The sequence below is a fragment of the Melospiza georgiana genome, chromosome 4 (genome assembly GCF_028018845.1).
Source record: "Melospiza georgiana isolate bMelGeo1 chromosome 4, bMelGeo1.pri, whole genome shotgun sequence".
In the NCBI taxonomy this organism is placed as follows: domain Eukaryota; kingdom Metazoa; phylum Chordata; class Aves; order Passeriformes; family Passerellidae; genus Melospiza; species Melospiza georgiana.
In genome coordinates, this window is record NC_080433.1 from 2,216,676 (window position 1) to 2,497,408 (window position 280,733).

Genomic DNA, 280,733 nt, shown 5'->3' on the forward strand with positions numbered 1-280,733 from the left:
TCTGTGACCTGCACACAGATCGTAGGAGAATTCTGCAAACTGGCCCAGAGCACAGGCTAGGAAAGTCGGTAGCTTTAATCCAACCAAATTGAATTTCACAATTCTGGATTTGCCACAGAATCCATCTGCAGTGCCAGCAGTTGGTTACAGAAGCTGAAGATCTCTCTCCAGAGCTAAGACTACATTGATGGCAGAGGATGCCACGAGGATTCCACTGCTCCAGCAAATTCCCATCCAACCCAGGCTTGCTAACAAATCCCAGCCCTATTTTTAAAGCAGATTTATATTGTGTTGTCCACTCTTTTTGTCCTTGCATTTGAATTTAGCTTGTCCTGTCTTGTTGAAAGCGAAGGGAGCCAACCCACCTTGTCGTTGATCAGCATTGACTTCAATTTATTGATCAATCAGCCACTTTATATAACAGTGTTAATTAACTTCATGCATATTGCAAAATCCGAGCTCACGATAGGTTACAGAGAAAACTCTAACCCCTCCTTTTGTTTTACAATACCTATGGTTTGTTTATTGAAAACAGGACAGTGTTCTCACTGTGATATGAAAAGTTCTCAAAATGTTCATATCTGTTCCCAGAGCAGCTATCTGTTCCCAGAGAGCCCAAGGACAGAATGTTTTGCCTGTTATGGGAAGACTGACTGAGAATCTTATTGTTTATAAAGCGGTGTTTGAGAGAGCCTAATTATTTATAGAATCAAGCCTGGGAAATGCTTTACAACTACCTTTTACTTTTCCCTCAACTGTCTACCTTCATGGCCTCTTTCTTTAAGCCATGCTAGAACCAGACTCTCCACACTGTCTACAGGAAAAATTAATTTTGCTAAAAACATCTGGCCAGCAAAGCAGAGCTGCTTGTGAAGCCTGAGAGGTCCCAGCAGTTCCTATCTCAGAAACCCCAAAAGTGGCAGAAGGACAAAGCCAGGAGAGCTGGAAAGCAGAAAAACCTTGGAGATGCCACCAGATGATTCCTACTGAGATCATAAATGAGCAAGCACAGTTCTGGTCTCCTCTCACCCTTGAAAGGACAACTCAAAACCAAGATGAACCAAAGTTTCAGGCTCAGGCAATTGCCACATTCCAGGATTTCCAGCTGCCTCTGGTGGCTGCAGAATAAACACCTGTATTGGGAACATCCTGCTTTGCTTTTAATTCTGATTAGTTACTTTAATTCTTTCTTTTAGTCATTATTAATATTAATTCTTAATAGCTACTTTAATTCTTTCTTTTAGTTACCTTTAGTTTCTTTTATACTCTTTTAAAATTTTTAACCTGCTTTACCTTTCTCCTAATCCTATCTCACAACAGAAAATAAGTACATTAGTAATTAAGCAACACCAAACTCAACACACTAATTAGTACAATAACTAAGAAATCTAAAAAGTAATGAAATCTCAAATTAACAAACCAAAACCACAACACTTAATTACCTGGGTTGGGAATATACAGTGGCAACAACCACTAATAAAAATACCACACTCATATTCTGACCAAAAATCTTGTATTTATTTACAGTCCTTTATTCTGTTCTGGCTCAAAACATCACAGAATTATTAAGGTTGGAAAAGACCTCTAAGATCATGGAGTCCAACCATTAACCCAACAATGCCACTTAATAATGGTCCCAGGTACCACATCTTACACCAAAAATGATAAAAATTCCACACAACAACAAATTTCCCCAACAGGTTTTTCTTAGTTCTCCACTCACTTGAATTTGCCTTAAACACCTGGAAATTATTTCCTTACAGACAAGGTAAGAGTTTAAACCAAAACCCAAATGGAAAAAGGCAACAGAGATTTCTTTTTTTCCCCCCCTCTTCATTTTACTGAAAAACAAAGTTTTAGAAATGTAAGGTTTTGACTTTAAGATTTGGTTATTTCCACTGGTAATGAGTCTGGATTAATCACTTGGAATTTGAAACTTTGTACACCTGAATTTCCCATCTCAGTCTCATGGTACAGGAGCCATTTCTTTTTCTTGCTCTGTACCAAAAACGAGGAGAAAATCAAGGAATACTTAATATTCTTGAGCTTATCCATGCTCCTGCTAACACTGCAGAAAAGTAAGCCAAGGGCATCTCTGCTTATTTTAGTCCTATTAAAATGTGTTGCAAGGAAGAAGAAAAGTCAACACAGTGTTTGTCAAACAGAAAGGATTCAAATAGTTTGGGAAAGGAACTTTGCAGGGAGAACTTGGAAGGGGGAATCACAAAACAGGACAGGACAGGATTATGAAACAATGATAAATATACATCAGCAGTTCAGAACTGCCTGAAAAATATTCCAAGCAGAGGACAAACAGAAGGAAAATCAGTTTAGATCCTGAGTAGCAGATGATGAACTCAGTGGGGGTTTCCAGGAGGGATTCCTGAGCACTTCACTTGTTTTTTGTTGGTTTTTTTATTTTGATTTTTTCCAAATGAGAATCCTCCTCTGTAAGATACCTGGAATTTGTACTTGGCAGCTGGATGGCTGCAGATTCCTGCTCATTAGCAAGAGCTCACCAGGATTACAATAATTCCTCTCTGAGTCTGCTGAGAGACATTTTTATGGTATGGTGAAAGAGAAATTCATTGAGCCAAATCTCACAGACTTCTGATTTTACATAGTTAAAAATACAGATTACACAAAAGCAAAATGCTTCATTCACTGGAGTCACTCCCACAGATGGAAGACAGGATGAGGAGAAGATGATCAGACACAATCCTGAAATGTTTTTATCATGGGATGTACAGCACTTTCCTCAGGAGAAAAGAAATGAACCTTGTTATTTCCCTGAGGTCACTGAATTTACACTGGAATTAGATTAATAAAAAAAAGTCCTTTGGGACTATTCATTTTAGTAGAAGTTGATCTGTAGGTCACAAGCATTTTTCATCTCCCATTTCCAGCATCCAACCCCATGAGCAGAGGGAAGAGATGGAAGGATTTTCTCAGGAGTCCTGAAGCCTGGTCATTGTGCAAACACCCAAAGCCTTCAACTGCTTCCTCCAACAGCTCCCATGAAAGCCAGGAATAGCTCATTTCCAAAGGTAAAAAGTACTCACATTTATATATATTTAAATAAATATATCTGCCAGCCATACCACTTCTGCAAAAGGCTGCACCTCTCTAAAAAACTGAATGAACTCCAAGAATCTTCCTGCCTCAGCACCTCAGGGGAAGGGACAAAGTGCCACAACCCAGAAAAAGTTTGAATTTACTCTCACCTGTCCCCTTAAAGCAGCTGCACAGACTGTAGCCAGCAAAAGCTAAAGGGTAAGTCACTTTTTAGTGAAGAGAAAGGCAAGATTTTTTATTTATGTACTTATTACAAATGCTCAACTAAGTACTCGGAAGCAGTTGAAAAACCCACTTGTGGTATAAAAGGGTTTTTCCCCCACCACAGACCTCAGAGTCTCAGAATTGTCCTCTGAGGAGCAAAATGAAATGGTTTTGAGAAGAGAGGCTGGGAGAGCTCCCAGCACATTGCAGGGCCTGCAGAGGGACTGGGGACAAGGCCTGCAGGGACAGCACCCAGGGAATGGCTCCCACTGCCAGAGGGCAGCCATGGGTGGCATCTTGGCAATGAGGAATTCCTGCCTGGGCTGGCATTGCCAGAGCAGCTGGGGCTGCCCCTGATCCCTGCAGTGCCCAAGGCCAGGCTGGAGCAGCCTGGGATGGTGGCATTGGAATGGGATGGGCTTGAAGGGCCCTTCCCACCCAAACCATTCTGGGATTTGGGACACTCAGAATCCATCCCCAGGGATTTTTATGGAAGCTGGGGATGGAAAAGGGAAGGGAGACCCTTCCTGGAGTGCTGAGATTGCCAGTGAAGCCCCCAGATCCCAAAATCCCTTCCTAGAGAGGAGTCGGGGTGGGGATGGATCCAATGGCAGGCTGGGAGAGCTGGGAATGGAGGGAATTCCCTGGAGAGGGAACCTGGGGTGGGATGAGCAGGGAATGAGCAGGGAGGTCATTCTTCCCCTGTACTCGGCACTGGTGAGGCCTCACTTGGAGTATTGCATCCAGTTCTGGGCCCCTCACTTTAGGAGGGACGTCGAGTTACTTGAGCGTGTCCAGAGGAGAGCAACGAGGCTGGTGAGGGAGCCAAGCCATATGAAGAGCGACTGAGGGAGCTGGGGTTGTTCAGCCTGGAGAAAAGGAGACTCAGGGGTGACCTCATCACTCTCTACAACTTCCTGAAGGGTGGCTGTGATGAGCTGGGGGTCGGTCTCTTTCTCCGGGCAACAACGGATAGAACAAGAGGACACAGTCTCAAGTTGCGTCAAGGTAGATGTAAGTTAGAAGTAAGAAGGAAATACTTCACAGAAAGAGTGGTCAGAAACTGGAATCATTTACCCAGTGAGGTGGTGGAGGCATCATCCCTTGAAGAATTTAAAAAAAGACTGGATGTGGCACTTGCTGCCATGATCTAGTTGAACAGTTAGAACATCGGCTGGACTAGATGATCTTATAGGTCTCTTCCAGTCTTGAAAATTCTGTGATTCTGTGATTTTGGGAAGGGATTCCCAGAGCAGCTGGGGCTGCCCCTGATCCCTGCAATGCCCAAGGCCAGGCTGGACACTGGGGCTGGAAGCTCCTGGAAGGTGTCCCTGCCCACTGAACTGGATGGGCTCTGAGGTCCCTTTCAATCCCAGCTGTTCTGTGTCTCTTGAAGGAAGTCACACCGTGTCTCATTTTTATAAAGTATAAAACCGTGGTGTGTATTTACCACAGAAATGCAGACAGAGCTTCAAAAATGCCCTGCATTCCGCAGGGATAAAAGGAATTTTTCCCTCCAAACCAATGTAATTTATCTGGTCCCAGCAACATCTAACACCAGCACACTCCATCCACTCTGCAGGAAATTATTTCACACTGCAGGCAGTTTTGGATCGCTCTTTGTGCTTTTCCAAATCAATGCTTTCCATAGATCTGGCCCAGATGTGCATGTGCCCAATGAACAACTACCACCCAGTCTCATCTTCTGTCCAAAATTACTCCCACACTGTGATGCATTAATCTGGGGAGGAAAGGAAGAAAAAGGAACCTCTCCAGCATTCAAAGAACACAAGACAACAACAGGCAGATGCTGTAAAAGGATAGAAAATAAGTTATCATTTCTCCACAAGCTAATACACTTGTGTTATTGTTGGGAGCTGAGAGAACATGATGTTTACTGAGCAGCAAAAGAAAACAAACACCATTGTACCACTCATCATGTGGCACAACAGAGAAATCCAGGAGCACAGCAATGCCACAGGCACGATCAGCTGCACAACCATGAAACCATTCACCTCCCTCTGTAAAAACGCTATTTGCCAGCCTCCAACCAGGATTGAACATTGTCAACCCCACCACAGAACACACACCACACACAGGTTCATCTTGATTCTGTGTAGCACTCCTGTTCCCACAAACGTGGGCAGCTTATCTGCACCAAACTCCTACAAAAAGAGCTTTGATGTGGGTGAACTGCACACCAGGTTTGTCTGCTCAGTGCCCAGATCAAGAAGCTCAGCACAAACTGGGAACAACCACAGGAAACTGAAGTTTAATCAATCCAAGTGCCCAGTGCTGCACCTTGGCCACAACAACCCCTGCAGTGCCACGGGCTGGGGATGGTGAGGCTGGGCAGTGCCAGGCACAGAGGGACCTGGTGGGCAGCAGGGCAGGAACCCTGGTGTGCCCTGGCCAAGGAGCCAGTGCCACCTGGCTGTGCCACACTGGAGGGCACAGCAGCAGGGAGGTCACTGTGCCCTGGCCAAGGGCCCAGCGCCACCTGGCTGTGTCACAATGGAGGGCACAGCAGCAGGGAGGTCACTGCCCTGCCCTGGTGCCCAAGGGCCCAGTGCCACCTGGCTGTGTCACAATGGAGGGCACAGCAGCAGGGAGGTCACTGCCCTGCCCTGGTGCCCAAGGGCCCAGTGCCACCTGGCTGTGTCAGGAATGGAGGGCACAGCAGCAGGGAGGTCACTGTGCCCTGGTGGCCAAGGGCCCAGTGCCACCTGGCTGCGCCACACTGGAGGGCACAGCAGCAGGGAGGTCACTGTGCTCTGGTGGCCAAAGGCCCAGTGCCACCTGGCTGTGTCAGGAATGGAGGGCACAGCAGCAGGGAGGTCACTGTGCCCTGGTGACCAAGGGCCCAGCGCCACCTGGCTGTGCCACACTGGAGGGCACAGCAGCAGGGAGGTCACTGTGCCCTGGCACGGGCAGGGCTCAGCTCCAGGGCTGTGCCAGCTGTGCCCCCTCAGCCTGGGCAGGACCTTGGGACACTGGGCAGGGCCAGAGGGGCAGCGGGGCTGGAGAGGGGCTGGGACACAACCCCTGAGGGAGCCCTGAGGGAGCTGGGGGTGCTCAGCCTGCAGGGAAGGAGACTCAGGGTGCCCCCAGCACTGTCACAGCTCCTGAAAGGTGCCTGTGCCCAGCTGCCCCTGGGCTCTGTCCCCAGCAGCACTGGCACACCCAGAGCACACAGCCTGAGCTGGGCCAAGGGAAATCCAGCTTGGAGAGCAGCAAAAAGCTTTTCCAGCAAGGGGGAGAAAGTTCTGCAATGGCTGCCCGGGGAGGGGGTGCAGTCACCATGCCTGGGGGTGTTTAACCAGCCTGGAGGTGGCACTGGGTGCCAGGGGCTGGGCTGAGCTCCGGGGCCTTGGAGGGCTCTCCCATCCTGGTCATTCTGTGAATTCTGTGATTCTGTAACTGACTCTGGCTGTTGGTCATGTCAAACTCTTTTAATCCTTCGAAGTTATTCCCTCTTTCCTGGGAAATCCTCTCCTCAGGGATGGATAATACTGGCAGAGTCCTTAGGAAGCAGCACCTTTAGCCCAAGGTTTATGTGGCTGGACTCCGTGGTCCTGAAGGTCTCTCCCAAGCCAGGGATTCTGTAAATTCTGTGCAATGCTTTTCCTGGCACCATGGCAGGTCCCACAGGCCCAGAGAGCTCAGCTGGAGCTGCCAAACCACAAAGATCCCACAGGATGGAGTGTTTTTATCACAAAGATGTCCACAGCAAAAGTGGAAAAACCAGGTTTCTAAACAGATCTGGAGTCTCCTCCACCTCTATTTCAAGTCTGTTTCCTGTTTGATGGGGAAGATGCAGATTTAGTTTACACCCCGTGGATGCAGCTCAGACTGGAGCACTGGAGAGGCAGCTCTATTTCCATGCAATGGTTTGGGTTGGAAGTGACCTTAAAGCCCCTCCAGTGCCACCCCTGCCATGGCAGGGCCACCTCCCCCTGTCCCAGGCTGCTCCAGCCCCAGTGTCCAGCCTGGCCTTGGGCATTGCAGGGATCAGGGGCAGCCCCAGCTGCTCTGGCAATGCCAGCCCATCCCCTCCCCACCCTCCCAGCCAAGAATTTCTGCTTTAAACCTCATCTAAATCCAACCTCCTTCACCTTAAAGCCATTCTCCTCTGTCCCATTTTCCCCTCTCTTTTATTCTGCAAGGGTCAACAACGAAAATAGCCCAGGTAGAGACAAATCCATGAATTTTCAAGCTCCAAATGCCCACAATCCACCTCCATTTAGGTTTGGAAGGTGCTGAATACCTTTGGAGCACTCACAAACTCGGTGTTGTGAACCTGAATTTGCAGTGCCATCCACACCCCCCTACTTCAGCTCATCCCCTGTCACTTCATTCCCTTCACAGGAGTATTTTTGCCACCAAACCCTGCATTTTGCTGCCCCCCACCCCCTTATATTTTGCACTGTGGCAAAAAATTCAGCTACAACCTTTAAGATGATCCATTTACAGGCATCAACTTCACAATTACACTTGGAACAGCAATCAGATTTGAGATTCAGCAAGAATCTCTCTTTACACTGAGGACTCATTTTCCCCCACACTGTCTGTATTATATTTTTTCTCTGTTTTTTTAGTGCAGATGAGCAATTCCTTTTGCCAGCCCGCCGTCAGCTTCCTACCTGCCCAATAAAACAGCGAGAAAATTAGATTATGTCAATTTTTAAGAGAAAACTGTTAACATTAATGAATAATAAATGTTTCATTTCTGTAAATTTGCTTTTCCTGATGCCTCCAGCCAGGCTGGGTGGATAACTGCCTGCCTATTTTACCTGCCCCAGGGCCAGCCCTGTTAAGTGTGATTACTGCTAAGCTATGGATGGCAAACTGAGGCTTAATTATCCATTTCCTGACTCGAAAATTTGTTTCACAGGAAGAACATTGCAGTAACAGTATGTGGGCATTATGCTGCTGCAGATTCTTTTTTATGAAGCAAAACTCAAGGAACAGATAATGCAAATACAAGTTTTAGGAAATTAATGCTCAGTTAGGACCAGATAATTCTTACAGGAAAGGAGGGTTGAAGACTCTGCTGGTTTTGACCACAACTGTGGGTGTTCAGCATCTTTGTGTCTCTATAAAAGCCTTTTTTCTTTTTTCTTCTGCTCCCCAACATCAGAGCAGACTTATGTAAATATTTGTGCTTAAAGGCAGAAAAGAGTATTACAGGATGCACAGGTGCAGCTTGGAAATCCAGGAATAATCCTCTTTTCCTTCTGGATCAGCTTTCTTTGAGCATGCAATTCACTTTTCTTCACTCAGACTCGTGCATTCAAATGAAAATACTCATTAAAGACAGTGGGAAACATCACCAAAAATAAAAAAAAAAAAAAGGCAAGTTGATAAAATATAAATAGTTCTCATCTGATCAGGAAAAAGAACATTTTAGTGAAGTGCAATTGAAGTGAGTGCTGAATCGCTGGGGGGGAATCAAACAAAGCTCCAGTTTTCACAGGAATCCACAGTAAACTTCCCACCACCTGTTCCAAGGGCTCTGTGCTCTATCACACACCTTGTTGAGGCTCCCAGTTCCTCACTTTAAAACACCTTTGAAGCTCCAAACACACAGTTTGTGGTACCAACTGCTCAAAGCTTGTCCTGCTCAAAGCTCCAGCTGCATTTCATGTGTGGCCAAGGCAGGATTCACTGATGTACTGACCTGTTCCTCCAGCAAAAACACCAAAAATCTGTTTAACAGCAGCAGCCCTGGGCAAAACCCAGAATTTCTGGGATACACAAGATCTGTTCCTCCCAAACAAACTGGGTGAGGTTTTCACTGTTTTATGGTTTGGGTGAGAGTTAAAGGATAATTCTTTTACTGCTCACTCAGAAATCTGCAGGTACAAATAACACAAAAGTATTGTAAAACTCTGCTGAATATGTTTCACAATTTATCACATTAAGGTTGGAAAAGACTCAAATTCATCAAGTCAAACTGTTCCTCCAGCACTGCCAAGGCCACCACTGACCCACATCCCCAAGTGCCACATCCACAGGATGTGGAGGGAATGTGGAGGGATTTAATGTCCTCCAGTTCAGCCCTTCACAGGAGGAATTTTTCCTGTTATCAAAATCTAAACATCCCCTGCCTCAGCCTGAGGCCGTTCTTCTCCTCCTGTCCCTGTTCCCTGGCTGTGCCCTCCTGGCAGGGACTTGTGCAGAGCCACAAGGGCCCCTGAGCCTCCTTTGCTCCAGGCTCAGCCCCTGCCCAGCTCCCTCAGCCCCTCCTGGTTCTCCAGACCCTTCCCAGCTCCCTCAGCCCCTCCTGGTTCTCCAGACCCTTCCCAGCTCCCTCAGCCCCTCCTGGTTCTCCAGACCCTTCCCAGCTCCATTCTAGATGTGCTCCAGCCCCTCAATGTCCCTCTCATCACACAGGGCTCAAATCTGCCCTCAGGATTTGAGATGGGACCTCAGCAGTGCCCAGCACAGGGGGATTCATGTTATATGTATAACATAATTATCATATAAACATCCAGATAATAAAATACACAGTACAGCATTAAAACTATCAAAATCACCCCTCAGGAAACAAAATTAAAGGGATTATTTTGTCTTGTTATTCTCCATGTTATACCACACCAAAGGATCTGAAATACAAACCAGAGTACAACAAGGTACAGAAAAGTACAGCGTTAGCCAAAAGACAATTGTGAACAACAAAGGATTTGTAGAGTTAAACAAAGGAAGCAGTTGCTAGAAGCAACAAATAATAATTTCAGCAGAGCATTGTGGATGTCTAGAAAGCTCAGTCTCCTCTCTGCGGGAAACAGCTGCAATGTGCCAAGGAAACTTCAGTATTAAAAAGCAGGAGGAAAAAAAAAAGCAGAGTAAAAAGAAACCTTATAGAACGCAGTTACTCCCATTGCTGATGGCCATGGCCACACAGCAATTCCAGCATTTGCTTTCTCATTTGGGTTCGACCCCTTGTGATCGCTGTGGCATTTGTGGTGCTCCGAGAGCCGAGCAGAGCCACAGGGGAGAGCGGCACCGAGCCCGAGGGTTCCGCCGGGCGGGATCGCCGAGAGCCGGGCAACAGCGCCGGGAAGGGAGGAGAGGGCAGCGTGTGAGGGAGGAAACAAAATACCTGAGAATGGAGGAGAGGTGTGAGTGGGGGGAACAAAATAACCGAGAAGGGAGGAGAGGGCAGCGTGTGAGGGGGGGACAAAACTCTGAGAAGGAAGGAGAAGGTCAGTGTGTGAAGGGGAAACGAGGTACCTGAGATGAGAAGAGAGATCAGCATGTGAGGGGGGAAAACAAAATAACTGAGAAGGGAAGAGAGTCCAGCGTGTGAGGAACAAAACACCCGAGAAGAGAGGTCAGTGTGGGAGGGGGGAACAAAATACCCGAGAAGGTGTGAGGGGAGGAACAAGGTACCCGAGAAGGGAGGAGAAGGTCAGTGTGTGAGGGGGAGAACAAGGTACTCGAGAAGGGAGGAGAAGGTCAGTGTGTGAGGGGGGAAACAAGGTACCCGAGAAGGGAGGAGAAGGTCAGTGTGTGAGGGGGGAAGCAAGGTACCCGAGAAGGGAGGAGAGGGGAACAAGGTACCCGAGAAGGGAGGAGAGGTCAGCATGTCAGGGAGAGGACTAAAACACCTGAGAAGGAAGGAGAGGTCAGTGTGTGAGGAACAAAATACCCGAGAAGGAAGGAGAGGTCAGTGTGTGAGGAATAAAATACCTGAGAAGGGAGGTCAGCATGTGAGGGGGGAACAAGCTACCCGAGAAAGGAGGAGAAGTCCGTGTGTGAGGGGTGAACAAAACCGGGGAAGGCAGGAGAGGTCAGCGTGTGAGAGGGGGGAACAAAAAAACTGAGAAGGCAGAAGAAGGTCAGTGTGTGAGGAACAAAACACATCAGAAGGGAGGTCAATGTGTGACGGGGGAACAAGGTACCCGAGATGAGAGGCATCATCTCCCACATTCACTGCCCAGCACACAGCACCGTGAGCCAGAGCTCCTCAGGCACTGTCAAGCTGAAAATGTTCCCAGGAATTGCTACAGTGAGGGAGTTTGAACTGCAAGTTGTTGGGAGGATCAAGTGTTGACTTCCCAGAGGTGTGGAAGATGTGTTTAAGTGCTCTGCAAGCAATAACCCGTGACAAATGCACTCATTTGTTACTGCCTTCCCCCTCAAAGCTGCAAACACAACATCACACAGTGGCTTTGACACTGAGCATTTCAAGGACTGGGCCTTGCCGTGAAAATGTCAAGCAACACCTGAAATCAAAGAAACATTTTGAACACGTTTGCTTTATCAGTATTTAAGTCCCTGTGTTAATCAGAATAAAATCCACTTCTTTCTGAAATTCAGGGGTTTATTTATATTTCCCCCCCTGCTTCCAACCTTATTTTTAGGGGTATAAAAAAAGAGCCTGTCCAGAGCAGTTCAGCACAAATTCTTCCTCCTGACTGCCCTTACACCCCTCAAGACATCACAAGCAGCTCCATTTCAAGAGATCCCATTGAAAATGTTTTATAAAGCTCCCTGGGACAAGAACAACTCTACTTCAACCCACTGTGTCTCCACTGAGCTACAAATTTCCACAGGTTCATTAAACTAAATGGACTTATTTCAATTTTATAATTGAAAACTGTTGTCTTAAAGACAAGTCCCAAATGGGGTGATCTACAGCTTCCAGCACTATTTAACCTCAAAGTGTATAATCTGATAATTCATGTTTTGAAAACCTCTCCAGAGGCTCATGGAAACCACTGTAAAAGTTGGGTGCTTATAAAACAAAGCCAGACAGAAGGAAAAAAAAATAAGACTCCAAAAGGTATTTAACAATTTAACTTGGCAGCAACATATTGAATGTTTTCTCATTATTTTCATAGGTTAATGGATTGTTCCTGTGAAATTCTGGATTTGTGGAAATGAATTAAAGCATTCAGGGAAGATATTTCTTCACAGAGACCATGAGGTGCTGGTAAAGCAGGTAATCAAAAATTGTAGTGTCCAAGTCAATGGGCATGGGAAATGTATTCTCAAAACTGATTGAACAATTATAAATAATAAATTGAAAAAGAGCTGAAATCCTGAGGGCAGCACCTTCCACCCTCACCAAGGGGAACAAAGGTACAGCCTGCAGGGAACTCCCTCTGCCTTGAGCAAAGAAATAACACTGCAAGAACAGCAGCACCAAGTCTGTTCACAATCCTGTTAAGCACCCAGAGCAAACAAAGCATTTTAAAACATTTTCCTCCTCTACTTACATTCCATTAATCTTTCATGCTGTTTACACAGTTGGTTAGAGCATTTTCAACAGAAGCTGGGGATCTTTTTATCATTGAGGACTTGCAGATGGCTACAGGAGAGATGCAGCAAAAAGGCTGAGCAGCCTCCAGCCATCTAAATAAACACCAGCAGGGAATTCTTTATTTTGCTAAATTAACCAACCTTTAATCAAATTTCCTCACCCCAATACAAACGATGCCAGGGGAGGGAATGATCAGCTGGTTTCTGAAACAAAGAGGGGACTGCAGTGGCTCCAACAGAATTCCCCTCTGTCAGATGGCAGCAGCAGAGGAGGAATTTCAGTCCCACACACAGGAAACCCCAGGGACACCAAGCAGCTGCACATTCCCCAGGTAGGAACAGGGATGGAGGCAGCAAACAGCCCAGGAGATGCCACTTACACCTCCAGGTACAGAGGGACTTCTCTGCCACCCCACTGTGTGAGACCCTGTCCAGGACAGGAAACCACAGGGACCAACTCTTCTTTTGGCAATTAATTTTAGATCCAAAAATTAAATCAAGCATTCCATGTATTACCACATTCCCAGGAGAAAGTCAAAGCCCTGAGGATCAGCATTTCCAGATGTGCAAGAGCAGAGCCTGGACAGTGCTGCTCACACCTGGATCATTAAAACATAAAGAATATTTTTGGAGCCACACCCCACATTGCACCATGAACCCATCCTTGGTTCCACACCTGCAGCAGGAGCCTTGGGGAATTTCATCACTCACCTCAAGATGTTAAACCTGCACAACAACCAAGAGCTGTTGAAGACAACACCTATGAAAAATTTGAAAGCACAATCACTTCCTAACCAAACCCAGTATTTGCACTCCTAGTTTTGCCAGGTTGGGTTCAACTCCAGCTCTGCACTGGCTAAAGCTAAAGTAAGAGCTGAAAAATAAAGCACTTGGAGCTTTTAACTTGGCATAGTCACACCTCTTATCCTTTTCTATGTGGTTGTGTATTCACATTTACTCATTTTTAAATGCAACCAAGGGTTTGCATCAATCCACAGCTCAAAATACCTAAACATTTTATACAAGTGCCTGGAGATCATTTCAAGGAAATTTATAGTTTACAACCACACTCTGCCATATACAATTTATTTTCAGGGAATTTCTGAAGTACTTTTCTCATAGAAGAACTGCTACCTTTATAACACTGGGAAACACCATTTGCAATAAAAGTGGTTTTAAGAGACCATTACAGATCAGAATAACTCGAGTTTATTCCTTGTAGCAGCAATTTCTCAAATGCAACAGCTCCACGTTGCTGTTCCTCACTCTCCATCACAAACTGCCATCTCAGCTCTGCTGGTTTAGACACAGAAAAGACCAAATGCCAGGTCATTAGCAAAAATCCATTCAGCAAGTTCACTTATAATAACAATAATGGCCACAAGCACTAAAGAAAAAGAATCCCACTTGTGAAAAATAAAGTATGGTCAAGGTTTTTTGCCTGCACTCTCAGCTTCTGCAGAGATCTGTTGGGTGCTTCTGCTTCTGTGAAAGCTCAGCACAAAAATTTCACTGAGGTCTTATGGAGTCACTGCTCAAGTTTGTTTTCCCCCAATTAAAGAAGCTATTAAAGGCCAGCTTTAAAAAATAGCAGCCTTTAATTGGGAAGAAAAACACCCAACAAGAAATAAGAAGCAGACACATGCACCAATTAAAAATCTGACAAGATCTTTCTGTCTTAAAAAAACAAAAAAGCCTTTGCTAAATGCCAGGTTGCTTGTTTCAGAATACAAAAGCTGCTTCAATCAGCTACCAACAAAACAAAAGGTTAAGAGAAATCAATATCCAAACACGTGTTTGTCTTCTGAGTGATAAAAGAAAATATTGCCTGAGCTGTCCTCCAGCAGGTGAGCCAAATTTGCTCTGTTATCTGCATGGTTTCTAAAAAGCCATTCCCAAAGCCCCTGGGATCAGCAGGAATCTCTGTGACAGCATCTTGACCTTACAAAGTATCTTTTATTTAAGGAAATTGAGGATTTTTCTCATCCAGGAAGCAATGAGCAGGTTTGGGTGTGCTGAGGAATGAGCACAAGTGCAGCAGCACAGGGACAGAAGCTCAAAGCCCTGATATCCAACACCCACTCTGGAAGTCACAACCCCTGATATCCAACACCCACTCTGGAAGTCACAACCCCTGATATCCAACACCCACTCTGGAAGTCACAACCCCTGATATCCAACACCCACTCTGGAATCACAACCCCTGATATCCAACACCCACTCTGGAATCACAAACCCTGATATCCAACACCCACTCTGGAAGTCACAATCCCTGATATCCAATATCAACTCTGGAATCACAATCCCTGATATCCAACACCCACTCTGGAATCACAATTCCTGATATCCAATATCAACTCTGGAATCACAATCCCTGATAACCAACACCCACTCTGGAAGTCACAATCCCTGATATCCAACACCCACTCTGGAATCACAATCGCTGATATCCAACACCCACTCTGGAATCACAATGCCTGATAACCAACACCCACTGTGGAATCACAATCCCTGATATCCAACACCCACTCTGGAATCACAATCCCTGATAACCAACACCCACTCTGGAATCACAATCCCTGATATCCAACACCCACTGTGGAATCACGATCCCTGATATCCAACAACCACTCTGGAATCACAATGCCTGATATCCAACACCCACTCTGGAATCACAATGCCTGATATCCAACACCCACTCTGGAATCACAATGCCTGATATCCAACACCCACTCTGGAATCACAATGCCTGATATCCAACACCCACTCTGGAAGTCACAATCCCAGGAATTGTTTACTTGTAGCAAATAATGCTCATTTCTTCTCAGCACTCTGAGGCCAAGAACAAATTGAAGATACTTCCAATAGCTGTAAAGACACAGGAAAAGAAGGAAAGCTCCCTGGAGCTGCAGCAAAACTGGGAATTCAAGGACAGACTTTGCAAACCCTCATCAGCTTCCCAGACACTGAAGATTTATTGTTGGGGACAATCGTTTTATTTCTCCTTTGGGAGAAACAAGAGGGGAACTGACCAAGAACTCAGCGTGACCCCAGCACTGCTGGGGGTGGAACTACACCTTCCTAAATCTGGGAATTCCTGGGAGCTCCTGGCTCTTTTGGGATGATCAGTCCTGTCCTGGCTCTTTTAGGATGATCAGTCGTGTCCTGGGACAGCTGCACACCCTGACAGTTCCAAATTAATCCATCCTTGAGGCTGTCTCTGTTCTTGGCTGTAAAACCAAGGTGAATTCCATGAGTGCAGGGATCCTCCTACAGGAAACAACTCACAAAGTTCAAATGTGTTCCCTGACACAACAGGAAAAAGTGACACTTCAGAGGGACAGAAGGGCACCACAAGTGGGACTCTCTCTTTCCTGTTGGGTTTCCCTTCATCTCAGAGCTTTCTGCACCACAGAGAGCAGGGAGAACTTAAAAGTCCCAAACCAGAGCCCAGAAAAATCAATTTCTGACTGGATTTTAGTGCTATGCAAGTTAAACTTGGTCATGATCTCACCCCAAACACTCCCCCTGGAATTGAGACACTTTCTCCTGGGATATCACAGAACTACAGGAATCCTAAATCTGGGATCACAGAAAAGGGAATTATTCAGTCTCTTGTGAGTGAGAGCTGCTGAGCTTGAGTAAATATCAGAAATTATCCTTCATTAATAAAATAATTTCTATTTACAGAAAGCCTTTCAGCTTCACCCTTCAAAGCATTTCATAGACAACACAAAGAGATTTTGCAGACCTAAACAATGTTTGCTTTTTGGAAATCATCCCTGTCTTTGCTATAACCAAGTAAAACATCAATACTTAAAGAAGCTCCTCTGGTTTTGTTTGTTTACAGCAGAAAAACGCAGTCAAAGTTTTGTTGTTTTTCATCCTCTGTTCCCTTTATGGACCTTTCCCACAGCAACACGGGAGAAATAAACAGCCTAAATAAACAGGGACATGCAAGTGTAAAACCACAAGGATTGGCAGAAGCCTCTATTATGCATAAATGTTTTGGAAATAAAGCCATCAACAAAAGGAAACTCAGCCACATTTCAAACCAACAGCTCGCTGGTAAGATCTGTAATATTTTTCTGAAGCTGAGTAAAATTACATTGAAGCCACACAGGTTTAGATTTGTCTGCAGTGCTGTTTTATGACCATAGAAACCACTAAAAAATTCACCTGTTGCTTGGCAAGTGCATCCTCACCTGAGCTCCTACACAAAAACAACGTCTGGAGCAAAGTGATTTAAATTCCTTTTCACACCATTTGCTTTGTGCACTTGGCTAAGCCTAAGAAACATCAATATTATCACCACAACACTTTTTCCTTCCTCTGCAATCAGTTCTACCCTCAGGTTTTCATGGTCTGGCTCAGCTCTGCAGAGAATCTCTACATCCAAACCAAGTTCTAATTAAATTCTGCAAGTTTAGTTATCAGGCTGTTCTGTTGAATAACTTTAATTTCATAAAGTCAATAACTCAGTGTTGTGTCTAAAAACCAGGCCTAAACTAGCCAAGGTATCAGTGCCTGGAAACCAAAGATTCTGAGACAAACATTTCTTTTTATCTGGAGAACAGAGCACTGTGAGCTCACTCTTCTGCTTTTAAATAAATTTAATAAGCCTGGATTTATTAAAATACAGGTACAAAAGGAAGACCTTAAAATACTCTTGGAAATTACAGGAATCATGGAAAAAGATGATTACAACGGGAAATGCTGCACAGCCAGTGCATGTTTATTATTCTTCCACAGACACTGGCACCAGCTGCTTTGTTTTACAGAATCAACATCTCCCTCAAGTTCTGCAAGATTTCAAAGGCCAGAGCGATAAAAAATAATTTAATTTTGTCCTAAACATGATAATTTACAGAAGATATTTAAATCAGAACTCTTCCTAGCTGCAGAACTAGTGCCACAATAACTTCTCCAAAGTAACAAAATGAACACAGTTTCTCTCCAAGACATTGGAGTAGCAGCCAAAGTTGGGAGCTCATTACAACTGCCAGCATCCTGCTGGTGTGACTGCAGCTGCCACAGCCACTGTGGGAGAACATCCAAAACACGTGAGAACATCCAAACATGTGAGAACATCCTAAACACGAGAGAACACCCAAAACATGTGAGAATATCCAAAACACAAGAGAACATTCAAAACATGTGAGAACATCCAAAACACGAGAGAACATCCAAAACACGAGAGAACGCCCAAAACACGAGAGAACGCCCAAAACACGAGAGAACGCCCAAAACACGAGAGAACACCCAAAACACGAGAGAACACCCAAAACACGAGAGAACACCCAAAACACGAGAGAACGCCCAAAACACGAGAGAACGCCCAAAACACGAGAGAACGCCCAAGACACGAGAGAACGCCCAAGACACGAGAGAACATCCAGAACACGTGAGAACATCCAGAACACGTGAGAACATCCAGAACACGAGAGAACGCCCAAGACACGAGAGAACGCCCAAGACACGAGAGAACGCCCAAGACACGAGAGAACGCCCAAGACACGAGAGAACGCCCAAGACACGAGAGAACGCCCAAGACACGAGAGAACGCCCAAGACACGAGAGAACGCCCAAGACACGAGAGAACGCCCAAGACACGAGAGAACGCCCAAGACACGAGAGAACGCCCAAGACACGAGAGAACATTCAAAACATATGAGAACATCCAAAACACGAGAGAACATCCAGAACATGTGAGAACACCCAAAACACGAGAGAACATTCAAACATATGAGAACGCCCAAAACACGAGAGAACATCCAGAACATGTGAGAACACCCAAAACACGAGAGAACATCCAGAACATGTGAGAACGCCCAAAACACGAGAGAACACCCAAGACACGAGAGAACACCCAAGACACGAGAGAACACCCAAGACACGAGAGAACACCCAAGACACGAGAGAACACCCAAGACACGAGAGAACACCCAAAACCTTCAGCATGGGCAATCTGCTGCCAATGCTCTGGTTTAAGCAGCACAGAAAAGATTTACAAGCAGTTACCAAAGTACTGAGGGGAACAGTGAATTCACTTCCAGGTCTATGACAGAACCATCCTCAGGAATGTGGGCAGACAAAAATCAGTGGTTAAACAGGACTGGACACAACTTTCTTTTCAATGCCCACAAGACAGACATGGAGGCAGCAGCACTTTGCCCACTCTGGCAGTCCCAAAGAGGAGTTCCCTCACTGGACTTGCTGCTCCTCCAGATTTCCAGCCAGATGAATTTTACTCAGTTTGAAGGTGGCGGTCACTTATGGACCCCACAGCAATAACATGACAGTGCTTTGGTCTTCATGAATGGCACTGAGCTGGTACCACCTGCAGGGTTTACTCACAGCATCAGTGAATTTCGAAAAGATCTCCAAGACAATTGAGTCCAACCTGTGACAGAACCTCACCAGAGCACTGAGTGTCATGTCCAGTATTTCTGCAAGACCTCCAGGGAAGGGAGTCCACCACTGCTCCTGGAGTGAGAGAGTCCCTACAGTGTTTGAAGGCCCTTCTTGTGTAGAAATCCCTCCTAAAATCCACCCTGAGCCTCCCCTGGCCCAGCCTGAGGCCGCTCCCTCTGCTCCTGTCCCTGTTCCCTGGCTGTGCCCTCCTGGCAGGGACTTGTGCAGAGCCACAAGGGCCCCTGAGCCTCCTTTGCTCCAGGCTCAGCCCCTGCCCAGCTCCCTCAGCCCCTCCTGGTTCTCCAGACCCTTCCCAGCTCCCTCAGCCCCTCCTGGTTCTCCAGACCTTCCCAGCTCCCTCAGCCCCTCCTGGTTCTCCAGACCCTTCCCAGCTCCCTCAGCCCCTCCTGGTTCTCCAGACCCTTCCCAGCTCCCTCAGCCCCTCCTGGTTCTCCAGACCCTTCCCAGCTCCCTCAGCCCCTCCTGGTTCTCCACACCCTTCCCAGCTCCCTCAGCCCCTCCTGGTTCTCCAGACCCTTCCCAGCTCCCTCAGCCCCTCCTGGTTCTCCAGACCCTTCCCAGCTCCCTCAGCCTCTCCAGACCCTTCCCAGCTCCATCTCCTGGACACTCTCCAACCCCTCAATGTCCTCTAAGTTGATGAGCCCAGAATGGGACACAACATCCAAAGTGCGACCTCATCAATGCCCAGAGCAGGTGAAAATAACTTCCCCGGTCCTGTGCCCACACAAATCTGACACAGACCAGGTTCCATGGTCCTTCTTGCCCACCTGGGCTCGCGTTCAGCCGCTGTCAGGCAGCACCCCCAGATCCTACACAAACTCCCAGCCCCAAAACACAGCCCCGGGCACTTGGCCTGGCTGAACCTCACCCCGCTGCTCTCAGCCCCTCCATCAGCCTGTCCAGGCCCCTCTGACCCCAGGATGAAGCAAAGCAGGAGGAAGAGCGCCGGGCAGAGGGACAGCCCTCAGGACAAGGCTCTCTCCAGCACTGCAGCCTCCCCAGCGCTCCAGGTCCAGCAGGGATCCAGGCCTGGGCTCACCCGGGACCCAAGCCTGGGCTCACCCCATACCCAAGACACCCCACATCCCGGAAGCCCGAGCCGGGCAGGCCTCCCCAGCACAGCAGAGCCCGCACCCGGCTCTGAGGCACCCTCAGAGGCCCGGAGGATGCGGAGCGGGGCCGCCCCTACCTGATAACCGAGATGAGCAGCCCCGAGGGGTCCTTGCTCCTGCCCACAGTGCTGCGGTACCTCCCAACAGCGTCGCCCGCCGCCATCTTGCGCCCCCCCAAACGCGGCGCAGACACACGCGCTAGCACGCCGCAGCCAATCATAGGCGAGGAGGGTGGGCTGCCACCCAATAGAGAGCGAGGAGGGCGGCGCACGCGGCACCAAGGCGGGGTGCTCCGCCGCGGAGCCTTCTGGGAGTTGTAGTTCTCGTGGCGGCGGCGATACAGATTCCCACGCAAACCTTCGGCAGGTGGTCAAAAATGAGTAAAGGGTTAAAAAATTATCGACCTGACTAGATACACCTCTACTCAAAAGCCGTCATTCACTCTGAGAGCGATAGGAAATGGGATGGGGGTTTATGGCACCAAAGCATCCTCTCAGAGCACTCACGGAGCAGGGTTGATTGAACAGTGAGGGGTTTAAATGTTTATAGAGTTAAAAGTGGATAAAGTGCGTTAAGTATTTAAATTAACGTGTTCTATGAATTAGAAATGCTGAATACTTATAGTGTGTCACAGCCTGAATGAGTCTGATCACAAATACACCAACAAGAATTGCTGCCACTTCCCTTAATTTAATGACCTTAAGCTATATTAAGAATAATTTCCCCCAGTTTTCCATGGGAAGGCAGTGAGGTGACCAAAGATAAGCCAGCCCAGGTGGTCCCTTAAGTGAGCTCTGGAAGCAAACTGGAGCATTTGGCACAGGAATTGTGGGGTTTGGAGCAGATGGAGGTGACGGATTGGAATCTGTTCACAACCTCAAAAATGCTGCGACGCGCAACCCTCGCTGTGTGGGTCTCTTCCAATGCTGGTTATTCCATGATCCTACAATGCTGGCGTTTCACAACACTGAACAGCAACCTCCTTGCCCTCAGTCCTTGCTTCACCATCCCTCCATCCCTTGCCACAGGATCACCTTTGGAAAAAGGAAAGGTGGATGTCACCCTGTCCAGGGCTGGAAATCCAAAGCTTGTTTTTCACCAAACATCAAGCTAACCTCTCCCCAGAGCTGCCCCACTTTCCCCCTTTCTAGGACACTTTTCAGTCACATCCTTTGAGAGCTTGTGTTAAAAAGCACCATGCAGATCCCAGGATTGTTGTTGTAGAGGCAGAATTCCTTAGGAAAGGCAGGAACAAGCATCACTTGGAGCTGCTGGGTGTTTTCTAACCCAGGTTCACTCCATCATGTCAAACACGCTGCTCTTCCAGAAGTGGTTTTACTGCCCAAAGCTGCACCTTAACGATTTAATTGCATGGAAATTGCTGAAATCTGTAGGTGAGTCAAGAGTACTCATTTATACGAGCTCTGTTTGAAACACGAGGTAATTAGAAGCATGATAATTCCTTACTTACAAGGGGAGGAATTCCACAGTAGCTGTTGAGGAAGAGCCTCCATTTATTACAATCAACAGCTGGATCTGTGATCATTAGCAGAAGGGCAGAGTAAGAGCACAGACACTTTAATTCTGAGATAAAAGATACTTTATTCCTGATGAAGCAATGTGTTTCCAGAACAGAATTACTCCAAAGTAAAGTGATTTTATCTCCAGGTAGGGTGTGCATTTCAGTGTGTTCCTGTGTAGCTGTTCTGCCACATTTCCCCTGTGCAGACAAGCTCTCAGCTCCACAATCCCCTGTGCAGCTATGCCAAAATAAAAATCTCATTTTCCTTGTTTTTCTGAGCAGCTTTGCCAATGCCTTTGCCCAAGGACGGTGATTTGAATCTCTTGAATGGTAAGAGATTTGTGCACTGGCTGGAGGGAGTTTTTCCTCAAACTGCCGACTTGCCAATATTGTTTTTGTTAATTGGCAATTCCCATCGACTGCTGCGGAGCAGCAGGGCCCGGAGCCTGCAGAGGGGGTGAAATCGATGGGTCCCACCTTTTCATTCCTGACAGCTGCAATAATCACCTCATTTAGGAGGAACTTCATCAGGACAAACAGCAGCAAATCTGCCCCAGAACTGTGACCTGGCCGCCTTTCAACCCTGGGCTCTAATTGCAGAACCACTGCCTGGTTTCACTGAGCAGCCCTTTCCCCAGCAAAGCCACAGGTAGGAATTTATGTTTTCTTTAAATGAAAGGGGAGAAATCGACAGAGGCCTGCCTGGTGCAGCGTGTGAAGGCTGAGATCTCTCTTGATTAATAATATATGATAAAATGAGGCTGAAGAGTCTTGAGAACATCATTTTTCCTTACACAATTTACACAGAAGGGTCTCAATCTGAAACCTGAGGGAAGGAAAAACAGGGGAAAGAGTTTTCTTTCTTTTTCATGTTGTATTTTAGTGCTCTGAGGTATAGCTGGTAAAATGGGTGGTTCCTGGATTACTCAAACCAAAGAAAGTCCAAACTGACAAACAAAATGTTCATGATGATGAATGAATCCTTGTCACTACTTGTCAATAGAGATCAGGTTGGTTTAGCAGAGGGTCTCCCATTCAGAAGGGTCTGGGAATCACAGATGGTTTCATTCATCCTTTCCATCCATCCTCCCTTCAATGATAAAAAAGGAAAGGAGGGGGGAGCTTGTACTGAGCTATTCCTCATCAACTGGGCCACTTCCCCCATAGTGCAGAGTTCTGCCAAAGAGAATTCTGAAGAGGCACAGGCAGAGCAGTTCTTTGGGAATATGGTTTATTCCTTTAGGTGATGCCTTGAGAAGGCTGAGCTAGAGCAGAGGCTGGGCAGAGTTCCAGAATAAAGCAGGGATTCATTCACAGGGTCTCCTCCATGGCTGCACCTTGGGCAGCAGCAGAGCCCAGCCAGGGCTGCACCCAAGATGAACCAAAACGGCCCCAAAATGCACGAGCGCTGCCGGGGTCTCTCCCTGGGATCAGCTCTGCTCCATTTGCACCTTGCAGTTCATTGTCCCATTGCAGCTTTAGCCCAGGCAGTCCCACCCTGCTTGTTTTTCTCTCTCCAGCCCACGGGGTTTGTGCTCCTGGGCTGAGATTTGGGGCATTTGTCCTTGGTGCCCAGCTGGAGCAGGAATTGTTTTGTCTCCCTGCTCTCACCATCCCACAATGTGAAGCTCAGACCCACACACTAAAGCAGCACAGAATGGGAAAAATATAAAAGCTGAAACCTGAGGCATTGTGGGAAGTGTTTTACAAAGTCCACTGGCCAGAGTTCTGTTCCCCATGTGACTGTGTGACACTAAGGGTTTCTTCCCTCTTTTCCTGAGGTAATTTTACCTGAAATCCCTTTCCACAGTTTATCCCCTGATATTTTCTAAGTGTTTCCTGGGAATTCTTGGGAATTCCTAAACCTAAGAGATTTAGGGCTCTCAACCACAGCTTTAACATTTGAGAAAAATACCACAAATGCTTTATTATTTCATTTCAAACATTAGTGAAAATGTCAGCCCAAAGGGTTCAGCCCACACCACCTTCTTACAGGTGCAATTGCCTCGTGTGTAATGCCTTAATATTGGTTATAAAGAAATCCCCTTTGACTTCCAGCAGCGTAGATGGGAGCAGAGTGAAAGCCAGAATTTCCATCTAAGCTGCAGGAGCAGTTCTGCCTGTAGAGTGAGCCTAATCCTGCTGGCATCTCTCAGTCAGTTTAACAAAATCGATTTTACCCTTCTTACAGAGCTGGTCACTCCCACATCAGCTGCATTAAGCTGAAATTGGTGCACGGGTAAAGAATCAGGTTCCAGCCACTCTCTTCTTCCAAATAATTCTGGTTTTCTTATCAAGCTTTACCAAACTCTGCCAAACTGCCTGAGTAAAGAATTGAGTACAAGTGTGCTGAAACATCAGGATTTGGTTCTAGGATTATTCACACATCTGGATGACCTTGTTATTCCTATTTATCATTAAATAAGTGTGAACTAAAGCTGGTTTATGTTGTTTTTTGGAATTTCTGCACAGTTTCTCTTTCCAGCACATAGCTGCCATCAATTCTTTTTGTCTCTGTGAATAAGGAGAAACTCCCGGGGCAGGAGAAGAAGTTGCCTGGCTCAATGCTGGGAATCAAGGCAGAGATATAATTCAAATGTCTCCTTATTGTTTTTTGCCTCCTGACATTTCCCACCTTGCGCTGTTTTCTGCTGCTGTAGAAAAATAATAGCTAAGATTAAGTTAAGTGGAAAAATACTGCTGCTTTTCCAATGTCAGATCCACAAAACCTCTGGTAATGCAGTCCCTGAAGGAAAGCAGAGCAGGTGGGAGGCGTTGCTTTTCACAGGCAGGTAAAATGCTGTAAGAGAGAATGTTCTCCTTTTCTGAACCATAAAGAAAAACAAATCCAGTTATTTGGTTTATTTTTCTCCCTTTATTTTACTTACCCTCACTAAGGGAATGCTGTTTTTACAATTGTCCAGAGGCATTTTCCAAGTCCTCAGGTGAACGGGTGCAGGCTGTTTGTTGGCTTCTTGAAATTAAAATCCTTGAGTCTTAATCTTCCTTTGGAACCATGAAAAACCTTGGGTATAAAGAAACATAGAAAACAACACTCCCATTCCAACTCTCCCACGTTAATTATGGTTTTTTTCCCTGCTTCTGTAAAGTTTTTAGATCCTACCCAAAAACTTATTTTAACCCAGCTCCATTAAGTTCCTCATGACTTGAAGACTTGTTGGGCATCAGCTCTTGCCTCGGGTGATATCCAAGCCTCAATTCCTACAGTCTGGGGGGAAAACAGGTGGCTGGATAGAAGAGAAAGTCCCAGAAGTCCTGCTGGCACTGAGTTGGAACCACTCGGATCATCTGTCCCAGCAAATCAATTAGGGAGGAAGAGTTAATGGATGCCCCAACCCCAGGAAAAACCCTCAGATCAGAGCTCCACCTTATGAAACCACAGCCAGCTGAGCCCCACAAATGCTGGAGATAAGGCTTCAGAAATTCCAGTGCTCACAGAAATATTTCATGCAACTTTGGATATTTTCTGCTTTGTGTAAGTAGAAGCTCCAGGCAAGAGAAGCAACAAGAACTTGAAGTGAAGTGAGTGAAACGCTGTTGTATTTCCAAGGGAAGCAGCGCTGGTATCAATCCTCCTGAAATGAGACATCAGCCAGCCAATTTCAAGGCTTGTCTTGCAGAAAATGGGGCACAAGATGCAGCAGCTGAACAGTCCTGCTGGCCTCAAATTTAATTTGCTCCGAGGTGATATCAGAGCAGGGTAATACGATGGTTGTTGTACTTCTAGAGAGATTTTGACAAAGTAAATCCATCACTGGCAGGCACCACAACCCCCGTTTCACAGGAGGAGCTGTGGCCCAGGGATGCTAAAATCAAGCACACAACAGTCCCCACTTACCTGACAATCTCAAGGATTTGCTGCCAAGAGGGGGAGAAACTGGAGTGATCTGTGCTCAATCTGCAGCTCAGCAGAGGAATTTCGATGGATATTCAAAACACCAAATGCCTGGTCAGGTTCTGCTCCCAGGGAACAAGTGATGGGATGAGAGGAAACAGCCTCAAGTTGCACCATGGAACATTCAGTTCGGACATCAGGAGGAATTTTTTCATGGAAAGGGTTGCCAAGCATTGGAGAATGAGTGCTCAGGGAGGTTTTGGAGTGCCCATCCCTGGAGGTGGCACTCAGTGCTCTGAGTGGGGATCAGTCACAGGTTGGACTCCACGGTTTTAGAGGTCTTTCCCAACCCAAATGATTCTGTGATTTTACAGAGAATGAGAGGTGCCTTTGAAAGGGCTTCCCACACTGCTGTTAGAAATCTGAGCCACTGTTTGACCAGCACCTTCTTCACTTCCATTTTCACTAAAAAATAAAACTTAGGCAGAAAAAAGGGTTTATTTTTGCTAGTTTCTTGAAGAAAAAGTCCTTTAGACCTTCTGTGCTGTAATATCCCACCCTGAGCTTCAATGACCCTGTGTCTGTCACATGTGGCTGATGGTTTTTGGCTTTGCTTTTGATGGTGCCAGTTAAATTCACCCTGACCATTGTTGTGATCCCTCTCCTTGCCATGCCTGAGCCAGTGTGAGGTCAGGATGAGAGGAAACAGCCTCAAGTTGTGCCAGGGGATGTTTATATTGGATATTAGGATTTTTTTTTTCTTGGGAAAGGTTGTAAAGAATTAAAGCAGGCTGCCCAGGGCAGTGGTGGAGTGAACATCCTTGGAAAGGTTCAAAAAATGTGAGGATAGGGGCACTTGAGGGCATGGTTTAATGGGGAAATGGTGGTGCTGGATTGACAGTTGGACTTGATGCTCTCAAAGATCTTTTCCAACCTTAACAATTCCATGATTTTATGTGCCCAGACTCAGCTCTGCAGCTTAGGTGATGGAGAAGGGTTTGAGTTTCCCCTTGCCCAAAAACTTTACAATGCATCACGTTGGAATTATTCCAGTTTGGTGGGGAAGATGAACCCTGAACTGCCCTGACCCTCAGGCTGGGCAAATCTAAAATTTCTGGACAAACCCATCAGGCATCCTCAACCTGGAACCTGTTGAGCAGCAACCAATCTACAAGAGGTCAGTGATGGCAATTCCCAAATATTTGGTGGTGTGAAGGGTTTGTGGGCAGGGTGAGGATGCTCAGAGAGCTGCAGGCTCTGAAAGCCTTGTGATAAAGGGCCAAGTGAAGCACCAAATCTACAGGAACAGACTTAAATCAACTTTATTGCACAGCAGCGTTCTGTGGGCACCGAATAAGGCTGAAGACTGATGTCTTCAATTTTTTCTGTCAGCAAGAAGGACAAAATCAGCAAGACAGATCCTTGCAGATGAACCCCACGACTCCTTCACCACTGCAGGGCTGGAGACATTTCAGAGTGGGAGAATTTGGGTTGTTTTACCCATAATCTTTCAATCACCAAAATATCTAACGGTGCTTTAAAGATGTCAGTGGAGCAGAGGTGACCTTTGAGGTCCACATGACCTTTGGAACACAAGAAAGATGAGTCTCTTGTGAGATTCACTTGGAACTGCAGGAATTTAAGCTGTCAGCACACCTGAAAAGTTCCTAGAGGTGGTGGTGTATCCAAATGATTCAGCAGAGGTTTTGTGATTCCCATTGAAAATCTGCTCAGGCAGTAGTAAATGCTCAGCAAGAAAATGAAGCGTTAGCTGCTGTACATCTATAAAATGAAATGTAATGTGATAAAATGAACTAAAAGGTCTCCTCATCTCTGCATTAAAAACGGCATTGCCGTGGCTGCTGGTGCTGTGCAACAATTTCCCTTCAGGAAAGGCAACTCCTACTATGTAATATCATTTTTTTTTCTCGTGATCTTTATGGGTTTGGGGAAGAAAAACATTTCAAGGAGTACCCAGCTGCAGGGGTCTGGTGGAAAATTAGATCAGCACAAGTAACAGGTATTTCCCACAAACTGAGAGGTGTCTGTCAGAGCAGGTGCTGGAGGTGACCGGGCACTGAAGGACATTCAGCTGCTCCTTTTGCTGCCTTCATCACCCCTTCACTGCCACCCTCCACTCCCCACCCTTCCCCAAATCACCTCCTGCTTCCCACTGTGTCCCCTCTTCCTTCACCTTCACATTTTCCTGATGTCTTCCACTAAACAGCACTCATGTTTTTAAAATTGTAGTGGCACAACCTAAATTTGCAAATCACCGTGCTGCTGGTTCCTGTGTTAGATCTTTCTCCTCAACTCATGTACCTCATCTATTTGAATTATAAACTCATCAGGGCAGAGGCCACATTTTAACTGTAGCATAGTGGAGATTTATGTAGCATAATTAAGCAGCATAATAAAATACACCTCAGTGAAGGCTGAAATGGAAATTGTGGAACCCACGTTGGTTTCATTGCTCTTAAAGTGAACATGTGATGACTTTTTCTTACTTCTTTCATCATTTAGGTGAAGGGACTTGATGCAGTGAAATTGTCACTGAGAAAGATCTGCTGATGGGCTGCTCACACAACCATACCCTGTCCCAACAGAAATTGTTCTTCTGACTGGAATTGTGTCCCATGTGTCCTGTTTTACCTTCCTCAGCCCTTCAACCATCTCCTGGGCCTGCAAGAAAACTGGAGAGGGACTTTGGGTAGGGGTATGGAGTGTTAGAACAAGGGGGGATGGATTTACTCTGCCAGAGGGCAGGGATGGAGGGGATATTGGGAATTGGGAATTCCTGGTTGGGCTGGAATTGCCAGAGAAGCTGGATCCCTGGAGGTGTCCAAAGCCAGGTTGGATGGGGCTTGGAGCAGCTTGGGATGGTGGAAGATGACTCTGCCTATGGCAGGGGTGGATGAGACATTGGGAGGAAATTCCTGGCTGAGCTGGGATTCCCAGAGAACTGTGGCTGCCCCAATGTCCAAGGCCAGGCTGGACAGGTCTTGGAGCGCCCTGGGATGGTGGAAGGTGTCTCTGCCCATGGCAGGGGTGGCACTGGATGGACTTTGAGGTCCCTTCCAAACCATTCCATGATTCTGTGATTTGGTGCCACTGTGGCAGAAGATCTCCAAACCTCTCCACCTTCTTCTTCTGTCCCTGTGCTTGTGACACCCTCATGAAAATGAGGTCAACATCTTTCTTCTGTTGGGGGCTACAGAACCTGGAACGTGGCAACAACAAATACCCCTGCTGGATTTGTGCTCTCCTGAAATTCTCTGTATTGGCAGCAAGACCTGGAACATGGCAACAACAAATATGTGCTTCTCACACCGAGGTAGAAAGGAACCAGAGGACACAAACACAGCCTCAGTTTCATTTTTCCAAGGGAAGAAGCAATAAGTTTGTAGCCTGGGGTTATGAACATCTCGGTCTCTCAATCACAGTCTCGGCAAGCAGCTGTGGTCATTATGAGTTCAGTAAATTTTGGGGGCTTTGCAAAATGCTGCAGCCTCTTCAGCAAGAAGCTGTTTGCCTGAAGTGGGTTTAGTTCAGTGAGTACAGAAGTTGCAGGAAAAGCTATGAGGGTAGAGATACTCCTCAGTGTAATTTTTCAAAGTTAATGCTCCCCTGCTTCCATGGAATAAGAAAGGGCTGGAATATCTATGAGAACTTTATTCCCACCACAGCTGGAAATATAAATCAACGTGCTGCAGAAGGGAAACAAAATCCTGAGATAATTTTCCCTTGTTTGGGTTCCTGCTTTCCACAGTTTCTCCACGTGCTCAGCTCTCCCTGAGCTGGGGGAGAGCAGGGAATACAGAGAGGAGCCTGGAGCCACCAAGGATCACAGGAATGTCTGTCTGACCTGAGAGAGCCTTTCTTACCACTGCTGTTATCAAGGAACACAAATATTTTAAAATTATGATCTCTTCTTAGCCGAATTCCTCATTTTTTTGTTTTTACACACTGTGATAGAACAACGTTCAAGGCAACAGCCAACAGGTGATTTACTAAACTGTCATCAGATTTACTAAAGTGTCCCCAGCAAAGGGAGCAGCTGGGCTGGCACACACCTGGAAATCTGGGTCCAGCTCTCTCCTCTGGAAGGTGTCCATGATAATGGATCTTGGGAATGCAGCAAAATTCTTTTTTTTTTTTTTTTTTTTTTAATCCCTGCATGTGGTGGTGTTCACAGGGGTCCCAGGATTTCATGTTTCAGAAGGCTGATTTATTATTTTATGATATATATTATAAGAAAATTATATATTAAAACTACACGAAAAGAATAGAAGAAAGGATTTTATCAGAAGGCTGGCAAGGAATAGAAAGGAATGGAATGATAATAAAATCTTGTGACTGACCAAATAGTCTGAGACAGCTGACTGTGTTTGGCCATTAATTAAAAGCAACCAACATGGACCAATCAAAGATGCACCTGTTGCATTCCACAGAGCAGATAATTATTGTTTTTCTTTTCCTCTGAGGCCTCTCAGCTTCTCAAGAGAAAAATCCTGGCAAAGGGATTTTTCAGAAAATATCATGGCTACACCTGCAGGCTCTCTAAATGCCAACATTTTCACCAATAACCATACATTGAGGTAGAAAATTTTCATTCTGCAACTCAGAAGCCTCTTTACCCCAGCAGAGCTGCTCACCACCCCTGTTCTCAGCCAGAATGAGGCAAGCCCTGTCTCCCATTTCAAAAAATCTGATTTTGTCACCCTTTTTTCTATCCAGTACACACAGAGATAACACAGCTCACTGTCTGAACCCCTGTCACTGAAGGAGTGGCCTCCTGTGGTGGTAGCACAGGGATCAGAGCACTCATCCAACCCTGAGCTGTTCTTCTCACCCCTCCCCTCCTGAGGACCACACAACCCCTCGCTGAAATCAGGGAGGCTCCTGCAGTCCCAGGCTGAAGCTTTTCAACTTGCAAAACCCACCCAAAAGGTGAAAATGGGCAAAATGAACTAAAAAAAAAAAAAAAATAAAAATTGAGATCTGGCATTAAACCAGGTAACATGGAAGTGTTCCAAACTCATGCAGGTGTCAAAGGAAAAGGGAGACAATCCAGGCTGAGAATGAGGGGTGCAGAAAGCCCTGATTAGGAGATTGGCACTGTGAGCCTGATGAAGGAATGAGAAAGGACAGCTTAGAGTTAAACATCAAAGTACAGCCAGGTGAGACTATAACAGAATGTAAGCCAAGCATGGACTAATGTTCTGCTGGGAATTGTTCTGCTGTGCTGCAAGGAGCAAATTTCCCATTGTCTCTGCTTGAAAATCCTCTGTGCAAAGAAGACCTTTGGCAACTTGGACCTGGATTTGGCGTTGCAAAACAACATTAATCCTCAGCAATTACAAAGGGTTTTCAGGCTGACCTTCTCCTGCCACATGGAAGCTGGGCAGGAGGAAGAGCCAGAGGTTTGGGATGTGTCTCTGAGGCTTGGATCATAATGAAAACATTCATGCTGCAATCAGAGAGTGGCTGCAGACCATGTGGATGTGCCTGGGAGAGCTTTAAAAGCTCTTTGGGGAGGCAGAGAGAGGGGCAGCATCCACAATGTGATGCTCGGAGCCAGCTGCAAGCCCTGCCTGAGACACAGCAGAAATGAGTGTTTAGCTCAGCATCCCTCTAATTAGTGCTGCTGGTAATTGGCTCTATGGGTTAAAACTGGAGCCTGGCAGCTGGGGCTCTTTGAAGGTCATCACCCAGGAGAACCCAAAAATCAGCTGGCAGCAAAAAGTGGGGTCCTTAGCTGGAGGTACCCACGTGTGGTTGCACTTCCCAGGACACACTGGCCCATGTGGGGACTTGGAGCTGCCTCAAGGTGCCCTTGGAGAAGAGATGAATCCACAAAAACACCGGGATCAGGGAGTTAGGACAAGTGCTTGGCTGATTTAGTGAGGAAGAAGGGAGATTGTGATGTGAGGGAAAGACTCAGCCGGGATTCTGGAATGCTCCATGATCATTCCCTGTGATTCTGGAATGCTCCATGGATCATTCCCTGTGCTCCATGATCATTCCCTGTGATTCTGGAATGCTCCATGGATCATTCCCTGTGATTCTGGAATGCTCCATGGGTCTATGCCTGTGCTCCATGATCATTCCCTGTGATTCTGGAATGCTCCATGGATCAATCCCTGTGCTCCATGGATCGTTCCCTGTGATTCTGGAATGCTCCAGGATCATTCCCTGTGATTCTGGAATGCTCCATGGATCATTCCCTGTGATTCTGGAATGCTCCATGGATCGTTCCCTGTGCTCCACAGATCATTCCCTGTGATTCTGGAATGCTCCATGGATTGTTCCCTGTGATTCTGGAATGCTCCACAGATCATTCCCTGTGATTCTGGAATGCTCCATGGATTGTTCCCTGTGCTCCATGATAATTCCCTGTGATTCTGGAATGCTCCATGCGTCTATGCCTGTGCTCCATGATCATTCCCTGTGATTCTGGAATGCTCCATGATAATTCCCTGTGATTCTGGAATGCTCCAGGATCATTCCCAGTGATTCTGGAATGCTCCATAGATTGTTCCCTGTGTTCCATGGATCGTTCCCTGTGATTCTGGAGTTCTCCATGGGTCATTCCCTGTGATTCTGGAGTTCTCCATGGATCATTCCCTGTGATTCTGGAATGCTCCATAGATCGTTCCCTGTGCTCCATGGATTGTTCCCTGTGATTCTGGAATGCTCCATGGATCGTTCCCTGTGCTCCATAGATCGTTCCCTGTGCTCCATGCATCGTTCCCTGTGATTCTGGAATGCTCCATGGGTCGTTCCCTGCAGTGTTGAGGGAAAGAGCCAACAGCCATTCCAGGAGACCCAACTCTTCTCTTTTAGGACTTGGCTTAGCCTTCCTCCCAGTGACTGGCCAAAAACCAATGGGAATGGGAATGGGAATGGGAATGGGAATGGGAATGGGAATGGGAATGGGGCCCTGTGGGGCAGGAGGCCACGTAGCAGAGTGAGATTTCTTAGGGCAGTTTGAGTTATTAAGGAGTACCTCCAACAGGTGGCTGTGTTCCTCTCCCACCTTCCTTCTACCACTTCCAGATCATTCCTTGGCAGTTCAAGAAATTCCTGTGTTTTCCTCATTGTCAGCACTGGGTGCTGAATCAGGAGAAAGTTTTCTGGAGCATCTGCCCAGCTACTCACAGCACTCGGGTCCCAAAATGACTTGGGCCAACAGAGGGAATTCAGGATTTCAATGAGCTATCAGATCCTGAGGTTGTAGTAGCACGACACCAGCAGCAAATCCCATTTGCTGTCCCATTCCATGCTCGAGGGTGCTGACACACTGCTCACTTCTGCTGCTGGAGAAAAGTCTTTTTGTGCTGAGAATAATGAATGGCCTGAGCCAGAGGGTGGCCAGATGGTCCCAATCAGCAGTTGTTTATGGCCAGACCTGGGAGAACAGGTCGGGCAAACCCCCTGACCCTAATGCTGTCTGTAGAAAAATAATCAATTTACAAGGGCAGGCAGAGCGACCTGTGAGCCCTGTTTGTTGATCCAAGACATAACGGCTCAATAGCTTTAATTATTAAAGCCAGAACAGACAACCATTGATCCTCCCACTTAGTGCCATCCCTGCAGCCTCAGGGCCAGGGATTTAGAGCAGGGGAATTTGCAAGGAAAGAGAGAGAACCAGCTTTGAAAGGCTGATCCACTGGATCACCAAAATTTTGGACCCTGATTTTGAAATCTGGCTCCCACCTGTCCATCCATTCCAGCACCTCAGAGCAGCCAAGTGCTGACCCTTCCCTGAGAACACGAGTTCCTACTTTTCAGCTTAACAAGGCAGTGAAAAAGTCATTTATGGAGTTGACCCAGATCATCTTTTCTCTCCAACAGTTCACAAAGCAATCGGTGTAAAGGACATTAATCAAGTTGGCGCCAAGAGGTAATTGAAGACAGTAATTACTCAGTTTTTATAGAGCTGGAAATGTAATAAGGATTTTAAGAAAGTAATAAGTGAAGCTTTCTGCTGAGAGATCCCCTGGTGCACACAGTTTAGCCAAGGGCCCATCTTTTTGAAAATACATTTTCGTGTAGTTATTACATCACTGTCTTGCTGGGACATCTCTCCTGAGCTTTTGTAAATGTAATGGGCTTTGCTGAATCTGAATCCATCATCTCTGCATCCCGAATTTCCGTGGCAGATTGACACCTCTAATGCAGGGAGCAGCAAACACACATTTTTGTGCTTTACCTTCTCCCAGCTCCTGCCTTCCCTGCTCCAACCTGGTGGATTTCTGTCAGGCGCCCAATTTTTCGTTCTGCTTTGGAAGCCATGACAAAAAGGATCTGATTCGATTTCCCAAGGGCACATTCGGCTCATGCAGCAGCTCTGAGGTTTTTTTGTGGTCAGAAGTGGAGGTAAATTTTCCTGGCTGGCTCAAAGGCCATTTCACCTGCTTCAATCACAAGATTCCTCAACAGAAAGAAAAACTTGGATGAAATGGGAAATTTACCTTCACTTACACCTGATGAAAACTGACAAAAGCTCCCTGTTTATGCAGAATACCGTGGGTTCAGTGAGATGCTGGTCCAGTCATTCCCTGATTCCTTGGTCAATTTTGGGATCCATCCCATTCCTGGGTATTGGTTCCTTATAGGCTCTGAAGCACAAACCTAAATTGCTCCATGCCTTTGTTTCTCCACCTTTGCTTACTTTGCTCTGAATTCCATCCTTAATTCTTTGGAAATGGAATTCCTGCTTGCTGGGCACCTCTTCTGTCCAGACTTGTCCCTTGAGTCACTGATGGGGACTGTAAACTCTTCAAGGCAAGCAGCAAATATAATTTAATTTGCATATTTGCAAATTGGTTTGCACAGCGTGGTGGCACAAGCAGGTGCTGCTGGAATAAGAAGCCTCAGTCTTGGCTGAATGGGTTAATTAGGGGGAGGTGACAAAAAGCTGGGCTGAAATCCCAGCCCCACACACTCAACCTCAGAATTTCTACCACATTTGGTACCAAGGCTTGACACGACCCTGGTTCTTTTTAAATTATTTTAACGTAAGTTCCAGCCACATCTGCATTCAAACACTCTGGGCTGGGAGCACACAATCCATCACTCCAGCAGGTAGCTGCAAGAGGAAGCTCAAGTTGGAGAATTATTTGGGATATGTCTGGTTCTGGCTCTCCTCCAAGGGCAGACAGCTCATTACTAGCAAAGCACTCCTGTCCTACAGGGTTTTGTGGCTTTCTGGCTCTGCTCTTGGATGAAATTTCATTTCATGACAGGTCTATTCACAATATCTCCTCCCTAACAAGGACCACTCCCTCTGGAGGGAGAAATCTTCCGTGATGTTGCTGGGATGGGATCCACCTGGCCCTGCTTCAACCCCTTCCCTGCCTTGCAGCCAGCAAAGTCCTCTGAAGCTCCAGGAGGAGAAAACTGGCCTTGAATTAATCACCTGTGGTTCTAGATGCATTTGCTGCATCGCACAACTCATCTCTGCATTCACTTGTTGGTCTCGTTAGGATTGATTAAAATTTGGTAGGGGATTCTAGGACCTTGCAGTGACCCATTGTGGTGTCTGCTGGAAATTTATTCAGGTCCATTAGACATCTGCCACGCTCAGCCTCAAAGGCCATGACATATGTTTGCTCAACAGGGTATGGCAACAAGGAGAAATTGAATTTGCACGCCGAGCAAGGTGCCGCGACGGTGTATCAATATCGGTTTTTAATGAGATCTGCTGGCTTTCACAGGCAGCAAAAAAGTGTAAATTTATGCTAAAGTGTCAACAAATGCCAGTCAAAGGAATCTCTGTGTGGTGCCTGAATGCAAAAAGACACAGAGGGATAGGAGGAGTCATTTGGATCAGCTTGTGGACTCCAAGAGTTGAATAAACTTGCATTTATTTGGCTGCACTTGCAGGAGGTAAAATCCCCTCAAAAACTGGGGGCTGTTTTGAGCCCCTCATGACAAGAATGACCTGGAGGGGCTGGAGCATGTCCAGGGAAAGGTTTGGAGAACCAGGAGGGGCTGAGGGAGCTGGGAAGGGTCTGCAGAACCAGGAGAGGCTGAGGGAGCTGGGAAGGGTCTGGAGAACCAGGAGAGGCTGAGGGAGCTGGGAAGGGTCTGGAGAACCAGGAGAGGCTGAAGGAGCTGGGAAGGGTCTGGAGAACCAGGAGGGGCTGAGGGAGCTGGGCAGGGGCTGAGCCTGGAGCAAAGGAGGCTCAGGGGCCCTTGTGGCTCTGCCAGGGGGCTCGGGCTGTGCTCCAGGGAACAGGGACAGGAGCAGAGGGAACGGCCTCAGGCTGGGACAGGGCAGGTTTAGGTTGGATATTAGGAAAGATTTCATCCCTAAAAGGGTTGTCCAGCCCTGGCACAGCTCCCCAGGGCAGTGGTGGAGTCCCCATCCCTGGAAGTGTTTAAAAAAAGCCGTAGAAGTGTCGCTTTGTGATATGGTTTAGTGGGCATTCAAGTGAAGGTTGGACCTCATCTTTTGAAGAAGGTGATGATCTTTTGAAGACCTCTTGAAGGTCTTTCCCAGCCTTACTAATTTTATGATTCTGACTTTCCCAAGCCAAGGGTGGTTGCAGAGCCAGGGAGAGAATCCAGAATTCCTGAGTGTCCGATGACACTCTCATTTACTGCCATGTGTAAAGTGAGTGCAAACACAGACACAGCCTGTAGTCAGTTAAAATGTAAAAACATATCATGTATTAATGCAGCTCAAAAACACATGGCTGGTTCACTCAAAGAATCCCAGAATATTTTGGCATGGAAGAGACCTTAAAGACCATCCCATTCCAACCCCCTGCCATGGGGAGGGACACCTTCCACCAGACCAGGCTGCTCAAATGCTGAATTCTGGGCACTCAGGGTACTGACCAGAGGCCACTGATTGATTTGAATGTTTCCTTTATTTCTAATTTCTTTGGTCTAAAAAGTAACTTCTTCACCAGTTTAGCTGAGTAGCTGCTCCCTGCCAGTTGTCCCAAATGGAGAGTATTGTACACATTTTCCATAATTAGCTAATTTAACCAGCTAATTTAACATCAGTGGCAAATCTGTGAGTTGAACACCAGCAAATGAACTCATTAAAGAGAAAAGGACTAGAGCTTTCTCCTTTCTTGATCTTTTTTATCTTGTTCCCTCTAGTTTTGCACTTTTAGCAAGATGCTCTGGGGAAATCAGGATTTCAGGGAAATTTGGATAATCAAATAAAGAGGGATTTATTGATGAATTAAAAAGGATGCACTGGAATGTCAAAAAGCTTTCTCAGGAAGATGCCAGCACTGTCTGTCCTGTTTAGGAGGGACCCAGGGCTAGAGGACCCCACATGGGCTTTTTTTAATTTGTTCTTCTCAGCCTCCTCAAGTGCTGCACCCTCAGAGTATCCTCTGCAGCCCTGGGGCTTGCTGTGAACACTGATTATTTCAGAGATAAATCTGAGGACTTTGGAACACATTATTGTGACTTTCACATTAGTGTGGCCCAGGACACAGGGATTTAATTGTCTACTCACCCAAGGGCTTCTACTAATCCTTCACCACTTCAGATACTGCAGTTGGACCAGGTGACATCCAGAGGTCTCTTTCCACCTCATTTATTCTGTTTCCTTCTTTTTTGCTGGTGTCAGTTTGTAAAATTTTGGTGCTAATACAGGGCATGAGTGTACACAGGTAAAATATTACAATACTCGGGTAGCCCAGTTATAGAGTGTGAGAATTCTGTTATCTCCAGACTCCGTGGATAGAGATAACCTCTGTGTTATCTCCAGGGACCGGCTCTGCTCCTGATCTGTGCCTGATCTGCAGCTTTGCTCAGGTGCAGGTGTGTTTCTTCTGAGGGTCTGAGGCACACCAGAAAGTGCCTTGGGTGAGAAAATGTGTGGGAGGTTCAGGGATCAGAGGAAGCTTGGGATGGATATTGGAAAACTTCTTCACCAGAGGGTGATCAAGCATGGAACTGGCCGTGGTGGAGTCACCAGAGAATCAGAACCATGGAATGGTTTGGGTTGGAAGGTACCTTAAAGCTCATCTCATTCCAACCCCTGCCATGGGCAGGGACACCTCCCACCATCCCAGGGTGCTCCAAGCCCCATCCAGCCTGGCCTTGGACACTGCCAGGGATCCAGGAACAGCCACAGCTGCTCTGAGTGCTCTCTGCCAGGCCTCACCATCTTCATAGACAGGATTTTTTCCCTAATACCCAATCTAAACCTACTTTCTTCTATTTGAAGCCATTCCCCCTTGTCCTGTCTCTCCGTCCCTTGTAAACACTCCTTCTCCATCTTGTAGCCTCCTTCAGCTCCTGGAAGGCCACAGAGAGGTCATCCCAAAGCTTCTCAGCTTTGTCTCCAGGCTGAACAATGGCAGCTGTGCCAGCCTTTCCTCCCAGCAGAGCTGCTCCATCCCTCTGCTCATCCTGGTGCCTCCTCTGGACTCTCTCCACCATCCCAAGGTCCTTCCAGGAAGCAGAGCTGGGGGCAGCTGGGATCCCACTGGAAGGGTTTAAAAGCCTTGTGGCCCTTGGGCACATGGATTAGGGGTGGGCATGGTTGGATTCTATGATCTTAGAGGGTTTTTCCAACCTCAGTGATTCCATAATTCCATGATGGCAGGAGGTTTGGCAGGAGAGGGCAGCTCCTCACCTCACCACAAGGTGAACAAAGCACGGTCACACCCACAACTTCCAGAAAAACAGCTCAGGGAATTGTTCCAGGAACAACTGGATGTGATCTGGTGTGTCTGACAAGGTGAGGATTAAAGGTTGGACTCAATCTTGGAGGTCTTTTCCAATCTCAGTGATTCCATGATTCCATGATGAGATGTTGGGCAGGAGAGGGCAGCTCCTTCTCACCTCACCACAAGGTGAACAAAGCACGGTCACACCCACAACTTCCAGAAAAACAGCTCAGGGAATTGTTCCAGGAACAACTGGATGTGATCTGGTGTGTCTGACAAGGTGAGGATTAAAGGTTGGACTCAATCTTGTGTGGAGAGCCTGGTTCAGTTCCCAGGCTTGATTTTGTAAATAACTAGGTTCTCAGATACCTTTTCTATAAACAATAAGATTCTCAGACAGTCTTCCCATAACAGGGAAAACATTCTGTCCTTGGGCTCTCTGGGAACAGATATGAAGGTTTTGAGAACTTTTCATATCACAGTGAGAACGCTGGTCCTGTTTTCAATAAACAAACCACAGGTATTGTAAAACAAAAGGAGGGGTTAGAGTTTTCTCTGCAACCTATCATGAGCTCGAATTTTGTAATATGCATGAAGTTAATTAACACTGTTATATAAAGTGGCTAATTGATCAATAAATCAGAGTCGATGCTGATCAACAAAGATGGGTTGGCTCCCTTCGCTTTCAACAATCTTGGAGGTCTTTTCCAACCTCAGTGATTCCATGATTCCATGATGAGACGTTGGGCAGGAGAGGGCAGCTCCTTCTCACCTCACCACAAGGTGAACAAAGCACAGTCACACCCACAACTTCCAGAAAAACAGCTCAGGGAATTGTTCCAGGAACAACTGGACGTGCTCTGGTGTGACTGACAAGGTGAGGATCAAAGACTCAATCTTGGAGATCTTTTCCACCCTCAGTGATCCTGTGATTCGTCCAGCGGGATGCAGCACCTGGAAGGGATCTCAGCCCTGCTCCTCTCCAAAGCTGACCCAACTCCCACCCCGTTCCTTCAGCTGGAGATTCCACTCTTGGCTTGGACAGATTGGAACATCCTTGCACAACTTCGGAGCCCCATCAATCCTCCCCCCAGAGTGTGTGTGTATGAATAATGGATTTTCCGTGCTAAAACTATCAAAGCTCCTGCAGCAGCTGCTCGCCTCCCTTGGGCAAATATCCTGGAAAGGAGCTGCAGCAGCAGAGCAGATTTGCATGTTTGATGCATTGCTGTGTCTCAGTTTCAAAGCACACAATCTGTTGGCTCTCAGCTCCTTGCACACTTGTTGAAGCCAAGGTGCTGGGCTGCAGCACAGTAGAAAATGTGGATTTTTAATTTTTTTTTTTTTTGAGAAGTTTCTCCCTCCCAGGAGTGCAATTTATATCTTGATTTATCTAAAAGTTTGAGGCTTTTATGCTGAGGGGTACAAGGGGGTTTTTTTAAGGAGTGTGGGTAAGAATAAAGAGGAAAGGAAGGCGTGTGTGGAGTCGCTTTCATGCTGGAAAATCAGCTATGCTGGAGGCAAATGCTGTGCCTCAGTGGAGCAGAGACAATTTCAGGTAATTAATGTTCTTCCTTTACCAGCACTGGGAAAATCAGGGATTTTAGTGGGAGATTTGTACAACTTTATGTCAAAGCTTCGAGCAGCTGTGGAGAGGGGCTGATTCATAGGGGAAGGTTCAGAATCTGCACACAGGAGCTCAGCCCTGATGCTGGGTTGGAGCTGAGGAGGTTTAAGCCACTTTCTTCCATAGCTAGCGAGTTTTTCCAGCCATTTTTCTTATCCTGATTCAGGCATTCCCCTAAAAACCCACATTTGGCAAACAGAGGCAGTAAATCCCTCACACCCCCAAATAGTAAGGAAAGAAACTCCCACAAACACAAGCTGGCAGCAGTGTAAAAAGAGATTTTTAGTAGCTCTGTGGACAGCTTGACCAGCCAAGAAAGTTTCATTGTGGAGTTTAGAAAGCAAGAACTGCCAAAAATTGAGCTGACATAAAACCACTCATGCACACAAACCCTAATATCCAAAAGTCCCTGTGAAGAGGCCTTGCTGTGGCATGAGGATGAGGATTTAGATTGAAGATTAGCAAGATTTTGATCACAAAATCCTCTTTCAACCAGCCTGGCCCACCACAGCTCCCTGTGGGGGTTTGCATCTGATTTAATTTCAGCTCTGAAATTAAATGGTGAGCATCTGGCTCTGCTCAAGGATGGGATGGAGTCATCCTTGAACTCTTCTCCCATGTGCAAAGTCCTTGGCCTTACAAAGTCCTTGCACCTACAAAGTCCTTGCACCTACAAAGAATCCTCCAGACATGTCCTGCTAGAAGTGCAGAAAAAGACAGAGAAAAATTAACATTGTGGTTCCTACACCTTCCCCCGTTCTAATACAAACAATTTAATTCCCAGACTCTAATATAAAGAATTTAATTCCTGTCTTCCACCTTCTAATGTGCTATCTGTCCTACATTTGATTATGTGGGATTAGAGTGAGAAGATATTATCTTTATCCTTAACAAGAAGAGAAAAGGAAAATATTTACTTTTGTGGCTCGTGTATCATTAGCTGGAAGACCTGTGAAGGTGCTATTGATATTCAGAGGTGACTCCTCTAGTCTTAAAGCAGCCCTGAAAGTGAGAAACCTCTTCCTCCAGGTTGTAGCTCCACTCCCAAGCTGCCTGACCTTTGGATTTGCGTTTCTGTGAGCTCAATCAGTGCCACAGCCCAGGAGTTGTGAGGGTGCCCTGAGAGGAGCACAGAGACCTTTCACTCCTGGTTTTCATGCCTGAAGATGATGCCACAGGTTTAGCTTTCATATGTTTCACATTCTGTGCTGCTTTAGTGTGTGGGTCTGAGCTTCACATTATGGGATGGTGAGCTCTGTGCACAGAGCAGGGAGACAAAATAATTCCTGCTCCAGCTGGGCACCAAGGACAAATTGTCACTGTCCTGTTTTCTGAAAAATCCCCTCGCCAGGATTTCTTCTCCTGGGAAGATGAGAAGCCTCAGAGAAAAAGGAAAACAATATTCTCTCATTTTCTTCTCCTGTGTTTTGCTGCTTTGGAATGTGGTTGGAGATTGTGTACCCAACAGGTGATTGTTTCATTGGTTTCATGTCAATTGTTTTGACTTAATGAACAATCAGGGTCAGGCTGTGTCAGGGCTCTGGAAGGAGTCAGGAGTTTTCATTATTATCTTTTAGCCTTCTGTCTGTAACCTTTCTGTATTCTTTAGTATAGATTTTTATAGCATAATATACTATAATATACTACACTATAATATAATATAATATAATATAATATAATATAATATAATATAATATAATATAATATAATATAATATAATATAATATAATATAATATAATATAATATAATATCCTTCTAAGAATAAGAAGTCAGATTCATCATTTCCTCCTTCATCCTGGGCACCCAGCAAATACCACAACAAATGCCCCAAATCTCAGCCCAGGAGCACAAACCCCATGGGCTGGAGAGAGAAAAACAAGCAGGGTGGGACTGCCTGGGCTAAAGCTGCAATGGGACAATGAACTGCAAGGTGCAAATGGAGCAGAGCTGATCCCAGGGACAGACCCCGGCAGCGCTCGTGCATTTTGGGGCCGTTTTGGTTCATCTTGGGTGCAGCCCTGGCTGGGCTCTGCTGCTGCCCAAGGTGGATCCATTGAGTGTCACTGTGACATTTTCTGAAAAATCCCTTTGCCAGGATTTCTTCTCCTGGGAAGGTGAGAAGCCTCAGCTCTAGCTCAGCCTTCTGAAGGCACCAAAGATCTCACTGCTCCCTAAAAAGCAATTTGCACTCCTTTCCCCTTGGAGCAGCAGGGAGGATTTGTCTCTCCAGGGGCTCAGGAGATGGTTTTGTGCAGGGTGAGATCCTACAGGCAGCAGAAGGATGAAACCAAAACACGAGGCAGAGACTTCTTCTTCCTTTTACCACCTGCAATTTGCAAAGCCATTGCTGGGGGCAGCCAACAAAGCCCAAACAAATCCCAAGTGCCTCCCAAACAAAAGGCTAATTTAATTTCAAATTGATTTGCGCTCTCGGTACAAGACACTTGATTTTGTACCTCTCAGCAGTAGCACAAAAACAAAAAGAGCATCTAACACTGATTAACATCTGAGTCATGGCTTGCTGGGTATGTCACACCAGCTGACTTCGAGTGTTCCACTGGCACAGGAACTTGCAGACAACATTAAACTTTCCTGGCGGAATCGAGCAGCCCTCCTCCATTTGTGCATCTGCTCAGCACATGGTCCCCGGGCTCTCTGGCTGCCTTTGCCATCTATAAAAGGCTGCTGACTTTCCATCAATAAGATGCACATTGCTGTTTGACAAGAACAATGTGCTCAAAGAACGGGCTCACAATAGCTCCTATCAATCAAGCGCCCTGTGGAAAATCAAAGATGACAATGAAACCCACAGCATTAAATAAGCCACGGTGCTGGAAATTAATCAGGAATCCTGGGTGCTTGAAAAACAAATGTGTTTTTAATAAATTGGATTTGAGCATCACTTAGAAGCCCTGGATTACCAGCTGAGTGGAGACTGGTTTGATTTGCACTGATAAACTCCAGGGGAGATGGTGCCTCTCTATATCCAAGCCATTGATGTCACCCTGAGCCTGCTGGGCTTGGTGACATTTAAGCAATGTGGACACAATTCTTTTTAATACATACAGAATGGATTTTATAAAAAAAACCCCAACCCAGGGCTCTGATCCTGCTCTCAGCAATCCCCAAACAACACAGGGGTTAATAAAAAGCTCTGAGCAGAATTTCAGTAACAGTTCACTCCTTGATGAGAGAGAATGAAGAGTGTGTGACATAAATTGGAGAGGGACTGGGGACAAGGCCTGGACACAGGAAATGGCTCCCACTGCCAGAGGGCAGCCATGGGTGGCATCTTGGCAATGAGGAATTCCTGCCTGGGCTGGCATTGCCAGAGCAGCTGGGGCTGCCCCTGATCCCTGCAGTGCCCAAGGCCAGGTTGGACACTGGGGCTGGAGCAGCCTGGGACAGTGGGAGGTGTCCCTGCCCATGGATGGGGTGGCACTGGGTGATCTTGATGATCCCTTCCCACCCAAACCATTCCATGATTCCATAATTCAGTGGCGTTGCTGTCTGAATGACTTACCTCTGTTTCCATTGCTTTTCCTTCCTGCCTCAAAATTTCCAAAGTCCAAAAAGCAGAAAAGGTCTTTCCATTGTTTTCCCACAGACTCTTTCACTCCTTTCCTCCTCTCTTCATTCCAAGAAAACCAGATTTTTTCAGAGAGTCTCTTGCTTACCAGACTATGGAACTGATTCCTCTCTCCCATATCCTTGGTCAAACAAAACACTCCCCAGTGTCAGGGAAACACTGAATACAATTCCTGCATTTGGTTTTTGAAATTAACACCTGAAAGAAGATTTTCATCTACCAAGGACATTAATAGCACAAAACATAGGAATTTAACCTGGAATTTGGGGAAGACTTGAGTTCCTTATCTGTTTCACAAAGTGATGTCTCCTCTTGGGTGACTGAAAATTCAAAAGACAACTGTACCTCAGAATTTTAAATACTTAATTGACAGAAATATGTAGGAAAACAAGAAATTTATGAAGAGCAGAATGAGACTTCCAGTTCTGTTTTATCCTGGGAATGGTGAAACAAAACTGAGAGGTGACAAATTCAAAGTTAATGTAAAAAGGAATTTTATCAAAGATTGCTTAATTAATCTGCAAATCTCACTGTCCCGAAATAGCACTGAGGCTTGGAGACTTGAAGGACTGAAAGCAAAGGTGTGGATGCTATTTTGTCAAATTCAAACAGGCAGCTGCAACAAATTCACTTTTTCAAAAGAGCTCAGGGCAGACAAAATTCTGCCAAGCTTCAAGGTATAAACCACACCTGGACTCTCAGAGGCTGGGGACAAATTCCTCCCAAGACACACAGCAGGGAAGAGCTGAGCCAGCTGGGGGTCAAATGGCACTGGCTGATCTCAAAAACAGCACCAGGAATCGCACAGCCCCTGCTTGGTCATCCATGGACACCCCCACGTGCCCATCAAAGCCTTCTGGTCTGAACAGGAAACTCCTTCTTTGCCAGGACCAGCATCTCCAGCATCATTAGATGCAAAAAATGGGAACATTATCAGAGTGGGTCTCATCTGTAACCAAATTCCCGTTGATTTCAGTGGGAACTATCACTCTAATCCACACAGGATTAGCAGACTTCAAAAAAGATTTGAAGGCACAAAGCTTGAGTGCTTAAATCCCACTGATCTCGGCTGGAGCTGGGAGCAGATCCAAGGAGAAAGTGCTGAACCCCTCACTTGTGTGGCTTCTTGTCCAGCCCAGCCAATCTCATCCATCTTGGGCTCTTCCCTGCAATTAAGCTGATAATTAAGAAATAACAGCATAATAGAAATGGAGAGTTGCTGGCTAGCACTGGCATCAGGGACAAATTGAGCAGTAATCTGCAAAGGATGTTATTGCCATTATAAAAATAAAGATCTGTCTCCCCAGCCAATCAATTCAGCAGATATATACCAACAATCAAATTGTTAAAAATGACTTCTATAAATTACCCAGTGCTGCATCTAATGGAGGGAGAAACATCTGTGAGACAATTTAGAGCTGACACAACCATACGTCGAGAGCGCTTTTTCATCCTGCTGCCTTTCTGTTCCATTCAGAGCTGCTGTGCTGCCACTTTGTTTAATGCCCCCGTGTGAAAACAGCCTGGATTTCCACACCACAGTCAGTCTGGCTTGGAGAAACCTCCAGAATATATGCATTTAATATGGGTGGAATAATTCAATCTCCTCAGTATTATTTCAGCTATGCGGTTACAATCTCCTTAATTCTTCATTAAACCCTCTGGCCTCGGGGGATGTTGCTGGGTTTTTATGATCTGCCATAGTTCTTTTGAATGAGTGTGGAAGGACACACAGAGGAGCAGTTCTGGTCATGTATTTTTTAGTCAGATATAGTGGTGATTTCAGATAAATCTGAGCGATTTAGGACCTTGCTTTGGCCAGGGGAGCCCTGGTTGGGGCTCAGGTAGGGGCTCTGAGAACCTGGTCTGGTGGAAGGTGTCCCTGCCCATGGATGGGTCATGGAATGAGGTGATTTTTAAGGTCCCATCCAACCCAAACCATCCTCTGATTCTATGTTTCTATGGCTGCTTAATCCCAGAAAGGCTAAAGGGATTTAAAGGTGGAATGTTCTTCCTTTTGCAGCTTCGTCCTGGCCATGCCCCAGCCCAGCCCTCTGCAGCTGGAAGCCACCAAGTGACACACTGGAAGCCACCAAGTGACACCACTGGAAGCCACCAAGTGGCACCATTGAAAAGCACAAAGTGGCACCACTGAAAGCCACCACATGGCACCATTGGAAGCCACCAAGTGGCACCACTGAAAGCCACCACATGGCACCATTGGAAGCCACCAAGTGGCATGTCTGTGCCTGCAGGCTCCTACCAGGGTGTGAGTTTTGGGAAGGGACAGGGTGAAATGAGTGATGTCCGTGCTGGCTCCTGGGCTGAGCTGTTACAGAAAGAAATCAGGAAAATCCTGGCTGGGAAGGCTGTCATAGTTGAGACAGAGACAATACAAACAACTCAATTTCCAGAAGGTTTCCAACTGTTTTTATTCCAGCATTGATGCTTTTTATACATTCTCACACAACTCATCAGTTTGCACTTCACTCATTGGTCACAGGAGACAAACAAGGTGCTCATTGAACAGGCAGTTGCAGTTTCTCTGATTTATCCTTCTGTCTGTCTTGGGTTCTGTGCCAATGACCTGGGCAGGAAATTCTTTCAGGGGTAAACATGGATCCTCCTATCAAACATGGATCCTCTTCTTATCAAACATGGATCCTGTTATCAAGCATGGATCCTCCTATCAAACACAGATCCTCCTATTAAACACGGATCCTCTTATCAAACATGGATCCTCTTATCAAACATGGATCCTCTTACCAAACGTGGATCCTTTTATCAAACGTGGATCCTCTTCTTACCAAACATGGATCCTCCTATCAAACACGGATCTTCTTATCAAGCATGGATCCTCCTATCAAACATCGATCCTGTTATCAAGCATGGATCCTCCTATCAAACACAGATCCTCCTATCAAACATGGATCCTGTTATCAAACGTGGATCCTCCTACCAAACATGGATCCTCTTCTTATCAAACATGGATCCTCTTATCAAACATGGATCCTCTTCTCAAACATGGATCTTCTTATCAAACATGGATTCTCTTATCAAACCTGGTTCCTCCGCTCAAACATGGATTCTCATATCAAACATGGATCCTCTTCTTCCCAAACATGGATTCTCTTCTTCTCAAACACAGATCCTCTTCTCAAATATGGATCCTCCTGTCAAACATGGATCCTCTATCAAACACGGATCCTTTTGTTATCAAACACGGATCCTCTTCTCAAACACGGATCCTCTTCTCAAACACAGATCCTCTTCTCAAATATGGATCCTCCTGTCAAACATGGATCCTCTATCAAACACGGATCCTCTTGTTCTCAAACACGGATCCTCTTCTCAGACTCCTCTCTGGCTCACAGAAATGGCTGTAAAACCTCTTCCACAGAAGGGTGGAGATGTGGTGATGTTGTTTTCCGTGTGTGGTGATTTCAGGGTCAGTCTCACACCTCAGGCAATCCTGTGAGCTGCAGGAGAGGAGCTGTTTTTCCCCAGTCCATGGAAAGTTTGGACCCTGTTGTCCGAGAATCCCTCATAACCTTTGCTCTGCATCAGGAATGAAATCCCAGCCTGGCTTCCCAAGGCCCTGCTTCTCCACAGCTGTCAAACCAGCGCCGGTTTTTAATGCAGACAGCAGAGGAGAGCTCATTTCTCTGTCTGGGCACTATGTGTGATAATCCAGGCTCTGTAAATTAAATTTGGGCTGCAATTTAAGCACGCAGGGATTTGGCAGGGCCCAGAGCTGCCAGCCAGCAGACGTTGCCATGATCAGCTCAGTGCAGGGCGGACATGGAATGGGAATAAAGCTGGGAACAGTTGGGTCTAAAATCTCATCTGTGTGCAAATGTGGCTGCTCCTAATTTTTCAAATAGGACGTGCACAAGTGGGACCTGCTCCTTCTGAAGCTTTGCAGCTCTCGTGTTGGTTTAAATTAATTTTGCATGAAACTCACTTTCAAATCTTAAAATTAGCTCCAACTTCCCTGGCTCCCTCTTGTCTGCTCTATGGGCATTTTCTTCTTCTTTTCATACTTTAATTCCCCTTTCAAAAACACTCTGCCCTGCACAAAACACAGATCCTTCTGTGATTCCAGTTATTGTCCCATCTCTTTTCACTTCTTTTATCCGTGTATCTCTCTTACATTCATTTTCTTCCCCTCTCCATTCACCTGCTTCCACCCAGCATCATCTGTCTCCATGGAAACCAGTTTGTAATGACTCCTACCTGAACAAGTGGCCAAACCTTGCTTTATTTTTATCCCCCATTGTGATCTTTCCCTTTGAGTTCTTGCTTTGTCTTCCCTCTCATGGCTTAGTGGTGCTGTCATCTCTGTGGATATTCCCTGAGTATTTCTCTCTCTGCACCATCCCCTCCTTCCTCCCATTTCCCCCTATATTTTAGAATCCTCTGGGGTTTTGTACCCCAGTGAGTGGTAGTTTAATTCCAAGGCAGGTTTGAAACTCTCCTGTTCGTCAGTGGCTTGCAGGGATCTGCCTTCTGTTCTCCAGTCCATCTCTTCTGATTTGCATCTTCCCCCACCTTCCAGAGGTCTCAATTTGCATTTTCTTTCATCTGGGGAGCACAAATTAGGTGACATTAATCTGCTTTGCCTGACCTCACTTGATATTCAGGATCTTGTTTATCCCATCATTCATTCTCACCTTCCACTCATCTGCACTTGTTTACAGCTTTATCTGAATTTCCACTGGGGCATTCCAGGAGCTGCAGAATTCAGCTCCAGCTTCCCAAAGGAGTCACTTCCCTCTAAACTCCCTCTATTACCTCTGTTAACTAAACACACTTAATAACACCATTCTTCTTCTTGCCTTCTGGCTGATGAAACCCAAGATCATGTTTGACTTCTCTTTTCTCCCCTTTCCTACCGAATAGTGCGAAAATCCACCCCTCCCTTATTTGTCCTGACAGCTAAATTACCTCCCCACCTTTCCTAAATCAATGTGCCACTGTCTATCTCTGCTTCATCAATCCCTAAAATGTTGCTCCTGTGGCACTGATGACAAGGCACTGCTTCTCCTGGAGCCAAGTACCTCGAGATGCACAAGTGATGCTCGGTGACTCCTGAGGACCTGGCACAGGTTTTCCAGGGAAATTGTGGCTCTTTTGGATCCTTGGAAGTGTCCAAGGTTGGGTTGGATGTGGCTTGGAGCACCCTGGGATGGTGGGAGGTGTCCCTGTGAATGACAGGGGGTGGAATTGGATGATCTTTAAGGTCCCTTCCAAACCAGTGTGATTAATAATTGATAAACATCCCAGCCTGTGTCCCATTTTTCCCAGACGCTGGACATGCTGAGATGCCTCACTTGCTTTTTGTGCCTCCTGAGAAGGGTGAAGTTCACAGAACAGATTAATAAATGCTTAATTTTCTTCTTAACTGCTTGATATCCTCAGCCAGGTGTTGCAGCGTTGAGGTTCCTCAGGACGAGGTGAGAGATGGGAATTGACTCCAAGTACTCAGAAGGCTGATTTATTATTTTATGATATTATATTAAAAGAAATGCTATACTAAAACTATTCTAAACTATAGAGAAAGGAGACATCAGAAGGCTGGACAAGAATGAATAATAAAAACCTGTGACTGACCAGAGAGTCTGACACAGCTGGCTGGGATTGGTCATTAACTAAAAACAATTCACATGCTGGGTAAACAATTCTCCAAATCACATTCCAGAGGAGCAAAACATGGAGAAGCTGAGGCTTCTCATCTTGCCAGGAGAAGAAATCCTGGCAAAGGGAATCTTCCTAAAATATCACAGTGACAGGCAGGGAGAACCCATCCTGTAGTGGACTGTTTTCATGGCAAGGTGCATCCATTTTGGGCAATGTCCATCTCTTTTGTGCCAAACTCTGTACCTCGTTTTCTGACTGGGAGAGTGACAAATAGCAGCAATAATCATTCCAAATTTCAACAGGCAGAGTGCCCTTCTTGCTCCTCCACACCCTTAGTCCCCACACAGTTGCTTACCCCAAGCACAGGAGGTGTTCCCATCCTTCTCTGTGCTGTTCCCAGCATGGAATTTGCTGCTTCCACCAGCAGGCAGTGGGAGCAATGATGGTGTAACCACAGCAGTCTGCCTTGGACCATCTGTGTGGAAGGGCTCACAGCTGGTCTGTGAGTCAGAGTTAGCTGGAGAAGAGAAGCTGGTAAGTCACCTTTTCCTCTGAAAGGAGTTCTATCAAGGCCATCGGTGTGGAAATGGAGGAGAAGAAGAGATAAACGAAGGGTCTGCAGTTGGATTTTGGTGGAAAACAGTGGTGAAGACCACCCTGCACCAATGAACATTGTGTTGGTTTATTGTGGACAGGGAATAGGTATAAACTTTGTGGGGGGGTATTAAAAGACAGCATGCTGCTAAAATGAAAAAAGGAGAGAAATTCTGACGTACATGTGTCTTGGTTTGGAAAGACAGGAGCCTGCTAAGGAAGGCAGGAGCTTCTCTTAAAATGGAGAATGTAAACCCTCCCCACCCCTCTGAATTGCTATAAATTTTAAATTAAGAAGCTCTTAGGCAAAAATATGGGAGCAGGAAATAACAGGTCTTAAATAGGGAAGGAAAAAATAAAAGGATAAAATAAACAATGCAGTGCACTAGAACAACACTGCCAGAGTCAGAACCCAACCTGACACCCTGTGGGTCAGGGTGTTGGTGTCAGTCCCATTGGAATTGTGGCTCAGCCCTCCTGCAGTGTCAGGGGTGGTTCTGTTGGAGCAGGGATCCTGTAGGGAAGGATTTATTCTTCCTCTGAAGATCCAGGGGAAGAGGAGGCAGCTGCTGTTCCTCTGGGGAATCCAGTGGAGAAGCTGTGCTGGTGTTCCAGAATCTCCAGATTAGATCCGGGTAGGAATGTTTGAAATCTCAGATTATATCCAGGTAGGAATGTTTGAAATCTCCAGATTATATCTGGGTAGGAATGCCTGGCTCCTCCCTCTGGGCTCACATCTCCCCATGGGATGCTGTAGTTCTTATCAGCCCTGCAGTGACATTCAATAGCTGTTATCAGCAATGTCCCTTCCCGAGGGAGGTGTGAATGTGATCACTCAGAGAGAGAGATAAGGCAAACTGCCCACCTGACAAAAGACAACTGCCATACAGATGGTAATAGAAAACATCTTGCCTTGCCATCTGGAAGAACATGGTGTTGTTGTTCCTGTTTGTTACAACTGTCTCAAGGACATATTTGAACCAGAAATTCCAACTTTTCCCACATGTCTGCCCATCTGAGCACCTGGAGAGGATCCAGGGGGTCAGAGGGATCCTGCACAGCACCTCAGGGCTGTCCTGCATGGACATGCTTGAGATACCCAGAGCAGCAGCAGGGGCACCGTGCTTGAACTTTGCATTTCTGCAGCTGCACAGCAGTTCAGACACACAAAATAATGCCAGTGGGATAATGAACTGGATGGGGTGAGGTGAGGGAGGAGGAAGACCCACAGCATTGCTGCTTCTTGCATTGGTACTGAGCCATGGGATTGCTGCTTTAGTATCATATTTGGCAATTCTGCATGTCCAAATGCTGCAAAGCCCATTGATGTGGGTGTTTATACACAATTCCATAAGGGACACAGCCTGGGAGAGCTGGGGGTGTTCACCTGGAGAAGGGAAGGGTCTGGGGAGACCTTACAGCCCCTTCCAGTGCCTAAAGGGGCTTCCAAAGAGGAGGCAGAGGGACATTTTATGCAGGCAGAGAGTGCCAGGACAAAGGGAGTGGCTTTAAAACTGACAGAGGACAGGGCTAGATTAGATATTAGGAATAAATTCTTTATTCAGAGTGTGGTCAAGCACTAGAACAGGGTGCCCAGGGAAGCTGTGGCTGCCCCTGGAAGTGCCCAAGGCCAGGCTGGACAGGGCTTGGAGCAACCTGGGACACTGGAAGCTGTCCCTGCCCATGGCAGGGGCTTGGAATGGGATGAGCTTTAAGGTCCCTTCCCATTGGATTTTTTTGGTGGTTCTCTGGTTTACATTGGCTGATTTGTCTCTGCAGACAATGGAGAGAGACTGGAGCTGCTCCAAGGGCGTTGCTGAGCACAAGGTTAAGGACAGGTGAAACAGGGAACATCTCCTGCCCAGGAGAAACCAAAGATGAACTCCTCATCTAGTCTGGCTCAATGTGGAGATGCAGATCCCTCACAAGGAATCTCTGTTGATCCCACCACCATCCTGAGCCTGGTCTGACTGGAGATGTGTCTGAGTGCAAGGCTGAGCACTCCAGGGTGGGATAAAACACTTTCTGCCATAAGCTGTCCTGTTAAACACCTGTGGGAGCCAGGCTGGTGTGATCCAGCCCAGCAGAGTGTGTTACCCTCGTGTTACGTGCTGGGAACACGTGCAGTGTGTCAGAGCACTTAGGCAAGGCAGTGATATCAATAAAATAAAACTCAGCTGTTCTCTTAGCATCTATTTCATTTTTTCCATCTGCAGTCACAACTGGGGAATAACTAATTCAAATCAGAACATCCCCAGCATGGATTTAGCACTGCTGCCAAATTCCATGTCGTGCTACCACCCCTTTCAAACCCCAGACTGAAAACACCAAGTGAAATCACCTTTGGGAGGAAAAGACAAATGGAGCATTTCCTAGACAGAGGAACACATCACATCAAGAACCAGAGGTCTGCGTCAGATGCTCCACAACAATTCCCCTTCAGGAAACATCCCAGTGGTTCTGTTACCCCAACTTATGCTGTGAATTGTGCATTTGATTCCACATGAAATGGAGTTGCCAGGTCTCTATTTAAAGTAGCCACAGGAAATATTGGAAAAAGAAGAAAAAAAAGGAAAATTTTGCACCCAAAGAAAAATTGGGTCATTCCACTAAAAAAAAAATGCAGGCAGGCCTGACCTCTTCTTTAGTTTAAGGACCTGAATTTTACAAATTCATAGACAGGAGCATAAGAAAAAAATATCATTTTAGCACCCACCTCTTGCAGTAGGGAGGCCTTTCCCTCTGTGCTCTGAACCAATCACCTCCTCATTTCACTGATGTTCCCTTAATTCTTGGCTTCAAAAATCAGTGAGCAACTGTTTCAAATTCACTTTCTCCAAGACCTTCATCTTTTTATAGATTTCTAACATAATCCTCCCTTTCCTCTTATTTTTTCCCCATTTTCCCTGTGGTACCTCTACGACCATTCCTGCTGTGGGAGCCACTCCACTGATCCCTGACCTTCCCATCTATAATTTTCCTTCCCAGATAACATTTTCCTTCCCATACAACCTTTTCCTTCCCATATAACCTTTTCCTTCCCATAGAAACTTTTCCTTCCCATATAAACTTTTCCTTTCCCATGTATCCTTTTTCCTTCCCATATAACTTTTTGTTCCCATATAAACTTTTCCTTCCTATATATCCTTTTCCTTCCCATATAAATTTTCCTTCCCATATAACCTCTTCCTTCTCATGTATACATTTTCCTTCCCATACAACCTTTTCCTTCCAATACAACCTTTTCCTTCCCATATAACTTTTTCCTTCCCATATAAACTTTTCCTTCCCATGTATCCTTTTCCTTCCCATATAACTTTTTCCTTCCCATGTATCCTTTTCCTTCCCATATAACTTTTTCCTTCCCATGCAACCTTTTCCAGCTCCACTTTATCCTTCCCAAGACCAGGAATCCTGTGTTACACACAGTGCTCGTGGCACGCACAAAACCCAAGGAAATATTGGCAAAATCAGAGCTGTCTTGACCTTCTGTGGCTGCCAAAAGAAATGAAGGAGAGGGAATGGTGATAAATTGATCAAGGAAAAAAAAAATTGGAAAACGCAGACAAGGGCTCCCAGCTTCTCATGAAAAATCATAAAGAAGCAGCAAAGCACCCCAAAATTTGTCTCCTAGGGAGGAACCAGTTGTCCTGATTAAGGATATTGCCTTGCCAGGCCCCATACAGACATTTGGTGTAAATTAGGATGTCTCTGGTGTTATTGCAGAAGGCAGGAAAACCTTCAGCACCTGGTCATTCCTTTGCCAAATGTTCAGGGATTTGCAGAGGTTAAACAGACTCCATAAATGTCAGATGTCGACAGCACCACTTCCAGCAATAATAAACTTGAAGCAGAAGAAAGTTCCCTTAAAATATCAACCTTTCACCCAGCAGGGCTCCTTCCAGGCTTTAAAAGATGCTGCACATTACTGGCCCATAAATAATGGTAATGAAAAGGTCAAGCAACCTGTTAGGAAAACCTCACTGCTCGGTGAATGAGCTTGGGAAATCACAGCTAAAATTGTGAAAATCCAGTGCTACAGCCCTGGTTCTTTTGTGTTCAGCCTGTCCTAATTCACGGAGCTAAACCCTGTCCTTGCTCTGAAATGATCGTGAAGTTGCAGTGGCTGCACCATGTGCCAGAGTTGGCTCAGTGAACTTTTAATCCATTTTTCCTGATGAGTTTAGCAATGTCTTTCAGAAGAAAGTTTTGTAATTTAAAATACCTTTTTCTTTCATGGGAAATTAAAAACAAAATATAAGCAAATATTTTATCTGGAGGCAAAAGAAAACAACCAAAAAAACCAAAAACCAGCCAAGAAAGGGTAAAAGAAAAGAAATGTAGTAAGGAGGAGGCGGCACATGCAAGGTCAGGCTCTGCTCTCAGGGAACAGGGACAGGAGGAGAGGGAATGGCCTCAGGGGGAGCTCAGGGTGGATTTTGGGAAAATTCCATCCCAAAGGGGTTGTCCAGCCCTGGCACAGCTGTCCAGAGCAGTGCTGGAATCCCCTCCCTGAAAATGTTCAAAAAAATGTGTGGATGTGGCACCTGGGGACATGATTTAATGGTGACCACAGTGTTGGGTTGACAGTTGGACTCAATGGTTTTTTCCAACCTTAAGAATTCTATGATTCTATAAATAAAACCATATTACTCAATACAGACCGCCCAATATATTTTTCCCAACGCTGCCAGAAAGCAGCATCTCTATTTTTTTCCCCTGTTTCCAAACACTGAACATCCCTGGGAAAACAAGAATGGAATTTACAGCAGGTTTTTTATTTTCCCCATGCTAGATTGCAATAAAGATTAGGTAGGTCAGCTCTGCGCCGCTCAAAACTTTATTTACTTCCCACTGTGATTTCTCCTTGAAAGAGTAAGGGCAGGGTAACCTTTGGATCTTCAAAAGCTCTGTCACAAAAGCTGTGATTACTCCAAGAGAAATTTGTGCATTGTTGGGCTGGCAGCGAGCGTTCGATGCCGCCGGAGATTCCCGTTAACAGCTCAGGTGAGCCCAGAGGAGCCACAGCTCCTTTGGATGTTTCTATCCTGCATCTCATTAATTAATCTGCTCCAGCCAGCTCTTCCTGATCCATTGTACATCCCCTGCTTATGCAGCCTTATCGACCCGGCCCTGGGGAAAATCAATTCTTGTAATCTACCTTATTACATTTAAATATATGTACAGAGCTTGATACGCTACAGCAGCGGCGGGGCTTGGGAGAGGCGGGGGAACGAAAGGCTGGGAAGGAGGAGGGAAAGCCCTGCAGAGCTGCCCCAGTTTGGGGTTTTTCCAAGTTCAGGGCAATGCAAACTAAGAAAAAGGATTTAGGGGAACGGGTTGCTTTTATCTCAGGCACAAGCTGGGATATAAATTCCCAGAAATCCAAGGTGGTGTTCCCAAGGGTGCCAGAGCCCAGGAGCATTGGACAATGCTCAGGGACAGGGGGGGATTGTTGGGGTGTCTGTGTCTCGGGATCTTTTGGTCGCTGTGACCCCAAGAGATGTTAAAAAGTCTCTTTTCCCAGCCCCAGTGCTTGAAGAAGGAGTCAGAGTTCTTTAGTTCTTGGTCTCAAGGTTGTTTATTGTTTCTTATCCATAAAAAATTTTCTCTTGCCCAGCTGAGGTCCATCCAGCAGGACAGTTCCAGGCACTCTGCCTGCCCCCAGGGCAGTGTTATAACTTTATACTAAAAACTATGTACACAATGTTTACAATTACTTCCCAATCCCTATCACCCATGTCAGACAGTGAGCTTCTACTCTAAACCAATCCAAAAGTGCCACCATCACAGCAGAAGATGGAGGCCAAGAAGAAGAAGGAGAAAGGCTGGACACGCCCAGTTCCCTCCATCTTGCCTCTTGAACCCCCATACCAAAAACCCCAAAATTGATTTTTTCACCCCATGATAAATTCACTATTATTCTACCTAAACTGTTGTGGTTTGCTGATCTTCATACAAGGTTGGTAATTTGGCTCCATGGGTCACAATCAAACCCACAGGGGCATCGTGGGCTCTGTGCCAGGGTCTCTGAGCCCCTGGCAGGGTCTTGGCCATTCTGGACGGCCAGAGGGATGTGCTGGGTTCCCACACCTGTGCAGGGCCAGGAGATGGATCCTTGTTGGTCCCTTCCACCTCAGTGTATTCCATGATTCCATAAAAAGCCCTCAGAGATCATGCTTTTAACTCTGGATTTCTCTGCTGTTTTAATCAAAATACAAAACCATAAAAAGCAAATCCTTTTTTATTCATCAGTCCAACAAAAACTGCATAATTATCCTCCTTTTGTTGTTATTAAAACTGTTTTCATATTTAAGTAGAATTTGACAGATAAGGTGACATGAGTTTCCTCAGAGGTTGTTGTCCACAGAAGCTGGGGCTGCCCCTGATCCCTGGAAGTGTCCAAGGGCTGGTTGAACACTGGGGCTTGGAGAAACCTTGGTGTCCCTGTCCATGGCAGAGGTTGGCACTGGATGATCTTTCAGGTCCCCTCCCACCCAAACCATTTCATGATTCTGTGATTAGGCTGACAAAAAAAATATAAAAGGCCAACGAAAAGTGATCTGGGGATGAAAAGGATTCACTTTGATCCCTGGGAAAACCATGGTGGGATTCTTGTAACGTATCCTTGGGGACAAGAAGGAGAATAAATAAGTAGGAAGGGCTGGCATGGATTTGCCAAGCATAAATCATTCCTGACCAGCTTAACCAGGCTCTTCGTGGTGATGTTTGGTGGGAGTGATGCCTCAGGTGTAGCTTTTGCATCTTTCCCATTCTGAGCTGCTTTAGTGTCTGGGCTTCACGTTATGGGCTGGTGAGCTGTGTGCACAGAGCAGGGAGACAAAACAATTCCTGCTCCAGCTGGGCACCAAGGACAAATGCCCCAAATCTCAGCCCAGGAGCACAAACCCCGTGGGCTGGAGAGAGAAAAACAAGCAGGGTGGGACTGCCTGGGCTAAAGCTGCAATGGGACAATGAACTGCAAGGTGCAAATGGAGCAGAGCTGATCCCAGGGACAGACCCCGGCAGCGCTCGTGCATTTTGGGGCCGTTTTGGTTCATCTTGGGTGCAGCCCTGGCTGGGCTCTGCTGCTGCCCAAGGTGCAGCAATGGAGGAGATCCTGTGAATAAATCCCTGCTTTATTCTGGAACTCTGCCCAGCCTCTGCTCTAGCTCAGCCTTCTCAAGGTATCAGGAGGACTTGAAGAGAGTGGACACTAAACAGGAGAGGTTCAGATTGGAAATAAGAACAAATTTTTATATGAGACTTGTCAGGCATTGGCAGAAGTTTCCCAGCAAGGCTTTGGTCACTGCTGTCCAGAACAAAATAATGATGTGTGGATAACTGAAAGTAGGAATTACATCCAGAAGGGAAATGATTGATTCTGTTTTCTTTATTTTGACTTCCAGTAAGTGAGAAGCAGAACAGACCCATCAAGGAATCAGAATTCGATGTGCAGACAGCACAAAACCCCTCCTAAGAAAGAGGGTGGGTACATTGAGGCTGATTTGTAGAACAGATGGAGCTGTTGTTGTGAGCTGATTTTTTGTGAAAAAGAAGTGAATGCCTTTAGAAGTGGCCAATAAAAGCCTTGGGGATTATCCACCTAAGGAAAGGCAGCACAGAATGCTGTGCCTGGTGTGTTCCATTTTTCCTATGTGCTCATTTGAGACTGAAAATGGGTGAGTTTGCTGAATGCAGAAAAGCCTTCCTGTGACCCAGAACTGTTGAGTTTTGTTTTCTTTTTATTCTAGGGTTGGGATTCAATGTGTGAGATGGTATTTCTTGTTTGGATTCAGATTTTATTAGTTCTTATTTATATTGCAGTTTTACAAACTGTGAGTTTTACAGCACTTCACTCTAATAAGTTAAAAATGGAGACATATATCTCTCTCTACAAGGTCTTTTAAGGGTAAACTGTCTAATTAAGAAATGATACTTAATTTTACTTTTAACTTAATAACTAAGTACTCGTGGTTTGTAATGTGGACTTTTTTATTTAATTATACAATGCTATTTAAACTTATGAAGAAGAAGGTGAAGAAGCAGAATTAGTTACTGCTCTAACACTTTTATTTTGTTATATATATATGAATATATTTTAAAACCTTAAACTTGAAGTTTTGTATTATGTGATATTACACACTTCCATTCAAACTACGCACTCATAATCTTAGTTCTATTATTTAATTTTGGGAGCCCTCTCTACAGCCTCAGGTCAGTGCAGAGTTCTCTTGGGGGTCAGTGTTAGCACAGAAAGTCTAAAATTCTCAGTAACCCAGGTTCTAACACAGAACCATCCAGGCATGGACAGAAATGGGTGCAAGAGCACCAAAAATAATGTAAAAATGCCATTTTCTAATGGAAATCTGCAGGGCCTTCTCCTTTTTTTGCCCCTCTCCTTTGTTTTTTCTAAGCTGACTCGAGAGAGAAGGGACAGGAGGATGCAAAGCCTTGCTCTGGCCGCCTTCCCTCCGACAACAGAGGCAACGACAACCCCGAGATGCTGCCAGCCCTCCTTCAAGGGCTGGATTGATGTCCCTGCCTCGTGCTCAGACCCAGCTGGGAGAAGGGGAATTAGGCCTTGTCTTTCAATTACTGCTGTTTTGCTCAGGGCCGCGCATTGAAGCCTCCCAGCGGAGAAGTCCCTCTCACCGCTTATCATCTCCGCATTGTATTTGAAAATAAAGCTTTTAATTAAAACTGGCATTTCTCAGCTTCCCACTGGCAGCCAGCATCTGCCTGAGAAGGGATATCTTTTGTGACACTGGCTGTACAGAAGCCCAGTGTTAAAGAGAGTAAATAATTCGCCCCTCTCCTGCCAGCAGAGGATTCGAGCTCCTCCGCACTTCGGGCCATGAAAGACCCCTCAGCACTTCCCAGCAGCCAGGGGGTTAATCCAGTGACCTGGCTGTGTTCCAGCTCGAGTGATCTCTGTCTCAAATCCCCCACCCTGCAGTTCCTCAGTGAAATAATCCCCTGCCCCTGTTCTGTCATTACAGAATCAGAGGATCATGGAATATCCAGAGTTGGAAGGGACTACGAGGTTCATCCAGCCCAGCTCCTGCACAAACACAATCCCAACAACCCCACCCTGTGCATCCCTGGGAGTGCTGTGGGAATGGGAATTCCTTGGGAATGTGCCCATTCCTTGGCAGTGCCCAGCATCCTTTGGGGAAGAACTTTTCCCTAAAATCCAGCTTGACCCAGCTGCACAGGAGCTGTCTCACATCCCCCACCCTGCAGTTCCATAGTGAAATAATCCCCTGCCCCTTTTCTGTCATTACAGAATCAGAGGATCATGGAATATCCAGCGTTGGATGAACCACGAGGTTCCTGCACAGCTCCTGCACAGACACTCCAACGATCCCACCCTGTGCATCCCTGGGAGTGCTGTGGGAATGGGAATTCTTGGGAATGTGCCCATTCCCCGGCAGTGGCCAGCACCCTCTAAGGGAAGAACCTTTCCCTAAAATCCAACCTGACCCAGCTCCACAGGAACTGTCTCAAATCCCCCACCCTGCAGTTCCATAGTGAAATAATCCCCTGCCCCTCTGTTCTGTCATTAGAGAATGAGAGGATCATGGAATATCCAGCGTTGGATGAACCACGAGGTTCCTGCACAGCTCCTGCACAGACACTCCAACAATCCCACCCTGTGCATCCCTGGGAGTGCTGTGGGAATGGGAATTCTTGGGAATGTGCCCATTCCCTGGGAGTACTCACCACCCTTTGGGGGAAGAACCTTTCCCTAAAATCCAGCCTGACCCAGCCCCACAGGATCTGCTGATGCTCAGAGTTAAACAGACCCTGGCTGGCCCAGCCTTTCCTGGGTGGGCTCTTCCCCAAAATCATGCCAAGGCATCTTTTCCCAACTCCAAGATGCTGCCCCTGCTCTGCAGGCAAACCTTGTGAAGAATGTCACCCCCAGAGCAATATTTTGGCAGAGTTTTCAGCAGCTGACAGGGACCATCTCAAACGCTGCAACCTCAGTAATGCCACAACACTGCCTGCATTATCTCACCTAATTAACACCCAAGGATGAAGAGACTCTTAGCAATTTTGGCAAAGCTCTTTAAGGACTTGAACTGCACAATGACACAATTGAATCCCATTCTGACAGCTTTTAAATGTGATGTGGATCTTTTTGTGTTCAAAGTGAGGATCCTGACATGTAAGTTAATTTTATTATGCCTCTCCTGAGGGCAAGGGTTTTTCCTCTGCTCACAGTTGCATATTCTGATGTAGGGCAATCATCTCTCATCCTCCTCCCTGCACTTCAGGCACTTTCTGTACCAAATCTGTCATGTTCAGAGTAATCCTGGTGAAAGAGAATGGGGAGAGGGCAGATGGGAATGACTTCTGGACAACATCTCTGATAGTCATGTTAGAGGTCTGTGCTCTGACTTTTAGAAGTTTCACAATATTCTAGAATTCCACAACCAAAAAGAATTGAAAGAAAAAAACCCCAAACCCAGGTGGGAAATGGTGATGACAAAACACCAGACAATAAAAATCAACATCAATTATCCTCCAGCACTGGCAACCCTGGAGTCGTGAAAGTCAGGGAAAAACAATAAATAGAAAATAGTGGCCTCAGCAGCTTGTTCATAAATTTCCATGGCAATAGCTCTGCATGTTCCCAAACCTGGAACAGTCTCAGCTCAGATATTAAAGCTCAGAATCACCTCAGCTAATGCACCATTTCTGTCTGACACAACTGGAAATGCTTTATGGTTTTAGCAGCTTTTCCCCTCCCATCATTAAATATTTAACAGTTCTAATTTAACATTGGGTTGTTTTGGCTGAGTTGTTCATGGGCTGAACTGTACAGATGAGAGGAAATTATCAGTCACACATTGAGTAAGGACATTTTGTGTTTCCATCTCCAATCTCTGCTATCCCACTACCTCTTTTATCAAGGTTGTGGCTGCCCCTGCATCCCTGGAATATCCAAGGCCAGTTGGACGGGACTTGGAGCAGCCTGGGATGGTGGAAGGTGTCCCTGCCATGGCAGGGGTGGCACTGGATGGGATTTAAGGTCCCTTCAACCCAAACCTTTCCATGAATCTGTGATTTAGCTTTTCCATCTATTCTGCTGACTGGATACATTTGCAAAAGAGAAAATTTCCCTTCAAATCCAACCACAGCAGAACGTCGCCTGTGGTATTTTCAGGATTCCCTGGACAGAGGAGGAATTGAGAATGTGACTCCATGTTTTTAGAAGGTTAATTTATTATTTTATGATATTATATTATATTAAAGAATACTATACTAAAACTAAACTAAAGAATAGAGAAAGGATATTTACAGAAGGTTCAACAAGATATTAATGAAAAACATGTGACTCTTTTCAGAGTCCTACCACAGATTGGCCGTGATTGGTCATTAAGTCAAAACAATTCACATGAAACCAGTGAAACAGTCACCTGTTGGATAAACAATCTCCAACCACATTGCAAAGCAGCAAAACACAGGAGAAGCAAATGGGATAATTTTTGTTTTCATTTTTCTTTGAGGCTTCTCATCTTCTCAGGAGAAGAAATACTGGCAAAGGGAATTTTCAGAAAATGTGACAGTGACAGTGGCCTGTGGCCTATTTTGGGACAATCCTGACAAAAAAAAATATAAATGTCTGCTTTGGGCACTTCCCAAGAGGAGTTGAAATAAAAAGAATTACATTCTCCATAGGGTCTCTTGAAAAAATGTCACCCTGAAAGCATTTTAGGCCCTGGAAGAACAAATGTGACAGAAGTGGACATTTCCCTGTGGATGTGAGGCCCCAGCCCTTGGCTGCCTTTCAGAGAGGGTCATTTAATTAATCCAGCCCCGTTCTGCTGCCTCCAGAGCAGGGCCCTGCCACGGCCGCTCTGGGCTGGACAGCCATTAAAAGATAAGAACTGCAATCCAAATTTGTATAAAGATCTGAATAGACAGGGTCCAAGTTGCATGAAAGAAAGAAAAGCACAATCAGCATTTGTGCTGCTGAAAAAAAAAAAAAAGAAAAAGCAGGCACGGGGTCTGAGTCTTTGCACAGGCTCGCTCATCTGTGGATGTGGCACTTCTGCAAGTTCCCTGATTGACTGGCAGTGAAAATCAGAGCTGAGGAATGGCCTGAACCTGCTTTGTGAGGTGGAAAATGGATGTTGGAGTAAAACTTGTCAAATACTTTCGTTACAAGGGAGTAGGAACAAATCACTCTTGTATTCCTTCCTATTTACAAGCAGAAAATCTCTGCAAAACTCCCTGCAGGAAAGATGTGCTTACGAGACTAGACTGGAAATTGAGCAGAGACCTGAAACAGATCTTGGATCTTCATCAAAATTTACATTTGATATTTGAAAATTGAACCTCCAGATCCAAACCTGCCAGTGGTTCAGAGGCTGGGCTGAAACTGCAGCCTGGTAAAGGGGATTTTGGCCACCACTTGCAGAAGTCTGTTACTCCAGATTGCAAGGCAAGATGTTTTCTATTACCATCTGTATGGCAGTTGTCTTTTGTCAAGTGGGCAGTTTGCTTTATCTCTCTCTCTTTGAGTGACCACAATCACTCCTCCCTTGGGAGGGGACACCTGCTGATAACAGCTATTGAATGTCACTGCATGGCTGAAAAAAGCTATAACATCCCATTGGGAGATGCTCCGCCCAGAGGGAGGAGCCAAGCATTCCTACCTGGATATAATCCAGAGGTTTTTGAGACACCAGCACGGCTTCTGCACTGGATTCCCCAGAGGAACAGCAGCTGCCTCTTCTTCCACTGGATCTTCAGAGGAAGAATGCATCCTTCTCTACAGATCCCCCTTGCTCCAGCAGAACCACCCCTGACACTGCAGGAGGGCTGCAGTCACATTTCCAATGGGACTGCCGCCAACACCCACACGGTGTCAGGTTGGGTTCTGACTCTGTCAGTGTTGTTCTAGTGCACTGCATTGTTTATTTTTTCCTTTTTTTTTTTCTTCCCTATTAAAGAACTGTTATTTCCTGCTCCCATATTTTTGCCTGAGAGCCCTTTAATTTAAAATTTATAGCAATTGGGAGGGGTGGGGAGGGCTTATTCTCCATTTCAGGGGAGGCTCCTGCCTTCCTTAGCAGACTCTTGTCCTTCCAAACCAAGATGTCTGTGGACTGATCCAACACCAAAAGGTCTCAGCTCTCAGGAGAGCTCTGGACTTGCTGAGCTGGGTGTCCCTGTCTCCACAAATGTCCCCTGAACAAGGGCCCTGTGCCAGAGCTCATCTCTGGGGACACCCCCGTGGCCCCTGCCCAGTGAAAACCAGCCCTGCGTGGGGACAGGAGGATGGACACATCCCTGGGGACACCCAGGAGTGAGGAGAAGCAATCCCTCCGTGGACATCACACCCCTGAGAGGGGAGAGGAGCTCAGGGTGGTGGCAACCCCCCACAGCAGAGTGTGGAAGGAGAACAAGGTGTTCTGCACTGCTGTTATCTCAGGGCTGAGATCTCAGGGAGCTGTGTCCCTTTTCCCTTGGAGAATAATTCCCAGTTCTGATTCGGGTTTTGCCAGGTACAGATCAAGGGTATCTCAGAGCATCTGTCCTCGGCTCGGCTGAATCAGAAATATCAGACCCTCATCTTGCTGAGCAGAATTTTCTATTGAAGGCAGGAGTGTTATTAAGAAAATGTTCGCCTCCTGTTATTCCCAAGGGAATGAATCACCTCTCTCACCTCTCTTACATCTCAGCAGCCCTGCAGGCTGAATAGATGCAGGAATTTTGCTGCCCTTGGGAACAATCTTTCCCTAAGAACAAAACCCAACAAACTGTAATTTGGCAGCCAATGTCATCTCCAGCATAATCAAGTATTGACTTAATTAGAAACCCTTTAAAGTGATGCATTGGGAGAGAAATGCTTTTTTTTTTCAAAGTATTCCTCATTTGTAATTATTATTTCACTTGTGAATCTTCCACACTCCATTGAAAATGCCATATGGAAAACAAATTAGTTTGCTACAGTGACTAATGTTTATTGCCTCTGCTGCTCTGAAGTTTTGGGCCAAGTTTTTAAATCACCAATGCCTTCTCTGGCAAAAGTGCCAGAGAAATTGGTGTAGATGAGCAAAGTGTGGAGAGGAGTAGGAGCAAGACTCCCGGGAGCAGCAGCATGTCCCACCTGGGCACTGGGAGAAATCCAGGGATTTCAGAGAAGGCAGCTCTTTATTTCAGCAGCTGCCTGAAAAAGGTTGGATGTGCTGAATAGGAGAGAACTGAAATGCTGCTGCTTTCTCTGAGAGAGGGATGATTTTGGTTTTGGGAAGGTTATTCTGAACTGCACGGATGTGCAAGGCATATGCACCTTTCTTTAGATGCGTCTTTCCACTTGGAATAACATAATATTAAATATAATATTAATATACTGTTATATTAATACATATTATCCTATATATTATTATACATATATTATATTATATTATATTATATTATATTATATTATATTATATTATATTATATTATATTATATTATATTATATTATATTATATTATATTATATTATATTATATTATATTATATTATATTATGCTATTATAATAAATATAATAGTCTATAGTACATTATATAAAAATATAATATATCATATCACGGTGTAATATGATATGATATAGTATAATATAATATAATATAATATAATATAATATAATATAATATAATATAATATAATATAATATAATATAATATTATATTATATTATATTATATTATATTATATTATATTATATTATATTATAAGATATAAAGTAAGATAATATGATAATATGATATAATGTAATAATATATAATATAATAATATGATAACATAATACAATATAATTGTATTATAACATAACATAACATAACATAACATAACATAACATAACATAACATAACATAATATATAACATATATAACATATAACATATAAGGTATAAGGTATAAGGTATAACGTATAATATATAATATATAATATATAATATATAATATATAATATATAATATATAATATATAATACATAATACATAATACATAATATATATGTATTTTGCTTGTACTGCACCTGCCATTCCAGGCTCAAGTATCTCCATTTCCCTTGGCTCTCCTCTGATCCTTCAGTGCTTTTTTTTCTCACTCTATTCTTCCCTTTCATTTAAGTGCAGGCATTGCTTTTACAGCACAGTGGCTTCCAGGCTTATCCTCCTTCCCTCTTGTGAAGCCTGGCCACAAGCTGGACTCTGTCCCACCTTCTGCTGCATTTTCCATGTTCTCTGTCCTCTTTCCAAACAGGAACACAAGAAGCTCCTCTGTCAGGAATGTTTGGCCTTGCACCACTCACTCTCTCAGGTAGAAATCCCTGGCTCTCCTTCCAGCCACGTCCAGGTTGTTGTAACAACCATAAAAGATGGGATTTCACTTTTCCTTTCCAATCCTTCCCCTGGAGCTGGGAGGGACCATCTGGATGCGAGCGCTCAAAGCCGGCGAGAGATTTTTGACTCCTGTGCTGTGGGAATTTAATGGAAGCTCTGATCAAAGTTTCCATGGCAGAGTCCTGCATGAACAAGCTCTGTTCCTGACAGCCATATGGAATTCCCACTGGACGGGTGGCATCTGGAGGATGCCCACAGGATGTGTGTTAATAAAAATGAGCATTGGGAATGAGGATTGAGTGTAACAACTTTGGCATCTAAAGGCAGGGGCACAAAGTCTTGGAGAGTGTGGGAGTTGCTCAGGACTAAGGACTCCAGGGTTTGGGCTGTTTGTATCATCATTAGGTATTATTTATTACTAATAATATATTAATCACTGCTTGGAGGACAGGACAGTTGGCAGCAGTGACTCTATTAGCCAAAATTATGAGTGTTTCAAAACACCATCTGTTGCTGGTTACCTCGAAGCCACGAAAATAGAAACTCAATTTACATACTGGACTCTGCTGAGGACACACTGCTGGGCACAGGCTCCGTGATTGAGGAGGAAATTGCCTCTTGCTGTTCCCATCCGTGTCTGTCTGGACCTCCTGCCTCCCTCTTCCAAAGGATTCCGATGCTCTTGTCAGCTCCTGCATCTCTGAACAGTGGAATCATTTATTCACCAACCCTAGATAGAAAATCTTCCCAGTTATCACAGGCCACCACATTATCTGGAGGGAAAAGCACTCTGCTGCTGCAACCTCCAGAAATCTTTGGAATTAAAGGACATGTAGAAATTTAAGCTTCCCATTCAGGACTCAAATGCTGCATTAAAAACATACAGGACACAGCGCACGTCCTTTAACAGGAAACCCTGTTAACGTGGCAAAGTAAAGCACTTGAAAATTAGGGAATGCCAGATTGATTGTTGCCATGGAGAAGTCCTTGAGAGCATTAATCACTGCCTGGAGAGCTGGGATTGAAGAGTGTGCAGAAAAGGAAAATGTGGGGCCACACATGGCTCCAGGGTGTGGAAACAAACCCTCCCATGGTGCTGATCAGAGCCACCCTGTTATCCCAGCAGGGAGGGGATGTCCTGGAGGAGAATCCCTGTGGGATTGGGTGTTTGATGTTCCTGCAGCAGGGAAGGGATGTGTCCTGCAGGAGGATCCCTGTGGGATGGGGTGTTTGATGTTCCTGCAGCACAGAAGGGATGTGTCCTGCAGGAGAATCCCTGTGGGATTGGGTGTTTGATGTTCCTGCAGCACAGAAGGGATGTGTCCTGCAGGAGAATCCCTGTGGGATTGGGTGTTTGATGTTCCTGCAGCACAGAAGGGATGTGTCCTGCAGGAGAATCCCTGTGGGATGGGGTGTTTGATGTTCCTGCAGCACAGAAGGGATGTGTCCTGCAGGAGGATCCCTGTGGGATTGGGTGTTTGATGTTCCTGCAGCACAGAAGGGATGTGTCCTGCAGGAGAATCCCTGTGGGATTGGGTGTTTGATGTTCCTGCAGCAGGGAAGGGATGTGTCCTGCAGGAGGATGGAGGACCCCTGTGGGATGGGGTGTTTGATGTTCCTGCACGGAAGGGATGTGTCCTGCAGGAGGATCCCTGTGGGATTGGGTGTTTGATGTTCCTGCAGCACGGAAGGGATGTGTCCTGCAGGAGAATCCCTGTGGGATTGGGTGTTTGATGTTCCTGCAGCACAGAAGGGATGTGTCCTGCAGGAGAATCCCTGTGGGATGGGGTGTTTGATGTTCCTGCAGCAGGGAGGGGATGTCCTGCAGGAGAATCCCTGTGGGATTGGGTGTTTGATGTTCCTGCAGCACGGAAGGGGATGTCCTGCAGGAGAATCCCTGTGGGATTGGGTGTTTGATGTTCCTGCAGCAGGGAAGGGATGTGTCCTGCAGGAGGATCCCTGTGGGATGGGGTGTTTGATGTTCCTGCAGCACAGAAGGGATGTGTCCTGCAGGAGAATCCCTGTGGGATTGGGTGTTTGATGTTCCTGCAGCACAGAAGGGATGTGTCCTGCAGGAGAATCCCTGTGGGATTGGGTGTTTGATGTTCCTGCAGCACAGAAGGGATGTGTCCTGCAGGAGAATCCCTGTGGGATGGGGTGTTTGATGTTCCTGCAGCACAGAAGGGATGTGTCCTGCAGGAGGATCCCTGTGGGATTGGGTGTTTGATGTTCCTGCAGCACAGAAGGGATGTGTCCTGCAGGAGAATCCCTGTGGGATTGGGTGTTTGATGTTCCTGCAGCAGGGAAGGGATGTGTCCTGCAGGAGGATGGAGGACCCCTGTGGGATGGGGTGTTTGATGTTCCTGCACGGAAGGGATGTGTCCTGCAGGAGGATCCCTGTGGGATTGGGTGTTTGATGTTCCTGCAGCACGGAAGGGATGTGTCCTGCAGGAGAATCCCTGTGGGATTGGGTGTTTGATGTTCCTGCAGCACAGAAGGGATGTGTCCTGCAGGAGAATCCCTGTGGGATTGGGTGTTTGATGTTCCTGCAGCAGGGAGGGGATGTCCTGCAGGAGAATCCCTGTGGGATCAGGTGTTTGACATTCCTGCAGCAGGGAAGGGATGTGTCCTGCAGGAGAATCCCTGTGGGATTGGGAGTGTGATGTTCCTGCAGCACAGAAGGGATGTGTCCTGCAGGAGGATCCCTGTGGGATCAGGTGTTTGAAGTTCCTGCAGCACAGAAGGGATGTGTCCTGCAGGAGAATCCCTGTGGGATGGGGTGTTTGATGTTCCTGCAGCAGGGAGGGGATGTGTCCTGCAGGAGAATCTCTGTGGGATCAGGTGTTTGACATTCCTGCAGCACAGACACTGCCAGGGATTCCCTAGAGGGTCACAGACCTTGTGGAGCACGGCATGGAGCTGGAAATAAATGTGGGGTGGAGATGGGATTGGGATGGGCATCACAGCAGATGTCCAGGATGATCCACAGAGTGGATCCTGGTATTTTAAATACATATTATATATATTTATATATGTATTATATATATTTTTATATAGTGGATCCAGAGTGTAAACCCTGAGGAGCTCTCAGCTCTGCCAGGGGCTGTGTGATCCTGAGCCACTCGCCTGCCCTGTACCTGTAAAATAGGGATAGAAATGCTTCACTTGCCAAATGCTTTCATGAGCAAAATGTTATTCCATACAAATTAGAATTTAGAATTCCTTGAGAGCATTAATTTAGAATTTATACATTCTACATAATACATAATATATAATATATAATATATAATATATAATATATAATATATAATATATAATATATAATATATAATAAATGTATTATATATTATATATTATATATTATATATTATATATTATATATTATATATTATATATTATATATTATATATTATATATCATATATTATATATCATATATTATATATCATATATTATATATCATATATTATATATTATATATTATATATTACATGGGGGCATTTTTTCAATGTAAATTAAAGCTTTTAGAAACTATAACCATAGAGACACAGAATAGTTTGTGTTGGAAGGGAACTTAAAGCCCTTTTAATTCCAATCCCCTGCCATGGCAGGGACCCTTCCAATGTCCCAGGCTGCTTCCAGCCCTGTCCAGCCTGGCCTTGGGCAATCCCAGGGATCCAGGGGCAGCCACATCCTTGATAGAAGAGGGATAGGAGAGATTGGAGATGGAAACACAAAATGTCCTTCCTCAGTGTGTGACTGATAAACAATTTCCTCTCATCTGCACAGTTCAGCCCATTGCCCAAAACTCAGCCAAAACAACCCAATGTTAATTTAGAACTGTTAAATATTTAATGATGGGAGGGGAAAAGCTGCTAAAACCATAAAGCATTTCCTGGGTGATGTCAGTTGTGTCAGACAGAAATGGAGCATTGGCAGAGATGACTCTGAGCCCCAGACCTGGGCACAGCACCCAGGTGGGGTCACAAAACTGCATTTTGGGGGCCTGTCTTTGTTTCCTCTCCCTGCTTTGTTACTTCTCCCCTATTGCAGCTGATTAAAAAAGATCTGTGTCTTTCACTGCCCTTCGATGTGAGCATTGGCTGCCCTTTACTCACCACTCAGGTTTAATATTCCTAAATTTTATTAACCAGTTATTTACAAACTGCCAAATCAAACAGATTAGCAAGCAAGACCGAAAACAAGACAAAAGATCCTGTGTTAGTGTCTGACTGAGTAAATAATCTGCCTGGGCCATGCATAATTAATCAGTTTGCTGTTTCACCATTCCTGATCATCCTGGCAAATAACACACAACTCTGGCTTTTGCTTGGATTGCCTCTGTTGCACACACAGGCAGTTGGCTGCATGATTTCTTCCAGAAAGGAAAAGAGCAAATTTCACAGAACAAACCTCTGGAGAAGCTGGCGACCTCCCCACACAAACCTGAGAGCTCTGGGCTGTGTCAGTGCAGCATTAGAGACAAAAACCTTCTCCAGAAATGGATCAAACATCTGCAGAAATGTGGCATGATCCAGTTTTTCCCAGTGTATGGCCACAACAGCTGCCATAGAAAGAAATATTCATTTTAGGATGTTTATTGTATCTTAATAAGAATCTGATTAGGAAAATAATTTAGGAATATGTTGAGTTTTAATCTGTTAGATCTGCTAAGCAAGGGCAAGAAGTCCTCGTCAAGGCTGTGCCAAAGGAAAGGACATCCAAAGTTCTTTTCCACTTTGATTCCCACAATCCTTTTTTATGCAGTTTCCTATTTCAAGCTCATCATGGAAGGGCCACTGCTCCCTCCCTGTTAGAGTGAGGCAAACTCAGCCATGGAGCAGAGATTTCATCCAGCTCACACTGAAAGCTCTGGCCTCGCTGGGAGGAATTTTATTGAATAAAATTGGAGAGGCAGGCTGGCTCAGTGAGGCACAGCCAGCTCCCATTTCTGGGCATCACAGAATCCCAGGATGGTTTGGGTTTAAAGGACCTCAAAGCCCATCCAGTGCCATGGGCAGGGACACCTTCCACCATCCCAAGCTGCTCCAAGTCCTGTCCAACCTGACCTTGGACACTTCCAGGGATCCAGAGGCAGCCACAGCTTCTCTGGGCACCCTGTGCCAGTGTCACCACCTTCACAGTAAAGAATCTCTTCCTAAAATCACCATTTTCAGCAGACTGAGGTGTCTGACACCAGCAGTAAGATGGGACAGTCCCCCAAACTGCCCCTGCTGTCCTCACCCCAATCTGAGCAGACACCTGAGTTTCCAGAGCAGTACGAGTCTCTGTTCCTCACCTTGATCTTCCCTGTGCCCACAACAGCAGATTCATTGATGATTTTGAAATCCTTGGCAGCTCCAGGGACAGGATTTTTAACACCAGTTAATCCACTTTGCTCTCCTGCCACAACATTTCCTTCTCTTGCCAGCACTCCTGAAGGAGAACCTGCTCCAGGCACCCAGGGTGGACACAGGGGATTTACTTTTCCTTCAGCTTTGTCCCAAATCCTTGCAGATCTGTCTCATAAAATGTATTTCTCCTCCTTTAACACCCACCCTCCCTTAGAATTCCTCCTGAGAGGTTGAAAAGCTCCAATATTTGCTCCTTGTGGAAGTGTTTCAGCTCTGTCATCAAATAACCCATCAGTCATCTTTCAGTCAAGGCACAAGCGCTGAACTCCCTGACTCACTGTGCAGCTTTATTTCCACCCCTGAGTTGTTTCCTGGGCTCAAATCCACAGTGCACATTTTTGGGACACATTTTTGGGGCAGAATGTTATCACTGGTGTCCCTCATGCTGCATTCAGAGGGAAATGCACCTCTTTCAATTAGTCACTGTTCTCCTGAATTGTTTAATCTCCTCTTTAATTATTATGGCACTTTAACAACGGAGCTGTCAGCCTGTTGGAAAATTTACTCCTGGAAAAGCAAACAGTGCCAGTGGAGTAACCTGGATGGCAAATAAAGGACTTTTCCCTGCTGATTCCCACAGGCTGGGTCTTGTTTAAAGCTCCTATAATGAGCTGAAGGAAATACAGGCACATTTCAATTAAAGAACCACGAGCTCCCTGGGGAAAGCTCTCCAAGAAAATTGTGTAAAGAAGCAATCTGACTGCTCTCCATTTTGGGTTTGGATACACGGAATTAAGGTCTCTTGAAGAATAAAATATTTTATTAGGCAGTGTGGAGCAAAGTGATGTTGATCCATTTTCCTCTAATAAACTTTAGGCCACTGGATTGAACCAAAGGTTTCACTTTCCCCCACAGATCAACCCTAAGATTGAGGCTTGAATTTCCCTGCAGAAATGGAGGGGTTTCAATGAATGCATATCCAGGACTGCTAAAAATTGCTTTTTCTTTTGAACAGTAAACTACCAAAAACACTGAAGGATTTTACAAGAATCCTACTCCATTTTAAGCTGTATCCTCCACCATTTTAAAGTTGCATCCTTCACCATTTTAAAGTTTCTTACTTAGTTTGAGCTGCTGTTTCACATGATGTTGGATATTGGATAAGCTCTATTATAGAAAAAAAATATCTTATTTTAGTGAAAGTGGAGGTGATGTCCCAGCATGGGATGACTCCTCTCATGTCTGCTGGAAGGACTGGAATGGGATTCAGGACAAGGGCAGTGAGGAAGTAGAAGGATCCTCCCCATAAATAAAGAGGCAAGACACAGAAAATTTAATTCCAGGAGAGTGAAAACTGTTGTATTTGTATCCAAGCAAGTGTTTGTATCTTGATTTTTCCAGACCCCTTTTCCTGTGTTACTGGGGGACAGTAAAGACTTCCCCATTCTCTGTGACTTTGGAGCCTTTCTCCACGTGCTGCCTCGAGGAGATCCCACCTGGCACATTGGAAAAGTAATTTCTCTTCAAATTTTTCCTGTCTCTTCTTTCCCTCTTGAGCCTTTTTCCTGGTGGTCAGACCACCCCTCAGGCTGGGGCTGAGCTCCTGAGCAATCCCCACATCCCCATGGACACACAGTGACCCTCCCATGGTTCCATGGAGCTCACCATGACCACGCTGCTCCTTCCCCTGGGCTCCCTGGGGAAGAGACTTTACAGCAACTTCTGTGAGCCAGAGAGAAGTTTGGGAAGAGGATCCATGTTTGATAAGAGGATCCATGTTTGATAAGAGGATCCGTGTTTGATAGGAGGATCCATGTTTGAAAGGATGATCTGTGTTTGATAAGAGGACACACATTTCAGAAGATGATACATTTCTTAGAAAAGGATCCATGTTTGATAAGAAGAGGATCCATGTATGATGAGAGGATCCATGTTTGCTAGGAGGATCCATGATTGATAAGAAGAGGATCCATGTTTGATAATAGAATCCATGTTTGATAGGAGGATCCATGATTGATAAGAAGAGGATCCATGTCTGATAATAGAATCCATGTTTGATAGGAGGATCCATGTTTGAAAAGAAGAGGATCCATGTTTGATAGGATGATCCATGTTTGCTAAGAAGAGGAACCATGTTTGCTAAGAAGAGGGTCCATGTTTGATAAGAGGATCCATGATTGATAAGAAGAGGTTCAATGTTTGATAAGAGGATCCATGTTTGCTAGAAGGATCCATGTTTGATAAGAGGATCCATGTTTGGTAAGAAGAGGATCCATGTTTGATAAAAGGATCCACGTTTGGTAAGAGGATCCATGTTTGATAAGAGGAGGATCCATGTTTGATAGGAGGATCCATGTTTGATTAGAGGATCCATGTTTGATAAGAGGATCCATGTTTACCCCTGAAAGAATTCCCTGCCCAGGTCACTGACACAGAACCCAAGACAGACAGAAGGATAAATCAGAGAAACTGCAACTGCCTGTCCAATGAGCACCTTGTTTGTCTCCTGTGCCCAATGAGTAAAGTGCAAACTGATGAGTTGTGTAAGAATGTATAAAAAGCATCAATGCTGGAACAAAAACAGTTGGAAACTTTCTGGAAATTGAGTTGTTTGCTTTGTATTGTCTCCATCTCAACCACAACACTTCCTGGCTGCTGAGGAAGCACAAACAATAAACAGAGATATCAGATAATGTTTTCCAGAGAGGAATTCTGCAGTTCAGCCCCCACAAAAATAAAGAAAATGAGGGAGGGAGAGAAGGAGGGAGGTGTTTAATGATGAAGTGAAAAAAAGTGAATATTAACAGGGATAACTTCAAATCTCTCTCTGTGTTCAGACAGAGCAGAAAGGACAGAGAATGATCAAAACTCTGATGGTGAAAGCTCAGCTCCCAGGCCCTGTGACTCAACAGCAGCAGCTCTCTCCAAATGTAGGAACATCGTGGGATAGGACGGTTGGGATGGATGGAGATGAGAGATCTCTGAAGTTAGGTGGTGGAACTTGGGGTTTATTGGCAAGGGCCTGGGTGCAGGGCCCTGCTGGGATTTGGGGTTCATTGCAAAGGGCCTGGGTGCAGGGCCCTGCTGGGATTTGGGGTTTATTGCACAGGGCCTGGGTGCAGGGCCCTGCTGGGATTTGGGGTTCATTGCACAGGGCCTGGGTGCAGGGCCCTGCTGGGATTTGGGGTTTATTGCAAAGGGCCTGGGTGCAGGGCCCTGCTGGGATTTGGGGTTTATTGCAAAGGGCCTGGGTGCAGGGCCCTGCTGGAGCTGCAGCCACAGCTCGGGGCAGGCCCCAGAGAAGAGAGGGAGAGAGAGGATGAGAGGGTGAGAGAGTAAGAGTGTAAGGGAGTAAAAGGGGTAAGAGAGTAAAAGGCAAGAGGGCGAAGTTCCCGTTACAATACCATGAATCTTCTTCTGTGTTGAATATTCTGATTCTCACTAACAATCTCATACAAGATACAAATCCTACAGCATTTCCATACAGCCTGTAAGAATCACTACATTACCACACTGTGCTACATTTTAAACCCTAAAAACTCCTCTTTGGGCCCCTTCTGCCAAGCTGTAGGGTCTGCTCTGCCCCTTGGACCTGTCTGCAAGCAGAGGGTGTTGTTCCATCAAAAGGGGATTACCTTCAGCCAGCCACACCATTGTTTTCCAGTTGTTCAGTAACTGAGGGATCTCAAAGCTTGCTTTCATTTCAGTCTCACTCATAGTTTCCATATTCTCAAAATCTTTTGCCAGACAATCATATTTATAAGGCTTTCCTGCTTCATCTTCCCCAACATCCATAGAAGTCCCAAGCCCTTGATGCTCCCTGCAGGAGCTCTGGGATGGGGCCTGGATGATGCCCCAGCCCAGCCAAGTTCTCTGATGAAAAACTCCGTGGGGAGCAGAGCCTGGTGAAGGTCAGGGAGCATTGGGGCTGACACTGATGTTAAACATGAAATCCTCCTGCTTTTGTGCCCGAGCAGCTGGAGCCCTGTGGATGTGGCACTTGGGGACATGTCTCAGTAGTGTCTTGGCAGAGCTGGGAATGGTCAGACTTTATCCCAAAAGGCTTTTCCAAACTTTTCTGTGATTCCATGATTTGATGTTCCTGCTTGTTTTCCAGATTCTCTATTCCATACCTGGGGTTTGCCAGTTTGAGGTGGATTTTCTGCTTGCACACATCTGAAGCGGGCTGAGATCAATCACCATCAGAAGCAATTAATAGATGGATTTTGATTGCTACACTTTTCTTTGCCATTCTGCTTTTTTGTTGTGTTTTTCCCTGGTAGAAATGCACTCTCTGCTAACCACTGAAGGGAACTCCTACAATCCCATGTACCACAATTACACCACTCCTGAAATGAGCCCATTATTTCTGTGAACATATAAAATGTTCCACTTTTACACAGCCCAACTTCCGTTTCTGTTTGCAGATTGCTCCTGAGAGTTGTGAGCTGGACAGGAGTTTATTTGCCAGTAGTTAACAAATGATTTTTGGGCTGCAAATTTGTGCTCAGCCCGGCCCTCCTGAATTTAGCCAGGCACAGGAGACCACGCCAGACAGGGAATCCCTGTCCTCAGGGATCACCTGAACCCTTGGAGCTCCTTGTGGCATCCAGTCCATCACTCTGCTGGAAACAGCCACTTAAAAATTCATTTTTGAAGTCCCTTGGTCGTTTCTGGCTGACAAGACAAAAACCCCAATACACAACATGCTCTACGTGACCACAACCATCTTAATTTATATTTTATTTGTACTGAGGAATGGATGAGAAGTCATCCCTAAAGTTCAGGTTTTGGGTGCTGGAATAAAGCTTAATTTAAGATTAGAGGAGGTTTATCTGTGCTTGGGAATGTCAGGATTATTCACACAGTGATTGCTTGGAATGGATCAAATCAGGTCACTCATTCAGTAATTAGGCCTGAGTTCATCAGCTGAAGAGAAAACACAGATAAGAAATGTTTGGGAAAGAATTTTTATTGCTCCAAAGATTTAATATTCAGACATTATAGACTTGAGTAAATTCTAATTGTGTTTCTAACTCTACATTTAATAAATGGACCATGGAAAAGGAAAGAAGAAAAAAAGGTCTGTGAGCAGTGGGAGGAAAAAGCAGGAAATGAGACCATGAATCAAATGTGGACTTGGAGATGACAGTCGGGCTGGCTACAAATCCCACAGCTCACTTGCTGCTGATGGGAACCACACTAGTCAGATAAAAGGATATCAACATAAATTATCACAGATTAATGTGACATTATGTGAATACATCACACTTTGAAGTCCACAGGTAAATCCGAGGCTCCAGCATGTAACACATCAAGGACTGAAATCAGCTTTTCTTTGTATTTTTTTTGCCCAGAAACAGAAAAATTCATGTTTTTTTCCAGAGGAGGCTGGAGCTCCTCAGCTCTGGAGCCAGGTTGGGAGAGCTGGGAATGTTCCCTGGAGCAGGGAAGGCTCCAGGGAGAGCTCCCAGCACATTGCAGGGCCTGCAGGGGCTCCAGCAGAGCTGCAGAGGGACTGGGGACAAGGCCTGCAGGGACAGCACACAGGGAATGGCTCCCACTGCCAGAGGGCAGCCATGGGTGGCATCTTGGCAATGAGGAATTCCTGCCTGGGCTGGCATTGCCAGAGCAGCTGGGGCTGCCCCTGATCCCTGCAGTGCCCAAGGCCAGGCTGGAGCAGCCTGGGATGGTGGGAGGTGTCCCTGCCCATCAGGCTGGAACTGGATGGTCTTGAAAGTCTCTTCCCACCCAAATAATTCCTGATTGTCTGCATGTCCTGAAGATAGAATCTATGATTTACTCATTAGCATGTAACTCTGAACTCCATATAAAGTGTCAGCCGGTTCTCCTCACAGTTCAGTCACACAGAACAATCCTTTTCCAGCCCCAGAACCAAGGACACCACTGCAGCTTTAGACTCAAGTAATAAAAACAACAACAACAACAAACTGAGGAGAGCAGTCTGTGAGGATGGGACTGCAGAAACTGGAGCTGTAATTGGACAATTAACTCCAATATGGAAATGGACCAGAACTTATAAAAGTGTGAAGATTTGTGACCAGGCCTCCATCTTGGCTCCATCCATGGCTGGGCTCTTGCACTGCCCAAGGTGTATCCTCTGAAGGCCTTTGATAAATATCTTTATTCCTTTAACTCTGTCTAGCCTCTGTTCCAGGCAGCCTCTCCAGGCATCAATGGGATCCTGTTGAGTTTGTGAGAGTCCCCAGGACGAGGCGAGAGATGAAAATCTGGCTCCATGTTCTCAGAAGGCTGATTTATTACTTTATAATGTTATATTATACTAAAGAATGTTATACTAGAACTATACTAAAGAAAGAGAAAGGATACAGACAGAAGGTTTAGCAAGAACGATAATAAAAACTTGTCACTGACCCCTCAGAGTCTGACACAGATGATGGTGATTGGTCATTAATTAAAAACAATTCACATGTTTGGATAAACAATCTCCAGACCACATTGCAGAGCAGCAAACACAGGAGAAGCTGAGGCTTCTCATCTTCCCAGGAGAAGAAATCCTGGCGAAGGGATTTTTCAGGAAATACAACAGTGACAGGATCCCATTTCCAGCAGAAGACTCTGTGTTCCATGCCACAGGAAAGAGCTGTTTCCATGCTCTGAGACCTTGCAGATGCTGCTGTGACATTCAGTGGCTGCTGAGGAGGAGCTGAGGAACAATCCCAGCCCTTCCACGCTGAACATTCCATGGAGCACACAGGACTGACGGGGTCTCTGGTGTGGAGATGACCCCAAGGTGTTGGAAAGTCTCTTTTCCCCAGCCCTGAGACCCAAGAAGAAGTCAGGATTCCTTGGCTCTCATTTTCAAGGTTGTTTATTTGCTCTTATCTGTATTTCTGGCACACTGAGATCTCTCCAGCAGGTTGGGTTGTGGCACAGTCCTGCCCTTGGGGTGGTGTTGGCTTTTTATACTAAGAACTACCTGTACTTTATTTACAATAATTTTCCAATACCTATCACCCTTGTTAGACACTCTGTCTCTGCTCTAAACCAATCCAGAAGTGCATCACAGCAGAAAATGGAGGACAAGAAGAAGAAGGACAGAACACACCCAGATTCCTCCATCTTGCCTCCTGAACCCCCATTCTAAATCCCCAAAATTCTACTTTTTCACCCAGTGATAAATTAACCATCATTCTACTCACACTCTTGTGGCTTGTAACTCCTCACACAAAGTTGGGAATTGTTTCCATGGGCTAAAATCAAAGGCACAGGTGTTTGTGACTCTGTGCCAGGGTCTCTGAGCCCCCTGCCAGGGTCTGGAATCACCCAGGGCAGCCAGAGCAATGTCCTGGGTTCCTACAAGGACCACCAAGGGACACCTGGCAAAGTCACCCAGTGTGACAGTGACTGAGCAGGAGATGCTCCACAGAGCAGAACCTGACAGCAGGAGTGCAATGAGCCATGAGCACCTCACCCATCCAGGGTTTTCATGGCATTTTAAAATTCCTCACACAAGAGACTGAATTTTAATTGTCATTTGTTCCTGGGCACATTAGGATTTATTTGGGAATGCCTGGCAAGGCTGTCCTTCAGTACTGGTGGAGTACATCAGAAAAATTGAGTATTGAGTGGTGGAAGAAATATTTCTGCCTCAATGGAATATGTTCAGACAAGGACAAACAGGATTGGACAAGAGAGTTGTGTTTTAACAAAGAACCAGGCATTTATAACCTGCCCATAAAAAGGGAAAATGTGGAAAAGCACTGGGCAGAACAAAGAGTGAAAGCTTTTAACCTAAAAATAAAATAATAATGAAGATAACCTAATCATTGTTTTTGGCACTGCTGAGGCCCCACCTCAGTCACTGTTATATTTTCTAGAAAAATTTCTTCACCAGGATTTCTTTTCTTGAGAAGCTGAAAGCCTCAGAATAAAATGAAAACAGTAATTATCTCATTGCTTCTCCTGTGTTTTGCTGCTTTGGAATGTGGTTGGAGATTGTTTATCCAACAGGGATTGTTTCATTGGGTTTATGTGAATTGTTTTAATTAATGACCAGTCAGGGCTCTGGAAGGAGTCACGAGTTTTAATTAGTATCTTGTTAAGCCTTCTGTCTGTATCCTTTCTCTATTCTTTAGTACAGTTTCAATATAACATTCTTTAATATAATAATATGATAAAATAATAAATTAACCTTCTCAAAACATAAAGTCAGATTCATCTTTCCTCCCCATGACAAAAGACCCCAAAAATTCCACACACCTCAATTTCTGTGTTCAGTTTTGGGACCTTCGTGACAATAAGGACCTGGAGGGGCTGGAACAGATCCAGAAGGGTCTGGAGAACCAGGAGGGGCTGAGGGAGCTGGGAAGGGTCTGGAGAACCAGGAGGGGCTGAGGGAGCTGGGAAGGGTCTGGAGAACCAGGAGGGGCTGAGGGAGCTGGGAAGGGTCTGGAGAACCAGGAGGGGCTGAGGGAGCTGGGAAGGGTCTGGAGAACCAGGAGGGGCTGAGGGAGCTGGGAAGGGGCTGAGCCTGGAGCAAAGGAGGCTCAGGGGCCCTTGTGGCTCTGCACAAGTCCCTGCCAGGAGGGCACAGCCGGGAAACAGGACAGGAGGAGAGGAACGGCGTCAGGCTGAGGCAGGGGATGTTTAGATTTTGATAACAGAAAAAATTCCTCCTGTGAAGGGCTGAACAGGAGGACATTAAATCCCTCCATTCCCTCCACATCCTGTGGATGTGGCACTTGGGGATGTGGGTCAGTGGTGGCCTTGGCAGTGCTGGAGGAACAGTCTGACTTGATGAATTTGAGTCTTTTCCAACCTTAATGTGATAAATTGTGAAACATATTCAGCAGAATTTTACAATACTTTTGTGTTATTTGTACCTGCAGATTTCTGAGTGAGCAGTAAAAGAATTATCCTTTAACTCTCACCCAAACCATAAACCAGTGAAAACCTCACCCAGTTTGTTTGGGAGGAACAGATCTTGTGTATCCCAGAAATTCTGGGTTTTGCCCAGGGCTGCTGCTGTTAAACAGATTTTTGGTGTTTTTGCTGGAGGAACAGGTCAGTACATCAGTGAATCCTGCCTTGGCCACACATGAAATGCAGCTGGAGCTTTGAGCAGGACAAGCTTTGAGCAGTTGGTACCACAAACTGTGTGTTTGGAGCTTCAAAGGTGTTTTAAAGTGAGGAACTGGGAGCCTCAACAAGGTGTGTGATAGAGCACAGAGCCCTTGGAACAGGTGGTGGGAAGTTTACTGTGGATTCCTGTGAAAACTGGAGCTTTGTTTGATTCCCCCCCAGCGATTCAGCACTCGCTTCAATGGAGCTGGGAAGGGTCTGGAGAACCAGGAGGGGCTGAGGGAGCTGGGAAGGGCCTGGAGAACCAGGAGAGGCTGAGGGAGCTGGGAAGGGTCTGGAGAACCAGGAGGGGCTGAGGGAGCTGGGAAGGGCTGGAGAACCAGGAGGGGCTGAGGGAGCTGGGAAGGGCCTGGAGAACCAGGAGGGGCTGAGGGAGCTGGGAAGGGCCTGGAGAACCAGGAGGGGCTGAGGGAGCTGGGAAGGGTCTGGAGAACCAGGAGGGGCTGAGGGAGCTGGGAAGGGTCTGGAGAACCAGGAGGGGCTGGGGGAGCTGGGCAGGGGCTGAGCCTGGAGCAAAGGAGGCTCAGGGGCCCTTGTGGCTCTGCACAAGTCCCTGCCAGGAGGGCACAGCCAGGGAACAGGGACAGGAGCAGAGGGAACGGCCTCAGGCTGGGCCAGGGCAGCTCAGGGGGGATTTTGGGATAATTCCTTCCCAAAGGGGTTGTCCAGCCCTGGCAGAGCTGCCCAGGGCAGTGGGAAATCCCCATCCCTGGAGGGATTTAAAAGCCCTGTGGATGTGGCACTTGGGGACATGGGTGGCCTTGGCAGAGCTGGGAATGGTCAGACTTTATCCCAAAAGGCTTTTCCAAACTTTTCTGTGATTCCATGATTTGAAGTTCCTGCTTGTTTTCCAGATTCTCTATTCCATACCTGGAGTTTGCCAGTTTGAGGTGGATTTTCTGCTTGCACACATCTGAAGTGGGCTCAGATCAATCACCATCAGAAGCAATTAATAGGTGGATTTTGATTGCTACACTTTTCTTTGCCATTCTTCTTTTTTGTTGTGTTTTTCCCTGGTAGAAATGCACTCTCTGCTAACCACTGAAGGGAACTCCTACAATCCCATGTACCACAATTACACCACTCCTGAAATGAGCCCATTATTTATGTGAGCATATAAAATGTCCCACTTTTACACAGCCCAACTTCTGTTTCTGTTTGCAGATTGCTCCTGAGAGTTGTGAGCTGGACAGGAGTTTATTTGCCAGTAGTTAACAAATGATTTTTGGGCTGCAAATTTGTTGTAGCTTTTTCGAACATTAATTTCTAACAGTATTTTATTTTATTTTATTTTTCCCATCTAGAAATACCCCCCAAAGAGCTCTCCAATAGGCCTGACAGTCCACAGAGAGAAGCTCCTGACATATAGATAGCCCTGGCCTGCAGCAAAGACTCTTTCATTTCCACCTATTAGAGGGGAGCCATAAATTCTGGGGTACCTCAGTCCTGCTCTTCCCACTGCCACTGAACTTCCCAGACACAGCAAAATGACCCAAAGCCATTTTGAGATTTAATTCTGCCCATTTGTCCCCTTTTTTTTTAACCCCCCTGCTGAAATCTCTGCATATGTTCTGTAATTTCCAGCCATAGAAAACAATCATAAAAAGCCCCTGGTAGGAAAAGAGCTGTTGTTAAAACCTTAATTCCTAAATATAAATCTTCCTGTTCAGTGAGGCAAGGGCTGTGTCTGGGACCTGCCAAATAAATTGGGAAGAGCTTCTTCTGATTTGGAGCTGAGCATTTCCAAAAGTGCCATCACTCACTGAATAAACACAATTTGACCCTTTAAAAACATTCCCAGAGGGGAAAAATAAAGAAAACTCATCTCTATCAGTTTGTTTGTGCTCAGAATGAAGACAGAGAGAGCCACATTTATTCTGTGAAAATAAAACCAGTTCCAGGGATGGTGAATTCTTAACAGTGCTCAGAATGAAGACAGAGAGATCCACATTTATTCTGTGGAAAAAACCTCACAGTTTCAGGGATGGTGAATTCTTAACAGAGCCCCCTCATAGAAAGTGGTTTAACATCCATAAAACCAGCCCATAAACATCACATCTCACCCCTCAGGAGAACAGCTTTGTGTCCTTGAAATATTCCCCAGCAATTTTTATTTGGGAGCAAAGTGGCCATCAGCAAGATCTTGAGCCCCAAGGAAGGCAGCAATGGTGGCTGACAGACACTTTATATCCAAATAAAAACGGGTTGGAAATGGATCAAGGAGGCAGGAGCAGCTCTGCTGATGCTGCTGGTGGTGTGGGGACAGAGAAATGAGATGTGGCAGCAAAAAGCTGCTGGGATTGTGCAAAACCCACCTTGGGATAAAGGGGAGGGGAAGGTTTTGGGATCACCGTGGTGCAAATAGGCTTTCCCTCCTTGAGCCAAGCATTGAAGGACTTGGAAGGGGAAAAGAAGCAAAGAGGAAGTTTCCCAAATATCATGGTTGTTGTTATTTGTTAGCATTTGACCCAACAGATTTGGGACTTCAGGAAGAAAAAGAAGCTCCCAGAACAGCCAGATTCAGATGCAGTTTATCTTGCAGGCTGAAAAGACAATTCATTAATAACATTATTAATCTGCTGGAAAGGAAATTAGATGCCCAAAGGGGCTGTGCTAATGGGAATTTCATGTGGAAAAGGGAACGAGGCACCAGCCCAGGCCCAGGGGCTCTCACCCCTCAGCACAGCAGGGAATTGTCTGAAAAACACCAATCACTTGTTTTTAGAGTTTGAAAAGTTTAATAGTAATAAAATGGTTATAGAAATAGCAATATGATTAGAGGAATAAAAATTTTGGACAGTTTGGATCAGAACAATATGAGACAATAGAAACAAAGAGTTGCAGACAGTCCAGGTACCTTTTCTGGGCAGCACAAGCCCGAAAAAGGCCCCACGGTAACAGAGGATTAACCCTTAAAAACAATAACCTGTTGAATATTCATACACCTCATACATGATGCACAAATTCCATTCAAACACAGGATTGTGTCTGGGCAGTGTCAGCTTCTTCCTCTGAATCCTAACGGTGTTGTCCTTCTCAAGCAAGGCAGGAAGAAGTTCATTTCTCCTGATAATGGGGCAATAAATTCTCTTTCTCTGAAAGATTCAGGTGTCCTGTGGCTGCTATCTCACTGCGAGTCCTTTCTTTAGAAAAAAAAAGCATCCTACATAGCATAGTTTCTATTTTAACCTTATGTTATAACCTAAAACTATATTTAGCACTCTACTTAAGAAATTTAACACAGCATCACTTTCTTACATAACACATATAATATTAATTTTAAAATTTGTGAAAAGCCAAGCATAAAATAGGCATTTTTCACACGTGGAATGATTTAGGCTGGAAAAGCCTTCCCAGAGCATTGAGTCCAACCATTCCCAGCACTGCCAAGGCCACCACTGACCATGTCCCCAATGCCACACCACAGGATTTAAATCCCTCTGGGATGGGGACTCCACCACTGCCCCTGGGGAGCTGTGCCAGGGCTGGACAACCCTTTTAGGGATGAAATCTTTCCTAATATCCAACCTAAACCTGCCCTGTCCCAGTCTGAGGTCGTTCCCTCTGCTCCTGTCCCTGTTCCCTGGCTGTGCCCTCCTGGCAGGGACTTGTGCAGAGCCACAAGGGCCCCTGAGCCTCCTCTGCTCCAGGCTCAGCCCCTGCCCAGCTCCCTCAGCCCCTCCTGGTTCTCCAGGCCCTTCCCAGCTCCCTCAGCCCCTCCTGGTTCTCCAGACCCTTCCCAGCTCCCTCAGCCCCTCCTGGTTCTCCAGGCCCTTCCCAGCTCCCTCAGCCCCTCCTGGTTCTCCAGACCCTTCCCAGCTCCCTCAGCCTCTCCCCAGAGGATTTTCAGCACCCCGGAGGTGCTGGCTGGTGCTGGGCCACCGCACAGACCCAGGGGCGGACATGACTACATTACCCATCGCGCACCGCGCGGATGGGCACGCCTATCCCGCTTCCTCCCTGCGCGGAGCATCACGGGATTTGTAGTCCCTGCGCCCCTCATGAAGTTCGCCCCGAAAAACTTCCCGCACCTTTCCGGGTACCTGTCTCTCCCCGGCAGGGGCGGGCCGCGCCGTTTCCATGGCGACGCGCCGGCTCAGCCAATAGGAAGCGGCGTTCTACGGGCGGGGCGGCTCGGCTGGCCAATGGGGAGCGGCGTTGCTGCGGGGCGCGCTGGCAGCGTGCTCGCCGAGTCTCCTTGGGGCCGTCCGTGTGTCCGCGGGGCCGAGATGGGCGGCGGCGGCAGCACCAGGCGCGTCACCTTCGAGGCGGACGAGAATGAGAATATCACCGTGGTCAAGGGCGTGCGGGTGAGCGCGGGGCCGGCCCTGGGCTCGCCGCAGCGCTGCGGGCCTGGCCTGGCCGCTGCTCCCCTTCCCATGTCCCTCCCCTGTGTCGCTGTCCCAATGGCCGCCCTCGCTCGCGTCCCGCTGCCCGCAGGGATTTCCCCTCTCCGGGGGGATAAGGAGCGTGCGGGCCGCTCTGGGGGCTCTGTGTGGCTGCAGGAGCCGCGTTTGTCTTTGCCTGACCTCCACACGGAGCTCCTCCCTTTGCCCTGCACGCTGAGGATTCACCTTCGCTGTGTGTGGCACCGCTCACTGCCTGGCTGGCACTGCAAGGACATTAAAGTGCCACCCCTGCCATGGCAGGGACACCTGCCACTGTCCCTGGGTGCTCAAACCCTGTCCTGCCCGGATTTGGACATGGCAGGGATCCAGGGGCAGCAATGCCAGCCCTGCTGTCTGTGACACCCCCGGATCCCTGGGATGTCCAGTGTGAAAAATGCCCATTTCATGATTGGCTTTTTGCAAATATTGACATGAATATTGTATGTGTTGTGTTAGAAAGTGGTGCTGTGTTCATTCTCTTAGGTAGGCTGTTAAATATAGTTTTAGGTTATAACAAAATGTTAAAATAGAAACTATGCTATGTAGGATACTTTTTTCCTAAAGAAAGGACTCACAGCGAGATAGCAGCCACAGGACACCTGAATCTTTCAGAGAAAGAGAATTTATTGCTCTCTTATCAGAAAAAATGAACTTCTTCCCACCTGAAAGGCACTGTTAGGATTCAGAGGAAGAAGCTGACACTGCCCAGACACAATCCTGTGTTTGAATGGAATTTATGGATCATGTATGAGGTGTATGAATATTCAACAGGTTATTGTTTTTAAGGGTTAATCCTCTGTTAACGTGGGGCCTTTTTCAGGCTAATGTTGCCCAGAAAAGGTACCCAGACTGTCCCTAATTCTTTGCTTTTATTATCTCATACTGTCCCCATCCAAATTGTCCAAATTATTATTACTCTAATTATATTACTATTTTTAGAACCAGTTTATTACTATTAAACTTTTAACATTCTGAAAACGAACGATTGGCATTTTTCACATCCAGGGAAGGATTGGGGCACCCCAGAACTTGTGACACAACAAACTTGAGGAATTCCTGCAGCTTAGGGAATGTTTGCATGTCAGGCACTGTGTAGCTTCTATGAGGAGGGATAATAATTTATCATTTCTTGCTGATTTTGGAGAGGAGAGGTGCAGGAGGAGCCCTGAGAGTTCATTCTGTTTCAGCAAATGATTATTTTCCATTTAGTCATTTCATGCTCTTGAGTAAATAGGCGACAGTGATATAAATGTATAATATTTATATATAAATGATAATATATATATAAATAATATACATATATATATGTATATTATTTATATATATTATCATTTATCTATATTATTTTTATATATATCATATTTATATTTGCAATATATAATATTATAAATTATTATAAATATTATTAATATTATATATTCATAATATTATTATAAATATGTAATATGATTATAAATTATTATAAATATTTATATTTATATTTATAATATTTATATTATATATTATCATTTATTTATATTATATTTATATCTAATTATATATATATATAATTAGATATAAATATAATTAATATTTTCCATACAGAGTGGGGTTCATGTGCTGTGGCTCCCCCTGAATCCCTGGAAATGCCCAAGGCCAGAGCTTGGAGCTCCTTGGCACAGTGAAATATATCCCTGCCATGCCAGGGCATGGAATTCAAACTCTTTAATTCTCTTCCAATCTAAATAATTCCGTGCTTTGATGGCAGAAGTTGGAATCCAGAAGTCCTTATGCAAATAATTCTTTCCCTTTGGTTAATTTTATCCATGGCCTTCCATAGATAGGGAACTGGAGGCTGCTCTTGCACGGATGGATTCTGCACAATTTGAATATTTTTCTGTGCTTGTGTCCACATCAGAATGAACTTTGTGTTCCACTCCGAGCACCTGTGTTGCACAAGTCCTTGGAAGGGTGAAATTCTTCCTGGGCTGAGCGCTGTGCACCTCAGAAAGACAAATTCAATCAGTGAGAAAGGCAAAAATAATGATTAATAACCAGCAGCACACCCAAAAAACCAAAAGTGTTTTATTTCCTTTACTCCTCCCTGTGAGAGCCAGAATAATTTTATTCTGCTTTTTTGTCAGGTGAGTGCTGTGAGCAATGGAGGGCAGTGTTTTATGTTGGGGGGTGGATTTGAGCAGCTGCCATGTGTTGTGTGGAACCTCCAGGCTCAGTTTTTATGGAGTTTTCTGCATTTGGAGGGGAATGGGGACAGGGAGGAGCTGAGGTTTCTCTGGTTTTGTTTGCAGCTGTCTGACAGTGTCATCGACCGGATGAAGGAGCCCTCCTCAGGCAGTGGCAGACAGCACCGAGGGCCAGGTGAGCTCTGCTCCTCCTTCTCTGCTTCTCATGGCAAAAAACAAATCAGATTTGCCCTTCAGAGCATCACAATGAGCCCAGTGTCCTTTCAGAAAGATGGTTTTTAGGACATTAACATCTTTAGCTTGTAGATCATTAAAGGAGTTTATTCCTCTTGTTTTTTTTTTTTTTTTCCTGGCTGATATTCAAGTGTAAAACACAAATTTGAGTTGGTTTTCCCACACTGTTATCCATTGTTAAAGACGTTAAGAACTCAAAAACACCCCAGAACATGCAAATATCCAGATATGCCTTAAAGGGAAAGGGAATTTTCCCTTCCTTTCTGAAGGGAAAATTCTTGGTCCTTTTAATCAAAACTGACTTTTAGTTTGGGAAGTGTTGGAATCCTGCATGCCCTGGGTCCATGCAATGGCCAAGGAAGGATTGGAGCAGCCTGGGACAGGGGAGGTGTCCCTGGAATGGCCTTGGAGGTCCCTTCCCACCCAAACTGCTCTGGGATTCTGGGATTTAGGACACTCAGAATCCATCCTGAGGGGTTTTTATGGAAAATGGGGAGAGAAAAGAGAGGAGAAAAAAAGGGAGACCGTTCCTGGTTTGCTGAGATTCCCAGTGAAGCCCCTGGGTCCATGAATGTCTTGGAGAGGAGATGGATCCAATGCCAGGCTGGGAGAGCTGGGAATGTTCCCCTGGAGCAGGGCAGGCTCCAGGGAGAGCTCCCAGCACATGGCAGGGCCTGCAGGGGCTCCAGCAGAGCTGCAGAGGGACTGGGGACAAGGCCTGCAGGGACAGCACCCAGGGAATGGCTCCCACTGCCAGAGGGCAGCCATGGGTGGCATCTTGGCAATGAGGAATTCCTGCCTGGGCTGGCATTGCCAGAGCAGCTGGGGCTGCCCCTGATCCCTGCAGTGCCCAAGGCCAGGCTGGAGCAGCCTGGGATGGTGGCATTGGAATGGGATGGGCTTGAAGGGCCCTTCCCACCCAAACCATTCTGGGATTTGGGACACTCAGAATCCATCCCCAGGGATTTTTATGGAAGTTGGGGATGGCAAAGGGAAGGGAGACCCTTCCTGGAGTGCTGAGGTTCCCAGTGAAGCCCCCAGATCCCAAAATCCCTTCCTAGAGAGGAGTCGGGGTGGGGATGGATCCAATGGCAGGCTGGGAGAGCTGGGAATGGAGGGAATTCCCTGGAGAGGGAGCCTGGGGTGGGATTTTGGGAAGGGATTCCCAGAGCAGCTGGGGCTGCCCCTGATCCCTGCAGTGCCCAAGGAAGGACTGGAGCCCCCTGGGACAGGGGGGGGTGTCCCTGCCATGGAATTAAAAGCTTTTTAAGGTCCCTTCCCACCCAAACCATTCCAGGATTCCATGAATTGCTGAACATTCTCAAGCTTAGAAAACATTAAATTTATTTTTCCTTGAAGAGCTTGTGATTTTGAGGAAGTGCTTCCGCACCCCAGACAAATAACACTTTACAAAAAGAAGAGAAGATGTCAAAGCTCTCAAACCCAGCCCTTTCTTCCAGGCCACCTCTGGTACCTTCTGGTGGAGGAATAATGGATTAAGTTCCATGGAAGAACGTGTGTCTTGTTGCTTGCCAATAATGATGAATTTATTGACTCAGTTTGGGGTCAGAAATGAAATCACATCCACTTGCACTGAGAGCTGACATTCAAAGCCAATGTCTGAAAGCATCTCAGCTTGCTTGCCTCACTTGCTGCCTTTTGAGTAATATTAAATGCACTAAAATATTTAACAAGTGTAAAATCTTTCAAGTCTGGCTGTAATTCCTAAAGCAATATTGATGGAAAGTAATTTGGTCAGGCAGTGAGGTTTATTTATTTATTTTTTTTCTGGGTGTGTATTATACCTAAAGCTTCAGAGAGAGAATGCTTTAATTCATTTTAGCTTAGTACATATTGGAAAAACTAATAGTTTATTAGGGGAGAAAAAAGAAGAATAAATTCTTAAATTATTAAGAGTGTCAGTAGCTCAGTAATTTTTTTTCCCCTTTGAAGAAACAGATTCTGTTAAGGCCACAGAGGGTTTTTCTCCTTTTTTTCACTGTGTTTATTATTATGTCCTCATTAAATAAATGAGCCAAGGCTGATTTATATCACAAAATATTGTGGAGGGGTGCAGTAAAACATCCCTGCTGGTGCCTCCTCAGGAGCTGGGTCATACCTTGATGGTTTTCATGGATTAATTTTTGTACTTTGGTGTCTTTTTTTTGTGTTGCTGTGTGGTTTTGGGTGGAGTTTCAGTGGATATCTTGTGTGAGAAACATGGAAAGATTTTATTGGGATGTGAGTATTTCAAGTGTTGGTTTCTAATTGGAGACAAACCCAGGATTTAACTTAACTTTAGGACAAATTTCACCTTTTGGGTGTGAGGTTACATAGGAAAAAGCTTTCAGGGATTCATTTGGGGAAAATGGGAGATCCTTAAGGACATCCTATCCCTGCACATTCCAGTACTCAGAAAAATCAGGATTATTAATTTTTAAAATTTAATATTTTTGCAGAGTTTCAGCATGTCCTGATGATATTAGTAATTATGGACAGCTGGATACTGCATGAAAAACTGAATTTAAAACTGGAATATCTCAGGAGAAATTAGAGGGAGGCTTTGCAGTATTGCTTGTGGGAATTATTTTGTGTTTTCAGTTTTTGGGAGCACCTGGAAGTTTAGAGAGTTGGGCTGAATTTCTGCCACTTAAGCAAGAATCCTCTGCAAATAAACCTGGCAGCTCTCTGCCCTTTCATGTATGAATTGCTTCCATCCACCTTCTTGTTCCAGCAGCACTTTGTCTGCATGAGCTGAGAGATGAAATAAACTGACATTTGTGATGTTACTTTCTAGAATCCCTCTTATTTTTAGAACAGGAAAAAAAACAAATATTGGCAGTGCCTGGGTTGATTCCCTTTGCTGTGAGACACCTGGAAAGCTCAGGAAGTTCCTGATGTGGATTTTTCCTTTTTTCCTGTAGCAGGAGCCAGGAGAGTTTGGGTTTTGCTTTTGTGTTTGGTTGCTCTTCTCTGTTTACAGCTCTGGGAAATCCTCCTAAAAATGTGTTTTAAACTTGTACTGGAAACCTGAAATAAATGGAGTAAAAGCCTCAGGCAACACTCAGGTTATGGATCAATGAAAGGCCATGATTTGCTTGATGTAATTTAATAGTAATATTATTATTAATAATATCCACAACAAGAATAATATATAATAATACATATAACATATAATAATAAAATAAGAATAAAAATTCTATTCTTTTAGTATAGATATAATATAATATAATGTAATATAATGTAATATAATGTAATATAATGTAATATAATGTAATATAATGTAATATAATGTAATGTAATATAATATAATATAATATAATATAATATAATATAATATAATATAATATAATATAATATAATATAATATAATATAATATATAATAATTAAATATATGATATGATATAATATAATATAATAATATAATGTAATGTAATATAATATAATATAACACTGAGATGGTTGTGGATCACTGATAGCCTGAAAGGCCATGATTTGCTTGATGTAATGTAATAGTAATATTATTATTAATAATATCCACAATAAGAATAGTATATAATAATAAAAAATTATAATGTTATATATCTCTATATTTATGTATCATTATATATTATTGATATTATTATTGACATAATATTATATATTAATACATAACAATATCCCTGTATAATATTATATTCAGTGTTATTATTACATTACATATAAATATATATCTATAATACATGATAATATATATTTATTTGTATATATATTTACATATATATGTATATATGTTAAATATATACATATATGTTATATATATATATAAATTATATATATAATATAATAATATATAAAATATATATACTATATATAATATATATTATAGTATAGATATCATATATCATATATCCTATATCATATCATATTTATACGATATTTATATTAATACATAACTTTCTGAGTGCTGAGACACCCCTGCACTGAGGGATTTTACAGTAAAGGCAAGCAGGAATAAAAGGCAAAAGGTGTGGGAACATCTGCAAATGTGATTTTTTAACCTCTAATTGATCTTACAATGAACTTCATCTGCTCATTATCTTAACTGTAGCCATGATATTTTATGGAAAATCCTTTCCTTAGGATTTTTCCTCCTGAGAAGCTGAGAGGCCTCAGGAGCAAAATGCAAACATTGATTATCTGCTGCTGTGGAATGCAACAGGTGCATCTGATCCATGTTTTTTGTTTTTAATTAATGGCCAGTCACAGAATGGCTTTCTGGACTCTCTGGTCAGCCACAAGCCTTTGTTATCATTCCTTTTCTATTCTTATCCAGCCTTCTGATGAAATCCTTTCTTCTATTCTTTTAGCATAGTTTTAATATAAAATATATCATAAAATAGTCAATCAGCCTTCTGAACCATGGCGTCAGATCCTCGTCTCTTCCCTCACCCTCAGACCCCTGTGAACGCCACACAATCCTGACGTGGTGTGCAGTGATTTAAACCACCAGCAACTCCTCATCAGAACAGCCTAAATACAGAATTAAATAGATTTAAACATGCTCTGAGAAATGCCACTTGTGTTAACATGAACCTGGAGTTTGACATGATACAGATTTGGTTTAAAGGAAGTTTTTTCTGTGAGGGTGGGGAGCTGTGCCTGGCTCTGGGTTCCTGGAAATGCCCAAGGCCAGGCTGGAACACCCTGAAGTGAAAATTATCCTGCCCGGACCAGCTGAAAACTCCAAAGTCCATCCCAACCCATTCTGCAATTCTGTGTTTGTGTCACTGTGCAGTTTGGCCAGGCCAAATTTAGCAGGGATTTCTCTGTCTCTTCCTCTTTCTGTTTCTTTCCTTGGAATTAAATCATCCTGCTCAACTCTGTATGGGAAAAGTGGCCCCTGTGTGGGCTGGAATTGCACTGGGTGATTCCCAGCCCCCCTTCTGCTCCCACTGTTGCTTTATTAAGGTTTTTTGGAAAGGGAACTAAAGAAACAAATTCTCAGTTTCCAAGGGTTCTGCAAATGAAGGAATTTAGTTTTTCAATCTGTGGCCTTGAGCTGTGGTTTTTGTTTTTTCCCCCTACACGAGGGCCAGGGTGCAAGCCAGTTTATCCCATGACTATTGTCAGATATCAGGGGGGCATTTGATTGATTTAATGGTTTCTTATTTTACAATTGATGGAAAACTTGGGCTATTCCAGATGAAATTCAAAGGAAGAGCCCTGAATGTGCCAGGTCCTGTCCTCATATGTGAAGTAAATAAGTCGCAGGCACACTCACTGCAGTGACAGCCACTTTCTTCTGTAGTTTTTGCCTTTTACAAATGATTTTCTGTGTGTGGCTTCTTGCAGAGAGGCAGAATTTATTTTTCAGAGAGCCTTCATTTATAAATGTCACTTTTTGTTTCCATCTATTCTTAGAAACAGGTAATTTTTATGTACTGCCTTCCCTGTGCTTTTTGGGTCTCTGGTGGATTTGGGGAAATTAAATTTCATGCTATTCTGCTTTAGGCTGCCTGTGCTCTATTAGGGTTTGCTGAGTGCAGACATTGCCTCTCCAAATCTTGTGTAGCACACAAATAAAGGGATTTTTGTCATAGCTGCTGTTTAACAAGCACATCCAAAGTATTTGCTTAGCAGTGGTTTGTGAGTTAAAACTTAAAACCTTCTGCTTTTTCATGTGGGAGCACGAGATTTGTGCTTGTTAAAGGCTCATCTTCCAGTGCTTAGCAGGGAAATAATTTTGGAAAACAGCTGTTGGTGGCTGCTGTGTGATTTTTGTATTAATTTCTAGTATGATCTTTGTATTAATTTCTAGTATGATTTTTGTATTAATTTCTAGTATGATTTTTGTATTAATTTCTAGTGTGATTTTTGCATGAATTTCTAGTGTGATTTTTGCATTAATTTCTAGTGTGATCTTTGTATTAATTTCTAGTGTGATTTTTGCATGAATTTCTAGTGTGATTTTTGTATTAATTTCTAGTGTGATTTTTGCATGAATTTCTAGTGTGATCTTTGTATTAATTTCTAGTATGATTTTTGTATTAATTTTTAGTGTGATTTTTGTATTAATTTCTAGTGTGATTTTTGCATGAATTTCTAGTGTGATTTTTGTATTAATTTTTAGTGTGATTTTTGTATTAATTTCTAGTGTGATTTTTGCATGAATTTCTAGTGTGATCTTTGTATTAATTTCTAGTGTGATTTTTGCATTAATTTCCACTCAGCTCAATTCAGGAGGAAGAGTTAAGTTCATGGAGCCCTTTGCAGAACATCAGGAAATAATGAGTTTTAAGGCCTGGATCTTGATGCTTTTATGGATGGAAGTGGTGCCATTGCCTTTTACTAGCTCTGAGTAAATTGTTTTGTAGTTAAATCCTGGCAAAGCTTTAGGACTTTGAGCCCAGAGTTTATCTGCTGTTTGTGAGCCAGACTTGTGTGGTAGGGTTTTTGAGTTTGGGGGTTTTTATGTGTGTTAAAATTAATTAAAATTTAACAACATGTTTTGGTTTTTTTTTTTTCTTCCATTTTTGCTCCGTTTTGGTTACTTTATGAATTAAAAATCAGAAAATGGTGTTTGGGACCCATTTGTCTGTGTTAGAAATGTCCTGTGTGTGCTCTTGCAGAATTGTCTCTGTTCTGTCCTTTTCCTCTTTGTCCTTCACAGACCTTCCTGGGATTATAGGTCACAAAGCCCAGATAGTTGGCTCAGATAAAGAGCTTTGTCATTTAAGGGATTGTTGGAATAGAAATCATTTGGAGCAGTTTGAATGATTTTTTTTTTTTTTAATCTTGAAGAACAAAATAAAAACCATTGACCATTTTAAGGAGATAAAGGCAATGAGTAAATTAGAGCTGTTTGATTTTACCAACATGAGTCTTGATAGCACCAAGCAAGGAAATTGTTATTGTGCTCTGCAGAATCCTCTCTGGTTTTATAGTACACCAAATATTCTTGTCCAAATTTCTCTCTGCACTGACTGGAGGAGCAGAGGGGTTTAAATGCATTTATTTTCTCTGTATTATTGAAAAATAGCTCTTGTTAGATCCAACACCACTTCAGCAGCACGACGAGACTTCCAGGTACTAAAACCTTTAAGCTTAATACTAAATTGCTCCTTTTCTTCCCATCCCAATTTATTTACAGCCAGACACTCCTCAATGTGGTGGTAAAAACCCCTTTAAATGGACGATTTAATCTCATTAAGATGAAAAGAAAAGCTTTGTTTTATTCTTGCATCTTCAGGCTGCAGCAGAGTGTTCCTAAAGCTCCTCATCACCTGTCAGCTGAGGCAGGTTAAGTGTTTTGTTGGTGCTGCTGCTTTAAAGCTTTGTGCAGTTGTTTTTTGGTTAAACAGGAGGTACCACTTAAAGATCCTTTTCCTCAGCCTCTGGGGAATTGGAAAAAACTTTTATTGCCACAATTTTTCCCCCCCCATCCTGCTTTGCTTGTGCTCTGAACTCCTTGGCTTTCAATGATATCATATTAAAGTTTTGCCCAACTGAAAATTTGGCTTCAGATATTCCTACCTGTTGGTTGAAATGGAAATTTAAGGAGTAAGGAAAGGACATTTCTTCCCTTTTCTTTTTTTGGAAGGTTTATTGTGTGCCTCTGGCAATGCTTCACAGAGCCAATTTATCAGATTCTCATTTTTAGCTTCATTAACCATGTTTGATTTCACCTCATGTTAATCACATAAAAACAAGCTTTTAATCTCAGCTGCTTTTTAGGGTGGGAGATGGTTCCTTCCCATGAAGGTTCTGCTTCTCCTTTTATCTCTGGAACTTTTCACTGAAGGAGTTGAATGGTTTGTACAAGATGCTTCACTTTTGGTTTCCTTTTCCTTTTCCTTTTCCTTTTCCTTTTCCTTTTCCTTTTCCTTTTCCTTTTCCTTTTCCTTTTCCTTTTCCTTTTCCTTTTCCTTTTCCTTTTCCTTTTCCCTTTCTTCTCCTTTTCCTTTCCTCCTTTTCTATTCTTTCCTTTTCCTTCCTTTCCCTTCCTTTCCTTTTCCTCCTTTTCTCCTTTTTTTCCTTTTTTTTCCTTTTCCTTTTCCTTTTCCTTTTCCTTTTCCTTTTCCTTTTCCTTTTCCTTTTCCTTTTCCTTTTCCTTTTCCTTTTCCTTTTCCTTTTCCTTTTCCTTTTCCTTTTCCTTTCCTTTCCTCCTCCTTTCCTCCTCCTTTCCTTTCCCTCCTTCTCCTTTTCTCCTCCTTTTCTTCCTTTCCTCCTTTTCCTTTCCTCCTTTTCCTTTCCTTTTCCTTTCCTCCTTTTCCTTTCCTTTTCCTTTACCCCCTTTTCCTTTCCCCCTTTTCCTTTCCCTCCTTTTCCTTTTCTCCTTTTCCCCTTTTCCTTTCCTCCCTTTTCCTCCTTTTCCTTTCTTTCCTTTCCTCCCTTCTCCTTTTCCCCTTTTCTCATTTTCTCCTTTTCCCCTTTTCCTTTCCTCCTTTTCATTTCTTCCCTTTCTTTCCTTTCTTTCCTTTCCTCCTTTTCCTTTCTTTCCTTTCTTTCCTTTTCTCCTTTTCCTTTTCTCCTTTTCTCCTTTCCCTTTCGTTCCTTTCCCTTTCTTTCCCTTTGTTTCTCTTTCTTTCCTTTCCCCTTTCCCCTTTCCCGTTTCCCATTTTCCTTTCTCTTTTCCCCTTTCCCTTTTTCCCCTTCCCCCCCCTCTCCTTTTCCCCCATCCATGAGACGGAAGCAGTTTATCCTTGACCAAAATCTCCATTATCCCTGATCCTACTGATTGACATTTCTCATCAAGGGGAGTTGGAACAAATTTAGGAAATTTAAGGAGGAAAAAAAAGGATATCAGGAGAAATGGGTAGGAAGAATTAAAGGGCAGTGGTTATTCAGAACAGTGATTTTGTGTTAATCAGAAACCTAAGGAAGGTGGAATTTTTGGAGGAGCACCACTGATACCAGATCATGGTCAAAACTCAGTGGTTTTGTGTTTCAGCGTTGAACACATTTATTTTTGCTTTTATTCTACTCTGTTGGCAGAAGAAAACACAATGTTCTACTCAAAGTGAACCTTAGTAATTCCTGAATTATCTGGGAGCATCTTGGTGATAATCAAATTATTCTTCCTCCTTAAGATTTTCATATTTCACTTCTTCAGCCTCTTTTTCCCCTGTAGTACTTTGATTTTCTTCCTGCTTCCAATTTGTAGCACTAAAAACCACAATTTTTAGTAAGTATTTCATCAACTGAGACCAGCCATTGGCACAAGTGATTTTGATTAGCAGATCTCATTGCAGATCATTAAAAATGCAGGTGTTGGATTAATGATGTTGTGAGAATTTCAAGCATTTCAGCAGTATCTTTTATTTTTATACCATTTCTGAATAATGAAAACAACCATAAACATCATAATTACTTATTGTTTAGAGCCTGTTTTCAGTTATTATAAAAAGCAGCAATGCAGGCCTGAATATTGGGCTGAAAATACACATTTCAAAGTTGACAATGCTGTAGCTGTGTGCTGATAATTCAATAAAAAACCTGGTTTGGCTGGAGTTGGAGAAACAGCATCACAAAGTGTGAAATCACCTCCAGTTTTATTGAGAGAAATAAATCCTTTCTAGGAGTTACTTGAGGGTGCAGATATTTGAAATGTGAATTTTGGCTATTTCTAAGCTGCTGTTAATATTACATGAAATAAATGTTTTTTTTTTCCCACTTGGTCACTGAATTAATTTCCAAATTATTCTCCAAAATAAACAAGCTGCTCTATGGGCTGTTGGACTGTGGAAATCTTCTCTTCAAAGCAAGAAATTCTTGAAAATTCTCCTTTTTCAAAGTGATTCTCATGTCCAGGATGTTAAATTAATTAATTTCCAAATTATTCTCCAAAATAAACAAGTTGCTCTATGGGCTGTGGAAATCTTATCTTGAAAGCAAGAAATTCTTGAAAATTCTCCTTTTTAAAAGTGATTCTCATGTCCAGGATGTTAAATTAATTTCCAAATTGTTCTGCAAAATAAACAAGCTGCTCTATGGGCTGTGGAAATCTTATCTTGAAAGCAAGAAATTCTTGAAAATTCTCCTTTTTCAAAGCGATTCTCATGTCCAGGACGTTGTACAAATATTTAACTTCTTTCCCTCATCCCTTTTCCAGTCAGCGATTCCAAGCCTGAACGTGCTGGAGTTTCCATCAGAGCTGAATAAACAAATTGTACAATTCTGCTTTGCTCTGCTGGATCCTTTGTAGCAGCCCCTTGTTATCAGCTGGCTGAATGAGCAGGAGATGAGATTTGAGCACACCACAACAGCTCCTGAAGATCCACTTATTCCTCACTGCTGCTCTCTTTGTCCCCAGTTTGAGATGCAGTGATTGCTTTCAGGATTTCTGCAGCCTTTGCTGCCCCTGTCATCCATAAATGAAATTAGGACTTGATATGGAGATAAAAAAAGGAGGCGTCTTTTTTTTACTTTTCTCAATATTCACCTTCTACTGGGAAAAATTTTTTAAATCCCTTTAAAATTGACTGTGAAATGGCTCTAAATGTACAATGTGGAAGTTTGATATCCTGATTTATCTTGCCATGCAACTCCAGCCACTGAGAAATCTGTTTAATGGGATCAGCAGAGCTATTGATGAGTGTTATCTTCTTTTTTCTGTCATTAACCTTTACCTGCAAGGACACTTCCCCTGCTTGGTTTTTTCACAGGATTATGGACTCTTATGTTCTTCTCTCCCAGAGCAGCTTTTAAAGTTATGAACCAGTTTTAGCCACAGAGGCAGATTTCACAAGGATAATTCATTAACAATTACAATTTATTAACAATTACAATTACTAACAATTACAATATATTAACAATTACAATTATTAACAATTACAATTATTAACAATTACAGTTTATTAACAATTACAATTATTAACAGTTACAATTTATTACAATTCATTTATTGACATGTTTTTTGATATCTTGGGAATGGTGTCAGTGGCATTGTTGCAGAGTTTTGTGGCGTTCATGAAAGCTTTCTCTGAGGGATGTGCTCAGGAAAGATGGGGAAAATTCATGTTGGATGTGGATCTGCTGCAGGATGGTTTCCAAACCTCTCTCAAAGCACCTTTTCCACCATTCTTGTCCACTTGATTTTTCCATCTTTCTTGTCTTTTCCTGGTTTAATTGCAGATTTGGTCCTACAAATTGAGTCTCAACACAAATCGAGTCTCACCTCTCCGCCTTCCACCTCACCAATGCTTTTAAAATTCTGCATTATTCTTTCCATCTTTCTTCTTGCTGAATTTCCTCACTCATTTAGGTTGGAAAAGACCCTTAAGATCATAGAATTATGGACTGATTTGGCTTGGAAGGACTTTAATAATAATAATTTTGTGCCATGGGCAGGGACATCTTTCATTCCCCCAGGTTGCTCCAAGCCCTGTCCAGCCTGGCCTTGGACATTCCAGGGATCCAGAACCTTCTCTGGGCCAATGTCCCCACCTTAAAAAAAGAATTTATGTCACACATATTTGCTCCATGACACCAAGGAACAACTTAACGAATGGCTTTAATTAACATGAGTGCAAATGAGTTCTGGGTGCAGGTTTGGGGTGTGCTGATCTCCAAAAGCAGAGCCAGCCATCCCAGCAAGAGTTGGAATGTGAATATTTAACAGTAAAATTCCTGCCTGGAGCCTGAGTTCCTGCCCATGGAAAGGTACAAAAATGTGAGTGAGGGATGAGCAGCTCTGTGATCTCCTTGTTCCTGCCCCAAGTGGCTCCAGGGCAGAGCTGAAATGGGCCAAGGATGATTTTTCAGTGCTCAATCCCAGCTGGAGATTCCTCCTTAGAGATGATGGTGAGATGAGCTGAACATCAAAATTTGCTATTTTGGGCTATTTGGGAGCGTTGGACTGAGCATTAGTAGTGACTTCTAATAGATATTTCAGTTAAAAAACCCTTTTAAACTTATCTGCTACGTGTAAAAATCCATAATTATTTCCCTGCCCTCTGCAATGGTAGAAGGAGTTTGTTGAAATACATGTGAAAGAATTTAAAGCAGATTTTTTTTTTCCCAAGGAGATGAAAAGAACACCAGTAAATTTCCCTGCGCTGTCAGATAAAATAGCTTTACAATAAACTTCTGAACCATAAAGATCAGGAACTGGACACCCTAAATTGTCCTGAAAGGACACCACACGCTTAATCCTCTTGAAAGCAGAATCACCAAATCCTTCTTAGCGTTGCTTACAATATGATTATTATTTTTTTAATGTTGAATTATGGGATCCTGATGCTTTTATCCATTGTGTTCCACAAGAAAAGCTTTCCACTGTGTGTGGAGCAGGGATTACTAAAACAGCAGAAATGGGAATTTTCTCCACTGCTGTATTCAGTTGAAGGCAAAAATAGTATTTTAGAGGTGTTTGATACTTCTGTTTCATTCTTTTTATTAATTATTTTAAATTAACAGGAGGGCAAAATGACTTCAAATAATAAGTTATTATCTCTAGATTTGATTACAGAGTTGGGGGGGAAGGATGGGTTATGAAAGTTTGATTGAAATAATTCCCTCCCTTCCAGGGGCATCGAGAACAATTGAAAAAGTCACATTAAAACTCCACACAGTCATTTATCCACACAGCAGGAGTTCCTGCAGAAACTAAAAATTGAGGAATTTATATTAATTTTAATTTTTAAGTGGCTTTTTTAACTCACTGCACTTATTGGTGGGAAATACCTGATTTTATGGCTCTCCCATATTTTGAGTTGTATTGCACATTTTTCATGTTTTCTCTTCCACAACATCCCTGTGTCTGTCACCTGTTTATCAAATTCAACTCTTCCAAGACAGGATATTTCAAACTATCAAAAATATGTCAAACCCACGTATTTTTGGTAGTGTGAATCTCAGAAAGAAATTATTTTTATAAAACAGAGCTGTTAGCACAGGCAGGAAGAACCTAATTCAAAGAACCACAGGGGAAAACCTCCTCAATCCTGTTTTTTCCAGCCCCCTCAAAAATCCAGTGTAATTTGCTTTATCCCAAATGAATGGGATATTAAAAGGAGAATATTCCAAATATAATAAATATCATAGGAACTGACTTTGTTTTGTTACTTCTAGACCATGCACTGTCTTGTTTCTAATTGAAATTAGTATAAATTGATTGATACCCACATTTACATTGGAAAATAGGAAATGTAATCTATGCAAGAGCGCCTTTGGAAAGTAAAATATGAAATATTTTGAAATTATGCACACTTAATTGCATTGTTTTTGTATTTCATTAGCCTATGAGCTCGTCTGAAATATTCCTGCACATTACCAATATTTAACAGTTCATAAAAATTTCTGTCCTTGGAGAGGAACTTTGTTTGTGAATTCCTGATTGGAGGAAGTGCCTGGAATTGGGAATTTCTCTGGAAAAGTTGCTGGATGTGTTGGTAGTTAAAATTGTATTAATCTGAAAATACAGTTTATTCTTGAGAATGCTCTTTAAAAATAATAATATATAAGGAATTAATAATAATAAGGAAATAAACCCCAGCAGTTTAAATGCTGGGTTTTAATGCACAGAAATGACTTTTTTAGTGGTTTTTGGGTTTTCTTTCTGCTGGTTCATTATTGTTTCACTGAGTGCAAGGCTAATTTGGGTTATTTATAAGGTTAAAGATCAGGTACAGCACTGTTTGAAACCCACTAAATTTAAAAATAATTTCCTGTTTTCTCTCCTATGCTGCTCCCAGCAAATCCAGTGCTCTTTGAGAACTAAAAATGAAGGAAAACAGAATAAATTTCATGGTGTTGTTGTCTTCCCACCTGATTTAAACACCAAATACATTTCCTAGAGCTTTAATTGACATTGAAATAATTTTTCCCCTATCCCAGGGTGCTCCAAGCCCCATCCAACTGAACCTTGGACAGTTCCAGGGATGGGGCAGCCACAGCTGAGGGAAAAATTTCTGCTGTTCTTACTGAACATTTTTGGGTGAAATTTAGATCTGGACCAAACCAGAGCTTTTATTAGGCAGAAAGAATAAATCAAGGCTATTTGCATATTATAATATTTGAATTTTACACATCTGCAGTTGAAATGTGGGTGGGAAATTATTTTAGTTGTGGAAGAGCCCTGATGTGTGTGAGCTGGGAAGGCACCAGGCACGTGAGGTTCCTGATCCAATATTTCTGAGCCTGAAGGCACAATCAGGAATTTTCCTGGTTATTTTTATTATTAATTCATAATATAATATAATGTAATGTAATATAATATAATATAATATAATATAATATAATATAATATAATATAATATAATATAATATAATATAATATAATGTAATGTAATGTAATATAATGTAATGTAATGTCCTGGTTATTTTTATTATTAATTCATAATATAATATAATGTAATGTAATATAATATAATGTAATGTAATGTAATATAATATAATATAATAATACAAAATATATAATTGCATATATTATATATTATATATAACAAAATTAATATAATATATTATATATGATAATAATATATACTATAATATACTATACTATAATATACTATACTATAATATAATATAATATAATATAATATAATATAATATAATATAATATAATATAATATAATATAATATAATATAATATAATATAATATAATGATATAATACATAATATAATTAATATAATTAATATAATTAATAATAATGATATATATATATATAATGTAATAATATAATTAATTATTATTAATTCCCTCAAAGCTGCCACTGTGCCAGCAGCCGAGGAAGATGATGGGGCTGAAGGCTGAGGTGTCCTGTCCCAAATATTCCCACTTAAAGGGATGGGAGAACTTGCCCTTGGATGGATCCATGGTTTGACTGCCCTGATGTTGGTTTTTAATGCCAGAAGTGAAAGCCAGAAACTGCAGGAATTCTCTGGAATTTGGTTTTTGCAGCACAAAAATGAGTGTTCCCATGTTTGGGAGGTGTCTTGGAGCTGTGTCCTCTATTTGAGGAGTGTTCCAAAGGGATTGTTGGATTAAATCCATGAATTTTGGTGGAAATGAAAGAGATTTTTGCAGAGTTTATCCTGGCTTGGTGTGTGGCTGATTGAAGACGGTGCTAGAGGATGTTTGGAGGTGCCCTCATTTCTGACTAATATTTGATATTCTTTAATTCTTTACACGCTCTTTTTACCATGAAACTTCTTTCTTTCTGGAGGGATCTTCCAGAAACCACCTCCAGAGCTTCACATGATGGGATGGTGAGCTCTCTTCCCAGAGCAGGGCGACAAAACAATTCCTGCTCCAGCTGGGCACCAAGGACAAATGAGCCAATTTATGTTGGATAAGTCCAGAGGAAGCCACAAATTTAATAAAGGGATTGGAGCAGCTCTCCTACAAAGAGAGGCTGAAAAAATTGGGGCTGTTCAATCTGGAGAAGAAAAAAAAGATTATGTGGAGATCTTGCAACAACCTCCCAGTATCCTGTTCACTGGACAGCATTTTCCTTTTAAATAGCCAAGCTTAACTGGAAGGAAAAACAGAACTTGGGCATTTTTTTGTGTGGTGATTTTTTTTGTTTTAATTCATTATCTGAACATTACCTAGCTAAGTATTTTCTAAAAGACATTTGATTGTATCAAACCTAAGTGTCTCTTCATTAATACCTTAATGCACCTGCCCTTTCCAGAGAATTTAGTGAAGGTGCCTGCTACTAAATGCTGTTTGCATTAATGTTTTATTTTTTTTTTTCCAAATGCAAGGCTAATGGGCAGATCCCCAGCTCTGCAGGCTGGAAGTTATTTGAATAATTTGTCCATCTCAAATTGCTGATTTCTCAGGCTAACATTTCTGAGGCTGCAGGTGTCTGCTTTCCCTGAGGTTTGTTGTTTACTGCTCGGGGTGTAATCCTGACATCCTGCTGATTTCTTTCTTTGTTGCTTTAAAGAGAGAGGAAAAAGGTATGGATTTGGATTTTGTGTTAAACAAAGGCTGAGGAGTTGGAGTCAAATACTTCAAGAGTTGTAAAAATTTTTGTGTGCCAAGCTGTTGTAGATGTGGAGGAAAAAATTGCTGATGGTTCCTCAAGAATTGGCATCAAGTGAAGCTTTGCTCCCATCCTGCTCATGGGTGGCCTTTGGAGATCCAAATTTAAACATCTTAAACATCAGGAACTGATGGGAAGTGAGAAGTGCTTCAGTCCCCTTTGCTCCTCTGTCCTTATCCATTCTCCCTGAAACTACCCAAAACCTTTTGAATCCTGGGAAATATCATGGTTTTCTGGTTCTTTATTTGTCTGATTTTGAAGCACAAGTGGGCTTCAGATTAATAAAACAATATTGAATAAATATTCAATAAGTATTTATAAAAAGAAATACAAAAGGTTAAGCAAATGCTTTGGCACACTCATACATAGGGTTAAGCAAATGGCTTTGTCCACTCTTTATAAATATATTTTTAACAGAAATCAGGGTTTGTGGCATTTTAAAAAGGTGGTGGGATAAGCCTTTCTCAGGTTGTTGGATGGATGGAATGTTGGGCTCTGGAGAAGACTGAATGAGAAGTGTTCAAGTCTGCTTTTTCACAAGGGCACAGGACAAGGGGGAATGGCCTTGACCTGAAGGAGGATGGGTTTAGATTTGATTTTAGGAAGAAACTGTCCTTCAAACTTTGCCTGAAGAATTAATGGACAAATAAGAAAAGTCAGGGTGCTGTCTCCCAGAGGCCACCAAAATGGCAAAAATTAAATTCCTTGTGCCTGGTCAGTCCCTGCTTGGTCTGCCCAGGTCCTGGCAGGAGCTTGCTGGGTTTTATCACTGTTGACCTGTGTGGAATCCAGACTCCAATCAAAGCTTCTCCCTCAGTGCCTTTCACAGCTGGATAGGGAAGAGAAAACAGAATTAATAGAATTCCCATGGAATCTCCTGGGAATGTCAGCTCTGGAGCAGCTCCTGCTTTTCTGCAGGGCTGTTTCTCTCATATTCTCACTCCACTCTGCTCTGTCCAGCTGCACAAAACTTTGTTTTTTCTTCTTAAATCCATTATCCCTGAGGCATCACCACCACTCCAGGCTGGCCCAGCCTGGAATTGGGTCTGGATGTGGAGGAAGCTTCCAGAAACCTCCCCCATAGCCCCCAGTCCCAAACGCTGCCCACACAAACCCAGCACAACCATTCTGTGTCTGGGAGCAGTTTGGTGCCTCTCAGAGCTTTGTGCTGATGCCTCAGGTTTTAGTTTTTATATTTTTCCCATTCTGTGCTGCTTTAGTGTGTGGGTCTGGGCTTCATATTATGGGATGGTGAGAGCAGGGAGACAAAACAATTCCTGCTGCAGCTGGGCACCAAGGACAAATGCCCCAAATCTCAGCCCAGGAGCACAAACCCCGTGGGCTGGAGAGAGAAAAACAAGCAGGGTGGGACTGCCTGGGCTAAAGCTGCAATGGGACAATGAACTGCAAGGTGCAAATGGAGCAGAGCTGATCCCAGGGAGAGACCCCGGGTGCATTTTGGGGCTGTTTTGGTTCATCTTGAACCCTTGAGTGCATCCAGAGGGGCTGGGACACAACCCCTGAGGGAGCCCTGAGGGAGCTGGGGGTGCTCAGGTGCAGGAAAGGAGACTCAGGGTGCCCCCAGCACTGTCACAGCTCCTGAAAGGTGCCTGTGCCCAGCTGCCCCTGGGCTCTGTCCCCAGCAGCACTGGCACACCCAGAGCACACAGCCTGAGCTGGGCCAAGGGAAATCCAGCTTGGAGAGCAGCAAAAAGCTTTTCCAGCAAGGGGGAGAAAGTTCTGCAATGGCTGCCCGGGGAGGGGGTGCAGTCACCATCCCTGGGGGTGTTTAACCAGCCTGGAGGTGGCACTGGGTGCCAGGGGCTGGGCTGGGCTCCAGGGCCTTGGAGGGCTCTCCCAACACAGGGATTCTGGGAATTCTGTGAATCTGCCCAAGGTGCATCCATGGAGGAGATCCTTTTAATAAATCCCTGTTTTATTCTGTAACTCTGCCCAGCCTCTGTTCTAGCTCAGCCTTCTCAAGGCATCACTGCAGCCTTTTTGGGGGTGCCCATCCCCATTATCCCAGTGCTTTTCCATTCCCATCATCCCAGGAGAGCTGTGCCAATCAAACACCCATCCCAGGGTGTGCTGAGGGCCAGAGCAGCAGTTCCTGGGTTTTGGGTGTGTTCCCTTCACTGCCCAGCTCCCAGATGGGTTTGTGATGGGAGCTGTGCACTCTCACTCTCACCTCACTTTGGTTTGTGCTCCTGGAGGAGCAGGGGAAGCCCTGGAGTACAGATGTGACCTTCTAAATGTACCTGAAAATCTTCCAGTTTGCTCTGGAATGAAGCTGAGACTGATTTCAGCATCCTGAGGAACTTCTAATATTAAAGGGAGTCATGTTGGGAATGGCTGTGCAATAATAATTTAATGTTTAACAGAATAATATTAATGTATTAATATTTTAGCAGTCTTGCACCCCCTAGGTTTCACATTCTCAAGTATTTCAATGGTCAGCTGTGTGTTGTTAATGCCCTGTAGTGTGAGCAGAGATGGCCATCAGAAATGTAATTTAACATTTAATGTTAAACACTCTTTTCCTGATCCTCTCTCAAATAAATTACCTTTTCTCTTTTTAAACGCTTTTCCCCCTAGAACAAATCCCTCCTCCTTATAGAACTACAATTTTTAAATTTTATTTTTCAACTAAAACATCATAAAGCTCCCATTTGGGGAGCTCCCCAATTCCATCTTACAAGAATTCCATTGAATGATCTATAGCTCCACTTTTATTCCCTATTAGTATTTGCCTGATCGATGGGCAGCCTAATTGATTGTTCAGGTCAAATGTCTTTATTGGCTGCTGCCTGAATCCCTCCTCATTATGACATAAACCATCCTCCTCTGCTCTCTTGGACTTCTTGTACTCATTTTTGTACACCAGAGCCAGAAATTTCCTTCTGTTTCAATGTTATGTCAATCAAGATAATCCCAATAAAATAGGGGTTTCCTTTTTCACCCAGATTTTTGTTAGAGATCTGTTGAAAGGTTCATATTTCCCTCTGAATTTTAATTTTAAAATATTTTTAGGCTGGGGTATCACTGATAATTTAGAAGTTTCCCCCCACTTTTCCCTCTGTTTCTGTGATCTCAGCATTTCCTGGGCCTGGCATGATGGATATCGATTCCTGCTCCTTTTCCAAAGATATTTCTAACTGGATTAGTTGGCCAAAACTCCCATAAAATTGATGAAGCTGCTTCATTCATTCATTCCTAAAACCCTTTTGTGAGGCTGCTTTAGCATGAGCAGAATTGCAGGGAGTAGAACAGAAAAGTGGAATAATGATTTTGGATAATCTTTGCTGATAAATCCAACTCCTGGAGATGAGGTCACACAGACTTTCCAGTGTCTTTTTTAATTTTAAAATTAAAATTAATTTTAATTTCTCTGGGCTTGATTTTCCTTTGCAGGGTTTTTATGACCCTTTTTGGGGTTCAGCAGGTTTGGGGTGGGATCCCATCCTGGAGCTCTGGGGGCAGGAGTGAGGGAATTTTCTGGAAATCCAGAGCACGGCAAACTTCAGCTCAGTGTAGGTCAGGATTTATTCCAGGCAGGATTAGGATTAAACTGGATTTTGGTGGTTTTGGAGATGTCTTTCAGCCTTGTAGGGTTGGTGGCTCTCCCTCTGTTCACATTCTTGAAGAAGTTGCTTCCCTGATTTTTTTAATTCTTAACCAGTTTCATTGATTCATCTGACAGAATCTAAGTGAAGGAAATATTCTTTCCAGTCTGGATAATTTGGGGGAAAATCTTTCTCTAGGAATTAGAAATATGAATATTTAGGGTGCTGTAAGAGCTTTGTTGTATAAAACACATCTGAAAATACTTGATTTGTTACACAAAAATATTTATTTTTTCTATATGAATGAAAAGCTGCATTTTATGACTTTACTGTTTATGTCTCTGTCTCATTCCTATGGTTTTACTTTACAAAGCCATGTTTCTGAAGAAAATATTTAATTTAATGTACAGTCCATGTTGTTTAATTTTTGAAAGATTACACTAATTGAAAAGCTGTTTAATAAGAAAGTGTTTTAAAGGCTAAAATTTCAAAGATGGTTAAACCACAAGAAAACAACTCCAACTGCTGTGAGGGGAAAAAAGCAAATAAACAATGGAGGGCACTGTATAATGCAGTTGTTTCTGTAATTGGGGATAAGTTGTGTTCTGTTAACATTTCATTGCATTTTCTTTTAATTGCAGTTAGTGATGAAGAGCTGAAGAAAAGAATAGCTGAGGAACTGGCACTGGAACGAGCCAGGAGAGACTCTGAAGCTCAGAAGAGAAGGTTGGTTCATTAATAATAACAATATTTCAAACCAACTTGGCCTTAATGCTTTTATTTGATTTATCTGCTTACTGGAATAACTGAATTTTGTGCCTGTGAGAGCTCTGGGGGCTGCAGCAGGTTTGGATATTAAATCCATGTTCAACAACAAATGAGCTGGAATTCCCTTGTAAGAGCTGATCCAAACTGTTGCTCTAAATCCCTTTGGACTTCTTGAGCTTGGATTTTTGCTGCCTTTTAAGCTCAATTTTGCTGATTTCTCTGGAGCCCAAATAATCACTTTGAGCTGCACAGGGATTGGGTCCCTGTGATCCCAGGGGCTGAGGAAAAATACCTTGAAATGGGAATTCTGGAGTTTGCTGGGAATTCTGGAATTCCCAGGATGTTTTGAGGCACTTTGAATATGTAAAATACTGTATTGAACCAGTTCACACCAGTAAAACCCTTTTGGTTCCTTTCTATATATTGAAATATTCCTTTTTAGGAATATTTCATTTTTTATTCTCAGAGATTGATTCTGAAAGCCTGATCAGAGCCACTATCAACAATTAAAAATTCCTCTTTAAATTTAGAAATTTTGGTATCTGCTGAACTTCTGTGTTTATTTCTCCTTGCAGTGGTTGTTGTAAATAGATAACACAAACACACTGAGGATAAATACAAATATTCCACACTGTCCTCCACTGAGAATGGGGAGAAAGGCTCATTATGATGGATTAAGAAAAATTAGGCTGTAATTAGTCCTACTTCAACTGTCTGCACAGATCTCAGTTGTTTCCTACCCAGCATTCTGGTATTTAATTGAGTTAAGTTGATGGAGTATATAATTAGATAGGACTGTATTAATGTCCCAGGGAAAAAAAATCTCTCTTTTTTTTGCATCAGCAATAAAGGAAATCAATAAATTCCAGTGAAATTCCCCCTCTCCTCAACTGGGCTTTGACAGGAAAACTTGGGTTATTTTTGAGCTTTTTGAATGCTGAAGACTTCAGCTAAATGGGATGAAAATCTGGAAATATTTGGTTTGCAACTTCAGCATTTTCAGTACCATCCAGAATTCTCCTTGCAGGGTTGTGCCTTGGTCTGTCAAAGGGAGGGAGGAGATTGGGTAAAATATCAAAGTAAATTAATGATGATGATGCTAAAGAGAGGAAAAATATCACAATTTGTTAACAGCTGCACTTCTTTTCAAATTTTTATTTATTTAATTAATGGTTTTGGTTGTTTTATTAGTTTTTATAAAGTATATTTTTATTATTGTATTTTTTAATTCTTTTTCACAGTATTATTTTTCATTACAATGTATTATTATAATGTTTTACACCAATTATAAAAATCTGTTTTTAACAGAGCATAGAAATTTTTTTGTTTTGAATGGAACAACTGTAAAAGATGCAGATCTTTTTCCATAAGTAAAACTTAAAGTCTTTATGGGCTGAATTCTGGTGGAGGTTTGTGTTTTAAAAACATTCAAGAAACTCATTCAGGTAAATTGTTTTGTCTTCCATGTGCAGAATGTTCCAGGTAATAGAAACTTGGAATTTAAGCTGTAATAATTTGTGATATAAATACAAACACATGGATGCTGTTTTGGAAAACAGAACAAAACCCTCAGCTCTACATTTAAGCTTCTTGACCCTGCACTTGTGATTTATTAACAATTTCATTTCATAACCTGCTAAGTTTAAGACAAATCCTGTTGGGATTTGATAAAAATTAAACTTTTTGCCTCCACATTCATCTCATGGATTGTTTTACCATGGATGGTATATTTTATATATTTATATTCTCACTTCTTTCTCTAAACTAGGATTTTTTCCCAATATTTCAATGAAATAACATTTCAGCAGAAAAATATCTGAAACTTGGGACTGTTTGTTGTCTGATTCCAAGTGCCTAAAGCTGATTTTGTGCTGTTCTGTGAGCAGTGCATGAGCACATTTGGGTTTGATTGCAAAATGTCTTTTCCTCATTTCAGGCTGTGAAGGGAAGAAATCTTAATTTGAACTTCTAGCTAAATTATTTATTCACACATCCACACACAGTACAGATGGGCTGCTATATAAAGTTAAAATCTGGGCTTATTTTGGGGATTAGAGCTGAAGAATGACTCTTAAATTGTATTTTAATGCCAGCAACTCTAACAATATATGAATTACAGCTTTCATTTAACAGGACTTGGAATAATTAATAAAATAGTGATTTAGACCCAACTTAGAATACATTTCCAAAATTCTGCACTGATTCCACTTTACTCTTCCTTTTACTCAACCCAACTGTTGTTCCTCACTTGAGTTTTGAACATTTTGAAATGTTTCATTTGAAAAGCATTTTCATTTTGGAAAGTTCATGTAGAAAATTGCTGATCATTAATTTAAAACAGAATTTGTGGAGTTTGCAACAGTGACTGTGAGCAGTTAATGTGACAGAGCTGAGGGTGACACTCAAGGGAACATAAAAATGAGAGGATGGACACAAAAACTGGAGCTTGACAGTGGTGACAGGTAATAAATGATAATTAAGAGAAGAATTCTGAATTATAAATAAGAGAAATCCACACAACTTAAGGGACCAGTGAGTGATAATTTCAATTTTGCTTTTTCTCTGCTTTTTCTAGACAAGCTCAGCAAATGTTTAGCATTTTTTTTCTAATTTCCCAGAAAATGAGGAAATTTTGAATGTCATGGCTTTGAGAGCAGGCATTGGGGAAATAAATAAATAAATTTCCTTGTCCCATCAGAGCGCAGAATTTATCCACTCCATCCATGAACTTTGTTCATTTGTTGGGCTCCAGCATACTGATGGTGCTCAGTAAATCTGTTTTTCAAGTTTGCTTTAAATGAAAAGTGCAGGCAAAGTAAAAAGTATTCTGAGGCAGCAAAAAGAACGACTTTAATCATCAGCATAATGATAAAATTTTAGATACTGCTGCAGTCTTGGGGCGATACACAAGGGAACATAAAAATGAGAGGATGGACACAAAAACTGGAGCTTGACAGTGGTGACAGGTAATAAATGATAATTAAGAGAAGAATTCTTAATTATTAATAAGAGAAATCCACACAACTTAATGGACCAGTGGGTGATAATTTCAATTTTGCTTTTTCTCTGCTTATTCTAGACAAGCTCAGCAAATATTTAGCATTTTTTTCTAATTTCCCAGAAAATGAGGAAATTTTTAATGTCATGGCTTTGAGAACAGGCATTGGGGAAATAAATAAATAAATTTCCTTGTCCCATCAGAGAGCAGAATTTATCCACTCCATCCATGAACTTTGTTCATTTGTTGGGCTCCAGCATACTGATGGTGCTCAGTAAATCTGTTTTTCAAGTTTGCTTTAAATGAAAAGTGCAGGCAAAGTAAAAAGTATTTTGAGGCAGCAAAAAGAACGACTTTAATCATCAGCATAATGATAAAATTTTAGATACTGCCAAGCTCATCAGAGTGCTGGATTCCTGCACTAAAATATCCAAACCACTGCTTCAGAGGCAAGTGATGGATGTGATTTCCCATGGAAATTGAACCTTCCTGAATGATGACTTGCCTTTTTTTCCACCCCTGAAAATCAGAGAAATTTCAGACTTTTTATTTTGCTAATCATTCAGCTCAGGCTAATTATATTTGGGCGGGGTTCAGTTTCTTGCTTGGTGAGTGTTTCCCAGCTTCCACTTTTTAAATGTGATTTGGCACAGGGCAAATATTAATTATCTGTAGAGTGAGGTGTTTTTGGAAGCTGCTGTGCATGGCAGTGCCCTCAGTAGTGCAGGAAGTGTATTTTGTTCAAGTCTTCCATAAATTCATCCCTGGAATTTTGTTGGTGTGCCAAAAATCTGTCCCTGACTTTGGTTGGGACTGTCCTGTGACGTGCTCTGATTCCAGGGCTTTTTCTTAGAGGAAAACTCCTGCTGGAAGGAGGAAATTTAAGGCAGGAAAAGGCTTAAAAATGGACTTTGGTTTGTTTTGGTGGCCCTGCAGTAATTCTGCTGCCAGGTCTGCTCCAGAAGTGTTTCAGGTATGACAGAGGAGGGGAGGAGATGGATCCAGGGAGAGCACCCAGCACATGGCAGGGCCTGCAGGGGCTCCAGCAGAGCTGCAGAGGGACTGGGGACAAGGCCTGCAGGGACAGCACCCAGGGAATGGCTCCCACTGCCAGAGGGCAGCCATGGGTGGCATCTTGGCAATGAGGAATTCCTGCCTGGGCTGGCATTGCCAGAGCAGCTGGGGCTGCCCCTGATCCCTGCAGTGCCCAAGGCCAGGCTGGAGCAGCCTGGGATGGTGGCATTGGAATGGGATGGGCTTGAAGGGCCCTTCCCACCCAAACCATTCTGGGATTTGGGACACTCAGAATCCATCCCCAGGGATTTTGATGGAAGCTGGGGATGGCAAAGGGAAGGGAGACCCTTCCTGGAGTGCTGAGATTGCCAGTGAAGCCCCCAGATCCCAAAATCCCTTCCTAGAGAGGAGTCGGGGTGGGGATGGATCCAATGGCAGGCTGGGAGAGCTGGGAATGGAGGGAATTCCCTGGAGAGGGAGCCTGGGGTGGGATTTTGGGAAGGGATTCCCAGAGCAGCTGGGGCTGCCCCTGATCCCTGCAGTGGCCAAGGTTGGACACTGGGGCTGGAGCAGCCTGGGACAGTGGGAGGTGTCCCTGCCATGGCAGGGGTGGCACTGGGTGGGCTTTAAGCTCCTTCCCACCCAAACCATTCCAGGATTCTCTGGTGGCTTTTGATAACTGAGTTTTTTATGTGTATCTGCCATCTCATCACCTGTGACCAGGTGGTGCACCTTGGGTAACTTTTCTCTTGAAAAATCCTTTCCTTGACTAATGCAGACGAGCTGATAGAATATTCTGTCTTGGTTTGAAAAGCCAGGAGTCTGCTAAGGAAGGCAGGAGCCTCCCTTGAAATGGAAAATGTAAACCCCTGCCCTTATAATTTTGAAATTAAGGGGCTCTCAGGCAACGATATGGGAGCAGGAATAACAGTTCTTTACTCAGAAAATTAAAATACAAATGCAATAGTACAAAAAAATTCCAAAAACCACAGTCAGAGTGAGAGCAGTCCCTGCCCCCTGTGTGTCAGGGGGGTGTCCCAGCCCCATGCCATGGGGGCTCAGCCCTCCTGCAGTGCCAGCTATGGCTCTGCTGCAGCAGGGATCCTGCACAAGGGGGGAGTTTTCCTCTGCAGCTCCAGGGCTGCTGCAGATGGGCCTGGGCTCCCTCTGGCCATGCAGGGCAGCAGAAAGCTGCTCCTCTGGCAATGCAGGGGGCAAAGGCTGCTGTGCTGTGCCAGGCTCAGATTGGATCCAGGCAGGAATGCTTGGCTCCTCCCCTGGGCGGAGCATCTCCCCATGGGATGCTGGGATTGGATCAGCCCTGCAGGGACACTCAGTGGCCATGGACAGCAGAGATCTCCTGCAGGGAGGGTTGGCTGGGGGAGAGATAAAGAAACCTGCCCCATGGACAGAGAGAACTGCCCCACCTCTGGCAGGTGGGGATAAAATACAAATCCCCACCCACATCTTTCAACCTGAGACATTCCCTGGGAATGAATTGTTGGATTCTGTTCTCTGTGGCTCACTGGGCTCCATTTTATCTGTCACCAGCTGCACAACTGATTGCAGCCTCTGTTTGTGCCATCCTCATCTGTTTGGAGGAATCTTTTTAAACTGTAAATCAGCTTTGACCCCGCCCTGGTGCGCAGAGCTGCTCTGTGATGAGTTATTAAAGTTGTAACTGATAGTGGAACCCTGGAAAAAGTTAAAGATAGAATCTAAAAATGTTAGGCTTTGTGCTTTCCCAGATCAACTGCACCTGCGTAAGCAGTATGATAAATTATATAATTGTTAGATGTGATGATTGTTTAGTAATTAAATGTAATTATTATATAACCATAAGAAGAATAGTGAGAAACTATGTTGGAAATTCAGAGAGGGGCTAAATTTATGTATACAATAGAACAATATAAGTTTAATAATTAACATGAAAGTTATGTAACGATAGAGTATAAAGCATGATCATTTCAGATACATGGTCGGAGTCAGATTTGGGTTGAATACACCCCGATTCCCAGAGCTCTTAATAAAAAGCACTGCATATAATCCCTGTGATTATGTGTTTTTGAACGCTCACATAACCATGAGATTTTTTATTTGTTTTGTTGTTGTGCTTCAAGAGGGTCTGTAGATAACTGCTCATCACTGGGCTTTCATTGATGCTCTGAGTGCTTTCCCCAAGCTTTTTTTTTGTCGTGTCTCAGCAGCACATTGCATAAATGATGAGCTCTTAGTAAACCTGGAGTAAAGAGTTGGTGCAGAACAAATTCACCAGCGAAATGTAAAGTGAGAGAAGAATGAAGAGGAGTATTGGACAAGAAGCCTTTGGGAAACTGCAAACCAAAATTGTTATATTAAAATCAATACTGGGCCTTGACCTTTCTGTGCTAGTGGATACTCTAAAACTTCCTATTGATTTCTGCTGTAATGACATGTTTATTCCAGTTTCCTGGCACAGGTGTGGAGAACAAGGGGAGAAAATAAAATTATGGATTTCTTTACAATGTTCATTTTATGTTTCAGTGAGTTAAAGATATGAGGAGCATCTTAATGTATCTTTAGTTCATATGGGGAGCTAACTAATTGTGGTGAAAATTTCTTCCAAAGATTCTTTTCCTCCTAAATTATTATTTTTTTTTTCCCAAGTAATCAGCTAAGTTGAATTGGGAAACCTGCTTTTTCCTGTAGGATTGTCCTCAGGGGGAGCAAAAAGCTCTTTTTTAGGTAATAGTTATTTTGTCTTCTGCCACAGGGACCTGTTGGTATTGTTTGGATTAAGTGGGAAAAGAGTCTGGAAAACTCCATCTTCAGGCAGAGAAAAAGCTGGGAATGCTCCAAAGCAGTAAAAGTGATAATTGTTTTGACTTGGGATAGCTCAAAAATGAGAGTTTAATATCTCCTGGCAAGAGAAGCTGCTCTGGTGTGGTAAAACCAGAGATCCCAACTGATAATCACATCGAGAAATGCAAGGGGATTTTTATTTTATAACACTGATTTTATAAAAATTTAAAATAAACCCTTTTTTCCTTGTGTTGGAACCCTGGGTGCTGAGAATTGGAGATTTCTGTGCTGCCAGGCACTGACACCCAGGAGAACCCTGCACTGCCCTGAGGCCTGGAGAAGCTTCCAGAATGGAATGGTGGAACTGGGACTGTGGGTGTGCAGTTTGAACAGGAGTGTGTGAGATCACAGGGTGGGAAACCCTGAGTTTAAGGGTTTAGAATGCAGCAATAGATATAAAGCAAGATGGAGGTTTTGGGGCAGTGCTGGTCCTTCTTCTTCACCTTCTTCTCCAGGGGTTTGGGTGGTTTTGTGTCATTGGATAAAAAAGTCCCCATTGCAGGCCATGGGTGGTTGGGTATTGGGTTAAAAGTGAAAATAATTTAGGTGTCATTTATTAAAAGGCCTTGTAGAGAGAGATGGGGCTCTATTTTTAGTTTGTTATTGAAGTGCTGCAGAACTTGGGGTTTGTGAGACTATGACAGATAACCACTGAAAAACATCTGAGTCCCAACAAGAAATACCATCTCACACGTTTAACCCCAACCTTGGCAAAAAGAAGATAAACTCACCAACCTGCTGTCCCTCAAATCCTAATTATCCCAAAGGCAATCAGCAATTAACTCCTTGGAACCCTGGGTGCTGGGAATTGGAGATTTCTGTGCTGCAGGCACTGACCCCCCAGAGAACCCTGCACTGAGCTGAGGCCTGGAGAAGCTTCCAGAATGGAATGATGGAACTGGGACTGTGGGTGTGCAGTTTGAACAGGAGTGTGTGAGATCACAGGGTGGGAAACTCAGAGTTTAAGGGTTTAGAATACAGGAATGGATAGAAAGCTAAGACAGAAGTTTTAGGGCAGTGCTGGTCCTTCTTCTTCACCTTCTTCTTCATGAGTTTGGGTGGTATTTTGTAATTAGACAGAAAAATCCTCATTGCAGGCTTCCAGTGAATAGTTTTTAAGTTAAAAGTGAAAATATTTAAGTATAATTTCTTAATTAAATAATTTAACCTTAAAAGACCCTACAACAAAAGATTGTTAACCAAATTGTACCTTACTAATGAAGAACTGCAGAACTCACTACCTATTAAACTATAATGTAAATAAAAGTAATAAACACCTAAATCTAAACACAAACTATGGCCTCAAATACCTTCAGTCCCAACCTCAACAAAAGAAAAAACCCAATTTCAAACAAAAGAAAAAAAAATCCAAAACCCGGCATTTAATGGATTGTGTGAGGATAATAATAATAACAATAATAATACTTATTCATTAATTATATTGTTATATAATATTATTGTATTATATAGTATTATATACTGTTATATGATATAATAATAATAATAATAATAATAATAATAATAATAACAATAATAAGACTTATTCATTAATTACATTGTTATATAATATTATTGTATTATGTAGTATTATATACTGTTATATGATATAATAATAGTAGTAGTAATAATAATAATAATAATAATAATAATAATAATAATAGCAATCCAAACTATAATAATAACTTTAAAACTTGAAATTTAAACAAAAAAAACCCCTTGGAGTGCCAAAGGGCCCCTCCAGCCTCAGGGCTGTGAAGATTTTGGCCTCACATCCCACCTGGAATTCCTCTTATTTTCCCTTCCCAGCCATTCCATCTCTCCAACATTTTCCCCCTCTCTGAGCAGACACTTCCCTTGTCTGATCTCACACTCAGCGAAAGATTTGGATTCAGACATTTATTAATTCTTATTTATATTGCACTCTTTATAAATGCTGTGTTCGGTAGTGTTTAACTCTAATAATTTAAAAATGGAGATATATTTCATTTTTATAAGGTTTTTTTAAGGATAAACTGTCTAATTAAGAAATGATTCGTAAATCATTTTTACTTTTAACTTAATAACTAACTACTTGTGTCTCATAATGTGGATTTTTTCATTTAATTATACAATATTATTTAAACTCATGAAGAAGAAGGTAAAGAAGATGGACTAGTTTAGTTTTAAAACTTCCATCTTGTTTTATATATATTATTATATTCTGAAACTTTAAACTCTTAGCTTTTTATTAGGTGATATTATACACTTTTATTTAAACTATACACTTATAATTTTAGTTTTATGAATCAATTTTGCTAGTTATTTTTACAGCTTTAGATCCATGCAGTGTTCTGTTGGGGGTCAGTGTCTGTCAGAATAGAAAATCTAAAATTCTCAGCAGCCAGGGTTCCAACAGGTGCCTTTTTGGGCAGCTCTTCCAAGCAGGAAAGTTTCGTGTGTGATTTTTACCTGCAAAATGCCAGGGAAGCATAAAAGTGTTTATCAGGTCGGGAAGTATCAAACTGCCTTAGAAGCCTGTTGAAGTTTTATTGTTTTCAGTGAAAAAATGTTTTGTTTTCAGAAGAAAAAAAGGTGTTTGGCAATGGCAGAGTTACTCTGCAAGGTTTCCTGCTCTGATTCTCCATTAATACCATTATGTCTGGCTCTCAGGATATGGAGAGATGAATCTTGGAGATGGGAGGTGGAAATTGGAGAGAGCAGAGCTATAATTCACTCCTGCCTTTATAAACCCCAATTTTCAAGGGCTTATTTTTCACATGGATTTTAAAACCTGCCATCTCAGCTGACAGCTTGGATGCTGAGCTTCATCTTGATCAGTTTATTTCTAGGAGAGATGGGAAAATGACTTGGAGCTAGTGAGAGAGCATCCACAAAAATAATCCTGCTTCATAGTTTCAGATTCAGGTAGGAAAGAGGAAAACTATTCCCCCCCTGGCAATTTTAAACAAACCTTTGCTTTCAAACTGCTGAGCTCTTTCATTTTGAAAAGCAGCAAATGAGCAGCAGAGAAACACTTAAAAATAGTAATAATAATAATAATGATACTAATAAAAATTTTTCTAACTGTCACTTCATTTCAATGGATAATTAATGTTGTCATAATTCCAGGACTGCTGTTGCAGATCCCAAGGGGAAGGATATTAAGTTGGGAAGTAATTTCAGGTGGAGTTATGTGGCTAGCTAAACATACAGAAATTATGTAAAGCAGTTTTACAATTCCAACTCAGGTTCTCCGTGTCCCTCTGGCATAAAAATGGGAATTTGCTCATCTGTTTTGCCTCTGTATAATACTGATCTAAATGCACCTATTTTAAAAGTAATGGTTTATGAAGTGTAATTAAAAATCCCCTCAAACAACCTGCCCCCCTTTTTACTCACCCCTCCTCCTTCCAGCACCAAACTCTGCCCCAAAAACACTCCCACAACTCAGGAAGCTCCAAGAAAACTCAACCACTGACACGAGTCACTGTCCTTGTTGCTCTGAGCGTTCACGAGCTGTCCGTGGAAGTGCTGTTGATAAATTGAATTAATTGGAGTGAGTTGAGTAGATAACTGAGATTTGAAACGAGGCTTGGATCTTCTGGTCAAGGCCTGGCACATAAAATCCCGTGGCCATTCTGAGGGATTTTTCCTTTGACAGATGTTGGGCTGGGGTTGGAAGGCAGCTGGGAAAGGGAGAGGGAGAATGAGGGGGTTCTGCTGGATGGTGGGGCTTGGACTGAGAGTTTGGGTGATGGGACGAGTCTGGTGTTTGAAACAGGGTGGCTGAGGCAGTGGTGGTTATGTGGGACGAGGTGGAAAATAACCTTAAAATTGTATTTTCAGTGTTGGTTTGGGTTTGAGAACAGACATCATGGAATCATGGGGTGATTTGGGTTGGGAGGGACCTTCAAGATCATCTCATTCCATGGCAGGGACACCTCCCACTGTCCCAGGCTGCTCCAGCCCCAGTGTCCAACCTTGGCCATTGCAGGGATCAGGGGCAGCCCCAGCTGCTCTGGGAATCCCTTCCCAAAATCCCACCCCAGGCTCCCTCTCCAGGGAATTCCCTCCATTCCCAGCTCTCCCAGCCTGCCATTGGATCCATCCCCACCCCGACTCCTCTCTAGGAAGGGATTTTGGGGTCTGGGGGCTTCACTGGGAACCTCAGCACTCCAGGAAGGGTCTCCCTTCCCTTCTCCATCCCCAACTTCCATAAAAATCCCTGGGGATGGATTCTGAGTGTCCCAAATCCCAGAATGGTTTGGGTGGGAAGGGCCCTTCAAGCCCATCCCATTCCAATGCCACCATCCCAGGCTGCTCCAGCCTGGCCTTGGGCACTGCAGGGATCAGGGGCAGCCCCAGCTGCTCTGGCAATGCCAGCCCAGGCAGGAATTCCTCATTGCCAAGATGCCACCCATGGCTGCCCTCTGGCAGTGGGAGCCATTCCCTGGGTGCTGTCCCTGCAGGCCTTGTCCCCAGTCCCTCTGCAGCTCTGCTGGAGCCCCTGCAGGCCCTGCAATGTGCTGGGAGCTCTCCCTGGAGCCTTCCCTGCTCCAGGGGAACATTCCCAGCTCTCCCAGCCTGGCTCCAGCCCCGGAGCAGCTCCATGGATTCCTCTGGATTTGCTCCAGCAGCTCCAGGTCCTGCTGGTGTTGAGGGTCCCAGAGCTGGAGACAGGACTCCAAGTAGGAGTTCAGCCTAAAGAAAGATCAGAATCCCCTGATCCCTTTCCTCTCCTTGTCTCTGCTGTGGAGCACGTCCCACACTCATGTGACAGTGTGGGATGGACCAAAAATGAGGGAGGATTTATTGGGATGGACCAAAGATGAGGGAGGACTTACTGGGATGGGAAAAGGTCAGTGCCAGCTCGGGGATCAGTGCTGGCATCACTTCACTGTTCTCAGCACTGTGGATAATGAATTAAGGGTAATTTATATTCATGTATGGCGAATGTTAAGGAGGAGCAGTCACCCTGAGGAAGAAGTGGGTATGGAATAAAGAGATGGAGCTCTCATTAAATTTAATCATGTGAAGTTCAAGCATAACTGCTCAGAAGTGTGATCCCTTCCCTCTTCTGCCTGTGCCAGTCATGAGAGTTCTTGGTCACTCGTGATGGATTTGTCAGAGGGTTTTAATGGTGCTGGGTCTGGTGGCTAAAGTGGGGCCAATTTGGGTCGCTGTCATCACATTTGACTGGTTTTGCACTCATGAAATGATGATAAATCTGGGTTTGATGAGCTGTGTGAACCTTTTTGAGTTCATATATTCCCATGATTTTAAAGCTTCAGCATTTTGGGTTTGGATTTGGAATCTTGAAACCATGGAATCTTTGGGGTTGGAAATTCCTTTAAGATGGAGTTCAAGCATTAATCCAGCACTGGCAAGCCACCACTAAACCACATCCCCAGATGCCACATCTTCAAGTTTAAATCCCTTCAGGGATGGGGACTCCAGCAGTCCCTGGGCAGATGTGCCAGGGCTGGACATCCCTTTCCACGAAGAAATTTTCCCAATATCCAAGCTAACCCTCCTCTGGCACAGCTTGAGGCCATTCCCTCTCCTCCTGTGCCTGTTCCCTGGGGTTAGATCCCAAATCCTGCCCTGGCTGTCCCCTCCTGTCAGGGACTTGTGGAGAGCCACAAGGTCCCCTCTGAGCCTCCTTTTCTCCAGGCTGAGCAACAGGAGCGCCAAAAATGTCAAAGCAAAATATCCTTTTGACACCACAGCTTTCAGGTGCAGAAAAATGATATTTTCTGTTAATATTTCCATGATTTGAAAGGTTTAAAAGTGCAATTTCCAAACAGTTGTTGAGAATGTGATTGCTACTAATGTTAGGAACAGCTCCTGTCACTTGTGCTGTGCAAAGTCTTATGTGAGTGGAGAATAATGTTTTTAATGAGGGAACAGTGGTAGAAACTTCAGTTTTTAACAACTTTTTTGTGTTTTCTGTGCCTTGACCTCCCAGATAATTTGTTTCCCTCTCTCTTTCCTTCACTGCGTGTTTGTAAAATCAGAAGAACTTGAGGTGATTTCCCTGACTTTGCAGCCAGGTGAGATGAAGTCAGGGAAATCTCCATTTCACACCTCTCGGAGCTCAGCTCAGCTTGGAGATGTTTTGCTGACGTCTCTCACATCCTTTCAAATCCCTCGGCAGCTTCGCCGATTTCCAGCCGCGGCTTTCTGTGGCGCGTCCCGCTCATGAAATATTGAAACTCAGCCCTCACAGACATCATTCCCTCATTAATATTGCAGCCTGCCCTAAACACGTTGCTCAAAACGTTTTGGATCCTTCTGTGAGTCCATCAGGAGGAATTAAGGAGCTTGTTGAGGTCCAGGAAAGCAGAAAACCTCATGAGTCCTCCTCATGTTGTAGCATCTCCAGTTGGGAGTGAGTTTTCGGGGTCCATATCATTAAATTTTTCCCTGGTTTCATAGAGGACAGGATGATTTTCCCGACAGTGGACTTTGAAACAGGGAATATTTTGATTTTTGCTCGGTTGGAAGTAGTGAAAAATGACACTGTTCGTGCTTTAGGCCTGAGTGGGTTTATGGTGGAACGTCACAGATCCATCAGATTGTGTAGCTTGGAGACTGTAATAAAGATAAAACAACTGGCAAGTAATCACTGCCCTGAACAAATAGCAAAAAGGAAATGCTTAGGCTTTGATAGTGTAATAAATTTCCAATATCTGAAAATAAGGGCTGGAAATGACAAATCACTGTATTTCTCTGAGAGTATTGTTTGCCAGTTTTGGATTTCTGTGGATTCTTGATTAATGGAGAATAAACTGTGAAGTGGCCATCAAAGCACAAAACTAATATTTTTCAGCTTTTCTCAGTGTGTTGCTGTTGTCTCTGAATTAAAAGGTGCTTTTTCCTTAATTAACATCTGCAGGTGTTTTTCAAGAACAACAGAAATGGATATTTTGAAGTAAACAAAAGAGGGAGTTCTTGTGGCTTTAGAATTAAATTACTCATCTTGTTATTGTGGGTAACAGGGGTCATGCTGGGCATGAGGAGAGTCCTGGGCTATAAATCCACATGGCAAAATTAACAATTTGCTTTTCTCGAACTTAATTAAAAACTAGATGTGAAAAGGATGGAAACCACTTGGAGTGCAGCAAAGTTTTATCAGGTTTTTTTTTTAGAGTGTATTTTTGTTTTACAGAAAATTCCTTGGCCCTCAGAGATGATTTCTTGTTTGGGTCTTAAATTTCTCTTTCTGTGTTTTTAATTCTAATTGGAAAGTGGAGCCAGTTCTGTATTTGGCTTCTCTTACCTTGTTGGACTTGATATGATGGTTGTCAGTTATTAATTTTAAGTTGTGATTTAATTGAGAAATTATTTTTTCTCTTGTTTTGCTTTGTGTTATTGTGTTGTTATTACTTGATGTTAAGGGATATGGGTTAAATGTTTCAGTCTGTTTTAGATAATGCACTGAAATATTTGATAAATTCACAGGTAAATTCTCTTGTGCTTAATCTTGCATGTAGGACTTTAATAGTTCAAAAGCTGTACAATAACAAATGCCATTAAAATCTCACATTCCCTGCTCTTCCAGAAAGAAAAGAGAGGAATAAAAAGCTGGAATGCAGAAGCAGAAATGTTATTTTGGTGAAATATTTTCCCTTTGGTCTGAAGCTCTGCCGGAGAGGAGGTTGGAATGGGTGGTTTGATCACATGGATTTGATTTCTGCACCTCCAGCCCATATCTCAGAAAATCAAAATTAACAAAACCTGGCTTTTTTATTTCTATTTTAAGTATATTTAAATTTTTTATATTTATTTTTTTTTTATATCTGGGAATATCTTCCAGAATTCTTTCTGCTTGTTGTTGTGTGATTGCTCCTCGAGGTGATGTGGTGTTCAACGTCAGCCAAATCTGATTTAGAGGTGGAATGTACTGCAAACATTATTTTGATTAAAGTGACTTCAGGACTAAAACAGTCCAAAATTTGTCTTACAGTGGAGCCTGAATATGACAATGTGATAACAAAAATACTCAAATTCTTGTTATGCCCCTCTGACAGGAATAAATCTTCTGAGATCCCTAAATCCTGGCTGATTGGTTTGTCAGGATTTACCCATCCTCTTACAGAAAAATACAGATACATAAATTTTCTTCACAGCATTAAGTTTAGAGTGTTGAAGTTGTCAATGACAGTGCTGGGGAGAGGCAGGAATTGTTGCTTTTTTTGTGTTGGTTGTGTGCTATAAAGCAGTTGAGAAATGAAATATTGCCAAGTGTTAACGCAGATTTTAACTGGAGCTGCTTCTTAATGCTTGATGTGTGTTTTCCAATAGCACCATGAGAAGTGATTGCCTTGCATGCCACACTTCATTAAATCAGCCACTCCACACTTCTTAAAGCAGTATTTCATAATTATTTAGAAGGATTTTATTCAAAAAGATATCAATTGTGTGGGGAAAATGTACAGCCAGCAGCCTTTTCTGCTGCTTCAGCAGCTTTTTTAACATCCTTTCTGTATAAATGATCAGTACAACACTCTGTTGTCTGGAGTTCTGTGCTCAAACACAAGAACCATTAACTCGAGCCTTTATTTCTGCTGTAATTAAAAATGTCACTTGAAAAAAAAATTCCTGTGGAATTTCTGGAGTAGTGACAAGTTTATATATATATATATACATATATACTTTTTAAAATTTTATTTTTTCCTTTACTTTTGCCTAGCTAATATAATTTATAGATAATAATAGAATTTATTACTGTAAATCCAGCTGATGTTTGCCTTTATTTGGTACATGCTGAATGCCAGGAAAATGAATTTGCAATGCCAAGGAAAAAAACCCTACTGGAGGTTGATGCAGGCGAATGTTTGCGATCTGCAGAATGTTTGTTTCATTAAGCTCCTACAAGCCACCCAATTATGGAACTCAAATAAATGAAAATGACTTCAAAATCCCGCTTATTTTGTTCAAAACTCTGCTGAATTTCAATCAGTTGAGATGGCAGTTTAGGGATATTGTTTTGGGAGTAAAAACTGCCCTAAATAAAAGTTTTTTTTTGAGGAATGTAACTCGTTGTGTTGTGTGATCCTGGTCACACAAATGAGGGTGGGAGTTGATAAAAAAGAGTTGAAATTTTTTTTGAAGGTGCTGCCAGGAGCAGTCTTGGACATAAAAAAATTCCTTTTTGGCCTAAATAGTAAAAAAATTGATAATGAAATAGTGTAATTTTCTTTCATGGTAGAACACCCTGCAAGGAAAAGGAAAGGGAGGAAAAAACAAACAGTAAAATGCATTTTCTTTGACTGAGGTGACCTGAGTGTCTTGATTTAAATGAGAAATTAGGAAGAAGATCCAATTTGATGTAAAGAAGAATTAAATGTAAATGTCTGAATGTTGAGGGGTTGCTTTATTTTGGGGTTTTTTGTTCATGAGGGTTTTTTGGTTTTTAATTTTTCATAGTTTAGAATATTGTAACTTTTGGCTAGATTTTTCTGCTCTTTTATATGTAAAATATGTTTCATATCTTTTAATTACTCTGCTGTGTACAGCAGCATAAAGAGGTGACCTTTTTAATGGAAAACCACTTTGAGGAGGTCAAATCCAAGAAGGATGAGGAAGGATCTTCCTTCAGTCTCGAGAAGCATTAAATGCTTTTTATTGCTCACCAGAAAAAGGTGCTGAGACTACTATTTTGACACTTTTTTTCCTTTTTAGGCAAAACATGATTTCTCCAATCCAAAAGACAACCAGCATGTTTTGACTGTGCTGTGTGAAGGATTGTTATGATTGTATGAAGGATTTGTTATATCAATCCTGCTGGAGTAATTTAGGGGACCTTGGGAAATCGCTTAATGGAATTTGGTCCATGTCTGCATAATCTTGAGTTTTTTATTTTTTTTTTTTTTCTTTTTTAGCTGGAGTAATTGAAGATGCAGCTTAATAAACTTTTATAAAGATTCCCAGTTGGTTGCTGCATTTCAGAGGGTTTGGAGCTGAGCACTGAAGTAATACATCTTGTAATTGTCTTTTTTCCTCCCTCCCTCACTTAAATGTATTCCCTGGGGAAGAATCTAATGTACTCTAATGCTGGTACCTTTTACAAAGTGACCCCACTCATTAGGATTTGTTCTCCAGAGCTCCCTTGACAACAGATAAATGCACTGAGAATATTGAAGCTTCCTCTCCATCACTCTTTCAAACAAAAAAAAAAAAAAAATCTATTTGAAACCCAGTGTTTCATAGCTCCATTACTGCTCTGAGTTCCGTGCTCGGTGTCACAACACACAGGTTTTATTCACTGAGTGTTCCCATGAAAATGAGACACGGTGTGCTTGTCTCAAGTACTCCATTGAAGGTTTCAAATCTATTTATGGCTCGTGACATAGAAACATTGAGAATTTTCTGGGCCTGAAGTTGCCTTTATTAACTCTGTTGCCACAAGTTCAATAACTATTTTCTCTGCTCCTCTCAGATGGCTGGGAAAGGTTGATGATGGTTCTTCGATCTTCGTGGAGCTTGGGGAAATGGATGAAGTCCTTGGGTTTATGGTGTGTTTAGGGAGGAAAGCACTTCCCCAGTGCAGGAAAGCTTTCAGGTGGAAATTGAGTGCCTGCTGGCTGCTGGGAGAAGGATTTTCCCAGAAAAATGGTTCCATAAAACCAGACAAAAACCCAGCCAACCCACAGAGTTCTCTGCAACTTGTGCTGGTGTTCACAGGGGTCTGAGGATGAGGGAAAGATGAGGATCTGACTCCGTGTTTCAGAAGGCTGATTTATTATGTTATAATATAGATTGCATTAAAACTATACTAAAAGAACAGAAGAAAGGATTTCATCAGAAGGCTGGCTAAGAACAGAATACAGAAGAATGATAACAAAGGTTTCTGTCTCGGACAGAGAGTCTGACTGTGATTGCCCATTAATTCGAAACAACCACATGAGACCAATCCCAGATGCACCTGTTGCATTCCACAGCAGCAGATAATTTTTACATTTTGTTCCTGAGGCCTCTCAGCTTCTCAGGAGGAAAAAATCCTAAGGAAAGGATTTTCCATAAAAGATGTCTGTGACAGCAGCTTACTTAAAAATACATTTAATTGAATCAGCTTTAATTTATATGATTTAATGAGCAACGATGTCAAAACTTGTAGCTTTTGTGTATTCAGATTTTGATACTTCAATTAGAAATAAACTTCTGGATTTATTTTAGTGAATATTTGTATTTAAGTGCCTTAAAAAGCATTTCTGTGATGGCTTTTAAAGCGACTTCTCTGACTTGGAAAGTAGATTTTGAGTTTGAATCTCCCTGCACCTCCTGTAGGTTGAAACAAGAGCAGATGTACGTTCGGGATGAGCTTGGCAAGCTGCTGGAACGGGAGAGGATCTCCTCAAACGAGCACCTGACCCGAGCCATCCTCCGCGAGAGAGCGGCCACCGAGGAGGAGCGGCAGAAGGCTCAGCGCTTCGTGAGTGCTCGTGGGGTGGGGAGGGAGGGAACTGGGCAGGAAATCTCACAGGTATGTGTCTGCTTGGGTCTCTGAAGGTGGAATTTGAGAGTGAAATAGAGGTGGGAGCAAGTTTTTGATATGGAAGAATAGTAGATGTGTAAATTGAGGATTGCCCAGCCAGTCTTGCTGGACAACTAAGAAAGCAAAGGTTGTGTCTCTGAATGTGGAATTTGAGAGTGAAATAGAGGTGGGAGCAAGTTTTGATATAGAAGAATAGTAGATGTGTAAACTGAGGTTTGCTCAGCCAGTCTGATTTATTAAAAATATGGATATTGATCTAGTACCGATATCCAACTGTGATGGACAAAATCTCTCTAACAGTTTAGGGTTAGAAAGTGTGTGTTTATTGTGGGATAGCTCCCAAATACACACTGAGGTTTACAGGTGATTCCAGAGTCCTTTTATCTATACAAATATTGAATGCCCAAAATACAAATGCATATTCATCACTTTGGTACATCCCATTCCCAGTATGGATATTGATCTAGTACCGATATCCAACTGTGATGGACAAAAACTCTCCAACAGTTTAGGGTTAGAAAGTGTGTGTTTATTGTGGGATAGCTCCCAAATACACATTGCAATTTACAGGTGATTCCAGAGTCCTTTTATCTATACAAATATTGAATGTCCAAAATACAAAGCGTTTTCATAACTTTGGTATATCCCATTCCCTGCTCCATGTGGTAATTAGTTCAAAGGCAATTAAGCATGCATAGTTTGTTCCTTGAAATGAGTTGGTGGTCCCTTTCATGGGGAGAGATCCCAAAATGAGGAAGTAAATGAAGTCTTCCTCGTTCTGAGCTTTCTACCTTTTCAAGGCAAATATCACAAATGAACCCTTGGTAGAACTCCCATTCCTGTCTTCAATTGGTTTCAGAACACAGGAATTTGTCTTATGTTCCTACAATTGTCTTATGTTTCTAAAAGCAATTTATCAGTTTCTATATTCTTCATTATAAACCCAGCTAACCAACCATTGTGTTGACAAGTAATCAGTTATTAGTTAACTACTAACTCTTAACTTCATCAAGGCCTACCCATTTATTTTAATTAACTCCACTAAAGCTTATCTCCAACTAAAATCTTAGCTCCTCTAAAATCTCTAAATTCCTTCAAGTTTATGTCTCAAGACTTGCTGACAACTAAGAAAGCAAAGGTTGTGTCTCTGAATGTAGAATTTGAGAATGAAATAAAGAGGGAAGCAAGTTTTGATGTAGAAGAATAGCAGAATTCAAGATCTGTACCACAGGGAAATGCATTTCTGTGAATCCTTTGTCAGGATGCTTGAGAAATTCCATATTATGGATATGAAACTGCTTTATTTAGTTATTTGGCGGTTAATTTTCACTTGCTTCAGAATATCAAAGTTAGCAGTCATTTTGGTTCCATCTGTGAAATTTGGAAATACCTGGTGGTTCTTGGGTTCAGGTTTGTAATCACCATTGCAGATTTCCCATTTCCATTGTAGCTTGTTCATTCTTTGAAGTGGGTACTGTAAGATTACAAAATACCCATACGGTTTTGTCTGTTTCCTTTAAAACGAAAATATTGAATAATTCTCACATTCCTGTAAGTCAGCTCCTTTATTTTCCTTTAATTTTAAATTGAGGATTGCTCAGCCAGTCTTGCTGGACAACTAAGAAGGCAGAGGTTGAGTTAGAAAGAGGTTTTACAACTTAGAGCAAAGGATAAGCTGACCACAAACAAAAATATGTTTTTACCAAGCAGAAAGATACCACAGGCAAACAAGACATGTCCATGAGGCAAGTAGAAAATAGTTTGGTCATCTGGCTGGTTAATTTTCACTTGTTTCAGAATATCAAAGTTAGCATTTGTGTCATCTCAGTTTTGATCAATCTTCATGGTTCCATCTGGGAAATTCAGAAATATCTGGTGGTTCTTAGGTTCAGGTTTGTTATCACCTAACAGATATTTTCCATTTCCACTTGTTCATTCTTTGATGGGTGTGCTCTAAGATTGCAAGGAGGAATTTTAAGAATTTTCCACTGCAAGAAAACTGAAAAACAGCTTTAATCTTAAACTGTGACATACTGACACATGTGAGTGGATAGCATTGACCATAATATGGTAATTATAGTAGTTATGATAGGCTAAAGGTAATAGTAAAGGTATTGGTTGGTTCTTATATATGAAGATGCTCAGCAAAGAAAAATTTATAATGCAATGTAAGCAAAATTAAAGGGTCTTCAGGCCTGCCTGCAGCTGGAGCTGAGAGCTGTGGATGTGGCTCTGTCACCCGTGGCCCTGGGCTGCTGTAACTCTTGGATACAATAAACTGCATTTTGAAGGCTCTTAGTCTCAAATATTTACAGAAATCACAGATTGTCCAAGCAGCTTTCTCCTCAGGCCTATTGGTAGAAGAGGAGAGCAGATATTTTATTTTATTTTATTTTTTTTTCATTACTAGGTAGCAGCATGCCATTTTATTTTGGTTAAATATCCTTCTTTTAAGGGGTTTTGCTGCTTATTTCCAACTTTGGAACCGGCTCAGTGAAAATTCTGTTGAAAAGATTCATCTCTCATTAGAGCTGATGTATTAAACCTTCTGACAAGGAAATTGGAACATATGGTTGGCTGTTTTCCTCAGAAAACTGACATTATGCACTTCAGTCCACTTCAAATGTCTGACAGATTTATCACTTCCTCTATAGAGTGTTTGCTTGCTGTACTGAGTCTCTATTGACTCTTCTTTCTGACAATAATCATTATTGTATGACGTGGGAATATGCTTTAAAAATACAAATATACTTGAGTGTGAATACTAAAGAAATCATTATTTTCAAGGCAAAAAGTTGAAAATACTTAATGTGAGCATTGCTGTGAAAATAAATGGGAATTACTTATGTCAGCAGCAACATAAATATTTGTTGGGCTCTGTAAATCTGGAGTAAAATCCCAAGTTTTTCAGGTTTATGGGTTGGTATCTTAGTAATCAATCACTTCAATAAGCAATAGCTTTATCTGTGCTGTGGGATATAAAATCTGATATTCCTGTTATTTTTCCAAATTCCAACTGAAAACCAGACCAATTCCACCTCAGTGCTGGCGTCTTTTCCAGCCATTTCTGGATTCTTTTTCACCTCTGTGCTAATGTTATTGTTGAATAATGATTTCAGTGTTGTAAACAAATGTTTAATATTTTGTCATTGTAAAACATGGGAGCAAAGGAGAATGGAGAGGAATTATGACCTAGGTACAGCCTCTGTTATGTGCCTTAATCCTTGGATTCTTAATGTTGTGTGGGAGAGGTAAGGGTTTTGTGGCCTGGAGCTAATGAGGAGCTGAAGATTTATAATGGAGATGATTATTTGCATAATTACTGGGGGTTTGCATCTTTTTCTCCCTGTTGTGGTGATTTGGGGAAGCACAAGCTGGATATAATGATATATATATAAAATGTATATATATAATATATATTTATATATATATATAATATTTAAAATATATTTATATATATAAAATGTGTATATATATATGTGTGTGTGTGTGTTTTTTATATATATATACATATATATATGTAAAGTTAGCAGCTATGTCTTCATGGTTTTGATCAATTTTGATCAATCAAGTATATATATAATATATATTTGTAAATATATAAAATATATAAAATATATTTATATATATATAAAATGTATATATATATATATGTAAAGTTAGCAGCTATGTCTTCATGGTTTTGATCAATCTTCCTGGTTCCATCTGTGAAATTTGGAAATATCTGAAGGTTCTGGGGTGCAGGTTTATTTTCCCTATTCCAGGTTCTCCATTTCCATTGTAGCTTGTTTATTCTTTGAAGTGGGCACTCTAAGATTACAAAATAACAAGAAGGTTTTGTCTGTTTCCTTGAAAATGAAAATACTGAGTAATTTTCACTTTCCTATAAGTCAGCTCGTTTATTTTCCTTTAATTGGTCAGATTTTATTTCTTGGCTTCACTGCTTACCCTACCTGTGCATTTATTTCCTGTATCAAAGGAAAATTCAAAATCTCTACCACAGGGAAATCATTTCTCTGTGTTCTTTGCCAGGATGCCTGAGAAATTCCATATTATGGATATGAAACTGCTTTATTTAGTTATCTGGCTGGTTAATTATCACTTGCTTCAGAATATCAAAGTTAGCAGTTGTGTCGTTTTGGTTTTGATCGATTTTCCTGGTTCCATCTGGGAAATTTGGAAATACCTGGTGGTTCTTGGGTGCAGGTTTGTTATCACCTAAGAGATTTTTTCCATTTCCACTGTAGCTTGTTCATTCTTTGAGGTGTGTAGTTTTAATATTGCAAACTAGCAATAAGATTTTGTCTGTTTCCTTAAAAATGAAAATACTGAGTAATTGTCACCTTCCTGTAAGTCAGCTCCTTTATTTTCCTTTAACTGGTCAGATTTTATTTCTGTGGCCTCACTGCTTACCCTACCTGTGCATTTATTTCCTGTATCAAAGCTGAATTCAAAATCTCTACCACAGGGAAATCATTTCTCTGTGTTCTTTGCCAGGATGCCTGAGAAATTCCATATTATGGATATGAAACTGCTTTATTTAGTTATCTGGCTGGTTAATTATCACTTGCTTCAGAATATCAAAGTTAGCAGTTGTGTCGTTTTGGTTTTGATCAATTTTCCTGGTTCCATCTGGGAAATTTGGAAATACCTGATGGTTCTTGGGTGCAGGTTTTTTATCACCTAACAGATATTTTCCATTTCCCCTGTAGTTTGTTCATTCTTTGAGGTGTGTACTCTTAAGATTGCTAAATAGCAAGAAGGTGTTGCCTGTTTCCTTAAAAATGAAAATACTGAGTAATTCTCACCTTCCTGTAAGTCAGCTCCTTTATTTTCCTTTAATTGGTCAGATTTTATTTCTCTGGCTTCACTGCTTACCCTACCTGTGCATTTATTTCCTGTATCAAAGGAAAATTCAAAATCTCTACCACAGGGAAATCATTTCTCTGTGTTCTTTGCCAGGATGCCTGAGAAATTCCATATTATGGATATGAAACTGCTTTATTTAGTTATCTGGCTGGTTAATTATCACTTGCTTCAGAATATCAAAGTTAGCAGTTTTGTCGTTTTGGTTTTGATCAATTTTCCTGGTTCCATCTGGGAAATTCAGAAATATCTGGTGGTTCTTGGGTGCAGGTTTGTTATCACCTAAGAGATTTTTTCCATTTCCACTGTAGCTTGTTCATTCTTTGAGGTGTGTAGTTTTAATATTGCAAACTAGCAAGAAGGTGTTGTCTGTTTCCTTAAAAATGAAAATACTGAGTAATTCTCACCTTTCTGTAAGTCAGCTCCTTTATTTTCCTTTAATTGGTCAGATTTTATTTCTTTGGCCTCACTGCTTACCCTACCTGTGCATTTATTTCCTGTATCAAAGGAAAATTCAAAATCTCTACCACAGGGAAATGCATTTTTGTGTATCCTTTGTCATGTACTGTGAAGAATTCTGTGTTTTAGTAAACTGCTCCAGCAGGTTTGTATTTTATGGAGCCCAGATTTGATTTCTCAGATTCTTCTTGGAGAAAAACAAAAGTGTTCCTGAAGTGTCAGTAAGAAAATAAATTCCTTTGCTGCTGCTAAATTCTTCAAATAATGCAATGGAAAAGAAATTATGGTGAGGAAGGAAGAATTTGATTTTTCCTTTGTAAAAGGTGCTAATTCAGGTTTTAATAAATAGATGTAAAATGAAATCACATTTCCCATTCTTGAAGAATAAATTTATAGTGCTATCCCAAAAGTTAGAATTAGCTTTTTATACAAATGAGGGAATAAAGAAGGGATGAAATGATGAGTTAATAGCTGAAATACTTTTGTGCTGTGACATGTCCCAGGAAGTGCCCTCAGTTCAGGGGGGCCTGGTTGGATGTCAGCTCCTGCAAAAACACATTTTGGGCTGATCCAAAGGCTTGCAAAGCAGAAATTGTGACATTTGTGCCAGCAAAAGTAGAAATTATTGTTCAGAGTGGCATTTCCAAACCCTGGAAATCCCTTGTGGGGTCAGTGGGAGGATTTAATCAACTCCTGGTGCTTAACTCAGCAGAAATTAAGGCAGCTGCCGTCGATTCCTGGAGCAAGCCTTGAAATGCCACTGACTGGGAGTGTTTTGGACACATTTCCTTGTCCCACAGATTTGGGCTTTCCTTATCCCATAGATTGGGATTCCTTTATCCCACAGATTTGGGCTTTCCATATCCCAGATTTGGGCTTTCCATATCCCACAGATTTGTGATTTTCTTATCCCACAGATTTGGGATTTTCTTATCCCACAGACTTGGGATTTCCTTATCCCACAGATTTGGGATTTCCATATCCCACAGATTTGGGATTTTCTTATCCCACAGATTTGGGATTTCCTTATCCTTCAGATGTGGGATTTCCTTATCGCACACATTTGGGATTTCCTTATCCCACAGATTTGGGCTTTCCTTATTCCACAGATTTGGGATTCCCTTATGTCACAGATTTGGGATTTTCTTATCCCACAGATTTGGTATTTCCTTATCCCACAGATTTGGTATTTCCTTATCCCATGCATTTGGGATTTCCTTATCCCACAGATTCGGATTTTCCTTATCCCATAGATTGGGATTCCTTTATCCCACAGATTTGGGCTTTCCATATCCCAGATTTGGGCTTTCCATATCCCACAGATTTGGGATTTTCTTATCCCACAGATTTGGGCTTTCCATATCCCACAGATTTGTGATTTTCTTATCCCACAGATTTGGGCTTTCCTTATCCCACAGATTTGGGATTTCCATATCCCACAGATCTGGGATTTCCTTATCCCACAGATTTGGTATTTTCTTATCCCACAGATTTGAGATTTCCTTATCCCTCAGATGTGGGATTTCCTTATCGCACACATTTGGGCTTTCCTTGTCCCACAGATTTGGGATTTCCTTATCCCACAGATTGGGATTCCCTTATGTCACAGATTTTATATTTTCTTATCCCACAGATTTGGGCTTTCCTTATCCCACAGATTTGGGATTTCCCTATCCCACAGATTTGTGTTTTCAGATTTGGGTTTTGAGATGATTTTCCCGATCCCTTCCAACCCAAACCATTCTATAATTCTGAGATTATCCTTTTTTTGGGTTTTGTTTTTTTTTTTTATTATTTTTCCCCTCTGCTTTTCCCAGTCTTCAGGGCTGTTTCGTTTTCAGGGCTCCCAGTGCATCAGGGTTGGCTGTTTTGATGGTGAAGAATTTCTTTATTTTCTTCTCTTCTGTCAGTGCAGGAGCTGAGGCAAACACTTCACAAAGCCATCCTGGAGCCCTTTCCAAATGCAGCCAATCTGCTTTTTTACAACTCCAAGAGCAGCTCCATTGAGGAAATTGCAGAGTCTGTGTGCAGGGCAAATGAGAACTGCTTGAAGTGGCCTTTCCACCAAACAGGGTGGCTTTTGTACCTTTATCTTTACTCCCTTTGGAATTGTGACATTTGCAAACATCTCAGTGTGATTGCACCAAAGGACAAAGTGCATCGTGTGCTTGAAGTCAAGAACTGCAGCTGGTTAAAAATATTTCTTTTTTCCACACACTCTTAACGTGGATAGGATGGTTTTTTCTGCCTATTGCTCTTGAAAAAAGGGCTTCAGAATCAATCAAATCTTTTATGAAGAATTTTGAGGGTGGTGTGGTTCTCTGGTCCTTATGAAGGCTCCAAGAACACTTGAATTACATTTCATCACTTAGACCTGTTCTCTGCCATATTTATTATTGGAGATTTTTGCTGCAAATCTCAAACTTGGGCCTGGTTGAGTTGGGCACGGTTTTGTAGAGTGGCTTTGCCATAAATAGTTTATTGATGTTCCATCACTTGAGTCGTTATGGAAGTCAGGGTGAGATGAGGAGAATATGGAGTAGAAAATCAATAGTTACCCAAAGTGCAGAGGACCTGTTGTGTTTCCATCTCCTAATAATGACCTGGAGTGCACTGTGAACACATTTGCTCCTCTGTCTGGACTGAAACGAGTTGTCATTAGAAGCCTTTATGTTAGAAAATGGTTTTATTGAGCTGCCAATGACATTAAAGTCTCATTTCCCTTTGAAGAGGCACAGAAATATTGTTCTGTTCATGTGCTGTAACCAGAACATTAAAATTTGATTATTGCTATCATTAGAAGTCTGTATCCATACTAATGCAATTACATCTATTTGCCCATGTGTTGTTGCAGGCTTTCATTGAAGCACCTGGTTGAGAGTGAAACCTGGTGGTGCTCAGGAATCTCATTGTTTTGTAAATTATTTTCTGCACAAGAGGTTCTATCAAAAAATTCCTTGCTTAAAAAAAAAATCAATCTGGTAGAAGTATCTTTATATTAAAAAGCACTTTTATTTTTTTGCACTTTAGGTCACTGTGATAATCAGATTATTGGAGATTTTTTTTTTTCCCTAGCAAAATCCTATTTGAGATGTGAAGTTCTTTTACTCGTCTGAGCCCTGAAATCAATAGCCAGAACACATTCCTGGCCATATCAGAGCTGAAGTGTGTTGAGTTGTGTGAGGAGGAAGTCTGGCCTGTTGTCATAATTGAATCCAGGCTGTTCAAATCCTGCCTGAGCTGCTTTGGTGTTTCCCCATCACCCTGGGGTGACTGCTCCCACTCAGGGCTGGGCAATGCCCTCCCCTTTGGGCTGCTTTTATTTTCCCTGTCCTCAATTCATTAACTCTGTCATGAGGACGTTTCCTATTTTCCATAAACAGATTAAATGCTGACCCTTCCTGCTCTTTCCAAGCAGGCCTGGACAAACCATATTTTAAGGATGACTTCACTAGGAAATACCAGGGGGAAGAATTCGATGAGTTAAGGCATTAGTTCTCAGGAGAAGAGTCTGTTTACAAACCTGCAGTATTTATTACATACCTCATTTAGCTCATTCATCATTTTAATAGAAAAATGAATCTTTTTAGATGATTCTGAAATAATTTGAGGTGAACTACACAGCCTGAGGCAAAACAGGATTGCTTGGTGCAGGGAGGGCTTTTGGAGAAGTAAGAGCAGAGACTGTAATTCACAATTTATGGCAGTAAAAATATTAAAGGCTCATATTTGAACATGAGATTTAAGGTTTGGGAAGCACATTGTACAAAATTAAATCTACTGACAGTTGTTTTGTCTCTTGTTCCTCAGTTTTATAATTTAGCAAGTAGAAATTTTTCATGAAACCTCGTTGAAAGTGGAGATTTGGGGAGTTTCACTCATAAAACCTTATTTAGTCCTACACACATGGGATTTTTTGTGATTTTTTTATGGCTTGGAAGTGGCAGTTTTGTTGTAGCAAAAACTCTTTTTCCTATGGGCAAAGCTGGGTTTGGTTGTTCCTGTCATAGAAGGAAGAAGGTATTTTGGAATATTGAGGATGGGATCTGTTATTTTTTTGTGTGTTTTGTTTTGGGGGAAAGAAGTTTGGTTGTTTTTTAGAGAAGGAAGTGAGCTACAATGAGCAAGACATTTATATCTGGAATCCACACAATTCTACTGCACTGACTGCACTCCTGTTCCTTGGAATAAACAGAATATTGCTCCTTTGATTTATGTCTCTCCTGGCACACATTCCTTCTTCTTCTCCCTCTTTTTTGCCATTTCTACTGCAGCACTAAAAGGTTTGGGATAGAAATTCAGATTTTTGGGGTAGATCTTTTATGGGATCCTAAACAGGTGATGTGTGAGCAAGAAGCTCCTGCTAAGAAAATCAAGTTGATAATTTTCTCCCCATTAAGAAAAGGGGCTGCCTGTCACATATTTGCAAATCATGAGTGATTTTCTTATCTGGCCTTGAAGAGGTGAAGGCCCATTTGATTAAAATGAATTAATAAATTAATTAAGAAGTGAACAGTTTTCCTTCCACCTTGATGGAGGAAAACAGTAAAAATAATTTAAAATAGCCTGTGGGTGGTGCTGGAGTTGGAATCCCAGTATGATTTGTCACATAAACTGGTAAATAAATGTTTTATTTCCTCTCTGAAATTGCCATGAAGGGCCTGGGAACCACAAGTTGCCTTTTCCTGGGTCTCTCTTCTGTCCCTTTACAACATCCATGCTGACATTCAAAATATTTGTTTCAGTGGAACAATAGAAATAATTTTCTCTCTTCCTTCAGCATTTCACTTGGCAACATGTTATAGATGTAGTTTTTATAATTTTTCTGTGTAACAGTTAATGGCTTTTTTTTCCCTCCGTGTCAAAGTTTGACAGACAGGAAAACCACGGTAAAACGAGAATTTTGAAGGCAAGCAAAGTACAGAAAAGGAGCATTTATTCTCTTTAAGCTTTCTTTTTGAATGGTGAATGTGTTTTGATAGTCAAGCAGCATTTAAAGCATGTTATTTTTTAATTCTTATATAGCAAACCCCAAGATATTTGACTGAAGCAAAATTAATCACTGTGTTATTTCGGCATTCAGATGAAGATCTAGTGCTTTACAAAGCCTGCTGCTCCATCAATTTGTTCTTTGGGTTGAATTCAAATTGAGTTCATTTTTATAGATTCACTGCATAATACTCTGCTCTCTCCTCCCTCATTCATTAACCAATTTGTTCGTGCTACTCCCTTTTTATTGAACGGTAACAAAATTGCCCTGCTATCTCCCCAAATGAATATCATCATTCCTTGTCATGCATGGGCAAAAAGTGAGGCTAATAATCCCTTTTTCTACACACCTTCCCTCTTGCAGGGACAAGTCTCCCTTCTGCCCTGGAGGTAGCATGAGAAGAACACTTAAAATCCTGGTTTTTGGCTATAAGTATTCCAAGTCAGGCTCTGTCACCATCAGATTTTCTGAAAAATCCTCTTTGCCCAGGATTTCTCTCCTGGGAAGCTGAGAAGCCTCAGAGAAAAAGGAAAACAATATTATCTCACTTGCTTCTGCTGTGTTTTGCTGCTTTGGGTTGTGGTTGGAGATTGTTTATCCAACAGGTGATTGTTTTTATTATTGGCCAATTATGGCCAATCTGTGTCGGACTCTGAAGAGAGAGTCATGAGTTTTCATTAGAATTTTGTTAAGCCTTCTGTAAGTATCCTTTCTGTATTCTTTAGTAGAGTTTAGTATAGCATTCTTTGATATAATATAATAAAATAATAAATTAGCCTTCTGAGAATGTGGCGTCAGGTTCTTCTTTCCTCCTCTTAATGGGGGACCCCAGCAAATACCACAAGGCTCCTTTTGATTACTTGTGGGCCTTGGAGCATGTGCACCCTGCCAGTTGTGTGACACAACAAAAACCTCATCAAAGCCTTGTCAGGGCTTGTCCTTGTACATGAAAAGTGACAAATCCATGGGAGGGATTAAAATGTTTGTTTGACACCGCGTTCAAAGCGTGACATGGGTGAGGCTCCTCTTGTCACAGACATCTTTTATGAAAAATCCTTTCCTTAGGGTTTTTCCTCCTGAGAAGCTGAGAGGCCTCAGGAACAAAATGCAAACATTGATTATCTGCTGCTGTGGAATGCAACAGGTGCATCTGGGATTGGTCTCATGTGGTTGTTTGTAATTAATGGCCAATCACAGTCAGCTGGCTTGGACTCTCTGGTCAGTCACAAACCTTTGTTATCATTCTTTCTTTTTCTATTCTTAGCCAGCCTTCTGATGAAATCCTTTCTTCTATTCTTTTAGTATAGTTTTAATGTAATATATATAATAAAATAATAAATCAGCCTTCTGAAACATGGAGTCAGATCCTCGTCTCTTCCCTCATCCTGGGACCCCTCTGAACACTGTCGCATCCTCTGCTCAACAAAACCACAGAATCACAGAAGAATCACAGAATGATGAGGTTGCAAGAGACCTCTCAGATCATCAAGTCCAACCCATGCCCTAACACCTCACCTAAACTTTAGCACCCAGTGCCATGTCCAGTCTTGTTTTAAACTCATCCAGAGATGGTGATTCTGCCGCCTCCCTGGGAAGAGCATTCCAGCACTTCATTATTCTTTCAGTGAAAACCTTTTCCCTAATATCCAACCTGTCCCTTCCCTGCCATAGCTGGAGGCCGTGTCCTCTGGTTCTGTCAGGGACCGACCCCACCTGTCTGCAGCCTCCCTTCAGGAAGGTGCAGAGAGCACTGAGGGCACCTCTGAGCCTCCCTTCTCCAGGACAAACAGCCCCAGCTCCTTCAAACGTTCCTCACAGGGTTTGTGTTCCCAGCCCCTCTCCAGCCTCGTTGCCTCCTCTGGATGTGCTCAAACATCTCAACATCCTCCCCAACCTGAGGGGCCAGAACTGGGCACAGCACTCAAGGTGTGCCCTCACCAGTGCCGAGTGCAGGGGGAGAATGACCTCCCTGGGGCTGGGCCTCTCTTCCTCTCACTTTTATTCAATATTTCTCTGCTCTCACATTAAGCTGGTTTTTGGGGTAGGGTATTCACTTTAGAGTGCTCTGGTTGTTCCTCATTTTGGGTTCAATTACCAGATTTAGGGGTTTTGAGGGACAGAGGGATGGAAGCCATCAGGCAGTTTGTTTTAGGCTGTTTTCAGGAGTAGCTGAGGTCACTTGGTGTTGAGTTTTTACCTTTTTGCCATGGTTGGGATTAAATGCCTGAAGATGGTATTTCTTGTTGGACTCAGATGTTTATTAGTTCTTATCTATGTCACACTCTCACAATCCCTGAGTTCTACAGCACTTTATTAACAAACTAAAAGTGGAGCCCCATCTCTTTCTCTACAAGGCCTTTCAAGGATAAACTGTCCAATTAAGAACTGACACCTGAATTATTTTCACTTTTAACCCAATACCCAACCACCCCTGCCCACAATGGGGACTTTTTTATCCAATGACACAAACCCACCCCAACCCATGGAGAAGAAGGTGAAGAAGAAGGACCAGCACTGCCCCAAAACCTCCATCTTGCTTTATATCCATTACTGCATTCTAAACCCTTAAACTCTGGGTTTCCCACCCTGTGATCTCACACACTCCTGTTCAAACTGCACACCCACAGTCCCAGTTCCATCATTCCATTCTGGAAGCTTCTCCAGGCCTCAGCTCAGTGCAGGGTTCTCTTGGGGGTCAGTGCTGGCAGCACAGAAATCTCCAATTCTCAGTACCCAGGGTTCCAATAACTTGATTTTCTCAGCTTGGAAAAGAGCCTGAGGGAAGTCCTTTTTAGATGTAATTTCAAGTTTTTAAGGGTTTTTTAATATCTTTTTAATATCCTTTCATATCACTGGCTGTCTGGAATATATTGAGTTGCTGCAGTGTTGTAGCAATAGGTGCCAATGCAGCTAAAGCAGGTGTACGCAAATCAATTAAAAAGGATATTTCAGGGAGAGGATGAGGAAAAATGTGGAATGTCATGGTGAAGTCTGTAGGTTTTGGGGGGTTTTATACAAATTTTAGGAAATTTTTCAGTCCTAGAAAGTGTTTATACATAATCTGTTCTCTGGTGGCTGTACCACGATGTGCCTGGAAGAAAAACTACTCTGCCTCCTTGTTTTATAAAGAGAGGAAGAGTTTAATGTAAGACTTAATAAATTGGGGATGTTCAAACACCCTTTTAGTTCAGTAATAAGAATAAATATTTTGATAGCCCAGTCCTCTTAAGGATCTTAAGGTTCTTTGATTGGACTTGGCCCTGCAAAGTGCAGGGACTTTGGAGCGGGGAAATCAATCTCCTGCCAGGAATTCTGATGCTGAGGGTGTTTGTGTGTACAGTTGGGTGTTTGGGGAATCTGACACAATATTACAAATGGAAAACAAAAATAAACCTGGAATAATATAAATAATAGAAAGATTTTAAGACAAAGAGGCACCTTCTGATTCCGTGTGCAGGCTGAGCTAGAGCAGAGGCTGGGCAGAGTTCCAGAATAAAGCAGGGATTCATTCACAGGATCTCCTGCATGGCTGCACCTTGGGCAGCACCAGAGCCCAGCCAGGGCTGCGCCCAAGATGAACCAAAACGGCCCCAAAATGCACGAGCGCTGCCGGGGTCTCTCCCTGGGATCAGCTCTGCTCCATTTGCACCTTGCAGTTCATTGTCCCATTGCAGCTTTAGCCCAGGCAGTCCCACCCTGCTTGTTTTTCTCTCTGCAGCCCACGGGGTTTGTGCTCCTGGGCTGAGATTTGGGGCATTTGTTGTGGTATTTGCTGGGTGCCCAGGATGAAGGAGGAAATGATGAATGTGACTCCATGTTCTCAGAAGGCTAATTTATTATTTTATGATACTATATTATATTAAAGAATGCTATACTGAACTATACTAAAGAATACAGAAAGGATACAGACAGAAGGCTAAAAGATAACAATGAAAACTCCTGACTCCTTCCAGAGTCCCAACACAGCCTGACTGTGGTTGGTCATTAAGTCAAAACAATTCACGTGAAACCAATGAAACAATCACCTGTGGATAAACAATGTCCAGCCACATTCCAAAGCAGCAAAACACAGGAGAAGCAAATGAGATGATATTGTTTTGCTTTTTCTCTGAGGCTTCTCAGCTTCCCAGGAGAAGAAATCCTGGGCAAAGAGATTTTCCAGAAAATATGAATATAACAATTTATCCTTGGTGCCCAGCTGGAGCAGGAATTGTTTTGTCTCCCTGTGAGCTCTGTGCACAGAGCTCACCATCCCATAATGTGAAGCTCAGACCCACACACAAAAGCAGCACAGAATGTGAAAAATAGAAAAGCTGAAACCTGAGGCATCGCTTCCACTTCATCCAAGTCCTGATTTCAGCAAGTAGGCAACAAAACTTTAATTTTGAAAACAGAAATTGGTTTCAGCTGTCAGTGCTGTAAAAAGTTTCACACAGGAGTGATATGGGAGAAGTTTGTCAGCATAAATTTGGGGTGGCTGAACCAAAAGAAGATGATAATATTTCTTGTCTCATTACTTTCAGTAATTTAGTTGACTTTGGAAAACCCACCCCTCTGATAACATAATAAGATACTGCAGTGTCTTTTTTTGTTAGAGATATCTGAATTCAAATCATGCCTCTAAATAAATAAATAAACCTCATTACTTCTCATTTTCCTAATTATCATGCAGATAAACAGTGGGAATCGTGACATTAGGATAAGTAAGTGGCTTATGATTTTGCTTCAGAGGAAGAAAGTCTTGCTGTTCCCCCTTTCCCCCCCTTGGGCCACGCAGGAGTAATAAATGAGCAAACCCAGAGTAGTTTCTGATGGATGCTTAATGGGGCTGTGCTGGAGCCAAGGGCTGCTTTGTTCAGCAGCTGTCACAATTAACACACCTTGAATGCTTGCATTCCAAAATCAGGGCATTCCAAAGCCATAAAGGCACAAAGCCATGACTTTGGCAAAGGGCTTTGGGCTGCAGGCTGAGGGGGGCATGAGGAGTGTGAGTGTCAATTAAAGTCATTCAGGTCATTTTGGAGGCTACAGATTGACTTTTAAAGTTTATTTATGTCTTTAAGCCTGTGAGGAATCCAGTGAGGGACTTTTGCACCCTTTTTGATGGTTCCTGCCTTTAGAGCCAGAAAATCTTGGAAAATTTTGTTGAATTTCTTGAAAATTTTCTTGAATTTCTTGAAAATCTTTTAGGAGGGAACAGAATTATTGTGTGCAGAAATACCAAGTGATTTCCCGCGTGTAAAACAACTGAAATATTCAAATATCCCAAATATCCAAGTCATGCCAGCAGACTCACAGCAATGGCTTGGTGTACACAATATTTTGTGTGCATCTCAAAGCCATGACTGTGCAAAAGGGCTTTGGGCTGCGGGCTGAGGGAGGAGTTGGAGTTGTGGGGTGTGAGGAGTGTGAGTGTCAATTAAAACAGTTCATTTTGGAGGTTACGGGTTGACTTTTAAAGTTTATTTGTGTCTTTAAGCCTGTGAAGAACCCATTGAGGGCCTTTTGCACCCTTTTTGGTGGTTCCTGCCTTTTGGAGCCAGAAAATCTTGAAAATTTTGTCGAATTTCTTGAAAATTTTCTGTGAGGGAAGAAAATTATTGTGTGCGGCAAAAACGAGTCATTTCCAGTGTGTAAAACAACTGAAATATTCAAATATCCCAAATATCCAAGTCATGCCAGCAGACTTGCAGCAATGGCTTGGTGTACACAATATTTTGTGTGCATCTCAAAGCCATGACTGTGCAAAAGGGCTTTGGGCTGCAGGCTGAGGGAGGAGTTGGAGTTGTGGAGTGTGAGGAGTGTGAATTAAAACAGTTCATTTTGGAGGTTACAGGTTGACTTTTAAAGTTTATTTATGTCTTTAAGCCTGTGAGGAATCCAGTGAGGGACTTTTGCACCCTGTTTGGTGGTTCCTGCCTTTGGAGCCAGAAAATCTTGAAAATTTTGTCGAATTTCTTTAAAATTTTGTCGAATTTCTTGAAAATCTTTTAGGAGGGAACAGAATTGTTGTGTGCAGAAATACCAAGTGATTTCCAGTGTGTAAAACAACTGAAATATTCAAATATCCCAAATATCCAAGTCATGCCAGCAGACTCACAGCAATGGCTTGATGTACACAATATTTTGTGTGCATCTCAAAGCCATGACTGTGCAAAAGGGCTTTGGGCTGCAGGCTGAGGGAGGAGTTGGAGTTGTGGGGTGTGAGGAGTGTGAGTGTCAATTAAAACAGTTCATTTTGGAGGTTACAGGTTGACTTTTAAAGTTTATTTGTGTCTTTAAGCCTGTGAAGAACCCATTGAGGGCCTTTTGCACCCTTTTTGGTGGTTCCTGCCTTTTGGAGCCAGAAAATCTTGAAAATTTTGTCGAATTTCTTGAAAATTTTCTGTGAGGGAAGAAAATTATTGTGTGCGGCAAAAACGAGTCATTTCCAGTGTGTGAAACAACTGAAATATTCAAATATCCCAAATATCCAAGTCATGCCAGCAGACTCACAGCAGTGGCTTGGTGTACACAATATTTTGTGTGCATCTCAAAGCCATGACTGTGCAAAAGGGCTTTGGGCTGCAGGCTGAGGGAGGAGTTGGAGTTGTGGGGCGTGAGGAGTGTGAATTAAAACAGTTCATTTTGGAGGTTACAGGTTGACTTTTAAAGTTTATTTATGTCTTTAAGCCTGTGAAGAACCCATTGAGGGCCTTTTGCACCCTTTTTGGTGGTTCCTGCCTTTGGAGTCAGAAAATCTTGAAAATTTTGTTGAATTGCTTGAAAATTTTCTTGAATTTCTTGAAAATTTTCTTGAATTTCTTGAAAATCTTTTGGGAGGGAAGAGAATTACTGTGTACAGCAATAATGAGTCATTTCCAGTGTGTGAAACAACTGAAATATTCAAATATCCCAAATATTCAAGTCATGCCAGCAGACTCGCAGCAATGGCATCGTGTACACAATATTTTGGAGTGAGGAAATACTTCTGTGGAATAACTATCAGGTTTTCTTTTAATGCTCTGGAAAGAAGGATAATTAGTGGGGGTTGTTTCTGCCTTCATAAAGGGACATCTAAGAAGTGCTCAGATAAAGAGGTCAGCTGGATCTTTGTTTTACATCCCAGTAACTCATGTCATATTTTAATTTTCCTGCTCGCTTTTATCTGCCTGTTTGAAGCAGGAGAAAAACCCCCAAACGCTTGTAGTTCTTCCTTTTCAAAGTAATGATGTGGGAAGGAGATACTGAACTTGAGCAAATCATTCTTTGAACCAACTGCCTGCCAGTGAGGGACTGCACAGCACAAAAATAGCAACCTTGGACAGGTCTGGAAAGTGAATTTTGAAATTTTTTCTAGGAACCAACTTGACCTTGAGGAAAATAAGGGGATATTGACCCTCAGCGCATCTGCAGGTGGCACCAAGCTGACAGAGAGTAGGTTTGGATTGGAGATTAGGGACAAATTTTTCCTTCTGAGGGTGAATTGGATGTGGAATATCATGGAAAAAGCTGTTTGTAATTATCTGTTCAGTGCTGACAGTCTGGTGCCTGGAAATGGGTAAAGGTGATAAATAAATGAGAATTAAAGATTACAGGAATGCAAAGTTCAGAACTGAAGTTCACCACAGAAGAAATATCACATAAAATAGCTCCTGAAATCATGATTTTGCTGTGTTTTGTTGTTTTGGTGTTGCTTGCTTGACAGTAATTTTTTTCTATTTTAAAAAATAAATTTTCCTTCTCTTCATCTTTCCAAAGCCCAGAGAAGTTCATATCATATTTTAGATATTAGGGAGGTTGATAAAACTCTTATTCCATGTGAACTGTTGGACAAACCCAGGACATTCTTTAAACTTTCTAAGTTGTCCTGAAAACAAAAACAATTTTTACAGTTGGAATTGTGACTCAGTGCTGGTTTTGTGTAGGCTCATATCTCAGTTTTAATTCTTTTTAAATATGGCTATTTCTTTCATAAATTCTGCTCCTAAATTGTTGTGTTTTTTTTTTTTTGTCATGATTTCTGTCTGAATTTTTCCCAATACCCCACTTCTTTCTCAGATCTGTTTCTTTCCACCTCTGCCATCTCCTGGAGGTTCCTCCTGCCCTTGGTCACCCCAGTTCTTTATTTTTGTTTTCTTTTTCTCCAACTCTCTCCCTTTTTTCCCTCTATGGAAAAACCACAACATCCTTTTGTCCCTATCTTCAGGACAAATTCTGCCTATTTTCTCTGCCGCCTGGGAGTTTCTTCATTCTTTAATTTAATTTAATTTAATTTTGTCCTCTTGGCCTCTATTGTCTGATGCTGCAATGTTCCAGAGTTGGTGGAAGAAATAATTTCCAGCAGAATTCCCAATAATCCCTGCATTCCTGAGAGGACTTTTTGTGTTCTACAAAACTCTGGAGACCTCTGGGCTCCCTTTTTCTATTTAATTTTATTTTCCCCCAGGGCCTCATGGACATGGTTAAGTTAAATTTGATTTTATTGGAGGTAAAAGGAGGAAATGGCCTGAAACTGTCATGGTGGGCACCTCTGTGCTGGCTCTAACCAGATTCCTTGGAAAACTCCATAAATGCTGAAATTTCTCAGCAGAAGAAAATGAAATTCTGTTTATTATGAGTGAAGGGTTTGCTCTCTTTTTGACATGGATGAAATGAATTTGGCTTAGGCCCTCAGAAGAGGTGGAGATGAAGCGTGGAGCATCTTTAACTCTCCCTCGTGCTTCTGGAACTGTAGCTGGAGGGGCTGTGGAGTGGAAAATGAATGGAAAGTAATTTTATTTTATGGAGAGGGTGACACAAGTTTTTGCACTGGTGGAACAGTAAGGAAACAACTATTTCTATTCCCAGTAGTTTTCAGTGCAAGTCTGATCATAATTTGGAAGGAAAAGAGGGGGTTTTAAAATCAGTTTTACTGTTCACATTCGGTTTTAAGGGTGTGATGGTTAATTATGCAGAGGAATGAAACTAATTATGGGAATCTCCAGTTTATGCTGCCTTAAAAGTTTAGATTATTTGGATTTTTTCCTGTGCAGTGGCCTAGCTATAAAGCTTTAATCCAGAGTATCCCTGCACAGTCATTGGCAAAGAGAGGAACATTTCCCTGCCTGCATTTCAGGTGGTTACAGGTGTCATCTGCTGTGCCAGAATTTTTCACCCTCAGATCTCTTTAATATTAAAGAAAAATATTAAATAGTGCAGTCTGAGCTGCTTCAGTGTCAGCTTTCTGATAAAGTGGATTTTCCTGAACAAGTGGCCATGTCTCTGTAAATGCCTCTCTGGCTTGAGGGCTTCTGCTTGTCTTCCTGTTATAGATATAGTTAAGGTGATTAAACTCATATAATTAATTAAGGTGTTAAACTTCTATAATTAAGGTGCTTTTCACACAAAAGGTGTAAATGTTATCATGTCCCCCCACATCCATGGCACACAAAAGCTGCTGATGATAAATCAGAACCATCCATGTGACAGGACAAGGAGCAGTGGTTTGAAACTGAGAGGATTTAGGTTGGAATGAAGAAATTTGGTGTGATGAGGGTGGGAGGCCCTGGGATAGAATTCCCAGAGCAGCTGGGGCTGCCCCTGGATCCCTGGAATGTCCAAGGTCAGGTTGGACAGGGCTGGGAGCAGCCTGGGACAGTGGAAGCTGTCCCTGCCATGGCAAGGGATTGGAATTAAATGATGCCAAAGGTCCCTTCCAACCCAAACCATTCCAGGATTCCCTATCAGAACATTTTATTTTTTCCTTTTAATAATTTGTGAAGAATTGGAGAGAGTCAGAGGTTTTACACTGGGCTCCCTTTTTCCATCATTTGGTGTGATGAGGGTGGGAGATCCTGGGATAGAATTCCCAGAGCAGCTGGGGCTGCCCCTGGATCCCTGGAATGTCCAAGGCCAGGTTGGACAGGGCTGGGAGCAGCCTGGGACAGTGGGAGGTGTCCCTGCCCATGGCAAGGGGTTGGAATTAAATGATCCCAAAGGTCCCTTCCAACCCAAACCATCCCAAGATTCCCTATAAAAACATTTCTTTTTCCTTTTAATAATTTGTGAAGAATTTGGGGGAATCAGGGCTTTTACACTGGGCTCCCTTTTCCCCTTGGGACCTATTGTACACTTCATTGTTGTTATTTAAAGTTTTAACTCTTTGGCCTTAAAACCCCAAATTTGCACTCGTTCCTGCATTCCTTGGGATTGGGGCATGTCCTGCAGGATTAATTATGCATGTTAATAATATTAATTACGGCCACAGGGGGATGGAAGTGGATTAAACCCCTTCCCACAGAGGGGTTTTGGTGTTGTGTGCAGGTTCTCCAGCAAGGGCTTCCCTAAATTTCTGCAGGAGCTGCCTGTGCTTTCCTGGGATTTCCTGCTGTGTTCTTGGCAGGGTGCTGTGATAGCACTTTAAGGGAGTAATAAATAGCTTGTGTAAGTTGTTCCTTTAAGTTAGAGTTTCTATAGAACAATTTTACAAATTGTTGCGTGTCACAGCTGTAAATGGGTCGAGCACATCGCTGAGTGTGGAGCTGACAACAACAACAAAAAAAATCAGGGCTTGTACTGCTCGTGAGAAGAAAAAAAGCTATTTTATACTCCATTAAACTGTTACACATCATAAATAATTTATGCTCAGCCTGCTCTGTTCTGTAGCAAAGATGATAAACTCGACATTTTTGGAGCATTTTAATGGATATCATCATTTCCATGAATTTCTCTGTAACAGAAACCTCGTTCCTGCAGTATTCCCCTGGTCATTATGTGGATGGCAGTGGGTTACATGAGCAGAGCACATTCCGAAGGCGGTCCTTGAGTCTTGCTCTGAGTTCCACAAGTATTGGGAATGGATTTAAAATGTATTATAGGATGTGTTTGGGTTGGAAGAGACCCTAAAGATTATTTAATTCCAACTCTCCTGTTTTAGGCAGGGATGTCACCCACTCCAGCAGGGTATATATGTAGTGTCTACATAGAATTGTGCTCATTTTGATTAATATTCTAATTTTTATTGGTTATTTCTATCATTTCCAGAAGTGTCTGAACACCTAATGTAATATTATGAGGATGTCTGTGTTTCCAGACCATAATATTGATGATTTTTCTTCTTTATACTGAACTTTCAGATAATCCATACTTTTTCTCAAGCACACAGTAAGGTTTTTGGACCGTTTTGTGTTCTTAAATATGCCTTTTGCTTCGCCAGGGAACTATCTTAATTTTTTCTTAGTAAAATACTCTCCAAAAAAAAAGCACTGTAAAAATAAAACATGCCCGGAGATTAAAAAAAATACAACAAACCTGAAGTCTTTTGGACAGCATTTTTTTTAGAAGCTGACTGAAATGTTCAAAGTTGTAGATAAATGTCTGAATGGAGAATAGTTCTGTTTATTTATCCAGGGTTTTGGTGCTTCTGAGTGTGTTCTGCTGTGTTTTCCTGAGGTGTGGTGCCTGAGCTGAACATCTAAAGGGTTAAAATGGGGCTTCACTTAGAGCTGCCTGATTTCCTTTTGCTAATGAAAGTATCAAATGTGATGTGGTATTTTTGGGGTCCCCCATCGAGGGAAGGAATGATGAATCTGACTCCATGTTCTCAGAAGGCTGATTTATTATTTTATGATATTATATTATATAAAAGAATGCTATACTAAACTATACCAAAGAATACAGAAAGGATACAGACAGAAGGCTAAAAGATAATAATGAAAACTCCTGACTCCTTCCAGAGTCCCAACACAGCCTGACTGTGATTGGTCATTAATTAAAACAATTTCCATGAAACCAATGAAACAATCACCTGTGGATAAACAATCTCCAACCACATTCCAAAGCAGCAAAACACAGGAGAAGCAAATGAGATAATATTGTTTTCCTTTTTCCCTGAGGCTTCTCAGCTTCCCAGGAGATAGATCCTGGGCAAAGAGGATTTTTCAGGAAATATGACAGTGACAATGTGAAATTCCTAAAAGGGAACTGCTTAATCCAGTGAGTGATGCAGAGGAAGTGTCTAGAACTGGTATTTGACTTGGGGTAACAGTGCTGGATTTAAGGGTGAATTCACAGTGCCATTAATAGAAATTACAGTTCAGGTTCCAGTGTTAGTGGTGGCAATTCATCCTTAGGAATGAGATGGGAAACATTCCCCAAAGGATTCTTGTTTTTGACAAATCAGTTTTCATGTTTATACTCCTACACAAAATACAATCAGTTGGGTTGGAAAAGTCCTTAAGATCCTCTGGTCCAACCATCCAAGGCCAGCACTGACCATGTCCCCAAGTGCCACCTCCACACCTTAAATCCCTCGAGGGATGGGGACTCCACCCCTGCCCTAGACACCCTGCCCAATCCTCATTATTTCACTGATAAAACACTTGATAGTTGTGTTTAGCACCATTGTAGTGTTGAATTTTAAATGATGGCAGAGATTTTTTGGGTTTTGTGTGTGTTCTTCAAAGTATTTTTTTGTGTAGATTTATAGTAGAAATGTCACCTTAAACTTGTTTTGTATTAAAGGAATAATCAAGTAGCTTTGGTCTCTGTGCAAAAGTGGGTTTGTAATAACATCTTGAATTTCTCTTTGTTGTTACCTGCTCCTTTAAAACTGCTTAAACCTGGCTAGAATATTGCAGCAAATATTTTCCAGCTAATGAAATTCATGGTCCTGTGCCAGGAGATGACTTTGACTGGGGAACTGTCCTCGGACAAATTAGTGATGGTTCCCTTTGTGTAGAACATTGCAGAAACAGCAACAGCCATATTAAATCTTAATCAATAACAATGTTGCACTAATTACAGGAGCGAGTTTGTATATTGGATAAATTGCTGTTTGTAAATGTTGTATTATATTAACTAAACCAGCTAATTACCAGAGCAGAATAAACATAAGGTTTGCTAAAAGCTTCCATCCGTAGCTGGGAGCAGTGGCTGCTGTCTAATATTTCAGTCAATGTGGAAAATAAGGTAATGACATTATAAATACATTTATAACACAGGACGATTTCTTCTAAAATGCATGTAAGTATTATTGCTTTACTATGAAATATGATTTATTTAATGCATTTCAGCCCCCATAATATTAAGATATAATTGAGATGGGGGGAAAAAATTGCATGCAGTCAGAGTCTGCATGAAAGTGAATCACAGTCTAAATTGCTTGTAATTTTAAAGGCACTTAGGGGAATCGTGAAATTTAGCTAATGCAGCCTTTGGTGTAAAAAATGGGAAGAAAACAATTGGCCAGTCTTTCAAGTTTTATTTGACTTCACATGGTGGTGATTTTTTAAGTTTTTTTTTTGTATCCTGGTGACTGCCAGTCTGGGAATGAATAAACAGAGCTGCTAAAATTTATCTTGTGCTGAGAAATAGCTGCAGATGTGGGGAGGGATGGGCACTTGGGGTGAGCAGGCAGGAGCTGGCAGTGAATGATAGCACAGAGTGCTGATGATCTGAGATGGGAATTCTGATGGTTATTGCTTTCAAAAGGCTGAAGCTTTCTGGCCTTTATGAGCAGTTGTTGGTGATTTCACTAAATCACAGAGCTCCCACACGGGCACCACCAGCTGAGCTGTGCCAGAGCAATCCCAGTTTTCCTGCTAATGGACACCAGCCTGGGCTTAGCTGAACATGAGCTGTCAGCTGGAGAGAGCCTGGCACTGCTCCTTGTCCTCAAGCTGGCTCCAAAGATGGAATAAACAAGTCAGAGTAACCCCTGGGGCTGGGCCATGATATTGATCTCAGTAGGAGATAAAATGGGTGCTTGTAAAATCAAGCTCATTTTGGCTTTTATGATAAGGAACTCCTGTTGAAGAGATGACTTCCTGCTTTTAAGACGTTTGTCATTTTTTGTGTAAAATGTATTAATGATTCCATAAAATATAAATCATGGAATCACAGAGTGGCTTGGGAGGGATTTTTAAAGCTCCATTGCATTTCCCTGATCACAGAGAATGAGAATGTTCAGATAAAGAATCCTGGAATGGTTTGGGTGGGAAGGGACCTTAAAACCCACCCAGTGTCACCCCAGCCATGGCAGGGACACCTCCCCCTGTCCCAGGCTGCTCCAGCCCCAGTGTCCAACCTTGGCCATTGCAGGGATCAGGGGCAGCCCCAGCTGCTCTGGGAATCCCTTCCCAAAATCCCACCCCAGGCTCCCTCTCCAGGGAATTCCCTCCATTCCCAGCTCTCCCAGCCTGCCATTGGATCCATCCCCACCCCGACTCCTCTCTAGGAAGGGATTTTGGGATCTGGGGGCTTCACTGGCAATCTCAGCACTCCAGGAAGGGTCTCCCTTCCCTTCTCCATCCCCAACTTCCATAAAAATCCCTGGGGATGGATTCTGAGTGTCCCAAATCCCAGAATGGTTTGGGTGGGAAGGGCCCTTCAAGCCCATCCCATTCCAATGCCACCATCCCAGGCTGCTCCAGCCTGGCCTTGGGCACTGCAGGGATCAGGGGCAGCCCCAGCTGCTCTGGCAATGCCAGCCCAGGCAGGAATTCCTCACTGCCAAGATGCCACCCATGGCTGCCCTCTGGCAGTGGGAGCCATTCCCTGGGTGCTGTCCCTGCAGGCCTTGTCCCCAGTCCCTCTGCAGCTCTGCTGGAGCCCCTGCAGGCCCTGCAATGTGCTGGGAGCTCTCCCTGGAGCCTGCCCTGCTCCAGGGGAACATTCCCAGCTCTCCCAGCCTGGCTCCACAGGAAATCATCTCCCGTTGCCCATAATTTCAGGATTATTGGCTGGCAGAGCAGAACAGGGTAGGAGATGAAATGAGGAATCATGGATGGCTCGTCCCCATCATCTCCTGCCTGGACAGACCCTGGGCTTTGGCCAGCATCTTCTCCATCCAGGAATGTCAGTGGAGGAAATGGAGGCCTCCAGCAGCTCCTCCTGTTCCTCTTGCAGGAGCTGTGTCCCTCACCCTGCAGCCATTCATGCAAACTCTTCCCTGATTTGCTCTGGGCATTATCCCTGAGCTGGAAAATCTGGAATGAATGGTTTGAGCTAATCCCATTCCCTTGCTGCTGGGTGACACAGAACCGTGGCTGTGGGATCAGGAACCTTTGCAGAGGGAGCAGCTGCACCTGCAAGATGATGTTGAATCTCATTTGACCCAAATTAATTTAAATCTCCTGCAATGATTAGTTACTTTGTGAGTAGTACAGACTGGAAAATTCTCTAAGCCTTTCTAATATTAACTCCAGATTACTGGATGTAATCACTTTTTTAATAAAGGAGAACTTGGAGGCTGGCAAACCACATTTTATTTTGTGTGATTAATTAAAAAGCATAGTAAGGATGAATAATAAACATAAAGAATTGGTAGCTCCACTGAAGCACCACGGCTCCCTTGCCTCTGTGTACTTCTGCAGGCCGTTGCCAAGAGATTTGGTGAGGATTGATTAAAATAGTTTGAAATAAGGCACTGTCTATAGAAGTTCAAAGTAATTGGTATAAGTACTTTCATTAATAAAGAGAGCTTCCATAGAATGAATTCTATCTCCAGGGCTCTCAAAGGGCTTTTGCAAGTTAAATATATAATTAAGTACATTATCTCACACTATTCACTGAAATATTTTTTTTCCTGGAGTAGAACACAGTAGCAATTTATGGTGTGAAGATCTATGTGAAATTTTGCTGATAAATGAGAAAAACACAGTCCTTGTATTGTTGAAATGCAGTGTACCATGATGACTGAGTGTTAGAACAGAGAGAGGAAAACCAGTACAAGCTCAGCCTCAAATGAATCAGCAGCATGAGCTTAGGGAAGGCTTGGATTGCCTGCAGAGCAGAGGACGTGGAATTAACATTTGTCATGGTCTGCAGCTTTGTGAGGAGCTTTAATGGCTCCTAGGCAAGGACTGAGCTCTGACTAAAGTGGGAATTGTGAGCCTGTTGCTTTTCACCATGAGGCTGCTCAGGGGAGTTGTAAATGTTGCTCATGTTGTGGTTTTGGGTTAGGTCTGCTCTGGTGGAGCAGCCAGAGTTTGTTTGGGACCAGCTTTGTGATACTGATTGGTGAAGCCACAAAATTCCTGTTTTGGAGTAGTTAGTGGGCTGTTGAGTTGAGGGTCCCCAGGATGAGGTGAGAGATGAGAACGTGACTCCATGTTCTCAGAAGGCTGATTTATTATTTTATGATAATATATTAAAGAATGCTATACTAAAACTATACTAAAAGGAAAAAAAGGATACAGACAGAAGGTTTAACAAGAATGATCATGAAAAACTCATGACTGACTCCTCAGAGTCCAACACAGCTGATGGTGATTGGTCATTAAGTAAAAACAATTCACACGGAACCAATCAAACAATCACCTGTTGGTGAACATTCTCCAGCCACATTCCAAAGCAGCCAAACAGGGGGAAGCAAATCAGATAATTATTGTTTTTAATCTGAGGCTTCTCGTCTACCCAGGAGAAGAAATCCTGGCGAAGGGATTTTTCAGAAAATATGACAGTGACAGTAGACATGGCTGGAGCAGTGTCTGAGGCCTGGGGCTGCTCGTCCTCCTGCACTTGGGTCCCACCAACCCCATGGAGCTCCACAGGCTGGGCCAGAGGGGCTGGAAATGTCCCTGGGGGTGCTGGTGACAGTGGCTGGACATGCCCAGGTGTGCCCAGGTGGGCAGGAGGCCGCTGGCACCTGGATTTCAGCAGGAATGGAGTGGGCAGCAGGGTTAGGGAAGGGACTGTCCCCTGAGCTGGCACTGCTGAGGGACCCCCTGGAACCTTGGGGGCAGCTCTGGGATCCTCAGGGCAGGAAGGGCCTGGAGGGGCTGGAGAGGGTCCAGGAATGGAGCTGGGAAGGGTCTGGAGAGGCTGAGGGAGCTGGGAAGGGTCTGGAGAACCAGGAGGGGCTGAGGGAGCTGGGAAGGGTCTGGAGAACCAGGAGGGGCTGAGGGAGCTGGGAAGGGTCTGGAGAACCAGGAGGGGCTGAGGGAGCTGGGAAGGGCCTGGAGAACCAGGAGGGGCTGAGGGAGCTGGGAAGGGTCTGGAGAACCAGGAGGGGCTGAAGGAGCTGGGCAGGGGCTGAGCCTGGAGCAAAGGAGGCTCAGGGGCCCTTGTGGCTCTGCACAAGTCCCTGCCAGGAGGGCACAGCCAGGGAACAGGGACAGGAGCAGAGGGAACGGCCTCAATGGGGAATTTTGGGAAAATTCCTTCCCAAAAACACTTGTCCAGCCCTGGCACAGCTGTCCTGGCAGTGCTGGAATCCCCATTCCTGGAGGGATTTCAAATCTGTGGATGTGGCACTTGGGGACGTGGTCAGTGGTGGCCTTGGCAGGGCTGGGAATGGTTGCACTCATGATCCCAGAAGGTTTTTCCAACCTAAATGATTTTATGATTCTGTAATTGAATTTTTCCAAGGCTTTGATCTAAAATCCTTTTTAAAACACCACTTAGAGTAGTGCAGTGTGTATCAAGCGCTGGCCCCAGAAATATCTCCTTCCAAAATGATAATAAAGTAAAATAAACAGCCATTGACATATAATGATGAATAAATGGGATTTTTATCCATGTCTTCTATCACTTCCCTTGGGCAGTAAATGTTTTTAAACATGGCCTTTCATGTATTTTTCTCTTTGACAGCAGCTCCCACCTGAGTGCTGAGCTCTGCTGAGCTCTGAGGGGTGTTAAAGGAAATACAAAAAGCAAAAATTAATGCCCAAATTCTTGGTACCAGTCTCAGTTCCAGCACAAACCTCTTCCTCTTTCCCAACCCACATCCACAGCAGTGAAGTGAAACAAAATTTAATGTGAAACAAAATTTAATTTACTCCAGGAATGAAATGTGGTTTGGTTCAGATCTCAGACTTACTCCTAGATGTGAATAAGTGTGAATTCTTGAAATAATAGTGAAAATATTTAGCATGAAATAGAGATTTGACACGTGTGCTAATGCCCATGCATCCATTTCTGTGTGGGGATGCATTTACAGATAATTCATTTTTAAGTTGACATCTCTGCAAAATAGAAAAGATTCAAATACTGAACATAAATAAAATTATGGAATTTTTATCATTTTATATTGCTGGAAGCAATTTACTTGTATATCTCTGGCTTCAGAGGAAAGGAAAAAAGAGGATATTTTTCTAAAGCTGCTTAGTGAACAACACATTTCCATGTTTGGATTTATCCTTTTTTAAATGGAAACCCTGAATTTTCCATCTTTTTTTCATGGCATCATGCAATGGCTTTTCCCCCCTGACTTCCTTTCAAGTCCATTCACTTTGGGATCCCCCATGTGGCAAATCCCTGCAGTGCAGCAACATCCCAGCTTTAATTTCCACAATTCTTCATTCAGATCTTCAGTCAGAGAAGGCTTTGAGGGGCTACAAACTGACAAGCTTTGAGAAAAAATAGCTCAAAAAGCAAATAGAATTTTTTCCCCTTATTAGTTGTCTTTTGTTTCTTTTTCTGCTTATGGGGGAAATTATTTTCAAGCTGGAGGGTGTGAAAATAAGCAGAATACAACCAATATTGAGTTAAATATTTACAAATATTTTTACAGATTTTTTAATATATTTACAGATTTTTTACAGATTTTTATATTATTTATTTACCGATATTAAATATCAAAAAATATATTAAATAATATAAAAATCTGTATATATATGTGTATATATAAAATATATATAAATATATAGATAATATAATAATTTATATGTATGCATATATAACTAATATAAATATCTGTATTTATACATTTACAGATTTTTATATATTCTTAATATATTGATATATTTATATAATTTTTATATATTTAGAGATTTTTTACAGATTTTTTATATTATTTAATATATTTACAGATATTTTAGCAATTCTTTATTGTTGAAAACATTTTTTTCCTTTAGAAATCAAATTGAGTATGATAAAATGAGAATGAACATGATTTAGACCAATAATATTGTGTACTTGAAAAGAAAAGAGTCGTTTTAAAGATGTAATTTTTCCCAAAAACCATAATTTTGGCTGGTTTTAAGGACAACTAAAACCTGGGAATGACAATTTATCAATTCCAGCCCTGCACTAATAACTCCATGGAACCCCTTTGTCCCCAGCACAGGTATTTTATTTTTGAGTTATTTTTTAATAAAGTGCCCATGAAGAACTGTACACCTACAGGAATGAATTTTGTGTGTCTGGAAGATTTCTTTATCTTAACACTTCTTGCCAGTCTTTAAAAATGCACAGAATTACCTGAAATTAGATTTTTTTCCAGCCTCTTTAGCTCAGTGGTTGGGAAAGACCTTTTGTACACAGAATTTCTTCCTTCATTTTATTTTCCAGCATGACCTGTGGTGGCACTTTAATTTCAAAGCATGGCTCTGTCTAGTTCTTGTTTTTACCTCAGCAAAGTTAATATTAAGAGCTGCAGTTAATAATAAAAATTTCTTGGAGGAAAGCAGGAGCTGGTGAGTGCTGATGGGGTTGAGATAAGGAATAATTTCAGAGAATGAGCTTCATCAAGCTGAGCCTTGTTCATGATCATTGTTCCTGTCTTTAATTTCCTTTTACATGACCTTCCCTGATGGTTTGGGTGTCATCCCTGTGACAGTTGTGCACAGAAAAGAGGATAATTAAACACAATTGGAGTGAAAAGAGAGAAATTGTTGTGTTTTGGGTGTGCTGGGCTTGGCACCGCCATGAATGCAATATTTCGTGGGCACAAAGGTGGAGGTGAGAGTGTGGAGAGTTTAGTTCAGGCATGGCTTAAAGGAAAAGGCCATGAAGCCATGCAATTGAGAGAACAGTAACAGGTAGTTGTGAGCAGTTCCAAAGCAGTTCCCAGCCTGATTTCTATAAACAATTAGACTCTCTCAGGCATCACTTTATAAACAATAAGGTTCTCAGGCAGTCTTCCCATAACAAGCAAACACCCTCTCTGGAAAAGATGGCACCCTGGGAACAGATGTGGAAGTTTTGGGAACCGTTCATATCACAGTGGGAACACTGGTTTTATTTGGTGTAAACAATCAACGGTATTGTAAAACAAAAGGAGTGGTCAGAGTTTTCTCTGTTAGCCTATCATGAACCTGGATTTTGGAATATGCATGAAGGTCGTTAACACTATTATTTAAACTGGCTGATCGATCAATAAATCGAGTCCGATGCATCACAGGATGGTCGTTCTCCCCTCATTTCAACATGAGAGGAAGGAAATTTTTATCAAAACTTGTTTTCATTTCATACAATAATGGAATGGTTGGGTTTGAAGGACCTTAGAGATCATCCAGTGCCACACCTGGCTCAGCTCAAAGGGGTTGGTTTGCCTCAAAATTTGTTTTTAGCAGTCAGAATGCCAGGATGGGCGGGGTTGGAAGGGATCTTTGGGATCATCTCCTTCCACCCCTGTTATTGTCATATTTTTAAAAAAATCCCTTCACCAGGATTTCTTCTCCTGGAAAGCTGGAAAGCTTCAGCTTCTCCATGTTTGCTCCTTTGAAATATGATTTAAAGAAATGTTTACCTTGCATGTGAATTGTTTTTAATTAATGGCCAATCACAGCCAGCTGTGTCAGACTCTGGTCAGTCACAGGTTTTTATTATTCATTATTTTCCAGCCTTCTGATGTAACCTTTCTCTTTCTTTAGTATAATTTTAATATATTATTTTCTTATAATGTGATATATATTATATGGTATGATATGGTATGGTATGATATATAATATAATGTAATGTAATGTAATATAATGTAATGCAATATAATATAATATAATATAATATAATATAATATAATATAATATAATATAATATAATATAATATAATATAATATAATATAATATAATATAATATAATATAATATAATATAATATAATATAATATAATATAATATAATATAATATAATATAATATAATGTAATGTAATATAATGTAATATAATATAATATAATGTAATGTAATATAATGTAATATAATATAATGTAATGTAATATAACATAATATAATATGATATGATATAATATAATATAATATAATATAATATAATATAATATAATATAATATAATATAATATAATGTGATATAATATAATATAATATAATATGATATAACATAATATAATATAATATAATATAATATAATATAATATAATATAATATAATATAATATAATATAATATAATATAATATAATATAATATAATAATATATAATAATATATCAGCCTTCTGAGAACTTGGAGTCAATTCTCATCTGTCACCTCATCCTCAGACCCACAACAACACCATAACAATTTATAACCACACACCCCTTCCTCCATCCCAGCTTGCTCCAAACCCCATCCAGCCTGGCCTTGGGCACTTCCAGGGATGGGGATATTAAAACAGTGAAAAAAAGCTGAATTCTGAGAAAAAAAACCCAACCAATAAAACCTAAATACACCCCAAACCAAACCCAACCAAAACAAAAACGTCTCCCCAAATCTGTATTTTGAATTATGATTTTTTTTGTTGGCTTTTGGGGGAGATCTTCACATGATCATCACTAAGAAAGTGCTTGGAGCACAGAAAATGAATAAAAAATTAGTTTTGAAAAATGTCTCCCCAAATCTGTATTTTGAATTTATGATTTTTTGTTGGCTTTTGGGGGAGATCTTCACATGATCATCACTAAGAAATTGCTTGGAGCACAGAAAATTTATAATAAATAGTTTTGAAGAAACCAACTCAAAGTTACCCTGAGGCTGAATTAGCACAAGATTTTAATTTTAATGGATTTAATACTTTACCTGGGTTGTTTATAGGAGTGAGCATTGATTGCTTTGCATTCCCAACATCAGTGCTGATCAACGATTCTATAAAATTATCACTGCCAGTTTTTCTTGCTGGAAATAGAGACTGAAATACAGAGGAATGGATTTAATTAACCCTGCTGTACTAACAGGTGGGAAAATGAAACTCCTGCCCTCTGATTTTTAATTTTAGAACAGAAAAGTTCCTGCTTCTGTTTCTGGATTGATTTAATTCTTAGTCACAGTTGCTTTGGAGTTGGGGCAGAATGACATCAGGTACAGATTTTTCATTTTGCATTCCTCTTTCCACCATGGTTTTAATGGATGTAGTGATTAAAAATAATTTTAGGACAAAATTTGGGAGAAATAAGGATCTGACACGGTGGGAGAGCACTATAGAAAATTTGTATTTTTATTTATTTTCACTCTCTGCCTCTCCTGAACCCATTTAATCCTCAGAGCTCCCTGCCCTGCTTTCATTTATTAGGAATGTTTTAAATTGGAAATCTTTTTCTGGGACAATGCGGATCAGAGTGCCACAGGTTCCACAAATGTTCAGCAGCTCTCTGCAGCCCTGCACCTTCAAATAATGAGATTAAATTAATTTGTTCCTGCCTTAGATCTCTCTATGGGCTTGCAAGGCTGGATTTTGTTTCATGCTGAGTGTTTGGCTTTTTAAATTTTTATATTTTTATATATTTCTACATAAAAATAGACCCATAGTTCTAAAAAAAAAAACCCAAAAACAAACAAACAAAAACTTCTGTACTTTATTTAAGGCAGGAGGAATTTGTGCTAACAAGGATCACTCAATGCTATTAAATAAGGATTGTTTGTAACTTGATTATTTGACATAAATTTTGTTCCTCATGAAGCTTTTCAGGAATTTTGGAAAATCTTTGCCCTACTTTCATTTATTAGGAATGCTTTTAATTGGAAATCTTTTTCTGGGACAATGCAGATCAGAGTGCCACAGGTTCCACAAATGTTCAGCAGCTCTCTCCAGCCCTGCACCTTCAAATAATAAGATTAAATTAATTTGTTCCTGCCTTAGATCTCTCTGTGGGCTTGCAAGGCTGGATTTTGTTGCATGCTGAGTGTTTGGCTTTTTAATTTTTATATTTTTAATATTTCTACATAAAAATAGACTCCATAATTCTAAAAAAAAAATCCCAAACAAAAACCTCTGTGGTTTATTTAAGGCAGGAGGAATTTGTGCTAACAAGGATCACTCAAAGCTATTAAATAAGGGTTGTTTGTAACTTGATTATTTGACATAAATTTTGTTCCTCATGAAGCTTTTCAGGAATTTTGGAAAAGGAGATCCCTTGCATTTGGCTCTTTAGCCTGAAGTGATGTTTGAGACCTGTCCCAAATGTGGGCACTGGTGTCAAATGTGAATAATTTTTCCTCTATAAATCAAATGTAAATAATTTTTCCTCTAGAAATCAATGTTTTGGGGAGAAGGGAGTAGGGCAGAGTGGAGCCAGGTTTTATGATAATGACTTTTATTGATGGAATTCCAGAGTGCTTCCATTAGTGGGAATGGTTCCACAATAAATGGGAACCATCCTCTGCTCTGTGCTGAGATGCTACTGAGCTGATATTTTTCATAAGCAGATCATTAATTTTTTAAAAATTTAATATTCAGGCAAGTGGGTAAGGTTATAGATGTAATTTCTCCTTTAAATCTAAATTTCTTTGCCATGATGGGTTTGTGGCTGTCTAAACCTCAGTGATAAGATAATACAAATTATTAACCTCCTCCATTTGACTTATTCTCTTAGATGTTTTTATTCCTTTTTATCCAGAGGATTTTTTTTTAATTCCAAGGCAATCTTTGAATTGCTTACAAGAGTAATTATGAATTTCTGAGCATTCCACACCTGTTTTTTCTTTTTGTACCTCTGGAAATATTAGAAATCATTTTCCTGCAGACATCCTGAGGAAAAGAGCAGCAGGATTGTATCTCCCATTCCTCATGCTCTGAGTGCATCTTAATTTTTAAAAATCCATCAATAGCTTAAAAAAAGGAAAAAAAAATCCACCAGAAAAGAAGAAAATTCCCTTCTTCCATTTGCAATTCCCACTTTTTTTTTTTTTTGGTAAATCAGGTTCTCAAGCCAAATTTGGGATTTTGTCACATTTGACTTTGTCCACACTCAGCTGAAACTTCTCTTGCCTTGATTTGATCCTTTTTGGTTCTTTTCCTTTATGGCACATCACAAATCTTATTTTTAAAGCTTGTGTGGACCAAAAAAGGTTTTCTTATTTCTGGGACTCCATCCTTGAGGAAATCAGCTGGCGATGGGGAGGTGGAAGAGGAAATTTTGTGGCTCTGCACCCCTTGTCCAGTTGTTTTTATAATTTTGGAATTATATGAATTATAATAATACATATACTATACTATACTATACTATACTATACTATACTATACTATACTATACTATAATATAGTATAGTATAATATAATATAATATAATATAATATAATATAATATAATATAATATAATATAATATAATATATACAATATTCATAATATGTAATTTTCATTATAATGTAATATATCATAATATAAAAATCTGTTGTATTATGTGTAATGTATATATTATATTATATTATATTATATTATATTATATTATATTATATTATATTATATTATATTATATTATATTATATTATATTATACTATATTACAATATTATATAAAATTGGAATTATAAAAGGTTTTTCTGCTCCTTTCCCATTTCCTTCTTGGTATCCAAAGGTGAGAATTGAGCCAAGATCTCAGATCCCAGAATTCCTTCCAGAATTTCTGGTTTCCTTCCATGGCAGGGATTTCTCCTTATGGAAATGGGAGATTCTCACCTGAATTTTGGCCCCAATTCCTCCTCTGACTTCCTTAGGGAGGAATAAATGTTCAAATAAATAAATAATACCTAATAAATGAATCAAACATAATATAAATAAGATACCTGGTTTGAATGGGCAGATTCCACTCTGAGGATTGCCCATTGATTTTATCTCAGTTTTTTTGGGTTTTTAAAAGTTGTTTTTAAGCCTTCATTGATGCAGCAGCTCTGTTTACATGAGGCACAGATCCTTCACAGGGCCTTGCCAAATCCTTCATTGTTTTTCCCATTTTATTTTCATTTTTCCATAATTCTTTCATTTCTGTCTCTTCTTGATGTAGAAATCGTTAGCAATATCTGGTTTGAATGGGCAGATTCCACTCTGAGGATTGCCTGTTGTTTTTATCTCATTTTTGGGGTTTTTTAAAGTTGTTTTTAAGTCTTCATTGATGCAGCAGCTCTGTTGATGTGAAGCACAGTTTGCAGTTTGGACTTTGTGGTACAGGAGCAGGAGATGAGCTGAGGTTGGGGTTTTACCATCTCTGCTACTCAGCTTTTATGAAATTTTTAATTTTTTTTCCATGTAAATACATCTGCAAGTAGAGAAGGCAATAAAATCCTTGGCACAATTATTCTTCCCCCTAAATAATAGACAGAAAATCTAAATTATAATCAGGGAATAGGAGCATAAAAGTGATTCCTCTCATGGAGCTCAGAGGATGCTGAGTATACCTTGCACCCCTATTTTATGCAATTATTTTATATTATATATATATTATACAGTTATTTTATAGAATTTTATGCTTTCAAAGGCTGAATCTTTGTCTTCAGATTTGCTTTTCCATTGTGCAAAAAGTGAATTTAAAATATTGTTGTCATTTTGGAGCAGTTTGGGAATGTTTGTGTTAAAGCTTTGGAGTTTTTTTGAGGAGCTGAGCAATGAGGAAATCAAATATTCAGCGGTTTTGATACTCACTGTTACATTGAAAATACACAAAAATTTAAAAATAATTATAAATAAATAATTACATATATAATAAATAAGTAAAAAATATTAAAAATAAACAAAAATAAACAAAAAATAAACAAAACCTCCCCAAAAGTACCAATATCTGGTTTTGGTCCCACAGAATTCAGGGGAAGATTTGTAGTTAGGTAGTAAATTAAATATAAGCGTAAATATAAATAATTATATTTATAAATAAAATGTTAAATTATATAAATGTAAATATAAATAAATAAAACAAATATTAAATATATTTATAAATAATATATTTATATCTAGTCACACACACAGATGGTCAAAATTTTATACTCAGAGTGAGGAAAAAATCCACCTGTGTGCCTAAAGCACATCAAAAAAATTCACCTCTGTTCTTTTTCCAGCTTAATTTTGGTGGAATTAAGAATTCCAAATTCCTGCCTGCATTTTTTATGTCAATTGATCACCTCTCCATTATTGGCTCTCATTTAATTTGAGTATCCTGAGCATTAAATATTTCCATTGAAAATCTACTTGTTTGCTGCTAGAATATGGATTTAGGAATAAAAAAAAAATATTCCCTCTGTTGTCTGAAATATTTATCTGGTTTTTAGAGTAATGTAGAGTTTGGCAGAAGTAAAAGCACTGAAAGGTGAGACCTCTAAACTCCCTGACAGGAAAAAATCAAACATAATAAAAATAAAATGTCTGGTTTGAATAGGCAGATTCCACTCTGAGGATTGCTCATTGATTTTATCTCAGTTTTTGGGGTTTTTGGGTTTTTTTTTAAGTCATCATTAATGTAGCAGCTCTGTTTATGTGAAGCACAGACCATGTGCAGTTTGGACTTTTTGGAGCAGATTTAGAAAAATGAAAACTCATTTTACTTTTAAGATGTTGAACCCTCACAGCTTAAATTTCAGGCAAAACTGCTGAGTCTGGTTTTTTTCTTAATCAACTCCCGTTGAGTTTCAGGAGATTTGAGGCTTTTCCCCATCATTAAATAAGATTATTGATCACTCTGTGTTACGTATTAAGTTTTCACAGGAGCAAACCTTGAATTTTAGTTTTCAGCAGTTGAATTTCTTCATTTGGAGTGCTGTTCCACACACCAGAGAGTCCCAATTCCAGGTTTCCTCTGGAATTTCTGGGAAGGGTTTCCCCCATCATTAAATAAGATTATTGCTCATTCTGTATTACATATTAAGCTTTTACTAGAACAAACAAGAACCTCTTGAATTTAAGTTTACAGCAGCTGAATTTCTGCACCTGGGGTGATATTCCACATACCAGAGATTCCCAATTCCAGCTTTCCTCTGGAATTTCTAGGAAGGGTTTTTCCTCATCATTAAATAAGATTATTGCTCACTCTGTATTACATATTAAGCTTTCATTGGAGCAAACCTTGAATTTTAGTTTTCAGCAGCTGAATTTCTGCATCTGGAGTGATATTTCATATACAAAGATTAGATTCCAAATTCCAGCTTTCCTCTGGAATTTCTGGGAGCACTCAAAGGGTTTTTTCCCCCATCATTAAATAAGATTATTGATCACTCTGTATTACAGATTAAGATTTCACTGGAACAAACAAGAACCTCTTGAATTTAAGTTTTCAGCAGCTGAATTTCTGCACCTGGGGTGATATTCCACATACCAGAGACTCCCAATTCCAGCTTTCCTCTGGAATTTCTAGGAAGGGTTTTTCCTCATCATTAAATAAGATTAATGATCACTCTGTATTGCATATTAAGCTTTCACAGGAGCAAACCTTGAATTTTAGTTAACAGCAGCTGAATTTCTGCACCTGGGGTGATATTCCACATACCAGAGATTCCCAGTTCCTGGTTTCCTCTGGAATTTCTGGGAGCACTGGAAGGAATGACAATTCTGTTTCTACCAGAGTTTCCTGATCAGGATCTCAGCACCCAAACACAATTTAACTTGGGCGTGGAAAATACAGCCCTGTGCACCCAGAAATGGGATGGAATGGAGGAAATGCCTGCTACAGCTCTCTGGAATAAAGAGGGGAGTGCAAAATTGTCACTGCCAGGAGCTGGCTGGGTTTGGAAAGGTAAAATACAGATTTTTTTCTGCATTTCAAATCAGGGATGGAGCCCCTGTGCCAGGAGAAAACTGGGAATGTTCCCCTGGAGCAGGGAAGGCTCCAGGGAGAGCTCCCAGCACATTGCAGGGCCTGCAGGGGCTCCAGCAGAGCTGCAGAGGGACTGGGGACAAGGCCTGCAGGGACAGCACCCAGGGAATGGCTCCCACTGCCAGAGGGCAGCCATGGGTGGCATCTTGGCAATGAGGAATTCCTGCCTGGGCTGGCATTGCCAGAGCAGCTGGGGCTGCCCCTGATCCCTGCAGTGCCCAAGGCCAGGCTGGAGCAGCCTGGGATGGTGGCATTGGAATGGGATGGGCTTGAAGGGCCCTTCCCACCCAAACCATTCTGGGATTTGGGACACTCAGAATCCATCCCCAGGGATTTTTATAGAAGTTGGGGATGGCTAAGGGAAGGGAGACCCTTCCTGGAGTGCTGAGATTGCCAGTGAAGCCCCCAGATCCCAAAATCCCTTCCTAGAGAGGAGTCGGGGTGGGGATGGATCCAATGGCAGGCTGGGAGAGCTGGGAATGGAGGGAATTCCCTGGAGAGGGAGCCTGGGGTGGGATTTTGGGAAGGGATTCCCAGAGCAGCTGGGGCTGCCCCTGATCCCTGCAATGGCCAAGGCCAGAGTTTGGAGCCCCCTGGGACAGTGGGATGTGTCCCTGCCATGGCTGGGGTGGAATGAGATGATTCTCCAGATCCCTTCTAACCCAAACCTTTCTATGATTCCATAATTCCAAATGCACCAGAAGATCCCTGTACATATTTTCCTGGATATCAATAATTTTTATATCATTTTGGATGGTCAGAGATTGCTACAGAAAAAAAAAATAAGAGAAATTACTAATAAAAATAAAAGAAAATTATTTTGAGAAAAGTTGAATTTCTCTAGGAAAACCATTTTGTTTAGCCTCTCCATCCATGGGTAACTGTGTTAAATAAAGCAGAGTGTCAGGTGAACTTGAATATCTGAGTTACCACGCTGATAGATGGGATAACTTACTGATAGTAGCAAGGCAATTAAATGTAATTATAGCTATATATAAAACATGTAATATAATTTCTTGTTTCCTGTACTGCAAAGATGTATTTTTTCCCCTTTTGAAATTTCTTTTTGAAATCTCTTAACCTCTGTTGTATTTGTTACTCCTCTAGCCCTAAAATTATTAAAAAGGAAAATTTCTTTAGAGTGGGGTAGAAGGGAATTTGAAGATCACACAGAGAATTCAGAAAATGACCAGATTGGGAGAAATCTTCAAAGTTATGGAATCCGGCCCAGCCCCAACCCCTCAGGCAGCCCCTGGCACCCAGTCTGAGGTACACCCACAGGGTGCTGTGTGCTAAATCTGAATCTGCCCCATCAAACAGGAAATAAACTTGGGAGGAGACTCCAGATTTGTTTAGAAGCACATTTTTTTTCCACATTTGCTGTGGACATCTATGTGAACAAAATCCTCCATCCTCTGGAAGCTCTGTGGTTTGGCAGCACCAGCTGAGCTCTCTGGGCCTGTGACTGCCTGTGGGACCTGCCATGGTGCCAGGACAAGCATTGCACAGAATCACAGAATGACCAGGTTGTTTTTCTCATTGAATTGTTGAATGGTTTGGGTTGGAAGGGGCCATCAGGATCATCCAGTTCCATCCCCTCCCACGGGCAGGGACATTTGTCATTAGACCAGGTTGCTCCAAACCTGGTCTTGGAGAGAGGGAATAAAACCTGGGGATGTTCATGCAGCCTCTGGGAGTGGTGTTGGAGAAGGTTGGTTTGGGGAGGGTGTAAAATCACAAAAACCCAAACTTTGCCTTTCTCCTTCACACACAGAATTCACAGAATCCCCGGGTTGGGAGAGCCCTCCAAGGCCCCGGAGCCCAGCCCAGCCCCTGGCACCCAGTGCCACCTCCAGGCTGGTTAAACACACCCAGGGATGGTGACTGCACCCCCTCCCCCGGCAGCCATTGCAGAACTTTCTCCCCCTTGCTGGAAAAGCTTTTTGCTGCTCTCCAAGCTGGATTTCCCTTGGCCCAGCTCAGGCTGTGTGCTCTGGGTGTGCCAGTGCTGCTGGGGACAGAGCCCAGGGGCAGCTGGGCACAGGCACCTTGACACTGACATCTTTTAGGAAAAAACCTTTTGCCAGGATGTTTTCTCCTGAGAAGCTGGGAAAGTTCAGCTTCTCCATGCTTTGCTGCTTTGGAATGTGATTTGGAGAATTGTTTTTCCAGGATGTGAATTGTTTTTAATTAATGACCAATCACAGTCCAGCTGTGTCAGACTCTGGTCAGTCACAAGATTTTATTATTCATTCCTTTCTAGGTTTCTGATGTCTCTTTTTTCTTTCTTTAGTATAGTGTTAATATATAATTTTCTTTTAATATAATATATATCATAAAATAATAAATCAGCCTTCTGAAACATAGAATCAAGATTCTCATCTCTTCCCTTGTCAGGGTTGCCTGCAAATTCCACAGCACCTTTCAGGAGCTGTGACAGTGCTGGGGGCACCCTGAGTCTCCTTTCCTGCAGGCTGAGCACCCCCAGCTCCCTCAGGGCTCCCTCAGGGTTTGTGTCCCAGCCCCTCTCCAGCTTCACCATCCACAGTTTCCACCTTTATTCATGGAACTACAGGATAGTTTGGGTTGGAAGGGACCTTAAATGCCATCCTGTCCAACCCCATCCATGGCAGGGACACCTCCCACCATCCCAGGCTGCTCCAGCCCCAGTGTCCAGCCTGGCCTTGGCCATTGCAGGGATCAGGGGCAGCCCCAGCTGCTCTGGGAATCCCTTCCCATCCCCTCCTCACCCTCCCAGCCAAGAATTCCTTCAATCCCCAGCCAGGTGTTTTTCCTGTTTCATTGCAGAGCCACATCTTGTGGAATAACCTGAGTCTCAGCAGGGTGTCGTGTACTCTGTTCTAAAGGCTGGATAAACATTTTATGAGCTCTTTTTCTCTGTTTATCATCAGTCATGTTTTGTTCTGCACATTTTCTCTCTTCCTCTTAAAGGACAGAGCAAAGTTGTAACTCTTCTATCATTTCCAAATTAATCTAATTTGAGCAATTCTTTGCCATTCTCAATTTCATGCAAATACCAGTGCCATTACTTGTGCAAATAGTTGGTGTGTCTCTCCACGTTTAGAAAATTAAGCATTAATTCTCACTGTGGGCTAGGACAGCCTGTGTTGCATGACAAATAGATTGGAGGCATGCAGGAAAAAAAAATTACACTTCACAAATCCAGCAGAGAGCTTTGCTTTTGAGCACTCACAGCGCTGGGCAGAAAAAAAAAGAAAGATTGTATAAAAATTGACATGTTTTAGCAACTCCCAAAAGAGGGTGGTGGGGATTTTTTCCCCCATTATTATAGAAGTACTTGGCAGTTTCTATTTTCCTGAAGCATTCCTATTGACTGGGATGAAACCTCTTTTTTAGAAAGCACTTTTAAGTGTTGCTTTCCCTTCCAGATGCTCTCACCCACAACAGAAAAAATGTTAGTGTTAAAAAAATGGAAAATGCAGGGATTGTGGAGCCTCCAAACTCTGAACAGACTGAACTCAGACTCCTGGCAGGTGTCCCTGGGAGCCTGGGAAAGGAGAAGGAGAAGGAGAAGGAGAAGGAGAAGGAGAAGGAGAAGGAGAAGGAGAAGGAGAAGGAGAAGGAGAAGGAGAAGGAGAAGGAGAAGGAGAAGGAGAAGGAGAAGGAGAAAGAAAAGGAAGGGAAGGGAAGGGAAGGGAAGGGAAGGGAAGGGAAGGGAAGGGAAGGGAAGGGAAGGGAAGGGAAGGGAAGGGAAGGGAAGGGAAGGGAAGGGAAGGGAAGGGAAGGGAAGGAAAGGAAAGGAAAGGAAAGGAAAGGAAAGGAAAGGAAAGGAAAGGAAAGGAAAGGAAAGGAAAGGGAAGGGAAGGAAAGGAAAGGAAAGGGGAAAGGAAAGGGGAAAGGAATGGAGGTGAAATGGAAAAGAACAAAGGAAAAAGAAAAAAAACGTTCCTGAGGCTGCACAAGGAGTTGACCCAAGGACACAGCTCATCTTCCTGTATGGGATGGTGCTTCCTCAGTTTTGGGGTCATTTTCAGGAGATGCAGGAAAGGCACCATGGATAACCTGGGTGGGGACGCCTCCCACCATCCCAGGCTGCTCCAGCCTGGCCTTGGGCACTGCAGGGATCAGGGGCAGCCCCAGCTGCTCTGGCAATGCCAGCCCAGGCAGGAATTCCTCATTGCCAAGATGCCACCCATGGCTGCCCTCTGGCAGTGGGAGCCATTCCCTGTGTGCTGTCCCTGCAGGCCTTGTCCCCAGTCCCTCTGCAGCTCTCCTGGAGCCCCTGCAGGCCCTGAGGTTTCCCTGGATCCTTCTCCTGTCCCAGAGTGGAAGTGGGAAGGAGAAGCCTGAGGAGCAGCAGTGCTGCTTTCCTTTGGTGAACCTGGGCCATGGGATCACTGTCCCTGTCTCCCATGTGCTCCTCAGCACCTTTGTGCTTTTTCAGGTTAGAAATTGCTCTTTAGAAATTGCTCTTTTTGCCGCCTGCATTTCTCTGTGTTCAGGATGATGAGGCTGATTTTGGGAAATTCACTGGGCAGAGACTTGCTCAAGCCATTGGATTCAGTCAGGGTTTGTGGCTCAGCAGTTTTAAATTCCTCATTAACTCTTATTTTCCCTGCTGATGAGATTCTGTAGTTTTATACCTTGAGTTCCATTTCCCAGCAGTTCCTCACCCCCTTTAGCTGCTGCCCCAAACAAGGAGAGGCAGCTCTGCACAAAGCTATGGATCTGTCATCCCTATAAAAATTCTCATCTTGAGTGTGGTACCAAAACCTGGCAAGGTCGATTTTAAACTTATTTTGTTTTCCTGGCTGTGTAAATACATCATCACAGCAGCTGAAAGGGGCTGAAATTTAGGACTCCAATCAGGTTTTTTGTCAGACACCACCAGAAATAAAATAGTTCTTTGGAGTTTCCTTCTGCTTCTCAAATAATTGACACGTGACAGATTTCAGTGTTAATTGTTTGAAATAATATTATATTGTTAAAGGAGGGTTGATGCTCCAAGGAATGCAGAGTCTGAGGTATTTTAGAGGTAAAAGTGGGTGTTTTCAGAGGTAATACAAACATCTCAACTTCTCAGGTTTTGCTGAGCGATCGGCTTCGCTGATAACTTGTGGCAATGAGTTCTGCAGGTTAATTATGCATTTAATTGGTTTCAAATTTGTTGCTTTTCAATTTCACTGTTCACTGAATATTTCCTCGGTCTTGTATTATGAGAGGGAGTAAATAGGAGAGCCTGGCTCACCTTCTCTGAACATTTAATTATTTTGTGTACCTCTCTCCTGTACACAGAGCTCTTCTCAGGGGCTTGCTCTTTATTTATCTCCAGTGTTTTCATTTCCAAAACTTTTCTCTGCAGTGACCAGAATATAAATATACAGAGAGTGACCAGAGCTCTAGGAGGATCTGAATTTTATTTCTACCAAATATTGTGATCTCATTGTGGTGCTGTCTTCCCCTTTTCTTCCTAAATCTCCTCCTGTTTTTATTTTGCTGTTTTAACACACAGGACAAGTTTTCCTTGGCTTTTCCTACAGGAAAATCAAGTTTTTCTCTGAGGATTTCTAGTCAGGATAAAAAAGCTTCACTTGGCTGGTGCTGACTTTTTTTTCCAAGTTATTTTCCACTCATCCTCATTGGATTCATCCCTGGAAATGTCCAAGCCAGGTTGGGCAGGGCTTGGAGCAGCCTGGGACAGTGGGAGGTGTCCCTGCCATGGCAGGGGTGGCACTTCGAGGTTTCTTCCAACCCAAACCCTTCTGGGATTTTAAAAGGGGATTTTAAAATCCCCTTCTGGGATTTTACCTGCCATGATATTCTCTGGTTTGTTTTTTTTTGGCCATTTCAATGCAGCAATTTCCATGAAAACCTTGAGGATTTCATTGAAGTTCATTAATACTTGGTTTACGTTTTTTTGTGCATAAGAATTATGCACAGAATTAATGGAAATATTTTTCTGTGCTATTGAATTATTTTTGAATATCCTCTTGGACAGCTGCTTTATTCTTTCCAAGTGTGACAAAAATCTACACTAAACTGTACAAACATTTCAGTAGAACCACATAGAACCATGTTTTTGGAACAATCCCTGCAATGTTAAACCCTTTAAATGTTGTGTCAGCAAATGTTCATGACAGGGATGTCAGAGCACGGAATAGAAATGTCAGCATCAGTCCCTCTCTTCCATGTATTTCCTGCTTCCAATTACTTCATTATATTCACAATTTTGAGGGTTTGTTCAGTTGCCCATTCCCAAATTGCTGGCACACTCAGACATTCACCATCTGAACAGGGCAAGGGCTTATTAAAAACAAAAATTGTCATTTATTGAAACCAAAAATTATTGTCATGTATTAAAACCAAAAATTATTGTAATTTATGTTTCTACTATGGTCTTTGTTTCCCTTCCTGTCTTCCATTAAATCAGCTTTTCCCATCCACTTTGAATCTTTTCAGTGCTTAGAATATTATTTCTTTCTGTTCGAATAACACAAACAGCAGCAGAGCTTGAAGCTGAATTCTGTTAAACACTGCACAGATGTGTGGTGAGTTCCAGGCTGTGCCCTGGAGACTCTGCAGTCAAATGGGAGGAGAAATCAAAGTGCAGCGAGTGGAAGTTGGACACAGGAATTCAATGGCACGTGTTATAGGATTATATAAAAGGGAAATGCTCACCAATAATCGATGCATAAATCAATGCCAGCCCCTTTCTCAGCTGCTCTGCTCAAGGTAATCATTCTCTGGTGCTTTTCTTGCAGAATAAGTTGTTCAGTCTTGAAAGAAAATGCTGAAAGACCAGCGTTGTAATTTAGTAATTAAAATACAAAGAGCATTAAATCCTGCTGTGTTCTCCCACTTTCCCAGGGGTTTGCTGGGTCTTTGTTTGTAGGTAGTAATTTAGAGAGTTATGGTAACTACATGGTATTAACTTAGGATTTTCACACTTAGTTAAATATTTTATGGGTTTAAAGTGAAGAACTGCAAACTGTCCTGTTAATTGTTTGAATTGAGTTTTTAGAGTGCTGGAAAAAATGAAACAGAGCTAAAAAGGGACTTATTAATTGGGATAAATGTGTAATTTGATATATGTACACACCACTAGTGTAAATATTTCTTTTACCACATTAAGTTTTTGTGTGTCTCAATGCCAAAAGGTCTGTGGGGAAAGTTGGACATTCCAAAAGTCCACTAAAATTATCTTCCCTTGGTAATGCTGAGGTAAATCCCTGAATTTCAATGTCAAGTTAAATATTCTGTTTAAAGATGAATTTTTTTCTGAGTTACATCTGCAGTCTGAAATTATCTGCTGGTTACAGTTCTTTTATTCTCCAGCTGAATAGGAAAATAAAATGGCTGCATAATTTGAGACTGAATGAATGAGTTTTGATGGTTTGTTTATTACTAAATAGAAGAATTCAATTTACCAAGATCAAAATTCCAAAAAGCACAGCTAAAATACCTTTAAGACAACAGATATCTGTATTTTTATTGCCTTTTTGAACATCTAAAGATGAAGGTTCTGCTTGTGTTGGATCTTTCAAACTGAGAAACACCTGATGTAATTACAAGTGGCTCAGTTCTTTGTCTTGAGCAGAAATCAATCCCTTGAATAGCAGAGCAGCAATAAATTGCTTTTATTTGCTATTCCAAAGTGGATTTCCCTCCTTGGGCATTGTCACTTTTTGTCTTCAGTGGGAATTGGTTCTCAGGATCACAGATTGAGCAGTGAGGGAGGGAATGATCTCAATTCATGCAGAGTTTGGGTCACTTGATAGAAGGAGTGGGATATTCACAGATGGAAAATAACTCTGGAGAATGGCCCCTGATGCTGAGAGGCCTCAAATAAACACAGAATACAGGAGGAATTCAATGGGATTCCAAATGAGATTGGCTTTGAAGTGCCTTCAATGAGGTGGTGAATTTTTATTGCTTTTATTAATGCTGCATCCCTGAGAATTATTTCAGTCTTTCTGTGCATTCCATGGAGTCTTCAGTTTGCAAAGCACGAGAATTGGGGCTTTTAAAATGATAATAATACAGCATTGTTGATAAGTAGTGCTGGAGTTTGGACACAATAATGAAGAGTTCTAGGTGGAAAGCTTAAATTTCAACATTTTCTCTGAATATTTGGGTATGAGGCAACTGAGGTGCAAATTTCTTCTCTCTGGCTTGGTTTTGGATTTCAGTGGTGGATTTTTGGAAGGGTGGTGCTTCCTTATGTTTTGCTTTGTTTTACATCATGTTTTGTTTGAAAATGCATCAAATATTGGCTCACTGTGCTTAGCAATAACTTTTCTTTCCCCTTCTGTTGTTTAATCCAGGAATTGAAAAGTATTTCTGTAAAATCATCATTGATATCAATTCTGAACTTGGTAAAAAATGGCAGAAATATTTATGATTTGCTACAATAGCAGTGTAAGAACAAAGATGGAAGTAGAACACAGTCCTAAATCAGTTTGCTGTCAGTTTTTTTCCCTGAATTTTGCAGGATAACGGTCCTCTTGCTCTGTTTTATCCACTTTGGCTCATGTGGAGCTGTCTGCTTCTTTCAGCTTAGTGAAAAACTCCATATTTGACATATGACTGAAACATCAGAAGCTGTCAGCCACGGTTAGAGACAATATTTGAATTGCTACAAATACCTGGCAGCAGCACAGATAGTCTTTAAAATGTTTGATCTCCTTGGACTGTGTTGGCTGACTGAAAAACATGGATAGAGTTTCAGGAATAAGTCATGCCTCTCTTTCATTCCCAGTGACACACAGAGATGTAATTCAGATTTTTTTTCAGTGTCTCTTTTTCCTTTGAACCACAGTTGGATGGAAACACGAGGCTTTTCTGCCTGTTGCTAATCACTAGAATAGTCATGAGTGTATTTTAATTTTTATTTGCAAGGGAATCAAGTCTTCAGAGTCTGTTGTTTTGAAGCTGAGCTAACCAGATGGTTCACTGGGAGCTTGGTGAGAAGTGGCAGCTTTTCTTTAGTGCTGATATTGTACAAGGATGGGTTGGACTGGGCTGGGAGAAACCTGGGCTGGTGGAAGGGCTTGGAATGAGATGATCTTGGAAGTCTCTTCCACCCCAAACCAGGCTGGGATTCTGTAATTGTTCATTTCTGGTCATTTGGTAGAAATGTGAGATTTTTCTGGCTTGTTTTGGGGTAGGATCATAAAATAAATCAGGCTGGAAGAACCCGGGGTCCTCTCAAGTGAGTGAGTGGTGACTCAGAACTTCCCTCCTGCTGCTTCTCCTCCATGAGCCATGTCCCTTGCAGATGGAGGAGGCTCAGCAGAGCTTCTCTGTCTCCAGGCTGGGAAGTTCTGAAACCCCAGCTGGATGCAGCCCTGGCATGCCAGCTGTGGCCTCTTCACAGAATCACAGAATCACAGAATTTCTAGGTTGGAAGAGACTTTAAGATCATTGAGTCCAACCCATGTTCTAACACCTCAACTAGATCATGGCACCAAGTGCCACATCCAGTCATTTTTTAAACACATCGAGGGATGGTGACTCCACCACCTCCCTGGGTAGATGATTCCAGTATCTGACCACTCTTTCTGTGAAAAACTTCCTCCTTAATTCTAGCCTGTATCTCCCTTGAGACAGCTTGGGACTGTGTCCTCTTGTTCTGCCTGTTGTCGCCTGGAGAAAGAGACCGACCCCCAGCTCACCACAGCCACCCTTCAGGAAGTTGTAGAGAGTGATGAGGTCACCCCTGAGTCTCCTTTTCTCCAGGCTGAACAACCCCAGCTCCCTCAGTCGTTCTTTCTTGGCGCTGTTAGAGCAGAAACCTCTGGGCTCTCTCTGGCTGTGTCTGCTCTCCCTAAATCATCCACCTCCTCCTCCTCCAGTGTCCCACATCCTGGAGGGGCTGCCCAGGGAGGTTTGGAGTCCCCATCCCTGGAGGTGTCCAAGGAATGCATGGAGGTGGCACTCAGGGCTTTGGGCTGGGGACAAGGTGGGGATCAGTCACAGCTTGGGTTGGATGACCTTGGAGGGCTTTTCCAGCCTGAGGGATTCTGAGGTTTTTCTTGCTCAGCTTTTTATTCTGGCATAGGAGAAGCTCTTGTTGGGGTGATGGCTCAAGGTTTAGCTTTTCTATTTTTCCCATTCTGTGCTGCTTTAGTGTGTGGGTCTGGGCTTCACATTGTGGGATGGTGAGCTCTGTGCACAGAGCAGGGAGACAAACCAATTCCTGCTCCAGCTGGGCACCAAGGACAAATGCCCCAAATCTCAGCCCAGGAGCACAAACCCCGTGGGCTGGAGAGAGAAAAACAAGCAGGGTGGGACTGCCTGGGCTAAAGCTGCAATGGGACAATGAACTGCAAGGTGCAAATGGAGCAGAGCTGATCCCAGGGACAGACCCCGGCAGCGCTCGTGCATTTTGGGGCCGTTTTGGTTCATCTTGGGTGCAGCCCTGGCTGGGCTCTGCTGCTGCCCAAGGTGCAGCCATGCAGGAGATGCTGTGAATGAATCCCTAATTAATTCTGTAACTCTCTTTAGCTCAGCCTTCTCAAAGCATTGGGGCAACAACCTCAGTGAATTTCTGCCTTGGTGGAGAGTGACGTTCCTGTGGGTTTTCCTGTGCGTATTCCCATGACTCACATGAGGATTGGAATCTGTAACTCTTTCCATGGCATTTGTACATTTGTGTTTTTCTCCTTTGGTCTATAATGAGATTCAGTAAATGAAGCTTCTTGTCACATCTTCTGTTCTACACTACTAGATCCTTACTTGTTCACAAATTCAATTTCTTAATTTTCTCCATTAGCCTCCTCCTCTCAATGTGATCTTTTTTATCTGCTCGACTCACTCTTTTAGGACTTCATTATTTTTAGAAAATGTACTGTAGCACATTTAGTGGTAATTACAAAAGCTTGTTTTAATTACACTTGTCAAAGACTCCGTTTTATGATGCATTATTGGTGCTGCCATTTCCAATTCCTAACAATTCTCCGCCTTCACAAGTGGAAATGAACATCCCTCTTTTCAAGTGATGCGTCCACATGATTTTTTTGTGCTTAGGGATGATTTTATGTGTTTAATGTTAATTTAAAAGGAATTCTTTGAGGGGGAAGGGACCAGCATCTGTTCCCAAGAATATCCATAAGTTCCTGGTGTTGCCTGTTCGGTATGATGAGTGTATTTATATGCTGAAATAGAAGGTTAAAAATTAAAACTGGGGCAGTTCAACATCCATGACGTGGAAATTGGGAATTTTTTTTCCTTTGACACTCCATGCAGTGGAAGAGGAGAGTAGTTTTGCTGATCATAATAATTTATGCAAATTATGAAGCATTATGTGATTTTATTCGTGTGAAAACGTAGAGGCACAGGGGTGAGGAGAGGAATTCAGTGGACGTCAGATCCCTGGGAGCATCCAAGGTCAGGTGCACAGGGCTCTGAGCAGCCTGATGGAGTTGAAAATGTCGCTGCTTGTGCAGGGATTTGGGAGATGATCCTTAAGGTCCCTTCCAGCCCAAACCATGATTCATGAAATGCCCAAAAACTATTTTATAATGTGACACTCACAACTTGGACCTGAATTCCCAGCTCTGGAATTCACACCTAGCTCTAACCCATGGATATGCTCATCCAGCAAACCTCAGGTTGGAAAAGACATGGAAAACCTCCAACAATGTGGTGGAAGAAGATCATGTTGTCTTGAGAGGATGATGTTTTGAGAAGATGATGTTTGGAGAGGATGGTGTTTTGAGTAGATCATGTTTTGAGAGGATGGTGTTTTGAGAAGATCACGTTTTGAGAGGATGATGTTTTTAGAAGATAATGTTTTGAGAAGAACATGTCTTGAGAAGATCATGTTTTGAGAAAATCGTGTTTGGAGAAGATGATGCTTTGAGAAGATCATGTTTTGAGAGGATGTTTTGAGAAGATCATGTCTTGGGAACATCACGTTTTGAGAAGATGATATTTTGAGAAGATCATGTTTGGAGAAGATGATGTTTTGAGAAGATGATGTTTGGAGAAGATGATGAAGATGATGTTTTGAGATCTCTCTTGTTCTGGTGCATCCCACCCATCCTGAGCTGCCAGCAGATCTCCTGTGGGATGGTGCTTAGGGAGCTGCCACCACTTCCTTTTAACCTTTAACCCATTCATTTTTCCTTCAGGCTCATCCCAAGACTGCAGATATTCCATGTGGGCTTTCCCAGGAGAGGAGCCCTCATTGTGATTAGCATTTCCTTTGGAAAATCTTCAGTCACAGACCTGATGGGACAGGAGCTCTTCCAGCCCCCAGCCCCAGTGCCAGGTCTGGAATCCTTGGATGTGCCTTGGGAGGTCACCAGTCCCTTGGTGTCCACCTGCCCCATCTCCTGATGTTTGGTGAGATGTTCTCTGTGTTCAGGATGATGAGGCTGGTTTTGGGAAATTCACTGAGATGACCCTGAGGGAAGACTTTCAAGGGACTGAACATGTCTTGAGAAGAACATGTTTTGAGAAGATCATGTTTTGAGAAAATCGTGTTTGGAGAAGATGATGCTTTGAGAAGATCACGTTTTGAGAGGATGTTTTGAGAAGATCATGTCTTGGGAACATCACGTTTTGAGAAGATGATATTTTGAGAAGATCATGTTTGGAGAAGATGATGTTTTGAGAAGATGATGTTTTTAACCTGGCTGATGTTAATTTATTAATTCAAACTGAACTCTTATTTTGAAGCAGATCATTCTTTTCCCAGAAAAACCCAAACTGGAGCCATGTCAGCAGTTCCACTGTGAATTTTTGGGATGCTAATGAATTTGGAGCTTGGGATAGTGGAAGTTGTTGGGGTTGGAATGAGATGATTTTTCAGGTCCCTTTCAACCCCAACCATTCCATGAATCCATATTTGGGAGAGGATGGTTTGGAGGGACACAAAAAAATGTCTCTTCTCCAAACCTGGGACTGCCAAAGGCTTCAGGAGTCTGAAATCTGCCTACAAACCTACATTAAATCACCTGATAATGATTTTTTTTTTATCTTCACCTTAAATAATAACAATTTATGACCACGCACACTTGGAATCTTGTTGCATCCAGCAATAGATTCCTTTTTTTATTTTTACATTTAATTATTAAATGTAGATTTTCAACCAGCTGCTTATTTGTTCTGTTCTGCCCCACAGAGGACAAAATAAATGTGTTTTTGTTGTATCCAGGGTTTGGTTTTGTCCCAGATGGCTCTGCAGGTGTCCCTGCAGTCAGGTACAAGGTGATTCCTGGAATTCTTTTGTAGGGAAGAAATCCATTTTTCCAGTGATGGCAACTTCTGGCAGTGCTGTCCAAATCCAGGTGCTACCTTTGAAAACATCACTGGAAAAGTGTTGTCCATGTCCAGGTGCTACCTATGAAAACAAAACCCAGGTTGGCCTTTAAATCTTGGTCCAATTTCCCTGTGATTGTGAAGAACCTGTATTTAATATTAGTGATGTGATTTGGGTATTAAATTTGGGTGGTTTTTCTTTAGAAAACACCCAAGCAAAGGTTTTGTCTGTCAGAGCTTTTTGTGAAGAAACAACCAACCTGTTCCAGTAGCTCATTTACACCTGAAGTGCAGCATTCAGCTAATTGAAAACATAGCTGTTCTTAATTATTTTCTTGCAGCTCATTGACATTCACAAGGATCTTGTTGCTGCAGCCCCATAAATATAATATTACTTTACAGGTTTTTATTTTGGCACTCAGTTCTCCTCTACTGGCATATTTATAGCCTCCTGTATAAATGAATAATTTTATTTATTATTAATTCATTTGAACTTTGCTGTGTCTGCGTTGCTGTACAAGTGTTAGGGGTGGAAGAAACTCTTTTTTGCTGATTTTCTTGCTTGCCAACCAAATCTTCCAGTTACTTTCGCTACACAGGGAAGCAAACCTTTGGATAAATAGATTATTTAATATTTTATACACTATATAGTATATACACTATATATATATATACACTATATAGTATATATAGTATATATAGTATATATAGTATATATAGTATATATAGTATATATATACTATATATACATATAATATACTATATATAATATAGTATATATGTGTATATATATAGTATATATATACATATATACTATATTATATATAGTATATTATATGTACTATAAATATATATATAGTGTATATACATATGATATATATGTGTATGTATATATACACATATGCACTATAAATATAATATAATATAATATAATATAATATAATATAATATAATATAATATAATATAATACAATACAATATAATATAATTTATCAGTGACAGATCAGCACAGTTAGCAGTGTCACTGCAGAGCAGTAAAATCCAGCTGGTTTGATGATTAATTATTTTGAGGGGTTACAGGGAACCAAACCCAAAAATGAACCCAACTTCCCAAGTAAATCAAATTTCCAGAGCAAAATCTTCCATTCTGAGGGATATCCATGGGATAAATGTTATTGCATTCCCTAATCACAGCAAGACAGAGGAAAAGGATTAAACTCAGCTTAAATCCTGGAGGATAAGGATGGGTTTTGTCTCTTCTGTTGTGGCTGTGCCCTTGACCTGTTGTGCTCTACACCCTGCAAAGCTGTGCCCTCGTGAATTGGCAGAAATGGGGTGAGTGAATCCAGTTAGGAGGTTCTTCCCTGGGTTTATTCCATCCCATTGCCTTTCCAAAGTCAGTTTTAATTCCAGCTCTTGGATAGAATCATGGGGAACACCATTGGAATGTAAGAACTCGACCTTAACTGAGTTCTCCTGAGCTTTATGGAATATTAATTTTATCTTTTCTTTGCCACTGACCTGTTTTGCACAACAGGAATTTTCTGGAGATCTTCTGTGCTTTGGGGATCATGGGATGGTCAAACATGGAATATTTGCATTGGGTACCCATGAAAATGCCTTGAAGATATGGAATATGAGATCTGGAATGTGAGATATGGAATATGATATATGGAATATGAGATCTGGAATCTTAGATCCGGAATATGAGATATGGAATGTGAGATACGGAATATGAGATATGGAATGTTAGATCTGGCATATTAGATATGAAGTATTAGATCTGGAATATGAGATGTAGAATGTTAGATATGGAATATCAGATCTGGAATATGAGGTGTAGAATGTTAGCTATGAAATATTAAATCTAGAATATGAGATCTGGAGTGTGAGATCTAGAATATTAGATATGGAATGTGAGATATGGAATATGAGATCTGGAATATGAAATCTGGAATATGATAGATGGAATGTGATATGAGACATGAGATCTGGAATGTTAGATCTGGAATATGAAATCTGGAATATGAGATCTGGAATGTGAGATATGGAATACTAGATGTAGAATATGAGGTATGGAATATGAGATCTAGAATATTATTTATGGAATATTATATGTGGAATATGATATATGGAATATTAGATGTGGAATATTCAGTCTGGAATATGAGATCTGGAATATTTGATACAGAATGTAAGATAGGGAATATTAGATATTGAATGTTAGATATGGAATATGAGATGTGGAATATGAGATATGGAATGTTAGATCTGGAATATGAGATTTAGAATATTAGATATGGAATGTGAGATCTAGAAAATGAGATATGGCATATTAGATGTGGAATATGAGATGTGGAATATGAGATATGGAATGTAAGGATGTGGAATATGTGATTTAGAATATTACATTTGGAATGTGAGATCTAAAAAATGAGATATATAATATGAGATATGAAATGTGAGATATGAAATATGAGATATGGGATACGAGATCTGGAATACGAGATCTGGAATATGAGGTGTTCTGGCACAAGTTTCTAGAGAGGCTGTGGCTGTCCCTGGAAGTGTCCAAGGCCAGGTTGGACAGGACTTGGAGCAACCTTTGAAGTGGGAAGTTTTGGGGTTGGAATGAGATGATTTTTCAGCTCCCTTCCAACTCACACCATTCCATGAATCCATATTTGGGAGAGGATGGTTTGGGAGGACACAAAACCTGCAGTGAATTTTAGAAGTTCTGTCAGCACAGGATCTGGGACACCATCAGGGATTGTCTGCAAGGAGACACAAACCATGACCAAAACAGAACATGGGAACTTGGCTGTGGAATAATTCATGGAACGAGCTCTGGAAAAGCTGTAATTAATGAGGCAAGGCTGATTTAAATGCTGGGGGACAGGGCATGTGCTCCATGGAATTCTGAGGGAGAGGCTGCCAGAAGACAGAGTTTAATTCATCCAAAATACATTTTTTTTTGGGATATTTTTGAAGAAATTGCACAAAACCCCCAACAATTTCCAAGTAGTTTTCTGCATTTTTCCAGATACACCTGAAATGCTTGTGGAAGGGTTTGTGGTTTTTTTGCATTCTTTCTGTTCACGATGATAAAATAAATTTAATTTGAATTTTAACATTTTTTACATGCTTCAGGACATAGAAGCAAAGGTAAGGAGTTGAATGAGAAAACAAGAAAATCCAAACTTTTTAATGTATTCCTTGGGTGTTTGCTAAAAAACCCAAAAATTTAGTCTTGATGAAGGGAATCAAATCTTGTGTCTCTACAATATGTGCTGTAATTGTTGTAATGACCTTTATTAGATAATTATTAGCCACTAAAGATATTTTATTAAAAAATGCTGAACCTAGAAAGTATTTTCATTGATAATTTAGGTGTTAAATCCTTCATAGCTTGTTAAAAATCACTTGTCTGCTATTTACACTGCAGGACTTAGAGCTTTATATATTTTTAATAAATTCCTCTGTGCATGTGTGCTTTTTAAATGTGTTTTCTATTTTTTAATGAGTCCCCTTAATCCTAGAAAATGGGAAATACTGCAGATGAAAAGCCAAAACCATCAATTTTCTGGGAGCAGTATCTCTTAAAAGAACACTCAGGTCATATTGGGATTGAAAAGATAAATATTTTAAATTATTCTGTATTATTTTAGGTTATTGGACATGAGAGGGATTCTATGGTATTAGTGAATACTGCAATCTGGGAGTTTCCAGAGGAGTGATTCCTAATTAAACAGAACAGGAGAGTTTTGGATGCACTTTTTAGCAAATATAGAAAAGGATTTTGTTTTCCTAAATATCCACCTGTTTAGAATTAGGTTTTATTAAATTCAGAAGTGATTTGCCAAGTTAATTCAAATTAAAACCAAAAATAAACCCCAGCCTGGTGCATTCTGGTGATGGTTCCAAATCCATTTGGGCAAACTCAGGCAGGGCTGTTGAGGAGGGGAGGAAAAAGCTCAGAACTATGGATAATATCCTTGATATTGTCAGTATTTTTATTATTCTGTTCCCTTTTTTTTAGGCCAGGCAGCTGGAAGAGAAGGACAGGGAGCTGAAGAAACACGATGCCTACTACAAAGAGCAGCTGGCTCGGCTGGAAGAGAGGGTAAAATCTTTTTTTTCCCTTTTAATGCACATTTTTCCCCATTTTTTTCCCTTTCTATTAATTTCTCCTCCTGGTTATATTTACAAGATGACTTTTTTAAGGAGAGAAAGATTAAAATTCTGGCCAGAAGGGTTATTTTTTTGTATTACTGCTGCTGTTTCTGGCTTAATATTGACAAGGTGGAAGGTTTGATGGGAGAATATTTGTTTTCTTTCCTAACAAAGTTCTCACATTTGCTGTGGGATTTCATCTGTCACGGTAATTACAGGCAGAAAAATGAAATAATGAGGTTATTTTGTACCAATGCTGATGAAGAGCCAGTGGAAATGAAGAAGTGTCACCAAGTAAAATAATTTAAATTAAATTAACAACAAAAAAAAAGTGAAGTGTGAAGGGACATAGCAAATTTCTGCTTTCAGTGGGTGGAATTAGTTATTCCTCCATCAGTACAGGGAGAGTTTAATTTTAATTCCAAGTTTATACCGTGTTTAAAAGGCACTTCTGTGTCTTTATCTCATCACAGACTTGAAATTAAACTGTGGAGAGCAGCTTGGGAAGCTGTGGGATTTGCTTACAGTGGCTTAACATATTGCTGTTAACATCCCTATTCTTTACAGGGTATTATTTTATAGGATGTTAATTTCAAATAATTACTGCTGTCATCATTTCCTGGCTCCCAGGTTGGTTGTAACCTCCAGCCTGAATACATTTCCCTCCTTTACCCCTCTGCCTTCTTCCTGAGCTTATATATTGGTGATTAATTCCGATTTTTTTGTGTTAGTTGGTTGTGAAAATTGCTAACAAGATTCATATCCATTGATGCAGCTTAGCAGGCCAGAAGAAAACCCCTTGTTTGTCTGGATTAGGAGGAAGAACATGTTGCATAAATTATCAGGGTGTGTAATTGGTCTTAATTAATATTTTAAATCGAGGGTACAACTGATACGTGTTAGTGTTTTGTCCTCTCTTTGTGAAGATGACATTAATGAAGTCCCATGTTCTTGGCAATGAAAAAGAGCTTGAAAGGATGAGGGAAAATCAGTTTAATGATTCTAAATCGGTGCATTATTTAAACATATATTCAAATTATTTCATATATTTTAATTAAAAATTAAGATCCTTCACCAAAAAACTACACAGAGCACTTTCCTTTTTCTCCCATAACTGGCTTGGTGTTAGAGGAAAAAGCTTCAGTGGGATTTTATCCAAACTAGACTTTTCTGGGGTCCTAGTGTGGAATAATTCATGGCAAAGGGTGTCTGATAAACCATGAGTCTTGGACAGCTTTTTCTTTCACCTTTTTTTACCTTTTACATCCTTTTAGATTTTTTTCTTGGTCATTTTTCATATTCATGTAGGTCATTGGCACAGTGGCTTCACTTGCTCCTGTCAGTGAAGACTCCAATGTGTGTAAATCCATTTTTGTGCTGTGCAAGGGAAATAATGAACTTTAAATAACTTCATTGGAGTTCTGCTGGAGTGCCACTCCCAGGGGATGTGAAATAGGAAATTCTGCCCTCTCTTGGTTTCTCTGCTTGGTTTGGAAATACCTGAATTCATTGTTTTATGCCATGGGTGATGTTTGTTCTGCATTCAGAGTGGAGTTTCTGTGGTACAAGCCTTCTCTTTTCATTCTGACTCCTTTTTCTGAGGTAAAATCCTCTCCTTTTCCACGTTGTCATCAAGGTAAATTTTCACCTCTCTCCTACACAAACAAGTGCTGTTCCAGCTCTGAGAGGAGCAAACTCTGTGTTCCAAATCTGACTTGGAATTTCTGCAGAGAGGTGGAGATTTCAGAGTGCAAACCTGGACAAGCAGAGGGGTGACAGCTCCTGCAATCCCACCTTCCCTCATGGGGTCACCTGGGAGCTTCTGTGCTGGGAATTTTGAAAATTGAGATGGAAATAGGTGTGGAAACGACAGAGCATGGAAAGAGGTTAGTTTGTTGTTCCTGAACTTGTCCTGATTTGGACAAATGACTTCACTTGCTCCTGTCAGTGAAGACTCCAATGTGTGTAAATCCATTTTTGTGCTGTGCAAGGGAAATAATGAACTTTAAATAACTTCATTGAAGTTCTGCTGCAGTGCCACCCCCAGGGGATGTGAAATAGGAAATTCTGCCCTCTCTTGGTTTCTCTACTTGGTTTGGAAATCCCTGAATTCCTTGTTTTATACCATGGGTGATGTTTGCTCTGCATTCAGAGTGGAGTTTCTGTGGTTCCAAGCCTTCTCTTTTCATTCTGACTCCTTTTTCTGAGGTAAAATCCTCTCCTTTTCCACGTTGTCATCAAGGTAAATTTTCACCTCTCTCCTACACAAACAAGTGCTGTTCCAGCTCTGAGAGGAGCAAACTCTGTGTTCCAAATCTGACTTGGAATTTCTGCAGAGAGGTGGAGATTTAGGAGTGCAAACCTGGACAAGCAGAGGGGTCACAGCTCCTGCAATCCCACCTTCCCTCATGGGGTCACCTGGGAGCTTCTGTGCTGGGAATTTTGAAAATTGAGATGGAAATAGGTGTGGAAACGACAGAGCATGGAAAGAGGTTGGTTTGTTGTTCCTGAACTTGTCCTGATTTCAGTGGAAGGTGCACAGAGACAGAGCATGGGCTGCTCAGCAGAATTGGAATTTTGGAGCAGGAGGTGGGGTGGGAGCAAGTGGAGCTCAGAGAATTTGTGTCAGGATGAAGAAATGTTCAATCTGAGTCTGTCACCTGTGACAAAGAATGCTAATTACAATCTCAGATCATTCCCACATCAAATAAGCACACTTTAAAAACACTTCAGTTATGCCTATGTGGTATTTCTGGCTGTTGCATCATGGAGTGTCAGAGCTCATCTCGATGATTAATTGGCTTTTTGATTATTTAGCCTTTTCAATTAGAAGCTTCGTATTTGTGTTCTTCAGTGCTGCAGAAAAAACAATGCAGACGTTGATAATAAAGGGAGATGACAACAGAACAGATTAGTGTCAGCACAGTGTGCTCCTTATGGAGAAAATTATCCATATTCAGTGCCAGATGAAGCCTGTCAATTATAAAATATTTCAGTGACTGAGGGAAGATGCTCAACCTTTACAGGGTATTAATACAGGACAAAATAACTGTGCACAAGTGACAGCTGCGATAGTAAAACATCAACAATTCTATTCTCAGGGGGAATAACTGTTCATAAATTTGGTTTATGTGCTAAAAACCTTTTGATACTTCCCCAAAAGCCAGCAATTCCCCGACCAGCTGCCAGTGTTTCTAGGTCAAAGATAGCACATAAGCTATTAGTTATTACATGCTCCACAGCAGCAGAGCAAGAGCAGAGAGTTGAACAAAGCAGTTCAAGAACAACCTTGCCCTGCTCTGCATCTGACTGGGGTGTGCAGCTGTGATTTAGGTGCTCACACGTGGGGCTTGGAAGGGAATTTGTCTCTGTTTTTCACTGTCCACCCACAGGAGGAAGGTGGTTCTTGAATACAGCAAAATCCAGAGATAAAACAGTGCTGAAGTCAGTGAGATTTTGTGCCCCACACTGTGTTAATTATTTATTTACAAGTGCAAGGTCCTGCACAGGGGTCAGGGCAGTTTGTTGGGAAGGATGAAAGTCTGACAAGAAGGTCTCACAGATATGTGTGCTTAGCAGAAAGATTTTTAAATGTGGAGTCTGATGAAGGAATAGAGATGGAAGCAAGTTTTGATATAGAAGAAAAGAATTGCTGAGCCAGTCTCACTGGATAACCAAGGAGGCAAAGGGTGTGTTTGTTAGAAGGGGTTTTATGGCTTAGAGCAAAGGATAAACCCACCCCAAACAAGAAGATGTTTTTACCCAGCACAAAGAGAGCACAGGCAAACAAGGCAGCAAATGGTGCAAGTAGAAAAAAGGTCTCAGAATTTTCCACTGCAAGAAAACTGAGAAACAACTTCTAGCTTAAACTGTAATGCACTGACTTTGAGTGACTGGAGAACAGTGACATGAATATGGTAATTACAGTAGTTATGATGGGCTGTAGATAAAAGTTCAGGTATGAGACTGCCCCTGCATCCCTGCAGTGTCCAAGGCCAGCCTGGGACAGTGGGAGGTGTCCCTGCCATGGCAGGGGTGGCACTGGGTTATCCTGAAGGTCTTTTCTAACCCAAGCCATTCTGTGACTCTCTAAGGAGAAAATAAATTTTTTTGGAATAAAGAAGAGCCCCAGTGTGAAATCAGTGCCTGTTTTCAAGGAAGGACATTGGTACCCCATGTGCCACATGCTCAAGATCTCTATCCTTTCTTGATGCATTTCCCTGTAACTGAAGCTGTTCCAGGTGTTTATAGGGAAAATTGTTGATATCTTCACTCTTTTGTGTGGCAGTCACATTTTCTGGAAAAATCTCTTTGCCCAGGATTCTTCTCCTGGGAAGCTGAGAAGCCTCAGAGAAAAAGGAAAACAATATTCTCTCATTTGCTTCTCCTGTGTTTTGCTGCTTTGGAATGTGGTTGGAGATTGTTTATCCAGAGATGATTGTTTCATTGGTTTCATGGGAATTGTTTTGGCTTAATGACCAATCACGGTCAGGCTGTGTCAGGACTCTGGAAGGAGTCAGGAGTTTTCATTATTATCTTTTAGCCTCTTGTCTGTATCCTTTCTGTATTCTTTAGTATAGTTTAGTACAGCATTCTTTTCTATAATATGGTATCATAAAATAATAAGTTAGCCTTCTGAGAACATGGAGTCAAATTCATCATTCCTCCCTTTTTCTGGGGGCAACCCAAATGCAATACTCTTGTCCCTCTAATTCAGTGCAGAGGTGCAGTATTTTTCCCTGGTTTCAGTGCCAGTGTCCATACACTTTATTCATAACCAGCTCTGCATCTCCAGTGTCCCTTTTCTGTGCACCTTCCATTCCCCATCAACGCTTACACACAATTTCCATGCAGAGTAGCTGCCATCCCACTTCTCCTTCACCTCTTTGCTTTTTGCTTTACAACATTTTATGAAGGGCACATGACCCTCTCCTCCTTCTTTCTGCAGTTTTGGCATCACACAGACACTCAGTGAGCTGTGTCTGCTCCTGCTCTGCCTCTGAGACTGATGGGACTCCCCAGTTCCAATTTCCTCCAGCAAACCCAGCTATTTTCATGTTGCACTGCTTCCTAATGCTAATATGCATCATTAGGAGAATCCTGCCCCAAGTCATGGGAGCAGAAGGAAATTAATTTTAATACCCTGCTGTATGACACAACTACTTAGTTTATCAGTGTGAATGAGCAAGATACGGATCCCCATATTAATCATAATATTTTCCACTGGAGCCAAGTTTCTGTGCTCCTGGAAATACTTTAAGTGTTGAGCAGTTTGGTGTGAAGGTGGTTGTGGGGTGAGGTGATGGGATTGTCCTGGAGCAGGAACATGAGGGGTGGCTGAGGGAGATGGGAAAGGGGCTCAGACTGAAGAAAAGGAGCTGAGCTTGGAAAAAAGGAGGCTCAGGGGGCCCTTGTGGCTCTGCACAAGTCCACAGGGAACAGAGACAGGAGGAGAGGGAGCGGCCTCAGGCTGGGCCAGGGGAGGTTTGGAAATTGGGAAAATTCCTTTCCTAAAGGGACTGCCCACCCTGGCACAGGTGGAGTTCCCATCCCTGGAGAGATTTAAACATCTTGAGGATGTGGCACTTGAGGATGTGGCTCACTGGTGGTCTTGATGATCTCAGAGGGCTCTTCCAACCTAAACAATCCCACAGTTCTGCCATTTTGTAGGATTTTTGAGGTTTCAGTGTTACCTTGGATCTGGAGGGATTTAAACAACTTGAAGATGTGACACTTGTGGACATGGCTCACTGGTGGCCTTGATGATCTCAGAGGGCATTTCCAACCTAAACAATTCCACAATTTTGCCATTGTGTAGGAATTTGAAGGTTTTAGTGTTACCCTGGATTCAGCACACATTTAACAGCCTAGAACTCACTGCTCTGACAGTTCTTGTGGTGGCTTTTGTGTGGGGACACTTGTGCCCCACAGAGGGCTCAGTGGCAGATCCCAGCCTAGGAATGCAGACTTTGAGTTCAGGAAATGTTGATCCACTTCTCTGCACACATTTTTCCCCCTGCCTTAAACGTTGAGGAAGGATTTGCAAATCCCAAGCTCTGCACTTAATTTGGGGATTCTGCTTTCCATGGAGGCTGTCAAGGAGCATTAACCTTAAGGTAAGATGAGCACACAGAGCACAAAGCTCTGAGCTGATGGCACATTCTATCCCAGGTGTTAAATGGTATTATCCATCCTGCTTGCTACAGTAAATAGGATTTTGCTATTATGATGTGTCAGGATTTTCAGAGAAATCAAATTTACTAGACACTAAACTGCCATCCTCACTGCTGAGCAGCTTTATTCTGGGATCTTGTATTCATCCTAATCCTGTTGGTAGGAAATGCTTATACCAATTGTGTGGGGAAATTATAACTTAATGATCTCTTCCTTTTTCTATTCAAGGCTTAGGATGGCCCAACATGCTCTGCAGTGATAGCCCCAGTGCTGAGCTGAGGAGCTGATCTGCAGCTTCCCAGCCAGGAATTGGCTTATTCTCATCAGCACAAGTGCTCAGGTGGCAGCAGTGCCAGCCCCACATTTGTTCAGATGCTTCAGAGCCTTGTTTACCTTTTCAGATCTCAACAACTCAATAATCAGAAGCTGTTTGCTGGGCTTTTTGTAAAGTGCAGTTTGCAAGATGGAGATAACAGAGAGGGGACTGCTACAAAGCAGGATAATAACCACAAACATTTTCATTCCCTGCAAGGTAATTTAGCAATTTAAAGGGGTTTTTTTTGTTTCTATTTGTGTTCAGTCATCAGTGTGTTTACTCTTTGTGATCTCACGTGGCTGTAGCAGGGAGAATTCCATGAGCAGAGGATGATTCTGCTCTCACCTCTCAGAGTGTTTAGAAGTCTGTGTTTGCCAGAGCAAACATGTTTACTCTCCCCACATTTGTGTGCATTCCTTCACACGTTCCAAAGCCAACTAGCAGGGATGTAGGTGCATGTTTGGAGACTTGAGGCTGCATCCAGCCAAGTAGGGAATTATTTTGGCTGATGAGCACTTAGGGAAGAGGCAGGGACAGCTCAACAAACCTGGTGTTCTCATTCCCGTGAAGGCATGGAATTAATCCAATATTCCCTAAATATCCGTGGTTTGAAAGAAAATAGTTCCATCATTCCCACTCTGCTCCTATTTTTGAGATTCTCTTGGTATTAGTGTCCTGTTTCTGTTTGCCTGGCTCTATTTCTCTTTCTGTATCAAATAAATAAATGTATATATGCACCCACACACACAGAGTCAATACTTTAACTCCATTTCCAAGCACTTTTCCAATAGAAGCAATAAAATACATTACAGCTTCCATGTGATGAATTCCACTGACTGCCATATCATCTCATTGTTAATGAATTGTGTTATTTCTGTGAAGTTAGTGGGGCCTTTTCCTTTCTAAATGGATATTCAGCTGCCACTGTGACTTCTTGCAGCTCTCCCAAATCACTGCAGTGGGAGACCTGAGGAGAAAATCAAGATATATTAATTTCTCATTTTGTGCTTGGGCCAGGAGACTTTTCTATGTCTCAGCTCATGTGCTGCACCAGGGAGATAAAAGTAGGAGTTCATCAGACTTTCCCAGTGCTTTGTATTTCCACATTGCTCCTGAAAAACCACCCTTTTTAGCACTGACCAGAACGTAATGTTTTTGTCGGTTTAGCATAATAAAGCTGTCAACCCACCCAGTGATCTTGCCAACATTAGAAAATTCTTCTTTTCAGATTTCATTCTGTTTGGGGGACAGAGCTTTTGTTGAATTGCTTCTTGCCTGGCAGGTTGAGATTAGGAAACTTGCTACCAATTACAATATCTGAAACCTCCACCTGATTGACAGCCCGGGCTGGAGTGCTGGATTTAATGCTCTGCCTCCATATCTTGCCCAGCCACAATCATTATTCTGAACAATTGGGTCTCAGCCTTGATTTCATTTTTTTCCTCCTCATAATCTTCTATTTACCCTTTCTGACTAAGTAGCTAAGATGTTTATTATTAAACACACACCTCAGCCATGCATTTTTCCCCCAAGTGCACCAAAAATGCAGAAGTTTCATGTTTGCCATGAAAAATACCTGCTTCAGTCTCATCTTTCACTATCACATATCCAATCAATAGCAAGGCTGAAATGCTGCTTAATAACAAAATGAGGAGTTGTTCCACGCTGAACAGCAGTTATTGATGTTTCCCTAAATGTTTGTATATAGATTATTTTCCATTATGTATGTGTGTCTTTATAGAGAACAAAAAAACCCTGTGATAACCAATATTCCAGGATTTTTCCTGCTGTGCACTAAGACACCTGATCATTTTAATGTGGAACCACAGTTTCATTCAGGTTGTTGCAGGTTTTATTTCTCCAGCGTGTGCAAAAAGAAAAAAAAAAGGTTTAGAAAGTTCAGGGGAAAATATTACTTTATTCCATGGTTTTATTTTGGGAGAATTAGCACAAGCCCAAGGGGTGATGGTATCTGGATGGAAACTGATAGCTTAGAGCCCTGGAGCTGGGATGTTTTTATAGAATCACAGATTAATTTGGGTTGGAAGGCCCCTAAAAGCTCATCCAGCTCCACCCCCTGTGCAGAGACACCTTCCACTGACCCAAGGTGCTCCAAACCATCTGGAAATGCCCAGCCTGGAGAGGAGAAGAATCCTCTTCAGGAGAGGATTCTTCTAGAGGGAGTGAAGCCAAGTTTGTCCACACCAGTCACTTTTTGAGTCCAAATTCCAGCATTTCCTCAGCCCCCCTGGTGATTGTGGGGTTTTTTTTGAGTGTAGCTTCATCTGAGCTTTTCCCTTTCTCCTTCTTACAGAGCAAAAAAAAGCTGTCACGAGATGGAAACGTTTTAAACAGGCAAAAAGGACCAAACTGAAGGCATTTTTTGAATGTTAAAAGCTGTGTTTATCACTTTACATAGGATATGGCAAAATGTTTTAACATATGGGAAGTTAATGAATAAGCAGCTTTTGCTTCACCCTGCTCTGTTCTCTCCTCCCACCATCTTCCCATCACAAGCTGAAGTTTGGGAACAAATACTGCGCTAAGTTAATGTTGGATTAAATCAACCCTCAGGGAGGATTTCTTAATTGAGGTAACATAATTAGAAATGATTACAACTCCAAATTGTAATGACCATTCCCCTGTGCTGGCCATGCTGAGGAACCTCAAATCAGAGGGGCTGGAGCAGGTCCAGGGAAGGGAACAGGGCTGGGAAGGGTCTGGAGAACCAGGAGGGGCTGAGGGAGCTGGGAAGGGTCTGGAGAACCAGGAGGGGCTGAGGGAGCTGGGCAGGGGCTGAGCCTGGAGCAAAGGAGGCTCAGGGGCCCTTGTGGCTCTGCACAAGTCCCTGCCAGGAGGGGACAGCCAGGGAACAGGGACAGGAGCAGAGGGAACGGCCTCAGGCTGGGCCAGGGCAGCTCAGGGGGGATTTTAAGGAAATTCCTTCCCAAAAAGGGCTGCCCACCCTGGCAGGGGTGGAGTCCCCATCCCTGAAAGGATTTAAAGCCCTGTGGATGTGGCACTTGGGGACATGGGGCAGTGGTGGCCTTGGCAGTGCTGGGAATGGTTGGACTCGATGACCTCAGAGGGGTTTTCCCACCCTAATGATTTTATGATTAGAGTCCCTTTCTGCCTAAGCATTAGTTAGTAATTAGTCTCATTAGAAAGCAATAATGTTTATGAGAATTTATGCTTTTTTTTAAAGTTGTAAATAATCCTTCAAACTCAATGGCTGAAATAATGGAAATCATAAGAACACTCTTCCTTCATTACAGGAGGACTCACTGCCTTCATTTTCACTGCTGTCACTCTGAGTGATATTTTAATTTTTCCTGCCCCTAAAAATAGTCCAGTCCCATAACTGATAGATAAATGAGAGAATCCCCAGGAAATGCTGCTCAGAGTTTCTGTTTGCCAGCACAATAAATGCAGAAGGCAATAACTGTCCTCTTACATCAAGAGGAGGCGGGTAATGAGTAAATGATGGGAAGAGGGATTTTGAAAATAAATGATCAATCCAGTCTAAGTTGAAAAACAATTTATTAATAGCTTGGCCTTCAGTGGGAGAGAGGGATCTGTGCAGCCAGAGGAGCTGGAGATGGGACCACTGACATCTGGCAGCAGTAGATTTTTGGGAAGTCCATTTAGGTTTATGAACAATAAGCTGTGACTTAAACCCAGCTTTTTCCATATGAATTGTGTTACAGGAAAAAAAGAGATTTAATTTTTGTTTCTGTAATTTAAGCACAGAGGATGCTGGGTTTGGGGAGAGCTTTGTGTAAAAGATGCAGCTTTTACAATGCCTGAGGTGTAGGGGGATAGAATATAAGTGAATAAAGGGAGTATAGAAAGTAATTTCACCCCTTAAAGAGTTGCAGCTGGTTTAATTATTAAGGATCAGGAGCAGGCCTGATGTTGACAGTCCACACCTGTAGCCAATAAGAGCAGGGGTATAAAAGAGTGGATTGGTGGGAATTGCAGTCAGTTGTCTGCTGTGGCGATGAGGAAGAGTCAGTGCCTAGAAGAGCTGCCTACAAGAAACATCAAGGAGGTATGAAACTCTATATGGAACCCTTGCAATGTAATGACAGAAAATGGTGACCCCGATGTGATTTGGGAGAAATGACCCCTTGCAATGTAATGACAACAAATGGTGACCCCGATGTGATTTGGGAGAAATGACCCCTTGCAATGTGATGACAACAAATGGTGACTCTGATGTGATTTGGGAGAAACGACCCCGTGGATTTGGGACTAAACTATATGACCCCATGGATTGGAGGAAATCCATGGGGTCAAATAGTTTAGGAAATAAAACCCTGTGGATTCATGGAAAAGGATTTGAATACTAAACTAGTGGTAAAATATATCAATTGTAGCTATTAATGTTTATTAAATATGAGTATAAAAGATTTTGAAGATAAGTACTTTGTGGACTGAGAAAAGCTGCAAAACTGAACAAACATTTAGAAATATATATATTTGTACTATGATATCTGACCATCTGTATAACTGTTGGTTCTGAATGAAATATATGAATATGTCATAATCTTAATTTATTTGAATATATATTTCTAGAAATGCTGCAACTCTGTAATTAAAAGAAAAAGGGGGAATTGTAGGGGGATACAGTATGGGTAATGAAGGTGGTATAGAAAGTAATTTTTGCCCCTAAAGAGCTGCAGCTGAGCTAGTTACTAAGGATTAGGAGCAGGCCTGATGTTAACAGGCCACAGCTGTAGCCAGTAAGAGCAGTGGTATAAAAGAGTGGATTGGTGGGAACTGCAGTCAGCTGGCTGCTGTGAGGACCAGGAACAGTCAGTGCTAGAGGAGCTGTCCATGAGAAACATCAAGAAGGTACAAAACTCTGGTGATATGGAACCTTTACAATATATGACAACAAATGGTGACCCCAATGTGATTGAGGAGAAATGACCCTGTGGTTTTGGGACTAAACTATATGACCCCATGGATTTGGGGAAACGGGATTTGACTATGTAACCCTGTGGCTGTGTCCAGTGGCAACATCCTTAAAATCAGGGAGGGTCTGGCCACAGTGAGAGCTGCACCAAAATTCTGGGATTTTGGTGCAGAGAGAAGAGAGCTGCACCAGCTCTTTCTAACATTATTTGTGACACAGATCCCACCTTTGGCCAGGCTTGGCCACAGGAATGAAAGTTTAAATAAAAGTTTCTCTTCTGCCCTGAGAATTCACTACAAAAGGCAAAATTCTGCATTTTTCTGTGTTCTGTGAAACTCCCTCAAAACTGAAACAAGGAATTTAAAACTGGGAGAGAGAAATCTCATTAAAGATGATTAGAGGGAGTTGTAGGAAGAAAATGGCAGAAAATAGGAGAGAAAATCAGAGTAATGGACTTGGTGACAAGCCTAGTGACAACTTCTTTGCAGCCAAATTTTTGCTTTAAAGAGCAAAACCAATTGGTCTTGGGCACTGCAAATTTCCTGTAAAATCTCTGACCCCCATTCCTACAGGAGAGATGAGATGGAATCAAGTTTCTGTACTTGTGAGATCCTCCTGGAAAAGTAATGTGCCATTTTTACACTAATCCTTGCAAGGTGGGAATTTCTTCTCTTTTTTATTCTGGTTGAACTTTTTTCCACCCTTTATGTGGGTTCGGTTTCTGGGTGTGAAATAGGCCCAGCTTTGCTCTGTTGGTCTTGGTTTAAATTGGGAATTTGCCCCAGCAGAAGTGGCTGAACCCTCAGAGCTGGGGCTGGGGACAGAAATGACCCTTTGCAATTCAGAAATGCTGGTGGCATGTTCAGCCCCTTCAGCGTGTCAGGGAGAAATGAAAGTGCCCAGATCTCCCTCCTTTGGAACCAAAAAGCATTTTCATACCTGAGAGCTGGGACTGTGCAATGCAGATCCATTCACATGCATATTGCTGGGCCTCCAAAGGCTTTGCCTTTTGAAATAGAGGAGGATAATCATGTGTTTGAAATCAGGAGATGCTCTCCTGCCACTTTAGAAATCTTGGGTTTTTTTCCCTCCGTGTCAGGGAGTTTAACCCTTTGCAGACCAGAATCGCTCAGGGAATTTGTGCACGGGGAAACAGCAAAGCAGGGCTGTGGTAATTAAGAAGCAAATCCAAATGAACCTTGACAGAGGAGTTCAAAGATTTGTCTAATTCTCAGAATTATCATTGCTTTAATTGTTATCAATGTCTTACCTTTTATCATTGTTATCATTGTTTTCAATGTCTTACCTTTTTCATATCTGTTACCACTTTAATCCAGTTCTGAGATTTTTTCCTGCAACAAAAATCGTCTATTTATTTATCAACTTAAAGCCCAAAGAAGATATTCTCTGTTTGCCACAGAACTGAGACAATAATGCAGAATATTTTCTGTTGTGTGGTACCATATGTGTTTTTAAAAGCACTGCAGATCATTTTTGTTCCATGCCAGCTCTGATATCTCTTCATGCCAAGCTTCCTGTGGATTTCAGGAGTTCAGAGAATCATGGAATCAGAATTTGGGTTGGAAAAGACCTTAAAGCTCATCCATTTCCAACCCAGGGACCCTTCCACCATCCCAGGTTGCTCCAAGCTCTGTCCTTGGACACTTCCAGGATCCAGGAGCAGCCACAGCTTCTCTGGCAATTCCATCCCAGGGCTTCATGGAACTGCTTCTGTTTCATCCCTTGGGAAATTCACCATTTTTTCTCTCTTCTCACCATTTTTTCACTGCCTCACTTTGAGAAGGCAAGAGAAGAGCAGTGGAACCATGCAGATATTGAGTAAATTCTCTGATAAAAATCTGTACAAGGAAGCAGCACACAATTCATTATCCAGAGACATCAGTTAAAATGTGCAATCTTTTCCTGTAACCATTTTATTCAGCAACTTGTGAGGGTGTGATTTTCAATGGTTATTTACTCATTTCTGGCACTTCTTGTCTGCCATGTGTGCATCCTACTTCCCTTTCTGGATCAGATTCCAGCTTTTAAGATGAGGAATTGTTGTTTTTCATATAGGGCAGCTCCTGTTTCACGTGGATTTGCTGTGCAGTGAAACAGCAAAATGCAGCTACAAAACTGAATATTAGGGACTGTTCTGGGTTATACTGAAATAATTTCTGCATCAGTTTTCAGCAAACCCTCTCTGTGGTGTTTGGGGCTGGATGTGTGTGGCTTTTTGGGATTACAGCAATAATAGGGAGATTTTCCCTCTTTTTCTCATTCAAATCTCCTGCTGGTTTTGGGTTTCTGGAGCTCCGCATTCAGCAGGTAAAGCTGGAAGGGGACACAATGAAACAAACAAAAAAAACTTTTTGGAAGCTCTGGATTGCTTTGGAAGAGGGGAGGGAATTCTGTCCCTGTGTTCCTCTCAGTGAGACCCCACCTGCAGAGCTGCCCCAGCCCTGGGGACAGCAGCAGCAGCACCTGGAGCAAATCCAGAGGAATCCATGGAGCTGCTGCAGGGCTGGAGCCAGGCTGGGAGAGCTGGGAATGTTCCCCTGGAGCAGGGAAGGCTCCAGGGAGAGCTCCCAGCACATTGCAGGGCCTGCAGGGGCTCCAGCAGAGCTGCAGAGGGACTGGGGACAAGGCCTGCAGGGACAGCACCCAGGGAATGGCTCCCACTGCCAGAGGGCAGCCATGGGTGGCATCTTGGCAATGAGGAATTCCTGCCTGGGCTGGCATTGCCAGAGCAGCTGGGGCTGCCCCTGATCCCTGCAGTGCCCAAGGCCAGGCTGGAGCAGCCTGGGATGGTGGCATTGGAATGGGATGGGCTTGAAGGGCCCTTCCCACCCAAACCATTCTGGGATTTGGGACACTCAGAATCCATCCCCAGGGATTTTTATGGAAGTTGGGGATGGAGAAGGGAAGGGAGACCCTTCCTGGAGTGCTGAGGTTCCCAGTGAAGCCCCCAGATCCCAAAATCCCTTCCTAGAGAGGAGTCGGGGTGGGGATGGATCCAATGGCAGGCTGGGAGAGCTGGGAATGGAGGGAATTCCCTGGAGAGGGAGCCTGGGGTGGGATTTTGGGAAGGGATTCCCAGAGCAGCTGGGGCTGCCCCTGATCCCTGCAATGGCCAAGGTTGGGCACTGGGGCTGGAGCAGCCTGGGATGGTGGGAAGTGGCCCTGCCATGGCTGGGGTGGAATGAGATGATCTTGAAAGTCCCTCCCAACTCAACCCAACCCATCCTTTCATTCTTTAAAAAGGAAAATCAGAGTTGTTTTGGAATCAGAGAAAAGCCCCAGTGTGAAATCAGAGCCTTTTTCAGGGATTGCCATTCCCTGTGTGCCAGAGCTCAGGAGCTCAGTCTGTCCTTACTCTCTGCAGTTCCCTGTAGCTGAAACTGTTCCATTTGCTGTCTTTAAATGAAAAACTGTTGATATCTTTTCATTGTAACTATTGATATCTTTTCTCCATGTCCCTCTGATTCCTCTGAACCGATGCAGTATTTTTGACTTTACACTTCCAAATAATTCCTTGGCAGTCAAACACCCCCAAATCCAGGAAATGAAACAAATCCCGCCCAGGCTTGTGTTCATTGCATCTTCCATGAGCCGCCTTCCTTAGAAACTGAAGAGTTTCTGCTGCTCCTGTCACTGCAGTTTTTAGAAACTTTCTTTAATTATATGTTTAAAATAATGTGCAGAATGCTGATGGTTTGAGAATCTCTTGTCGAGTTTTTCAGAGGGATCTCAACTGAGCAAAACAAAATAATTCTGTGCATAGGTGAGATGAGTTATTGGGTAATAGTAGAGGTTGGGCTTCCTTTTGTTAGAAAATGCACAGAAATTGGGGGTTTTTGAAGGCCTTTTTAAAAGCAATAAATGACCCTTTTAAATTCAGAAAACATCAGTGAATTTTTTTTTCTTTGAATTGTTGCCATGAACTGACAAGAGATTATTTCAGGTACTTGTAAAATTGAAAGAACTTCATGAAAAAACTGAAAAATCCTTACAAGACTTGTGCTTTCATATTGGAAAATCAAGTGTAAAGTGCTGTGTGTGTTTGTACCATGCAGCATGTGGGATGTTTTTGAAGTGGGAGTTTTACCAGTGGTTGACAGAACAAGGATTAAGTGCCAGTGTTTGAGGGGGATATTTGATGTCTTTTTACTGCAGTAGTTGCTGCAATTAAAAGTTTGCAGACATGTGAACCTCCTTTTATGTGACTGAGTTTACTGGCAGTGTTTTACTCCTCTACTTGCCCAGGCTTAAAGAATTTGAAGACAAAATTAATGGGGAATTTCAGGGTGCAGGTGCCATAAATAAAATTCCTGCTGGCACAGGACAACCCCAAAAATCCCACTCTGTGCCTGGGAGAGTTGTCCCTATGAGGTAATTCCAGATTTTATAGTAACAAAAAGGATGTTTCTCTTGTAGCTGCCCAGATTAAAGATATGGGAGCTTTTGAGAGTCACTTTTATACTTGGAGGGAGAAAAAAATATTGATTATATCAAGTTCATCTTCAATGCTCTCATGCTTTATAAAGCAAAATACTAAAATCTGAATTTACAAGTATTTCCATATGTTATCAGCCAGCTGGGGAATCAATACAGAGATGGAATTGATCCAGCTGGACCTGTTGCTGTGAGGAGTGAAGGAGAATTGCAAATGAAATGGTTGTGTTGGGGGCTTTTTGAAAAAAATACAGCATGAAATCCTTCTCTCAGTTGTGAGCTGGTATTTGGGCATGGCACAAGTCTGTAACAGAGAATTTGTGGGTCTAAACTTTGGTTTCTTTGTAAATCTCAGGGTGGTTTGGGTTGGGAGGGACCTTAATGCTGATTTCCATGGCAGGGACACCTTCCACCATCCCAGGGTGCTCCAAGCCCCATCCAGCCTGGCCTTGGACACTTTTCAGGGTGAATTCCATCCTAAAAAAACAAATTCCAGGATGGGTACAGGGTTGGCAGACCTCTTATAACCCTACATAGGAATTTCCTACAGGAAATTTGGAATTCACAGATTTTACTCCAAGAACTACAAAAACACCTGAGAAGTTTGTTCAGGTTGAAAGAGGAATGTCTGGGGAAATGCAGGAGTGCAGCACAATGGAACACTTGGAATGGGAAGGAAAAATAAAAGTTACAATGGAAAAGAATCCATCTGTAGGACAGAACATTGCCCAAATACCAGGGTGCTCCAAGCCCCATCCAACCTGGCCCTGGACACTTTTCAGGGTGAATTCCATCCTAAAAAACAAATTCCAGGATGGGTACAGGGCTTGGCAGACCTTTTATAACCCCACACAGGGAAATGTTGAATTCATAGATTTTACTCCAAGAAATGGCCGTGACAGAGGGGACAGTGTGTGTGACATAAAGTGAACTCACAAAAACAACTCAAAGTCTGGGAAAAAGGAAAAAGGGGAATGTCTGGGGAAATGCAGGAGTGCAGCACAATGGAACACTTGGAATGGGAAGGAAAAATAAAGGTTAGAGTGGGAAAAAGTCTGTTTGTAGGACAGAACATTCCCCCAAATAGCTGTGGGATGGCTGAAATGCAGAATTACAGCTCTGGCTTCAATGGTAGGAGAGAGATAGAAATTGCCAGTGGGAATAAACCAAACCCATGAGAAACGCAGGAAAAGGGAGCCAGGAAATGCTGGGAATCTTCTTCAGAGGTCACAAAACCCAGTGACAGATGAGGAAGGTTTGTAGGAATCTGTGTTTGAATTGTTTGGCCTCGTGTGTCAGCCAGCTGTAGGAATTTGGTGGATTTTGCCTCATTGAGAGCAATGCTGTGATTTTTAAACTTGCAGATCAATGTGTTTGGTGCTGATAACTCCAGTGTGCCATGCTTTCATTTTCCTGGGTCCTGGATTGACTCTGAGCAGGTTTTTAGGGAGAGCCCAGCTGCCTTAGCTGTGGCTGCTTTTCCTTCAGGAGGCATTCCTGAGCTCAGGTCATGCTGGGATCCACTCTTGGAAAATCACTGAAAAATTCTCCCTTTCCTTTGATTTAAACATGCTCAGAGCTTGTTTCCTCTCTTGCTTCCCTAAATTTAAATTAATTAATTTCCCTAAATTAAATTTGGGCAGAGTTCTCCACCTAATCTGAGTGTAAAATGCAGTTTGTTTGGATTCAGGTGCTTATCACTCATCTGGACAAATACACACATTGTTTTTCAACAGGAATTTTTTATATCCTCAGCTGGTTTTGATTCCTCCTGGCTGCTCTCACCTGGTGTTCAAAGCAGCTGCCAGAGACCATCCTTGAAGTCCTTTAGTTGCTTCAGCATCACCAAAACCTGATATTGATCTGTAGATTTTTACAGTTTGGCTTTTGTTGTAGCTGCATCAGCTGTCAGTCAGTTGGTATCAGATTTTCTGCCTTTTCTTGTGGCTGTTTTCACTTGGATCATGAAAACTTTGCCCAGTGAAAAACCTGCTCTCCATATTCACCCCCTCTTTGCTCTCCTGCTGATCCTGACCACCAAAATATCACCTGACAGTGAGACCAAAATTCAGATTGTTTGTGGCAGCAACATTCAAAAAATTTCATTGCTCTGACACAATTAAAGTGGTTTTGAATATCAAACTCATCCTATTTGGGTCCTGCAGCTCATAATTCCACAAAATGAGAATTTGATAGGATTGATTAAGCTGGTTCCTGAGGAAAATTCCCACAAACACCAGCTCAAAAAAAACCACAGACAAAACTTCTTAAAGCAGTGAGAGAAACAGCAACAAGCCTGTGCCATGACATTGTTTCCAGGCTTGTTGGATTGAGAGAGACAGAATATTTTAGGATTTTTATTTTTTTCCAGGAACTTTATTCATGGTCTGTCTCAGGCTGGCGTGTGAGTGTTATTTGTGCTTTTCAAAAAATGGTAATCTTGCACTCGTTATGGCCTGAGGCAGCCAATCTCAGGCAGCAGTGATGGGGGAGATCTAATAAACACAGCTAAACCCAGCTATTTTCCATTGATTTGAAAGAAGACAGAGCTAATCTGTGATTCTTTCTGTTGGGCTCCTGCCACAAGATGAATTTCACCTCCAGCTGCAGAGCAGATTGCACATCTACAAGCCAAAAGAGATTTTCACCCTGATAGCAGAGCTGGATTTCCATATTTATGGAGTTGTTGTGACTGCAAGGGGCTTTGGGAGGTCCAAGCACCTGCTCAGAGCAGGTTGGTGAGGGCTTTGGCTGGGGGACTTTGGGGACCTCCAGGGTTGGAGATACCACAGCCTCTTATGATCCCTGTCCCTCAGCTATCCTTGGAGGAAATTGCTTTTTTGACCACTTTGATGGGATCTCGGTCTCCAAAAACTGGCCAAAATGAGGTGGAAACAAGTGGTGGTTAAAGGGATTTCCTCAGATTTTCTCTTATTTAGAGGCTTCCCCTTAAAATCATGGCTACTGTAGACCATGGAAGGGCTGCCCTGCACTCTGTGGAAGTTTTCCCAAAACAGATTCATGGATAACCTCAAAGTGTCTTCATTTGAGTGTCCAACACCTCAGGACTTTGTGGGAGTGATCCATGCAGGGATGGAATGGGAGATTTCAGCTGAGCTGACTTTGAGCTGCTGGATCAAAGCTGTGTTTGGGAATGATCCATGCAGAATGGACAGCTCTGTCCATGCAATAAACATTTGGAATTGCCTGTTTTGTTCCAAAACACTTTGGAATTCCAAACACTTGGATGTCACAGCCATTCCTGGATGAGACCCTGGGCTAGCAGGAGGAAAGTACTTTTTTGACCACTTTCACAGCATCTCTGCCTCCAAAAACTGGCCAAAATGAGGTGGAAACAAGTGGTGGTTAAAGGGATTTCCTCAGATTTTCTCTTTTTTTGAGGCTTCCCCTTAAAATCCTGGCTACTGTAGACCATGGAAGGGCTGCCCTGCACTCTGCTGAAATTTTCCCAAAAAAGATTCATGGATAACCTCAAATTGTCTTCCTTTGAGTGTCCAGCACCTCAGGACTTTGTGGGAGTGATCCATGCAGGGATGGAATAGGAGATTTCAGCTGAGCTGACCTTGAGCTGCTGGATCAAAGCTGAGTGTTTGGGAATGATCCATGCAGAATGGACAGCTCTGTCCATGGAATAAGCACTTGGAATTGCCTGTTTTGTTCCAAAATAGTTTGGAATTCCAAACACTTGGATGTCACAGCCATCCCTGGATGAGACCCTGGGCTAGCAGGAGAAAAGTACTTGGAGGAAAGTACTTTTTTGACTACTTCCACAGGATCTCTGCCTCCAAAAACTGGCCAAAATGAGGTGGAAACAAGTGGTGGTTAAAGGGATTTCCTCAGATTTTCTCTGACTGAAATTCCCCTTAAAATCATGGCTACTGTAGACCATGGAAGGGCTGCCCTGCACTCTGCTGGAGTTTTCCCTAAAGAGCTTCATGGATGACCTTAAATTGTCTTCCTTTGAGTGTCCAGCACCTCAGGATTTTGAGGGAGTGATCCATGCAGGGATGGAATTGAAGATTTTAACTGAGCTGACTTTGAGCTGCTGGATCAAAGCTGAGTGTTTGGGAATGATCCATGCAGAATGGACAGCTCTGTCCATGCAATAAACACTTGGAATTGCCTGTTTTTTTCCAAAATAGTTTGGAATTCCAAACACTTGGATGTCACAGCCATTCCTGGATGAGACCCTGGGCTAGCAGGAGGAAAGTACTTGGAGGAAATTGCTTTTTTGACCACTTTCACAGGATCTCTGTCTCCAAAAACTGGCCAAAATGAGGTGGAAACAAGTGGTGGTTAAAGGGATTTCCTCAGATTTTCTCTTATTTTGAGGCTTCCCCTTAAAATCATGGGTACTGTAGACCATGGAAGGGCTGCCCTGCACTCTGCTGGAGTTTTCCCAAAAAAGATTCATGGATAACCTCAAATTGTCTTTCTTTGAGTGTCCAACACCTCAGGACTTTGTGGGAGTGATCCATGCAGGGATGGAATGGGAGATTTCAGCTGAAGCTGACCTGGAGCTGCTGGATCAAAGCTGAGTGTTTGGGAATGATCCATGCAGAATGGACAGCTCTGTCCATGGAATAAACACTTGGAATTGCCTGGTTTTTTCCAAAATAGTTTGGAATTCCAAACACTTGGATGTCACAGCCATTCCTGGATGAGACCCTGGGCTAGCAGGAGGAAAGTACTTGGAAGAAAGTACTTTTTTGACCACTTTCACAGGATCTCTGCCTCTAAAAACTGGCCAAAATGAGGTGGAAGCAAGTGATAGTTAAAGGGATTTCCTCAGATTTTCTCTGACTGAAATTCCCCTTAAAATCATGGCTACTGTAGACCATAGAAGGGCTGACCTGGACTCTGGATTTTTCCCAAAAGATCTTCATAGATGACCTCAAATTGTCTTCCTTTGAGTGTCCAGCACCTCAGGGTTTTGTGGGAGTGATCCATGCAGGGATGGAATGGGAGATTTCAGCTGAGCTGAGTTTGTGCTGCTGGATCAAAGCTGAGTGTTTGGGAATGATCCGTGCAGAATGGACAGCTCTGTCCATGGAATAAATCCATGAAATCCACTGGGATTTCTCTGGAAGTCACTGCCATTCCTGGATCGGACCCTGGGCTAGCAGGTGACCCTGCCCATGGCAGGGGGTTGGAACTGCATCATCTTGAAGGTCCTTTCCATCTCAAGCCATTCCAGGCTTTTAGGATTCACGCTGATCCTGCTTTGCTTTGAGCTGATTCCCTGTGGTGTCATTTTTGTTTTGCATAAGTGGCCCACCGGACCAATACTTAAGAATTAATTCCATAAAAGCAAACCAGCACCAGGAATTTGAAATCCTCATTCCTGTGCTGCTGTCTGCACCTGATCCCACCAACAGAAGGGAATTCCCAGCTTAGATTTCATGGACATCACCCCTGGCAGTAGCAATTCCCATTCCTGTGTGCCTCAAAGATGTCCCACACTCATTTTGAGGGTCCTGGAGAAATAACCCCATTGGGAAAACAGAATTTAAACCATGGAATAGTGACAGGGCTGATTTAAGAAGAGAAATTGGAAATGGGAATGATCTAAATGAGGTTTCTCATCATCAGGAGGGGCCATAAATGCACTTGTGCATTTTCAGGTGCATCTCTAAGCCTGAGTACATTTGTATTAACACCACTCCTACAATTACATGCAGATTAGCTGCTTGGCTGAATAGCTGTAAGAACTTGGAATAGATTTGTCCTTTTCACCAAGGTTTTCATTTTCTTTGGCAGCTCTGAGTGTTAACAAATTAGAGATCGATGTTGTAGCAGGGCAGAAAAGTGAAGTGAGCCACGGCTGGGGAGAAACTTCAGAGCCATTAAGAGTTGCAGTTAAAGGCATTAGTTAGTGGTGCCTGAAAAACTGAGTTGAAAATTCAAAAGAAAGGGTCAAAAATTGTTCTCTTTTTTCCCCATTTTCTGCTGGCAACTGAGTTAAGTATTTTACCCTGCTTGCTGCACTCTGAATATCTTTGACATCTTTGAATATCACTGAAATTTTTGACTAAAACCCATCGTGGAATGCAGCAAACACTGGTGGGAAGTGAATTTTCACTGCTGGGAATTTCCATTCTGCAGGTTGCTCCTTTGCTTTGTGGAATCACCGATGGGTTTGGGACCTTAAACTTCACCTCATTCCAACCTCCACAGGCAGGGACACCTCCCAGGTTTTGTTTGGGTGGGTCTGTGGCATTTTCAACACTTTTGGATACTTTTTGTGGTTTATTTCTCTGTAGGAAAAGGTACTTTGGGTGGTTTTGGGTGTCCCAAATCCTCCCTTGAGTCTGTGACAGTTCAGGCATCTCTTCTGTCACAGGGACAACCTGGTCCTGATCCAGCTTCTTCCAGGACACAGCAGATAATTTCGAAGTTCCAAAACTTCACTTGGAAGTTTTCTAAAGGTAGAAGAGAGGGAATTGCACTTGAATTTGAAATGAGCTCTGGGCAATCATCACCAAAATCCTGATAATTGCCTTAATCTTACCATCTTTATCTGGGTGTCCTCTGCAGGCTCAGTCCCAGGTTCCTTCCTTTGCTTTTTTATTTTCTGTGGGGCTTCTCTTTCAGTTTGAATTCCCTCTCCCTGCCTTGCAGCCACTTGCTGCATGTTAAAAAATTCTCCTGTGCTGTGAAAGCTCATCCCCTGCCCTGCCCATTGATCTTTAGTCTCTGAGTTGTCCTGAATTGTGGTGGGAGGGATTTGTTGGCTCCTTCCCCAAAGGCACCTTTGATGCTTTACTTCAGGATTGGAAAACTGGTTTGCTTTGGGCAGTGACCATTTTTTTGTGCAAAGATGCTCCTTTTGGAGAGATTTCATAAAATCCTGATTTTCAGCCCTATAGCAGACCCACAGAACTTTCCCCAGTGAGGGCAGTGAGTCCCCTCATTAAAAATTAACTCCTAATAGGGTATAAAAACAAGAATAAAAGTCTTAAATGTTATGTAGGATCTCAGAATGTGGCTTTGGACATCCTTAGTTTCATCTCTGGAATAAAAACTGCACCAATTGACTGACTAGAGCAGCTGGATCGAATGAGAGCAGTCAGAACTTGTAGAAAGAATAACTTATCTAAAAATTCAAGCCCAGGCCTGATGTGCTGACATTTCAGAAGAAATTCCCTCATCCATAGATCATCTGGAGGCAGAATGAAGATGCAGTGTTATTTGGGAAGCTGTCTGATGTTAAATGCTTGGTTTTCCATAGCTTATTAAAATCAATTCAGGCACAAATAGAGGCTTTAAACTCAAATGAAAATGCCATTGGAATGGTCATATTTATAAAGCTGTAATTTAATGTAATTTGGAACTGGGGTGGAGGCACAAAGCAGCTGATGGTTTTATTCTTTTTTTGGGTCTTTTTTTCTTCCCTAATTCCTTCTCTCCTCGCTCACTTGGTGGCAGTTCCAAAGATGAAACATGACTGGAGGTTTTCGAGTTTATTTCTTCTAATCTTGCCTTTTTCTCTGTAGTCCAGAGGAATCCATGGAGCTGCTGCAGGGCTGGAGCCAGGCTGGGAGAGCTGGGAATGTTCCCCTGGAGCAGGGAAGGCTCCAGGGAGAGCTCCCAGCACATTGCAGGGCCTGCAGGGGCTCCAGCAGAGCTGCAGAGGGACTGGGGACAAGGCCTGCAGGGACAGCACCCAGGGAATGGCTCCCACTGCCAGAGGGCAGCCATGGGTGGCATCTTGGCAATGAGGAATTCCTGCCTGGGCTGGCATTGCCAGAGCAGCTGGGGCTGCCCCTGATCCCTGCAGTGCCCAAGGCCAGGCTGGAGCAGCCTGGGATGGTGGCATTGGAATGGGATGGGCTTGAAGGGCCCTTCCCACCCAAACCATTCTGGGATTTGGGACACTCAGAATCCATCCCCAGGGATTTTTATGGAAGCTGGGGATGGAGAAGGGAAGGGAGACCCTTCCTGGAGTGCTGAGGTTCCCAGTGAAGCCCCCAGACCCCAAAATCCCTTCCTAGAGAGGAGTCGGGGTGGGGATGGATCCAGTGGCAGGCTGGGAGAGCTGGGAATGGAGGGAATTCCCTGGAGAGGGAGCCTGGGGTGGGATTTTGTGAAGGGATTCCCAGAGCAGCTGGGGCTGCCCCTGATCCCTGCAGTGCCCAAGGAAGGGGATTGGAGCCGCCTGGTGAGTCTGGAGTTTGGACTAAAAATAAGTGCAACAATTTCTTTGTGCCTTTGGAAATCTCTTTTAAGGCCGTTCAGATCTCAGGCTCTGTGTCAACAGGATGATTAAAACAAAATGCTCCCCATTATCCCCAAATGGCTTTGTTAAAGATCCCGAGATGAAATGGCCACAAGTACAATTAAGGGAGAAAAGGAGCTTAACTGCAGCAGAAATGGATTTAAAAGAGGCACAGAAAACTTCCCAATTTGCCATTCAGGGAGCAGGATAATCTTTGCCTGCCGATGCTTTGAGTCTTTTCGTGGGGGAGGATGAGAAGGAGAGAGAAGTCTTTAAATTAAAAATTCTCCCCTGATTCTCAAAGGTGCCAAACAGCCCAAGCCCTTGGTTCCTCTGGTGGGTGGAGCAGGTGCTGAGCTGAGCTGGAGTCAAGCTGGGCTCGTTTTTGTCTTTCCCAGCACTGACTTGAAGCAAAGGGCAGGTTTGTCTCTTTTGTACGCAAGTCAAAAGTCTTTTTTTCTTTGTCCAATCAACTATGTAACTATTAAATTTAATTTTAAAAAAATAATTAAATAGATTGCATGAATGTTACTCTCCTAATGAATCTCTTCGGGGCTTTAAGGGCTTAAAAGCAAGAATTCAATGCCAAAATCAGTCGTGGTCTGTCTGCAGTAAAAAACAGTTTCACCACATTTTTAATAAAATAGTGCATATAGGTGAAGCATCTCTGGTGGAATTAAATGAGAGATCTCAAGTTCTCCTGGTTCTTTTGATAATCTTTTATCAGCTTGGATGACACAGGATCTCTCAGAACTTCCCCTGCTTGCAAATCTGAAGATTTTCAGCCCAGAGTGAAACGTGTACTTGTGCTTTGAGTTCCTGCATGCAGACAAAACAGTGACCTTCTGAGGGGCTCCAGGGATTTATTTTCTGACACAGACCTTTGAAATCAGAGCTCTTGAGAGAAATAATTCTCCTCTTATTCCTCCAGCTTTAAGAAGCTTCTGCTTCCACTTTTGCTCAGGGAAAATTATTTCAGTGGCAGACGTGGTGAAAACACTTTCACCAGTGGCCACATCTCATTTTTGTCCTCCTGACTTATGGCATTATTTATATTTTCTGTGGCTCTGTGTTTGTATCAGGGCAAATTGGATGGATTTAAAAATGAAGCTGAAATTCTCTTTAACTTCTCATTCAGCCTCTGTTTCTTTCAGTTCACTTTGAGGGAAAAGGCACCACTTGTTATTAATTTTTACTGCAATATTTTCATTATCTTTGGCAGAAAACCACTGGGTTTGGGGTTGAAGGGGACTTTAAACTCATTCAGTGCCACCCCTGCCATGGCAGGGACACCTCCCACTGTCCCAGGGTGATCCAAGCTGGCCTGGGACCATCTTGGACAGGTGGGAAGTGAATTTCCATTCTCTGGGTTGCTCCTTCGTTTTGTGGAATCACAGATTGGGTTAATAATAAACCAATAATAAATGTCTGCCCTTGTCTGAAGATGAGGAAATGATGCTACAGCCCCGTTTTTAATCTGTATTTAGGGAAATGACCACTGCACTTTTATCTGGAGGATTAGGGAAGACTTGAAAAACGAAACTGCATCTCTGTCTTACAGAGAGTTTATCTCTAAAAGGGAATCTGAGTGAGTTTCAGTAGCAGACCTGAGCCAACAAACAGCACACTTCAGCTAAGATAACAAATGATTTCTTGATAGCTTGTAGGATTAAAACTTCTGGGCATAGAGAGCAGCTCAGTTGATCACTTGAACTGCAATTAAAAAGCAGAACAAGTACACCCCGAATATTGTTTTTATGTCAGAAATGCTCCTTCATGCTTGAAAATGAGAAAAAATTGCAATCGATCCTTACAACTGTTGTGTTCATCTTTATTGACTGGCCCAAAGAAAGATAAATGGCAGCCTAAATAAGATTCCAGTGAGTGCTGGCCTGGGAGGGGACAGGGGGTGATGGAGAACCATTCATCATCCCAGCCCTGGCCATGCTCACCCTGCTCTGAGCTCGTCCTGATGCCTTGAGAATCTGAGCTAGGACGGAGATTAGATGGAGTTAAAGAGCAAAGCAGGGATTTATTCAAAGGTTCTCCTCAATTGTGGTGTTTGTGAGGGTCCCCAGGACGAGGTGAGAGAAGAGAATTTGACTCTCAAGTTCTCAGGAGGCTGATTTATTATTTTATGATGCTACATTGTATTAAAGAATGCTATACTAAAGAAAGACAAAGGATACATCAGAAAGCTTAACAAGAATGAATAATAACCTGTGGTTGACTCAGAGAGTCCAACACAGCTGATGGTGATTGGTCATTAATTAAAAACAATTCACATGTTTGGATAAACAATCTCCAGACCACATTCCAGAGCAGCAAAACATGGAGAAGCTGAGGCTTCTCATCTTCCCAGGAGAAGAAATCCTGGCAAAGGGATTTTTCAGAAAATGTCACAGTGACACTCCATGGCTGCACCTTGGGCAGCAGCAGAGCCCAGCCAGGGCTGCACCCAAGATGAACCAAAACGGCCCCAAAATGCACGAGCGCTGCCGGGGTCTCTCCCTGGGATCAGCTCTGCTCCATTTGCACCTTGCACTTCATTGTCCCATTGCAGCTTTAGCCCAGGCAGTCCCACCCTGCTTGTTTTTCTCTCTCCAGCCCACGGGGTTTGTGCTCCTGGGCTGAGATTTGGGGCATTTGTCCTTGGTGCCCAGCTGGAGCAGCAATTGTTTTGTCTCCCTGCTCTCACCATCCCATAATATGGAGCCCAGACCCACACACTAAAGCAGCACAGAATGTGAAAAATATAAAAGCTAAACCTGAGGCATCACTGTGAACCTGCTAAAGCAAAATGTTGGTGCCCAGTGGTGTCCCCAGGAGCTGTGAAGGTGAGGATGAGCCAGGTGGGCACTTTCTGCCTCCACTTTAAGCTTTAACTCTGACTCTTTGTCTGTGGATTCATGGAATTGAGCAGGGGGAAGATATGAGATGCTGAACTTTGTTGAATTATCCTGGATTTCATCAGAGAATATTTGTTGGCATTTTTAGCACCCTTCTACTCCTTTCCCCTCACCTTGGCCTTTGTTTCACCCTCTCTGGAAGATCTGAGCTGTGTGTCAAGCCCTCCTGGTTGGTCCTGTGTGAGGAACTGGGGTTCATTTTAATCAAGGCTGAACTGTCATTCTGGTCCCATGCTGTGCCTTGCCATGGATCCCATCCTACAGATCCTATCCCATCCCATAGATCCCATCTCATGGATCCTGTCCCCTCCCATTCCACAGATCTCATCCTATCTCTTGGATCCCATTCCATTCCACAGATCCCATGCCATCCCATGGATCCCATCCCATTCCACAGATCCCATCCCATTGCATCCTATCCCACCCCACTCATCCCATCCCACCCCACTCATCCCATTCCACACATCCCATCCCATCCCACAGATCCCATCCCACTGCATCCCACCCCACACATCCCATTCCACAGATCCCATCCCACCCCACAAATCCCATCCCATCCCCCTGGGCCTGCCTGGGCTTGCTGAGTGCCAGGGGGTCACTGGTGTGAGGAGAATTTCACTTCCATTTGCTCTCTGGACACCAATGATTTATGAAAAAATAAATGAGGGTGCGTGGCAAGCTGGGTTTGAGTGCAAATGAGTGATGAGGAGTGGGGCTGGGCTGGGGAGTGCAGCACAGCTCCCTGCTCCTGCTGATCCAGCCCTGACCTTTGCCTGCAGTGCCTCTTACCCAATTTGTTATCATTTGTGAGAAAATATTAGCCCTGCACTACAATTTTACCCCTGTCTGGAGCTGGCATTTTATTCACTGATTTCAGTACGTTTTAAGATTATCGTTCACAGGGAAGAAGCTTGGAAGATGAAATCTTATAGTGGGAAGGGAAAAGGTTTTTCTTTGCAATTTTTCGTAGTTGGTGTTGCCTCTTTTGGAATTTCAGGAAGTGTTTTTGCAGGAGTGAGACCTGCAGTGCTCATAAAATGATAAATATTCCTCAGGACATGTTTACTCACCCAGTGACCACAGACCTGTGTCATGTGTGACTTTTATGGAAGAGTGATCTCTCCACTTACGGCCTTTCCCATTTTTTCCCTCCCCTAAAAATGTTTTCATCATATTGCTTTTCCATACATCAATGTCTGAAGCTAAACTGCTTTGTTTTACCCAAAATTAAAATGGGAATGGTGCTTGCCATGGTCTGGATGGTGGCATCCATGTGTGTTATGGAATCATGGAATGGTTTGGGTTGGAAAGGACCTCAGAGCCCCACCAGTGCCACCCCTGCCATGGCAGGGACACCTCCCCCTGTCCCAGGGGGCTCCAAACTCTGGCCTTGGGCACTGCAGGGGTCAGGGGCAGCCCCAGCTGCTCTGGGAATCCCTTCCCAAAATCCCACCCCAGGCTCCCTCTCCAGGGAATTCCCTCCATTCCCAGCTCTCCCAGCCTGCCATTGGATCCATCCCCACCCCGACTCCTCTCTAGGAAGGGATTTTGGGATCTGGGGGCTTCACTGGCAATCTCAGCACTCCAGGAAGGGTCTCCCTTCCCTTTGCCATCCCCAACTTCCATAAAAATCCCTGGGGATGGATTCTGAGTGTCCCAAATCCCAGAATGGTTTGGGTGGGAAGGGCCCTTCAAGCCCATCCCATTCCAATGCCACCATCCCAGGCTGCTCCAGCCTGGCCTTGGGCACTGCAGGGATCAGGGGCAGCCCCAGCTGCTCTGGCAATGCCAGCCCAGGCAGGAATTCCTCATTGCCAAGATGCCACCCATGGCTGCCCTCTGGCAGTGGGAGCCATTCCCTGGGTGCTGTCCCTGCAGGCCTTGTCCCCAGTCCCTCTGCAGCTCTCCTGGAGCCCCTTTCGGGTCTCTGAGCTCTCCCAGAACATTTTCCTCTCCAGGCTGAACATTCCCAGCTCTCCCAGCCTGACACAAATTAAATATTTGGAAGATGCCAAATCAATATTGAGGCATCAATAACTCCAAAGCACAGGATCAAGTCCAGGTTGTTAAAATAAGGGTTCAGCTGCTGTTGATGCAATCACACAGTGTGGGGTTGTCAGGGTTTTGTTGCCATGTTAACTCCACTCCCTGGGATGCCCATGACTCAAAGCCAGAGTTCCTGCAAGTGCCAGCAGAACCTTTTTGCTTCTCCATGCCCTGTTTCCAGCAGCACTCCCAGGAAAATGATTTCAGGGGATTTGGAGCTGCTCAAACTTTGCTTTCTCCCTCCAGCTGGGCAGCCAGGTGCCTTGGTTATCACAGCTGAGGTCCAGCTGTGCCCAGGCTATAAAAACCTCCTGAAAAATGCCACCCCTGTGTTATTGAGACATGGAGCAAAACAACATCCCAGTGATTTATCTCAGCCTGCAGCATCACAGAATTCTTCAGGCTGGAAAAGACCTTTGGGGTCATCAAATCCAACCATTCCCAGCCCTGCCAGGGCCACCACTGAGCTGTGTCCCCAAGTGCCACCTCCACAGGGCTTGAAATCCCTCCAGGGATGGGAACTCCACCCCTGCAGCTTTTCCAATGCACAACCAGCCTTTCCATGAAGGAATTTTCTCAAATCAAAGCTGAACCTCCCTGGCACAGCATTTTCACACCTAGAAAATTTCTGTGGCTTGGTGAGCTTCTCTCACCTCTACTTTGGAAATGAAGGATTTTGTAGAGCTGAGTCAAAGCCATCCCTGGGTTTGGGGGAGATGAAAAATCTCTTCTGGCTTTAGAAATTGGAATTAGCAACTGATGGAAGCAATCTGGGAGTTTGGAATATTGCAGTAAATCCTCAGAGAGGCGTTTTCAAGGCAAAAAGCAGAAGGGAAATTCCAACCTTTGTTAATTTCTTGTGGGATTTTGAAGCTTGGCTCAATGTCACCTGTGAGGCAGGAGGGAGATGTGTGTGAGGAACACAAACAGGGCACTGCAGAGAAATCTAAAATCACTGTTTGGAGTTTAATTTCTAATGAAGAAGTTTCAGAGACTCCAGGAACACCTTGTGCTAAATATGGGATTCTTGCCTCATGTCCCTTTAGAGTTTGTTCCCCAAGAGCCATTCCTTTTGCATAATCAAGACACACTTATTTAAAAAAAAAAAAAAAAAAAAAAAAAAAAAAAAAAGTGATTTCTGAAACTCTGTCATTTTATGGTGAAGTTTTGACAGTTTTTTGAAACAGCTTAAATCCCCCATCAGCTTTATTGATTAAATATTATAAATGATACTAACTGAAATGTGTATTTATTCTGTTTTTTCTTTCCAGAGTGCCCAGTTCTACAAAGTCACCACTGAGCAATACCAAAAAGCTGCTGATGAAGTCTCAGCTCGTTTCAAGTGAGTCCCCCCTGTTTTTTCCTGGCAGCTGGCTGAGTTCTTACCCCATTAAAATGCACAATCATTCCCCTTTCCTCCCTCACAGATCCTATCAGTCCCCCTGGCTGTTGAAAGGAGGGAATTTGGGAGAATTTGGAGGCCAATGTGTAGGAACCACAAGCTGCAGGGAAATGGGCTGCACACTTTGTGTACATTTATTAATTTCTAGTTGATAAGAAGCATGAATTAGTCTAAAAATAGATTTGATGGAGCACCAAAAACGAGGTTCCAGCTTTGCATCACAATGGCGCCACGGGAAGGATTTAAATGAGGAATTTCACTCTGCCCTCAGCAGCGAAGGTCAGATGGAATAATTTTTATTAGTGCTGAAGAAAGTGAAGTGAAGATCTGGTAATTGATGGATCAAAGTGACAGTGACCCCTGGCCTTGGACCTTCCCTTTGGGCTGCTCCATCCCTCAGGCTCCAGGGCCCATTCATCATTTCAGTGAGGACACAGAACTTTTTACAGCCTCAATTCTCTCCTTTAACCAAGAAATGCTGCAGAAAAATGAATTATTCTGCCGCGATTTTCGTAGATTTGTGGAGGGATTTTCTTCTGGTTTTGTGTTTTGTTTTGGTTTTTGATGGGCAGGAAGAGAAAAATCCTTTCTGAGCTGCTGATAATGACACAAATATAATTTTAAAAGTATAAGAAAAACTCATTTTATCTCTTTAACAGCAAGAATTGTTGAATATTCTTGGGTGTATATACAAAAATTTTGTAGTGTTTAATGGTCAGACTATATTGAACACTGAATTAATCTGTCCTTAAACAGGATGACCATTGATCAAGGGCTGATTTAAACATAATTTAGAGGGTTTTCCATCATGTCTGCAAATCCAGGAAGGTTGGGATGAAATTCCCACCTGGGTGTCTCCTTCCTCTGTTACAGGGGGATATTTTCAGCTTTCTAAATCAAATGATTGCCTCATTTCACATGCATTATTCCAAAAGAAGCTTTTGGTGGGATTTGAGGTTTTGCTGAAGGGCTCTGGGTGGGTTTAGTGGGCAGAGGTGGGTTTGGGATTGGGTTTTTCCTCCTGGTACATAAAGGATTTCCTAAATAAATCCAATTCTTTGGGTTCCTGTCTGTGCACAAATGGAGCTGTGGATGGAGCAGGAGCCAGACCTGAGCATCAAAGAAATTTAAGAAAATTTAGAAATTTAAGAAAATTAAGAAAATCATTTTATAAGGTGCAGAAATCAAGGAATATTTACTGAGGAAGATTTGGACAGGGAATCACATTCCTAACCCTTGATGGGATTGGAGTTTTCTTAATTTTCTAGAAACTAAAGTTATAAATTGAAATCATCATTTGACTGCTCTGTAATAGCAGTACTGCAATCACTGTCCTGCTTTTCCACCTCAAACCTAATTTCCTAAAAATTATTGGGAATTTTTACATCTCTGTGGATCCAGTATTGGTCCATTGCCTTCCAAGAATACAAAATGAAAGAAAAAAGTGCCTGAAATATGCACATAAATCGTGGCAGATTTGATGAAGTGCCTGAAATACCAATATTACTTTACAATTTCAAGGTTTTTTCCTTACATAAAATCCTTTTAAACGCAGTGTCTCTTTATTGAAGGTTTCAGTGCAGGAGGTGTTATTTTATCACTGCCTCTTTTATGGAACTTGATGGATAAATGAGGAATGATTTAGTGAGACCTGAAGATGCTCTTTTGGCACTTCTCATGTGCAGTTTAATTGCACGTGAGGATTGAGAGGACAGAGGCTCCAGTGGTGTTTAAAGAGTTGTTTAATTGGCTGTAAAAGAAGAATTAAATAAGGTTGAGCTGCTAAATTTTGTTAATGCATAAAGCCATGTGCTGCCTGTGATTGCAGGTTCCAAGTGCAAGATTAATGGATCTAATTGTGGTGTTGGTAGCAAATAGTCTGACTTTATTTTAGGCATGTCTAGAATTAGGTGCCCAGTTTTAGTGCTATAACTTGAATTTCTTCCACTTTTTAAGCTGCATCACTTCCCACAGCAAGAAGTGGATGGTGTTTTTATATATTTAATATTTTCTGGATTTTCCTTCCTCCATTTAATCCCTGAAATTACATCAAGTGTAGCTTCATCAGTCTTTAGGGATAATTAAACCCCATTAAAAGGGGAAAAATACAAATATCCCACATGGGTTTGGATCAGAGACCTGGTAAGTCTTATGTCTGCAGTTCCTGTTGCTGCCTGCATTAAAGTGATATTCCAAATATCCATGAGGAATGTTTTATCTCCACCAAAGCCCTGATTCACATTGATCAAATTGGGAATTATCAAATGCTCCATCTCTTTGCCAGCCTACTTCCCATTGATCAAATCCTAAATGAGCAGGTTCAGGCAGTTCCTGCAGTCCCCAAATCACATTAAAGCAACATTACAGGGCCATGCTGCCCCTCCTAAAGCTGGAATTATCTTCCCACAGTTCCATTATAACCCCAATTATTCCATTATGAACATGGCTCTGTTCTAATGAGGAGTTTACACAAGGAGAGAAGAATGCAACGTTACAGGAAGAGCTGGGCTTTGGGCAAGGATCTGAACTTTTCCTAATCAAATTCCCCCTTTGTTTTGTGGGTTTTTTCCCTTAATTTGGAGGGCTGGGAGCGGGAAATTCGGCAGCTGCAGCGGTGACATTTTATTCCCCCGTGGTGTCTGGAGCCAAGTGACATCTTCATTATTCATTTAAGAAGCAGAGAGGGCAAAGGCAGCCTAAAATAAATGTTTTTATCTTCAGTGGGTTTTGATTTCTGGTGGCATATTTAGCATTCATAGCTGTGCAGCAGTTTTTCCTAAATATTCTGCCTCAATATTCCTCTCCTGCTCTGCTGTCTTGTGGACAGCATGGAATTGCTTCTTGCTGCTGGGGTTTTTTTGGGAAAAACTTCATTCCCAGCCATCCAGACTGATGGAAACCCCAAATCCTCCTGGGGGATTGACTGATCAGTTTGGGGTGAGGTTCCCCCCAATAATGGAATGAATTCCCCAAAGTTTGGGCAGTGACAGTGGTGATCCAAAGGATGCAGCTGGAAGTGTTGGGTGTTTATTCTGAATCACAGATTCAGAATAAATACAGGAAAAATACAGTTTTGTGGTTAGGTCCCAGGTTTTTGGCTCCTCCACTTCCACTGTGTATGTGTGGTGTAAATCTGTGTCAAATTTACACCACACAAATTTTCTCTTTGGTGGATTTTGATTTCTGGTGGTGTATTTAGCATTCACAGCTGTGCAGCAGTGCTTTTTCCTAAATATTCCTAAATATTTCCTAAATATTCCTCTCTGCTTTGCTGTCTTATGGACAGCATGGAATTGTATGGACAGTACAGAAAAAATACCTTTTTGTGGTTAGGTCCCAAGTTTGATCTCCTCCACTTTTACTGTGTATGTGTGGTGTCAAACTACTTGAGATTGTTTCTTCAAAAACTCTGTGCAGTTGCAAAGAGCTCCTCCACAATTAATCTCAGAATGTCTGAGCCCCTCTAAAGGGGCTTTAGTCCTTTATTATGAATCTTTTGGACATGACTGTCTCCATCAATTCCCATAGAAGTAGTGGGAATAAATGACAAATAACCAATAAATGACAAATCACCAATCACCAATAATAAATGACAAATCACCAATAAGATATACAATATCTTTCTTTAATTAGGATTTTTCAATCACAAAGCCCAAGTCATTAATGTTTACTGAAAATAAAATTTAAGACATTATTATGATCAGAAATTAATAATAATGGGTGGTTTGACTGGGAAGGACCTTAAGGATCATCCAGTTCCACCCCTGCCATGGACACCTCCCCCATGAAGTTCTGTTTGATGCTCAGCTGTGAATATTTGAAATATTCCCAATATTTCCTGGGTGTTCTGAGTGGTGCTGTTGTGAGCTGTGAAGCTGAGGAGGAGCACAATGAAACCACAGTAAATTAATAACAGCAACACTTGGATATTCAGATATAATTATGTCACAAAGCTGTGGTGCCAATTCTCTGGACACTGAGGGAAAAAAAGCAGGGTAGAGAGAAAATCAGCTTTTTATTGATGACTTTGGAGCGAGTCCAGGGAAGTGTGGCTTTATTTGCTGTCCTCGTTACCCTTCTGATGTTGGGGCACATATGGTGACTTTTAAAGGGCTCTTGCACTGCCTGTAAATTAAAAATATTGATAGTTTCTTAATGCAAATATCTTCAGTCACCATCATGGTGCATTCACATAGCTCTGTAACACAGAAATCTGTGGTGCAGAGAGCCAGGCAAAGAATTTGTGCTTTATTTCTCCTTGTGCAGAGACAGACTTGCAGCTTGCACCTTAAATAACATCACTGATTCCCAAAATGGTTTGGGTTGAAGGCACCTCAAAGCTCATCCCATTCCACCCCCTGCATGGGCAGGGACACTTCCTTGGACCAAATTGCTCCAGCCTGGCCTTGAATTAAAAGCAGCTGCTTTCAAACCTAAAGTTAAACTACAAATTACCAGTTATTTATGAAATCCCACCTAGTGTTTTGTCAATAGCAGAAAATAGGAAGCTACAAAAAAATCCTGCAGGCTTTGTGCCTTTAGTTCAGCTTTTTTTTTGCTTAGCCAAGGGCAGTGAGCTGTGCACAGAAACCTCCTGAATTAATGTTTTCTTTTACAAATACAGCAAATAGAAGTGGTGCTTTGTCAGGAGAGAGAATCGCTGTAGGGTTGTTGGCCTTGGTGATGCTGTTGCTGGTGGTATCCTTGATTTTTTTGTCACATGGATGATGGTCCAGGTTCCTCCTGACATCCCCTAGAGAGTGCTGAGGTGTTACTGGGTCTGGGGTCTTCAAAGGGACATGAGAAGTTGTTTATTGCATGAATATATCAGTCTGAAAGGCAAAGAGTTCAAGGTGTTAAAGTCCCTGCTAAAGCCTTCTGGCATTTTTTTGGGAGTCCCAAGCTGGAGCAGCAGCTGCAGGCACCACAGCCCCTCTTTCTTCTTTTTTTCCTTTTTGTTCTTCTTCTTTCCTCCTCTTCTTCTTGTTATGGTTGTTGTTTCTTGCCCCCCATTACAGGGCACTTTATTCATAAAACATCCATTCAGCAAAAAAACATGATTCTAAAACATTCTTTCTAAACCAATGTGAACTTGATTCTAATGTGCAAAAGTAATACGAAAGTAGTGTCAGTTCTTACCTAAAAACTACACATATAATATTATCTATATCTCTATATCTCTATATATCTATATCTATACCTATGTATGTCTATAGCTATATATCTATATCTGTAATATTATCTATAGAGCATTATCTAAACCTATAATATTATCTGTTTTCTTCCTTAAAATTTACATATATGAGTTTATCTATCTACCTGAATAGTTCTATCTATTTACACGTGTAATTTTATCTGTTTATGTGAATAATTCTACCTATTATAGTGGCAAGGTTCTGTTTTTGTTATGTTTGGAGCTAAGTTACTGAACTTTTAAACTAGGCTTTAGGGCCTTTACTAGCTAGCACAGTTTCTTAAGGCTTAAAATATATTTCTACTAACTTAAAACTATAACTTACACTTCCACGTGCTTAAAACTCAGACCTGCACTTCTACTTCATATCGATGTGGCTTAATAGATCTTGATTTCTCTAAAGGCTTTAATTCAAGCCCTGCATTCATCTCTCTCTCTGAGGAACTCGGAGAGGCTTGCACTCCAACCAGAGAGGTGTGAGCTGTTTGTAAGTGATGCTGGGAATGAAAGAGTTAAATAGCACAGCTCGGCTCAGCCCCTCAGCTTTTCTTAGCAACAGAGGTACCCAAAGGTCTCATTCCTCCTTCTGCTCTTGCTCCTCTTCACACACAGCTGTGCTGCCACCAGGAGAGGTTTCTGGAGTGCTTCAGGCAGAGGGCTGTGATCTCAGACACATTTCCCTGCACGAGCCAGGTGTGGGTGCAGTTTTCCAGCATGGAAGTGCTGCTGTCACCCCTGTTAGCTTGGAACCAGCCCAGGTTCTGAGTGCACAGAGCTGCTGCAGCTGGGAGGAGACTTCAATAAACCTTTCCAGCCTCTTGTTCACCCTGCACATCCCAAACCCTGTTCCTTTGGAATAAACTCTTTTCTTTGCTCAGTTCTTTCACTCAGGGCTTGGATTCACCTGAGGGCTGCAGGAGCAGAGCTCACTCAAGAAATCTCTTGGACTTTGTGCTGCTTTGTACAAGAGATTGTGCTTTGACCAAGGGACCTTAAAAATCACCCAATTCTAGTTTAGAGAGGGGATTTTGGTGGGCTGAGGGCTACAGGAGCAGGGCTGCAGGCTACAGGAGCAGAGCTCACTCAAGAAATCTCTTGGACTTTGTGCTGCTTTGTACAAGAGATTGTGCTTTGACCAAGGGACCTTAAAAATCACCCAATTCTAGTTTAGAGAGGGGATTTTGGTGGGCTGGGGGCTGCAGGAGCAGAGCTCACTCAAGAATTCTCTTGGACTTTCTGCTGCTTTGTACAAGAGATTGTGTTTTAATCCAAGGACCTAAAAAATCACCCAGTTCCAGTTTAGAGAGGGGATTTTGGAGGGCTGAGGGCTGCAGGAGCAGAGCTCACTCAAGAATTCTCTTGGACTTTGTGCTGCTTTGTACAAGAGATTGTGTTTTAATCCAAGGACCTTAAAAATCACCCAGTTCCAGTTTAAAGAGGGGATTTTGGTGGGCTGAGGGCTACAGGAGCAGAACTCACTCAAGAATTCTCTTGGACTTTCTGCTGCATTGTTCAAGAAATTGTGCTTTGACCCAGGGACCTTAAAAATCAAAAATTAGGAGGGGATTTTGGTGGGCTGAGGGCTATAGGAGCAGAGCTCACTCAAGAATTCTCTTGGACGTTCTTTTGTACAAGAGATTGTGCTTTGACCCTTACAAATCACCCAGTTACAGTTTAGAGAGGGGATTTTGGTGGGCTGAGGGTTATAGGAGCAGAGCTCCCTCAAGAATTCTCTTGGGCTTTCTGTTCCTTTGTACAAGAGGTTTTGCTTTGACCCAGGAACCTTAAAAATCATCCAGTTTGAGTTTAAAGAGGGGACTTTGGTGGGCTGAGGGTTATAGGAGCAGAACTCACTCAAGAATTCTCTTGGACCTTCTGCTCCTTTGTACAAGATGTGTTTTGACCCTTAAAAATCAGCAAGTTCCAGTTTAGAGAGGGGATTCTGGTGGGCTGGGGGCTACAGGTGCAGAGCTCACTCAAGAATTCTCTTGGACTTTGTTTTGTACAAGAGATTGTGCTTTGACCCTTACAAATCACCCAGTTCCAGTTCAGAGAGGGGATTCTGGTGGGCAGCAGCTCCCCTGTCTCAGTTGCTCTGCACCTCTAAAGGAATCAGAGAATCCTTTGGCATCTCAGAATTCCCTAAAGGCACTTTGCAGTTTGTTTACCTGTGATTGTCACTTCAGCCATGACAATTTTGGGTTTCCCTGCAGCCACTCAGGTATTTCACTTGGTTTCTTTGATCAGTGCAGTCCATTAGGAGCAAGGGCTGGATAAAACATGAATTGTGCATTTGGATGCAGATCCCTTCAGAACAAAGGGGAACCTGGTGAAATATTTGTGTGTTTGTCTTTCACAGAGAATCTGGGCATGAGGATGTGTTTTCATTGACATCTCTGAGCTCTGATGTGGAATTTAAACTATTTAAACTTGCTTGTTTGGTCAGGAGGCTGGATTGAAGCTCTGATGGTGTTTTTGAGAGTTACATTAACTTTTAAAATCCATTATTCAAAATTTAGCACATGAATAAAGAGGGCAAGTCAGTTCTTTCCATCTTTGGCATAATCTTTTTTTTTTCCCCTTTCTAGAAATCATGGATACATTCATTAAATCTCCCCTCAGGCTATCCCCAGCTTTTCCCACAGTGAGATCCTTTACTCTCTGTAATGGAGAAAGCAATCTTATATTGTGGGATAACTCTGGGAGAAAGCAATCTTAAAATGGAGAAAGCAATCTTAATATTAAGAAAGCAATCTTGAAATTAATGTTTGTAAAGCACCAAGTCAGGAGTAGGAATTTTTAAAAAAATTTCTATTAATTAATATGTAAAATAAAATATTTTCTGGGAGGGGGGACAGGTAGAACAGGGTAATTATTGTAGGATATTGTTGTGAGGGGATAACTGTGCAGGATGGAGTGGGATGTGTAGGATATTGTGGGATAACTCTGTGAGAAAGCAATCTTAAAATTAAGAAACCAAAATTAAAATTACTGTCTGTAAGACACCAAGTCAGGAGTAGGAATTTTTTAAATTTTCTGTTAATTAATGGAATTATTTTAAATTAACTGTGTAGGATGGAGTGGGATAACTGTATACGATATGGTGAGATAACTCTGTGAGAAAGCAATCTAAAAATTAAGAAAGCAATCTTAAAATTAATGTTTGTAAAGCACCAAGTGAGGAGTAGATTTTTTTTTTAAATTTTTCTATGAATTAATATGTAAAATAAAAGATTTTTTAGGAAGGGGGACAGGTAGAACAGGATAATTACTTTAGGATATTGTTGTGGGGAGATAACTGAGTAGGATGGAGTGGGATAACTGTGTAGGGTATTGTGGGATAACTCTGTGGGAAAATTTCCCTGTGGAAGGGGAGTTAGAACTGGATGAACTTGATGATCTTTGAAGTCTTTTCCAAGCTGAACCACTCTGTGATTTTATGATCTGCAGGTCCTTTCCCTATTTAGAAGGTTCTTTTCCTGTTCAGGGTGCGTTGGAAAGAGAAATGTGTTCATCCATTGCTGCTTTTCTCCATTTTCTCCATTTTTTGCATTTTCTGCATCTCCATTTTCAAGCATTTTCTGCTTACAGAGAAACCCGAAGTCATTTTAAAGAAGTAATTTTCATTTCCCTGTGAAAGAGTCAATTGAAACTCTTCCCTCACACCTTGGTGGCCTCCTGGAATTGGTTCTGATTCTCCTTTGGGGATTTATTTATAAAAGTTTATTTATTTATAAATAAATAAATTATTTTGGAATATAGTTTATACTGGGAATTATACTGGGAATGAGTGCTGGGGGAATTCCTGGACGCCCCCATTGGGACCATCCCTGCCGTGGCTGCAGGTTTGGGAGCTGCTCCTGAGGAATGAGCAGCTCCTCCTGGTGTGTTTGGCATTCCAGGGCACATCTGGCTGCCTCCTCCCTCCCCAGGTTGATTCCAAACAAAGAGTAAAGCCTCTTGATTTAATACTTTATCCTTTGTTGGGATTTCCTCTGAACACCAGTCACAGATTTCCCAATTACAGCATTAAAGCTGGGAGGTTAAACCCCACAGCAGCTCCTTTTTGTTATTAATTTGTTCTGTATTTCCTAATCTTTTGTGGCTGAGATTTACAAATACCTTTTCTAAGGATGTTTTTAATGAGGCCAAGCCATCTGTAGGATCAAATCCTACAAATCTCACTTGGGAGCCTCCAGCACACACCTGCCTTTGGGGAAGGGAGAATATTTCCCAGAGCTGCTGGTGGGGTTTTTTTAAGGACAATTCACCTGTTCCTGGGTACAGGGTGAAGAATGAATTACAGATTATCTCTGTTACCACATGACATGTGGTTCCTCTCTTTTATTTTAATCTCCTTTCCAGGAGTGTTGGAAAATCAGGGGGAAAAAATACACCACAGCCATTCTGCTTGGAGTGCACCTGAGGGAAATCACAGCTTAAAGGCAAAGTGGGCAGTAAATATTTGGGGAAATCATCTCAAAAATCATGGAGGTGGTTGTAAAAGGCTGTCAGACTCAGAAAATAAGGTTTGTAAAATGAGTATTTAGATTTCTTTAAAGTGGTTAAATCATAGGATCACAGAATGGTTTGGGTAGGAAGGGTCCTTAAAGGACATCCTGTGTGTCATGGATGCCATGGCAGGGACACCTCCCCTATCCCAGGCTGCTCCAATTCTTCCTTGGGCACTGCAGGGATCAGGGGCAGCCCCAGCTGCTCTGGGAATCCCTTCCCAAAATCCCACCCCAGGCTCCCTCTCCAGGGAATTCCCTCCATTCCCAGCTCTCCCAGCCTGCCATTGGATCCATCCCCACCCCGACTCCTCTCTAGGAAGGGATTTTGGGGTCTGGGGGCTTCACTGGCAATCTCAGCACTCCAGGAAGGGTCTCCCTTCCCTTCTCCATCCCCAACTTCCATCAAAATCCCTGGGGATGGATTCTGAGTGTCCCAAATCCCAGAATGGTTTGGGTGGGAAGGGTCCTTCAAGCCCATCCCATTCCAATGCCACCATCCCAGGCTGCTCCAGCCTGGCCTTGGGCACTGCAGGGATCAGGGGCAGCCCCAGCTGCTCTGGCAATGCCAGCCCAGGCAGGAATTCCTCATTGCCAAGATGCCACCCATGGCTGCCCTCTGGCAGTGGGAGCCATTCCCTGGGTGCTGTCCCTGCAGGCCTTGTCCCCAGTCCCTCTGCAGCTCTGCTGGAGCCCCTGCAGGCCCTGTAAAATACAAATTAATACAGATCAGTTCCCCTTCTCCTCTTTCAGAGGGAATGGGTGCCACAGCAATAAGTTTATAAATTCTGTCAGGTTTTCAGTTCACTACCTGAATATAAAACCCCTCAGTCCCACAGATCTGCGCTGAAAGAAATTCCTGAAATCCTCATAATTTCCCCTTCCAGTTGCAGTCCCTTAAACACAACCCACGTTTTCCTGGGGTCTCTATTTTGTGTATTGTAGCACAATACACATTTTTCAAGCTGGAAGGGGAATAATTTGATCCTGCATGGAAAGAAATGAGCAAAGCAGTTATTCCTTTCAAACTTCCCTTGCCACTTAGCGTGGCTCCCACTTCCACGGCGTTTAGGAGCTCCATTAAGCCCCTGGGTTTGCTCCTGTGCATGCATTAGGAGCAGAGCTGGGGTAATATGGAACAGATTTGCTGTATCATGGACACATTTATGAAGATTGATAACAGCCAGGGCTCGGTGTTAACTTTTATTTTCAAACAGGCTGCAGGAGAAACTGCCTGGTATTGCTTGGAGGCTTTGATTTATGAAAAGGTTTGCTGCCTGAAAAAGACATCCCATAAAGCAGCTCTGCTGGCAGGAGCATTGTGAAGTAGGGTTGTGAGTAGAGCAAACAATAACTAACTGTAATTATGTTCATTATTGTCTCTATGAACTCCCTGTACCTTTTAGGGGGGGATTTTGCACTTATTCCCTCCTCAGCTTTTAAGTGGACTCACCTTTCCCACTGAGTGGGATGAAGGTGAGAAAATCCTGCTGGTTTCTAGTGGCAGCACCCCCAGAGAGGCTTTTTTTTGTTTGTATGGAATGAAAGAGGTCACTGAAATTAGACCTGCTTGCACAAATGATGCCAGGAGGAGGAGGAGGAGGAGGAGGAAAGGTCTGTGGTGAAAAATGCTGCTTCTCTTACAATTCCCATCACTGATTCATTTTCCCCTAAATTATGACTGTTCTCTGAGGGTTATTTCACACTGTTGCATTTAAGCCCCTTCAAAACAAACCCAAAAATCCCAACACGATGGCAAAGATCACCAGGTTTCAGAACTATTTTCTTTCTCTCAAACCGTCCTTTGTGACAAGATGAGCCTCAGGAGCAGCAAGATGAATTCTTCACACAGCAGCAATTAGCAGAAAACTTTAGTGAGGAACAAATTGAAATCAAGGGCATGACCTAACTGGGGAAAATGTGAGTGGTTAATCTAAAGTTTGTCAAACTTGAGCTGCTTTAACTTAAAAGCATCCCTTCACCAAACCACCTGAAGACCTTGCAAAAAGAAATCAGAGCTTGAAAATTGTGCTGAGGTTATAAAACACAAGGATGACTTTCTTGGAGCAGAGTGAGTTCTGTTAAATAAGGCAGTGTCTAATTAATGCTGCCAGCACAGGGAGGGGGCGAGGAGAGACCTTGGAAAGGTTTTTGTGAGCTGGCACTGAGGTTTCCATCAGCATCTTCTGCCTCTGACCGTTCCTCTGGTGCCCTCACAGATCCAGGGAATGGTTTGGGTTGGAAGGAACATTCCAGACCGTCCAGTGCCATGGCAGGGACACCTCCCACTGTCCCAGGCTGCTCCAGCCCCAGTGTCCAACCCAGCCTGGGGCATTGCAGGGACCCAGCTGCTCTGAGAACACAAATGAGGAACCCCTGAGGGAGCTGGGGGTGCTCAGCCTGCAGGAAAGGAGACTCAGGGTGCCCCCAGCACTGTCACAGCTCCTGAAAGGTGCTGTGGAATTTGCAGGCAACCCCGACAAGGGAAGAGATGGGAATCTTGACTCCATGTTTCAGAAAGCTGATTTATTATTTTATGATATATATTATATTAAAAGAAAATGGTATATTAACACTATACTAAAGAAAGAGAAAGGAGACATCAGAAACCTAGAAAGGAATGAATAATAAAATCTTGTGACTGACCAGAGTCTGGCACGGCTGGACTGGGATTTGTCATTAATTAAAAACAATTCACATCCTGGGTAAACAATTCTCCAAATCACATTCCAAAGGAGCAAAACATGGAGAAGCTGAAGCTTCCCAGCTTCTCAGGAGAAAAAATCCTGGCAAAAGGTTTTTTTCCTAAAATATGTCAGTGACAAGGTGCCTGTGCCCAGCTGCCCTTGGGCTCTGTCTGCAGCAGCACTGACACAACCAGAATGCCCTCAACCACAAAGGATGTTGAGGGCATTCTGTTTTCATGTTTCTGTAACACATGATATATTTTTTATTAAATTATTATTAGCATTATTATTAAAAGTTACATATATTAATTTTATTAATAAAATTATATTGACATTATTATTATTATTAAAAATAAATATTAACTATAAGCTATCATACCTTAAATAAAATAACTCCACCTTTAAACAGTATTATGAAACAGTACTGATTTATTTTTATTATTAAAAATAAATTTATTACCATTATTATTATTTTAAAAAATAATAATGATAAACTATCATGCCTTAAATAAAATGATTCCACCATTAAATACTACTACGCCAAACAGTACTAATTTTTTATTAATAAAAATTATTATTTAAATTATTATTATGAAAAATAAATATAAACTATGAAATATCATACCTTAAATAAAATAACTCCATTAAACACTACTATACCAAACATGTTAAAATCCAATACAAACTAGAATCCAGAACAACAAAATAACATCCCCCTACTAACATTATCAATTTTTCTCCATTCCTTTAACAATAAAATACAAACCTCACTTTACTTTCACCTAAAAAAACATACAGTACACCTAAAAACAACTACCCCAAAAATAAAAACACAACCCCACCATCTACCATAATCTAATCCAAACCACACTAGAAAAAAAGTAAAATTCCAAAACATTCACTATAAATACATCAATAACATCATTGTGTAGAAAAACACAACAACAAAAGTATTTTAAAAAAGAGAAAAAAAATCATACAGATATCTTAAGGCTAAGATATATTCTCAGCACCTTCTCAGTGGGATTATTGCTCTTTGTTGGAGTTGATGACAACATCTACAATAAATGCATCAATAACATCATTGTGTAGAGAAACACAACAACAAAAGTATTTTAAAAAAGAAAAAATCATCCAGATATCTTAGTCTTAAGATATATTAGAGCAAGGTGCAGTGGCCCCTGGTTCTCAGCACCCTCTCAGTGGGATTATTTCTCTTTGTAGGAGTTGATGACATTTGATTGTTGAATCATTTGATTGATGAATTTGTTGTTGCCACCCAGCTGATTCTGTTTTATGAAAAGAGTGGCTCAGCCTCGTCCCAACCCAAGATTTGTAGAACCACACATGGCCTTTGTGGCTTAGCAGAGTGAATCCAAGCCTGTTTTCCTAAATAACTTCATGGCCAAATGAAAAATTGGCATTTATTTTGCTTTCTCTTAAGATTACAACCTTCAGTTCCCTCGAGTAATCGTCACCCGAAGTGTTTAACTGGTGATTGCTTTTTCTGGCCACTGCTTCTGCCCATAATATCTTTGATTTTTGTGGTCACTTAACAGAGGTTTGGGGCCTTTTATAGCTGAAGAGAATAGTTAAATATATATATTGCTCTGGAGAGTAATATTTGGATAATAATGTGCCACGAGTTAGTGTCTTGTGGTTCTTTGTGTTGAGTGCTGTAGTTGACCTTTGCTAGAGAGGAAAAAAGTGCCTGCTTGTTAGAACATATTATTTAGCACCTTTAGAAGGGCAAAACTGGTTGGTTTTGGGTGTTTTTTTTCAGTGTGAGGCTCAGTGAAGGTTTTATCACCAGGGTTTGGGGATGATGGTGAGATGTTAGTCCTTTACAAAGCCTGCAGTGAGTTGTAGCTCTTAGGAAATAAGTGGCACTAATAAATCCACAATGTGCTTTGCTGTCCTGCATTTGGTTTATGCTGCTCATTTGGACCTGTCTGGATATTTTTTGGTGTGTCTGTGTGCTTTACACACACAGTGATGTAAAGTTGCAGTGGAAAATTTAATGCAGGGACAGGAATAACACTAAAATAGATCATTTAAGTGGATGAAACTTTGTCTTTTTTGCCACCTTCATATAGAAGCAGGTTTCAAACTGTTGTAGAACTATTTTTTTCTTTGAAAATTAGAAATATCAAGGTTTAATCTCTCCAAGTAATCCTAGAGCTGGCATCAGCCACTTCTGTGAGAAATATCAGCCAAACATCAGTTCAGTCTCCCAGAGCCTGGATCTGCCTTTCCACGAGCTGGAGCTGGAGCTGAGGAGAGCTTTGATTCCTTTGCTCCCTAAACCTTCAGAAACCTCCTCCAAATTCCATATTAGGAGTAAATAGTAAGGAACTCTAGCACATGGTGTTGTTTGCAGTGATGATCCTTGACTTGTGTTCTCCTGATCAGCCAAGTGGAATCTTGCCAGCCTTTATTAAATAATTCTTTTTTGGGTGAGTAAGGCTGAGCCCAAGTGATACCACATGCAAGCTCTAAAAATAGTTTGAGATCTGGGTTGACATGATGAGGTTTGGATGCAAATGTTGGATTGCTGATCATGAAGTTTGAGGGGTTGGCTCCATCCACGCTGAGCTGATGGGACTCTGGAGCTGGGAAAAGTTTGGATTTTGTCCTCAGCAGTGGTGGGACAGGCTTGGCTACATCTGGGATCATTCTTTGGCTCTGAACTTGTCAAAATGAAGAGCTGGGTTTGATCTGTGGAAGGCTAAGAAGTATTTCTCTCTATATTTCTATATATAACATTGAGGTACTACAAAATATTCCACAGAGTTAAAACTGCTCCTCCTTAAGTTCCTTCTAATTAAAGCCTGCAGTTGCTAAATTCTCTTGCCTACTTTGTAGCAGCATCCATGCCCCTGTTAGAAGGAATTTGTATCATTGCCATGCATGTGATTGTTTATTTTAGTATCCTGCTATTCACTAAAAACTGTCCCTTAAGCTAAAAAGAAAAGTGCCTCCTAAATTTGGGTAATTCCAGCACTCTGCTCCCTTTGCAGCTGCAGGAACCAGCTGTGGGTGAGGTACATTTGTGCATTAATGGTGGTGTGATTTGGATTTGAAGAGGGTTTTTCTTCTGTTTGAGGGTTTTTTCTTCTATTTTTGGAGGGGAGGGGAATTTCATAAACAAATAGTGGTTTGGGATCATGCAGATCAGTTCATATCAGTTTAAATTATTCAGTTATATCAGTTCATATCAGTTTAAATTAAAGTATTCAAACTCATTTTGTCTCTCAGGGTGGATGGGAATCCTGTCTTAATTTGATAGCTTGCTTCTTGAGGTATTTGGAATTTAGGCAACCACAGCAGGTCAGATCAGAGTCTCCTGAGCTGGGGGTGGGATTTTAGGGAATGCTGTAAAAATGAGGGAAGTGTTCAGTGATACCATTTTGCCTTCAAACAGGTGGTGCTGTGGGGCTTTCCTGAGGCACATCTTGCTTGTAATCTCTTGCTGGGCACCTCACACCTTCCTGCAGAATTATTTTTGAACCTAAATGCTCTTTTGATAACCCCAGTATGCTCGACAGTGAGTCCCAGCTTTTCATCAGCTGTTCTTTGGGGAAGGTTTGGATTTATTTTTTTTTTGGCATTGTAAACCCACTGCTGGGAAACCTGTCTGTCTGCCTCTGCCTGTAATCCAGTGATGATTTCATCCTGTAATTCATTGATAATTGAGATCCAGCTCTTGCAGTTGTCCTTCTCTGGGCTGAAGAGATCAGCTCCTCATGAGGTGTCCTGAGGGCCTGAAGGTTGGAGTTGGCAACCAGTTCATCCAACAAATTAGGATCCACAACCAGGATAATTTTTCCTGATCCTCCTCCTGTTGTCTTCCCCTTCGGTTCTTGCCCAAGCAAGATTTAAGGATGTGCATAACTTTGCATGTGCAAATGTGAAATTGTTCAATCCTGGAATGGTTTGGGTTGGTGGGGACCTTAAAGCCCATCCAGTTCCTTTCCTTTTCCTTTTCCTTTTCCTTTTCCTTTTCCTTTTTCTTTTCCATTTTCCTTTCCTTTCCTTTCCTTTCCTTTCCTTTCCTTTCCTTTCCTTTCCTTTCCTTTCCTTTCCTTTCCTTTCCTTTCCTTTCCTTTCCTTTCCTTTCCTTTCCTTTCCTTTCCTTTCCTTTCCTTTCCTTTCCTTTCCTTTCCTTTCCTTTCCTTTCCTTTCCTTTCCTTTCCTTTCCTTTTTTTTCCCTTTCCCCTTTTCCCTTTTTTCCCTTTCCCTTTTTCCCTTTTCCTTTCCTTCCCCAAATGTCAGAATGTTTGAAGTAGATATTTATTTGCTTTTGACAAGGCTGGGTAAGAGATGAAATAAATGAGAGCGTGACAAACATTTCCCTGGGATTTTGGGGTGCAGGGGTTTTTGGAGAAAAGATTTAAAATAACACAAGGAAGATTAACTCTGGACTTGATTATGAGTAGCACAAAAAGGGGAGTAAGCTTTATTCCAACCTTTAAGTTATTTATTTAGCAGATTTTACATTCTCAATTGCAGAGCAGAAACCACTGTGGTTCCCTTGCAGCATTTCAGCAGAGATTCATTAGGAAAATTCTTTCTTTGACACCTTTTGGAGAAGTCACACTCGGCACCCGAGTGTAAATAAAAGCAAGAATCAACTCTGCAGTACTTGATCTTTTGCTGGCAGCACTTCCCACGCAGTGATTGTGAGGGCTGTGTGTGGGCACAGCTTGATTAGGGACCAGCATTTGTAGATATTCAGCAATCAGATCTGTGTTTTTCCTTCCAAGCACTGGGAGAAGAACTGAACCATTTGGTTTGTGCCTCACACGTTCCGTACCCTGCCTTCGAGTCATCACCTACTGCATGTGCAAAAACAAGCTTCAAAAATAGCTTAATAGAAGGAGTAAATTAATGGAAAAACTAAAAATAATGGTGCAGCAATGAGGACCTTCATTACCATGTGCCCTTTTGTCTTTTTTTTTCCCCTGGGTTCTGTTTTACAATTATTTTCTGTGCTACAAACTTGTCCTGTGGATTCGCTCGACAGCGATGCTGATGGGAGAAGTGGGTTAAAAAAAGGAGAATTCTTCTTTTTTTAAGAAGAATCACCTTTTGGCTGAGGTGATGTTAAAAAAGAATCCTTTCACCAGCACCTTTTTGGGTGGGGATAAAGAGCACAAATGCCTTGCTGCTGTTTCAGAGGTGTCCTCCACACTTCAGCTTTGAGCTGCCCTTCCCTCAGGCTCTCCTGAGCTGGGCTCACATTTCTCTTGCTGCCTCTATATTCAAAATCCCTCCACTCTGCCCTTTCCTGTCCATCTGCTCAGTTAATCCATCTCTGCTCAGGTTACCAACCTTTATTTTACTTTTTTCTTTCCTTCCTGGCCAAAAGAAATAGAATCTTGCCCTGACTGTGTCTGGTGAAAGTGATCTTCCTACCCCAAATTCACATCATCCCTTTTCATCCTGCTGCTGGCATCCTCACCAGTGTTCTCCAGGAAAATCACACATCTTCACTTTCCCAGCCCTGCCTGTCCCATTTCTGCTTCCCTGCTGTTTCCAGTTCCCTACTGACTTCTCTCTGAAGCATCTGTGACTCCACCTTTACTCCTCACTCATCCCCATTTCAATTTCAATCTCATTTCCAAAATTCCCAGAGCAGCTGTGGCTGCCCCTGATCCCTGCAATGCCCAAGGCCAGGCTGGACACTGGGGCTGGAGCAGCCTGGGACAGGGGGAGGTGTCCCTGCCATGGCTGGGGTGGCACTGAAGGGGCTTTAAGGTCATTTCCAACCCAAACCATTCCATGAAACACCTTTTGCTCTTTCTCAGAAGGAATTTCTGCTGAACACAGACAGTGTTAATTGATTAAATTCCCACAAATCCTTCTGAAACCCCTCTTCATAAAGCACCTGAAAACAATTCAGGTGTTGCACATTTCATGGGCCGCCCATGGGTGTGGATTGCCTTTTGTTTCACCATTTGTTGTTCCTTATCCTTGTGTTTATTCTGAGAACACTGAGGAAAGAAACACTTTCCTTTTTTTGTTGTTTATTTTGCATTCTGCCAGGCCTGGTCAGAGCATGGCTCCATCAGTAGGACTAAAAAAAACTCCACAGGTCAGAACATCCTCTGCAACACCCCCCTGTGCTGCTGCTCTGGGATCAGTGTAAGGTTCATTTGTGGGGTTTTGTTTTCAAGTGAGGACTTCCCTGGATTTCCCATGCTGGGAACAGCCCCAGTTTGTGGTTTGGATGTGCTGAGCTGCTCTGGGGAGGAGGCACAGCAAGGTTTGATCTCAGAGAGCTGTGGGCTGTGCTGTGCTTGGACACACAGCACCAGTCTGGTCTGTTTAATTCTCTGCTTCAGAAGTAGCCAAGGGTTACACAAATAAAATCAGCTGCCTTTGATAGGTGTCAGCACTTTAATGAGGAATTAAATTAAGCCCTGGGTACTCCTGCCCATCTCATGGCACTATTTTTATCTCACGCTCTCCTTTTTTGTTGCTATTTTCCACCACCCCCCCCCCCCATATTTTTTATGTTTTTTATGACAATTGCTTGAAGTCCTGATCTGGGGGGGGGGGGGGGGATTATGCCAGATACCTGCACAGCTGGAAACTCATCAGCCATTCAGATTCCTTCAGTGAGAGTGTCAGTTTTAGCACGAAGCTCGCAAAGCTCACCGTGGTGATTTCAAATTTCCTCTTTAGTAGACATTTTGTTTGAATGCCATGAAGGGGCTCCTCTCCCCAAGCCCCCAGGAGCACAATAAGCTATGCTCTTTGAGAGAGCCCAGATGAGTACAAAGTTGCCTTCATTAAATTTTCTTTTCATGCTTTAGCATAGAATATTTCTTTTTAAGACTCTCTCTCTCTCGTTTCCTTTTGTGTTTTCATCCTATTACCTTTATGAGGTTGTGATGCATCAGCTCTCTGGAAAAGGTGGGTGCACAGCTCCCTCAGAGGTTTATTCCTGTGCTGAAAGATTATTCTGGCATGGGAGGTGCTTCAGGAGCAGCTGGAGAAGGGAAAGCAGATCAAGGAATTGCAAACTTAATAAAGCCACGCTGTTCCTCACCTGCCATGTGGCTGCTGCTCGTATTGACTGAGAAAAGCAAAGCTTGGAGATTTTGGGTGTGTTGGTTCTGTTAAGGAGTTCTGGAGATTTGTCAGCATTCCCTGGCATTCCTGCTGCACTCCCATGGTTTGTGGTTCTCCTTCATTTAAGTTATGAAATCCCTGAGCAATTAATTAAATAAATAGATGAATACTGTGGAGGACGCAATCTTGTTTATTTTACAGGGGCAGATGGTGGTAGGACAAGGGGCAGGAGATTGAAACTGGAAGAGGGAGGGGTTTAGATGGGATATTGGGAAGGAATTCCTGGCTGGGAAAGCAATGAGACCTTAGGATGGATTTCCCAGAGCAGCTGGGGCTGCCCCTGATCCCTGCAATGGCCAAGGCCAGGCTGGAGCACCCTGGGATAGGGGAGGTGTCCCTGCCATGGCAGGGGTGGCACTAAAGAGGCTTTCAGGTCCCTTTCAACCCAAACCATTCTGTGATGCTCTGGTGACACTTTGCTCACCACATGTCCCAAAATACAGATCTCTCTCAGGACAGGGGATAGTTCAGGACCTCCTGCTCTGAGGATCTCCTGGCCCTGCCTGGGACCAGACCAAGTTGCTTTATCCATTCATGCCTTTATAACCTCCACATTTTCCCAACAGATTCCAGATAATTGCTGAGTTTGCACTATTTACCTTTTCTTATGGGCTTTTCCCTCAGTCAAACCCCACAGACCCTTAAATACTTGTGTAAAATGACCTTTATTCATCAAACCACTGAATGGTTTGGGTTGGAAGGGACCTTAAAGCCCATCCAGATCCATCCCCTGCCATGGCAGGGACACCCTCCACTATCCCAGGGTGCTCCAAGCCCCAGTGGTCAGTCTGGTCTTGGACATTCCAGGGATCCAGGGGCAGCCACAGCTGCTCTGGATATTTTGGAAATGAGATGAAAATTGAAATGGAGAGGAGTGAGGAGTAAAGGTGGAGTCACAGATGCTTCAGAGAGAAGTCAGTAGGGAACTGGAAGTAGCAGGGAAGCATAAATGGGACAGTGGGACACCCTCCAGTATCCCAGGGTGCTCCAAGCCCCAGTGTCCAACCTGTCCTTGGACATTGCAGGGATCCAGGGGCAGCCCCAGCTTCTGTGGGAATTCCATCCCAGCCAGGAATCCCTTCCCAATATCCCATTGAAGTATTAACTGATGTAATCATAGCAGCCTCAGGAGATTCTCTGTGAGGGAGATATTTCATTCCCCTTTGGAGGAGTTTCCTTGCTGTTGTTTCTGACCATCCATCTGTGAGTGAGTCCAGAAATCAATGGGAAACCCTTCAGAGGGGTTCCCATAATGCACAATGGAACCTCCTCTCCCAACAGGAGATCCCGCAGCCTGTGGTTTATGGCCCTCTAATGCCAGGCAGCAGTTTCATTTAGTGCTTTCCCAAAAGTGCCAGCAGAGCATTAGGGGAGTGGAACAAGCCCAGCTGATCAATACACAGACAGTGCTCACCTTCAGATTAATCCAGGAAATGGGCTTGGCTGGCTTGGAGGAAGTGGCTGTGTTCTACAAGGACAGAGCTGAGAGCAGGTTTACAAAAATCCCTCCTGAATGGAGGGGAAAAGTCAGAGTGTGAAAACAAATCACTGAGGAGCAGGAGATGATGTGGCTCACAGGGCTGCCATATGGCTGGCAACGTAAAGAATCCTTTGGAACATTCAAATAAGGAATTTTGGTCACTGATGGCATGAATCTGGGAAAAAATTACACAATTCAAAAGCTGTTTTTCATGGGTTAGAGAGTTCCCCCATTGAAATGGCTTTATTTACACTGACAGAATTTATGCAGCCGTGCTAGAGCAGCCATTCCTTTCTCTCTTCAGATTAATCCAGGAAATGGACTTGCTTGGCTTGGAGGAAGTGGCTGTGTTCTACAAGGACAGAGCTGAGAGCAGGTTTACAAAAATCCCCCCTGAATGGAGGGGAAAAGTCAGAGTGTGAAAACAAATCACTGAGGGGCAGGAGATGATGTGGCTCACAGGGCTCCCATATGGCTGGCAATGTAAAGAATCCTTTGGAACATTCAAATAAGGAATAATACCTGGATTTTGGTCACTGATTGTGTGACTCTGGGAAAAAAATACACAATTCAAAAGCTGTTTATCATTACTTAGAGTGGAAAAAACCCCACAATTTAAAAGCTCTTCATCATGGGTTAGAGAGTTCCCCCTTTGAAATGGCTTTATTTACACTGACAGAATTTATGCAGCTGTGCTAGAGCAGCCCATTCCTTTCTCTCTTCACCTGTGTATAAGAATTCACTTTAAAATCACTTGTGAATAAAGGCACAGCAAGGTTTACTGTGGGTATTTCTAGTTAATTCAGCTTCTCTTGTATTGATTTATCAATTCACACCAGGAGTTTGGGCATTTTAATGGAGCTCTGGTTTAGCTGGACCTAAATCATCACTGCTGGGAGATGTCTGCAGAGGACATCCCTGCTGTTTCTGTGTTCCCTGTCCCAGTGCAGACCTTGCCATCCTCCCTCCACGTGCAGCAGTTTGTGGTTGCACATTTTGATGCCTGACATGCCTTTGAAGCACGTGCTGATCTCAGCACAGGGGGGATTAAGGGAAAATCCTCCTCCCTAAGAGTCTGCAGAAGTTTGAACTTGGAGATCATAAAGTGTGGAAGCACCTGGGAATGCATTTGAATTCTGGTTTAGATTTCACAGATTCAGATAATGAATGAAAGGAGGAAGGGATGTTTTATATAGGTACATGCTGTAAAATCAAGGTGACTTAACAGTCTCTTTATTTTAGCACCACGTCTTCAGTGATTGTCAAGAAATCAATTCCCCGGAGGGGCAGCGTTTGTGCTTCGTGTTTCATTCCCCTGATGGAGGAAATCTGCCTTGGCCAATCAGCAAAATGAGAATCAGAATCACAGAGGGGGTTGGGTTGGGAGGGATTCTGAGGATCACTCAGTTCTAACCCCATTTCCATGGGCAGGGACACCTTCAACTATCCCAGGGTGCTCCAGCCCCATCCAAGTCAGCCTTGGCCACTTCCAGGGATGGGGGTGATGCCTTGAGCAGAGGCTGGGCAGAGTTCCAGAATAAAGCAGGGATTCATTCACAGCATCTCCTGCATGGCTGCACCTTGGGCAGCAGCAGAGCCCAGCCAGGGCTGCACCCAAGATGAACCAAAACGGCCCCAAAATGCACGAGCGCTGCTGGGGTCTCTCCCTGGGATCAGCTCTGCTCCATTTGCACCTTGCAGTTCATTGTCCCATTGCAGCTTTAGCCCAGGCAGTTCCACCCTGCTTGTTTTTCTCTCTCCAGCCCACGGGGTTTGTGCTCCTGGGCTGAGATTTGGGGCATTTGTCCTTGGTGCCCAGCTGGAGCAGGAATTGTTTTGTCTCCCTGCTCTGTGCACAGAGCTCACCATCCCTGAATGTGAAGCTCAGACCCACACACTAAAGCAGCACAGAATGTGAAAAATAGAAAAGCCAAACCTGAGGCACGAGGACCTCACAGGGATGAATTCTTTCCTCTGAAAGTGTCCAAGCCCAGGTTGGACAGGGCTTGGAGCAGCCTGGAAGGTGTCCCTGACCAGGGCAGGGGGTGGAACTGGATGTGCTTTAAACTCCCTTCCAACCCAAACAGATTCAATAATAATAAAATAATTCAATATTTTTGTCTTTGCTGAGCTGTTTTTAGAAGGAAACCCTGAAGCTGTTCTCTGTTCCCACAGGAGATACGAGTCCCATCCCATCTGTGGGGAGCTGCAGGACAAAATCCTCCAGTGCTACCGGGAACATGCCCAGGAGACCCTGAGCTGCTCTGCCCTGGCCAGCCAGTACCTGAACTGTGTCAATCATGCCAAACAGGTGAGCTGGGCCTGTTCTCACTGAAAAAATGATGGAATGATGAGCAGAGGGGTTTCTAATTAGTGCTTCCTCCGTGCCTGAGCATTTCCCAGTGTGTGCGTTCCCAGAGCTCTGTGGAGACCACTCAGAGTTGATTTAAATGCTCGGGTTTCCATCTCTTCCCCCGGGAAGATGTTGTTTAGTGTAGCAGCTCTTGCTGTTGGCAGATGTTTCCTGTTATCTACAGTTTTAGCAGTAAAACAAGGGGATTAAAATACCTGGTTGTCTTTGCCATAAAGATGAGAAACTCATGGATGTCTCAAACTACATTGGTGGCCACTTGGAGTTCTTGATTTCTTCTGTCATGTGTTATGCAAGGCTCTAAAATTGCCTTTTACCTGCTCTTAGCCTCCTCTCTTCCAGTTTTTTGTAGGGTATGGATGCCACTGCCAATTAAAATCTTTATGCTTTATTAGTGCACCATGAAGGAAAATGACAGTAATATGTAAATCATTAAATTAAAAGAAGCTGTAATTTCTCTGTTTTACTCTTTTTCATCAGCTTGCATCTTTCAAAGGCTGAAATGCATATATTGACCTCAATTGTGTTCTTAAACAAAGCAGGAAATGTGCTCACAGCCCACATGCAGGATGTGTAAAAAGTGCTTAAATCAGTCTGTTGATCTTTATTTCTGCCCAAATCTGTGAGTTAATATTTGAGCACGTGAGCACACCCATCTCTATGTGATAGCAGAGACCTGGTGAGTACAACTGGTGTTTGATCATGGTAATCACCTTCCCTGGGCTTAACTCTGCCTGGGCACAAAATCCCTGAGATTTGCCTCTGATCCTTCTCCATGACCTTTTGCTTTCAAATGCTGCAGCCTTCAGCTGGTATTCCCAAAGATCTGCTGGAATTAGCACTGCTCCTTGTTCCTCAGTCACTGAGAGCTCCCTGTCCCTTCAGATTCACTTGTTTTAATAAATCCTTTATTGGGATTTGTTGTGCCTTCCCTGGAAGTGTCCAAGGCCAGCTTGGAGCAGCCTGGGATGGTGGGAGGGGTTCCTGCCATGGCTGGGGTGGCTCTGGATGGGTTTTAAGGTCCCTTCCAACCCAAACCCTTCTGGGAATTCCATGATTTCTCCTCCTGCCCATTTTGGAGTGCACCAACATGAGAATCACAGAATCATTAGGATTCTTTAGCCAATCCAGTCCAGCACAGCCAAGGCCACCACTGACTCTGTCCCCGAGTGCCACCACCACACAGCTTTGAAATCCAGCCCTGCCCTGGCTGGACAAGCCTTTGAGGGAGGAAATCTTGCACAATATCCAACCTCAACCTCCCCTAGGCCGTTTCCTCTTGTTCTGTCACTTGTAGCCCTGTTTTTGGTTTGTTCTCTAATGGATTTCCCCATGGCCCTGCAGCATGTGCAGCATTAATTTACTGCATGTATAATTTTTTTTATTATTTTTTAAAGTAACCAGAAAAAAAATGGATTAATTACTCAGACATGTTTAAGCTGTAAGTCGAGTTTGTATCTGATAGGAATTTCTTCAGAAGACTCTGATGGGGATGAATTAATTCATGTTCAGAAGGTGCAGGAAAAGCAAATTGCATAAATATGAGCATTAGGTTTTTGAACCCTTTTAAACACCTTTTTTTTTGTTGAAGATCTTCATCCAAGCCTGTCAAGTAGTTAAAAGTGTTTCCTAAATGTTTCTTATTCTGTTTCACACATGCTTCAAGATGAGAATTCAGAGAGGCTTCTCTCATGATAACAGAGAAGGAGAAGCCTTTTATGATGGAAATATTTGCAAGCAGGAGCAATTGTTTTTCATAATGAACTCCAGCCCATCCTCCATGTGCTGCAGCTGTAGTTGTAATTATTTTTACTCACTGTTTGCCCACATGTCCAGACAGTTCCTTTGAAATAATTCCTAAACGCTGCTCTAAAATCACTTCAAAATTACCTTCTCTGTGTGCCTGGTTGGGAGCCAGAGGAGGGGGATAAATGGCAGATGCAGAAATGAGAAAGTTAACTGACACTGGCTACAAGAAACAAAGGGAAGAAGAAAATTTGCTAGAGGGAATAGAGCAAGATATTGAAAAGCAAATAAGTGAGCTAATCCGATTTCCTGGCGGTGAGTCTGGGCACTTGTGCTCGGGCTGAGCACACTCTGTGCCTTTCATAAATTGAATTTATTGACTCCTCTTTCTTCCCTGTCTTGCTTATAATTATCTCCCCCTCTCTTCTGTGTGCTCCTTATTTCTCATGCTGTCTGTAATCTCATGTCTCTATCTGTCCTTTTCTCCCCTCTTTAGAAAAGCCCAGAGAGTTGTTAATTCACAGGGGTTTGACACATTGGTGTATCTTCCCTTGAAATCTCTTCCCAAAGTCATGAGAAGCTGGGGAGATAAATTAAACTCTGTTATTAATGTTTGCATGTTATTGTAATGATAATGCCAGTAATGGAGAGGAAAACTTAACCTAATGGAGCCATTAAGGGGAAGATATTTGGATTGTGTCTGGCATTTATTTGTGCTGAAGTGACTCCAGCCAGACCATCCATGGCTTTTTAATCCTTTTTTTTAATGGACTTTAACTGTTAAAATACAGATTTTGAGGGTGTTTTTCTCAATTTTCTCCCCTCCTGGGTTACAACAAGTTCTGATTCTTACATAAAAACACAACTAGTCCATGGTTTAACAAATCTGTGCAATAATTTCCTGCTAAACCATTGAATTCCAGAAGGATTCAGGCCTCTGCAGGCAGGTGAGGTTTTAGAGTACTTAAAATAACAATAATACCAGCAGCTGCTGGTGCCTGTCAGCCTGGCTACAAAATGTTATCCTTTAGCCTTGGATAAAGTGTAAATAAATAGTGTAACCACTGTTTTCATTTGTTGGATCAAGTGGGTCCTTAATTATGCATCCTAAATAGAATAAAACAGGATTTTTGCCTCATTTTCCAGTATTTTTACTTGATCCCAATTTCTAGTCTAAAAGAAAAATAGATGGAATTTGTGTATCTGGAAACAGTGAATTGAAATGCAACAAAAAGACCTCATCATTTAACAGTGCTCTCATTGAAGGAAGTTTATTATGGACAAACTTCCCTCCTTGGGGTTATGTAAAAAAAAAAAAAAAAAAAAAAAAAATGCATTAATTTTAAACGGCAAGGAAAAAATGCATTCATTTAAAAAAGGACCAGCTTCCCTCCATGGGGTTAGGTTTAATAAAAAAAAAAAAAAAAAGAAATATTTTAAATGCATTCATTTAAAAAGACAAGAAAAAACACTAAAAACCCCCAAAATGTAGATAAAACCAAAGCAAAGCTTGGAACACGCCTGTTTTTCTGAAGGTGAAATTTTGTGGGCAGAAATATGGATATGATGAACAAATATCTGCATTTTCTTTCCTTAGGACACTAAACAAAAGTAGCCCATTCTTTCTCAGATCCCTTGGGAATTTCCTCTGTTAACCTGTGCAGTGTTAAATCAACATAAAGTTAATATTCAGCTCAGAGATGGCTTGGAGTGAGGCTGTAATTCCTGTGCAAAAAGGAGTTTTCCAGGTAGAGCTTTCCAGAAATCTCCATGGGGGTGCCGTGGATTGGAGGTTTTGGTAACAGATGAAATTTCCCCAGATTTTTGTTTGTAAATGCACCCAAAGAGCACAAAACTGACTCCTTTTATTCCATCAGCCTCCTCTTCTTCTCCTCTGCGGATGCTGGAGAATTTTGTGGGCACAGGGACAGGCACCACCTGATTGTGTGGATGCTCTGGAGGATTTCACAGTCAGGATTATTAAGGTTGGAAAATACCTCCAGGATCATGGAATCCAAGCATTCCCAGCACTGCCAAGGCCATCACTGACCATGTCCCCAAGTGCCACATCCACATTTTAAAGGGTTTTAAACCCCTTCCCCTGGGCAGCTGGGCCAGGCTGGACAATCCTTTTGGGAAAGACATTTTTCATAAAATCCAGCTCTTAACCCTTGCAGGAGTTGGGTGGAATAGCACAGTTTACTGGGTTATTTAAATAATAATATGAGAATTTGGTTGAAGCCAAACCTGACATGGTTTTAATTCCCTTTATTGTTAATTTTCCCTAATTTCCATGGCTGTAACAATGCAGCCCAGACTTCCAAGCTGTCTAGTGTTGCTCAGACACCTGAATCAGCTGTTGGGAGGATTTCAAGGTTTAAATTTGGGTTTGTTCCTGATACAAAGTCTCAGAATTATCAAATCTCTTCCTGCCATTTCTTGCAAGGAGACTCATTAATCCTTACTCATTTGATGGGTTTTGTAGGCAAGAAAAAGGGTTTGGGTTGGAAGGGGCCTTAAAGATCATCTCATTCCAACCCCTGCCATGGGCAGGGACACCTCCCACTATCCCAGGCTGCTCCAAGCCCTGTCCAGCCTGGAATATTTCCAGGGACAGAAAACCTGGTTTAGTGAAAAGAATTAAATGATTTTTAAGGTCCTTTCCAAGCCAAACCTTTCCATGCTCTGTGGTAATGAAGCCCAAGGTGAGTGCAACATGTTCAGATTGTTGGGGTTTGATTCTGACTCAGCACCCAGGAAGGAGCCAGGTGAGGGATATATTCAGTGTTGGATGTTCCCAGGATATTTTTCCTCAAGAGTTTAATTGCTGGAAATGGGATTTTTCTTATTGTAAGGTCGGGTGTTTTAATTTCCTTTAACAGCCACAGCACTACAGCCATGATAGCATGAGGGGAGGTGAAAATGGATCATTAGTGAGACTCTTCAGGCCTCCAAACCTCTGCCTTGTTGAGTCCTCAGTCTGCTTCACTCTGCTTCTGGGACTTGTTTATCAACAATGTTTTTGTTCTGCATCTTTGTTTCAAAAAATGAAGATTCTAGGGGGGAATTGTAGCCAAACTTCAGAATCATTTGGAGTTACTGAAATACGTGTTTCTCCCTGTCTCTCCCCTCCCCTGTGATCGTTTTTGCAGCAGAGAATGCTTGGGAGAGGAGGATAAAGGCATTGTCCGAATCAAGCACAAGACCATCAACTAATTTCAGCAGAAGAGCTTTTTTTTGTTTCCCTCCCCAAGAACGACCCAGCAGCCCATTTTCAGGGCAGCCCAATAAAGAGAAGAAGTGGAAGAGCCATTTGAAGGGCAGCAGGCTCAGGGCTCAATCAGCAGGAGCGCTCGGGAAGCCAGGCCTGGATCTCCTTCCATCAGAGCTCGCCCGTGCGGGGCCGCATCAAAGCCCACTTATTGCTGATTGAAGGAGGAGAAAGAAAAGAGCCTTTCTCTGACCTCAGAGAGGGCAAATAGCCTTCAAATGCTGCTGTTTCACTGGAGGATCTCCTCAGAAACATCTCTCTGTCAGAGGCAGGGGTGTAACCCTTGCAGCACCAGAACGCTAAGGCCGTTCCTTGGGAATAACCCCTTGTCCTCTGACAGAGTTCTCCTCACAGTGTAGAATTGTAAATTGTGCTTTAACTTATTTCCCAAATGGCCTGGCTTGATGAAGTCTCTCTCTCTGCAGGCCTTCTGCTGGAATGATGTTTGTGGCCCAACACTTGGGGTGCTCCATGGGCCTTTGTTTCCATGGGATGGTTCTGTTGTGCTCCTCGCTCGTATCAAGTGCTGACGAGAATGCCTCGCTCTGTACCAACAATAAATCTATTTTATGCACAAGATTGATGCTGCAGTCTGTCTCCCTTCCCACTCCTCGGGGGTGGATGGTGTTCCCTCTGCTGTGTCAATCACGCTTTCCCAGCAGATGTTGTTGCTGAAGCTTTTCAAGCACAGACTTTCATGCACAACCAGCCCTGGTGGCAGGAAGGGGGCTCAGATTGAGCTGTTTTCCATCACAGCCACCTAAAAGGATCCCACGTGATGGGAGTGTTGTGATTTATCCAGCAGCACTTCCCTCCTTGGGAAATGCTTGTGAATGGAGCAGCACAAGCTCTTGTTGCTCGAGAGGGTGTGAGTTCCCCATCCCTGGAAATGTCCCAGGCCGGGTTGGACAGGGCCTGGAGCAACCTGGGATAGTGGAAGGTGTCCCTGCCATGCCAGGAGGATGGAATGACAGGGTCTTAAGGTCCCTTCCCACCCAAACCATTCTGGGATTCTGTGAAAGGCCAGAGACCCCCTAAAATCTCCAAACCAGCTTTGTGCAAGCACCCAGTTTCCTTTAATTCTTTTTCTTCAGGTAAAAACTGCCACACTCCTCCTTGTCCCAAGCAATCTTAGAAAGGACTTTTTACCCAATAGTGAAAGGAGTGATGTCAAATGAGCAGCAAGTCTGGGGCCTTCTGCTGTTTATTTACCTGTTCTCCCTCTCTAATTGGCTGTGTTTGAACCTCATCCTGCTGAACTGTAGGTGCACCTGTGGATCTCATTTATTATTCATGCAAAATATTACCAGTGACTTTCCTAATTATCAAGATGCTTTGTGAGCACTGTTTAATTAAGGATTTTTTTTTTTTTAATGCTACCCAGAGAAGCTGGGATTTTTTTAATTTTTTTTTTTTTTTACATGCCAAGCAACTGTAATGTTGGTGGGAGGGGAGGATCCTGGAGTTGAACATCAGGTGCCAGGTAAACTGCTCAGGAGGAACAACAGGGACATAAGCACCGTGTTTACACGGTGCCTTGCTGTAGTGTTTACAAATCAGCTAACTCACAAATCCTTCTCTCTAATGTTCTCTTTTGTAACAGAGAGCCAAGAAGTTGGCAGAGCCAGCCTTGCCAGACTCAGAATTGGCAGCAAAATACAGCATAGAGGAAAAGCAGACGTTTTTTCAGGCCAGATGATGCTGTAAAATCAGGGGAAGAGCTGTGTCGGGAAGGAAGGTCTCTGCTACTGCCAAATGTTTATTGGTTTCTCATCCTGACAGCCTTGAGCAATGAGAGTCGGCCTTGCCTGCTTTGTTCCAACTGTGTTTGAGGTGTTGTGTTCTTTAAACATCTTCTGTGGCATCAGGACTGGCATCTGCAGCCTGCCTGGCTCGGGCTTGGGCGAGGCTGGTGGCAGCAGCAGAGGAAGGAGTTTGGAAATGGCCCTGGTGGTGGTGTGGGCTTCAGAACTGTCTGTCCATGGTGTGGGCTGCACAATGTCCTTGATGTGGGCTTCAGAACTGTCCTTGAGGTGTGCTGCACAACTGTCCATGGAGTGGACTGCAGAACTGTCCATGGTGTTGGCTTCTGAATTGTCCTTTTTGTGGGCTGCACAACTGTCCTTGATGTGGATTGCAGAAATGTCCATTGTGTGGGCTTTAGAGCTGTCCATGGTGTTGGACTGCAGAACTGTCCTTGGTGTGGGTTCCAGAACTGTCCATGGTATGAACTTTAGAACTGTCCTTAGTGTGGGCTTTAGAACTGTCAGCCTGCAGAATTGGTCGCTGTGTGGGATTCAGAACAGTCCTTAGTGTGGACAGAATTGTCCATGGTGTGGGTTTCAGAGCTGTCCATGCTGTGAGCTGCAGAACTGTCCATGGTGTGGACTTTAGAACTGTCCATGGGGTGGGTTTTAGAACTTTCCATGCTGTGGGCTTTAGAACTGTCCATGGTGTGGGCTGAAGAACTGTCCATGGTGTGGGTTCCAGAAATGTCCATGGTGTGGGCTGCAGAACTGTCCATGGTATGAACTATATAACTGTCCACAAGTGTGGGCTTTAGAGTTGTCCTTGGTGTGGACTGCAGAATTGTCCACTGTGTGGGATTCAGAGCAGTCCTTAGTGTGGACAGAATTGTCCATGGTGTGGGTTTCAGAACTGTCCCTGCTGTGAGCTTTAGAACTGTCCTTGGTGTAGGTTCCAGAACTGTCCTTGGTGTTGACTGCAGAACTGTCCATGGTATGGACTTTAGAACTGTCCACAATGTGGACTTTAGAACTGTCCATGGAGTGGTCTGCAGAACTGTCCTTGGTATAGGTTCCAGAACTGACCATGGTGTGGGTTTCAGACCTGTCCACGTTATGGGTTTCAGAACTGTCCATGGTATGGATTTTAGAACTGTCCTTGGCATGGGCTGCACAACTGTCCTTGGTGTGGAATGAACAACTGTCCTTGGTGTGGACTTCAGAACTGTCCATGGTGTGGGTTTCAGAATTATCCATGGTGTAAACTTCTAAACTGTCCATGGTATGGAATTTAGAACTGTCCATGGTATGGATTTTAGAGCTGTCCATGGTGTGGACAACCTTTCCCTTTAAAGTAGAGCAGTAATTCTGGATATTTCTGGCGTTTCACCACCACCTCTGCTTGTGCCACCTGCACCAGCTCCTGTGTACCTGCACCCCTGTCCTGCTGTAGGTGTTTGATTTTTTCCTTCTCCCCGCTTGCTGGTGTGGGTGCTGAAATATTAAAATCCTGCAAGTTTCCTTTTTAGCATGGAAAACCTATGGAGAAGTTTCCCTCCTGTTCATGATTTTATGATTCTGTGACCTTTTTTAGCACCTGCAGATCCCAATCCAACACCAGCTGCTGGTGACAGCAGGAGCTGCTGGGACAGAGCAAGGCCAGCCTCCCTCACCACCAGCAGGGACAGAGAGAGTGGAGAAGAGCCAGGATTCCTGTCCAGGGTGTCAGAGGTGACTTGCAGGACCCAGAAGTCACGGTTTGACCTGTGCCAGGTGACAGCACACTGCAGTTCCATCAGAAGCAGACAAGGATTTAGATTTGGGCACAAACAGCTGCAGGTGTGGATTTTGTGACCTGCCCAGCCCATAATTTGTGATGTTTTGTGCTGAGCTGACATTCTGGGGGTTGGCTGGAGACACGGGAGGGGATGTGGGAGGAGAGAGCAGAAGAGGGAGAGGTCCTGCAGCCAGGAGGGTTTCCCTGCTGCTTTCAGCTCTGTGTGGCTCTGTCACCTCCCTGGCTGCTCTCACAACTGTCCCACGGGGCCTGGCAGCAAAGGGCAGCTCTGGTTTGATCCCCAGTGCTCTGGAGCAGCATCCCTGGGCAGGAGGGACAGGACCTGGGTCTTCAGCTCCTTGAGAGAGGCAGCAAAATTCCAGGGGAGCGTGGGGCACTGAGCCAGGGCTTCTCTGCAAGAACCTCAGCTCCATGTGAACAAAGACACTGGGTAATTAGAGAGGTAATTAGTTTGGTAATTACTAAGGTAATTAGTTTGATTCTCTCTCAAGCCAGTAACTGCTGGGAAGGGCTGGAGGGAGCACCTTGAGCTTGAGGCTGCAGCCCCCCCGAGGTTAACCCTTCACCCCCTGCCTGGGAAGCTGAGCTGGCATTGGTGGAAACTGGAAATTTTGGAGGGAAAATAACCCCAAACCCCCAGTTTGTCAGAGGTTGTGTGCCCAAAACCTTCTGAGCCACCTTCTGATGGCACCCAGAAGTACTTGTGCCATGGTACCACAGTCAGGGCAGGATTCAAGGCACCTCACCCAGCAGTGGTGTGCTTATTGCAAGGTTTTATATTTCCTTAACAATGCTGAGGACACCTCTAGGGTGGGGACACTTCCTGGGCAGTGCTTGGCAGTGTCCCAGTGTCACTGCTGAGGCTGATTCCTCCTGCTTGTGTTGGATCCCTTCACCCCTGGACTGCTTTCAAAATAATCTGAAAAGTCAGACAAATCTGAAGAAAATATTGTGAAACACAGTGATTATTATAGCGCTATTTTATATAAAAATATATAAAATATATATTTATAAATATATTTTATATTTAGAAATAGAAAATATTTCAAAATGTATTTAATAAAAATTTAAATTAAATATTTAGAAATATGTAAGTGAATATATTTAGAAACATATCATATATGCTGCTTCAGCACAGGCATTCCATGGAATCCCAGACTGGTTTGGGTGGGAAGGTCTCAGGTTTCTGTGGTTGAGATGACCCCCAAGGTATTAAAAGTCTTTTTTCCCAGCCCCATAACCAAAGAAGTCGAGATTCCTCTGCTCTGCTTTTCAAGGTTATTTTCTCTTATCCGTGACATTCTATCTCTGACCTGCTGAGATCTGTCCAGCAGGTTGGGTTGTGGCACAGTCCCTGCCCTTGGGGTGCTGTTGGCTTTTTATACTAAGAACTACATGTGCTTTATTTACAATAATTTTCCAGTACCTCCCACCTGTGTTAGACAGTCTGTCTGTGCTCTAAACCAATCCAGAAGTGTCACCATCACAGCAGAAGATGGAGGACAAGGAGAAGAAGAAGGACAGGACACACCCAAATTCCTCCATCTTGCCTCTTGAACACCCATTCTAAATCCCCAAAATTCTACTTTTTCAGTTTGTGACAAATTCACTATCATTCTACTGAAACCCTTGTGGCTTGTAACTCCTCACACAAAGTTGGGAATTGTTTCCATGGGCTAAAATCAAAGGCACAGGTGTTTGTGACTCTGTGCCAGGGTCTCTGAGCCCCCTGCCAGGGTCTGGAGTCCTCCAGGGCAGCCAGAGCAATGTCCTGGGCTCCAACACCAAGGAGCTCACAGAGTTCACTGCTGGAGTGGATGATGCTGATCGCAGGCTCAGAGTCACATCCCACCCCTCACGGTGCTTCCCAGGAAAACACCCACTCCGGAGCGCCTGGAGAGGATCACAGCCAGCTCTGGCTTTACTGGAGGATATTTAATGTCCCTCGTTGTCCCTCTCCCACCTCCTTTCTCCAGAAATTTCCCCCCAGACCTGCAGGAACAAAGAACTCAGCACTCATTTGCCACAACGTGCCCTTGCTGCTCCTCCCAGACCAAACTGGGACCAAGGCACAGGAGCTGGGACATTTCCCTTCTGTTTGGTGCTAAAAAAGTGGTTTTCTTTCTAAATCAGTTCCATCTACCTGCTCCAGCCTCACTCAGGTGCTCCATTCCCAGCACTTCACATTATTCCCAAAAACAGTGACAGGATCAACTTCCACAGTGTAAAACCCCAAATCTCTCCTGCTCAATTTCCTATGCTCCTGCAGCTGCATCCTGGTCACAGACTTCTCCTGGCAAAGGTAATTTTTTCAGGCCAAAGCAGAGGTTTCGTTTGTCTGCCCAATTCCAGGAGTGGGACTTTCAGCCTAAACAGAGCTCAGAGCCCTTTCCCTGGCCTCAAACAGCCCCTGGCCATCAGCCAGACCCCACTCAGTGCTGCAAGCTCCTTCACCAGGCCCTGCTGTTTAAAGGCAGCTCTGGGATACAGATTTCTTGTTTGCCTGCTTTTCACCAGGAGTCAGACTAGAAGACATTCAAGCCGACTTTGACCTTTTCAAAGCAGGCCAAGTGTTAATAACATTAAAACTGAGAAGGGGGGAGAAAACATTCTCACTGCCTGACACAGGAAACAGGAGAGAGACCCAGTGAATTCTCATGTCTGGCAAAAATATTTCAGCTATTAATGGACTTCCATCTCCTTGCTCCCACTGAACCTTTTGCAGATCTGATCCCTCCACCACGATCAAACTTGTGAACAGCGTGGCAAGGAGCTGAAGGAACCTGTGAATTTCCTCCATCAGTTTTTATGGAATAGTGGACTCCAGCATGTGCCAAGTCCCTCCCAGCCCTGCTATTTCTGTACCAGCAACAGATGAACACGAGGAAGAATCTGCTTCGTTTGCAGTTTTCTGGGGAATCAGATCCACTTCCTGCAGCTCCAGCCTCCCAAATGAGCACTGGCACTCTGAGCTTCATTTTGGGATCATCAGGGACAGCTGCACTGCCCTGTCCACCCACAGGATGTGGTGAGGAAGGAGGGATGGTTTTCCTGGGCTGAAAACACCTGGTTTCATAGGAAACAAGCAGAAAAATTCATCTCCATGTGCTGAGCTGCACCCCACGCTGGAAATGGCTCCAAGGCCAGGCTGGATGGGGCTTGGAGCAGCCTGGCCCAGTGGAAGGTGTCCCTGCCCATGGCAGGGGGGTGGGATGAGATGATTTGGAAGGTCCCTTCCTGGTGGGACCCAGGACACTCCTCTGGCTGCCCTGGGTGATTCCAGACCCTGGCAGGGGGCTCAGAGACCTTGGCACAGAGTCACAAACACCTGCACCTTTGATTTTAGTCCATGGAAGCAATTCCCAACTTTGTGTGAGGAGTTACAAGCCACAAGAGTGTGAGTAGAATGATAGTGAATTTGTCTCAGGGTGAAAAAGTAGAATTTTGGGGGTTTAGAATGGGGGTTCAAGAGGCAAGATGGAGGAATCTGGGCGTGTCCTGTCCTCCTTCTTCTCCTTGTCCTCCATCTTCTGCTGTGATGGTGACACTTCTGGATTGGTTTAGAGTAGAGACAGACTGTCTAACATGGGTGATAGGTACTGGAAATTTATTGTAAATAAAGTACACGTAGTTCTTGGAATAAAAAGCCAACACCACCCCAAGGGCAGGGACTGTGCCACAACCCGACCTGCTGGACAGATCTCAGAGGGTCAGACAGACAATGTATTAGAGAACGAGAGCCAAGGAATCCTGACTTCTTCAGCCTCAGCACTGGGGAAAAGAGACTTTCCAACACCTCAGGGGTCATCTCCACACCAGAGACCTCATCACCTTGGATGCCAGGTGCACCCTCGGGGAGCCTCTAAGCAGCATCACTGTGAGTCACGGTGAGCCTGGCCTTGCTGTGGGGTTCATTTTCCTTTAAATGGAAGGATTTCAGCCTGACGTGGCAGCACTTTGGGGGGTTTGAGCAAAGCTGTTACCAAGGAGAACCAAACCCGTGTGTGTCACCAAGGCTCGGTGACTCAGGGCTCCCACAGAGCCCCTGCCCTTCTCTGGCTGCTCTCCCAATGCCTCTGGGACCTGGTGGCCTTGCAGCTCCTTCCCTTCTGCTGCCCAGCTGGGTTGGAGCTTCCTGCAGGTCCCAGGGGACCCCGTGCTCAAGGTGAGGTCATGGAATCATTAGGCTGGAAAAGATCTTAAACATCATCAGATCCAACCATCAGCCACAGCCACAGCTGCACCAAGTCCCCAAGTGCCACCTCCAGGGGTTTTTGGAACATTCCAGGTGGTGGGACGCAAGACAAGGTGGTGTCAGCTCTTTTCTTTCCCCAGTTGAACCAACTAGAATTTGAGTTTTGGTCCACACAAGAGATGCCAAGTGCTCCATGGGGGTTTCCCAGGTTGGGCATCAGCAGGAATTTCCCCATGGAAAGGGGGTCCAGGCCTTGGGAGGGGCCTCAGGGAGGTTTGGAGTGCCCATCCCTGGAGGTGTCCCAGGAATTCCTGGAGGTGGCACTCAGAGCTCTGCGCTGGGGACAAGGAAGGCTCTAGAACAGCTTGGACTTCTCCTGAAAGAGATCCAGTGATCTCTTTCCCCTGCCAGAAGTTGTTCTTCACCTGATTTAAGGGATTACAAACATTCTTTCTGCCCAATTCCCTCCCTGCTGCAGGAAGGAGAAGGCTCAGGATCCCTGAGTGGGCTCCTTCATTTCCAAATGGAGTTTCTGCTCAGAGGTTAAATCATTTCAGCTCTGATCCCCCTTAAAAGTGGTGATTAATCCCCTCACACACAGCAGGATCATGCACAAAAATCACCAACGTGCCCTGGGCATTTTCCCCCCTCCAGTAATGAGAGCAATTCATAACCCAGCATCCCTCAAAGATCCCAGTTCCCCTCGAGGAGACAGCCCTGCTCATAAAAACCATCCTGAGATGCTCTGCCCCCCACTTTCTGGTGGGGAAAAAGTCTGCAGAGAAAAGTAATTGTTGGCTTAAAACTTCAGCCTGCATTCAGCAGCAATCCATCACCTCCCGAGTGTTTGGGAGCTCGGGTTACTCAATATTCAGGCTGGGAATCCTCAGCAGGAAAAAAGGGACTGGAGGCACTGTGAAATATTGCCAGGGAAAATCTCTCTAACCTGCTTGCATTTCACACCCTCCTCTTGGCTGGGCAGGGAGGGAAGAGAAACCAAAGCTCAGTGCTTGTTCCAGCCCTGAGAGATGCAGCAGGAGCGTGGGGATGTGGAGGCAGCTCCAGGCCTGGGATGCTGCAGAGGGGCTGTGGTGCTGAGCTCACGGCTCCTGAACACACTGGGATGGGGTTACAGGTGTTAAATACACCTGGACTGTAATCTCAGGTGTTAAATGCACCTTGGGTGTGTTTTCAGCTCCTAAATACACCCGGGCTGGAGTTTTAAGTGCTAAACACACCTGGACTGTAGTTTCAGGTGTTGAACACACCTGGGCTGGGGTTTCAGGTATTAAATACACCTGGACTGTAATTTCAGGTGTTAAATAAAATATACCTGGGCTGTGTTATCAGGTGTAAAATACACCTTGGGTGTGGTTTCAGCTCCTAAACACACCTAGGCTGGTGTTGAACACACCTGGGCTGTGGTTTTAGGAGCTAAATACACCTGGACTGCAATTTCAGCTGCCAAACACACCTGGGCTGGTGTAAAACACATGGAACATGTGGTTTCAGGTGCTAAACACACCTGCACTCTGGTTTTAGGAGCTAAATACACCTGGACTGCAATTTCAGCTGCTAAATACATCTTGGGTGTGGCTTCAGGTGTTAAACTCACCTGGAATGGAGTTTCAGGTGTTCATTCCCCCTGGCCTATGTTTTCAGGTGCTAAACACACCTGGGCTGGGGTTTTTGGTGCTAAACACACCTGGGCTGGAGTTACAGATGTTAAAGACCCCTGGGCTTTTTTAACACCTTAGTTTCAGGTGTTCAATCCCCTCGGGCTGTGGTTACAGGTGTTAAACACATCTGGGCTGTAGTTTTTGATGCTAAATACACCTGGGCTGTGGTTTCAGGTGTAAAATACACCTGGGCTCGGGTTACAGATGTTAAACACACCTGGGCTGTAGTTTTTGATGCTAAATACACCTGGGCTGAGGTTTCAGGTGTAAAATACACCTGGACTCTAATTTCAGGTGCTAAACACACTTGGGCTGTAGTTTAAGCTGTTAAATCCACCTGGGCTGGGTTTCAGACCCCATTTCAGTGCAGTGGCCTTGTCCCCATGGGCAGGAAATCTCCCTTTAAGGCAGACCGGGAGAGAAGCCAAACTGCTGGGGAAGGGAACACAAAGGATTGCTGCCACTCCACACAATTTCCATCACCAAGGCCCTTCCAGGCTCCAGGGAGTCCCTTTGGCTGCAGCTTGGTGTTAATTCTCTGTATTACAGCCACCTAAGGGGGTGTGAGTGCCAAACCTTTCATTCCTTAAGGATAATTTTTAAAGCTGTTGTCGATCCCTGCTCAGGGAGGCTGGGGAGGTGTCTGCTCACAGCAATCATGGGGTGTCAGTGGGTCTAAAACCAAATCTGACCTTTCCTAGCCAGAGATAACACAGCAAATCCCACCCCATTTGGGTCTAAAACTTCACCTGAAAGTTCACAGAATCACAGAATGGCTGGAAGGGACCTTTGAGATCACCTCATTCCCTCAATGTCAGACAAAACTTCATTTCTGACCCAGAGAGGGGACAGCTGAGAGGTGTTTTAAAACTTTTATTCCATTTCCAATGTGGAATTTTTCAACTTTTATTCCAATTTCCATTTCTCAGGTGAAGGGTTAGACAATACAGATGTTATAATTCACCCCAACACAATCAGAAACCAATTATTTTTTAATTACAACACATTATAAGTGTTTCTTGGCCTGTCAGCTTTTTGTTGCATTATGTTGTAGATGCTTTAAAGCCGATCATCTAAACCTACTCCTTGTGGGTCTTACTACAGTGTAAGACAAAATAAATCTACAAATCCACTTCCCACACCTCAGGAATGTTCTCCTTGACAAACCAGATTCTCACTGGGGGAGGATCTCCTGTGGAGATGGCAGTGCCATTTTCCAGTCACATTCCTGCTCCATCACCCCAGAACTGAAAACTTTCCTGCTTTGAGACACATGGAGTCTGGATCTGTCCTGGACACTTCTTTACCCAGGGGAAACTCTGATTTGGGGTTTTTCCTTGGTACAGTTACCCTAAACCTGCTGGTCTGGAGGGAAGATCACTCAGCAACGCCAAGCTCCTGACAGATGTCAGAGACACAGGGACAAAACCCACCAGGATAATTTTATTTCAGGGTTGTACCACCCTCTGTTCATCACCTTCATCTGAAGCCCTTGAGTCGGCGCCTCTTCTTCCTGCAGCCCCCCTCCATCCCTTCCAGAGGGGTTTGGATGCTCCTTTTCCAGCAATGCCATTTATCTGCACCTGTCTCAGAGCCTGAGCTTGGAAAAACCCAGGTGAGGGTGCACAGAAACAGATTTCAGATTTTTTTTTTTCTGCACAAAAATAACATCCCTTTGCCCTCAGTGAGGACCTGGGGTGGTTTCCCAAGTGCTCCATCCCTGGCAGTGCCCAAGGAAAGGTTGGGCAGGGCTGGGAGCAGCCTGGGACAGTGGGAGGTGCCCCTGCCGTGGCAGGGGTGGCACTGGGTGGCTTTAATGTCCCTTCCAACCCAAAGCAGGGGTTTCCATATTCATGGAATTTCCGTTTTCATGGATTCCCATGACTAAGACTTGCATCATTGCTTTGTCCCAGGGTCCACCCTGATGGACTGGATGCAGATGGAGCCAACTCCTTGCCCTGCTCTGGGACCTCCCTCAGCTCCTCCTGTCTCTGCTGGGAGATGCTGGCACTGTTGGATCCCCATCCCTGCAGCCCCCAGGGACTGCCAACACTCTCCACGGCCCTGCACCCATCCCTGCTGCCCAGAGCTGCCAGCTCCCCTCCCCTTGCCCGTGCCTCCCCTCCTGCTGCACAGGTAATTGTGATCAATAATGTGTGGCAGAGAGCTGGACTGTGAACCTGAGGGATGGGGCAGATCCCAGAGCAGGGGGATTGAAGGGGCCATCCCCTGGGGCATCACAGAGGTTTATGCCTGGTAATATCTTGTGGAATAAAAATAAAACCTGACACTACGTGCTGAGTTATGCTCTGATGGGGGAGAGGGTTCCTGGCTGGCTGCAGTCGTTGCAGTGATGTCCACAGGGTTATTGTTGGCCATAATTAATTAATTCCCATTCCAATTAATTCCCCTGCTGGCAGGCTGAGCGTGGAACCTCCTTCTGCATCCCTGACTCCTCTTTTCCCTCCAGCAACAGGATCAGGGCATGCAGGATGTTTCCAAAAGGAGCAGGGAATTATTATTTGGGTGCTGTTAATTCAGACCCAGGATGAAACAGCCACAACAAAAGTTTTCACTCAGCTCTTTGCAAAGGGAAGGAAGGGACAAAAGCAGCGTTTCTTACACCCCCACAAGTTGCTTATTGGATGAGATTGACACTTCTGGGAACAACCTGTTTGCACACCAACCCCTCTCTTGTTAAACATCTTCATTAATTAACTCCATCTGCCTCTCCTGCCTTTGGATAGAAAAGCTCTCTTGCTTTGATCATTTGCTGTTTACATCTTTCTTGCTGTTTGGTAAAACACAAAATAAATACTGTGTGGCACAAAACAAACAAAAAAAACCTCCTGAAACATGCTGAAAAACTGTCAAACATGTACAAAATGTAGGTTTTCTGATCCTGCTCAGTTCCCCTTGAGGACAGTGGAGCCTAAAACCACATTTTAGGATGGTTCAAGGTGGGGTTTGCCACCTCCAGGTGTTTCTGGAGCCCCTCCATGAGATGATGGTGTGGCTCCAAAATTCCTTTCCTGCAGACCCGGTCTTGCAAAGACTTGGGAGCAGCTTGAGGTGATGGTGTGGTCAGGATGTCCCACCCACCCTCCATCCTTCCTTCACCCTTTCCTGGGAAGCACAACGGGATGTGCACGGTTCCCTTTGAACTCCCTGTGGGTTTTGGGGGTTTTTCTGTGCCCAGGATGGTGTTGGGTGGAGCATGGGGTGGAGAAGGGACCAGGGCTCCTCAGGATGTGATGGGTGCCTGAGGGCAGCTGCTGCAGGAGGCAATGCTGAGCTGAGTAATTTTATGGAGCATTTTCCCCGTCCTGCTCTCCTGGTTTTGTGGCAGATTCCCCGTGGTGGGTCAGGCAGAGCTCTGTGCCATTCACATTCCCTGAACTTGATTCCTTCACCCAGGGTTTTTCTCCTGGGAAGCTGAGAAGCCTCAGAGAAAAAGGAAAACAATTCTTGTCTCATTTGCTTCTCCTGTGTTGTGCTCACGTGGAATGTGGTTGGAGATTGTTTACCACAGGTGATTGTTTCATTGGTTTCATGGGAATTGTTTTCACTCTTTGGCCAATCAGGGTCAAGCTGTGTTGGGACTCTGGAAGGAATCACGAGTTTTCATTATTATCTTTCTAGCATTTAGTAAGTGTCCTTTCTGTATTCTTTAGTATAGTTTAGTATAGCCACATTTCACAGAGAAAAGCAAGGGACAATTCTTCCCAACAATATTTCTGGAATTCGCATTCTCTGAACCTCAGAGAAAGAAAACACAATTCTTATCATTTGCTGTGCAAAAGTAGAATGCAGTATGGAGATGGTTTACCCAAAGTGATGGTGCTTTATTTCCTTGGCCAAGTGTGTAGCCCCACATTTCTCTTCACAGAGAAAAGCAAAGCACGACTTCCCAAGAATATTTCTGAGATTCACATTCTCTGAACCTCACAGAAAGGAAAAACAATTCTTATCATTTGCTGTGCCTGTGTTTGTGCCAAAGTAGAATGCAATATGGAGATGGTTTACCCACAGTGATGGTGTTTGGTTTCCTTGGCCTATCAGGGCCTGGTGTGTGTGTGTGTGAATGTCAGGACAGTCACGAGATTCTGTGCAGTGTGTGCAGAGTTGAGTGCTTGGCAAGTTCAGTTTAGATGTAATGTAATATAATATAGAATAATAAAGTATAATAAAGTAATTACTTAGCCTTCTGATAAGATGGAGTCCTCCTCGTCATTCCTCCTTTGTCAGGGCCTTCTCAGCACAGCAATAGTATAGTTTAGCATAACATAACATAACATAACATAACATAACATAACATAATATAATATAATATAATATAAATAATATAAATAATATATATAATATATATAATATAATATAATATAATATAATATAATATAATATAATATAATATAATATAATATAATAATATAAATAATATAATATAATATAATATAATGTAGTGTAATGTAATGTAATATAATATTATAATTAATATAATATAATATAATATAATATAATATAATATAATATAATATAATATAATATAATATTAGCCTTCTGAGAGCATGGAGTAAGATTCATCATTCCTCCCCTTGTTGGGTTGCCTGCATTTACAACAGGGCTCAGTTTGCCCCTCCCTGTGGCTGGGATGTGCAGACTGCCCCTGTCCTGCCCCTGTTCTCCTGCCCCTGCCCACTCCCAATGATCTCCCAGGGCTCTGTGGCCACCATGAGCATCCCTGGGATGCTGGGGAAGGGGTTTCCATGGTGACAGCACACTGAAAATCTCTCAGCACGTTCTTTTCCCCAGCTTTTCCCCCAGCTTGGGTGGCAGGAGGGGATGGGGTCCCCCCAGGCTCCCCACACACCCCAAACCTGCCCCATCCAGCTGGGTGGGCTCCCTCCCATCCCAGACATTTCCCCAGAGATGGGAAGGGGCTCCTCCTTCTTCCCAGCTCCTCAGGTAAGATGTAAAAGCACCAGGCACTGAAGTTTGGGGTGCAGGGGTGGGAGAGATTGGTGACAGCTCTCCCCAAGCCCTCGGGGCTGTGCAGCCAGGGCTGATCTCAAGGGCCACGCTGGTCCCAGCTTTGGAGCTCCTGGGGAACAGCCTGGAGTCTGGTTTTATTTTATACAGAATTCCTCCTTCTGCCCCTTTCCCTGTTGAACAACTTCCACCCTTGGAGTGTCAGGAGGCCTCTGCAGTCAGGTGGCATTTCCAGAGCAGAGGGTGCAGAAGAGCCCAGGGATGTTTGTCCACCACAAATAAAACAGGAAAGAGATCATTCAGCAAGGCAAAGCTGTGTTTCCCTGATGAAATTTTCCAGAGCAGGGTGACCAAACCCAGTCTGTGTTTTGGCAAGGCCAGGCTGGACAGGGCTTGGATGGACACAGTGGAAGGTGTCCATGGGAACAAAATGAGCTTTAAGGTCCTTCCCACCCAAACCATCCCATGCTTCAGGGTCCTTTAGCCCAGAAAAGACCTCCCAGAGGCTGGGAGGCTGCTCAGGGTGCTCTGAGGCTGTGACAGAGCTGCCAGAGATAAAAGGATGTGCAGCTATGAGCTGGAGTTTGTCCTGACCCTGTTGGGTTTGGGGAATAGATGGAGCTGAGCCTGTTCTGCTCCTGGGGAATGGCAACAGCTGGGATTGACCTGAGGACACATCTGGCCACAGCTGCTGGGCTCTCCCCAGGGGCCACTGGTTAAAAAGGCAAATGTTTGTTCTGGTCCTTTTCTGAGAGTTCCTGAGAGGTGACAGCCATTTAAAAATTAAAAATTTAGGATATAGACAAGAACATGATACTGGAGTCTCCTGGAATGGAGATAAGGAGCAGAGGAAGGCTGGGCTGGGGGGGATCAGGGGATCAGCACCCACCTTTTGAGCTGGGGGAGCATGGGGGGCTCAGGGAGGGTTTTGGGGTAACTGCTGGGCACTGCATTGATGGGCACTGGTTTGGTATTCACTGGTTTGGTGGGCACTGGTTTGGTGGGCACTGGTTTAATGAACACTGGCTTGATATTCACGGGTTTTCTGTGCCCTGGTTTGATGTTCACTTGTTTGATGTTCTCTGGTTTGATGGGCACTGGTTTGAAATTCACTGGTTTGATGGGCACTGGTTTGTTGTGCCCCTCGTTTGGTGGGCACTGGTTAATGGGCACTGATATGTTGTTCACTGGTTTGATGGGCACTGGTTTGGTATTCACTGGTTTGGAGTTCTCTGGTTTTATTTTCTCTGGTTTGATGTTCACTGGTTTGATATTCACTGGTTTGATATTCTCTGTTTTGCTGTGCCCTGGTTTGCCCTGCACTGCTTTGATGTTCACTGGTTTGTTGGGCACTGGTTTGGTGTTCTCTGGTTTTATTTTCTCTGGTTTGATGTTCACTGGTTTGATGGGCACTGGTTTGGTGTTCACTGGTTTGGTGTTCTCTGGTTTTATTTTCTCTGGTTTATTGGGCACTGGTTTGGTGTTCTCTGGTTTTATTTTCTCTGGTTTGCTGTGCCCTGGTTTGGTGTTCTCTGTTTTGCTGTTCCCTGGTTTACCCTGCGCTGGTTTTCCCTACTGGCCCTGTGCTGGCACAAAGGGAATATCAGCAGGTGAGCCTGGCCATGGTGGGGAGAGGCTGAATGAGAACATCTCTGTGAGAATGGGAGCACAGCCCTGTTTTACAAATTTCAGAGCTCCCTGCAATGTCAAATATCCAGTAAATAACAAAATCACCTTTTCTTCACACCCAGAGCTGCTGTGATTTCCAATATTGGGGGTCTGGGTGCATTTTCTGTGGGACAGAGACCCCTGGGCCTGGCAGTCTGGGGAGGGAGAGGTGCCAGAAGGAGATGCCACAGAAAATGATTTGGATGCTTTGGATGAAGCCCCTGTGTTGTTCCAGACAGCTCCAGAAGATCCTTTCCCACCCTGGGGCAGGATGAACTTCACCTCACCCTTCCTGGCAGCTGTTTGGCCAGTTTTCCCCAGCTCTCATTCTGCCCATTAAAAGGGAATTATTTGGGATCACTGAAGCATCTCTGGTCACGCTTTGGTGGCTGGCACCACATGGGCTGGCACAAAAGCTGCTCCCTAAATCCAAGGGCTTACAGTGCCCTTGATGAGTCCATTTTCCAAACCTTCTGTTTTCACACCAACATTGGTTCAGGAAATCCTGCACTCCCAGCCTGGGCTGGGGAAATCCAGGAGAAAAGGGAGGGATTGATGCCCTGTGCAGCAGGGATTTTATAGGGGCAGCAGGGAGCCACAAAATGTCTCCTGATCCCTGTAGGGAACAAGGGAATATCCAGGGGGATGCTTCAAGTTTTCCCTTTTGTTGGATCCCACGGGAATTTGAAGGGTTTCTGCTCCAACCTTGTGAGTTGGGCAATAACCCCAAAGTGCTGCAGGTTTAGAAATGAGTTTGTGGTTATAAATCTGAGTTTAACTCTGAATAAATGCTCCCAGTCTCTTTGTGTGACCCAGGCAAGCCTTGGGAATGCTCAGGAGAGTGGTTTTTTATGGATTTCAGTGGTTTTCTGCATTGGTGTTTCTGTCTAAGATTCAAACCAGCTCATCTTGGGGCTGGAGGTTGGTCCTGGTGCTTTTCTCTCCAAATTTGGTTAAAGGGAAGAAATTATTCCCTGGCACAGGTTTCCCAGAGGAGCTGTGGCTGCCCCTGGATCCCTGGAATGTTCAAGACCAGGTTGGACAGGGCTGGGAGCACCCTGGGACAGTGGAAGGTGTCCCTGCCCATGGCAAGGGGTTGGAACAGGATGAACTTTAAGATTCCTTCCAACCCAAACCATTCCATGGCTCTGTGATAAATAAAAATCTGCATTTTCCTGGGCAAAGTCAGGTCACAGCCATGACAAAGCAGGAGCAGGCTGGAAGTGCCCACCAGGGTGTGCAGACAGACAGGATCTCTGAAAGACACTCTGCCAGCTGGGAAAGTCTCCCTAAATGACTCCCACTATTAGGAACCTCCTCGTTAAATCTGATTTTTATAATTTTTTCCTTGTTTTCAGGCTCTTTGAAATGCTTAGATCAGTCTGACAGCCATGATCTTAATAATAACCTTAAACAAACTGGTGCAGCAGTTGTTTGTTAGGGGGGATTGCTTGGAATTTCCAGGAGGAAGAGGATGGTCCCTGGGAGCCTCTTCCAGAGCTAGAAAAAAGGTGAGGATCTGTGGTTGTGGTTTCTGGCTTCTTTTCCTTCTCAAAAATCCTGGAATGGTTTGGGTTTAAGGTTAAGGAGCCCTAAAATGGTTTGGGTTTGAGGTACCTTAAAATGGTTTGGGTTTTAAGGTTAAGGAACCTTAAAATGATTTGGGTTTGAGGTTATGGAATCTTAAAATGGTTTGGGTTTAAGGTTAGGGAACATTAAAATGGTTTGGGTTTAAGGTAAAGGAACCTTAAAATGGTTTGCTTTTTCAGGGTAAAGAACCCTAAAATGGTTTGGGTTTTAAGGTTAAGGAACCCTAAAATTGTTTGGGTTTAAGGAACCTTAAAAGGGTTTGGGTTTAAGGTTAAGGAATCCTAAAATGGTTTGGGTTTTAAGGTTAAGGAACATTAAAGTGGTTTGGGTTTTAAGGTTAGAGAACCCTAAAATGGTTTTGGTTTTAATATTAAGGAACCTTAAAATGGTTTGGGTTTAAGGTACCTTAAAATGGTTTGGGTTTAAGGTTAGGGAACATTAAAATGTTTTGGGTTTAAGGTAAAGGAACATTAAAATGGTTTGGGTTTTACGGTTAGAGAACCCTAAAATGGTTTGGTTTAAGGTTAAGGAACCCTAAAATGGTTTGGGTTTAAGGAACCTTAAAAGGGTTTGGGTTTGAGGTTAAGGAACCTTTAAATGGTGTGGGTTTAAGGTTAAGGAACATTAAAATTCATCTCATTCCAACCCCCTGCCATGGGCAGGGACACCTTCCACTGTCCCAGGCTGCTCCAATCCCCATCCAGCCTGGCACTGGGCACTTCCAGGGATCCGGGGGCAGCCACAGCTTCTCTGGGCACCTGTGCCAGGGCTCCTCATCCTCCCAGCCAACAATTCCTCCCCAATTTCTTTCCTAACCCAAATTTATTCTTCCTCACCACAGCTCAGCCACGGGGTAGGATTCATCCCCTCAGCATCCCTTCCTTCAATTGGGGCTAAATCCTTTTTTTTTAAGGAAAAACTGTGTGTCCCAATGATGACCCTGAAGGTGACTGGGAAGCATTTTCCTCTCAGTGAAGGCAAAGGGACCTGCCCTCCTGTGAATGCCCACCCCAGGCTGCATTAATGCAGCTGCTCCACCGCTCCAAAGCTCTGCCAGCCCGGGTGGATGTGTGCCAGTGTGTGATGGATGTGTTGATTTTGCCTTTCTCTCTGGAGCTCAAACACTCTGCACTGATTAGTGTCCTCGTTTGGGCGCTGGCTAAGCAGCCAGGCTGGGGAGCAGCTCTGCCTGTCATCCATCAAACCCTCCCAGGGCTTTGTCTCCATTCCCACTCTGCTGCTCCTGCATGGAACTGGGGCTGGGCCCCTGCCAGGCCGTGCTGGGAATTCTTCACCACAGCCCGGTGAAACTGGGACAGGAAAATGGCATTTGGGGTGTTCAAGCCAGCCCCGTGCTCCGTGCTGGGTGCTGAGCTCTGCATCCAGGGCTCTCTGTGGAGAGGGGTGAGATCCCTGTGAGGCCTTGAGTTTTGGCTTTCATATTTTCCACATCCTGCATTCGTGTGTGACTCTGAACTCCATACAAAGTGTCAGCAGGTTCTCCTCACAGCTCAGTCACACAGAACACTCATTTTCCAGGCCCAGAACCAAGGACAGCTCAGTTTTTGAGCAGCTTCAGGCCCAAAAAGTGCAAACAACAGCAAATTGAGGAGAGCAAACAGGGAGGATGAGACTGCAGAACCTGGAGCTGGAATTGGACAATGAATCCCAACATGGAAATGGACCAAAACTTGTAAAAGTGTGAAAACTTGTGACTCAGAGGCCATCTTGGGTCCATCCATGGCCAGGTTCTTGTACTGCCCAAGGTGTGTCCTGTGAAGGCCTTTTAATAAACCCCCACTTTATTCTTTTAACACTGTCCAGAATATAATATAATATAATATAATATAATATAATATAATATAATATAATATAATATAATATAATATAATATAATATAATATAATATAATATAATATAATATAATATAATATAATATAATATAATATATCAGCCCTCTGAGAACATGGAGTCATATTCTCATCTCTCACCTCGTCCTAGGGACCCTCACAAACTCAAGAGCTCATGTGACACTGAGGACATCTGTCCATGCTGGCCGGGCCATAATCAGTCAGAGCCAAACAAAAAGTCAGATTTGTCACCTTGAGTCACTGGAGGGAGAATCAATTCTCCCACTATAATGGTAATTATGAGGTGTCTCTTCCCCCCCTACCACCTGGGAAGCTTTATTAGGACTATTGGTTAGGTTTTATTCATTAAACAGCAGTGGTGGGAAAAGGAAAAGTTGGGGAAAAGCTCCCACAGCAAAAAACCCCCGGGGATCTGCCCTGACATTGGGGAGACCCCAGTGAGGGTGGGAGGGGAAGGCTCCCAGTTTGGCTCTATTCTACCTTTCCCCAGTCAGGGTGTGGGTTTTATTTGCTTTGCTTGAAATGCTGTTGTTTGTTAGGATTTATTTTCATTACTTTGATGGTTGAGGGGCTTTCCAGATAAAAATCTTCCCCATTATTTATTTATTTATTTATTTATTTATTCATGTATTTTTACTTTCAAGAGATGCGCTGGAAGCTTTAAACAGTTGGGAGTTACATAACAGAGTTTGATTTTATTTTTACAGTGAACAGATAAGCTCTGTAAAGCCTCCACAAGCTTAAAGAACACATCTTCAAGCATCCTTGTGTGCTACCCATGCCACCCAGCCCTGGGCTATCCCTGGATTTCATCCCAGCTGCTCCATTTGCAGCCTTGACTGTGCAGGGAGGTGTCTCCTGTGGCTCGCTGTGCACACACAGCCCTTTCCTCACCCCATGGATTTCGGGTCTGGGCTTCCCTGAGCTCACCCATCAGCTCCATGGAGCTTAGCAACACCAAATCTGTGTTTGCCAACATTTACACCACAAAGAGAGCGGGAATTTCAGTGCCCCAGTGACTGTGGGGATGCTGCTGAGCTGTCCTGGTGGCGGGTGATGCTTTGAGAATCTGAGCTAGAGCAGAGGCTGGGCAGAGTTCCAGAATAAAGCAGGGATTCACTCACAGGATCTCCTCCATGGGTGCACCTTGGGCAGCAGCAGAGCCCAGCCAGGGCTGCACCCAAGATGAACCAAAACGGCCCCAAAATGCACGAGCGCTGCCGGGGTCTCTCCCTGGGATCAGCTCTGCTCCATTTGCACCTTGCAGTTCATTGTCCCATTGCAGCTTTAGCCCAGGCAGTCCCACCCTGCTTGTTTTTCTCTCTCCAGCCCACGGGGTTTGTGCTCCTGGGCTGAGATTTGGGGCATTTGTTGTGGTATTTGCTGGGTGCCCAGGATGAAGGAGGAAATGATGAATCTGACTCCATGTTCTCAGAAGGCTGATTTATTATTTTAAGATGTTATATTAAAAAATGCTATACTAAAAATATACTAAAGAATACAGAAAGGATACAGTCAGAAGGCTACAAAGACGACAATGAAAACTTGTGACTCCTTCTAGAGTCTTGACACAGCCTGGCCCTGATTGGTCATTAAGTCAAAACAATTCACATGAAACCAATGAAACAATCACCTGTTGGATAAACAATCTCCAACCACATTCCAAAGCAGCAAAACACAGCAGAAACAAATGAGATAATATTGTTTTCCTTTTTCTCTGAGGCTTCTCAGCTTCCCAGGAGAAGAAATCCTGGTGAAGGGATTTTTCAGAAAACATGACAGTGACGATTTGTCCTTGGTGCCCAGCTGGAGCAGGAATTGTTTTGTCTCCCTGCTCTGTGCACAGAACTCACCATCCCATAATGTGAAACTCAGACCCACACACTAAAGCAGCACAGAATGGGAAAAATATAAAAGCTAAACCCTGAGGCATCATGGGTGTTCCCCTGGAAATTTTGGGGATTGCAGCCAGCAGAGCAAATCCCAGCCCAAGCCCCAGCTCTGGGGACACCCAGGCCCAGGTGGATGTGCAGCTTTCCCAGCACATTCAGGGAAATCCCAGATTCAGCTCCCTGGGATTTTCCAGCACAAAGAGAGAAAAACCAACAAACCCACACCACAGAACCCTGAGGGGGAACAAGCTCTGACCTATTTTTGTCTCATGGACTGACTAGAGATGAAGGCTCGGCTCCCCAGAGAAAAGCCACCTCTCCAGGCCAAATGTGAATTGTCACAGGAGGGAGGACAGGGTTTTCCACTCGGATGTCCCTCCCTGCCTCAGTGCAGCCCTAAATGTGTCAATGGGTCTGGACTGAAGGCACTGAATGAGATGGGGTGGCTGCTGCACCCAAATGTTGTTTTTGTGTAAGACACAGCCCAAGGTCCCAGGACGTTTCTTTAATCACTTTATCCCATTTTGGGTGAGATATTTGCTGTTAAATCTTTGTCCCATTTGTGCCTCTCTGCTCTCAGATTAACTCCTTGGTGGGACATCAAGAAATCAGCAATAGAACAAATAAAATTATTGAATGGGAGGGATTTTCTGGCTGGGAGCAGTTCCTGGCTGAACCCCGGAGTCAGGACGGGCAGGATTTGAGTGTCAGTTATTGGCAACACTTCCTAAAGTGCATTGAAATTTGGCAACCCCTGGGGTTTGTGATCACTGGATGTATAAAAACTGGATTTCATAGGTTATCCATGTATTTAATCTTTTTTATTACTTTTTTCTTTCCTTCATGTCCCACTTTTCCCAAGCTTCAGGTTCCCAGGAATGGAGAATAGGGTTGGAATAAACAAAATAAACAGGTCAAGATGAGTCAGCTTAGGTGGTTAGGGGAGATTGGATCTTCTGTACCTGCACCTAAAAATGAGTGTGGATGAAAATAGTCCAAACCCAATCCCAAAATCTTTAATCACCTTCTTTTTTTCTTTTTTCCTTTTAATTTTTTCCTATTTTTTCTTTTTTTTTATTCCTTTTTTTTATTCCTTCTTTTCTTTTTTCTTTTTGTTTTTTTTTTTCTTTTTCCTTTTTATCTTTTTTCCTTTTTTTCTGTTTTTCTTTTTTTCTTTTTTCCTTTTTTCTCCTTTTTTTTTCCTTTTTTCTTTTTTCTTTTTTCTTCTTTCCTTTTATCTTTTTTTCTTTTTTTTTTTCTTTTTTTTTCTCTTTTTCTTTTTTAAATTTTTTTTTTAAATAAATAACTGGGATATCAGACTGTGACCGTGAGCAAGATGAAAAGCAGAGGGTAGGAAGACAACATGGAAATTACTAATTTCCCCCCCAGGAAAAGCATCCATCAGGAATATGCCCAGCAATGGACAGATGGCAATTCTTGAGTGATTTTAGCTTTGGATGCTGAACACAAAGTTCCTGCTGAAAGTTTCCTCCAAACCTTCCTGTGGAAATTATTTGTTTAAAAATATTGGTATTTTGCACAGAATAACAATGTCAGTGAATTGTCCTCCTGGAATATTTGCCATGAATTCCCCCGAGCCTGTGCATTAATCCAGGTACCATGTTCATTTTTATCAGGTTTATTCTTCCCTAGAGGCTGAGCCAAAGAGTTTCCAATTTACCCAGGTCATTAGTGATTTATATGATAATTGGATCTAAGTTGATTTTAACTATTTGCTTTAAATCTCCTGGGATTTGTATTCTCGGACATTTTAATGCCACTGGAAATTTCACTGATTAAGCAAAGACAAGTATATGTACTTAATTAGTCCTGAAACCAATTAGTCTTTTGTCAGTCAAATTAATCTTGCATCTGGACTTTAAATGAGCTCCAAGAATTTTGGGGTTTGACCTTTGTGGGCTCGAGGGTGGAGTTCAGCACATTCCCCTGGGATGCTCAGCTTCGTCCTCCTTTGTTTCTGCTGCCGTGGAATGTCTGAAATGCACCCGTGGGTGAGCACCAAAATGGGAACAGGGACATGGGAATGGTGGTGGAGCTGCTCTCCTGAGGGTGGACGGCAATGGGAACACTGGAGGGCTCTGTCAGTGACCAAGAGGGTCTTTGTAGTGCCAGGACAGACTGACAGGAGGGGTCTGGGTCCTCCAGGATGAGGAGGCTCATCCTCATAAGGTTAGGCTCTGTAGGAACCTCATCCTAACAAGGATTAGGTTCTACAAATGAGCTATTTGTTCTACAAATGAACTATAGAAAATTAAAGACATATAAAGCTTTGCTCAACCTCACCTGAGGTGTTGCTTGGGCCATCATCCCCCTCAGTTGATCTAGAATGGGTTTTGGAGTGTGGTTTGTCTTTTTAATAATTGTCTGACTCGTGGGGGAATAGGGAATTCTAAAAGTGTGGTGAAATAGATTTAATAATCTATTAAAAATGTGGCTGATTTTTGAGCTGTGGATATGGGGTTGTTGTTTGTTTTTACTTTTTGGGGTACAACTAATGAAGTAAAAGTTCATAAAAAATATTGGTAAGTGTGAGTGTGATTGGTTGTTTTCCTTGTGGGTGTAGAGGTAAAGCTGTATTTGTGTACAGGGTAGGAAATGTGCTCATCTCCCATGTAGAGTGCAGGTCAATACCTTCTCCCAGCCTTTTTTCTTTAGGATTGGGATGGATATCCCAGAATCACAGGATGGGGAAGGTTGGGAGGGACCATTGGAGGTCACCCAAAGCCTGCTCCAGTACCTACTCAGGATTGTGTCCAGACAGCTTTTGGGTATCTCCAGGGAAGGAGACTCCACAACTTCTCTGGGAGATGTTCCCAGATGATCCCTCCCATCCCTGCAGGACCTCCTGAGGATGGTAATGACCCACCTGAATTTCAGGACCCACAAGGGCTCTGGCAAGGTAATCATCACACCTCCACTCATCAAACTCATTATTTTCCTCAATTTGGCTAATCTGGTTTTGCCCACAACAAGTTTTTGGGTGTAGGACCCAAACTCTCCAAGAGTGTGGCCTGTGGACCCAGAGGCCAAGTCTGACACTTGGGAAATGTCAAAATCTTGGTTATTTTCCAGGTTTGAGGTGTGCAGCAATAGGTGGAGGGGCATCAGTAAGAGCAATGTCCCCAGAGATGAGGAGGAAGGGCAGAGGTGGGGTCTGGATTTATCCTGCCCAGAGGAGAAGGAGGAAGCTGTGCTGGGAAAGGCTGGGATGTGCTGGTGGAAAAGGTCTGGGAGATGAAGAAGGTGTGGCAGTAAATCTGCACAATTCCTCTTGTTTCCTTGCAGTCCTTCTGAGATTCTGGCAAAGGCCAGATTTGGATTTTAGGCTGAATTGCAGCAACACTCATCCACCCAAATTTATCCTTTGATCCTCCTCCTGCTATGAGCACAACTGCAGCAGGGAATGGACACAGGAGGTCATTTGGCCAAGGGTCAGGGAGGAAGTCTGAAATGGAGCCAAGAACAGACCCCTGCTTCATTCAGCTCCCTGTCCTTCCTCCCAGCAAGACAAACAGCTGGACACATCCAGCCTGCTGGGACCAGGAGCTGAGCCAAAGGTCAGAGCTTGGGCACAAAGATGCTTCTGTCTGCAAGGCTCTGATCTGGGCTGAGGCTGGCAGGCAGAGCTGCCTCAGATGCAGATGGGGCTGGGAGGCTGAGGAAGAGCAGGGAATATCTGGGAAAGGAAGCTTGGAGAGAGAGGAGTGTGAGGAGATGGAGGTGGAGGTTGGGCTGTCCGTGGGGCAGCTCATCCCAGTGCTGGGGTCACCAGGAGGAGCCATGGGAGGCTCAGGTCCCCCTCCTGACCCTGACTCTTGGTGTCATCTTGTCCCACCTGAGCAGTTTGCACCTCCACAGCCTGAGCTCTCCTCCCTGCAGGTGATCCCACCATGATTCCATCATTTTCAGGAGAGGGCCTGCAGAACTTTGTGCTGTTGCAGCCTCATGGTGAGTCCCAGGTCTGCGTGCCCTTGCTAGGCCACAGCTTCCATCCACCCTCTCATTCCTCAGTAATGGGGCTCTTTGTCTTGGAGGAGACGTTCAGGACTATCCTTCTGACCAGGGAAGGATCTAGAGGGTCCCCTTAAATTTTATCTATTATTTAGATAATCATTTTTGGAAGGTGAAGAGCACAGCATCCTGATGTAGATCCACCAGAGTGAAAGGCAGGGGGAGCAGACAGGGGAAGGAAGCCAAACCCACCCTGTTGGCTTTGAGGTTTCACTCAGACTCTCTATTGCATCTCTTAAGTGTTTTTAACCACTGAGAGGCCTTAAAACACATGAATTAATGACTGGCCATTCTTTTCCTCTGATAGCCATCCCCACTGTGCAGGACAGGACCTTGCCTTCCTGTCATCCCTGCAGCCTCCCCCATTCTGATCCCAAATCCTTCAGATTCAGTTGTTGCCTCATCCTGTGAATTTACCAGAGGACAGAATTTGGCTGGTGCTGCCTGGTCAGGGGTTTCTGTAACTAAACAGTGACACCTTTCCCCTTAGGATAAACCTATTGCAAATCCCAATTTAGGAAATCAGGAATTTAGGAAACTCCTCCTGCAAACGTTACCCAGCCTCTGATCCAGCTGGAGAGGAGCTGTCTGCGAGGAGCTGGGGTTTAATTCACTCCCAAGCCTGGATGGATTCTTTGCTCCCCCACTCCAGTTGGAAACCCTTTTCTAGGATGCCTGAGAGCTGTCATTTATTACCCACAGAAACTATAAGCTGAAATCTATAGCTGCAGCTCCACTGAAGGGTAATTCCTGCTGGAGCTGATGCTGTTAAAAGGAGACTCTTCCTGCACAAAGCAGCCCTTTAATGACTCTCAAATGCAGCTCAGACAACAACCACACCACTTACACCCTCTCCAAAGATCCAGGCTCTGCTAAGTGGATTAACTGCTCAGGAAACTCTCCCAGCATGGTGGCCAAGCTCTGGCCTTGTAATGGACCAATTAAAAGGTCATTGTTACTTAGGGCTGCAGGCAGAGCTTCCACACTCCCCTCTCCCACCCAAGGCCAATATTGACATTTTAATGTGTTAACAACACAATAAATTCATCCTTTGGATTCCTCTTTGCATTTCGGAAGGCACCAAAGAGTTGATATCAAAGCTGGGAAGCACAGGCAGCAGGAAAGCCTTGCTGTCAAGGCTTTGTCAGCAAACTCATGGGGACAGATTCCTTGTCACCTGCTCTGACAGTGACTCCTGGGGCTCAAACTGGAGCCACCCTGGCTTTAGCAGCTGGAAATTTACCATTTCATGTTGTGCTGGCAGCACAAAGCCACCACCAGTCCTTGCCCATGGAGTTTATTCTACCCTGGCCATAGGGAGATTCCCAAGTCCTTGCATGTGTGGTGCTCCAAAATCCATGGCTGGATTTGATGTCCCCTGGCAGGAGAGCCCTGGGCATCCTGCTGTGACCACACCAAGCCACCCAGATGAGTGATTCCAGGGATGTCTGTGTCCCTCCAGCTGTTTGAGGAAACCCTGCTGAGGATGGGACACAAAACAGTTGGGAAGGATGAAAGTTTGACAAGAAGATCTCACAGATATGTGTGCTTAGCAGAAAGATTTTTAAATGTGGAGTCTGATGGAGGAATAGAGTTGGAAGCAAGTTTTGATATAGAAGAAAAGAATTGCTGAGCCAGTCTCACTGGATAACCAAGGAGGCAAAGGGTGTGTGAGTTAGAAGGGGTTTTATGGCTTAGAGCAAAGGATAAACCCACCCCAAACAAGAAGATGTTTTTACCAAGCACAAAGAGAGCACAGGCAAACAAGGCAGCAAATGCTGCAAGTAGATAAAAGGTCTCAGAATTTTCTGCTGCAAGAAAACTGAGAAACAACTTCTAGCTTAAACTGTAATGTACTGACTTTGAGTGACTGGAGAACAGTAACATGAATATGGCAATTACAGTAGTTATGATAGGCTATAGATAACAGTTCAGGTATAGATTGGCTCTTCTGTATGAAGATGCTCAACAAAGAAAAGTCTATAATGCATTGTAACCAAAACCAAAGGTGTCCAGGCCTGCCTGCAGCTGGAGCTGACAGCTGTGGGCACAGCTCTGTCACCCACCCTGGGCTGCTGTGACACCTTGGGTGCAATAAACTGCATTTTGGATACTATAAACTGCATTTTGGATACAATAAACTGCATTTTGAAGAGCCCCTGGAGTCCCACAACCCTCATTTCAGTCTTACACAAAACCTTCCCATCTTTGGAGGATTCTCCAGCCCCTTTTTTTTTTTTTTAATATTACTTTGGCAAGCAGGGGGATGGGTGTGGGGGTTAATTCCTAGCAGAAACACTGCAATCCTTCTGCTGTCACCTGCCTGTCTGGTCCCTAACCTTGAGTGATGCACCCTGGCACCCCCAGGGGCTTCCTCTGATTGATGGATCCCTATCTGAGCTGGCAGATGGAGGAGGATATTTACTGCCCAGCAGAGAACCCTTCAGAAAGATGTTTTATTGAGGCTGCTCAGAGAACAGGAAATGCAATAAAGCACCGAGAGACAAAAGAACAGAGGTAAATACAACCTGCTGCCTGTTGGAAAAGAGGAAAATACACCCTGCTACCTGTTGGAAAAGAAGAAAATAAATACAGCCTGATACCTGTTGGGCGAGAGGAAAACACATCCTGCTACCTGTTGGAAAAGAGGAAAATGCAGCCTGCTACCTGTTGGAAAAGAGGAAAAGATACCCTGATATCTGTTGGGAGAGAGAAAAATGCAGCCTGATACCTGTTGGAAAAGAAGAAAATACAGCCTGATACTTGTTGGAAAAGAGGAAAATAAATACAGCCTGATACTTGTTGCACAAGGGGAAAATGCAGCCTGCTGCCTGTTGGAAAATGAGGAAAATAGAAAATACAGCCTGCTACCTGTTGGAAAAGAGGAAAATACAGCCTGATACCTGTTGGGAGAGAGGAAAATACAGCCTGATACTTGTTAGAAAAGAGGAAAATGCAGCCTGCTACCTGTTGAAAAGAGGAAAATAAATACAGCCTCATACCAGTTGGGAGAGAGGAAAATACACCCAGCTGCATGTTGGAAGAGAGGAAAATAAATACAGCCTGATACCTGTTGGAAAGGAGGAAAATAGTGTCTGATACTTGTTGGGAGAGAGGAAAATACACTCTGATAGTTGTTAGAAAAGAGGAAAATGCAGTCTGCTGCCTGTTGGAAAAGAGGAAAATACACCCTGATACCTGCTGGAAAACGAGGAAAATAGAAAATACAGCCTGCTACCTGTTGAAAAGAGGAAAATACACCCTGCTACCTGTTGGAAAAGAGGAAAATACCCTCTCTTGCCTTCCAGGCCAGCCCAAGAGCTGGCACAGCCCACCCTGCCCATCACACAGGTCAGTCTCTGGCCATCACCCGCAGAAAGGGATGGCTGCTGTTTGCCAGCTGATGTATTGAGCCAATAAAAGGCATTATTACGCTGCCCATCACCAGTGACAGCAGCAGAGTGCTTTGCAGAGAGTGATGGCTCCCTTTGGAGAGGCTCAGAGCAGGAAGAGCTGGGTTTGGGTGTGTGTCAGCACCGGAGATTCCTCTGTCTGGAGGGAGCAGGGCTCTCCAAAGACAGCGAACAGGAAAAGCTGCTTCATTCTGGAGTGGATTTTGTAGAAAGGGGAATGCAGCTTTCTGTGTTTTACACAGGGGAAGGGAGCCAAACCCACCCTGTGGGCTTTGAGGTTTCAGCCAGGCTCTCTCTCTGTTGCAGCTCTTTAGGGTTTTCAACCACTTGTTAGAAAAGAAATGAAATTTAGCAAAATATTTAATTACAGTGAGTTGTGTGTGAACTGGTTTGTTAAAAAGCAGTTTTGTAGCCGTTGAAAGTGTGTTGGGTTTTGTGTGTAACCTAGCAAATAGTCTTAAGGATTTAATAAATAATTAAACTAGTGCAGGAAAGTAAGAATGCAAACCTGTCTGGAGGCAGCACACAATGCTCTTAGAATAAGATAAGCAGAGGATTAATGATCTTGTTTGTGAACCAAGGAATGTATCACAAGGGGTCTGTGGCCAGGCAAGGGGAACGGGGGAACTGTTTCTTGGAGACTTTGTTGTGGATCACATGTATAAGAGGGAAGCACCCATACGTGAATTTGGGGACTTGGACTTTGGGACATGAGTCCCCCAGTTCCCCGGGCCCTTAATAAAGCACCCACAAAACTTATCTGAGTTTTGTGTCATTTATCAATCAGGGAACAGAGAGGGAAGCACCCATACGTGAATTTGGGGGCTCGCTCAGGTTTTAGGGACGTGAGTGCCCCAAGCTCCCCGGGCCCTTAATAAAGCACCCACAAAACTTATCTGAGTTTTGTGTCATTTATCAATCGGGCAACACACTGAGAGGCCTTAAAACACATGAATTAATGACTGGCCATTCTTTTCCTCTGATAACCATCCAGGACCTTGCCTTCCTGTCATCCCTGCTGCCTCCCCCATCCTGATCCCAAATCCTCTGGATTCATCTCAATCTATGAATTACCTGCTGGAAGAGAGGAAAATACCTCCTCCCGCCTTTCAGACCAGCCCTAGAGATGGAACAGCCCATCCTGCCCACTCACACAGGTCACACTTAGATGGATGTTCACCTGTTGCCTTCAGCAAGGCAGCTCTGAGGCTGTTTTTATCAGCAAAATTGACTGCAGCAATTTTTATTTATTTTATTTTATAAAATTAAATTTAGTTTATAAATTAAATCAAAATATTTTAAAATACTATTTATTTATGTATTATTTATTATTAAATTTATTTTATTTATTTTATTTCTCATTTATTATTTTTAATGAAATAAAATATATTTTAAAAATACATTATTTATTTTATGAAATATTTAATTTATTTTATAAAATTTGTAAAATTTTAGAAAGTTTGAATGTATTTTATAAAATTTAATTTGCTCTATAAATTAAATAATATTTAAAATATTGTATTTGTTTTATAATTTTTATAAAATAAAATACATTTTAAAATATATTATTTATTTTATGAAATATTTTATAAAATTTATAACATTTAAAATATGTAATTTCTTTTATAAAATGTAATTTATTTTATAAATTAAGTAATATTTAAAATATTTATGTTATAATTTTTTATAAAATAAAATATAGATTAAAAGTATATTATTTCTTTTATAAAATATTTTATGTATTTTATAACATTTATAACATTTAAAATATTTTATTTGTTTTATAAAATTTCCTTTTTTTTAATTTTATAACATTTAGTTTATTTTCATCAGCAAGATTGACTCCTGCAGAAGGTGTGGGGTCAGAAATGTGCTTTTTTGCCAGCCACAGGTGTGCATTTGTGCACCCTCACCCACAGGCAAAGCACAGCCTTCCTCCACAACACACAAATCCATGGGGGATGTAAGATTTCCTGGGATTTCTCCTGGGTTTTGCTGTTTGTTTGATCCAGGGGCTCTGTGGTGAAATGCAGGAGCAGCCCATAGCCCAGAGCAGCTCCTCTCCCTCCCTCAGGTGCTCTGAGCCCCCTCAGCAACCCCAGATCTCCTTTTCCCCTGGTTCTGCACCTCTCAAAGAGGCAGCCTGGCACCATTTATGGGCTGGGATTTCACCTTTGTCCTGGTTTTGGGCAAATTAAGGAAAAACCTCAAAGAGATTCTTTAGAAAGCAGATTCAACTGGCCTGTGCCCCAACTGGTTCAGGAAAATATTTCCTTGGAGAAAAGTGGAAAAAAACTGTTTATTTAAAAAACCTGAAAAGCATTCAGGAGCACAAAAAAAATGACCAAAAGAGTTGTGGTTGAGGCGTGTTCTCAGCTGCTGGAGATGATAATCTCGTGGGTGGGATGTCCCATCTGCAGGGCTCAGGGCCTGACCATGGCTGGTCAATGGGGTCACCTCTGTGTCACTGTCATATTTTCTGGAAAAATCTCTTTGCCCAGGATTTTTCTCCTGGGAAGCTGAGACGCCTCAGAGGAAAAGGAAAACAATATTGTCTCATTTGCTTCTCCTGTGTTTTGCTCATGTGGAATGTGGTTGGAGATTGTTTACCCACAGGTGATTGTTTCATTGCTTTCATGTGAGTTGTTTTCACTCTTTGGCCAATCAGGGTCAAGCTGTGTCAGGACTCTGGAGAGAGTCACAAGTTTTCATTATTATCTTTGCAGCCTTCTGTGTGTATCCTTTCTGTATTCTTTAGTATAGTATTGTATAGAACTCTTTATTATAATATAGTATCTTAAAATAATAAATTAGCCTTCTGAGAGCATGGAGTCAGATCCTTCCTTCCTTCCTTCCTTCCTTCCTTCCTTCCTTCCTTCCTTCCTTCCTTCCTTCCTTCCTTCCTTCCTTCCTTCCTTCCTTCCTTCCTTCCTTCCTTCCTTCCTTCCTTCCTTCCTTCCTTCCTTCCTTCCTTCCTTCCTTCCTTCCTTCCTTCCTTCCTTCCCTCCCTCCTTCCCTCCCTCCTTCCCTCCCCACAAATACAACACCTCTGTTCCATCATTACAGGGACCCAAAGCTGCCACCTGCCTGGTGGCCCCATGGTGGCCTCACTCCTGAAGCTCTGCACCTGGAATTTGGCCTGAGGAGGCCCCAGCTGTGAGAACACAGCCCTTGACAGGATAATCCTCCCTTCCTCTCTTGCCACAGGGCCCAGGGACAGCTCCAAGGCAAAGCCCAGGGGATTATCCAGACTTTGTGGCTTTGTTCCCTGCTCGGGAGGTGCAGGGATTACACACAGGCACCGTGGCTGGTGAGTCAGCACTGATTGTCTCATTCACAAAAACAGCTCCTCTGGAACTTCAAACAGCACAGAGGAGTCTCAGGGACACACAGAGGGATGCTAAACAATTCAATCCACAGCTTTTGTAGCCAAATGCCCTGAAAATGCCAGAGTTGTAAAGATTGCTGCACATTCCCTGCCTGAAAAACACCCCTGTGTGTCTCCTTCTTGCTAGGTTTGATTTTATATATATTACATTTAGTTATATATATAATACATATATATAATTTTATATAATAAAAGAGTAATTCATGTTATACCTATATATAGTATTAATTAGATATATATAATTTTAGATAATACATAAATTATATATATATAATGTATTTGATTTTAATTATTTAAATATATATAATATATACTTAAATATTTAAATATTTATTATGTATTATATAAAAATATACAAAATATATTATAATTATATATTTTATATAATATGTATATTATATTTTTATATATTTATTTATATATAAAAATATATGTATATATTACATATATATCTATATCTATAAATATAAATATTATACATATTTAATTATACATATATATATAATATATACATATATATTATAAATTATATATATTATATATATTATATTATATATATTATATATTATATATATTATATATATTATATATATTATATATACACACATATATTATATACATATATATTATACATATTTAAATATTTAAACTATATACATAAAATATATACAGTTTAAATATTTAAATATGTATAATATAGATATTACATATGTTTAAATATATATGTACATATATAAAATATGTATTTATTCATATATACTATAAGAATAATAAACTCCTCATTTTATTTTACATATATATATGCAAATGCATAAAAGAAAATGAGGAATATATATATATACATACATACATATATATATTATATACATATACACATACATATATATATAATATATATATACACATACATATATGTATACATAAATAAAATTAAGGTTTATATAATACATATATTACATACACGCAGACACACAAACACTGAAAGCAGTTTTAAATTACAAATGGTTTTTCCCTGCCCATAAATCACTGAGGAAATTGGCTGTAACAGCCCCTGAGGATCCTGCCCTCCCCACCCCACTGTGGCTGGAGGCAGAAGACCCCCGGGGTGTGCAGCCCCCACTGCTCAGCCCTGGCTCCCTGTCAGTCCCCCTGCCCCAAAAACATTTGCAGCAGAGGTCAGAGCTGGTGCAGCAGCAGCCCCAGGTCATTGCAGATGAGCTCTGGCCATAACCTGGAGGTGAGACAAGGAGGAAAGAGAGACGAGCTGTCAGGGAGGGAGTGTTGATGGAATTTTCTACATCTGGATGAAGGCTCCTGGTGGTCTTGAGTTACCTCTGACAAGTCCTCGCGCTGATGGATGTAAAATAAATGGCAAGGGCAGGTCACAAACAAGGGGGCTGTGCCTGGGGCTGGTCCCCTCCCAGCACAGGGTCAGGCTGAGGGCTCTGCTCTCCCCCTGTTGGAACCCAGGACCTCCCTCTGGCTGTCCTGGATGGCTCCAGCGCCTGCCAGGGGGCTCAGAGACCCTGGCACAGAGCCCAAGACACCTGTGCCTTTGATTTTAGCCCATAGAAAAAATTAACAACCCTATATGAGGATCTGCAAGCCACGGAAGTTTAAGCAGAATGATAGCGAATTTATTACAGGGTGAAAAGTCAAATTTTGGGGTTTTTAGAATGGGGGTTCAGGGGGCAAGATGGAGAAATCTGGATGTGTCCAGCCTTTCTCCTTCTTCTTCTTGGCCTCCATCTTCTGGGTGATGTTGGCACTTTTGGATTGGTTTAGGGTAGAAGCTCACTGTCTGACAGAGGTGATAGGTATTGGGAAGTAATTGTAAATAATGTACACGTAGTTTTTAGTATAAAAAGACAACACTGCCCTGAGGGTGGGTAGTGTGCCACTGACTGATCTGCTGGACAGAGCTCAGCAGGCCAGAGAAAGAATTTTATAGACGACAGCAAATAAACAACCTTGAAAAGCAGAACAGAAGAATCCTGACTCCTTCTTTGGCTGCCAGGCTGGGAAAAGAGACTCTCTGACACATCTCGGGGTCATCCTGACCACAGAGACCCCCAAGATCCCCCCTTTTCCCTTATTTTCCACCACATGCTGTCTCTCCAGCTCTCTCCTGTTCCCATGAGAGCTGGGAAGAGGCAGAGCAGCTGCCTCAGTGCTGGTCCCAGGGCTGGCACAAGGCAAGACAGAGAGGAGACATTCTCCTGTGCAGACACCGTCCTGGTAAACAGACAGCTGTGTTGGGAGCAACAGGAGAGACTTTGGAAGTTGCAGGTCAGCTTTGGGTTTAACCACAGCTTTCTTATGTCCTGAGGCAAGGGATAGAGAGACGTGGATTAGAATTAATACAGAAAACTCTTAGAGATTATTGTGGTGGCTGTATGGAGTAAAAGCTGGTAGAAATCAAAGTGGAATGCAGGGCATTGCAGAATGGGAGCAGGTTCCCAGCAATTCCAACCTGTCTTTCCAGCACTGGGTTTACTGGAGGGCTCTCTCCAACATCTCCTGGCTTGGTGTACAATGAGCAGTGCTGAAAGGGGCTTGGTGAGGCCTTGGTGCTTTGGAAATTCCCCAAGTTTTGCTCTCCAAGTGTCTTGGTTTGGAAAGCCAGGTGTCTGCTAAGGAAGGCAGGAGCCTCCCTTGAAATGGAAAACGTAAAACCCCTCCCTCTGAATTATTATCATTTAGAAATTAAGGGGCTCTCAGGCAAAGATATGGGAGTAAGAATAACAGTTCTTTACTAGGAAAATATATGGGAATGGGAATAGTTCTTTACTAGGAAAAGATATGGGAATAACAGTTCTTTATTAAGAAAAAATTAAAAATGAAAAGAAAATATAAAAATAAAAATGCAGTAACATGAAACAACACAGCCAGAGTGAGAAGAGGAGCTGTGTGCCAGGGCGGTGTCCCAGCCCCATGCCAGGGGGGCTCAGCCCTCCTGCAGCCCCAGCTGTGGCTCTGCTGCAGCAGGGATCCTGCACAAGGGGGGAGTTTTCCTCTGCAGCTCCAGGGCTGCTGCAGATGGGCCTGGGCTCCCTCTGGCCATGCAGGGCAGCAGAAAGCTGCTCCTCTGGCAATGCAGGGGGCAAAGGCTGCTGTGCTGTGCCAGGCTCAGATTGGATCCAGGCAGGAATGCTTGGCTCCTCCCCTGGGCGGAGCATCTCCCCATGGGATGCTGGGATTGGCTCAGCCCTGCAGGGACACTCAGTGGCCATGGACAGCAGAGATCTGCTGGAGGGAGGGTTGGCTGTGGCAGAGATAAAGAAACCTGCCCCATGGACAGAGAGAACTGCCCCACCTCTGACAGATGGCAAATAGAACACACACCCCCAACCACATCCTGCATTTCCAACCTAAGACACTGAGCCATCCAGGGAAGGCTGTGTTGGCAGTTCCCTGCATCATCACTGTGCTGCATCTTTCTGACAGCAAAAAATACCTCTGACTTTCAAAAAATACCTTGAAGGCTTCTTCTTGGCTCATTTTCCTTTCCAGGATTCTTTTTTTCTTAGAGAAAACACCCCATGTCCTCTAATGAACTGACATTTTCTCTGAACCTTCTGCCACACCATACCCCTGATGAAGGAATTTCAATAATGACATATCAGTGTCCCTAAGTCCTGTAAAGTGTTTTAAAAACCAGCCCTAAGGGTTTGATGTACCTGAAAGGACCTGATGGATGCCCCAGCAGGTTGGAGATTCTTGTCTTTCCCTCCTAGTTCCCCAACAATTGAATCTGGACTTTTTGTCCATCACGCTCAGCATAATTAAAAAGCAATTTTTGTCTTTTTTCTTTTTTCTTTTTTTTTTTTTTTGCAGTGTCTTGATGATTTATAGACAATGAGATTTTATCAGTAGAGCACCACATTGAGAAAATGCTTGTTAATTATCTTCTGCTTAATATGATAATTTAGCAAAAAAACAACACCTATTAAGAGCCCCTCATTAGGTGAAACGCTTCTTATTTTTTAACACACAAAGTGCCCAAGTTAATGAGGTTCACCTTCGATTTGTAGCTGGCTGGGAGATTAAAAGCTCCCTCCATTTATAACTCCTCACACAGCTCTGTTTCTAAAGGCTCCAACTCCTGGCTGGGGCTCTGCCTTTTCAAAGGCGAGGTGACCAACCCCTCTCTCCTGCCATGAAAGCCTTTCCAGCCTCTCCCACACCCTCCTGCTGCTCCTGTTTTTGTGGGGTTGGTGCCACTGAGGTGGAAGTTGGACAGGAGCAAAGCCAGCCCGTGGTGGCAGCGACAATCCAAAGCCTGTTCTGTGTCACTGAGCCCCACCTCTGATCTCTGTGACATCCCTGAAACTGGTGGAGTTTGCCACTTTTCAGGAAAATCACACTTTGGCTGCATGGGGTGGAATTCCCTCCTTTCATTCTGTGTTGGAGGAGAAGCTGTTTTGGGGAGTAAATCTGATATTTGTGTTTTACCTTAGGGTGGGGGTTATTGAGAAGGAGGTCCTGCCTTCTGGAAAAATGGTTCCTTCATGAGATCTCTCCTTGTGAGTGTCATTTTTACAAATACAAGCAAATACAAGCCACATTCAGGTGTTGCTTCATCCTTTTCTCCCCTTTCTCCTGGATAAAGCCATGTGGCCATGCTGATGATTCTTCCCACAGAATCACATCATTTTCATGGAAACCTGACCTTTACAGGTGGGACAGGAGGCTGCTGCTACTGTTCAGGAGAGTTTTTGTAATTCCAAGGTTCATTTTACCCACTTTGTCTAGCTGGAAAATGCTCCAAAATCCCAGTAAATGCTACTAAATTCCACCTCAGTTTCTTCCTTTCTCATTGCAGGGCTGGGAGTTGAACTTGAAGGCTCTCCTGGGTCCCTTCTAATTCAGATTATTCTGTGGTTTTGGAGCAGATAGCTAATTCCATCTGTGTACCAAAAGCAGGCAGCATCCAGCATTTCCATTATAAATGTTTAGGGAAAATATTTGTGACCGGACAAACTCCCTCAAGTTAAGATTTCCTATTTTTTGCCCTCGCCGTTTCTCCCAAACTTTGCCACCCACCGTGAATATTCAGCCTGGCTTTGTACAAACCAAGAGATGAAAAGAAATCCCTCCATCCTCCCCTTTTACACCCTTCCTTTTCATCCCTCAGCCATTCAAGGCTGGCCCCTCTCCGAGCAGATCAGCCAGTTTAATTTCATAGTGGCCCGTGGATTAACGATGGTATCGAGCCTGTGAAATGGCTGTGAAAATCAGATTGAGAGGACCCACGTTTATCTCCCTTGGCGAGCAGCATCTTAGATAAGCTCCACACTGACGAGAAGGGCTCTTGCTGGTGTGGGTTTTTAAATTTTTTTTTTTTTCTTTTTCACTCTTGCAAACTCATCCTGAAACGCGAGATGCGAGCTGGGTGCTCTCTGTTTTACAGCACGTCACGAGTAATAAAGGCTCGGCAGCCCAAATGAAGAACTTCTTGACAGCTCTGTAAAATATCCTGTCTTCAAATTATGCCTTTGGGGACCCGTCTCCCACCTCGCTGCTGTCAAGAGCCTGGTGAGCGTGGAGCTGCCTGGAAATGAGTCAACAATTTGAGCGGGCAACTGGAAGGAGTAAAACCCAGCGCGGGTTGTATTTGATTAACGCCGAGACGATGAGAAGGAAGAGTGGGGAAAAAAAGCTTCCTTTTGTCACTGCAGTTAACAAATCTGTCTCTGAGCACAGGCAGCAGCTGCAGGAAGAGGGCACTTTATGCATTGCCCTTTTTCAGGACAGATCACTTGAAACACTTTAGTCACGCTGCTTTAATCATCTTCTGCAAAGCCCCAGTAATCACAGTCTTCTCACGCAAGCCTTGTAAGCGAGCCCCTCCAGGCTGCACGGCCGTGTAAATAAATAATTACATCCCAAATTCTGCATTAAAAGGACATTAAGGCCACAAAGATGAAGTTGGGAAGGGGCAGGATGCTGGTGGCCTGTGCCCACGTGGGGACAGGCATAAGGAGAAGAGCTCTAATTGCACGAGGGTAAAGGATGGGAGGATGTCACCAAAGCTGCCCCTCATGAGGTGCTCCCGTGGCCTGGAGCATCACCTTTCTCACACCTCTGGCTGGTGACACACTCAGCACTCATTTCTTTCACATATAGAACACACAATGGATGCAATTAAATGTGTTTTAATTACGAGGGCGGTGAAGTTCTTTAGGGAGAGCAGGAAATGTGGTTTGGGTTATCCCACTGCAAATTAAGGCAGTTTTGGTGACAGTTTCCAAAGCTGGGACATTTTTGGGTTAGGGCAGTGAATGGACACGTCCATGTTGTACAGATGGGATGTGGACAAGGCAATTTGTTATTCTGGTGAATCAGGACACATTTATAGCCAGGAACCTCCTGAGCAGAGGTGGAAGAGCCCCTGGACAAAAGTGTCTGCCCATGGATGAGGAACCTTTCCAAGGAAAACCCCTGGATGTGCTGCTTTTGGCTGGTGTAAAGTAAATTTTCATCATAGCAGCTGGAATTGGGCTGTTTTGGATTTGCTTACACAGGGATGGTTGGTTACTGCTCAGCAGCTCTTGAGGCCTTTTTAACTCTTCACCCAGCCAGTTCTGGGGAGGCTGGGGCTCAAAAGAGCTTGGGGAGGGGACAGCAGATCCCAGTGGCAAGGGGACATTCCAGACCAGGAGTTTGGGAAGGGTCAGGGCCAGGACAGCAGATCCCAGTGGCAAGGGGACATTACAGGCCAGGAGTTTGGGAGGGGACAGCTGACCCCAGGGACCAAGGGGACATTCCAGACCAAGAGTTGGGGAGAGATCACAGCCAGGACAGCTGACTCCAGTGACAAAAGGGACATTCCAGACCATGTGGTCAGGATATAAAGCTGGAAGGAGGAGAGGGATGTGGGGATGGTTGGGGTGATGGTGTTTTGTTCCCAAGTCACCGTTCCATGGGATGGAGCCCTGCTGTCCTGGCAGTGGCTGTGGTGGGAGTTGGGCAGTCAATTCCTCGTCTTGCTTTGCTCCTGAGTGGCTTTTGCTTTCCCTATCAAAATATCTCCATCCCAGCCCACGAGTTTTCTCACTGTTACCCCTCCTGCTGTCTCCCCATCCTGTGGATGTGTGGAGCTGTTCCAGCTGGGATTAAACCACGACTCTGGATTGTTTCTCTGCTGAACCCAGAGCCCAAGGAGATGACCTTGAGCCACCTCATCTGAATTCAGAGCTGATCCAGCTTTGCAGTTGGCCTTGCTTTGAGTGGGGAGCTGGGCCAGACACCCCCAGATGTCCCTTCCAGCCCAAGTCATTCTCCAATTTATTCTTTGTTTCCTGTTGACTGCGTGGCATTTTCACTTAAAACTGTGGGGTTTACCAAATCTCCAGTTTCCTTGACTTATTAAGGGAAGAAAAACTGTCATAAAGATCCAATTTTTTTTTTTTTTTAAACAAGCTCTGTCTCTTCTACTGCAGAGAATCTGATTCAGATAGGGACTAAATTTTGGCCTAAACTCATTCCAGAAACACAACCTGACCACAACTCAACTTCTTTTTGCCCTCTCATCCTTTGTAGAAGGTCTCAGATTCATTAATTCATTTCAAACATTTAAATCCTGATTAGTAATTTAAAAAATTAAATCTTGATTTTTCATTTCTCCTCCTTCAAAAGAGAATTTTTGGGTTGTGACCAGCCCTATTTCAGCCTTGGCTCTCCCACAAAAGTCCCTTCATCTTGCACACACAGAAAGTAATTTAGACTAAAATCTTCTTTGTTGACCATTCATTGAAACCAAGCAATCCACTTTGTAAAAATGTTGAATAGCTAAAATTGCAGCTAAAACCTAATGGTACCTTAGAGATCTAAAAAAGAAAGCTCTAAAAAAGGCTCAGCTTTGGAAAGAAATGAGTTTTTGCAGCTGAAATCAAGCAGCCCTAATGGATGTATGTTTTTTATCTGTGTATCAGCTCCTAGAATTTGATGTGAGGATCACACCACAGCTTCATCTCAGGAGAGTGTTTTGAAAGGAAATTCATAATCCCATGGAGAGAAGGGATGGGGTCACCCCCTGAATGACAGGGAGAAAGCTGGTGCCTGCCTCCATAAGAAAATTGTGTCCTGGGAGCCAAACTCTGCAGACAAAACCCATTCAGACATGTAATCAAGATTATACTGTAATAATAAATATGAAAGGGGTTGGATTCAAGTGTCCAATTTGGGCCTTTCCTAGCTTTGATTTTAAAACACTGATGTTCATTTTGCTCAGGGTTACAAACATCTTATTTCTTCTTAGCTTGTCTCCCTTTTTTAATAAAGAAAAAGGATGAATTTCCATGAATTTCCATTTCTGTTGGTTGTCACCAGGATTCATCTCTGAGATTCATCCTGCAGAGTTGCGCTGAGTGTGATGGGTGCTCTGTGTTGAGCAGCAGGTGAGAGTAGAAAAATCTCATTTCTGTCACCTGACAGTGGAAAAATTGTGGGATGGGAGCACCAGGCTAGGTCAGTGCTGACAAACACGGGGCAGGATTTGGGCTGGGAGCAGGATTCTTGGAGAGGTTTTGGTCCCAGCCCAACAGTGCATCCCAAAATGATGCCTTGTCATGGTTTGGACAATCAATACCTGTCCTGTCAATCCAGAGACTCTCAGCCAACATCTGCTTGTGTCAAGTTCTTCTTCTCTCTCATTCCTTCTCTGTTCTTTACTCTTGCTGGTGACAGGGCTGTAAGAAATGTCCTGTGATGGATGTCCAAGGACTTTGGGTTTGTTTAGTTTGGAGAAAAGGAGGTTGAGGGGCTCTCTACATTTTCCTGAGGATTCAAAGCAGAGAGGGAGGTGCTGACTTCCCTGGTATCCACTGACAGAACATGTGGGAATGGTTCAAAACTCTGCCAGAGGAGGTTTAAAATGGATATTAGGAAGAATGTCTTCACTGAAATGCTGGAAAAGGCTTCCTACAGAGATGGTCAAGCCCCAGACCTGTCAGTGTTGAAGAGGCATTTGGACAATGCCCTTAAAAATTTTGGACCACCCTAAACTGGTCAGGCAGTTGGGCAGGATGGTCACTCTAGGGCCCTTCCAAATGACATATTGTATTGTATTGTATTGTATTGTATTGTATTGTATTCTATTCTATTCTATTCTATTCTATTCTCCTTTTTATTCTAAATTTGGTCTTTCCTTTCCTTTCCTTTCCTTTCCTTTCCTTTCCTTTCCTTTCCTTTCCTTTCCTTTCCTTTCCTTTCCTTTCCTTTCCTTTCCTTTCCTTTCCTTTCCTTTCCTTTCCTTTCCTTTCCTTTCCTTTCCTTTCCTTTCCTTTCCTTTCCTTTCCTTTCCTTTCCTTTCCTTTCCTTTCCCTTGTCATT

At 43.1% G+C, this 280,733-nt stretch overlaps 2 protein-coding genes across 3 annotated transcripts in view; one reads left to right on the forward strand and one right to left on the reverse strand.

The window, feature by feature from the left end:
* EXOC4 (exocyst complex component 4) overlaps window positions 1–20,273 on the reverse strand; it is a 356,413-nt gene extending 336,140 nt beyond the window's left edge. The window contains exon 1 of the mRNA XM_058023506.1: window positions 20,174–20,273. Within this exon, the coding sequence (XP_057879489.1) occupies window positions 20,174–20,259 (86 nt within the window). The 5' untranslated portion in view covers window positions 20,260–20,273. The remainder of the gene's footprint in view (window positions 1–20,173) is intronic.
* A 63,279-nt stretch (window positions 20,274–83,552) lies between these two features.
* CHCHD3 (coiled-coil-helix-coiled-coil-helix domain containing 3) lies at window positions 83,553–239,716 on the forward strand. 2 transcript variants are annotated; one of them, XM_058023464.1, is made up of 9 exons: window positions 83,553–83,716; window positions 86,083–86,152; window positions 106,398–106,482; window positions 124,649–124,793; window positions 179,253–179,267; window positions 180,142–180,225; window positions 210,607–210,677; window positions 233,925–234,060; window positions 239,019–239,716. In XM_058023464.1, exons 1-9 carry the CDS (start codon window positions 83,636–83,638, stop codon window positions 239,043–239,045), a joined length of 714 nt encoding a protein of 237 aa, XP_057879447.1. In that variant the 5' UTR covers window positions 83,553–83,635; the 3' UTR covers window positions 239,046–239,716. The 2 variants fall into 2 exon arrangements, with proteins under 2 accessions (XP_057879447.1, XP_057879448.1); XM_058023465.1 differs by lacking the exon at window positions 179,253–179,267.
* The last annotated feature ends 41,017 nt before the right edge of the window (window positions 239,717–280,733 follow it).

What these genes read in the sequence shown, in the direction of transcription:
- CHCHD3 (XM_058023464.1), top strand. Translation starts at nt 83,636, where the DNA reads ATGGGCGGCGGCGGCAGCACCAGGCGCGTCACCTTCGAGGCGGACGAG. An exon ending in CCGTGGTCAAGGGCGTGCGG is followed by an intron (nt 83,717 to 86,082) that starts GTGAGCGCGGGG and finishes TTTTGTTTGCAG; the next exon opens with CTGTCTGACAGTGTCATCGA. An exon ending in TCTGAAGCTCAGAAGAGAAG is followed by an intron (nt 106,483 to 124,648) that starts GTTGGTTCATTA and finishes CACCTCCTGTAG; the next exon opens with GTTGAAACAAGAGCAGATGT.